This window comes from Sus scrofa, chromosome 3, assembly GCF_054392235.1.
Source record: "Sus scrofa isolate SSC_HxYL_T2T_F1_AM1 chromosome 3, Sscrofa_HxYL_maternal_Yorkshire_Landrace_v2.0, whole genome shotgun sequence".
In the NCBI taxonomy this organism is placed as follows: Eukaryota; Metazoa; Chordata; class Mammalia; order Artiodactyla; family Suidae; genus Sus; species Sus scrofa.
Window position 1 is genome coordinate 84,904,567 of NC_139385.1, and position 248,953 is coordinate 85,153,519.

The 248,953-nt window shown below is 42.0% G+C and overlaps 1 protein-coding gene and 1 pseudogene across 26 annotated transcripts; one reads left to right on the top strand and one right to left on the bottom strand.

Annotated features, from left to right (window-relative positions):
- The first annotated feature begins 60,979 nt into the window (after window positions 1-60,979).
- Window positions 60,980-238,563, top strand: AAK1 (AP2 associated kinase 1). 26 transcript variants are annotated; one of them, XM_085019007.1, is made up of 22 exons: window positions 60,980-61,141; window positions 61,445-61,856; window positions 137,911-138,029; window positions 153,638-153,746; window positions 155,228-155,370; window positions 165,883-166,004; window positions 167,258-167,339; window positions 167,846-167,978; window positions 172,349-172,452; window positions 176,115-176,194; window positions 180,493-180,647; window positions 181,668-181,990; window positions 185,324-185,593; window positions 192,991-193,223; window positions 194,460-194,617; window positions 196,671-196,775; window positions 203,034-203,129; window positions 216,450-216,551; window positions 217,604-217,705; window positions 219,082-219,192; window positions 220,773-220,883; window positions 231,384-238,563. In XM_085019007.1, the coding sequence occupies exons 2-22, from the start codon at window positions 61,694-61,696 to the stop codon at window positions 232,514-232,516; spliced, it is 3,954 nt and encodes a 1,317-aa protein (XP_084875133.1). In that variant the 5' UTR covers window positions 60,980-61,141; window positions 61,445-61,693; the 3' UTR covers window positions 232,517-238,563. The 26 variants fall into 26 exon arrangements, with proteins under 26 accessions (XP_084875133.1, XP_084875134.1, XP_005662552.1 ...); XM_085019008.1 differs by having other exon boundaries at window positions 192,994-193,223; XM_005662495.4 differs by lacking the exon at window positions 231,384-238,563 and adding an exon at window positions 221,786-223,493.
- LOC100512528 (cytochrome c oxidase subunit FA4 pseudogene) lies at window positions 121,325-121,628 on the bottom strand (annotated as a pseudogene).
- Window positions 238,564-248,953: the final 10,390 nt, after the last annotated feature.

Here is a 248,953-nt window from a genome sequence, read left to right on the forward strand (position 1 = left end):
CCTTGTGAAACCCTTCTTTGGGGCTCAGATTCCAGAGAGCGATATCCTCTGAGCCCGCCGGCATAATAAACCTGAGTTCTCCAACCCTCGAGTGCTCGCTTGGTTTCTCGCTGGGTAAAAGAGCTGAGACACTGCAGCCACAGAGCTGCTGGAGCTGGTACACTACAGCCACAGGGCTGTCACTAGAGCTGATACACTGCGGCTGCTGCGGGACTGCTGGGCAAATCATATAGTAACAAAATCATATAGTAGTCTTCTGTGTCTGGCTTCTTTTCTTAGTATGTTGCATTTGAGACTTATCTATGTGGTTGCATGTATCAATAACAGATTATTTTCCACTCCTGAGAAATACTGCATTGTATAGATACATCGCAATTGTTTGTTTACCCATTCCACCAGTTGATCATTAGCACTGTTTAGGGCTATTACGAATTAAGTGCTATGACTATTCACATATAGGTCTTTGTGTGGACATGTATTTTCCCTTCTCTTGGGAGTAGAATTTTATTTCATTTCTAGGAAGAAAATTGCTGAGTGGTACGGTAAGTATAATTTAACTTTATAAAACACTGATAAACTGTTTTGCAAAGAGGCTGCATCGTTTTCATTCTCACCAGCAAAATATGACAATTCCAGTTGTCCCTTGTCATTCCCAATGCCTTCCATTGTCAGTTAAGAAAATTTTTATCCATTCAAGTGGATGTGTCGTACTACCTCATTGTCCTTTTAATTTGTGCTTTCCAGATGACTAATATTGTTGAGCAGATTTTCATATGCTTATTTACCTTGCATAGATCTTCTCTGGTAAATTCTCCATATCACTTGCCTGTTTAAAAATTGGATTTTTTGCCTGTCAGAGTGGCTATCATCAAAAAGAACATAAATAACAGATGTTGATGGGGATGCAGAGAAAAGAGAGCCCCACTTGTGGTTGGGAAGGTAAATTAGTGCAGCCACTGGGAAACAGTATGGAGGTTTTTAAAAAAACTAAAACTAGAACTACCACATGACCTAGCAATTTCACTCCTGAGTATACATCAGAAAAAACCACCAAAAATACTAATTCAAAAAGATATATGAACCTCAATGTTCACAGCAGCATTATGTACAATTGCCAAGACATGGAAGCACCCTAAGTCTATCAACAGATGAATGGACAAAAAAGATGTAGGATATATACACAATGGAATACTACTCAGCCATAAAAAAGAATGAAATTTTGCCATTTGCAGCAACATGGGTGGAATTGGAGAAAGACAAATACTGTATGATATCACCTATATGTGGAATAAAAAAAATACAACAAACCAGCAAATACAACAAAAAAGAAGCTTATAGATACAGAGAACAAACTAGTGGTTACCAGTGGGGAGAGAGAAGAGGGAGAAGCAGTATAGGGGTAGGAAATTAATATTAGACATAAAATAAGCTAAAAGGAAATAGAGAATTACCATATTACCTAGCAATCCCACTCCTGGGCATATATCCAGACAAAACTTTCACTGAAAAAGATACACACACCCCTATTTTCATAGAAGCACTATCCACAATAGCCAAGACATGGAAACAATCTAAACGTCCATCGACAGATGAATGGATTAAGAAGATGTGGTATATATACACAATGGAATACTATTCAACCATAAAAAAGAACAAAATAATACCATTTGCAGCAACATGAATGGAACTAGTGATCCTCATACTAAAGTGAAATAAGTCAGAAAGAGAAAGACAAATACCATATGATATCGCTTATATCTGGAACCCAATATATGGCACAAATAAACCTATCTATAGAAAAAAAAAAAACAACTCATGGACATGGAGAACAGACTTGTGGTTGCCAAGGGGGAGGAGGAGGGAGAGGGATGGACTGGGAGTTTGGGGTTAATAGATGCAAACTATTGCATTTGGAGAGGATAAGCAATGAGATCCTGCTGTATAGCACAGGGAACTATATCTAGTCACTTGTGATGGAACATGATGGAGGATAATGTGAGAAAAAGAATGTATACATATATGGACGACTGGGTCACTTTGTTGTACAACAGAAATTGACAGAACATTGTAAATCTACTAAAATAAACATTAAAAAATAAGCTAAAAGGATATATTGTACAATGTGGGAAATATAGCCAATATTTTACAGTAACTATAAATGGAGTATAACATTTACAAAATGTGAGTGACTATATTGAATATCTGTAAATTTTATACTATTGTACATCAGCTACAATTTAACTTAAAAATGGGTTGTTTGCTTCTAAATTAGTGACTTATAAGAGTTCTTTAAATATTCTGGATACAAGTTCTTTATCAGATACACATTTTACCTATGGAAATAATACAAAATATGAAGAGTCATGCATGAGGTTTTCACATCAATAATTGCAATAAAATTGGAAATGAATTATATTCTAATAAAAGGGACACTATTCACTTCTTTATAATTCAAAGGAATATTTTACAGGCGTTCCCACTGTGGCACAATGGGATTAGCAACATCTTGGGAATGCTGGGCCACAGGTTCGATCCCCAGCTAGCACAGTTGGTTAAAGATTGGGCGTTGCCACAGCTATGGCTTAGGTCACAACTGCAGCTCCTATCTGAACCCAGGCCTAGAAACTCTATATGTCACAGGGTGGCCAAAAAAAAAAAAAAAAAAAAAAAAGGAGTACCTTACAGTCATTTAATAATATCAAAAATTTAAAGACGTGGAAACCTGTTTTTTGATATAATTTTAGGCAGAAAATAAAATTATGTATAACATCAGCTATGATCCAATCACTGTGAGAGAATATGAGAAAAAGAATTTATATATGTATATGACAGGGTCACTTTTTTTTTTTTGCTTTTTAGGGCCGCACCTGTGGCACATGGAGGTTCCCAGCCTAGGGGGCAAATTGGAGATGTAGCCACCAGCCTACTGCATGCAGAGCCACAGAAACATGGGACATGGGATCTGAGCCACATCTGCAACCTACACCACAGTTCACGGCAACACCGGCTCCTTAACCCACTGAGCGAGGCCAGGGATTGGAGTGAAACCTCATGGTTCCTAGTTGGATTCGTTTCTGCTGAGCCACAATAGGAACTCCATGACAGGGTCACTTTGATGTACAGCTGAAACTGACAGAATTTTGTAAATCAATTATACTTTTTTTTAGGCACCAGAATCCACATTTATTTAAAATTAGGAAAAAGTAACAAGTTTAAATAAATTGCACTTTATTTAAATTTTTTTTTAGAAATCAGCCATGCATTAAGAAAGCCTAGAAGTATATACCAACATAATAAGGGTGATGATATCTAAGAGGTAAGATTATGGCTTGTATTTAAAAACTTTCTTCTGTTTTGTATCTTTCAAGATCAATGCAGGAAGAAGTATTAGTTAAGAAGAAAAAAAAGAACTAATAAAAAAGTAAATGGTTATCACAGGGGTCAATGTCTCCTTTACAAGCTAACTTAGACTGTGGCATGATTTGTAGTACCCTTGTAATAACCTTTGCAATAACAAAATGAGTTAGTTAATTGTATAACAGACCACCCAAAAGCTTTGAATTATAATTCAGCTCTCCCCTTGAACTTCAGGTAGTTTTTTACTCCTGTTTAAAATGAGACTCAGTACATCTAGTGATTTGTGATGGAACATGATGGAGGATAATGTGAGAAAAAGAATGTGTGTATATATATATGTGTGTGTGTGTGTGTGTCACTTTGTTGCACAGCAGGAACTGACAGCACTATAAATCAACTACAATAGAAAAAACAAAAGTCTTTTTTTTTTTTTTTTTTTTTTTTTTTGCTTTTTAGGGCCACACTCATGGCACATAGAGGTTCCCAGGCTAAGGTTCGAATTGGAGCTATAGCTGTCGGCCTACATCACAGCCACAGCAACTCGGGATCCCAGCCACATCTGTGACCTACACCACAGCTCGCGGCAACGCCAGATTCTTAACCCAAAGAGTGAGGCCAGGGATAGAACCCAAAACCTCATGGTTCCTAGTCTGATTCGTTAACCACTGCGCCACGATGGGAACTCCTGAAAAAATTAAAATCTTAAAAAAATAAAAAAATTAAATGGGACTCAGAACTGTGAAGTACCTAGCAAGGTTGCCATGTAGCTTTCTGGGAAACTGCTTCCCAGGTGTGTACTCTAAAATATGCGAAAGCTCTTGAGCTTATGTTCAATGACTTGGGAAGATAATCTTGAAGAGTCAGGCATGCCTTTAATGTTTAGAAGAGAGAGCCTCTGAGTTTTTGTTGATCCACAGATACAGAAAGCTGGAGGGCAAGCAATGGGGGTAGTTAAGGAGAGAAGCCTTGGGTTGAAGAAAACACTGGAGACAAGAAAAGAAAGACAGGTGGAAAGAAGAAATGAAAGAAAGAATTGAGGACCTAAGCGATGTCTCTGGACTGAGAACTGCCAGACTTTGAATAAGAATCTTGTAACTACATTTTGTACCTGTAAGGTCTTATCCTGTAAATAATTTGTATCCTTTTACTCATTTTCATTTGTAGTTCTAAAGTTATTTCTGTTATCCTCTAAAGACTGAAAAGACAGGACAATCACTACTGGGTTTATTGAGAGGAGGGAACTTAAGGTGCCCCGAAAGGATTATTCTCATAAACGGCAGTTTCTTAAGGCAACATATCTTATGGAGGTCAGTAATTCAGCTCGTGTCAGAGATATTTTTATTTTTTTATTTTTTGTCTTTTTGCCATTTTCTTGGGCCGCTCCTGCGCCACATGGAGGTTCCCAGGCTAGGGGTCGGATCAGAGCTGTAGCCGCCAGCCTACACCAGAGCCACAGCAACTCAGATCCGAGCCGTGTCTGCAAACTATACCACAGCTCACGGCAACGCCGGATCCTTAACCCACTGAGCAAGGCCAGGGCTCGAACCCACAACCTCATGGTTCCTAGTTGGATTTGTTAACCACTGAGCCACGAAGGGAACTACAGTGTCAGAGATATTTTTGAACCCAGTCAGTGACTTTATCTAAGGCAGACACACTATCTAAGTTTGCTGATGAGTAATCCATGAAACTAAGAAATAATATTCAAATGATTACTCGGAAGGTCAAATAGAGCATGTCTTTTTAAAAAAAATTGGCAGCCAACAAAATCTAATCAAGTTTTTTTTTTTTTTTGAAACTTGACACTATGTAAACGCTAAGAGCCTAGAATAACCCACACAATCTTAAAGAAAAACAAAGTGGGAGGACTTTCTCTACTGTATATTTACATGTATTATAAATAATTTTGGCACAAGATAGAATAATGAAAAGTGGGATAGAGTATTAATCCATAAGGAGATCCATGCATATGTATTTTAGCCACATATGAAAAGAGACATGACAAAGCAGTAAAGAAAAGATGACCTTTTCAATAAATGGTGCTGGGAGAATTGAATAATTATGGAGAGAAACTCGACCCCTACCTCACACCATACATAAAAATTCATTCTAGATGTATCATAGGCTTAAATGTAAAAGGTTATATAAAGCTTCTAGAGGAAGAAGAGCTTCATGACTTCAAGGTAAGGAAATATTACTTAATAAGTACTAATCGAAAATAAAAAGATCATTGGCGTACTTTAAATTTAAAATGTCATTACAGGAAAGGAAAGACTTTTAGAGTAGGAAAAAAAGAACCAATCATAAAAAGTCTGATAACTTTGACATTAACATTTTATTTATTTATTTTCTTTTTTGACTGCCCCCATGGCAACACCAGGTCCTTAACCCACTGTGCTGAGCTAGGGATCAAACTGGTGACACCACCTAGATGAGCTGGATCATTAACCCACTGCATCACAGTGGGTTAAGAACGCCTATTTATAAAAAATACAGAATATGGAGAAGATACTTCCAACGCCTATAACCTACAAAAGAGCTCATGTTTGAAATACATAAAGAAATCCTACAAACCAATAAGAAAATGAGAGTCAACTCAAAGGAAAAATGGGCCAAAGATTTGAACAGATACTTCAGGGGTGGGGGGGGGTATCTATTGGATGATAAACATACAAAAAGATACTTAACATCACTAATAATCAAGGAAATGCAAGTAAAAACTATAACCAGACACCATTATATATCCACTAGAATGGCTAAAATTAAAAGATCAACACTACCAAATGTTGGTGAGGATGTGGATAACAGATATTCTTATATGGTGCTGGAGGAGTGCATGTTGGTACAACACTTTGTAAAAATTTTTATAGTATTTAACAAAATTGAAGACACATATAAATTTCTACCCAGCAAGGCCATCTATAAGAATATACCTAACAAAAATATGTGTGATGTTCTTTAAAAGACCTACACAAGTATGTGCCTTTTGTGTTCATAGCAACTCTATTTGTAATTATCTCAAACTGGAAACTCCCTCAAAGCCCCATCAACAGAAGAATGAATAAACAAATATCTATTTGGGGGAATCACTTTTGGGAGGTTCGGTCCCTGGCCCAGGAACGTTCATATGGGCACAGCCAAAAAAAATACTAATCTATTTATAAAAAGATAGAAAGATTCTAAGTAAAATACTAGAAAATGGAAGCTTGCAATTCATTAAAAGGATAATAATCATGACCCAAGATTAAAAGGATATTTCAAACACCAGAATATCAAGAATGCAATTCACTAGAAAAGCAAAACAAAGGAGGATGATGTGAGTGTGCATCAATTTAGTAGATGCTGCAAAAGCATTTACGTGTGGTATATCCACACAATGGGATATTGTTCTGTCATAAAAAAGGAATAGGAAAAAAAAGAAATGATACCTGATGCAACATGGAGGAATCTTGAAAACATTATGCTTAGTGAAAAGTTATACACAAAAGGCCACATACAGGCAGACCTTGGAGATACTGCAGGTTTGGTAGCAGAACACCTAATAAATCGAATCACAGGGATAATTTGGTTTCCCAGTGCATATAAAAATTATGTTTACTGAAGTTCCTGTTGTGGCACAGTGGTTAATGAATCCCACTAGGAACCATGAGGTTACGGGTTTGATCCCTGGCCTTGCTCAGTGGATTAAGGATCCGGCACTGCCGTGAGCTGTGATGTAGGTGGTAGACATGGCTCGGATCCAGTGTTGCTGTGGCTCTGGCATAGGCTGGCAGCTACAACTCTGATTCGACCCCTAGCCTGGGAACCTCCATATGCTGTGGGAGTGAACCAAGAAATGGCAAAAAGACAAAAAAAAAAAATTATGTTTACACTTATTGTAGTCTAATAAATGTGCAATTGTATTATATCTTAAAAAATCAATTGAACATAAAAAAGCATTAATTAGAATGGTGCCAACAGATTAGCTCAGTGGTTGGCAGAGATGTCTGATTTGTAAAAAACACAATGTCTGTGGAGCACAATAAAGTTAAGCACAATAAAATGAGGTATTCCGTTTATATGAAATGTCCGGGATAGGCAGATCCATAGAGACATATTTTTTTTTTTACTAGCTGAAACAAAAACACACCTTAGGAGTTCCTGTTGTGGCTCAGCAGGTTAAGAACCTGACTAGTATCCGTGAGGATGTGGGTTCAGTTCCTGGCCTTGCTGCAAGCTGCTGCGTAGGTTGCAGATGCAGCTTAGATCTGGCACTGCTGTAGCTGTGGCATAGGCTGGCTGGCAGCTGCAGCTTCAATTCAACCCCTAGCCAGGGAACTTCCATATACCACATGTGTGGCCCTAAGAAAGGGGAACAAAAAAAAAGCACATCTCAGTCAAAGGAGACTCATGCCAGAAATGCAAGTATGGTAGTATGGTTCATTATTAACATTTGTATCAATATGTCACTATATTAAATCAAGGAGAAAAATATAATCATGTCAAGAGATACTGAATTGCCATTTAGCAAAATTGATTTCTGATTAAACAAACAAAACAAATCAAAATAAAACCCAGAAAGTCTTTTTTTTTTTTTTTTTTTTTTTCTTTTTAGGGCTGCACTCGTGGCATATGAAAGTTCCCAGGCTAGGGGTTGAATTGGAGCTGTAGCTGCCAGCCTACACTACAGCCTCAGCAAAGCAATATCCAAGGCGAGTCTGTGACCTACACCATAGCTCACAGCAACACCAGATCCTTAATCCACTGAGCAAAGCCAGGGGTCGAACCCAAATTCCCATGGATACTAGTGGGGTTTGTTACCACTGCGCTATGCTGGGAACTCCCAGAAAGACTTACTGTCTTATGAGTAGCTAGATTTTTTGCCATCATAAAGATCCAGCATCATACTTTAATTCCCATTAAAGTAAGGAAGAAAATATTATATCTTAATAATGGTCTGGAAATCCTAATGGGTACAATTAAATAAGAAAAGAATTTAAGTAAGTATGCACATCTTAAGGAAGATATATTATTTGTAACTATATCAAAGAATAACCAGAAATCTGAAAAGTAGAGAGTTGTGGGATATAGCAAAGACTGCTATGATACTTTGTAGCTCTTCTCAGGAGAAGAGTATATTTATTTTCACAGTTTGAGTTGAACCATTTGATTTTCTTTAGAACATTGGGAAATTAGAAAGTTTAAAAAGTGCTTGTGCGTTAGAACTTGCCCTCCCTGACAATTGTAAGGTAACTTGAGACCACTACTCTGTGAACCAAGTCTAGTTACCCTGATGGATGGTGAGATACATGTGGCTAAGTCATCCACGTTACCCCAGCTGACACCAAACAAACTCCCAGACCCATGAGTGAGGCCAACCCCAGATGCCCTAGGCCAGTTGAGGTGCCAACTGACTGCAGAGATAAACTGAAACAACCCAAACCAGAAAAACCACCAGTTGACCTTCAGTGTCTTGAGAAATAACACAAGCTTGTTGTTTTAAGCCACTATGGGTGGGGTCTTCTGTTATGCAGCAAAAGCTAACTTATACAGAAATTATAAGTGAATTTATTAAAATGGTCAGCTACTTTTTTATAATTAATGTACAAAATTAACAAATAGTTAGAAAATACAATGAAAGAAAATATCCCATTTACAACAGCAATACTACCACCAGTTTATCTGAAAATAAACATAACCAGAAATAGGCAGGACCTTATGTAAGGAAAATGTAAAATCTCTGTTAGGGGATATTAATTATTTTTTTTAGAGCTGCACGTGCAGCATATGGAGGTTCTTTGAGAGTGATGAAATTTTTCTAAAATTAGATAGTAGCAATGGTTGCAAAACTGAAAAATACTAAAAACCACTGTATTGTACACCTTAAAAGGGCGAATTTTATGGTATGTGAATTATGTTTCTGTAACACTCCTACTTAAGGAAAAAAGAAGAGGAAAATGGAGAACCCCAGAGGCTGGAGGGTCCAGGGGAAGCTGTGACCCAAGTGGTGAGGTCAGGGACAGTGGGGCTGGGTCTGGAAGGGTGTTCCAGGGGAGTAGATGTTTTATAGGTGGAGAGGGAGCACAGGAGATTACCTCTCTTGGCTCTGATTATTCTGTCATTTTTGCCTCTTCCCAGGATTTAAGAATTCTATAGGCCCTGGACAATTATTTTAAACTTAACAAATGATTTTTTAGTATAAAAAATTAGTAGAAGAAAATATGGGTGAATTCATTTATAATCTTGTAATGAGACATTTCTAAGCATGACACAAAACCCCAGAAGTCAAATGGAGAATAATCGATCCACTTGCATAGAAATCAATGGTTTTTACATTAAAAATATTACATACGAGTGATAATAAATATTATGGTTATGTTTTTTAAAGATTTATCTTTAGAGATACATACTGAAACACATGTGGATGAAATGATATGATGTCTAGGATCTGCTTCAAAATAATTTGGGATGGGGATAAAGTTTGGTAATGAGTATATGGGATACTCTTAGCACCACTTTTTCATATATTTGATTTTTCCATAATAAAAAATTAAACAATAGATGACAAGAAAAAATGTACGTACAAAGTAAAAAGATAAACTGGGAACAAATACTTGCTGCATAAAAATTTTAAAGGTCTAAGTCCTTAATTTATAAGGAGCTCATACAAATCCCTAAGAAAAAGACAACCTAAAAGAAAAAAGTGGGTGAAGATATCAACAGGCGGAACAATAAAAAGGAAACAAAGTAGCCATAAAGCTGTGAAAAAATGATCAGCCTTACTCACACATGCAAGAGAAAGCAATTATGGGATACCATTTCCCACCTGTCAAACTGGTAAACAGGAAGAGGTCTGACAGTTTCAGAATATCTGTCAACATGTTAAAAACACATACAATATGCTATGGAGTATTATTCAGCCTAAAAAAGGAAGGAAGTTCTGACATATGCTACAACGTGGATAAACTCTGAAGATACTACGCAAAGTGAGGTAAGTCAGTCACAAAAAGAAAAATACTGTTTGATTCCACTTATTGGAGGCACCTAGGGTAGTCAAAATCATACAGACAGAAAGCAAACTGGTGGTTGCCAAAGGCTGGGTGAAGGGGGCCCCAGGAAGTTACTGTTTAATGGGTATGGTTTCAGTTTTGTAAGATGGAAGAGTTCTGAAAAAGGATGATGGTGATGGTTCATAGCAATATGAATGTACTTGATACCACTGAGCTGTACACTTAAAAATGGTAAATTCCTTGTTATTTGTATCTTATCACAATAAAAATAATTAGGGAGGAGTTCCCGTCGTGGCACAGTGGTTAACGAATCCGACTGGGAACCATGAGGTTGTGGGTTCGATCCCTGGCCTTGCTCAGTGGGTTGGGGATCTGGCGTTGCCGTGAGCTGTGGTGTGGGTCGCAGATGCAGCTCGGATCCTGCATTGATGTGGCTCTGGCGTAGGCCAGTGGCTACAGCTCTGATTGGACCCCTAGCCTGGGAACCTGCATATGCCACGGGATCAGCCCAAGAAATGGCAAAAAGACAAAAAAAAAACAATAATAATAATAAATAATTAGGGAAAAAATATATACCCCCTTGACCCAGAAATTCCACTTCCAAACATTTACCTTAGGCTTGATGAGCAAAAGTATGCCACATTCATTCCTATTGTGATAGCAAAAATTCAAACAACTTAAATGCCCAACAATAGTAAGTTGGTTAAATACATTATGGTAAAACCAGACAACATACTATTCTGTAGGGATTGTGAAAAGGTGGGTTTGTTACCAAACCAAACCTAGGTCCACTTGCTCTATACACAGCAAAGCCAATCTACTGACACCAGGTTGCAGTGAAGAAAAGTAAAGCATTTACTTCAGGGCACCAAGCAAGAAGAACAGGTAGCTTGTGCTCAGAATAACTGAACTCCCACAAGGCTTCCAAGGAAGGGTTTTTTGCTTTTGCTTTTTTTAAAGAAACAATTTTATTTATTTGTTTTGGCTGTGCCTGCAGCAAGTGGCAGTTCCTGGGACAGGGATCAAACTCACATCACTGCTGTGACTTGGGTCACAGCAACACTGGAAACTTAACCTGCTGTGCCACCAGGGAACTCGTGAGAAGGGTTTTGTTGCTGTTGTTGTTGTTTTCATTTTTTAAACTTTTATTGAGGTATAGTTGATTTACAAGGTTGTGATAATTTCTGTTGTACAACAAAGTGATTCAGTTATACATATACACACATCCATTTTGGGGGAGGGTTTTTTGTTTTTTTGGGGTTTTTTTTTTAGGGCCACACCTGCAGCGTATGGAATTTCCCAGGCTAGGGATTGAATTGGGACTTCAGCCGCTGGCCTACGCCACAGTCACAGCAATTTGGAATCCAAGCCATGTCTGTGACCTATACCACAGCTCACAGCAACACCAGATCCTTAACCCACTGAGCAAGGCCAGGGATTGAACCCTTGTCCTTATGGATTCTAGTCAGATTGTTTCCACTGAGCCAAGATGGGAACTCCAGAAGGGTTTTTAAAGACAGTGTGAGAGAGAGGGTTACAGGGTTGCACGACCAGCTCATGCACAGTTCTCTGATTGGTTGATGGTGAGGTAACAGGGTGACGTTTCAGGAATCTCAATTATCAACCTACTATTTCCAGCTGGTCTGGGGTCTACGTGCTGATGGTCAGCATGCAGTTAACCTCCTCCACCTGGTGGGGGCTTTGGTATTTGCACAACAGCTCAAGGATATGGCTCAGGATTTTATCTATAGCTCCTGAGGGGGAACTAAAGATTCTTGACTTTGTTTTATGGCTAAGCTATTATTATTTTATCTTACTTGACTGTTTCCCTTTGCTTCTGCATTTTCTTACTTCTCTGATTAAATTTGTTCTTTGGAACCAGGGGAAGGCCTAGGAGATTAAAGATTTTCTACAAAAAAGAGGCAAAGGACACAGAGGTCTGTCTTCAGAAAAGTCCTACAGGGCCCTGCCCAGTTTCAGGTTGATCTCTAAGACACATTCTTAATCACAACATTAAACATTGGAGTTCCTGTCGCAGCTCAGCGATTAACAAATCCAACTAGGAACCATGACGTTGCAGGTTTGATCCCTGGCCTTGCTCAGTGGGTTAAGGATCCAGAGTGCCGTGAGCTGTGGTGTAGGTCGCAGACATGGCTTGGATCCCGTGTTGCTGAAGCCAGCAGCTACAGTTCCAATAAGACACCTAGCCTGGGAATCTCCATATGGTGAGGGTGCGGCCCTAAAAATATTTAAAAAACCAAAACAAACAAAAAAACATTAAACATTATTTTTGCCTTTTTACACCTTTCTTCCATTCCTCCCTGTCTTATTCCATTTCCCTAGGCATTCCCTTCCCTGCCTAAACTCAAGGCAGTAGAGTTTCACAGTGTATTGTATGGCTCATTTGTATAACTTTTTTTTTTTTTTTCCTTTTTATGGTTGCAGCTGTGGCATACAAAATTCCCAGGCTAGTGGTCGAATGGGAACTGCAGCTGAGAGCCTACAACACAGTCACCAGATCCAAGCCTCACTGGCAAGCTATCCTGCAGCTTGTGGCAACGCCGGATCCTTAACCCACTCAGCAAGGCCAGGGAGGGATAGAACCCGCATCCTCATGGACAATGTCGGGTTCTTAACCCACAGAGCCACAACAGGAACTCCACTATTTGTATACACTTTTAAAGGCATATTGTTGCCTGGGAGTGTGATATATTTATAATAATTTTTATATAACCATAACATTTTTCAGAGTTATAAGTTATTAAGAGCAGGGAAAGGAGGAGTGATGACGGTAATGAGAGTAAGATTTAATTTTAAACCTTTTTGTCATGTTTGGCCTTTTTCCTCCCATTTGAATGTATTCATTTAACATTTTTCTAAGTTTAAAGGAAACAGAACATTTTGTACTCAAAGGCTGTGAACCTTGGCATATGGTTTAGAAGAGGCCAAATTTCAAAATCATAACATTAAACATTATTTTTGCCTTTTTATACCTTTCTTCCATTCCTCCTTCTCTCCTTCCATTCCCCTAGGCATTCCCTTCCCTGCCTAAATTCAAAACCACTGAGCTCGTGGCTGTTGCACATGGCGTGCGGATGTCTTTGGAAGTGCAGCCTCAAACTTTTCATAGCTCTCCTTGCACAGCACGAACTGCAAGTTTAATAGCTATTTGTCTTGGTGCTCTTGCTTGGAAAGCCTCAAAGCTGTAGTGCTGAATCCTTCATTCATAGAGCCTCAGTCCTGTATTTCTTTTCACTCAGTTTTTAGGGGCGTCACATCCACCCCAAGTGACAAAGCCAAACCTCTCATTATGTGGGGATCCTCTAACTTTACACAGATGGTTTTCCACATCTTTGTCGAGGATCCTTTCACCTCCTTCTCAGGGTGGGCCAAGCAGAGAGAGCCCTGGAGCCCTGAGCCAGGAGGACAAAGTTTAGCCCCAGCTTGGCCACCAACCCTAGACTGAGTGTCCTCATCTATATCATGTAGACGAACTCTAGACGCCCCCCACCCAACCCTGGATCCCTGAGTTCTCACTGCTGTTGCTAGTGTTCTGCAAAGAACATCACACCCTTCTCTTCACTCACAACGTGTATCTTAGTTACACCTCCCCACCCCGAATCTTTCCTTCAGTTCATGAGTTTTTTTTTTTTTTTTTTTTTTTGTAACTGCTGCACCCGAGGTATGTGGAAGTTCCCAGGTTAGGGGTCGCATCGGAGCTACAGCTGTCGGCCACAGCCACAGCAACTTGGGATCCGAGCCATATCTTTGATTTAGACCTACGCCACAGCTTGCCCCAACGCTGGATTCCCTAACCCACTGAGCAATGCCAGAGGTCAAACCCACATCCTCATGGATACCATGTCAGGTTCTTAATCCAATGAGCCACAATGGGAACTCCAATACATGATCTCTTTAGGATATTAGTATATATTCCAGACTCTGCTGTTTAGCTTTTCCTCCTGTTTTTTCTCCTTATCCTCTTATTTCCTTCTGCAGGATGCTGACTGCTTCACTCAATATTTCAAATCATAAAAATCAATCTAGTCTCTGCCTACCTCTTCTTCCGCCTCTTAACTGAAATCACAACTCCAACTGACACACACCCCCCGCCACTACCTCCCCCCCACCCCTCCAGAGAGCATTGGTAGTTTATATCACAGACTTGAGAAGCAAGGATAAAGCTTGATACAGCAGAAAGGATAGGCGTCTTAGAGGAACAAGGACTAGAACTGACTCCTGGCACCCCCTCCCACCCCCGTCTTCTCTTGACCTGCCTGAGTCTCAATTCCTCCATCTGTATTGAGTCAACAGCAGTTTACTCTTGCCCACCCCTCAGCTCCCTGCTCCACCCAGTCAGAGCCTACAACTCAGCATGTCCCAGAATCCACCCTCTCCATTGGCGACCACCTCCCCGTGGCCCCATGCCCTCCAGGAATCCTCTGCTACCATAGCTCCTACTCTCTGTCCTCACGGCTTGCCCCGCTTCAGGCCCGTCCTCCTCAGGGAACCTCAGCTCTCTGTGGAGAAACGGGGCGGGGGGGGGAGGCAGGTGGAAGGAGGCTGCAGAGAAGACAGATGGGTGGAGGGGGGTTGAAGGGCAGTTCTTCAGCTCCCAAACACTCAGTGTGAAGAGACTCTCCATGTAGTCATGCTTCCCTCAAATGGACATTTAGAATTACCTCAGAGGTAGGATGGCTCTTTGGTTGGAGATGAATCTTATGGGGTGAGGTGACTGGTGCTTTCTTTTCCATTGTTTGGGAAACCAATGGCCTCTCGCAAGCAGATACCAGCCCTCCCCGCATGGTTTCTCCTTCACTTGGTTGCTCCCATGTAATCCCCCGGAGAGCATGCGGGTGTTGTTTTATTTCACACTCACCCCTGCGCTATTCTGTGTTGTTTGTTACAAAGCTTCCCACAACTTTGTTTCTCTCCCCCATCTCCAAAAATAGCAAATGACACTGCTGGCCCGGATTTTCCACCTGAGTTTGTTTTTCATTTTGAGTGAACTCAGCACAGGGTGGGTGCTGAGTGCTGCCTCAGCACCAACTAAATACTGGTATTTAACTTCAGGACAAAGCGGGGGGTTATACATCTCTGTTAGGCAGCTGCGAATCTGTCTTTATTCTTGGCATGAGAAGAAAGGAGGTTGTTTGTGTGATGTGAGAACTCTATGTGGGAATAGTGGCTGGATGTGCCTGGATTTCGGCATTAAATACGTTCCTGAAATCTAATGTGTATGTTGACTTATCCTAAAGCAAAGTCAAGCTTACCCAGAATGACTGGTAAACATGAAAACAAGCATCTTAAAAGAAGGAGATCTACCTTTTTTATGACATGTGTAACCTGGTTTCTGCAGGCCTGCCCACCTCGCCCCAAGTCAGGGCATTCAAGTGGGGCTATAGGACCAGTTAAAAACTCTTTGGCAGGCCCAGCTTCATTCATGGGCATGCAACCTACATAGTTGTCCAGGGCTCCACACCACTCAAGAGGGCTCTGTGCTTGTAATGCGTTGCTGAATATGCATCTTTATGTTGAAAGGATCATCCTTACAGTGAAATCCTTAATTTTATTATTATTTTTTTTTTCTTTCTTGGCCACCCTGTGGCATATGCAGTTCCCAGGCCAGGGATCAGGTCCGAGCTACAGCTGCAGCAATGCCAGAGCCTTAACCCTCTGTGCCCGGCCGGGGATTGAGCCTGCGTCCCAGTGCTCCCAAGACGCCACCAATCCCATTGCGCCACAGCAGGAATTCCATGAAATCCTTCATTTTATAACAAAGGGCCTGCATTTTCATTTTGCCCTGGGCCCTGCAAAGTATGTAGTTTATCCTGTTTCCCGGTTCCTGGTCCATCTACTTTTGTTCCCTGTTGCTACAGCCCCTTGTTAAATCCAGTCCCAGCCATATCCAGGAGCCCCCTAGGGCGGGTTTCGCAGATGCTGATGAAACCTTTGTGCCCACTTCACTGCCTTCCTCTCCTGCACCCATAGGCCCTGTGGCCAGGATGTGCTGCAGCCCTCGGGCTGTGTGCCACGTTCTCTGAGGTCCCCAGGGGGCTGCACCGTCCCACAGAAGTGATCTCCACTTTCTCTGTAAATACGTTTTACTTGTCCCAAAGCCCATCTGCTTGTGTTCCAAGTGACTCAATCAGACAGGGGGTGAACATTGCTCAAAGGTCTGCTTATGGCCCCTCTTCCTTCTCTCGACCCCTAGACAGCAGCCTGCTACCTCCCGGGTCTCCCGGCCACGGCCCCTTCTCCAAATCTTCCCTCCTCCCCTTCCAGCAACCTTCTTCCACCTACAGCTTCACCATCCACCCTTAGGCTCCTGTTTACTTTGAAGGTCCTCACTAATATGAATGAGTGCCTTTCAAAGAACCACTGCCTTTACCAACTCACTGTGTGTTTTTCAGAACACCATTTCTGGCATATGTCAATAAATGCGACAAAAAAGCGGGGAGGGGTTCGCCTATCACAGGATCTTGGGAAACACTACATTTCAGAGGCTTTTTGCGGAGATTTAATTAATCACTGTTGAGTCTGTTGAAAGTTTAGGGGAAAAGCTATTTAACTCAGTATTGACCAAATTAAATTGGGCATTCGACACCACAAACACACACAAACAATTAAGTTAGCAGTTAAGTTGCTAGCAGTTCTGCAGAGTCCTACTTGGGTGATGCTCACTTAGAATATAATAAAATTCATTTCTGTAACTGTTTTCTTAGCATAATTTAATCTTTCTTTGAGGACTCATAATGTACTGGTATTTATCTTTTGATCTCCACACGAATGGAAATTAAATACACTCTGCATTACACTTAAAATACGCTAAAGACATTTAGCCATACATGGAATTGGGCACATAGTAGACACTTAGGACATACTTGTTGCACCACTGAATTTAAAGAAACTCTTTGGGACTCTCTCTCTCTCTCTTTTTTTTTTTGGTTGCACCATGGCCTGCAGAAGCTCCCTGGCCAGGGATCAAACCCACACCACTGCAGTGACAATGCTGGATCCTTAAACCACTGAGCCACCAGGGAACTCCCAGGCCTCAGTTTCTTATACTTAAAGGAGATGAGTAGTTGGTCTCTAAGATCCCTTAATAAATATTGAGCATTTTATGCCAGGCACTGAAGTATGGGAAATAAGCTCCTCCTCCAAGAGGATTCAGAGTCCAGTAGAAAACAAACAAGAAACAAATAATGATACTACAACAGGATACTGTTACAAGAGATACAGACTTAGTGCTATGGGAACAGAGAGAGGGAATAACCTGAGTTGTCTCTTTTTTTGTTTGTTTTGCTTGTTTCTTTTCCTTTTATGCTGCACCTGTGGCATATGGAAGTTCCCAGGCTAGTTGGAGCTGCAGCTGCTGGCCTATGCCACAGCCACAGTGATGCCAGATCTGAGCGCCTGTGACCTCTGCAGCAGCTTGTGGCAATGCTGGATCCTTAACCCACTGAGCAAGGCCAGGGACTGAACTTGTATCCTCACAGGCACAATGTCAGGTGCTTAACCATCTGAACTACAAAGGGAACTCCCTGAGTTGCAACCTAAAGAGTGAGCAGGAGTTTGATAGGATGAGAAAATACAGAGAAAAGGACTTCCAAGCCAAGTGTACAGCTTGTATAAATGCTTAGAGGACAGAAGTGCTAAAATTTTCAGAGACATTCTAGGTCTAAATTTCCTGATTTTACAAATTTGTAATAAATTGAATAATGCAAATCATCATGCCCAAGTATATATATGTATACATTTTTGGCTGCACCTGTGGCATACGGAAGTTCCTGGGATTCAGGGATTGAATCTGAGACACAGTTTTGACCTGCACCAGAGCTGATCCTTAACACCAGATCCTTAACCCACTGTGCCACAGCAGGAACACCTCAAATTTATATTTTTAAATTCAAAGTTTGATATGTTAAGTGTCCTTACAGTAGAATATTCTGAGCTTTCCAGAATTCAGGTAATACTTTGAGTTTAAGAAAGATAAATTACTGGAGAGTAACCAATCTCAAATCCCTTCAAAGGCTACATATTCCGGGAAGCCCAGCTACAGTGGCCAAACAGCTCTGGTGCTGCTAGTGCTCCCCATTCTACAGACTTCTATCCTTCCTGTGTGACAATTGGATGGCTCTGGAGGGTCACTCCAGATCCTGACATCCCAAGCTTTTTCAGATTGCGCTCCATTCCTCTTTGGGTTTCAACAGCAGCTTCTAGGGTTTTGTGGCTCATCGTAACAAAATAGCTTGTGTGTGTGTGTGTAAAATTACTGAGGCTTCTCATACTTGGTCTTTGAGCATATAATTTTGAATCCAGTTCCTTTTCCTCTTATGGCTCCAGAGTAAACTCCTATCTTCATCCCATGGTGGATCATCTGTTTTTCAGCTCAAAGACTGTACCAGGAAGACTGATGGTACAAGAGTTAGATAGAGTATTTTTAAAATTTGTACTTATGTTAACCACATAAGAAATAGTAAAAGGAGGAGTTCCTGCTGTGGTCCAGCAGGATTAGCAGTGTCTCTGCAGTGCTGGGACGCAGGTTGGATCCCCGGCCTAGACAGTGGCTTAAGGATCTGATGTTGCTGCAACTGCAGCATTGGTTACAACTACGGCTTGGATCTGATCCCTGGCCTGGGAAATCCATATGTTGTGGAGTGGCCAGAAAGAGAGAAATAGTAAAAGGAATATTAAAATATAAAACACATCATGATAATGCAGTCAGAAAAATCTACTAGAAAAATTGCTGCAGGAGGTCCCATCGTGGCTCAGCGGTTAGCAAACCTGGCTAGCATCCATGAGGACTCAGGTTTAATCTCTGGCCTCACTCAATGGATTAAGGATCCGGCGTTGCCATGAGCTGTGGTATAGGTTGCAGACGCAGCTCAGATCTGGTGTTGTTGTGGCTGTGGTGTAGGCCAGTGGCTTCAGCTCCTATCAGACCCCTAGCCTGGAAACCTCCATATGCCACAGGTGTGGCCTTAAAAAGACGAAAAAGAAAAACTGCTGCCGCACAGCCTCCATCCCCAGCCTTCATATGTTGACTTACCATTACTGTTACTCATTAGTTATTTCAGGTGTTTCTTCCCAATGAGGGCCCAGGATATCTTCTGATTATGAGTTGTTTTGTTTGCTTTATAAATAATACTAAACCAGTATCAACTAAAACATGGCACTTAACAAAACAACCAGCAATGCCCTGATATATGTGTATTTGAAGTCAGGGCTTTATGTTACCCAGAAGAAGTGACACATGAGGTGGGTAAAGCTTTTGCAGGAGTTATTTTTAAATTAATTCCTCAGCATGCCTTGTCACGTGGAAGAAAGGAGTTTTAAGGGGATGGACAAAAGAAAAAAAAAAGAAGGGCTGCTTTAGATGCCTCAAAAAAAGTGTTTGAAAAACATAAGCCATTTATTTGCTCAGGATAGAGGGAGTGCCCCCAGGGATGAGGGTATAGGACCTGGACACACAGAGCAGGGCCAGTAAATTAGGAGTAAGAGAGGAACTGAGGGCGTTTTGAGAGGTACTTAAATTTTATCTCAGTTGATAGTATGTTCACTATGTTCCATCTGCAAAACAGAGTACTACACACCTGTAAAAACCAGTGAGGATGATATGGAGCCATCCTGCAAACACAGGGTTAGTGAAAACAAGGTCAGTAAGAGTGACTATACTATGCTATTGTCTTATCTAAGAAGGGAGATTTTCTTAGATAAAAGATTATTTTTTTATACACAAAAATATTTGCTTTTCTTTTTTAAATGAAAGAATAAACCATGAAACTTTGTTTTTGTTTAAAAAAAAAGACTATCTCTGTTGGGGAAAGGGAATAAAGGGGTGTGGGGAGGGGACTGGAGAGGAAGGCACACTCTGAATATGCCTGGTTTGAGGATTTGACTTTGGAAGCTGGTAAACATTTGACATAATTCCATAATTGTTTTTTTTTTTTTTTTTGGCTGCACCTGTGGCATGTGGACATTCCAGGGCCAGGGAGGGAACCAGAACTGCAGCAGTGACAATGCAACATGGTTATGTTGTAGGCCACAAGGGAAGTCCCATCATTTCATAATTAAAAATATAAACAAAACTGAAAACCAAAATCAAAATGAAGCAAATGAACTAAAATGTAGTTGAAGGAGGTACCCCCACAGAAAGGAACTATTTCCAGTGATTTTAATTTGATTTTCATTATTATAAGGTACCTTAAAAAACAAAAAGAACTACATAATACTCTTAAATGGATTTCAGTAATCATCTTATGGGTCGGTAGTGTTGGAACAGTTATTCTAAGACAGCTGCATGTTTATTGTGTTGATATCTTTTGGGGATTGGGATTTTTCATAAGAGAGAAAGAAAATATAAATGTAATATTGATGAAGTTAAGAAACATCCTGTAGGAGTTCCCGTCGTGGCTTAGTGGTAATGAACCCGACTAGTATCCATGAGGACGCAGGTTCAATCCCTGGCCTCACTCAGTGGGTTAAGAATCCAGTGTTGCGGTGAGCTGTGGTGTAGGTTGCAGACATAGCTCAGATCCCAAGTTGCTGTGGCTCTGGTGTAGGCCAGCAGCTGTGGCTCTGATTTGACCCCTAGCCTGGGAACTTAAATTTGCCACAGGTGCAGCCCTAAAAAGAAAAGAAAAAAGAAACACCTGTAGTCATCATTTGAACACATGATGTATTTTTTCTTAAAGAAGAAGAGTATTTCCTAACTCTTTCTACTGAAATGGCCTAGAAAATATGATAAACCCAGTGGCCTGATGACCCTAGATCCCAAAGTATTGTCTCTGAATCTCATTGACCATTTAAAGAAATCAGGGCTCTTGGAGTAATAGCTGATTCCAGATCTTAGGCCAAGAATTCCTGAGCCGAGACCAGAATATAAGGAATCTTGTTATATTAGATATCAAGAAAATGACTACATCAAGTTAAAAAGACTCAGAAGTCAGCTTGGTAAACTGCCACTGGCCAAATATGGCACAAGAAAATACTAACAATAATAACAACAATGGATTGAAGTGCATAAAAAAAAATCAATGAGTTCATAAAGATACTTAAAATCAAATACCTCACTGGTCAACTCTGGCAGATGCTGAGGAAGCAAGTCATTATTTTGAAAATTAGTGAATGATCAAGCTTACATATCCTGTAAATCTGTGCTTCAGGGTACAAATAATTGATGAGGGGATATTTATTTTTATAGAAGTATTTCAGCTGATAAGTGAAAAAAGAATGATAGAATAGCATTTGCCATTTCTAATGAGTAATGGACGTAGACACTAATCAGTGGCTGCTGAAACAGCAAAAAGAGAGCCAGACACTCTTTGCTTCCTAATGAGAAACATACAAATAGCACCCATGAAGTATTCCTGCTCCAATCAAACATAGATCTGATGACAGGAAACACAGGGGACAGAAGAACATGTTAAACACATCATAATAATATAGTTAGAAAAATCCCGATTGGGAAATTTTACAAGACAGATGACTCAGCACTTTCAGCAAATAAATTGCCATGGGGGGAAATAGCGAAAGGGTAAACATATTGATTAAAAGAAACTTAAGAAACACATCAACCAATTGCAATGTGTAGACCTTAGATTCTTATTTGAGCAAATTCAAATAAAAAATTTATGAGACGATTGGGAGGACTTAAATGGTAACTGGATATTAGACTATATTAAGGAATCAATTTAATCAGTATTGATTTCTTAAGTGTGATGAAGGTATTGTGGGTATATTTTCAAAGGGTCTATATATATTTTTTTGGCAGGGGTGGGGGCTGCGGCACTTGAAAGTTCCTAGACCAGGGACTGAACCCACGCCACAGCAGTGTCTCAAGCCACTACACTGACAATGACAGATCCTTAACCTGCTGTACCACAGGAGAACTCCCAAGCATCCCTGTATTTTATTTTTCTTTTTTTAGGCCTACAGGTGAGGCATGTGGAAGTTCCCAGGCTAGGGGTCGAATTGGAGCTGTAGCTGCTGGCCTATGCCATAGCCACAGTAACACCAGATCCGAGCCACATCTGCAGTCTACACCACAGCTGAAGGCAACACTGGATCCTTAACCTACTGAGTGGGGCCAGGGATTGAACCTGCATCCCCATGGATACCAGTTGGGTTTGTTTCCACTGAGCCACAATGGGAACTCCAAGAGTCCTTATATTTTAGAGATACATCCTAAAGTCTTTATAGATGTAGTGATATGAAGTCATGGTTTGTTTCTCAATAATTCAGGATAGGGTTATTGATGATACAAGATGAGACACAAATTGATAATTGCAAAAACTCAGTGACGTATTCATTATATTAATCTTTCTACTTTTTCTTTTCTTTCTTTTCTTTTCTTTTTTTTTTTTTTTTTTTAGGGCTGCACCTGCAGTATATGAAAGTCCCCAGGCTGGGGGTCGAATCGGAGCTACAGCTGCCGGCCTACACCACAGCCACAGCAATGCCGGGTCTGAGCTGCATCTTCAGTCTACACCACAGCTCATGGCACCACACCACCGGATCATTAAAGCACTGAGCCAGGCCGGGGATCGAACCTGAGTCCTCATGGATCCAAGTCGGGTTTGTTAACTGCTGAGCCATGAAGGGAACTCCCTACTTTTTCATTTTTGAAAGTTTCCTTAATTAAAAAAAATAGGTTTTTTTAACCGCACTTTACTACCCTTCTAATAAGAGCTGGCCTAGAAAGAGCGGTGGATCAAGATTCAGGAAGACAGGGACTTGGGTGAGGCCCTATTACCTCCTCTGAGACTTGAACCATCTCTACATTGTACCTAAATGCTGTTGCAGGATTACTTTCAGCCCATTCCTCTTGTGATAGCTTTGAAAGTTCTTTCTTACCCTGAGCAGAAACCTGTCTCCCTGTACCTTTCTTCCACTTACAGATTGTAGGCCCAGCCCTTCCTCAGGCAATAGTCCCCCAGGTATTTGAAAATAGGCATTTACCTGTCCCTCTGGTCCTAAACCCTTTGAGCTCCAGCCCTAATTCTGTACACAGTTCCACACCCATAGGGCTTTGGTTTCCTGCCACCTTGGCTGCTCGGCTCTGATCTCAGAACAGTTTGACTTGTAAGTCATGTGCTCTGGAATGAAGTGATCCGGGCGTGGTCTGACAATTGCAGAGAACAACAGGGCTATTACCTCCCTTGTTCCAGTTACCACATTTTTTGTTCCTATGGCCTGGAGCCTGGATGCACAAAGTTCCAAGAGCTGAGCATTAAATTTTTAAGAACTGTGTGGGCCAACTGTTAAATGCAGCCATAATTAAAAGCTAAATTATATCAACTTATATATATTATATCAAAAACAAAGGTAAAAAATACTTAAAACATCACTTCCTAATTATTTTACTATATATCTCTATTATCTACTCTCTTAAGGTTATTTACATTAATTGTATTTGTGTGATGGAAATACTGCTATGTGTTGTTGTGCCACTGCAAATCTTTTCCAAATTATGTTTAGTGACATCATGTTGGTAGCTTGAAACTGGCCATGGTGGGAGCATTTACACAATAGAAATTATAAAGTGCTATACATTAAGGGGTTTTTCCTGCAGAGAGCCAATTTTTAAACATTTTACCACTATCCCATTGGATACAGCCTAAAATCTTGAGGGTTTTTGGCAACCACATTACACTTCTGGCTCAAATTGGGCCAAGGTTCTTAGTTTCTGCTAAAGCAAGTATAACCCATTCTTACTGATATAATTAGTTCCTCACACCTCCTATTAATAACTTTCAAATCTCATCCTTTTAGATTCAGCTCACTGATTCTGATTCTGTCATCCAAGTAAGTCTTCATTATATCTCCAACTTCAGGTTACCTATAAATTTAATGAGCACACCTTATGTATTTCTATTCTGAAAGCATTTATGATGGAAAAATGGACACAGCTCTAGGACTCATCATTATATGCTTCCTTATATACTTCCTTACTCATCATTATATACCTCACAGTTTGATATCAATGTGTTAGTCAGCACCTTGTGCATATAATCAACTGGTTACTAATTCATCAAGTATGCCAGAGTCCAGTTCATATTTCCCAATCTTGTCCAAAAGAACACCATGAAAAACCTCATAAATGTCTAACCAATGATGAAATACTCTCTGTACATGGGCATTCTCAGAGCTCTTGGATGAGTGACTCTGTCAAAGAAGAAAAGAGATAAACAGCCTTGACTTGTCCTTAGTGAACTCATTCTGAGTCAATCATTACTTCATCTTGTACCTGAAACTGTTCCTCTAGCAACTCGTTCTGGTGTTTTGCCTGAGATTGAAGTTACAGACAATTGTCTACAATTTTTCTGGCTCTGCCTTCATTCTCTTTCTGAAAATTGGGATATCCCACTGTCTCCCATCTTCTGATATCTCTCCTATTCTCAGTGATGTCCTCCCAAATCACTGACAATTGTTTGGTGAACTTTTGTTGGGGCCCGAAGAGGTTATTTCTTGAAGCTGGGGGTTTGAACTCACTTGGAGCAGCTCTGGATTCTTCCACATTCTATCATCATTTCATCTTGGGTTTCCATCTTCCCTTACCAAGTTTCATTCATTCTCCTATTCCTCTTCACCTTACTCATTCCATGTGGAGAAGAGATGTCCCTACCATGAAAGTCGAAAACAAAAAGAAAATGGCAAAGCTCTGTTTTCTTTAGATCCCCCATTGACAGTGGGCCCAAGCTGTAAATTCTGTCTTTACTACATGTTAATCATCAAGCTTTACTATGACAGCCATAACAGAACCTTGTAGTTTTAGAATAACCTGAGCTTATTGGGAACTTTAACTTTTCTGATACTTACAACTGTGTCCCATGGATATTCCAGCACAGGGTATGGCAATTTGATGGCAGGATAGAGGTCAGAAATTGTGACATCACAGTCTTAGAATTTATAACAAGCCCCCTACCTTTTGGGGTTTTTTTGGGGTTTTTTTGTTTGTTTGTTTTGTCTTGGCCTTGCACACAGCATGTGGAAGTTCTGGGGCCAGGGATTGAACCCACACCACAGCAGTAACCAGAGTCAGAGCAGTGACAACATTAGATCCTTAACCTGCTGTACCACCAGGGAACTCCAATATCATGCTGTACTTTAGGAGATTGGGAGGGAGTTCCCTCTTGGCTCAGTGAGTTAAGGATCCAGTGTTGTCATTGCTATAGCTCTGGTTACTGCTGTGGCGCAGGTTCAGTCCCTGGCCTGGGAACTTCCACATGCCATGGGTGTGGTCCAAAAAAAAAAAAAAAAGCACAGCATGGTATATATTAGTCTTTACACTTTCCATTAATTTGGTCTCGAGAATTTTTCATCCTGAAGTTTTTTGTTTGTTTGTTTTGTTTTGTTTTTGTCTTTTTGGGCCACACTCAAGGCATAGGGAAGTTCCCAGGCTAGGCTTCAAATCAGATCTGCAGTTGCACTGCCAGCCTACCCCACAGCCACAGCGACGCCAGACCCAAGGTGAGTCTGTAGCCTACACCACAGCTCATGGCAATGCGAGATCCTTAACTCACTGAATGAGGCCAGGGATCCAACCCACATCGTCACAGATACTAGTCAGGTTCGTAACTGCTGAACCATAATGGGAACTCCCTTGAAGTTTTTTAAATAAAACATTGTAGATAGTTCTGATATTACAAAATTACAATAAAGGGGAACTGCAAATATGGAAGAACTCAGTATATTAAGATTTTTTTCTTTGATTTTAGTTAGCTGATCTTTAATATAAAAAATACTTCTGCATATTAACAAGACCTCTTCATGATTAACTCTAGTCATGCAGCATTCTTTTTCCTGAACTCTATAAACAGTTCTAAAAAATGTTAACAATGTTTATGGTTTTTTAGCTCAAAGGCCCTGAACTAAGAGATATGAAACCTCGGTTTTCCACTTTGTTTTGCTACTAATCAGCTGTGCAATCTTGAAAAATCCCTTTGCCTCTTTTGGTCACATTTAAATACTGTTGTAAGTCCCTTCCAGATCTAAGAGCCAAGGACAGCAAAATACCCAGCTGTCCTGTCTACAGATTCTTGATTGTCTCCACCCACTCTCTGCAGTTGATGTGAACTGCGAGGATGTGTTTGGAGGGACAGGGAAGAAAGGTGTGCGTTGGCAGTCTTGGTAAGGATTGGAGGAAGATTGTGCACATCATTCCTCTTAGGTTTTTCACAAGAGGTAATTTCAAAACAAAACGAAGTCAAACTATCAAAACAAGATAATGACAAGGGAGAAAGTAAAAGTTTTGGGCCAAGTCCATTTCAATCATTCTTTCCTGTCCCCACAAAGCTATCTGAACTGAGATCTTTTTAGTGGACCTCCATTTCCAGTAAACATCACTCCCTTAGAACAAAAACGGGAAGCTCCCACATGTAGCAGCTGGAAACAGTCCCAGATGCAGGAGGAGGTTTGTATGACATCATCCAGAAAGTTATGCAGTAGGAAGGTCTGCAGATTAGAAGAATAGCTCACCTAAAAGTTTTTTTTTTTCCATGAGGAATTTTTATACAGTATTTAGAAGCCCCAAGTTTCTTGGAAAATATAATTAATGATAAATGTTATGAGTTAATGATATTTAACTCATGTAGAAATGTATACACTTTTCTGGAAATTGCTCAAGTGCTAAGGAAATGTTATTCATGTGTACACTTTTAATTAAAGACTCGTGGCTCAGTGGTTAAAAAACCCGACTAGTATCTGTGAGGACATGGGTTCCATCCCTGGCCTTGCTCAGTGGGTTAAAGATCCAGTGTTGTGGTGAGCTGTGGTGTAGATTGCAGACAAGGCTCAGATCCTACATTGCTGTGGCTCTGGCGTAGGCCAGCGGCTACAATTCCAATTAGACCCCTAGCCTGGGAACTTCCATATGTCGTGAGTGCAGCCCTAAAAAAAAAAAAAATTAAAGAACTAGAAAAAAAAAGCAAATATTATTGTTCCTCTGTGAAAAAAGTTTTGCTTATGCATTAAAAAATAACTAGGTTATTTTAGTAAAAATGATGCATGCTCGTAAAATATGAAAACAAATCGGAAAGTACAAAGAAGATATAAAAATCTGCTGAAGTCTCATGAGCCAGAAATAAACATTGACAGAATTTTGATAAAGTCTCTCCAGACATTTTTCTGTGCATACAAGTGTTTAATGCTACACGAGTGGCATGGTTTTTATTGGTTGCATTGTATTCTTCCTTCCTCCTCAGTAACGTTACTAACATCTTTATGTGTCACCAAATATAAGTATATGGTATGACTTTTAAGGACTCTATAGTTCTTCATTTTATTTTGCTTGTTCCATATCGTTCGTCAATTGCATATGGATGAAAATATAGGTTGTTGAAAAAGAACTTTTTTAAGCTTCAAAAGAACAGTTATGTAAAAAATGTAAAGTTATGTTAAGTAACATATTTGCACAAGAATCTGGTTTGGTTGTTCCTCCTGCAAAAGCTTGAAATACAGTAAATGCAAACAGTGAGTATTGTAGACAGATAAAATGTATCTTATTTATTACTGACACTGATACGGTTAAGTTATTTTACAAAGCAAGACTGAATCACAAAGTAAAACGCAATAGATTTAACAACATAGAAATGTGAAATATTATAAAATTAAAAAATAAGGGACAACTTGTAAAAGAGCTATAGGTAATGTGACAAATGGTTTATATGCTAATATATAAAGGGCTCATATAAGCCAATAAGGATAATAACTCACAATAGAGAAATAGATAACTAATAATTTGTGAGTAATACTTTAAAGTGGCTTAAAAAGGGAGTTCCCGTCATGGCTCAGTGCTTAATGAATCCGACTAGGAACCATGAGGTAGTGGGTTTGATCCCTGGCCTTGCTCAGTGGGTTAGGGTTCTGGCATTGCCGTGAGCTGTGGTGTAGGTTGCAGACGCTGCTTGGATCCCACGTTGCTGTGGCTGTGGCATAGGCCGGCAGCTACAGCTCTAATTAGACCCCTAGCCTGGGAACCTCCATGTGCTGCAGGTTCGGCCCTAGAAAAGACAGGAAAAAAAAAAAAAAAAAAAAAAAAAAAGGCTTAAAAATAAAATATAGCTCCATATCACTAGTAATTTTTTTTTTTTTTTTTTTTGTCTTTTTTGTCTTTTTTGTTGTTGTTGTTGCTATTTCTTGGGCCGCTCCCGCGGCATATGGAGGTTCCCAGGCTAGGGGTTGAATCGGAGCTGTAGCCACTGGCCTATGCCAGAGCCACAGCAACGCGGGATCCGAGCCGCGTCTGCAACCTACACCACAGCTCACGGCAATGCCAGATCGTTAACCCACTGAGCAAGGCCAGGGACCGAACCCGCAACCTCATGGTTCCTAGTCGGATTCGTTAACCACTGCGCCACGACGGGAACTCCCTCACTAGTAATTTAATAAATGAAATTTAAAAAATGAACAACCTTCTTTCACCAATAATATGAAAGATTTTAACTTTGAGTTAATACATGTAAAGTCATTAGTTCAGTATCTGGTAAAAACTAAGAGCATGATGAATATTAGGCCTTATTCTTAGTGGCGATAATTTATTTCTGTTGAAAATGTAAATTCATATTACCTTTTTAAAAATCAGTTCAGCAATATAAATCAAGAATGTTAAAAATATTTATAGTCTTTACCTGGTAATTCTATTCCCAGCACAACTTAAATATTAATTTGAAATGCAGATAAAACCTTTATACACAAAGATCACATTACTGGTAACAAATGATGAAAACAGCCTACATGTCCAATAATGAAAGAATGACTAAGAAAGTTATGATGCAGCCATAAGCCAGAAGACCTTGAAGACATTTAAAATTATATTTATGAAGAATCTTTCATAACTAAGAGTTCCTATCATGGCTCAGAGGTTAACAAACCCCACTAGCATCCAAGAGGACGCAGGTCTGATCCCTGGCCTCACTCAGTGGGTTAAGGATCCAGCATTGCCATGAGTTGTGGTGTAGGTCACAGAGGTGGCTTGGATCCCACGTTGCTGTGGCTGTGGTGTAGGCAGCCGCTAGAGCTCTGATTAGACCCCTAGCCTGGGAACCTCCATATGCCCTGGATGCAGCCCTAAAAAACACAAAAAGGCAAAAAAAAAGAAAAAAAAAAGAATCTTTAATAACTAAAGGTACATGATATAATATTAAGTGAAAAAAAGAGGACACAAAATTTTATGTGTAGTTATTTCAACTATGTGTTTAAGAAAGAGGCTGGAAGAAAATACACCACAATAGTAACAAGTATCTATTAGGGATGGGAATGTGAATGATTTTTAATTTTTATATACTTTTTTATTTTCCAAATTTTCTGCAAAAATCATATATACCTCCATAACCAGAAAAACATTTTTAATAATGAAGCTAATACATATATAATTAATTTTAAAACTATTTCAAACATAACTTTTAAAACATAACATTTAAAAATCCAACCCATGAGAGAATTGAAAATCCTTTTTTTTTTAAATTTGGCCACACCTGCAGCACGCAGCATACAGAAGTTCCCAGGCCGGGAATCAAACCTGAACCGCAGCAGTGACCTGAGCCACAACAGTGACAACACCAGATCCTTAACCCACTATGCCACCAGGGAACTCTGAGAATTGAACTTTTTAATCATTTTTCTCTGTTTAGTTAAAATTGCCTGGGTTTTTACATGCCCCTGTTATCTACTAGGGACAGTGAGGCTTTGCTACAAACTGAATGTTTATGTCCTTCCAAAATTAATATGTTGAAATCCTAACTTCCTATGTGATGGTGTTTGGATGTGAGAAAGAACTTTGCGAGGTGATTAGGTCATGATGGTCCATCCCTCAGAAATGGGATTAGTGCTCTTATCATAGAGACTGTGTACAGCTCTCTACCCACTTCTGCCACGTGAAGATACAAGAAGTCTACGACCAGGAAGAGAGTCCCTGCCTCATTCCCCTGGCACCCTGATCTCTCACTTCCAGCCTCCAGAACTGGGAGAAATAAATGTCTTTTATTTGTAAGCCACCCAGTCTCCGATATTTTGTTATAGCAGGCCGAATGGACGAAGATAGAGTGTGAACAAGTTAACTAACAACCAATTCGGGGTCTCCCATAATTTCAAAGTCTTCTTCATTTCCCATGAATCTACAAACCACATCCGTTAAGTTTAATTTCCTTTTAAGGCAAAATTCCCTTATTCATTTGTTTCTGAATCTGCTATCCTGAGACTCAATGCATTTTAACATAATGTATAACACTGTCATATTTCAAAACAAATTCGAGACAATAAATGTAATTACTTAGTAATTAACTGTTTAGTGTTTTAAAGCATTTTTCATTGTGGTAAAATATACATAACATAAAATATACTATTTTAATAATTTTTAAGTTCAGTGGCATTAAGTACATTCACATTATTATGCAACCATACCCAATATCCATCTCTAGAACTTTTTCATCTGCCCCAACTGAAACTCCCATTAAACAATAACCTCCCAATCCCCTCTACTCCCAGCTCTTGGTAAACATCATTCTACTCTCTCTCTATGATTTGGCTATTATAGGTAACTCAACTTTGTTCAGTTTTAAGTCCTAAATAAATCTCTTCTCTATCTTGGTTGAGAACTCTGCTAATTTGAAAGAGGCAACTTTTAAAAAATCCAAATGTTTTTTAAATGGAGGAGATATTTACATTCAATAAAATGCATATAGGGAGTTCCCTTTGTGGCTCCATTGGTTAAGGACTGGACATAGTGTCCGTGAGGATGCGCTCAAGGGGGAAAAAAGGATACACATACTTAAAAATACACAAAAGTTTTTCTTTAAGTGAGTGTATATGTGATAATGTATTATCAGCATGATTATAAAGTCATGAGATTAGTGTGTCATTTAATTTAATTTAATTTTTTCTTTTAATGACTGCACCTATAGCATATGGAAATTCCCCAGCTAGGGGTCGAATTGGATCTGTAGCTGAGGCCTCTGCCACAGTCATAGCAACACTGGATCCAAGCTGCATCTGTGATCTACATTGCAGCTTGTGGCAATGCCAGATCCTTAACCCACCAAGGGAGGCCAAGGATCGAACCCGCATACTCACAGACACTCTGTTGGGTTCTTAACCCGCTGAGCCACAATGGGAACTCCTAGTGTGCCATTTTATTTGAAGTCACATCATGCCCCTAAACATAGTGGAATACAAATCTATATGCTGTATCTGGTCTTACATTTAGATCTTTAATCCATTTTGAGTTTATGGTAATAGAAAATGTTCTGATTTCATTCTGATTGCATGCAGATGTCCAGTTTTCCTAGCACCACTTATTGAAGAGACTGTCTTTTCTCCATTGTATACTCTTGCCTCCTTTGTCACAGATTAATTGCCCATGGGAACTTGGGTTTATTTCTGGGTTTTCTTTTCTTTTCTTGGTCTTTTTTGTCTTTTTAGGGCTGCACCCACAGCATAGGGAGGTTCCCAGGCCAGGGGTCCAATCAGAGGTGTTGCTGCCGGTCTACATGACAGCCACAGCAATGCCTGACCTGAGCTGTGTCTGCAACCTACACCACAGCTCACGGCAATGCTGGATCCTTAACCCACTGAGCAGGGCCAGGGATCAAACCCAAAACCTCATGGTTCCTAGTTGGATTTGTTTCTGCTGCACCAAGATGGGAACTCCTATTTCGGGGCTTTCTTTTTTTTTTTTTTCGGTCTTTCTGCCTTTCCTAGAGCCACTCCTGCAGCATATGAAGGTTTCCAGGCCAGGGGCCTAATTAGAGCTGTAGACACTGGCCTATACCACAGCCATGGCAACTCAGGATCTGAGCCGTGTCTGCGACCTACATCACAGCTCATGGCAGTGCTGGATCCTTAACCCACTGAACAAGGCCGGGGATCGAACCCACAACCTCACGGTTTCTAGTCGAATTTGTTAACCACTGAGCCACGATGGGAACTCCTGGGCTTTCTATCCTGTTCTCTTGATCTATATTTCTATTTTTGCACCAGTACCATACTGTTTTGATAACTGTAGCTTTGTAGTATAGCCTGAAGTTAGGGAGCCTGATTCCTCCAGCTCCATTGTGCTTCCTCAGAATTGCTTTGGCTATTCAGGGTCTTTTGTGTTTCCAAACAAATTTTAAAATATTTTGTTCTAATTCTGTGAAAAATATCATTGGTAATTTGATAGGCATTAACACTGAATCTGTAGACTGAAATAGACACAGAAATCATTGGGTACACCCATAGAAAGGCTGACCCACAAAATGTCCATTACATGTCTACATATTATGTACATTTTCATTCATTAGCTTGCCCAGGAACAAAAGCAAGTATCAATAGCTTGCTCTTATCAATTCATAATCCTCCATTTCTATCACAGTAGGTTCCCTCTGATTACACTGTAGGATAAATATGGAAAATTCTGAGTGCTCTCCCTCTTCTCTAACTGATTCTCATGCAGGCCTTGGATTGCACACCAGGCTGTACCACCCACAACCAAGCCTCCTTGCTCCTGCCGTCTGTCCAGCTGCAGATTAAAATGAAAGAAAGGAAACTGAGCTGGTGTTTTTGTCAGTTTCTCAGCTCTCTTTCTAAAGAAGAAAGTTTTATATGGGTGGATGGTACAAGAACTTGAAATGTTAAAAAGGCAGAAAAAGACAGCAGAATCCGTTTCTCATTGGCAGAGAGCCCAGATTGTCCTGCTTATCTGAAATTAAACCCAAATCCTAAAAATTCTGAACACCTGCTGTCAGCCTCCTGTAAATGGGCCCGACTTCCCAGAAAATATTAGCTAGAGTGCTGGCAGAGGTAGGGAACAAGACAGGCGCTGGCAAACACCACTTCACCATGTAGCTATTTTCACATCCTACCAGCAGCTCACTGAAATGCCAACAATGGCTCTGATCAGTTCAACAAACACATCTTGGACACCCTTTTTCCAGGCATAGAGTGAGGAACATGGTGGAAAGCCAGCTGGGTGAGTGTGTGAAGGGATCCACTGTCCAGTTCTCTGATCCCAAGCCCTACCAGCTACCCTCAAGAACAACACAGAAGCAAAGAATGTCAAAGGGGGCTACATTCAGTACAGCCTCCTTTTCTCCTAGTGCCTTAGTCTGCAGGGAGGTAGAATCGTAGAGGGATTTTTTTTTTTTTTTTCACTCAGTAGTATGTTTTATATTCAACCATCTTGATCCATGTAACTGGAGTTCATGAATATTCCACAATTTATCTCCAATCTCTAAGCTTCCAATTGCTTTTGTTTGCTATTAAAAACAAGGCTTTAACAGCTCAGATCATTGCGGAGGTGCAGCTTTAATCCCCAGCCTGGCCCGGTGGGTTAAGGATCAGGCATTGCTGAGGCTGTGGCATAGGTCACAGTTGTGACTTGGATTCAATTCCTGGCCCAGGAAATTTCATACACCACGCTATGGCCATTAAAAAACCCAAAAAACAAACAAACAAAAATGCTTTAAGATCATTTTCTACTTGTCTTCGGTACACTTGTGCAAAAGTTTCTCTAGGATGCATACCCATAAGAATTGAATCACTGGTAATTTTTGTGCATCTTTAATAGAAAATATCAAACTGTATAACATACAGTCTTAAAAACAGTGAATGAGAGTCCTAGCTGCTTCATATCTTTATTAATTACTTGGTGGTTTCTGACATTTTATTTTTGTGCCAACGTAATAGCTGTGATAAAATATCTTACTGTGGTTTTGTGTTGCATGTCCTTGATAATGAATGAGGTCAATCATCTTTTTGTGTACTGATGGATAATTCATATTCTTTTGTCCTGTTAAATATCTTGTCATGTATTTGTGCATTTTTCTATTGTGTTGTATTTTTCTGGTTGATTCACAGGAGTTCTTTATGTATTCTGGATCCTAAACTTCTATTACTTCATTTGCAGATATTTTAATTGTGTTTGTAGCTTGTCTTTTTGTTCTCTTTATGGTGTCTTTTTCTGAAAAAAGTCATCAATTTTAATGTAGTCAAATTCATCAATTTTGTTCCCTAAAGGTTTATGTTTTTTGTGTCTCATTTAGGGAGTCCTTCCCTATTCCAAAGTCAGAAAGCTTTTTTTTTTTTCTTTTTTGCCATTTCTTGGGCCGCTCCCACGGCATATGGAGGTTCCCAGGCAAGGGGTCGAATCAGAGCTGTAGCTGCCAGCCTACGCCACAGCCACAGCAACGAGGGATCCGAGCCGCATCTGCGACCTACACCACAGCTCACGGCAACGCTGGATCGGATCGTTAACCCACTGAGCAAGGGCAGGGATCGAACCCACAACCTCATGGTTCCTAGTTGGATTCGTTAACCACTGTGCCATGACGGGAACGCCCAGAAAGCTCTTTTACTCATTTATATATAAATTATACACACACACACACACACACATATATACATATATATATATACACATAATTTTTTTGGCTACGCCTGCAGCTCCTGGAAGTTCCAGGGTCAGGGACTGAATCCACACCAGAGTAGCGACCTAAGCTATAGCAGTGACAACACTGGATCCTTAACTCTATGAGCCACCAGGGAATTCCAAATATTGTAAACATTTGTCCTTCACATGTAAGTCCATTGTGAACTGATTTCTTATGATTGGTGTAAAGGTCCACTTTTTTTTCCCTTATAGATAATCAAATATCCCGGTACAATTGTCTCTCTCCTCACAGATCTGTCAAATATCAAGTTTCCATTTATCTGTTGGTCAGTTTCTGGTTCCTATTCTTCCAATGTCTATTCGTCCATCCCAGTGCCCACAATGCACTGGGTTTCCCTGACTGGTGTCTTAATTACTACAGCTTTATAACTGGGGCAATGATGCTTCAGGGTTACTGTGGTCCAACTGCCATCCATTTTGGCATTTGTCTTAGATCTGCTATTTTTTAAAAAACACATAGTATTAGTGATTGCATTATAATATGCTGGGATGAGTTTGGTAAACCTCTACTTTGCACTTCAGCTTTTACCATCTCTAGTGTGTGCAATTCATCTGCAGCAAAGAGAATTCTCATTGTAACTCGTGGATAAACTGAAATAAAACCAATAATCTGTATCTCTTTTCCCAACCCTTTCCAGAGGCAAGGTAGTTATGGTTTGTCTTTCAAAAACAACATGCTGGGCACTTACTGATAAAATAAGGCAAGGTCAGTGAACTGTTTGTGACTTTGGATGGTAGCAAGAGAAGTGGTAGATGTGGTTGCCCCGATGACTATTTGGCATACCACACAGCAGTGCCAGGTCTGCTAGGCCACCAGTCAGGGAAACCTGGGAAACTCTAGATTAGATAATGAGAACTATATGCAGGAAATAGAGGCCGATTAAAAGGAACAAAATACTGGCATTTTTAGCAACATTGATGGACCTAGAAATGATCATGCTAAGTGAAGTCAGCCATCCAATGAGACACCAACATCAAATGCTTTCACTGACACATGGAATCTGAAAAAAGGACAGAATGAACTTCTTTGCAGAACAGATACTGACTCACAGACTTTGAAAAACTTATGGTTTCCAAAGGAGACAGGTCAGGGGGTGGGGGGATGCGCTGGGGTTGTGGGATGGAAATCCTATAAAATTAGATTGTGATGATCATTGTACAGCTATAAATGTAATAAATTCATTGAGTAATTAAAAAAAAGGAAATAGAGGCTGAAGAGTGCTGCAATAGAGTGTATTGAAAATAGACTGGACACCCTTGTCACAGTAGTTTTGTTATTCATTGCACAGTGATAATTGTCGATTATTTATTTATGCTATTGTTTGGTAACACCTTTGCGAAATAAGACCTTTGACAAAGATGAGTTAAAAGGGGAAGTTCCAGAGTTCCCATCGTGGCTCAGTGGTTAATGAATCTGACTAGGAACCATGAGGTTGCAGGTTTGATCCCTGGCCTCGCTCAGTGGGTTAAGGATTTGGCGTTGCCGTGAGCTGTGGTGTAGGTTGCAGACGTGGCTTGGATCTGGCATCACTGTGGCTCTAGTGTAGGCCGGTGGCTATAGTTCCAATTAAACCCCTAGCCTGAGAACCTCCATATGCCGCGGGTATGGCCCTAGAAAGGACAAAATAAAAGACAAAAAAAAGTGGGGGAGGAGTTCCCAGGTGTTCCCATTGTGGCTCAGTGGTAATGAACCTGACTAGTATCCATGAGGACATGAATTCAATCCCTGGCCTTGCTCAGAGGGTTAAGGATCCAGGGTTACTGGGAGCTGTGGTGCAGGTTGCAGCTCCGATTAGACCCCCAGCCTGGGGGTCTAATGTCATGGGTGCAGCCCTAAAAAAAAAAAAGACAACAAAAAGTGGGGGAGTTCCTACTGTGGTACAGTGGGTTAAGAATCTGACTGCAGTGGCTCTGGTCACTCTGGAGGCATGGATTCCATCCCTGGCAGAGTTTGTAGCTGTGGCTCAGATTCAATTCCTGCCCCCCCCACCACCAAAAAAAAGAAATGAGTTCAAAGGAAGAAAAAAGAAAGCACTTTTTTTTTTTTTTTTTTTTTTTTTTTGGCTGCTACCACGGTATTTGGAAGTTCCCAGGCAAGGGACTGAATCTGAGTAGCAGCTAATGCTGGAACCTCAACCCGTTGTGCCACAGAGGGAACTCTGAAAGTGCATGCTTAATAAAAATTCAATTTTGATTTAAATTGAATATTTATTATTCAATTCAACTCTGAACTTCTCAGGAAAAGGCATGATGAATGTATAACTTCACAAACTGTCAACATTTAGTATTTCATGGGTAATATCACTGACCATGGGCAAACCAGCAGATAGAACTGCTGAAGAAGTATCTCATTCAAAAGATAAAAGTTATGTTTAGTATAAGAAGCCTGTGCCTGAAGACAATAATTTTCCATATGCAGTTGAGTTTTAAATGGCACTCTATGAAAAATGATTTTTCATTGAGACCAAATAAATTTAGGTCTGTTCTAAAATTACTTTTACATTATATATAATTATGATCATACCTAATATGCAGAGAGAGATCAAAATCTGAAAGAATATACATCAGTGATTGTCTCTATAAGTGGGAGTCATTATCATATTTCTTTATGTTCATTTTGCTCATCTATTATGATTTGTTTCTTTCTTTTTTTGGCTACGCTCATGGCATATGGAAGTTCCTGGGCCAGGGATCAAACCCCATCCCAGCCATTGCAGTGACAATGCCAGATCTTTAACTTGCTGTGCCACAAGAGAGCTCCCTGTTTCTTTTTTTATATTGACGTATAGTTGATTTACCATGTTGTGTTAACTTCTGCGGTAGAGCAAAGTGATTCATTTATACATCTATATATTCTTTTTTAAATATTCTTTTCCCTTATAATTTATCTCAGGATATTGAATATAGTTCCCTGTGCTATACAGTAGGAACTTGTTTATCCCTTCCATATTAATGGTCTGCATATACTAACCCCAAATGCCTAGTCTGACCTTCCCCCACCCTCCCCTCCTTTTAGCAACCACAAATCCTCTAAGTCTGTGAGTTTGTTTCTGTTTTGTATAGATTCATTTGTGTCATATTTTAGATTCTATATACAAGTGATAACATATGGTATTTGTCTTTCTCTTTCTGACTTAGGTCCATCCATGTTACTGTAAATAACATTATTTCATTCTTTTTTAAGATTGAATAGTATCCCATTATATACATGTACCACATCTTCATTATCCATGGACATTGAAATTGCTGCCATGTCTTGACTATTCTCAATAGTGCTGCTATGAACACAGAGGTGCATATATCTTCTTAAATTACAGTTTTGTCCAGATATATGCCTAGGAGTGGGATTGCTGTGTCATATGGTAATTCTACTTTTAGTTTTCTGAGAAATCTCCATGCTATTTTCCATAATGGCTGCACCAACTTATATTCCCACCAACTGTGTAGGAAGGTTCCCTTTTCTCCACACCCTCTCCAGCATTTGTTATTGGAGACTTTTTAATGATGGCCATTCTGACTGGTGTGAGGTGGTACGTCATTGTAGTTTTGATTTGCGTTTATCTAATAATTATCAATGCTGGGCATCTTTTCATGTGCCTATTTATCTTCTTTGGAGAAATGTCTACTTAGATCTTCTGCCCGTTTTTCAAATGGGTTCTTTGCTTTGGTTGTTGAGTTGTATGAGCTGTTTGTATATTTTGGAAATTAAGCCCTTGTTAGTTGCATCATTTGCAAATATCTTCTCTCATTCTGTAGGTTGTCTTTTTATTTAATTTATGGTTTCCTTTGCTGTGCAAAAGATTTTAAGTTTGATTAGGTTTGTTTATTTTATTTTTTTATTTCTATTCCCTTGGGAGACAGGCCTGAGAAAACATTGGTATGATTTATGTCAGAGAATGTTTTGCCTATGTTCTCTTCTAGGAGTTTCATGGTGTCATGCCTTATGTTTAAGTCTTTAAGCCATTTTGAGTTTATTTTTGAGCATGGATTGAGGCGATGTGTTTCTCATAATTCTGTAATAACAAATGACAATAGGAAAAATTTTACTTTGAGGGGGGGAAATGACTCCAAATAATTATATGGAATTATTCAACAGATAAAGATAGACTAACAAACACAATTGTGTCTTCTGTCAATGACCTCCATTAAGGACTCCCTATCTCCACACCCTTTGCCATTAACTTTGTAGTCCCCTCGCCCTCTGACTATGGGTTTGACCATATAACTTACCTTGGCCAATGGAATGTTAACAGACAGGAACAAGCAGGGGCTGGAAAAGCACCTGTGCATTTCCACTTGCTCTCTTGTGCCTTTGCAGCTCCACTTTCGGCAAGAGAATTTGTCCCAGCTAGTTCACTGGAGGGATGTAAGAGACATGTGGAGAAAAGCAGAGATCATTCCTAGGTCAGAAAATAGCCAGCCAACCCTCGTCATGTGAGAGCCTAGCTGAGATCAACAGCTGATTATAACAGATGCCTGAGCAAGTCCAATAAGATCAGATAATGTCTCAGCTACCAAAGATTTGTGAATAATAAGTGGGTGGTTTGTTACCAGCATTGTTGTGTCAATAGAGAACTGATGCAAAAACAAAGAATAAACATGCCGCGTTGAGAGAGGAAAAGGAGTATCTTTTGAAGACATCTTCAGTTTTGATATAGTTCAATTACTCTTTTTTTTCCCCCTTTGGTGCTAGCTTCGTTGGCAACTTTGCTTAATTCTCTTTTACTTTTATCAGCTTTTTGCATCCCATTTATTTCTCTGAGTTTAATTTTTTCTTCTGAAATACAACTTTCAGTAACTGTTTTAGAAAAGGTCTAGTATAAATTTTCTTAGATTTTTGTTTTTTATTTTTTGGTCTGAAGCATCCTTCAATTCATGTTTATGCTTGAAGGATGCTTTAGTTGGGCACAGAATTCTAGATTAATTTTTATATTTCCTTTACCATGTTGAAGATATCATTCCATTGTTTTCTGGACAGTATTATTGTTGTGAATAGTCTTCTGTCTAATTGTTTTCTTCTCTGTGGGTAATCTAAATTTCTTCTCTTTGAGTTCTTATATCCTTTTTTATGTCTTTGCTACTAAATGTGGCTTTTTTTCTTTTTTTTAGGGCTGCACCCGCGGCATATGAAGGTTCCCAGGCTAGGGGTCAAATTGGAGCTGCAGCTGCTGGCCTACACCACAGCCACAGCAACGAGGGATCCTAGCCACATCTTCGACCTCCACCACAGCTCATGGCAACACTGGATCCTTAACCCACTGAGCGAGGTCAGAGATCAAACCTGCAACCTCATTGTTCCTAGTCAGATTTGTTAACCACTAAGCCATGATGGGAACTCCCACTCTCTTCTATTATAAGTACATCTCTTTTCTCTATATCTCAATTTCTCATTCATATTTTCTACCTTTTTTTGCTGCCTTCTGGAAAATATCCTCAGATTTAGCTTCTAGTAATTAATTTTTTCTCTTCAATTGTGTCTATTTAACTGTTTGAAATTTCAGTGAGTATGTCTATGATTTCTAAAATTTCTCTTTGGTGATTTCCCACATTCATAAGGTCTTTCTCTTAATCTCAGGGTTTGGATCTCTTCTTTCAGGTCCAATTATTTTAGGCATACTCATTTTATATTCACTTCTAGATTGTCACTCTTATAGTTCAGGATTTTAGGACTCTAATCCTTTTGTGTCTTCTGACTGAGCTCATTTTTGATTTCTTTTTTGTATTTAATGCTCTTTTATTTTAAAACTCTTTTTTTTTCCTGGATTGGTTTTATTCTATGAGAACATTGTGTACCCTTAGGTTAAGGAGTTTCCCTCCAGAATGGTTTTCCATTTGCTCCTGTAAGTGCCTCAGGGTTTTCCACTGGCCCGGGGTCAATATTTATGTTACTTTCTCTTTTGGTTGTTGTTAATTTCTTAATTTAAGGATTCCTGGACTATAGGGGTAGTGTTAAGCCAAAACCAATGTGGGAAGCAGGCCTGGGTTTTCAATGGTCCAATGAAAATATTTTTCCTTACCAGTGTATGGGCAAAGAAATATGTATTTTCTTGTCACCTGCCTGTGCTGGTGAGCAGATTTTTTTCCTACTATCCTTTCACTGAGGGTGCCACCCTTTGTTAGTTCCAGCTTCTCATAGAGATTTCTGTTTCAGCTTCCTGTCTGGAACACGTCCAGAACCACGTCCTTTATTCTTGCATATGCCTTAAAATCAAGTCTCTAATAATGGTAAGTTCCCCCACTCCCCCTGGCAGTTGCAATAGTCACTGGAATCTTTTGCCTCAGATTTCAGCACTGGCTTCAACTTCTGTTACCTGCAGATTTCTCTCTCTTTTTTGCAAGCTCAGCTATAGATTTAAAGATTTTTTTCTTGTATTTTACCCACCATTTCTAAATATTTGTAATGGAAGATGTTCCATTTTCCAGAACCACCACCTATTACTTTTTAACTTTTTGAAAAATGTCCTAGGAGCATAAGTAACCCTGCAGGAAAGGTGGGGACTAGAGGGACTGGGGAAAAATGTGGGATGTTCTATGAATTAGAATCTTCACTGTGTAGTAATTCAGCATTCTTCCAACAGGGGAAGGCATACATTACAAGCCAAGGGGAATGTGGGTATATAATTTTAGGAAAATTAACTCAAGATTTTTTCATTTTCATATGAAATGTGTCCTAAAATTGACCTGCCTGTGGTAAAAGTATATGCTGACTCTCCTTTTCCATCTTCCCTTTCACAACAGTCTTTCTTCCACTTTACAAAAGGAAGGCATACCTGTCACCAATTACTTCACAGTGCAAAACTCTCCAGACAGCCAAACAAGAGGACCAAGCTAAATAATTGGTCTCTCAGAAGCATCTTAATTACTAATCAAGTCACCAAACACATGCCATCAGACTTTGTATATTGCTCTTATTTCTGTCAAAGGTGAAACTACGGTTTGGAAGTGAAGTATTTTGTTCATGTTGGGCTGTATCAGTGTAAGTCTAGGGGAGGAATGACAATTTTTGCTTAATGAATTTGCTTCTTCTATTCCTCAACTAATTGTCAAAGGAGGAACCATTTTTTAGGAGGGGAGTCCCATGAGGGGAGACCAAAGAAAGCACTGATGAAAAATACTGAAGGAGGTCCTACTGCGGCACAATGGGATCTTTATTGCCTTGGGAAAGCTGGAATGCAGGTTTGATCCTGGCCCAGCACTGTGGGTTAAGGATCTGGCATTGCCACAGCCAAGGCATAGTTCTCAGCTGCAGCTCAGATTTGATCCCTGGGCCTTGGAAGTACATATGACTTGGGATGACCAAAAAAAAAAAAAAAAAAAAAATCGAAGTCTATAAGCAGCTTTTTATTTCATTTTTATTTTTAAGTTTTTGTTGTTGTTGTTTTTTAGGGCTGCACCCACAGCATATGGAAATTCCCAGGTTAGGGGTAGAGTCAGAGCTTCAGCCACAGCCACACCACAGGAACAGCAATGACAGATCCGAACTGCGTCTGTGACCAATACCACAGCTCACAGCAACGCCAGATCTTTAACCCACTGAGTGAGGCCAGAGATCAAACCTGTGACCTCATGGTTACTAGTTGGATTCGTTTCTTCTGAGCCATGATGGTAACTAACGTGTAAAAACTTTTTAATATACTTCTCAGAAACTGTGGAAGTGAAGGGCTCCAATGACTGTGTAATAAGTTTCTGCGTGGTAGTTTTCTTTTCTTTTCTTTTTTTGCTTTTGATATAATTTTTAAAGGATCAAGCAAGTTAAAAATTGATATATTATTTATTTATTTATTTATTTATTTATTTAGTCTTTTTTAGGGCCACACCCACAGCATATGGAGGTTCCCAGGCTAAGGGTCTACTCGGAGCTGTGGCTGCCAGCCTGTGCCACAGCCACAGCAACACCAGATCCGAGCCAGGTCTGCAACCTACACCACAGCTCATGGCAACTCCAGATCCTTAACCCACTGAGCGAGGCCAGGGGTCGAACCCAAAACCTCATGGTTCCTAGTCATATTCGTTAACGACTGAGCCATGATGGGAACTCCACTGCATTATCCACTGAGCCATGACAGGAACTCCTGATATATTATTAAAAGAAATTTTTGAGGAGTTCTCCTGTGGCACAGTGGGTTAAGGATCTAGCACTGTCACTCCAGTGGCTTGTGCCAGTGTTGTGTTGTAGGTTCAGTCCCTGACCTGGGAACTTCCACTTGCCCGCAGTCATGGTAAAAAAAAAAAAGTAATTATTTTTTGTCTTTTTAGGGCCATGCCTGTAGCATATGGAAATTCCCATACTAGGGAACTGGAGCTGTAGCTGCCAGCCTATGCTACAGCCACAGGAACATGGGATCTGAGCAGTGTCTGTGACCTACACCACAGCTCATGGCTACGCCAGATCCTTAACCCACTGAGCGAGGCCAGAAATCAAACCTCTGTCCTCAAGGCCAGTATCACATCCTCATGGATACTAGTTGGGTTCGTTACAGCTGAGCCACGACAGGAACTCCAAAAAATGTAATTTTTAAGACTAGATCCCTTTGTTTTTTTCTTTTGTTTCATTTGTTTTGGTTTATACCTCAGGCATGCAAAGAAACAACAGATGTGCTAAAGGGAAAATTCTTCAAGTCCCATCCATGTATGCATTGAGTAAGTTTTCTCAGTGCTTACATCTATAAAAATGAAAAGTAGATAAAGAATTGATGGAATTAATGAACTAAATTTTTAAAAGCCCCATTCATCTTGTAAAGAAATGCATTCCCTGTAAATTGGTGCAGCCACTAAGGGGAACAGTATGGAAGTTCCTTAAAAAAATAAAAAAAATCTAGCAATCTCACTCCTGGGCATATATCCAGAAAGATGAAATCTCTAATTTGATAAGATACATGTACCCCGATGTCCATAGCAGCACTCTTTACAGTAGCCAAGACTTGGAAGCAACCTAAGTGTCTGTTGACATTTGAATGGATAAAGAAGATGTGGTAGATAGATAGACAGATAGGGATATCTATATATAATGGAATATTACTCAAAAAAAAGAATGAAATAATGTCATTTGTAGCAACATGGAATTATCATACTAAGTGAAGTTAAGCAGACAGACATATGACATCACTTCTAGGTGGAATCTAAAAAATGATATATAAATAAGCTTATTTTATCAACTATAATGGAAAAAATGAAAATCTTAAAAAAATAAACAAATAAGCTTATTAACAAATTAGGAACAGACTCAGCGAAAACAATCTTAGGCTGCTAAAGGGGAATGGCAGGGGGAGGGATAAATTAAGAGGGGTAAATTTGGGATTAACAGATACACATGATTACATATAAAACAGATAAACAGGACTTACTGTATAGTAGAGGGAACTATATTCAATATCTTTGTAATAACCTATGATGGAAAAGAATCTGAAAAAGAAAGAATATATATATACATTAATATATATGTAACATATATGTATATATATCTGAATCACTTGGCTATGACTAATACAAGATATTAAATCACTTATACCTCAAAAAATGCATTTCAAATATATTTTTACTTTTCGTCACTTTATCAAAATTTGTGTTATATTTATGTTGTTTCAATCAATTGCATAAAGCTAATAATTATAACCAGAATAAATTTTTCTAATACTTGCAAACTTATACTTACAGGAAGTTAAAAACTAAAAATTAATTTTGTTGTGGAGAAATAAAATGATAAAATCAATGAAAAAAAAATCCAAGCATACAATTATTTTATTTTAGGATAAACTTCTGTGGGAGAATTAAAAATATGTATTCTAGGGGTTCCCATCGTGGTTCAGTGGTTAGTGAGTCCAACTAGGAACCATGAGGTTGAGGGTTCCATCCCTGGCCTTGCTCAGTGGGTTAAGGATCCAGCATTGCCGTGGGCTGTTGTGTAGGTCACAGATGCGGCTTGGATCCCTCATTGCTGTGGCTGTGGTGTAGGCTTGCAGCTACAGCTCCAATTAGACCCCTAGCCTGGGAACCTCCATGTGCCATGGGTGTGGCCCTAGAAATGACACCCCCCCCCCAAAAAAAAAGTATTCTAGAAGAAACAAGAATAGTGTGAAATTCCTAGCTGTTGGAGAAGAATTTAAGTTTTTTGTTTGTTTGTTTTGTCTTTTTGCCTTTTCTAGGGCCGCTCCCGTGGCATATGGAGGTTCCCAGGCTAGGGATCGAATCGCAGCTGTAGCCGCCAGCCTACACCAGAGCCACAGCAACGTGTGATCCGAGCTACGTCTGTGACCACAGCCCACGGCAACGATGGATCCTTAACCCACTGAGCAAGGCCAGGGATCAAACCCACAACCTCATGGTTCCTAGTCGGGTTCGTTAACCACTGCACCATGACGGGAACTCTAGAATTTTAAGTATTTTTAAATGGATGATGGTGATTATTTTTATTCTATCAAATCTGTGGTATTTAGTCTCCATTCCATAGACTGAAGAGAGATGGAACAGTTTTATTTTTAAATAACAGCATTTTTAAGTTATCATAAATTATATCCTTTGCAATTACTTAGACTTATAATGAAAATTTCTATATATCAACTTTAAAACATATGAGGGAATGTGGATTTTTTTTTTTTAATGAACCTAGTGACTATATCAGTGAAAACATTTGAAGACCACTGTAATAATTTGCAGGTAAGGCATGATATTTCACAGGCGCTCTCAGCAGAGGCCCAGCTGAAAGACTGCTAATTTCTACTATGGTTCAATCTCTACCCTCATGTTAAACTAAATCCACCAGCAAAAAATGACTGTTTGGAAAATATTTGCCAAAAGCATTTAAATTCTGACGTTTCTAATGAATTGAGGTCACTGCTGCATTCAGAAATTTATTTAGTAGTCATGACCATAAATCATATTTTATGACTCCTCATTGAAGTAGAGCTGAGTACCAGAACCTGCCCTCAAAACTACCCTCTTGGGGAAAAGAAAGTCACTGGGAAGAAGTGTCAGCTTAGGGTAAGAGGGTAAGACAGAGTTTCCAATCATAAGTCAATTTCTGAGAGTGGTTTGGGAAGTAGTGAGCACAAGTGGTCCAAGTGTAATTGCTGGGCTATCTTGTCACGGGTATGGGGTCTGGGATTTGGGAACTTGGGTATATTACACTTGGGAAAAGAGAGGTTCAGAGGATCATTTGAAAGGTGTCCACAGGGCTCTACCAGTAGTGAAGTCTAAGGATGAAGTGACCATATATTTCAGTTTGCCTGGAGAGTCCAGTTAATGTCTGTTGTCCTGGCGAAATTATTACTAGTCCCCTGTGATATTGCGATTTATAATAAGAAATATATATTTCTTCTTCAGCCCTCTTCTGGCCCAGAACTCCTAAAACCCTTGTAATTTCCTAAGTGATGAGAGTAACAAAAGTTAATGACTTTTGGAAAACACCTATGGATGGAGGCTGGTTGTCAGAGGAACCAACCATGTGATTGAAGGGTTAGAAATTTCAATGGTCCTGCTCCCGTTCCCATCCCACCTTTTAGGAGGGGATTGGGGATGAAGGTTGGAGGTTAAATCATCACCAACGGTCAGTGATTCAGTTAATCATGCCTATGTAATGAAGCCTCCATAAAAACTCAAAACCTTGGGGTTCTGAGTTGGTGAATACACTGCTGTGAGATAATGCTGTGAGAGTGGGTACTCTTTGAGAAGGCATGGATACTCTGAGCACCCTCCCACGTAACTTTGTGCCAAGTATCTCTTCCATATGCTTGTTTCTTAGTTATGTCCTTTTATAATAAACTGGTGAGCTAATAAGTAAAACGTTTCTCTGAGTTACCAGAAGGGTTTTACATTGCCCAAGTACAACCTGAAAGCTAGAGCACAATAGAGCCATATCTTTAAAATTGTGGGGAAAAATATTTCCATTTTAGAATTTCATACTAGCTAAACAATCAAGTGTCAGAGTGGAATAAAAACATGTCAGACATGGTAATTTTCCAAAAGTTTTACCTCTGTGTACTGTTCCAGAGAAAGTACTGGCGGTATGCTCCAATAAAATGAGAGGGTAAACTAGGAACAAGACATGGGATACAGAAAAGAAAGGCTCAGACATAGGAGGAAGGCAAAGGGAATTCCTAAGATGATGATGAAGGGAGGTAACAAAATGTTAATTGCATATTGGGCCCAGAAGGCAACCAGGGCAAATTAAAGTAGGTCAGAAGGCTCTTGGAAAGGAAGATGAAACTGATAGCATACCTAATGTGGATAAACATCTTGACAGCTGGTTAAGAGTTTGGAATTGAATTAGTAAAAAGGAAAAGCTAAGGAAATGAAAAAGAAAATAATTGTTAACTCCAGGAAAACGAAAAGCTTATGTGAGAAAAGAAATAATCATACCACATAGTTAAGCTGTGACTATTGTTTACTAATTAATAATAGTGTAAACACTGTTTATCTAACCAAAATTATGCCATAGTTATATTGGAAGATGGACATGGGAAGGACAAATAAATGTGGTGGATGCTAGAGAAGAAAGAAAGCAAAGTTCTTTCCATACCATAGTGGGAAATCAATAGATTAGAACAAAAAGTAAAAAAATCTAGAAGGAGCAATAAAGATATATTTTTTTTAGATACAAAGAGTTACAGATCAAAATAATTGGCCAAGAGAGGCAAAAATAATTACTTCCTGGAAGTGAGAAATAGGAGGGTAGGGAGTGGGAGACTGCTGTTTTCACCATAAACTAGAGGGAACTTGTTGACTCTTTAAACTATGTGATATATAACTCTGATATAAATGAAAACTTAAACAGAAAATTAAATAACCAAAAATCATATTTTAATATATAATAGAAGAGAACTTCCCTGAGGTAAGGAAATACCTGAATCTGCAGGCAAAATTAAAATTTTACAAATTTTACAGATGAAGAAACTGAGGCACAGGGATGTTTAGTAATTTGCCTAAAGTCACACAGGCTATTTAACTATTGTCTCTGTGCTGTGATCTTGAGCTTGTAACTCTGCTCATCATATTTCCCAGACGTCCTTGCCAACTGGCTCCCTGCTTCTGCTAACAAGCACTGGAATAAAACCACCAAGAAAGAGTAGGAAAGAAGGCTCTTCCTTCCTGTTTCCGAGTCCTGTCTGTGTTCCACCATCACCAGCAGACAGTGCTAGCTCCCAACTTCTCTGGAAACTCCTAGCATGACTCTTGCTTTGCCCCTCAGAGGAATCTTCAGCAGGGGCGGGGCAGGCGACCCTCTCCTCCTCTGAAGTCCAAGCACCAGCTGCACAGAGCTTCCCCTTAAAGGTCTGAGCACCAACCCTACAGGGCCTCTCCTCTGAGCTCCTAGGTCTAGAAACTTGACTTCTACCTTTTGTTCTCACACCCCTAAAGGTGGAAGCTTCTTCCTGCAATTACTAATCGCTGGTGACCTTAGCTTCTTGTTTTTTCCTTTTAGTCTTCCAACACCTGTGTAACCAGTTCCCTGTATTTAATACCTTCTGTTTGAAATACTTAGCGTGGTTCCTGTTTTTCTAATTGGACTTATATAGTTAGTAAATGAAAGGGCTGGAATTCAAATCCAGTAGTTTTGACTCCATAACTTATACTCTTAAACACTATTCATATTACTCTAAATTCTTAAAAACAAAATGAAAATAAGACAAAAAAGTAAACATGACTTTAAATAATCCTTGGACCAAAAAGCAAATAAAAAATGTAAAATGTAGATAGAGTATTTAGATCTTAATTAATGATTAGAGAAAAATTTAAACTTCAGGGACACAGGAAAGCTATATTTATTGATAATGAAGCTCTTAACTTTAAATGGTTTTATTTTGAAAGAAGAAAAAAGCAATCTTTGTCTAAAAATTAGAAACATATAACAAAATAAACTAAGGCAAAACCAAAGGAAAAACAAAATACAAACAAAAGTAGAAAATATGTAAATCTCATACTTATTTTTGCTTATCATTTTTAAAAAATCCTCAGTGCCTGGCAGACCTCAGAAATCCTTGCACCTAATGGAAAAGGCAGATCTTTTTGTTTGTTTGTTTATTTTTTTATTACTCAAATGAATTTATCACATCTGTAGTTGTATAATGATCATAACAATCTGATTTCATAGGATTTCTATCCCACAGTCTAAGCACACCCCCCCAACCCCCAAACTGTCTCCTTCAGAGACCATAAGTTTTTCAATGCCTGTGAGTCAGCATCTGTTCTGCAAAGAAGTACATTCTGTCCTGTTTTCAGATTCCACATGTCAGCAAAAGCATTTGCTGTTGGTGTCTCATTGTATGACTGACTTCACTTAGCATGATAGTTTCTAGGTCCATCCATGTTGCTAAAAATGCTGGTATTTCATTCTTTTTAATGGCTGAGTGATATTCAATTGTGTATATGTACAACATCTTCTTTATCCACTCCTCTGTCGATGGACATTTAGATTGTTTCCATGTCTTGGCTATTGTAAATAGTGCTACAGTGAACATTGGAGTACATGTTTCTTTGTGAGTCGTGGTTTTCTCTGGATAGATGCCCAGGAGTGGGACTGCTAGATCAAATGGTAGTTCTATTTTTAGTTTTCTGAGGAATCTCCATACTGCTTTCCACAGTGGTTGAACCAATTTACAATCCCACCAACAGTGTAATAGGGTTCCTTTTTCTCCACACCCTCTCCAGCACTTATTGTTTGTAGACTTTTGGATGATGGCCATTCTGGCTGGTGTAAGGTGGTACCTCATCGTGGTTTTGATTTGCATTTCTCTAATAATGAGTGATGTTGAACATCTTTTCATGTGTTTCCTGGCCATCTGTATGTCTTCTTTGGAGAACTGTCTGTTTAGATCTTCTGCCCATTTTTTTTTTTTTTTTTTTTTTTTTGTTGTTGTTGTTGCTATTTCTTGGGCCGCTCCTGCGGCATATGGAGGTTCCCAGGCTAGGGGTTGAATCGGAGCTGTAGCCACCGGCCTACGACAGAGCCACAGCAACGCGGCATCCGAACCGCGTCTGCAACCTACACCACAGCTCATGGCAACGCCGGATCGTTAACCCACTGAGCAAGGGCAGGGACCGAACCCTCAACCTCATGGTTCCTAGTCGGATTCGTTAACCACTGCGCCACGATGGGAACTCCCTGCCCATTTTTTGATGGGGTTGTTTGTTTTTTTTTGGTATGGAGCTGCAGAAGGTGTTTATAAATTTTGGAGATGAATCCCTTGTCAGTCGATTCACTTGCAAAGATTTTCTCCCATTCTGTGGGTTGTCTTTTCATGTTGTTTAGTTTCCTTTGCTGTGCAGAAACTTTCAAGTTTGATTAGGTCCCATTTGTTTATTTTTGTTTTTACTGTCATGACTCTAAGAGGTGGCTCTGAGAAGATGTTGCTGTTGTTTATGTCAGAGAGTGTTTGGCCTATGTTTTCCTCTAAGAGTTTTATAGTGTCTGGTTATATATCTAGGTCTTGAATCCATTTGGAGTTTATTTTTGTGTATGGTCTTAGGGAGTGTTCTAATTTCATTCTTTTCCATGTGGCTGTTCAGTTTTCCCAGCACCACTTATTGAACAAGCTGTCCTTTCTCCATTGTATATCCTTGCCTCCTCTGTCATAGATAAGTTGGCTGTAGGTGCGTGGGTTTAATTCTGGGCTGAAAAGGCAGATCTTAACGTGGTATATTCTCTATCAACTAAACTATTCACACACACACACACACACATAGGTAATATACATGCATACTGAAAATGACAGGGAGGCTATCTGTCTAAATGTGTTTACTTATGAGTAGTGAGATCAATTATTTTTATTCCTCTTCCTTCCGATTTTCCGTATTTCCAAATTTTACAAAATGTTATGTATTGGAACTCCCTGGTGGTTCAGTGGGTTAAGGATTCGGTGTTGTCACTGCTGTGGCTTGGGTTACTGCTGTGACATGGGTTGGATCCCTGACCCCAGAATTCTTGTAGTCCACGGGTACGGCCAAAAGAAATGGTTATGTATTATCATAACTAGAAAATGTTTTAAAAATAACCCTTCATCAAAATTTTTTAAAAGTCTAAGATCAAAGTGGGGAAACAGGCTTTCAATTTATGTGACAAAGGGTTTTAATTAATGTCATTAATATATGTAAAAAGCTGCACACCCAATATAAAGCAGTCACTCAGATACTATCATATCACTCTAGTCTAATTAATTATCTGTATAGCATTTATCACTATCCAACATTTTTCTTGACTTATTTGCTTATTTACTGTTTTCCTTACCACGACCCCAATGCAGTTTCTCTTATTAAAGGAGAAACCTTGTTTATCTTGTTTCACATCATATTCCCTATGCCTAGAACAGTGCATAATACATATCCAGAGCTCAGTATATACTGCTTTTCCTTTTTTTTTTCCTTTAGTTTTTTTTTAGGGCCACACCCGTGGCATACGGAAGTTCCTAGGCTAGTGGCATATGGAAGTTCCTAGGCTAGGGGTCTAATCAGAGCTACAGCTGCCGGCTGATGGCAAAGCCACTGAAAAGTGAGATCTGAGCCATGTCTGTGACCTACACCACAGCTCACGGCAATGCTGCATCCCTGACCCACTGAGTGAGCCCAGGGATTGAACCTGCATCCTCACAGATACTAGTCGGGTTTGTTTCTGCTGTGCCACAATGGGGACTCCAGTATATACTGATCAAAAAATATAAGAGCAGTTTCATTTCTTAAAAATGAATGCTCCAACAGAAAAACAGAATAACAATGTGATTGTAAAATAAAGAAATATACCTATCCAAAAAGTTTTAGACTCTAAACTCTATAAAGGAAGGAGTATATCTATTTATCATTATATTTCCAGTTCCTAGCACAGTTTTGGCATGTAATAGGTGCTTAATAAAACAACCAATTAATTTATTCATTAATAAATGAACATAATGTTAAAGAAAAAATTTTCATGACATTTGTCAGAGACAATAAGGAAGATTTTATTTAAGAGGGACTAATGCAATGAGGATTTGGTAGGAAGGGAGAGAGACCAAGCTAAAATCTAAATCCAATCAGGTTAAGTGGAGATTTATAGCCAAGAAGCAAGGAGGGGAACCAGTGGGTGGAAAATTACTAAGAGGAAACATCAAGGCTAGGGGGATTCTTGCTGGTCAGACTCAACAGGATTCTTGGCTCAAGGCAGCACGAGGTGATAAGACATGGAGAGTGGAGGAGAAGGAATTTACTAGATATCCAGAGTGATCTATATCAAGGGTAGAGGAGTTTCACTAAACTGACTCAGCAGAATTCTTGCTAAAACGGGACTGAGTGTGCTAAGGACAAAGCCCAAGATCAAAGTCTAGTCAAAAAAGAGGATTCCGAGGAGCGGACTCAAGCTTGGTAGAGGGGAGACTTTGTCAATGAAAGTCTCTGAAAAAGTGTTCACTAACTTAATGACAATTAAAGCAGTGAAGTAGCACTACCTCTACTTATCAAAATGTAATAGATTTCTCTTTAAACTGTACAAACTCAGTGTTCACAAGGGTATGGAAATACTTAGGATTTAGTGTCTCCTTTTAAGATCAAAAGCTCCTTGGGTTGCAAGGGGTATATTTATTTTGTTCATTGTAATAAACTTTCAAAGGCGTAGCCCATGGTAGGTGCTTAATAAATATTTGCTAACTGAATCACTAAGTGGAGAGCAAAATCGGTATAACTTTTGTAAAGAGTAATTTGGCACTATAGCTGTAAAAAGCACTCATATCTTTTGACCCAGTTATTCCATTTATAAAAACATAGGCTTAGGAGGGAAAAAATCAAAGAAGCACAAATAAGGACATTCATTCTAATCATATATATGTAAGAGTAAATTTTTAGAATAAAACAATAAAATATTCAATAGTAAAGAACTGATTATTAAGCCCAGTAATTAAAAATAAAATTTCTGAAAAATACGTAATGAAATGGAAAACCATTAAATGAAAAAGAATATATAGTGTACCATATATAGTGATCCAATATGGTAAACAGCAAAACAAAACTGTATATATACATATAGGAAAATGCAGAGTTCCTGTCACGGCTCAGTAGTTAATGAATCCGACTAGGAACCATGAGATTGAAGGTTCGATCCCTGGCCTCACTCAATGGGTTAAGGATCCAGTGTTGTTGTGAGCTGTGGTGTAGGTCACAGATACGGCTCGGATCCCTCATTGCTGTGGCTCTGGTGTAGGCTGGTGGTTACAACTCTGATTAGAACCCTAGCCTGGGAAACTCCATATACCACAGGTGCAGCCCTCGAAGACAAAAAACAAACAAACAAACAAACAAACAAAAAAACAGGAAAATGCCAAAAGAAAATTGATCAAAATGTCAATGGCACAAATAAATGGAAAGATATTCCATGCTCATTGATTAGAAGAATTAATGTTGTTAAAATGTCCATACTATCCAAAGCACAGATTCAATGCAATTTCTAAAAAAATTTTGAGGCATATTTCATACACAAAGAACAAAAAAAATCCTAAAATTTATATGGAACCATAAAAGATCCTGCATAGGCAAAGCAATCTTGAGAAAGAAGAAAGCTGGAGGTGTCACAAGCCTTGGTTTCAAACTATATTACAAAGCTATAGTAATTAAAACAGTATGGTATTGGAATAAAAACAGACACATAGATCAATTAAATAGAATAGAGAGCCCAGAAGTAAACCTACGTGTGTATGAAAAAGAGCCAAGACTATACAATGGAGAAGGACAGTCTCTTCAATAAAGAGTGTCGGGAAAATGTCACATGCAAAAGAACCAAGTTGGATCTCCATCTCACCATACAATAACTCAAAATGGATTAAAGATTTAAAAGTAAGACCTGAAACCACAAGACTCCTAGAAGAAAACAAACATGGGTAAGCTATTGGACATAGGTCCTGGAGACGAATTTTTTAATCTAACACCAAAAGCAAAAGCAACAAAAGCAAAAATAAACAAGTGGGACTACATCAAACTAAAAAGCGTCTGCAGGGAAAGGAAACCATCAACAAAATGAAAAGCCAACATACTGAATGGGAAAAAATATTTGCAAATCATGTATTTAATAAGGGGCTAATATCCAAAATATACAAAGAACTCACACAACTCGGGAGTTCCCTTCATGGGTCAGTGATTAACGATCCCAACTAGGATCCATAAGGATATGGATTCTATCCCTGGCCTTGCTCAGTGGGTTATGGATCCTGCATTGCCATGAGCTGTGATATAGTTTGCAGACATGGCCTGGATCCTGAGTTGCTGTGGCTGTGGTGTAAGCCGGCAGCTGTAGCTCCGACTCAACCACTAGCCTGGGAACTTCCATATGTTGCAGGTCCGGCCCTAGGAAAAAAAAAAAAAAAAAAAAAAAAAACCAACAAAAAAACAAAAAATAAAAACTCACAACTCAATAGCAAAAAACAAATAATCTGATTAAAAAATGGGCAGAAGATATGTATAGACATTTTACAAAGAAGACATACATGACATAGGTACATGAAAAGATGCTCTATTTTATTAACCATCAGGGCAATGCAAGTCAAAATGCACAACTATTAAAATCGCTATTATCGGAGTTCTTGTCGTGGCTCAGTGGTAACAAACCTGACTAGTATCATGAAGATGCAGGTTCAATCCCTGGCCTCACTCAGTGGGTTAAGGATCCAGCATTGCTGTGAGCTGTGGTGTAGGTCACAGATGTGGCTCAGACCCCACATGGCTATGGCTGTGGTATAGGCTGGGAGCTGCAGCTCTGATTTGACCCCTAGCTTGGGAACTTCCATATGCTGCGGGTGAGGCCCTAAAAACACCCCCCACCAAAGAAAGGCTATTATCGAAAAGACTAGAAATACCAAGTGTTGGCTACAGTGTGGTGAAGAGGGGTTCCTTGTGCCCTGCTGGTGGGAACGTAAGTTGGTGCAGCCACTATGGACAACAGTATGGAATTTCCTCAAAAGAAATTAAAACCAGAATGATCCAGCAATTCCACTTCCTGGTATTTACCCACAGAAAATGAAAACATTGATTCAACAAGATATGTGCAATTCCATGTTCATTGTTGCATTACTTACAATAGCCAAAGTATGGATGCAAACTTCCTAAGTGTTCACTGATGGATGAATGGATAAAGAAACTGTGGTATATACACAATGGAATATTATTCAGTCATAAAAAGAAGGCACTCTTGACACGTGTGACAACATGCATGGACCTCAAGGGCATCGCGCTAAGTGAAAGGACAGTCAGAGAAGGACAAATCACTGCATGATGTCCCTTATATGTAGAATCTAAAATACATCTACACAGGACTTCCTGTTGTGGCTCAGTGGTTAAAGAACCCAACTAGTATCAATGAGGACGCAGGTTCTATCCCTGGCCTTGCTCAGTGGATTAAGAATCTGGTGTTGTGGTGAGCTGTGGTGTAGGCTGCAGACATGGCTCAGATCCTGCACTGCTGTGGCTCTGGCGTAGGCCAGCAGCTAGCGTTCCAATTCAATCCCTAGCCTGGGAACTTCCATGTACCTCAGATGTGGCCCTAAAAGGACAAAAAATAAAATAAAATAAAGTACATCTACACAGAGATACATACATACATACATATGTATATATCTCATAGATGCAAAAAAAAAAAAACAAAACAGATTGGTGATTTCCAAAGGCTGAGAGTGGGGGTGGGGGGAGAAACAGGTGAACTGTTTTCTTCTTGTTGTTGTTTAAATAAATTGAGTTTTAATAAAAGATGAGGACTGAGAGTTGTCTATTGAACACAGTAATGTGGAAAACTGGTAGAGGTAGCAAGAATAGACAATTGCATTCAAGTGTTTTGCTGGAAAGAGGTGCAGAAAAATGGGGTAATTGCTGGAGGAGGAAAAGAATTCAAGGTAAGTTGATGCTTAACTAATGACACAAAATGAACTGCAGGAGGTGGAAACATGAGAGAACTAGAATGTCTCAACTGCCTTTCATGTTGTCCAAGAGGACTGAATAGCCTGTACACTTTATTAATCCATTGAGATTTGCAGATATCAAACTTGGACTTTCAGGTCTAGAAACACTTGTGATGAAGGAATTCTGCTAAGAAAACATTTCTACGGTTAATAAGACTGTTAGAGTTCAATCTAATTAGGACCCTGATAAGAAGCAGTTATTCAGGTATTTTGATTGGTTTTTCATTAAATTACTAATTTGTTCAAAATATTTATTGAACACACACTATGTACGTGTGAGTCAGTTGCTACAGACAGAAAGATGATTGTGGTATAATCCTAAAGGGATAAACACAGAAACCAATAATGACAGTACAAACTGATATGTGCTATCATGGAGGTTTAGTCGCCCCTTGGTATCCTAGGGGGGACTGGTTCCAAGATCCCCATTCAGATGTCAACATCTGAGGATGCTTGAGTTCCTTATACAAAATGTCGTAGCATTTGCACATAATCTATGCACATCCTCTCATGTATTCTAAATTAGTTATAAAACCTAAAACAATGTAAATGCTATATAAATTGTTGTTGACCAAAGTAAATTTGAGTGCTACTTTTTGAAACCTTTGTAACTTTGTTTTTCAAATGTTTTCCATCCATAATTGGTTTGATCCTTGGATGCGCAGGGACAACTGTACATTCAAAGTGCTGCAGTAATAGTTAATTAGCAGAACATAGCAGAAGGAATAGCTGAAAGATTTATAGGACAACTAAAACGAGAAAGGGGATTTAAATCTACAATAGGGCACTGGACTGGAAAATGCCAAGAAGTCCTTGCAAATTTGACCTGCATGTAAACAGTGAATGCAGGGGAAAAAAGTCAATAACAATTCCCTCTGAATGATTTTTACTCTGAGTTGACTTCTATTCTTCATACTTTCTTCACTGATTATATAATTACTTTTCTAAACAGAAAACCAACCAACCAACAAAGAAAAAACCCCAAGAAATCTTTTTAAAGAAAAGAAATGGCTGTTACTATTTCCTTTCTGCTTATCAGTGGTTCTCAAACTTGGAGCATATCAGAATCACCTGGATGGTTGGTGAAAAGAGACTGCCACCTCTGCCCCTCAATCCTACTCAACAGCTCTAGGTGGGGCCTGATAATCTGCACTCCTAATAAGTTCCATTGGACTCAAGGATGGCAACGAAGAATGGCTATGTGGTGTAGTGAAAATGATTGGGTTTCAAGGTTCGTCGGGTTGTGACTCTGGTTCTGCCTTTTGCAGGTGGCTATTCGTAGCAACAGCCTATATACTTTAACCCCCTATAAAGAAACACTCAGCCTGTTTCTACATTGATAAATTAAAAGTAACACACACTTCATAAGTGTATTGTGAAGGCTGAATGATATTATTATTATTATTTTGTCTTTTTAGGGCTGCATCTGTGGCATATGGAGGTTCCCAGGCTAGGGGTCTAATCTAACCACTCGGGATCTGAGCCACATCTGTGACCTACACTGAAGCTTGCTGCAACACTGGATCCTTAACCCACTGAGTGAGGCCAGGGATTGAACCTGCATCCTCATGGATGCTAGTCGGGTTCGTTAACCACTGAGCCACGATGGAACTCCTGAATGATATTGTTAAACATCCAACAGGATGGGTCTTAGTTAAGGTCCGTAAATAATGTTGGTCCCCCCCATTCCCTTTGATTTCCTCTAAAGATGAACCACACATTGGCCAAAACTGGATTTACTGCGTGACATAGTTTAGCCATATTATAGGTCAAATCATTTCCTCCAAACTTAACAAGCCATGTGCATCCCTCTGGTACTAATGAAATCTTCCTTATTCATTTATAAAATTGGGGATAACAGTATAATAGCATCTACTTTGATGTAATAGATAATAGTATCTATTTGCAGAGGTGCATCCATGAGGATTAAACAAGATAATAATTTTGAGTGCTTAATTCAATAATTGACATATGGAAGATACACAGTAAAATCAGTTTCCTTTCCCTTTAATTGGATATTTCTCTGTAGTATCTCCTAGACCAAGTTCAAAAGCTCACCTGGTCTAGAATAACTTATATCAATTTTTTTCACCCTAGTGAGATTGTTCTCTTCTGTGTCACATTCAGTTTGAAATCAATTATTTGGTTTCTTTAAATGCTGGTAATTACACACTCTATATGAACTACTGTTTTGGATGTTCAAGGAGAGAAGTAGAAGACTGTTTCCTAATTTTAAATTGTTGGTTGAGGTGACAATAAACGTGGAAAGTTGTGTAGGAATGCAAGTCCAGATAGGACAAATTATACGAAAGTGAGTGTGGTAGGAGTTTGGGGATTGCAGTGGTTGATCCGATAACTTGCACTAAGAACTAGAGAATTATTCATAGTTGTAAGAGTGATGTGGTTTTATGTCTTAGAAAGTAGGCCTAGTGATCTAAGTGGTCTAAGGGCACAGCTATGGAGTAGCAGAGGTTTCTACTTATCTCCTGGTCCCATGCTGCTCATAGATGTTTCTTATTTAACCAGTTTATGTTTGTGCTCTTAGGTAGGCAGTTTGGTATAGCTAGCTAAGCACTGGGGACTGAAGCCAAAATATTGGGGTTTGAGTCCTGGCTTTGCCAGTAACAATCTGTATGACTCTGAGCAAGTCACTTATCTCTATGTTTTAGCTGCCCCATCTGTAAAGTAAGAATAATAACAGTACTTAGTTTCACAGCGTTGTTGAAAGATTTCACTAACTTAATTTATGTAAAGCATTAAAAACTGGTTTTATCATTATAACTGCCATTTGTCTCTAAGAGAAAGGAAGGAGCCTAGTCTTCTGTTTTTTCTTTCTTTTTCATCTTTTTTGTTTTTTGGCCTTGCTCGTGGCCTACGGAAATTCCCCCGTCCGGGGGTCAAACCCTCGCCACAGCAGTAACCAGAGCCTCAACAGTGACACTAGATCCTCAACTTACTGAGTGGCCAGGGAAATCCTCTTCTTTTTAAAACATCCTCCCTCAGATTCTGATCAAAGCATCCAGACAGAGACTCAATAAATACCTTAATCCTAAGGGATAAAAACACATTTTTGTATCTCAGAAGTAAGACGTGGAATTTGCATAAGTGTAGCCTAGTCTAGTGTAGGAAAGTCTAGAAAGGTAAAAACTGAGATAGCAACAAATTCTAGGACTCAACAGGGCTTCTTCTTTTAAAAAGTCAGGCAAGGAGTTCCCGTCGTGGCGCAGTGGTTAACGAATCCGACTAGGAACCATGAGGTTGTGGGTTCGGTCCCTGCCCTTGCTCAGTGGGTTAACGATCCAGCGTTGCCGTGACCTGTGGTGTAGGTTGCAGACGCGGCTCGGATGCCCCGTTGCTGTGGCTCTGTCGTAGGCCCGTGGCTACAGCTCCGATTCAACCCCTAGCCTGGGAACCTCCATATGCCGCAGAAGCGGCCCAAGAAATAGCAACAACAACAACAAAAGACAAAAAAAAAAAAAAAAAGTCAGGCAAGATTAACAGATGCAGAGAAAGATGGAGGTCCATGAATGTAATTCCAAATAAGCTCTCCCATCTATTTTAAGATCTATTCCAAACTTCCTTGAAGAAAATCTAGCCTTTTAAGGAAAGTGCAGAGAACATGTCTCCTGTAGTCTTGCTTTGAGGGAATGTTTTAGCAGGTGCTACATTCCACCCTAGAGGTGGCTGCAAGAATCTGTGAACTGAGGTGACAACACAGATTCCCTCCAGAAGAAAAGAAGCTGTCTCTACACAGGAAGTTTAACTACAATGATCTACCTGAGACAAAAAGAAGGAAAAGAAAGAAGAGGAATAAGGAAAAGAGGGAGAGGGAGAAGGAGAACCAGGAAGAGGAGGAAGAAGAGAAAGCAGCAGCATAAACCTCTCACAGCTCAGTTCAATTTTCAGATTAGAGAAAGCAAGAACCATCCTCCCTGCCCCGCCCCGCCCCCACATCTTCTCAAGTGTCTGCAGAAAAAATCTGGAACTAATTTACAAGCCAAGAAGGCTCCCGCAGAATTAGGGCGAGCAGGTGGAAGTGAGAAATAACCCATATTTAGGGATTTGGAAAATCATGGATTTGCGGAGGGGGATGGGCAGGGATTTGACACTACCTTCAGCACCATCCATCAGGAAATCTAGGAATGGAGAAGGGTCCCAAGATGCCTTCCAAATCTTCTGCATTTGGCAGAGGTAAATCACGCTGTCCACCCCCACTCTCAGCAGTTGGACGATATCAGGATAAAATAGGCATCATGGGGGGGATCTTGAAGTGAAAAGAAATAACAGGTCAGCCTAGAGTTCTTGTATGGAAGGGGGTTAGTGAAGGTCAGGCCCACCCACAGCAACAGAAAAGGTGGCAGAATGCAGGGTCACCGTGAGACAAGCCCCAAAGTTTGGGTTCAAACCAAAGGTTTGGGTCTCCTGATACCCTACGATCTGCCCTGCACACGCTCTTTAACTTTCTCAGTTTGAGTCGCGCCTGTAGATTTCCTGAAAAGACAACGTCTTATGAGGACTAGCTCAGCTGAGCTGGTTCTTAGTAACATCTGAAGCTGGAGGAGGAAGGGCTCCAGGCTTATTTATGTTAGGGTTGGCGTTTGGGTGTGGTCTGGTAAAACAAAAACCAAAAAAAAAACCCCAAAATCCAAAAACCAAAAACATCTGCCAGCAAAATTTCCGGGTCACCCTCAGTCTTTCACCTCTGTCTGCCCAGGTGTCGAAGGTACGCCCAGCAGGACCCGCTAGGGGCTGAGCGGTTAAGCTGCGTCCTTCAGGTGTCAGCCGGGATATGCTTGGAAACCACAATCCCCAGAATCCCTTGTGCAGATCAAGCCTCAAATAAGATGGCTCCACAAGAGTGGAACATAGAGAGCAGGCTGGAAACGCTAGTCCCTAGCAGTTTTCTCGCCGGATGTTTAACCGAATCCTCACAAATGCACCACCCCACTAACCACCTTGCGGCGGAGGAGGCCACCGCAGCCGCCTCGCTCGCTCCTCCACGGGTATCTTGGGAGTTGTAGTCCAGCTGCTGGGATGCGCCGAACTACCTTTCCCATGGTGCCTTAAGGGTCGGGCAATATCAACGTTCTTTTCCAAAACTCTCCCCGCATTGAGGTCCCCCCCCCCGCCCCTTTCCCCAGCTCTCTACTCTCCGACGACTCCTTCCCGCTGGTTGTGAGAGAGCGGCTGCAGCTGGAGGCCTTGGCCTCTAGCCGCGCCGTCCCGAGAGGCACTTCCGGCGGCGTTTCACTTCCTGGTTGGATGGATGGAGCCGGGCGGGAGCGCGCACGGGGGAGGGGTGGCGGGTCAGTCTCCGCCGGGCGCTCCGGGGATCAGCTGGCGGGCGGGCGCCGAACGCTGCCCCGGCTCTAGCTGCAGCGCCGCCTCCTCACAGCTTCGCAGGCCGGCCCGGCGGCCGTGACAATGTTGCGGGGCTGGTAGCTGGGCGCCGGCCCGCCGAGCCATCTCAAGTGGGTGCCGCCGGGATGCTCTCTCGCGGGGCGGCGGGAGACCGGGGAGGAGGGGAGGCAGTGTCCAGCTGGGTCGGTGCTGCCGGAGGCGGCCCGAATCCCTCCTTTTTCAGAACCCTGGGCAAGAGGGTCCAGGGTTCTGGGGCTGAGAACCGGTGGGTTTTCAGCCCCAGGGTTTTTCTCCCTTAGAAAATGCATGAAGCGTTTCCCCAGGATGATGGCTTTTGCTCCCCCTAGGACTCAGCGGTTGAATTTTTAAGTGTGTTACTGATTCATCCTCTCTCTCTCCCTCTGTCATCACAGGTTTAAACTTACACGAATCGCTCTGTTGAGGAGGAGGGGACCGCCGCGCGATTGACACGCATATTCCTATAGGCATCCTCCCCCAGCCCCCACCCCCACGGCCGGATTCGGGTGGCTCCTCTCCGAGCTGAAATCCGAGAAGAAATCCTTGGATCTCTTGTTTTCTTAAAAAAAAAAAAAAAAAAAAAAAAATCAAAAAAAAAATCTAGAAACCGTCGGTATTTTGCTTTACTGCTTCCTTTCCGCAAGATGAAGAAGTTTTTCGACTCCAGGCGAGAGCAGGGAGGCTCTGGCCTGGGCTCCGGCTCCAGCGGAGGAGGGGGCAGCACCTCGGGCCTGGGCAGTGGCTACATCGGAAGGGTCTTTGGCATTGGGCGACAGCAGGTTACTGTGGACGAGGTGTTGGCGGAAGGTACGGTGGGACTCTTTCAGTGCGCCGTAAATTAAAATCCTGTGCTGATGCAGCAGGACTCTGGTTTCTAGTTGTTGAATGTATGAACGGCTCTAGACCGGTTGACCCTCCCTCCCTTCCCCCTTTCCTTGCCCTGTGAGTCATTGTCCTTGAGAAATTTAAAACTGAGATTTGAAAGTGACAAGGATTTGTGGGTAGAAGAAGGTTGCCAGAAATTGTTTACCTCGGTGGCCTTATATTTAAAAAAAAAAAAAACCAAAAACATTTTCAAGCCCATTCTTGTCTCCCTCACCGAATTATGAAGATTAGGCAGAAAACGTTTGTGTGAAAGTGTAGAACTTCACATCAAATGTAGGGTTTGGGGCTTGTCATCCTCCTAAAACTTGAAATATTATGTGAGGGCTGAAGGGTGGGGATGGAGGACCTTTAAGGAGAGAGAGGGGTTTTTCCTCCTACCCAACTTTCCCACTCCATGAGCAGGCATTGGAAGGAAGAGAGGATTTTCAGAGAATAGGAATGTGTTTTTCTCAGAGTCACGGCTCTTGGTGGATTTCACTAGGTTTGTTTCCTGACCCAACTGTAATCAGGTCCCCAGGATGCAGTTTAGATAACAGAAATTACATGAAATGAATGTAGTTATTTTGAAATCAGTCCAATAGGCCCCTCTTCCTCCTGTTCTTGGTTTTGGGGTGTGTGTGTTTGCCAAAAGAATGACTTGAGAGTAGCATCTGATTTTTGCTTTTCGTTTATTGGAGAGGAGGTTATTTAGATCTGCTGTGTAAATACCTTACATGTGTGCTCTTCTGTATATCTACAGATACGTATAAATGTATTTTTATCTATAGCCCCCAGGCTTTCTGGAAATCTTTGCATGTCGCTTTTGGTAACCTTAACCTCGACCTTCATAATTATGCCAGACTCATACTTTTCACAGCCCATTGCCTGCCTAGTGTGCTTTTATTTTTAATAAAAGCAGCAATTTCCTTGGCATGAAGCTATTCAAACTAATTGGATTGGGCCAACCTGCTGTAGGTTGTTTTTTATCGGCTGAGAGGGGATGGCTGAAGGGGAGGCCTCTGTCACTGCAATATGGTGGGGGAGCAGTTTAATACTGGGGAAGGAGACTTTTTGCAAGCTGAGGTTGGAGCAAGGGTCCCGACCTGGGTTTGGGAAATGCCTGTCATGGTGAGTGTTGCAGGCAGTGGGTTGGGAGGAGGAAGAAGCTGTGTTTGGCTCTCAGCTTATGTCAGCACAGGATTCAGTTGGGCCCAGTTTTCCAGGATTGGGGGTTGAAGCCGTTGGTTTAAAAACACTGTTTTAAAGAAGATCTGGCAATTGATGTCCTCGTGAAATTGTTGCTCTTTTCCATTCTCACTAGTGCTCTAGCTGGACTTAATCCGGGGCCTGAGTCACTGTCCCTGTGGCCCTTTCTTTGTGGGCTTTGGTGCAGGATGGGAGATGCTCTGTGCCCGATGCCAGATCCGCACCCTTGAGTCTGATCTGTCTCTTCATCCCTGTGCCAAAGCCCTTGACTGCAGTGGGATAGAGAAATGGAGAAGGAGTGTGTGAGAGAGAATTCAGGAGGAATGAGGGGGCGCAGAGCTCTTTCCTTCCCTCTATAGCCTCTGCTGACCTTTTAGCCCAGAAACATTTTGTTCAGCCAGGATATTGTCTCATTAAGGATGGTGTTACCCTAGGCAGTGCCTGTTCTCAGTCTGAGTTGATGGGAAAGAGAAAAGGCAAAATTGGTCTTTGTTATCTAGGCTGCCCTTTTCTTCCCCAGAATTCATCCCTGAGAACTGCACATCATGCCTTGTGATATTTTTGGTGGGACTGAGGACTCGAAGCTCTGCATTTCTTCATTTATTCATTCAACAGTTCTGGAGTGTCTGTCCTCTACCACTGTGCTAGGCTCTAGGGATATGATTTACAACTAGATGCTGCAATTTAGAAACTACTTTGAGAGATAGAAAACAGTCCTTTAAAAGAGAGTGATATGTGCTCGCATGGAGATAAGCTTAGGGTGCAGTGGCCTCCAATTTTAGAGAGCCAAGAATTGATTGCTGCAGAAAGTGACTGACTGAAGGATGAGTAGGAGTTATCCAGGTATGGTGACTGTGGACAGAGACTCAAGAGTAGTAAGAGAAAGTGCGTGTAAAACGGGGTCTGGTAGTATTGTCCTCTTTATGTTTTTTGACTATAACTGAATTTGAATCGGTGATACTAGGAAGTATATAGCTATGTAGAACCCAGTATACAAAGTATTTGTGTAATACCCACCAAGTGCAAAGGTACCACTAGATTCCCAGAAGGATATAGGGAGGTTTGAGGTGTGATGCCTGCTTTCAAGGAGCTCTCAGTGGATCCAGGAAGACAAAGCAAACATTCACACCTGCAGCGGTGTGGGTACCAGTACTGTCCGCCGAATCTGGCAGATCTAGGTTCAAATTCTGGCTCTGTTCTTTAGCAGCTATGAAACCTTGGGTAAGACATTTCAAAGCTCTCTTGAATCTCTCCCTCTGGCAGCAGTTCTCAACGTGTGGAGCCTGGGTCAGGAGCATTAGCATCACTTGGGAGCTTGTAGCATATGCATATTCTCAGGCCTCACCCCATGAACTGTGGGTATGGGGCTTTAGCAAGTTCCTAGAGAGATTCTGCTGCAAGCTAAAGTCTCAGAACCCATTGCTCTATGGAGCGAGTGGTCTTGAAAATTAAATGAGGCAATGAGTGTAAATTATTTAACATTTATCAGATATTCAATAATCGGTAGACATTATTTCCTGGCACTTTGTGTGTGTGTGTAAGTGTAAGGAGGAGTGGGGGGCTGTGTGAAGGCTAGTTTAGTTGTAGCAGTCTGCAACTTTCCTTTCTCCCATTGTGGGGGAACAGAGTCAGGTGTTCTTTGCAGAGGCCTCAGCAACTCCTTAAAGGATCAGCACTTGTTTTGAGTAGCCAGGCTCCTTTCTGGACCCTTTTTTCTTTTTTTCTTTCTTGGCCCTGTCCATGGCATGCCGAAGTTCCCAGGCCAGGGATCCAACCCAGGCCACAGTAGTGGCAACATGCTATAGCAATGACAACGCCGAATCCTTAGGCTAGGCTGCCAAGGATCTCCCTCCTCTTCTCTTTGAGTCCTCAGGTGTTGACCTAGCCACCAGTCCCAGCTACAGTTGTCCAAGGATGATGAGAATGGGGTATTACGTGTCCAGGGCAAGGCCAGGCAGTTCAGGAAGTGGGGGTGTGCTGGGCTTAAACACAGACTCTGTAGCACCTCATTCCACTACCACCCCTTTTTGCTCCAGTGGCTTCGGCCTGTGCTTTATGGTGAGGAATGGCAGGGCCCCCCCGGGGGAGGCATTGGACTGAGACAGGAGAGTGCCTGGGCTGCCATCTCTCCATCAGCAGCACTGGTCCCATTCGCCTAGTTTCACTAACCAGTCCAGTAGGCGTTTGTCTTTTGGGGGGAAGTGAAGTCTCTAAGTCGGGGGTTTGGAGGGGTCTGGCTCTCCCTAGGCTGGTGCAGGGGAGGATATTTTCTGTCTAGCTTCCTCAGCGAAGAGGTCATGAAGAGATGCTAAATCATGTCTGATGTAATGGGCATGGGATGTCAAGGGAAGATTGGATTTAAGCTTCCTGAATGAGCTCAGTGGGAAAAGTGGGGCAATGCTCAAAGAAGGACGGAGAAACTGTGTTTTTATCATACCTCCTTAGCTGTGTGAGGCCTTACATCTAAGCTCCAGACAAGTATTCATTGGATTTCCTGCTGTGGTGCAGTGGTTAAGGATCTGGTGTTCGTTGTCTCTGAGGTGGTGTGGGTTCCATCTCTGGCTCGGTGCAGTGGGTTAAGGAGCCTGCGTTGCTGTAGCTGTGGTGTGAGTTGCAGCTGTGGCTTGGATTCAGTCCCTGGCCTGGAAACTTCATGCGCTGTAGGTATGGCCATAAAAAAGGAAAAAAGTAAATTGATTACCTGCTTTGTCCAAGACAGCATTCCAGAGCTGCATCATTTTTCTGTAAGGTGAACCTGGGACTCTTTCAGTACAGCTTTCTGACCTACACTAAAGGGGTTCAGGTCTAGGGTTAATGAGAACTACCAAGTCTCCATGTCAGTAAACTCTGACAACTTCTACCTGCACTGCAAAGTAGTGAGGCGTAAAAAAAATATGTGTGAAGCTATGTAAACCAAACTAGCGTATGTGTGTACATGTATGTGTGTATGACACATGTATGTATTGGCAGCATCAATATGACGCATGCATGCATTCATTTAGTGAACGTTTGTTGGTGCCTTCTCTTTGGCAGGCACTGTACTAAATTCCAGAGCTACTAGGGTGAGTTGGACTTGGACCCTGCTCTTAAGGAGCTCACAGGCCAAGGAATATCCCTAAGATAAGTGTCCAGCACTTAGCATGGTCTTGGGTGTATAGTAGGTAGTAGAAAGAAGTTATGAGACAATAAAGAGAAAGGACCTGGGGCTGAGGGTTTCCAGGTGACGCACCAATAGAACAGGAATGGAAATTACCGAGCAGATGTTCCAGATGAGGCTTACCCAAGCCTTTCCAGAAAGAATAGCATGTGCAAAGGTGGGGAGGTGGGGAGACAGTGTGATGAGTTCTGGGAATACTGATTAGTCTGGTGTCATCATTTTGGTTAGTACAAGTTTCCCTTCCAGAATCAAGGAGAGAAGGACGCAGCGTGGTAGGAGGAAATTCTTTTACATTTGCTCCCGGGCTGTACTGGCTGCTTGCTTTCTGCTGGCCTTCTGAGTAACCTTGGACTAGCTGTCCAGTATGCACTGCTTCCCTCTGTGCCTCACCCTTTTGCTAACAGTGGGCCAAGGGGGTGGCTGGTGTCTGGGGAAGGAGTAGTGGTCCAAAAGTTTCGAAGAGAGGCAAGAAGCCTGAGCAGAAGCAGGCGGGGGAGCGAGATGACCCCTGTTACAGGAAGGAGTGGACAGGGGAGATAATGGGGGTGTTTGACCAGAGCAGAAGGTGGTTGGAGAGAAAAGAAAAGGAAATAAGGCCACAGAGAGCTCCAGTGCCAGGCAGGGTGGTTGGCTGTAAGCATGTGAGGTCTTCTCTTGACGCAAACACCAGGTTGACCCCTCCCACTTCAGATGTCTTTGCCTGCTGGGAAGTCTGGTTTTTTAGTGGCAACTGCAGATTTTCAGGGGGTGGTTTGTGAATGGTGTCTTCTTCCTGGCTTCGGGCACGATGACAGTTATAGCTTTGCTAAATATAGCCAAATCTCGAATTCAGAAACGATATCCAGAACAAGCCATTGCATGGTCAAAGCCTTGCCTTTGGTCTTTCTAACAAAGTCACGTTCATTTAATGAGACCTCATGAGGAGAGAGGAACAGTTTCACCTGGGTTCTGAGTGGGAGGGTTTGCAGGGTTGAGGGGGGTAATAGCTTAAACTGCATGTAGAATACACAGGAAAAACTCGGTAAAAATAAAGTACATGTGAAAAAATGCTACTGCATCAGGGCAGTCATTTTAATTTGCAGTATTTGAAAGTTGACACTTCAGAACGGGCATTCATCCCACCGTCTACCTTCATCTTGTGCCTTTCCAAGGAGCAATGCTTTCTGAGCCTGCTTGAGAAATAACTGGCATCTGCAAGAGTCAAATAGTGGTAGTCATAGAAAGGGTATTGTCTGTTGAAGTAGCATCTAGCACTTGAAGTAGCAAAGTGTAGCCTGCAGCCTCCTTTTCTGGAGCCATCTTTTGGCCTGGTGGCAGGAGCACTGTGGTGTGGTTGGGAGATCAGGTTTGTCGGTTCCCTCATTGGCATGGTCAGTAACCGCTACTGAGCACTCACTGTGCTGGACCTCGGGCAGTGATTAAATGAGACGTGATTCTGCCGGGAGGAATTGGAAATCATAGAACTTCAAACACATGCGCTAATAGCTCTGAGTGCTGTAATGAGGGATGTACCAGGGCTAGGAGAGCAGGCATGAGGGAGCCATTAATTTTGTGGGGTGAGGCATAGTCAGGAAAAGCTAGAGAAAGGTGATATTTGAAATGTGTCTTTGGGAGTTCCTTCGTGGTGCAGCAGGTTAAGGATCTGGCATTGTCCCTGCTGTGGCTCCAGTCACCATTGTGTGGTTTTGACCCCTGGCTTGAGAACTTGCACGTGCCGTGGATTTGTCACACAAAAAAGGGGGGGGCATGTATCTTTAAAAATAAGAACTTAATATAGATGGACAGAGTTAAGAGACCATTCCAGGCAGAGAGAATAACATGGCCAAAGACACAGAAGCGGGAACATGCACTGCCTGCTGAGAGCTGTATGTTTTGAGATAGCTGTGATCTACAAGGCCAGTAGCTCCCAGCCCCTGTCATGGGGCTTCCACTCTTTCCCCAGGATTCCATCAGGCTTGTCTGAGATGCATGAGCGACATTTGGACTCAATGGGAGCACTGGTGTTGGGCCATATATTAAATATTAGTAAAGATAAAATCTTATTTTTTTTAATGCCTGTCAATAGAAATATTCTCATGATTTCTTTCTAAACCCTGTGAATTGCTCTGGCTACCTCTGTTTGGAGACCCCGGTGCCAAGCAGTGGTTCTCCCCCAGGGCGATTATACCCACATAACATTTAGCATCGTTTTGAGACATTTTTAATTGCCACAGAGAGAGGGGGTAATACTGGCATCTAGTGGGTGTGGACCAGGAATACTGCTAAACATCCTACAGTGCACATGACCCCCTGCCTCCAACAGAATTATCCAGATCAAAATGTCAGCAGTGCCAGGTGGTGCAGCATGATGTGCTGGCCAGCGTGGGGACAGAGAGGAGTCAGCAGTGGCTCAGAAGGCCCTAATTTGCTGTGTGACTTCAGGCAAATCACTTAATTTTTAAATTCATTTTCTCGGAATCAACAAGCCTGCCGTCTTTCTTAACCTATTATGGTTAAAAGTCTTTTTGTCATTTTCTGCATAAAACACTTCCTTCCAGAAATAAACCAGTAAACCAAAGGAGGGAGAATGGCAAATCTTTGGAGGTCCTGGCTCAGGGGAGTTGTAACAGTACTTTCCATTGACCGAATATGAATTAGGAGCTTTAAAAAATTCTCTCCATATTCCCATATCTGAGTAACCCAAAATGTAATGGAAGCATTTTCCAACTTGAATTGCTCAGAGCACGGTTCAGTTGGGAAGTGCTATTAAAGAGTGTTATGGGAGAAGGTGTGGGTAACCCTTTGTACAAGGAAGAATTTTTGGGAAGGAAGAGTCTAGCACTGGCAGCTAAGGGTCTTGAGTTCAAGTTCTCTTACTTCTCCCATTTTCAGTCTGGCTTGGGGGAAGTCATTTAACCACAGTGAGCCACTGTTTCTTTCTTGGTAGTGGATGTCTTTCCTACCTCCATAGGAATGCTGTGATCGCAAAGGGAGAGGCTATGGGTATAATGCAGAGCACATGAGAGACAGTGTGCCCCACTGGCCAGGAGGAGCAAGATCTGCTGCAGCATCTAGCATATCTTTCCCCATCTCTGAGCTGCTCCGGCAAAGAGAAAAGTAATGGAAGCCTTGGCTCTTGCCCTCCCCATTTGACCTGACATGACCAACACACAGGAAATAAGTGCAGCCTGCAAGGCAATAGCTATTGAAATTGCTGGGGTGTGTGGTGTAGTCGCTAAATTCTGGAGGGGTGGGGTGGGGGAGGAGAGATCGAGGACTGAAATGGTTAGGCGAGACTTCTGGCGTGGGATTGTTCTTAACTGGGAGTCTTTTCTCTGGAACCCCTTCTTTGAGGAACCTTGTTTTAGGGAACATAGCTAGTTCAGCACGTTTGCACATGTTATAGTCTTAGTAAAGTTGAAGTAAGCCCACATTTTTAGTCTCTTTTGAGGAACAGAATTGCCTACATAAATAAATCATAAACTGTTTATATTCAAAGCAAGAAAGCTTTCTCATTCTTTGTGATTTTGAGTCACTCAGAAATAATTAATATTAGCACATTAAGGCAACACTGGCTACGACATTTTGTGCCTACTTTCTCCCTCCATTATTAGTCTGTTATCTGTCGTATCATTTAGTCTGTTGTGTATACTTTAAACAAGCTTGGTTCTTCTGTTGAGTTGTGGACAATTGTTAAGAAAGAAGACTCCTTACAAGTGAGTTTTCCATCTTGGCAGAGGGTGAGTTCCCCAAGTCGGAACAAAGCTGAAAGAGTAAAAGTTTGGAGATACATTTGAGATCTGCTGTGAGTGAATCAGCTTGAACTGGCCATTTTTCTCCTTAGGCTCAGAGTTGACCTTGGCAGACAGTGGAAGGCAATGCCAACTGAAGCTTTGTTATTTATGATTTCTGAAGAGCCAAGAGATTATTGGATGAAAGAGTTTATGGCATCCCTATATTATTATAATAGAAGGCCAAGCATAGCATTGATGTTAGATTATCATCTGTAATTACAATGTTCTTAAATAATGATGCCTTTCATCTGGGGCTTGAATCCTGGAGAAAGCAGTATAATGCCATGTAATTTGTTTGGTGCCTGTTTTTAAGGATGCTTACAACTATTGTGCCGGGACCTTTAGAGTGAGAGAGATTATTGTCCCTCTGGTACTGAGCGTGAATTTGAGAACAAAATGGAGACTTGATCGCTCTTTGGGGACAGGAAGAAAGAAGAGGACTCAGACCTCATCAGTTGTGCCCTTCCAGCATTTACAGAGGTGGCGAGGCTCCTGCCACCTCCTCAGCTAGTCATTTTCCCTGGTCAGTGAATTTTATTTGTCTAGCCCTGTTCCTCAGACCTTTGTCCCGCACTATTTTTTAGGAGCCCGGGAGTCTTGGTGGTGGAGGAATGGGTAGTGTCGGAAGAAATAATCCCATCTGGCCTCCCGGCTATGAAAGAATATTGGTTTGGCCAGGAGGTGTAACTCAGTAATGATTGGAAAAATATGGTATTCAGTAGTTTTTCCTTCCTGACTCCTTAGATCAAGGGAAGCACGATGCTGTTCTTGGGAGAAGATTTTTAAGGTTAGCGTCACATGTGGTGGTTTAAAAGCATGGGAATTGGAGGTGGGCAGCCCTTGGCTTGACTCCTGGACCTGTTACTGTGATGCTGGGCATCTTACTAAGATCCCAGATTGTCGTGTATGACATTCAGGTGATACCCTGGGTGGCTGTAAGAATAGATGAAATTATGCAAAGTACTCAACGTAGTGCCTGGTGCGTAGTTAGCAGTCTGTAAATGGTAACTCCTAATATTTAAGTGCGTGAGCTTGTTTTTGCCAGGCAGTGTCTGGTTTGCTGGTGAAACTAGAGTCTTGGAGATAGATGAATAGGTAGATAATATCTGTTGGTAAATAGAGATAGATAGATCTGTATCTGTCAGAGTATCTACAGACCCCAAGATGAATAAGGAGAAGGGAGAGAATCTCAGATAAATATTTGTGTTTTGATTTTTTTTTTCCCCTGCCTGAAAGCCAGCTGTGTGTTGGGAAAATTCCCGCAGCCTGTCAAGTCACTGTTATTAGTGTGATGGGCCTCTCTGCCCTTGTGCTCTAACACAGGCCTCCTGTTTCATTCAGGCCTGTGCCCTCCTCATCGCCCGTGGACCATGGATTTGGCTCTTTCCAGTGCTTTACTGATAGTGTTCCCTGAACCTCCCTTAATCCCACCTGACCTCTGTCCTCCCGAACCTCGGTACTCCCCACAGCTGTCACTGTGGTCCGTCTTCCCTCCTGTCCTCTGGGTGCCTGTCATTCTTGCTGGCTGTGCTGACTGTTTGGGCCGGTTATCTCAGTTTTATTTTGCTGTTTATCAATTTCACTTGTACCTATTTTCTCATGTTAGATAATTAGTTTTTAAGGGGCAAGGGGTAAACCTTCGGTTTATTTTGTATCCAAATCGGGACTCTTAAATTTGAACAATGCAAGGGTGGGTGCTAGAGAATGAATGAATTGGACAAGTAATAGGATAAATCTGTGTGTGCTAATTCAGATTCACTGGGCAAGACTAGAGACCCGACAGATTTGAGATAGACAGACCTCCCTTATCCCTGTGCTAATAATATAATTTGTGTTTGTGATCTTATTACCATGATAAGCATCAAATCTTCTAGGTTTTCAGTAAAGTTGAAAAGTTAACCAAATTCAGAGCAAAGAACACCTTCCAAAAAATCATGTAAATCTCTCTTTATTGATTGAGTTTAATTATGGGTATCTAATACTATCAATTTCAAAAGTAGAGATAAGTATAAGTGTCTTAACTATATAAAGGAACTCTGGAACTGCGAAGGAGAAGATTAGGTCAAGTAGCTAAAACACAGCTATTACTGAAATTTATTATTAAACAAGGCATGCATTCATTTTCTAGCTTGTGTGGTTGTTGACCTGCAGTATATTAGATGGTGACTCTCAACATGTATGTAAGGTAGTGAGTGTGGGGGCAGGGGACAGATAGGAAGGGGACATATAATTTGAAAATGGCCAGGTCCAGCCAGGAAAGGAGGGAAACTCGGTGAGAATGGGGAGTGGTGGTATACCCCCTTAAGAGGCATACTGTAGACTCAACTCAAGGGGTTGAGGTGGGGAGAGGACTTGAGCCTTTTTTTTTGGGATGGGGGGGCCGCAGTATGCAATGGCATGGTGTAGGATCTCAGTTCCCAGACCAGGGATTGAACCTGGACCACAGCCATGAAAGTGCTGAGTCCTATCCATTAGACCACCAGGGAACTCCTGACCTGAGACTTTTATATCTTTCAAAGAGGGTGTGGTTTTGAAAAGGTTCATAAATACAGTACTAGCAGCTCAGATATTGAGTCTAGAGAGGTGGTGTCTAAAATTGATCACTGTATGTAGTTCTTAGAACATAGATTGGCACTCATCTCTCCCCTGTTCTTGCTCCTCTAAGAGAGGAGAGTTGAAAGGACGGATCATCAGAATATCTTGCCTGATGTTTTGCCCTGTGAGCTCCGTGACCTTGTTGAAAGGTCAGCTCTCGGGGGCTCTCTGAACAGTGCTGAGAATTCGCTTGAAAAAAGTTACCTTTAGATAACATAGACTTGCCTAGAAGATGAAGTATTTCTTTCTCTTTTAAAATCACATCATTAGAATATTAATATGTTATATCAGTGGGATAAAATGGGTTGTATTTAAAGTGACTATCAACTCACCCATCAGTTTTGGAATGATTTTAAGGCGATAGGATAGAATAAGGTCCAAGTGTGTATATTCACGTTCTGGCTCTAGGGTTAGCTCATAGAATATGAATGAACAACTGTGTGAGCTCAGGGAAGCAGGCCATTGAGTCTCGTCTTCAATGATCTTGGACACATCATTTCCCTTTTCTGAGCATCTCTTCCTATTTAAATCAGGAGATACTGGACAATCTTAAAGATCTCTTCTAGCTCAGACATGGTTTTTAAAAATTCTGTGGTTTCAGTTGGGATCGTTTGGGAGGGAGGGTGGAGTGGGGTTGATTTAGTAAAAGTGTTAGACCTCTGTGGCAGGGACTAAGACAACATTCCTGAAATGGGTTAACCTTGACCTCTATGTGAGCTGTACTGCCGGGTCATTAATGGAGGTGAGGGATTCCATTCCTTTTCTATTCCCCTTCTTCCGTATCTTTCCCTCACACTAGAAACTTCAGTGTTAGGAGTTAGATGTTGGAGTGAGGGGAAGCTCAGATGACTCTTGGACTTCGGGCTTAAGTGACTAGGTGGGTAATGGTGTCAACGACAAAAAGAGAACCATATGCAAGGGAAAGAAAATGACTTTAGTTTGGGACTTTTTAATATGAAACCCTAAAGAAAATCCAGGTGTGGATATGGTTCAGGACACTGTCAGATAGGACTGGCCTGGATTTAGAAAAAAGTTTGGTGGGAGTTGTCTTATAACCACATGATATTTCATGAAACTGAAGTGGAATGAGAGCTCCCAGGGGACAAGATCGAACAGGAGGGAAGCAGGCTGTGGGTAGATTCCCTAGAGCGCCGCTGTAGGGCAGGCACAGGATGACGGGAGCACACCTAGAGCACAGCCCAGGCTCCTCACTCTGACCTACACACCTACAAGAACTTGGATGGCCTTTCGCCTCGGCCACTGTGCTTTTTAGTTACAACAGTGATTCCAGTTTACTTTTCTGAGCATTTAATGCTGTTTCCTTGTTAGTGTCTTAGATGTGGCTGCTCTCTTTGCTTGGAATGTTTTTCCTGACCTTTCCTTGGCTGACTTCTTGCCATTCAGAGCTCAGTTAAATCTTAGCTCAGAGAGGCTTTCCTTGATCATCCAATATAAGGGACTCATCATGTTTTGCTTTGCCAGGTGGTATGTGTCAGCTGACTTTTCTTGCTTATTGTTTATCTCCTCCCAGTAGAGTCTGACCTCCATGAAAGCAGCGACCTTGACTGACTCATTCATTGCTCTATCCCCAGTGCCCAGTGCCTAGTGCACATGAAAGAGGCAGAAGGAATGACTGAAGATGCGGATGGAGAGTCAGGAGAGTGAGGGCTGAAAATGAATACTAAATAGCTCTGAAAGGAGGGGGGGATACTTCAGCGTGTTAGAAACCAGAAAGGTCATGATGAGGATGGAAGGGTAGTTATTGGGTTTGGAAACATGAGGTCAGTCATGAGCTTTGTTAGAGCATTTTTCTTTTTAGGGCTGCACCTGCGGCATATGGAAGTTCCCAGGCTAGGGGTCAAATTGGAGCTGTAGCTGCTGGCTACAGCCACAGCCAATATGAGTCACATCTGTGACCTACACCACAGCTCATGGTAACAGGAGATCCTTAACCCACTGAGTGAGGCCAGGAATGGAACCCACATCCTCAAGGACACTGTGTTGGGTTCATAGCCCACTGAGCCACAACGGGAACTCCCTTTGTTAGAGCATTTTAATCAGAGCAGTGGAGGGAAGTCCAGGTGACAGTGAAATGAATGAATGGGAAGTGAGGTGAAAGTTGAATCCGGGAGGAATTTATTATTATTTTTAAATGGCGGAAGAGCTTTGAGTACATTAAGCAGAGAGGAAGTGGCCAGAAGAGAGGAGGACTAGTGATGGAATAGGGCTGAGGAGGTGATGGCAGGTCATGGGTGGAATCATGAACTCAGGTGGAGATGACCTTGAACAGGAGAAAGGGCACTTTATTCACTGACGGGGAAGGAAGAAGAGTAAGAATGGATATAGAGGAAAAGAAATTGGTAAGGTTTTGGCAAGTTGAGGGAGTTCTTGCCTCATGGTTTTGGTTTTCTTTTGGATGCTGTGGGGTGGGAGTTGAATTGGGGGGTTAAAGGGAGGAAGGAAGGCTCTGGAGAAGTAGATGGAGAGAGGGAATGACAGAGGATGAGAGGAAGGATGGGTGGTCATACGGAGAGCCCACTCGAGATGATTCATCATAGGAACACATGTTCTTCTGACCGGTGAGGGTTTAATCAGTTTTGAAAAAGGTACTATTTTTGAATAGGACTTTTCTGAAATACGTTATATGTTTCTTGTCTTCTAAGTTATATGCCACAGAGGCAGCATAATAAAGTGGAAAGTCCTCCTGATCTGAATCTGTCTGGCGACCACCTTGCCCTATATCCTGGACCAAAGGCTTCCCAGCTCTGTCCATCATCATGTCTTTGTCTGTAAAATGAGGATGAGATGATAGTGAAGTTTCTTTCCAGCTTTAACATCTTACCATTCTTTTATTTCTTAGATGCATTGTTACTAGAATGTTACTGTTTTTTTATAGATCTGTTAGGGTCTTTGCTTGATACTAGTGAGACAATTTGCTTCTGAATAAAATGGCCCTGGGTTGCTGTGCTTTTTGAATTTCATGTTCTTGCTTTATGGTGTTTTCTGGTTCCTTTCTTCTGAGATTGTCTGCTGTCACCTCTCGTTGCTACCCGTGCGTCTTCCTGAGTTAGTGCCTCTCTAATTTGCTGCTTTTAATCTGCTATGGTCTTGGAAACTAGATGACTACTCTTGTTAGAACCATGTGTAACAATAAAGAGGCTTAGTATTTGAGGGTCTCATCTGTGATCACAGTATGTGAGCTGCTGAGCCTGGGCTTCATGTCTCTTGTTGGTACAGAAAGGAGTTTTTATGTATCGTGTTCTGGAAAGGTTTAGTTCTGAAGAGATAATAAATTACCATTTGATGTTTATTATTAATTAAATGTGTTTAAAACCTTTTGTCTGGGATTCCCCATTGTGGCTTAGAGGTAATGAACCAGACTAGGATCCATAAGGACACGGGTTCAATCCCTGGCCTCGCTCAGTGGGTTAAGGATCTGGTGTTGCCGTGAGCTGTGGTGCAGTTCTCAGATGTGGCTTGGATGTGCCGGTGCCGTTGCTGTGGCTGTGGCGTAGGCCAGCAGCTGTAGCTCTGATTTGACCCCTAACCTGGGAACTTCCATATGCCTCGGGTGCAGCCCTAAAAGTACTAAATAAATAAATAAAAACCCTTTTGTCAGAAAAGTTGAGTGTCAGTGCCGGACTTTAACGCATTTTCGTTTTCCTTTTCACTTACTATCCCTTTTTTCACTGGCTCCTCAGCCCCTTCTCCACACTTTCAATGTGAGGCAGTGTTTTAGGCACCATTGTAATACTGTTTTAGTCATTTGGTTTTGATTTATTTGAAACTGCAGAGACATTTCCAGGCTTGTAATCCGCCATCCCATGCTGTATCTGTTTATCTCCATACAGGCCTTGCTGGAGACTCTCAGATGGTATTTGGGGTTGGGCCTGAAAGACTGGAAACAATGAAATTGATGCTAGTTCCACATATAATCTTCAGGACATATGGAAAAAGGAATCTAGAAGTCTCTAAAATTTTTTTTTTTTTGAAAAAAACTAATCCGTAGTATAGTAGAATAATTAGAAAAAAAAAAAAAAGCCAGACAAAAAGAGAAGATATTACACATAATTCCATGGATTACCGTTGTTAACATGTTAGTGTGTACCTTCCAGACTTGGGCATTTTTTAAGAAGAAGAGTGTGCTTTATTTACATCATCGTCTGTAGTTTGCATTTTCACTTAGCAGTATATCCTATCTTTTTGTGTTAAACGTCTGCATCAGCAGTGTTCATTCCTTGTGTGAATGCTTTGTGTTTATTTTACCAGTCTCCTATTAGACATTTAGGTTATTTATAGCTATTACAAAACAACCGCAAGGAGTATTTTTTTAAAGCCTTTGGGTATTCGTTCTATTACTTCTTAGAATAAATTTCTGAATGTGAAATGGCTAGATCAGAAGATACGCGTATTTTAGCTTTCAATACATATTATAAAAGAGCCTCCAGAAAGATTAAACCAATATATGCTTCTACCAGAAGTGTGTCTTACTATGAAGTCAGACATGTTTTCCTTCTTTTTCTTCCTTCCTCTCTTTGCTCATTTGCTTTCCCTTCCTTCTTCCCTCCCTTTTTCTTTCTTCCTTCCTTCATTTCCTTCTTTCTTCCTTCCTTCCTTTCTTTCTTTTATACTTCTTCTGTGGTGAACTTTTTATGCTTCTTTGCTCATTTCCGCTAGGGCATTCATTTTCCTTAATGATTTATATAAGTTCTTTACATATTGAAGATATTAATCCTCTGTCTATATCTGCATGTATATATATACCCATATATGTGTGTATATATATATATATCATTTTTTCTCTTTTGTCATTTACCTTCAATTAAGGAGTTTTTGCAGATATTTTAAATTTGTGTGCGATCAAATATGTCAATCTCTTCCTTTACGATTTTTTGTATGCAGTTGTGTTAGAAAAGCCTGAGGAGAAAGATAGGTACTAGATCACAGAGACCTTGTGGGTTTGAAGTTTATCTTTGAGCCATAGGGAAGCCATTCAGAATTTTAAGAGGTGATAGCATGATCAGATTTGTAGTATAGTTACATGTGTGGAGGATGACAAATGAGGGAGCTGAGTTTAGAGCATTTAGGAGGCTGTTGCCATGATCCAGGTTAAAGGCAGTGAGGGTCTGGAGTTCTGTTGTGGCTCAGAAGAAATGAATCTGACTAGCATCCATGAGAATGCAGTTTCGATCCCTGACCTCAGTCAAGTGGGTTAGGATCCAGCTGTGAGCTGTGGTATAGGTTGCAGACACGGTTTGGATCTGGCGTGGCTGTGGCATAGGTTGGTGGCTACAGCTCCGATTTGACCTGGGAACTTCCATTCGCCGTGGGTTTGGCCCTAAAAAGATAAAACAAACAAACAAAAGCAGTGAGGGTCTGAATGCCAGAGTGGTGATAGGAACACATAAGAGTACAGAGTACAGACGAATCTTTAGGAGGTCATATCATCAAGACTTGGTGCTTGATTGGATTTAGAGGTTGAAGGAGAGAGATGGAATCAAGAAGGATTCCATGTTTCTAGTTTGAATGCCCAGGTACTGAGTTGGAATTGGCACTAACTGAGCTGTGTTATTCAAGGGGGGGGGGAAGTTTGATGAGGGAAGATAATGAGTTTGATCTGCTCAGTTCGTAGTGTGTTTGGGTTATCTATTGCTGTGTAACAAACTACTCTAATCCAGTGGCTTAAAACAGCAACAGTTTATTATTTCTCATAAGTCTATAGGTTGACTGAGGGCTAAGCTGGACTTCTGCTCATCTCATTTAGGGTCTGTTAAAATTGTCTTTCCTCCCACCATACTGTCAACTACCTGAATTCAGAACATGCTTCTCCCAAAAAACAAAAACAAACAAACAAAAAACAGTGCTAAATATGTATATAGTTCCCTGGTGGCCTAGTGATTAAGGATTTCGCATTGTTACTGCTGTGGCGTGGGTTCCATCCTTGGCCCAGGAATTTCCACATGCCATGGGCACAGCCAAAAAAAAAAAAAAAAACAAAAACCCAATATGGACCAATACATCACATTTCTAACACCATGCCTTATCCTTAGTAGAAATATATATGCCAGAGAAATATAGGAAACCCTATGGATTTATACACAGAGCTTTTGTATTTTTTTATACCCTAGAGGACGACCTGAGAATTGGGTGAAGGGGGTGGCATTAAAATTTTTTATTTATTGATGTTCCCATTGTGGCTTAGCAGGTTAAGAACGTGGTGTAGTCTCCATGAGGATTTAGGTTTGATCCTTAGCCTTGCTCAGTGGGTTAAGGATCTGGAATTGCTAGATTTGAAGATGCGGCTCAGATTCAGTGTTGCTGTGTCTGTGGCATAGGCTGGCAGCTGCAGCTTCTATTCTACCCCTAACCTGGGAACTTCGAAATGCCACAGGTGCGGCCCTAAAAAGAAAAAAAAATGTACTTATTTATTTATAGTAAAGTGGGATAAAGGCTTGGAAACTTAGACAAGTCATTTTTAGGAAAGAGTACCTAGGGAAGATGAGTATTGTGAAATTGATTTGTTCGGAGCTGTCCATGCAGAGACACTTGTGCTCAAGTTTGAAAAGTCAAGAGTAAGAAGAGCAGTGGGCTGAGAATGGAGTTGAGTTTTAGCAGCATTTAAGGGCTAGTTTAGTAGGGAAAGCCCTTAAAGGAAACAGGGGAAGACTCTCCAGAGGTATGAGGAGAATCAGTAGGCTGCAATGTCTCCCACACAGGACACCCTGCAGAGTTAAAAAGTTGGAGTCAAGAGGATCAGATGCCCTGGAGTTGGTCAAGTAGGATAAAGACTGGAAATGGCCCCTGCATTGGACAACCGGATGGCACTGGCCTCTGCGAGAGCAGTTTCAGAAGAGTAGTGATTTGGCGAATGGGAGCACCAAGTCTTGATTGTTTCTTTAAGGAGTATGAATGGGGGGGGGGGGAAAGAAAGAGACTGGTATGGTAGCTCTATCAGGAGATGCTTGTGCATGTTAATAGGCTGCTGGGAAGGCATCAGGAGACAGAGACTGCGATTAAAACAAGAGTGGGGGCAGTTGCCTAATGGAGTGAGGTTCGAGACTGGAGGAGATAGACTCTTCATCTTGTTGAATTGCAACTCCATTCTTTCAGTTACTCAGGCCAAAAGCCTTTCCTCCATGCATGCAGTTGGATCCTTCTTTATTCTTAGGCGGCAAACCATCTTACTTCTCGCCCAGTTTATCAGAAAATCCTGTTTGTACTGCATTCACTATAGAGCCCAAATCCAACAGCTTCTGCTGCTGTCTGTCCAGGCCCAGCTATTGTTGGCCTGGATTATGCTGGCTATTTCTTCACCAGTCTCTCTAGTTCTCCACCCAAGCCTCCTCATCTACTCTCAATGCAGTAGTCAGAGGGATCCTTTAAAATGCAAGTCATTTCCTGTTACTTCCTGAATGGTTCTCTGCTGGGAACCATTCACTGACTCCCTATCTCAATGAAGCTAAACTGCAAACTTGTGTGGGCTTAGAAAGTGCTGTTCTCTGGCCTGCGATTGCTTCTCTTCTGTCCTTACTACTCTCTTCGGTTACTGCACTTTCTCCACACTGGCCTCCCTGAGGTTCCTTAAAGCAGGGGAGGCTCATGCCTCTCCCTTGGGGTTTTTATGCTCTGCCATCTGCCTACAATACTCTTCCTTCAGGTAGCCCCAAAGCTTGCTCTCCCTCGCCTGTTTGGCTTACACGGCACCTTTTCAGAGTCTGTCTCTGACCATTCTATTAAATGTTGCAAGCACTCCCTCCCCCAGCTCTCCCTCTTCCTTCTCCCTGCTTCTGATATGCTCTGTCAATATTTGTTTGTTTATTGTCTTCCTTCTTTAGAATGTAAGCTTCCTGAGCTTGTCTCTTTTGTTCACAGGCCTGGAACTGTGGCTGTCACAGAGTAGGCACTCAGGAAATATTCATTGATTAGGTGGGTAAATAAATGAATGAATGAATGGGATCAAGGCTGATCCTTGGAAAAGAAGGAGACGTTTCACCCTCTGAGATAGGAGGAGGTAAATTAATCAGTGTGGCTAGAGATCAGCTCGGGGGGTGGGGCAGCTGGAGTTGGTATGGGGAGATGGGAATTTGAAGGTGGTCATGGCCTAAGGAGTAAGGAGTCAAGGTTGTCTGCTGGGGATGGTGGTGAGGATGGATGAGGCTGAGGAGATGCCTCAGGGTTTGGGTTAGTCACTGAGAGGAATTGGGGAGGGAGCTATCTATCCAAGGACTCAGGCGGGATGAAGACCATGAATTGACAGTGATGCAGCTTTGCAAGGCCATGTGATTTTTCTTGGTAGAACTCAGTAGCCTGGGGTTAGGAGCAAAATGGGTGGATTTAGCATTGATTCAGGGTTTAGTTGTTTTGGGAGGTCAGGAGTACAGAGGAAGCAAAGGAGTAGTCCAGGTTGTTAACCATGAGGCTAGAGAGGGCAAGAGAAGACCCTTTGAGGAAAGGGTTGATTGGGAAAAATGGAAAAGAGACAGCCTGGAAGATGAATGAGTTTGTATAACAGATCAGCCCAGAGTGAAGGCATGAGAGACTGGAAGTCTTGGAGCATGTGTCAGAAGGTGAACAGTTGACGTTTAAGGTTTGTGTTGACAGAGTCTGGGGTGAGGCCATGTATGTAGGTAGTTGAGAGGACCAAAGGTCACTGTGGGGCAGACATTGGGAGGCTGAAGTATAGGAATAAATCATCCTCGTGGATTTTGAAACCACCCAGGATAAAGGCAGGAGTTATGGTGGAAGGGAAGCCAGGATGCCAGAGGCTTTTCTGAATGTTGGGAAGTGAGTAGGAGGGTGGAGGAGCAAAGGCAAGGTGGGGTGGAAGCCACCCGAGCCAGGTGGCACCTGCTCCAAAGGGCGGAAATCTTTACCTAAGGTGGAAGGAGTTGTAGTCTGGAATCAGTTTAGGTGAATGAGGAAAAATCTGACCTCCTGACTTGAAGTTCTTGAGGTGTAGGAAAATCTGGCATCAGAAGGCTGGTGATGTAAGCAGTGCTGGCTGGCTCACTGGCAGGCCAGCGCAGCAGGGATCCTGTATATTTGGGCAGATTATGGAGCTAAATTGTGATTAGAGTTATTGTTACATTTATATAATTTACAGCATTTATTTGAAAGCTTTATGTTTCCTTTTATTAAAAGGAATAAGTTTTTACTTATATTTTACCTATGTATTTTCATGTTATATGTGATATTTACTTATTACATATATTTAATTCTTCCTTGGGTTTTGGCTTTGAGAAGAAAGACAAGAGACCTCACATGTCACTGTGCAGACATCCTTGGTATGTGGTTTTGAATTTGCCTCTTGCATTTTGTTGCTGGGAGCTTCTGTTCACCTTTAACTTCTAGGCTCTTTGGGTCATCTTGGTTGCCTTGTGGCTTTCTTTGTCACATTGGACTAGTGATTAACTCTTATTTTAAATTGTTATTATTAAAGTATAGTTGATTAAATGTTTCGTCAAGTTCTGTTGTACAACAAAGTGACCCAGTCACACACATTTCCCTGTGCTGTACGGTAGGATCCCATTGCCCATCCAGTCCAGATAGAACAGTGTGCACCTGGGTTGCTGAGTGAGGCAGGACCACTTCCCTGCATTTTTACTCAGTAGCCTTTAGATAAGGGAAAAGGTCTGCCTGTGTCAGCACAGTTGCTCAGTCTGTGAGTTAGAAATGGTATCTGGCATGTTTCCAGTTATTCAAGACCCTAAATAATTCCCTGGGAAGTCTTCATTAAACGCTGCCTTCCACGCCCCTGATACTTCAAACTCCTCGCTTCCCCTGCTGCACAGATATATGGTGCTGTGGGCAGTACCTCTTGACTTTTTTTTTTTTTTTTTTTTTACAACTCGAGCACTTGGTATAGATCTCTTTAGTTTTTGTCCTGTGTGTGTGTATGCATACATAGGGACGTCTCTATCTCTGTCTATCTCTTTGTCTTCTAAGCTGTTCTTCACCTACCTCTGGATTCCTTGAGGGCATAGTTTACACTTATCTTTCTATATGATCTTAATTGGCAGATACTTAGGAAGTATGTAGTGAGTTAATGCATTAAACTTAGAATTCAAACAGCCTAACCCACACATCTTGCAAAGGAGAAAACTATGCCCAGAGAACTAAAGGACCTGTCCAAGGCTACATAGGTTGAGATGGGAATAGAATCCGTTTCCTTCTCAAGGTTTGGGCCTTTCCAAAAGATTAATGTCAAAACAACTGTACCCCCACAGTTAGAGATCATTAACTTTCTTAAAAGGTTAATCATATCTTCTAGGAATAGGGACTTTCATCCTCTCATTTCAACTGTCACCCTGCTCAGGGATGAAATGATGGGTGGAACTTTTGTTGTTCTTCAATTAACTACTTAGATTGAGGAATGAGGGCCTAGGTAGAGCAAGACTCTGTCTTACTTGTGAAACTGGTAGGCTTGCTTTTTCTTTGACCTGTACCTTCAGGACGTCCTTCTGTCTCTTGGGTGCTAATGGAGACATGGAGCCATGCACTGGGGACAGGCGAAGGGTACTGGATAAACTCTGGCCTGTTAGCCAGAAAGCAGCATATCTGTGGCACTTGTGACTGATTTGGGGGAACTGGGATTAGAAGAAAGGACATTATAATCAGGTGCCAGAAGTCCATAGATAGGTCATTTGTGGCTGGTAGGGTTGGCAGAAAACAGTGAGTCACACTGCCAGCTTGACAGGTGATTGAAAAAGAACAAATTCTTAGTAATTGCTGGGAGAGCCCCTTTTCCATTTGGACCAGTGGTTCTTAATTGGGGGCTATTTTGCCCACCGAGGGATGTTTGGCAATGTCTGGAGATATTTTTAGTTGTCACAACTCAGGAGAAAGAGTGTGTGTGTATGTGTATGTGTGTGTGTTAGTGGCATCAATAGGTGTTGGCCAGGTATGCAGCTCCAGCGCACAGGACAGCCCCTCACTTTAAAGAATTAATTACACAGCCTGAAGTCAATAGTGCTCAGGTTGAGAAACCCTGATTTACATCCTGATGATTCTTTAAATCATTAAAATAAGTGTTTTATATGTATCCTTTTTTTTTTTTTTTTTTTTTTTTTGGCGGCGTCTGCAGCATTCAGAAGTTCCTGGGCCAGAGATTGAACCTGAGGCACAGTAGTGGCAATACCAGCTCCTTAACTTGCCAGGCCACCAGGGAACTCCTATATATATTCTTTACTTTGAATTCTAATGGCAGAGTTGGATTCATTTCACCTTTTTCAGTCAGGGTGAAATTCACATAACATAATCATTTAAAATCATAATTAAAATTTTAACTGTATTTAATACAGTCATAATGTTATGCAGCCATCATCACCTCCATTTAGTTCCAAAACATTTTCATCATCCCAAAAGGAAACTTATACCCGTTAAGCAGTTATTCTCATTTGCTCCTTCCCAAGCCCCTGGAACTACCAGGTTACTTTCTATCTCTAAGGATTTGCCTATTCTGGATAGTTCATATAAATGGAATCATATATGATTATCTTTTGTGACTGGTTTCTTTCACTTAACATTTTTGAGGTTCTTTCATGTTGTGGCCTGTATCAGTACTCCATCCACTCCCCCCTTTTATTTGTCTTTTTATGGCCATACCTACAGCATACGGAAATTCCCAGGATAGGGGTCAAATTGGAGCTGTAGCTGCTGGCCACAGCCATAGCAACACAGGATCTGAGACCCCACTACAGCTCATGGCAATGCCAGATCTTTAACCCACTGAGTGAGGCCAGGGATTGAACCTGCATCCTCATGAATGCTAGTCAGGTTCATTAACCACTGAGCCACAATAGGAACTCTACTCCATTACTTTTTATGGCTGAATAATATTCCATTGTATAGATATACCACAGTTTGTTTATCCATTCATCACTGATAGATATTTGGGTTGTTTTCCACCTTTGGCTATTGTGAATAATGCAGCTATGAACATTTGTGTACAAGTTTGGGGTTGAAAAACAAAATTATTTTTCAATTTTTCTTGGGTATATACCCACTTGTGTAATTTCTGGGTTATTTGGTAATTCTGTGTTTAGCTTTTTGAAGAACTGCCAGGCTCTGTTCCACAATGGCTGAACTATTTTTACATTCCCACCAGCAAAGCTGTGATAACTGTCCCTGCCCTGGAGTCCACTGGGAACATCCTATGTTTCAGATTCCTTTAGAAACTCCCCAGGCTGGTTCTTAGAACATCTTCCATTGTGATCTGTCCTTATCTTTTGAACCATATAGATGGGACAATTGTATTTCCTTTCAAGTTGGTTAAAAAGCAAAATCACATACCCAGCTGCCCATCTGTGTCTTCTGTAAGGATCACAGCCCAAGTGAGATGAGGTGGGGCAGGTGGGCGGGGTACCTGGCAGGACTGAACTGCTCTGGCCTGCAGAGTCCCTTTCTCTATGAAGGCCCTTGGCCGTGGGCTAAGCTGAGGTCCATGAAGAGCACAGCACCAATGGACACAAAGTGTCCTTCGTAAACTGTGTAAGTGAAGAGTCTCCAGAAGGAAGATTTTTGAAAGTGCTCATGAAGGAGGAATACAGCAAAGTGGTTTTTCTTTTTTCTTTTTTTTTTTAATCTCCATGGTCGGGGTCATATTATTTTCTTAGGTTTGCTGCGACGAAAGAACATAAACTGGGTAGCTTACAACAACAGTGATTTATCTGCTCACAGTTTTGGAGGCCAGGAGTCAGAAACCAGGGTGTGGACAGGGCCCCTGTCCCTCTAACAGATCCTTCCTTGCCTCTTACAGCCTCGGTGGCTCCCTTGTTTCCTTGGTGGGTGGCTGCAGCACTCCTGTCCGTGCTCCCACCTTTGCATGACTGCCTGCTCTTCTCTTTGCATCTGTCCTGTGAGGGTTTTGGTCTAAGGACACTTGTCACTGGATTCAGGGCCTGCCAGTCTAATGCAGGATGACCTCATTTTGAGATCCTTTCTGCAAAGACCCTTTTTCCAAGTCAGGTCACATTTCCAGGTTTCTGGGGTTAGGACATGGACCACCACTCAGTTCACTACAGGGGTGGAGGAAACAAGGTGCTGGGGTTACAGGAAAACCGTTTTCATCCTGCAGGGAAAGGAGACAAGGTGCTGTGGAGGGAGAGTGGCCTGGCTGAAACCCTTACCCGGGCACCTGTAATATTGGTGTCACCCTCCCTGGAAGCTCTTAGCTTGAAATGCCAGCTCCTCGGGGAGAGGAGGGAGGTGGCCGGACCAGAGATAGCTTACCAGACCTCACCTCGCACCTGTCGAACAAGTCCTCGTGTGACCCCACGTGTGTCTTCTTTCCACTAGCCCTTCCTCTTCCCTCTCTCCTTCCTTCCCAGGTATTCTCTGATTGTTTCCTTTGATTGTTTTCTGTCCCCATCATGGACAGTAAATGAAACAGAAGTATGTACTTTAGTAATCTCAATGTTTATTAAGTAAGTCTTCATTGCTTGTCTTCTGAACTGACTCAGCAGATGCTGGTGCTGGAGGCTGGCAGACCTCTTTCCTTGCTTGGTTCTTGGTCTTTGGTCACATGGTTTTGGGGTGTCATGCTAGGAGCAGTTGGGACTGCACAGAGCCTGTGCCTTCAGACAGTTGCATCTCATTTTCCTTGACAAGAGTACCTGTCAAGCAGGGGACCCTTGGACTTGGGGAGAGGTTAGGACTCCTGTGACCTTGAGTCATCCACGTTCACTGGATTTTCCTACTTTTCTCCTAGAGCTTGAGCCATCATAAATGGTTAAATTACTTTGCTAAAATGCAGATCTCCCCTAAGGATAGTAATGTTACCGAAGGACCAGAAACTTAGTCAGCACTTCTCCAAATAACACTTTAAGATTGACACAAACACTGGCACATCTATAAAGTCGATATCCTAGGTAAGATGGAGGACTCAAAGACTGGAATCTTTGCGGAGCTTGGAGAACAACCTCGAGGTGCTTTTTATAAACCAAGCCACATCTTCCACATTGATATAAATATACTGGCTCTTTGTTTTTCCAAGGAATGGCCTGCCTCTTTGGGCAAAATTGAGACTGACTGGGTAAACAATATACAGCACGTAGTTCAGTCCTAGAAGGGTTGAATGGTGAAGGGAGCAGGGCCATTAAGAGAATAGAAAGGACTTTATCAGTTAAGTATCAAACAAAAATGGTAGTGATTCAAAAATAGAGTTACGGTCCTTTTCTGGTCAGACTTCTGGTAGTCAGCTGTGCCATCCTCATGGTCATCCTCACCAGAATACTAAGAGCTGCCTCTCAGTGCTTGACAGGGACAGTGCTTTATTGGAATCATCTCATTTATCTCAATAGCTCTGTGCAGTCGGTATGTTCTGTTATTATCTCATGTCACCTCAGAGAGAGCAACTGGCCAGAAGCCACAAAATTATCATACAGTGGGTAGAGGGACTGCTGACCCTAAAGCCAAGCCTCCTCTTCCCCCCCCCCCCCCGATTGTGGTAAAAAATACATACTATAAAATTAACCGTTTTACTATTTTTAAGTTTACACACAATGTTGTGGCGTCAGGTACATTCACATTGATACACAATCATTATCACCACTCAGTTCCACAATTTTTTCATTTTCTCCAACTGAAGTCTTATACTCGTTAAATGCTAACTTCCTACTTTCCCTCTGCAGCTCTTGGCAACCACTGTTTATTTTCTGTCGCTATGAATTGGACTACTCCTTTTTGTCCTTTCATGCCGGGCTTACTTCACTTAGCATCATATCTTCAAGGTTCATCCATGTTATAGCAGCTGTCAGAATTTTCTTTTCAAAGCTGAATAATATTTAATTGTATGTGTATATGCCACATTTTGTTTATCCATTAATCTGTTGATGGACACTTGGCTTGCTCCTGCCTTTTGGTTCTTGGGAATAGTAGCCAAAATAATAGCTGCTATGAAGTTGAGTGTACACATCCCTATTTTCCCTTCTTTCAGGTAAATACTAAAAAGTGGGATTGCTGAACCAAATGATAAGTCCGTGTTTATTTGCTTTGTCTTTTTTTTTTTAACTTTTAAAATTGAAATTTAGTTGATTTACGATGTTGTATGTGTTTAATTTTGTGGAAAAAAACCATACTGTTTCCTGTAGCAGCTGCATCATTTTCTGTTCCCATCAGCAGTGCACAAGGGTTCCAGTTTCTCCACATCGTTGCCAATCCTTGTGATTTTCTGTGTGTGTGTGTGTTTTAGAATGGCCAGTGTGTGTGTGTGTGTGTGTGTGTGTGTGTGTTTTAGAATGGCCATTCTACTGAGTGTGAACTGGTATGTCATTGTGGTTTCGATTTGCATTTCCCAAATGACTTGTAATGTTGAGCATCTTTTCATGTGTTTATTAGCCATTTGTATATCTTTTTTGGAGTGATGCCTCTTCAAGTCTTGTGCCTATTTTTAAATAAGGTTGTTTGCTTTTTGTTGTTATTGAACTGTAGGAGTACTTTTTATATTATGGATATTAACATCTTATCAGATACATGATTTGCTAATATTTTCTCCCATTTTCTGTGTTGTGTTTTCATTCTGCTGATAATGTTATTTGATAAAGAAATGCTCTTTGTTTGTTTTCATTTTTGCTGCACCTGTGGCATATGAAAGTTCCTGGGCCAGGGATCAAATCCAAGCTGTATGTGCTACCTCCACCACAGCTGTGGCAACTCTGGATTTTTTTCTTTTTAGGGCCACACCTGTGGCATATGGAATCAGAGGCTAGGGGTCAAAATCAGAGCTGCAGCTGCTGGCCCACGCCACAGCCACAGCAGTGTGGAATCTGAGACACATCTGCGACCTACACCAGAGCTCAAGTAATGCCGGATCCTTAACCCATTGAGCAAGGTCAGGGGTGGAACCCACAACCTCATGGGTACTATTCTGATTGGTTTCCACTAAGCCACAACAGGAATCCCACTCTGGATTCTTAACCCATTGCTCCAGGCCAGGGATTAAACCAGCAATGCCATAAGAGACAAGCCAATCATTAACCCACTGCACCACAGTAGGAACTCCATGGTCTTTAATTTTGATGTAGCCCCATTTGTATATTTTTCCTCTTGTGCTTTTGGTGTCCTATCCAAGAAATCATTGCTAAATCCATTGTCATGAAGCTTTCCCCCTATGATTTCCTGTAAGAGTTTTATAGTTTTAAGTTCTTATGTTTAGATCTTTGTTCTCTTTTGAGTTATTTTTTTATATATGTTGTAAGGTAAAAGTCCTCATTTTCTGGCATGTGGATACCTCATTTTTGGCATGTCCCAACACCATTTGTTGAAAAGACTGTTCTTTCCTCCTCTAGTTGTCTTGACACCCATGTTTAAAAATTAACTGTGTATGTGAGGGTTTTGTTTCTGGGCCCTCTGTTCTATCCATTGGTCTATATGTCTGTCATTATGCCAGTACTACATTGTTTTGATTAACATAGTTTTGTAGTAAGTTTGAAGTCAGAAAGTGTGAGAACTCCAACTTTGTTCATTTTTTTAAAAAAAATTTTATGGCCATGCCCACAGCATATGGAAGTTCCCAGGCCAGGGACTGAATCTGAGCTGCAGCTGAATCTATGAATCTATGTCATAGCTAAGGCAATGTTGGATCCTTTAACCCATTGCACGAGGCCCAGGATCAAACCTGAGCCTCTGCAGCTTCCTGAGCCAATGAAATTGGATTCTTAATCTACTGCACCACACTGGGAACTCCCCAACTTTGTTCTTTTTGAAGATTGTTTTGTCTATTCAGTGTCTCTTAAGCTTTCATGTGAATTTTAGGGTGGATTTTGCTGTGTTATTGGGATTTTGATAGGGATTGCATTAAATCTGTAGATTGCTTTGGATAGTATTGACACATTAGCAATATTCAGTCTTCCATTCCACATACATGGATGTATTTACATTTATTTGCATCTTTTCTAATTTCTTTCAGAATTGTTTTGTACTGTAGTTTTCATTGTACAAGTCTTTCACCCCCTTGGTTTAGTTTATTCCTAAGTATGTTATCCTTTTTGATGCCATCATAAATGGGATTTTTGTTGTGTTTTTTTTGTTTTTGTCTTTGTCCTTTTAGGGCCGCACCCGTGGCATATGGAGGTTCCCAGGCTAGGGGTCTAATCCGAGCTATTGCCGCTGGCCTATGCCACAGCCACAGCAACGCCAATCCAAGCCGAATCTGCAGCCTACACCACAGCTTACGGCAATGCCTGATCGTTAAGCCACTGAGCGAGGCCAGGGATCGAACGCAAACTCATGGTTCCTAGTCGGATTTATTTCTGCTGCACCATGTTGGGAATTCCAGGGATTGTTTTAATATACTCCTTGAATTGTTTTTTTATTAGCATATATAAATGCAACTGATTTTTGTATGTTGATTTTTGTGTCCTGCAACTTTGCTAAATTTTTTGGTTCTGGCAGTGTTTTGGTAAGCCCAAGCTTTAAACTTGCTGTACTTTTTCCTCTATAACATATTTTTAAAATTAATACCTACCTTCTTTTTTTTCTTTTCTTTCTTTTTTTTTTTTTTTTTTTGAGGGGGGTGGGTACAGCATGTGGAAGTTCCCAGGCTAGGGATCAAACCTGGGCCACAGCAGCAACAATGCCAACCCTAACCTGCTGCACCACAAAAGCACTCCCCTTACCTCATTTTTTATCTTTTTAAACTTCTCTGAGTTCTTGAGGATTTTAAGTTTTACTTTAGTAATTTGATTTTCTATAGCCCTCAAGTTAGTATTCCTTTTCTCCATTACTATTTCAGTTGGCATTCAAAATACTAATTTCCATTCAATCTTTCCTCGTTTAGAAATCCCTTTTTAAATAACGTGGGTATCATAGTTACACTGATTCCTTAAATCTCATTCTGAACAGTTTTGCAGCCATCACCATAATCTCATAAGAAGTGAATTCTACAGAGAGAACTGTGAATGTCTAATTTCCTCTGCATCCAAGTGAAGGAACAAGGGGAAATTTTAGGTTGATTGAATTGACATTGGGGCTGCCCTTTGGTGCCACTCCCTCTGCAAGGCCGGGGGCCTGGAGGGATTGGGTGGGATAATGCCTGTCCAAGGCTCTAAGGAAGGGCCTTTGGCGTGGGCCTGGACCTGTGCTATAGCAGTTCTGTGTGTGCTTCCCTCTCCTTCTGGTGTGTTCTGCTGGCCCTACATTTATTGCCAGAATACATTGCTTCTTCAGAGCAAGAATATCCGGCAGAAATTCCTCAAAGTTCTGGGCAGGTGGGATGGCATCCTTCCTGATTTCCAGCTTAGCTGCAGGTTTTTCTCTATTTTTATGTTCCTTTAGTTTATTTTAAAGGAACCTGTGGGCAGGAGACACCCATCCTCCTCCAGATACCATCTTACCCAGATAAGTATAAGATAGACTTTCTCTTAACCAGCTCCACCTGATGAGATTAACAGGCTCCCCATCCCATAAAATACTCAGGCTGAGTGGTTATGGCTCGTCTCTGCTGAACCCAGGCCCTTGATGACTCCAACCATTGGTCTGATTGATTGGGTTGAAGAAAAATAGCTTCTCCTGTATTACTCTTATGATTCAGGGAAAAATCAGTTTTTTAAAAAAGAATTACCTAGCTTAGAAATGGATTGATTTAGGTGTTCCCCTTATGGCTCAGTGGAAACAAATCTGACTAGTATACACAGAGAATGCAGGTTTGATCCCTGGCCTCGCTTAGTGGGTTAAGGATCCGGCGTTGCCATGAGCTGTGGTGTAGGTTGCAAAGGTGGCTTAGATCCCACGTTGCTGTGGCTGTGGTATAGGCCAGTGTCGGCTATAGCTCCTATTCGACCCCTAGCCTGGGAACTTCCATATGCCGCAGGTGTGACCCTGAAAAGACAGAAAGGAAAAAAAAAGAAATGGGTTGATTTAGGAGTTCCTGTTGTGGCTCAGGGGTTTAAGCACCCAACGTAGTGTCCGTGAGGATGAGGCCTTGATCCCTGGCCTATTAGTGGATTAAGGATCCAATGTTATCGTAGCCTGCAGTGTAGGTCGCAGATGCGGCTCAGATCCCAAGTCGCAGGGCTGGCAGCTGCAGCTCTGATTTGACCTTAGCCCAGGAACTTCCATATGCTGCAGGTTCGGCCATTGAAAAAAAAAGAAAAGAAAAGAAATGGGTTGATTTAGTATACGTTTAATGTTGGGGGGGCTTTGATGATCCCTTCCCACCTCTAAATGGCCATATCCAATAGGTTTTTTATCCTAGCTGGCTGTAATTGTTATCTGTATTTGATAAATTATTTTACTCCTGGATGCTATTTTGGGGGCTGTGGGAGTGGGAAAGAATAGCCAAATAACATGGGCAAGCAGCATGGTGGAAAAGGAGAGAGTTAAAGTGTCCACAGTAATCAAGGCAAAGTCCATCTTGTGTCCGTCAAGGCCCTAAAGCATCTGCCCTACCCCCACCCCAACCTCCACCTTTCTGAGCTCACGTCCTAACAGTCACCAGGCTTCTTGCTAGTTTCTGAGTATGTGTGATGTGCTCCCGCCCGCTTTTCCCGCTGCCTGGGACTGTCTTCCTGCAAATAGCCCCATGGCATACTCCCTCACCTCCTTCATGATTTTCCTTTTTTTTTTTTTTTTTCTTTTTTCTCGTTAGGGCTGGATTCTTAACTCAGTGAGGGAGGCCAGGGATCAAACCCACATCCTCCTGGATGCTAGTTGGGTTCTTAACCCCCTGAGCCACAACGGGAACTCCCATAATTTTGTTCAGATGTCACATTTTCAGGGACCATTGATTTTAAAATTGCGGGTCAGGGATTTTTATCAGTTTTGTTCCCTGCTGTGTCTGCATTACCTAGAAGAGCACCTAATATTTAGTAGTCACTCAGCACTTATTGAATGGTCAGTGACTGGTGTCACTCAACAGCATCAGGAGCATGGATGTCTTTGTGTCTTAAAAATGTTTTCAGGTGATGAGCAGATTTTCAGGATTCAGTCTTTCATTCAAGAGGTTTCTGTTATGTGTCTTTAGAAAGCCACACACTGAGATACCATCTCATAAGCCCCTTATGAGCATATTTATTTTTGTATCTCCAGCACTGAGTGTAACTAGTGACAGGTAGCACAAAGGGAGGATTTGTGAAAGGCAGTTGAGCCAGACCACTGGGACTTGTGAAGACAGAAGTGAATAATACATATTTGTGTGTTCAGTTGGATGGTGGTAAAAGGAGATGACATAGGTATATAGCAGTTGTGTGATCTGAGTGCTGTAAGAAAGGGATCACAGAGAAGGGAAAAACCATTTGCTTGGGGATATTAGAGGTGAGGAAGGGCTTTTTGTAAATACAACATTTGAGCTGAGCCTTTGAAGATGGTTTTTCTGAGTGGAAAAACCATGGAGGGAACACATGGTCGTAGGAGCACCATAGGCAGTGATACAAAGGCAGGAAAATGCAGAGCATCTACCTAGATCATCTTCCTAGATCAGTGAGTTGTCTCTTTCTGCTGGAATAGTGAGTTCATGGGGGTGGAGTGAGGAGTTGGCCGGAGCAGTGGATCCAGACCACTTCACAAAGGCCTTGAATGCCGTGCTGAGATCTGTGAATTTTCTTTTATCAGCAGTGGGACACTGTTAAAAGTGTCTGTTAGAGAAATGGAAAGCACATGAGTGGTTGCCAAGAGTTAGGAATGGTAGGTGGTGGGGAAAAGGTAAGGAGGAGAATGAGTTAATTGTAAAGAGGCAGCACAAGGGATCTTCTTGGTGATGGGACAATTCTGCATTTTGATTGTGGTGCTGGTTACATGAACTGATACCTATGATGAGGTTACATAGAACTATACCTGCATAGACATACATCCAAGCGTGTGTAAAATAGGTAAAATCTAAATAAGGTCTGAAGGAGTTCCCGTTGTGGCTCGGCGGGTTACAAACCCGACTAGTATCCATGAGGATGTGGGTTTGATCCCTGGCCTTGCTCAGTGGCTTAAGGATCTGCCATTTCCTTGAGCTGTGGTGTAGGTCGCAGACGAGGCTTGGATCCCGTATTGTTGTGGCTGTGGCTGTGGCTGTGGCTGCACCTCCGATTTTACCCCTAGCCTGTGAACCTTCATATGCAGCAGGTGTGGCCCTAAAAAGCAAAGAAAAAACAAGGGCCAAAGATTGTGCCAATGCCAATTTTCCTGGATTTGGGATTATACTATAGTTATGTAAGGTTTACCAGTGGGGAAAAATTGGATGAAGGGTATTTGGGTCCTCTCTGTACTACTTTTCTAACTTCCTATGAATCTATTATTATTTCAAAATTAAATGTTTTTGGGAAAAAAAGCATAATAGGAATTACCTGGTGGGTCAGTGGGTTAAGGATCTGGTGCTCTCACGCTATGGTTCTGGTTACTGCTGTGGTGCATGTTGGAGTCCTGGCCCAGGAATTTCTGCATGCTGTGGGCATGGCCAGAGAAAAAGCCAAGAAGGAAAACTTGGTGAAGGGGAAGCTGGAGCAGGGAGACTTAAGATTTTCATTTATTTCACAATATTTTATTGTGAAATGCTGTGTACAGAACTATATAAGATGCTTGGAAAGTTATCAAATATGAAGCCAGTCCTTGAGAATTTTGCTTTTGAATGGAGGGGACAGATAATTTTTTTTTTTTTTTTTGGTCTTTTTGCCATTTCTTGGGCCGCTCCCGCAGCATGTGGAGGTTCCCAGGCTAGGGGTCTAATCGGAGCTGTAGCCGCTGGCCTACACCAGAGCCACAGCAATGCGGGATCCGAGCCGCGTCTGCGACCTACACCACAGCTCAGGGCAACGCTGGATCGTTAACCCACTGAGCAAGGGCAGGGATCGAACCCGCAACCTCATGGTTCCTAGTCGGATTTGTTAACCACTGCACCATGACAGGAACTCCCAGATATGTTTTAAATAATGATTGTACTGTGCACAGGTTTTGTACTAGTAAAGATAGGTTCAAAGCATTGTGAGTGCAAGGAAAGGGGAGGACAAGCTGCAGGGGGGTGGTGCCTTATAGTGATGCAGTGACTGAGCTGACTCTGAGGGCAGAGTGGGGTTTGCATTGCTTATACCAGGGTTCTGTAAGAGTCCAGGTGAAGGGGACAGCTGAAGTTAGTGGTAACAGGAATGGAGAGTGTGGAGTGGATTTAAGACGGTTTCAGACTAGTATTGTTTCAAATTGTTGATGTGTTTGGACAACATGTTTAGACAGAGAGGGAAGAGTCTGAGATGACTGAGTTTTGTTTTGTTTTGTTTTTTGGCCACCCTGCAGCATATGGAAGTTCCCAGGCCAGGAACTGAATTCGAGCTGCAGTTGCAACCTACACTGCAGCTGCAGCCACACCAGATCCTTAACCCATGGTGCCACAGCGGGAGCTCATGACTGAGGTTTTAAAACTTGACTGAATGCATGGTGGCTCTGTTAGCCCAAATTTAGAGTCCAGGAGAAAGGTTTGGGCTGTAATTAACTTTAGGTTTAGAGTATCTGAGGAGCTCCCTGTGGGGAGCCTGGGGTGCAGTTGGTGTATGGAGCTGGGGAGAGGCAGAGCTCGGGGGTAGAGAAGTGTTGGAAGGCTGCATCCATACTGGACCACTAGCTCCTTCCTCAGTCATCCATCTTCAGCATGCTTTTTAAGTCCGTGCCTTGGCCGAGAATGTCTCTCTTACTTCCCCATCTAGTGGAATCCCACTTTTGTCAATGTCTACTTCAAAACAGAGATGATGCCTGGGACTTGCTATGTAGTGAATTTTGTCCCTGCTACTGCAGTAAGGCAAAACAATGGAGAAGGGGGTTAGCAACCTGCATTTGGAGGTGGCAAGCCCTGGGGAAGGAGATGGAGAAGAGAGGAACTGAGAAAGTAGTAAGGCCAAAGGAAGTTGGTCACTCAGCCGTAGCAGACCTGACCAGCCAGAATTAGACATAGCAGAAGAAGTAGGCCATGATCTAAATGGTAGAAGTTCATGGCTACAAAAGATCAGCATTCAATTTAAGTCCACCCAGAGCGCTATCTCATAAGTAGTGCTGCCTGACGTTGAGTGGTGCCTTGCCAGACTGATTAATTTTTAATATCTGATTCTCTGGTGAAGTAGCTGGGCACTGAAGTGCATCAAAGGCAGCTTTTGTTTTTATGAAGTCAGTCAAAATAATACTGGAGAGTCGGGTTACTGTAACCTTGAGCTCTGGTTGCTCTGAAGGGGTGACATCAGACTCTTTAATTTCCCTGGTTTCGAAAGGATCTTTACCTCTTGCAGGGCAAGTTCTTTGGAATTGGGAGTGGGTGTGCTTCCTGTTGGATTGGAAAATGCCTTAGTTTCTGGCCACAAGATAGAGAGTAGTATCAGTGACTGGGGCTCAAACTTCACTGATGGCTTCCTTTTCTGTTCATTACTTGAGTGATGTTGTCCTGAAAAGCCATTGCTAACCCCTGAAACACTGGAGAATTTAAATACAAGTATACGCAGAATAATATGCTATCATCTGCTACCAAAGCAGATGATGGTGGTGATGTTGACGAGGATGTTAACCTGGCTTCCTCTATATGAGATCTGCTTAATTCTTTCAATTTCCCTATCTTTACTTTAAAACATTAGGCTTAAATGCTCTCTCTCTCTCTCTTTTTTTTTTTTTTTTCTTTTTCTTTTTTGTCTTTTCGCCTTTTCTAGGGCCGTACCTGCGGCATATGGAGGTTCCCAGGCTAGGGGTCTAATCAGAGCTGTTGCTGCTGGCCTACTCCAGAGCCACAGCAACGCAGGATCCAAGCCGTGTCTGCAACCTACACCACAGCTCACGGCAATGCTGGATCCTTAACCCACTGAGCGAGGCCAGGGATCCAATCCACAACCTCATGGTTCCTAGTCAGATTCGTTAACCACTGAGCCATGACGGGAACTCCTGCTCTCTCTTTTAACATCTTTTTTTTTTTTTTAATCCCCCTATCTTTCTCTGCAGAACCCATTGATAACTGAGGATGGATAGTATCTGAGTGGTGAGGAAAGCTTTATGTGTAGTGAAAACTTCTTTGAAGTGACTCACAGGTAGATTTGCTACCTTCTGGATTGATGGTTACTGGTTAGGCAGAAGAGGGGGAATAGAAAAGGAGCCTGCATTGTGGATCCATTTTAGCAGTGGTGTGCTTTATGAAAGCCCTCAATTCTCACTGGTAGGGGAAGAGCCCTCCTTTTGTTCTTAGAATAGGACTCTGTCTCTCTCTTTTTTTCTCCCTTGCTTGCTGTCTATGTAAAAGATACTTTCACAAACTGGGAGGACTTACTCTACTCTACTCACTTTTGCATTATTTGAAAATTCTCGCAATAAGCATGGTTACTTTTATAATCAGAAAAGTTATAAATATCCCACTGGAAAAATAAGCACTTAAAAATCAGGAAAAGATGTTCAGCAATTGAAAATGTCTCTATTGAATTTATAATTTTTTTTCTTTTTTGACTTCCATAATTGATGAATTTTTAAAATCGATTTTTTTTTTTGTGGTCTTTTTGTCCTTTTAGGGCTGCACCCTAGGCATATGGTGGTTCCCAGGCTAGGGGTCTAATCGGAGCCACTGGTCTACACCAGAGCCACAGCAATGCCAGATCCGAGCCACATCTGCAATCTACATCACAGGTCATGGCAACGCTGGATCCTTAACCCACTGAGCAAGGCCAGGGATTGAACCTCCAACCTCATGGTTCCTAGTCGGATTCGTTTCTGCTGAGCTATGACAGGAACTCCTAAAATCAATTTCTTGATATTCATCCACTCATCCATTCTTACCTTTCTGGACTAATTTGATTTTGCACTGGTCTGTTATTCTTCTACTATACCGCCAGATTCAATTTGATAATATTTTATGGAGTATCTCTCCATATTTATTCATAATTCGACTAATCTGTAGCTTTATGTTTTCCTGTGTTGAATGCCAGAGTTTTGGGATTAGGGCTGTCCTTTCTCATTCCATAAGATCACTTACTCTCATATGTGCTTGCTCTTATAAATATGGAAGCCTTCATATTTTAGGTTTCTTAAAATTTTGATATAATAAATATTGTTTATGGTGAGCTTAGTTTCAGCAAGGCTCAGTGATTAGAATCCAGATTTGCATAGCTCCAAAGTCCGGGCTTATCTTTGCAGCCTGTATCAAAGGAGGAAGGCCAGTCTTAGAACCCCAGGTCTCCATGGTCAGAGGCCTGGTCTTTAACGCATCTTTTTTTTTTTTTTTTTTTAATACTTTATTTATTTATTTATTTATTTATTTATTTATGTCTTCTTAGGGCTGCACCCACAGCATGTGGAGGTTTCCAGGCAAGGGGTTGAATCGGAGCTGTAGCCACCTGCCTACACCAGAGCCATAGCAATGCCAGATCCCAGCCATGTCTGTGACCTATACCACAGCTCATGGCAACGCTGGGTCTTCAACCCACTGAGCGGGCCAGGGATTGAGTCTATGTCCGTATGGATACTAACTCCATCTTTTTAATACTTTTAATTTTGAAATAATTCACAGTTGCAGAAATAGTTCAAAAATAGTACAAAAATCTCTATAAACCCTTTACCCAGATTCACCAAAAGTTAATAACATTTTGTTACATTTGCTTTTCATTGTTTCTGTCTATATACACATATATTTTTTCCTGAACCATTTGACAGTTATAGATATATCCCAGTTCCTCTAAGTACTTCAATGCGTATTTCCTTAAAAAAAAAGCCACCCTAAACCACTGTACAGTTGTCAAAATGAGGGAATTAACTTTGATGTAATACTCTGATGTGTTTATTTCCAGTTTTACCAAGAAAGAAAGGAAGAAAATCCACACAGAATAAAAAGATTTTCATAACTTTCAAAAAAAAAAAAAGTTTTACAGTTGTCCCACCAATATCCTTCATAGCAAAAGGAAAACTTTTTTTCCCTCCATTCCAGGATCTAATCCAGGATCAAACATTGCGTTTTAGTTGTCATGTCTCCTAAATCTCCTTTAATCTGGAACAGCTTCTTAATCTTGCCCTGTCTTTCTATGACCTTGGCGTATTGAAGAGTACGGACTAGTTACGTTTTGTTTTGTTTTGTTTTGGGATTTTTTTTTTTTTTGACTCATCTTGTCTTTTTTTTTTTTTAAATACTTTATTTATTTATTTTTGTCTTTTTAGGGCCGTACCAGTGGCATATGGAGGTTCCCAGGCTAGGGGTTGAATCAGAGCTGTAGCCGCTGGCCTACACCACAGCCACAGCAATACCAGATCCAAGCCGTGTCTGAGACCTACACCACAGCTCACAGCAGACTAGTTCCTTTTTGTAGGATGTCCCTTAATTTAGTGCTTCCGATTTTGCTATGATTAGACGCAGGTCATGTGTTCTGGGCTGGACTACCACAGTGATGTGTCTTTCTCAGTGTATCGTATCCAGAGGCATGTGGCATCTGTTTACCCTGTCACTGGTGATTAATTGCCTGGTTAAATGAGATCTGTCAGGCTTCTCCACTGTAAAGTTATTATTTTTTTACTTTGTAATTAATTAGTACTTTGTGGGAAAATACTTTGAGACTGTACAAATACCCTGTTCCTCATCAAACTTTGACTCACTAACTTTAGCACACATCATATCTTTTGAGACAACAAACAAGGATGCTCAAAGTGAGTACAGATTTTGCTGCCCTTAAAGCTAAAGTGAAGCCAAGAGGAAGTAAGACTGTCTATTCTGCAGATCAGCTACATTTTTTTTTTAAACCATTGCTTATGGTCTTTGAGTTTGTTTTTACGTATGTTAATTTAACTTTAGTCATACTTTTGAGAATAGTGATTGGCTGTAACCTGTAACTTTTGGCTCTTGGTTTAATCACCCAGGGCTCAAATCCATCTAGCCAGTTTAACATGGTCACAGGTGCCCTTTGGGTCTTTGGCCTATGGCTCTGTTTTTCCTTTGACCTCTTATTTTTGCTTCTGACTAAGATGCAGTCAGTCAGAGGCCAGAGTAAACTGGCTCTGTGTTGAATCACTTGTGAACAAGCATTGCTTTTGGCTACCAGGCCTATCTAATCAGACAGCTGTCTCTTGAGCCCCAGTTATGTATCCTATGCTGAGCTAAGTCTGCAGTTGTATGAGTCACAAAAGTCAGTCTTTATGTGTTAGAATCCAGAACTATGCATAATATGTTTAAAATACCAGATGGTATGTAATCAATTGCCAGTTCTTACAGTTAGATGCTGTAGAAGTTAAAGAGAGGAGAAATGAGTGAAGAAAAAAAAATCAAAGAAGACTTCTTGGGGAAAATGAGCCTTGATTGATTGATGGGTAGGAATGTTGTGAGAACAGGTGCACAGGTAAGACTGCAGCCTCTGCACATCCTTTCTAGTAAATGTCTCAATCAGAAGCTAAGAATAGAATAGTGAGGTAGAATGGTGGGACTGCCCTTGGGACGATTTCTAGCAGCAGGAACATTAGATAAGCTATGTGCTAGCTGTCTCTGTGCTAGCCTGCAGGCATTTGAAATAGCCATGTCCATGCCTCTGGTCTCTGGTTATAGTGCCTTCCAGTTTTTTAGTTGAGCTAGAGGTTAGGTGACAAGTTGGAACAAAGAAAGTTGGTGTCTTTGGGTCAATACTGGTAGAGGGTAGCTGCTCTTTCTTCCCCCCTTATTCAACAAGTTAGTTTGCCCTTCTTCTACAGCATGGCTTCTCAGCATTTTTATGTTTCTGACCTCACCAGCATCCTTCTGAGGAAAGCTGGTGACTTCTGTTCCTGAGACATCAGGGAGGTGAGATATGATAAGTGGACATGGTAATCCTGAAAACAGTTCTCTGCCATAGTGTCATGTTGTTAAATACAAAACACTGAATTTTAAATCGGGTATTTTGATATACATTCATTTATAAACACATGAATGAATTCAAGTTTATCTCTACAAGTACCTGACTGTTCCTCAAATGTGGACTTGTCTTGGTTGCCAAGGGATGGTGTGGAGGTCCAGCTCTTACCCCTCAGGAGTTAACATGCAGGTGACAGGATGCTTCTGCTTAACAGCCTTTGGGGGAGCCCCTTGAATGTCCAGGGCCATGTGTCTTTTTTGTGAATGTTAGTTGGCATGTCTGTCATGGTGGAGAGCAGTTGCTTCCCAAGGCATCCCATATGGAGTAAGAAACAGGTAGTTAGTGTTTGTAATGATTTCTCTAGCTAATGATAAAAGGTGGAATTTTATCTAGTATATGATTTGGGAACATCAAGATGTGACTAATAGCTCTTCTTGGAAACTACTATGGCTAATTTACATTAACTGTAACTATTCAGAAACAAAAGAAAAAAAAATCTAAAAAATAGCCCATATTTGAGGACCCACAAAATGTATCTAAGCATATTAACATTTAGCACTCTAGCCTTTTCCTATATGTACGTAGATATATGATATATTGACCTCTATATTATAGAAGAAATATATATGATATATATATGTGCCAAATTTGTGTGTGAGAACATGAAGTCTGCTTTCCCACCCTTTTTTTTTCAATTTAAAAAAATTTTAGTAAAAATATGTAATATAAAATTTACCCTTCTTTGTTTTTAAGTGTACATTTCAGTTGTTTTAACTATAGTCACATCGTGAAGGCTATTTTTTTTTTTTTTTTTTTTTTTTTGATGGCCACACTCACAACCTATGGAAGTTCCTGGTCTAGGGATTGAATTTGAGCTGCAGCTGGGACCTACACCACAGTGGCAGCAGTGCCAGATCCTTTAACCCATGGAACCAGACTGGGGATTGAAACTGCTTTTGCAGCGACTCAGTTCAGATTCTTAATGTAGTCAGATTCTTTACCTGCTGCACCACAGTGGGAATTCCTGAAGGCTACTTTCTAAATTCAACAATTTAGTGTGGATATATTCCCATATGAGTATGATGTTCGCTTTTAAGTGTACATATGTATACCATATTCTAGTTAATCAATTCTCTATTTTTGAATATATAGGTTTCCAATTTTATTAACACGGCATAAAGCATCTTAAAATATATATACCTCCACATTTCATGAGGATAAAGTTCCAGAATTTTTGGATTAATGGATGTGTACTTTCTTCTTTTTTTGTTTTCTTTTCAATACTTTATTTATTTATTTTTGTCTTTTTAGGGCCCTGCAACAAACAGAGGTTCTCAGGCTAGGGGTCGAATCAGAGCTGCAGTTGCCGGCCTACACCACAGCCACAGCAACGTCAGATCTGAGCCACGTCTTTGACTACACCACAGCTCAAGGCAACTCTGGATCCTTAACCCACTGAGTGAGGCCAGGGATCAAACCTGCATTCTCTTGGATACTAGTCAGATTTGTTTCCACTGAGCCATAACGGGAACTCCTGGGATGTGTACTTTCTAAAGGCTTCTGATGTATATGGTCAAGTTGCACTTCTGTGACCATATTTAAATGCTCTTTTCACTGTATTCCAGCCAATAGTTGATGTTATAATTCTTTTAAACCAACATTTATGTAATTCAGTCTTTAACGGAAAAAAAAAATGTAAACAGAGCAGTGAAAACTAAAGTCGGTGAGAAAAAAATGCATTTTAGGGAATGAGATGCATGTGATTATGGTTTATAGACTAGCAAACTATCAACTCTTTACAAGCAGAGTTTCACACATTTAACTGTTCAGCACACAAGCACCTAACTGTTCATGGAGTATAACAAAATCTAAGCTGGTCCTCATAATTTGAGGAAGAGATGTTAAATCAGTCTGATTCTCATAACCCAAATAAATGGGTGAATCTCAGGTTAGGACTGCACTGATTTTTGTGTAACTTGTTTGTGGTAAAACTTTTTTAGGTCATTTTTAACTTTTTTGGGGGGGGTTTCACCTGCAGCATGCAGAAGTTCCAAGACTAGGAATTGAACCTTTGCCACAGCAGTGGCAACACCAGATCCCTAACTTCTAGGCCACCAGGGAACTCGAAGAATTTCAAATTTTAATGAAGAGAATCTATAAAAGTTTTGCTTACTCCTTTTATACTATATTTGTAGAAAGCCTTCCCTATCTTTGTTCACTTTTAATAGTTTTATGGTTTTAGCTTTTACATTTAAATCAGAAATTGCAAACATTTTAGTCTATAGGCTGCATTCCACCTGCCAGAAGTTTTGTTTGTTTGTTTGTTTTTTCCCAGTATGGTGTTTTTAAAAGTTGAAATTTAAATGCCTTTTAGGAAGGGCATGTATCCTCTAATTTGTCTCACTCCTCACAACTCCCGTTGCCTCATGCCTCCCAAATTTAGATTTGAACATGAACTTTACCTACACGATCCTTATGAGCATTCGAGTTTGTGATCCCTAATTAGCCTACAATTCATTTTGGTATTTGGATGATGGAGGGAATTGAATTTTTCTCCCCAAATAAATGGTTAGCAGTACAGCTTTTTATTCAATAATTCTAGTACAGGCATACCTTGGAGATATTGCAGGTTCAGTTCCAGACCACCACAGTAAAAAAAATATTGCAGTAAAGTGAGCACATGAATTTTTGTTTTCCAGTGCATATGAAAGTTATAAAAGTTATGTTTACACTGTGGTCTGAGTGTGTGATAGCATTATGTCTTTAAAAAATGGACATGCCTTAATTAGACAATATTTTATTGCCAAAAAAATGCTAAACATCATCTGAGCCTTCATTGAGTTATAGTAGTAACATCAAAGATCACTGATTACGGATCACCATAACAAATCATGAAAAACTGAGGTATTGCGAGAATTATCAAAATGTGACTTAGACACATGAAGTGAGCAAATGCTGTTGGAAAATGGTACCCATGGATTTGCTTGATGCAGGGTTGCCACAAAACCTTCGTTTTTAAAAAAAATGCAATATTTATGAAGCACGATAAAGCGAAGTACACACAAATATATTGAATTTTTATGTGTTCTTTAGGTCTTCAGATTTTTCTCTTCTTATAGCAAAAACATTTTGTAATTTTTATATCCAAATTATATGTTTTAAAAGTTTGATGTCTAGGACAATCTTCTCCATCATCCCCTCAAACCACTCCCACCTTGATTGTTCCAGTATTCCAGTGCATCATTTTTTCCCTGGATAAAATTGGAATAATTTCATTCAAAACCAAAAGCTACCCATTAAAAGTTCAGTGGTATGTAATGTTTTCATTTTCATTCAGTTCAAAATACTCTCTAATTTCCTCTTTGATTTTGCATCTGACCTATGGGTTATTTAGAAGTATTTCATTTAGTTTCCAAATATCTGCAGATTTCCCCTGAGATCTTTCTGTTATTGATTTCTAATTTAGTTCCATTTAAGATTATTATAGGCAGAGAACATATTTTGATGTAAATGCTTTTAAGTTTATTAAGAATTGTTTTATGACTTAGATATGGCTTATCTTGGTCTTCTGTGGGCACTTGAAAAGAATGTATTCTGCAGTTGTTAAGTGGAGTATTCTATAAATGTCAGTTAGGTCAAGTTGGTTGGTAGTGTTCAAGTCTTCTGTGTCCTTATTGATTTTCTGCTTACTTGTTCTATCAATTATTGAAAGAGGGGTATTGCAGTCTTCAACAGCTGTTATGGGTTTGTCCATTTCTCCTTGCAGCTTTATCAGTTTTTGCTTCATGTATTTCAAAGCTCTGTTATTAGATATGTAAACATTTAAAAGTATTATGCCTTTTTGATGCATTGACCACTTTGTGATTATGAAATGACCTTGTAACAGTCTTTGCTCTGAAATCTACTTTAATAGAGTCATCTTGACGTTCTTTTGATTAGTGTTAGCATGATACATCTTTTTTTCTGTCTTTTTACTTTAACCTGTATGTATCTTTACATTTAAAGAGGCTCTCTTGGAGTTCTTGTCGTGGCTCAGTGGTTAACGAATCTGACTAGGAACCATGCGGTCGCGGGTTTGATCCCTGGCCTTGCTCAGTGGGTTAAGGATCTGGTGTTGCCGTGAGCTGTGGTGTAGGTCCAAGACGTGGCTCAGATCTGGCATGGTTGTGGCTGTGGTGTAGGCTGGCAGCTGTAGCTCCGATTCGACCCCTAGCCTGGGAACCTCTATATGCCGCAGGAGCGGCCCTAGAAAAGGCAACAAGACAAAAATAAGAATAAAAAAATAAAGAGGCTCTCTTATAGGCAACATACAGTTGGCTCTTTATTTTTTCATCCAGTCTGACAAAAATGTAAATGAATGTTTAGTACGTACTCTAATTTTCTTTTTTCTTTTTCCTCTTCTCTGGTCACTGTTAACACAACATTATGTTTTTGAGATTCTTTCATGTTGGTTGTGTCAGTATGAAGGTAGTGCAGATCTTATTTCTGGGTAGTATTCCATTGTATAGACACATTCCACAATTTGTTTATCCATTCATCTTCTGAAGGACGGTTGAATTTTTCTGGGTATAACTGTTAACATCCTTGTTAAAGTCTGTGTATGCATATTTTGTTTGCTTCCCTAGGAGTGGAATTGCTGGTTCGTATGGTAAGTGTATGTTTCACTTTGGAAAAAGTTTCTTATAAATTTATTGTACAGTTTTATATTCCTGCCAGCAATGTAAGAAAGTTTTTGTTGCTCTGCATTCTTGTCAAGCTCTTAGATTGTCAGCCTTTTAATTTTGCAAAGCTGTAGATTTTTGTGTGTTGATTTTATAACTAGCTTGCTCACTGAGTTATTATTTTTAAGCTAATTATCTTGAGTTTTCCAAGAAGACAATTACCTCATATATAAGTAATGAAAATTCAGTCTGCTTTGTCTTCTGGCTGAACTTCATTGACTTAAACTTTTAAATAGATTTAATACATTTGAAAAAGCATTTCATCAAAATAGTTAAAATCAAAATAGTTAAAACCTTTGAAAGAGTCAACTGAAAAACCCTAGACAACTTATTCTTAGTGAGGTAGTATGAATGAGCTTTTACTGAGTTTTTGCTTAAGTATCTATATGCTCATTATTAATCGAATAGTATTAAAATTTATTAATGTTTTTCATTGTAAACCATTTACAATTTTTTCATACACCGCACTTTATGAAAACAGTGTTCTAACTCCTGAGAGAATAATGCATAGGCTATTCATGATTAAACACAAACTTTTGAAGGATATACAAATTCTGTCAGGTCTGTCTCCATGACAGGTTCAGAAGTGCATATAATTCTGTGTGTGTGTGTGTGTGTGTGTGTGTGTTTGCCATTTCTTGGGCCGCTCCCGCAGCATATGGAGGTTCCCAGGCTAGGGGTCTTTTCGGAGCTGTAGCTGCCAGCCTGTGCCAGAGCCACAGCAATGTGGGATCCGAGCCGTGTCTGCCACCTACACCACAGCCCACAGCAACGCTGGATCCTTAACCCACTGAGCAAGGGCAGGGACCGAACCTGCAACCTCATGGTTCCTAGTCGGATTCGTTAACCACTGCGCCATGACGGGAACTCCCTGCATATAATTCTTAAAAACCCTTTAATACACCCATTTATGTTACACATTGTAGAAATTCTATGATGGATTTTCTAAAAGGTGTATGTATGTTCAGTTTTTATTAAATAGATGCCACCTGCTTGTCACAGTCATTGTCAGCATGTATGAGTTAGCAGGTATGGCTTTATGTGATCCTGGGGGTATGTGCCTGGGGGTATGTACCTGCTCTCCCTTGAGCAGAGCTTTTCAAGCTCGACACTATTGACATTTAGGGCTTGTTGTGAGGGTGCTGTCTTGTGTGTTGTAGGATGTCAGTGGTATTCTGGCCTGAACCCAGTTGATGGCAGTAGGCATCAAGTTGTGACAACCAAAAATGTCTCCACATCTCTCCAAATGTCCCGTCTGGGGGGCAACATCCCCCTCTCTTAAGAAGCAGTGGTGTAACAGATCTGGAAGTGGGTTTAGGTGCTGCCAGTAGCAAACAGAAGCAGGACACAAGATCAGTTCATTGGTGGAGTACCATGGTGGACTGCTGTTATTTGAGAATGGTATCCTGGTCTAGAGATTGGAGAAACTGGGATTTTGGAGAAATGGTGCTTTTTGTGTCTGTGGGTTCCAGCAGTCACTTGGTTCTTCTGCCTCACTTCCTCATCTTCTCTTGTTGACCCCTCTGTAGAATAGGAGAATCAGGAGCAGGTAATTGGGAATTATTAATAAAACATTAAGAAAATTGTCAGCAGATCCCTTGATGACATCTTGCCCCAACTTTGCTGTTTAAGCTCCATTAGACTGTCTGTGGTTCATGTGGTTTGAAATATTGATCTGACTCTAACACTCTTGGTTCTGGAAAAAGTGTGATTTATAAGAGACTTCCTTATTAAACATGGTCTTAGTTGTCCTGTCCCAATTGACTGTGAGTTATAGGAATGATACTTCTGTACCTTAGTGACACATGACAAAATCTCTACATGGGATCACATTGATGTCTGGATGATCAGTAGATCTTACTACTTTTGATTGATTTCCAATTCTTTCATGCTCTAATTGAGCCAGGTAGTAGAGGGTGCTGAATTGGACTTCATTTTTTGCTTTGCTGCCGTGACCTTTTGGATTAAATTCTTTACCCAGTTTATGCTTTAAATCTACCTATTTCTCAGAGTCACTGAGAGTAATAAAATTACAGTGATACTAATAATGTTAATGTCTTAACTATAAATATTCCAACTACAGTTTAAGTAAATGCTCTGCAAAACCTGGACCTGCAAAATGGATTTGCCTTTCCAAATGTTACCAGTCTTTCAGAATCCATCCAAAGTTCCATTTGTCCCAAAAACTTTTCCTACCAATTTCAGATGACATTTATTTTTCCATAGACTTGCTTTTTTTTTTTTTTTTTCATTATTTCCTGCATTATCTTTCCAAAAAATTCTAAGTGTTTTGTTTTGGGGGAGGTAGGAGTAGGGATTGGAAGGGACATCACATTTTTATATTATGTTAAATCTCTTTATGATCTCATTTGATCTTCCCACTGACTTTAAGACTTAAGATAGATATAATTATTCCCATTTTACAATTGTGAAAATGTAGCTTTACAAAAGTTGGAACTTTTCCAGTGTCATCCAGTTGATGGGTGGTTAAGCAAAGGATAGGGGCTGTTAGGTATTGGGATTTCTAAATAGAGAAATGATGCAAACCTGAGAACTGTTTTTGATTTGCCATTATATTTGCAATGTGGGAATCTTAGCCTCACCAGTCGAAGTACTGAGACATCTAAGCCTGCTATATTAAGTAGGCTGTGTCCAAGGTTAGTGAGGATGGCTTATGCTGAATCACTCCTGCCCTGGCTCTGTCCTCCAGGAAGGACAGGCACTGCGGAGTAGCAACCTGGGGATGGGTATACCAATTCTGAGCATATAACACTTTCTCTGTACAGCCTTCTTGGGATGTGTGGTCTTTCCTGTTCTAAGGCTTTAATGTCCTCTGCTTTAATCCTTAGCATATCTGCTGCTGCTGATAGAGCTTTGTGATAATACCATCTAAAACTGGGTGCTTGAGAGAAAGGCTCCCGTGTGCACTGAAGGGACCAGGATGTTTGTACTTCTTGTCCAGCACGGAAACTGCAGAGGATGACTCTGCTGCGGGTGTAAGAGGATGGAGCCATGGTTTTAGCTCAGCTCCAAGAAGGGAGAATGCGGCTCCTAGCTCGTCTGCACGTCTGACCTTCGTTGTTGGTTGTCCCAGGCCCTGAGCAGAGCCGTAGAGGGGGTTTTGCCTTATTTCCCTGGCCTGGCAGAGCTAGCTTCTGTAGGTTATTTGATCAGAACCATTTGGAGCATGTTTTCTCTTAATTATGTTGCTTGGCTTTCTTCTGTGGGGTCAAATGAAAGCTGACTTGGAACAGACCAGGGGCTGCTAACTTCTTGTGCCTGAACCACTCGTCCAGGTGCTCTGTTTTCTGTACCTGAGCAGCTGAGGCAGGTCATGCCTAGGGATCACTCTCTGCTTCAAAGGACGCTCATCTCAGCTTCTCAGACCCAAACTCCTTCTTTTAGTTGGAGTGTTACATCTATTCTTTTCGTGTCCCCTAGATCTCTTTTTTCTGCTGATCTTTCTAAGTCTTGACTTAGTACCTCACTGCTTGACCACTAGCCAGTTTCACAGTCCAATCATTGCATTCTCCACCCTGTCAAGTGTACAGTCTGCTGTTTGTCTGGGCTCCATTTGCTTGATTTCCTGACTCCGATGCCTCTCTTCCTAGTGTTGACTTGTTGACTGGTCTAAGGACTGTTCAAGTCCTGTCCAATCTAACACCCCTGTGCTCCCCCACCACCTTCTCCATCTCTGAGCAACATTTCTTAGTGAAAATGTTGGTTTCTTATCTGTACCCTGACCCTTAAACCCAGATGACACTAGTGATAGCTTTGTGATGAAGCTACAAAAAACCTTATGCGTATGTTCATGTGTACTTTGCGAGCATATTGTTTATATGTCTTTTAAGACTCATTCCACCCTTTCTACAAAATGTCTAAGAAACAGTGAACATGCTCTTGAAAATCAGGGGCTGCCTTTTTGGTAGTGGTTCTTTCATTTATTCTGTTGGAGGATCTAGATCGAGCTCTTCATAAAATACTCTCCCACATAGTATACTAGGATAATCCTAACAGGAGTAAACCTTGATCCACAGATCAGATGTGCCCTTTGTTTAAAAAAAAAAAATGTGGAACTCAATAAAACCAGCCTATTTAATGGAAAGTTCATAAAAACCTACATGGTAAAAAAGTACATAACCATGGCAGCAAGTATGAAATAAACAGCAGAACTGAGGTATCACAAAATTACAGGGAGGGTTTCTTATATACTTGGCTGCCACAGGCCCCTAGGACTGACTAGGTCTCACTTTGACCATCCAGAGGGTGGGATTTCTGAATACTTGCGTCATTTGAAGCCATCTTGCTGACAACAAACCTTTATAATATACAGAGAGTCCTCAGTTAAGAAGAGGGTGGATTTAGTCTCCTTTCAATAAAAAGGATGGAGAAGCTGATGCTCATAACAGATACTGAAAACGATGCAAATTTTGTCCCAGCAAAAGGTCCTACAGCCAGAGTTTTTGCTGGGGGCTGCAGGTGGTGTAAGACACCCATGGATGGACCTTAGTTGCGAAGCGGAGGAGGGGGCGTTTGTTGACTCTGTAGTTAGACATGTGGCCAGACGCTTTAGGAGGCTCTCTCATGTAAGCTTCATGACACTTCCATGGTGGAGATGATGGTTCCTCGTTTTATAAATGAGCTGAGGTCACGTGACAGCAGAATGTTTACACTGGGCTTTGAACCCAGATTTGACCCCAGTCTTGCTCCTTAGAATGAGGCAGGCTCACTTTGAAAAATGGAAGCTGCTGATTTTGGCAGAAAAGCAGGAGATGTGGAAGGACTTGGGCTCAGTTTCCCTGTGTCATAAAGATGGCTACATTTGAAAGCATGGTGTATTACCTCTCACCACCAGCTGTCAGCCTGTGGAGGGTTTTTTAACAACAGCAAACAGATCTACCATCCCGAGGATCCTGAATCTCAGTGGGTTACAGATGCGGGCCTGGGTCTTCCAGGATGATTGTGATGTGCTGTCAGAATTGAGAAACTGGCTGTGTAGAGAACAATGGGACAGATGTGAGCCCTTTAGTGGCCCTGGAGATAATATTCCCGACCCCCTTTTAAGAGGAAATGGAGGCCCAGCGAGCTCAAAAGCCAGATGTTCCTTCATTCAGTCCAGCACTTACCCTGCTTTGACCATTTGTTTTTCTAGGCGATTCAGAAAAAGCAAAGAAAAACTGCTTTCCCTGCCTTTGAAGACTTTTTAGCTAAAGGCTGTCTAGTTGGTTAATGCAAAGCCACTATTGGAACCCAGGTTTGCCGACTTCATTGGTGTTACAAAGCCTTTTGAGTATCATTGTTGCTAGGCCCTCATTCAGATCCTCCAAGCTGTGTAAATGGTTCCTGGTAGCACTGCAGCAAGTGGCTTCCACAGCCCCCAGGTTCCCGGTTCCAGAAGTCTTCTACCTGCCTTTCTGCCTCATTACCATCTTGCCTTAGGTTTGCAGGCCCACAGCTTTTCCGTCAACTGCTTTGTTCTCCGTCCATTTTTAAGCATCTCACCTGGAAAAGGCCCGAAAAGCTGCAGAAGGATTATTTTAGAAACGCAGTGCGTGAACAAAACCTGCCCTTCTGGTAGGCACCCTGATCTCTTCGCTGTGCTTCCAAATTAGTTCACAGTCCTCTGCTTCATCCTGCCATGTTTTTGGGGCTGCATATTTTTCAGAGTTTTTGCCCAGACCCCTTGGGGTAATGAGGGCAGCAGAGGGCGGGGAGCATGTCCCTGTAGTCACCGAGGGCGATGGGGTGGGGGCGGGGGTGGGGAGGGCCATGTGTGTGCCCAGCGCTGTTCTAGGTCCTTCTTCAAATAGTTTTTTCTTTAATGCTTCTTAATAGCCTTAGGGGAGAAAGCTTCCAAGTCTGCAAAATATGAATAATAACTGAGGCTTACAGAAGTTAAGTAATTTTCTTGAGATTACATGAACAAGTAAGTTTCGTTGCTAGAAGCCCAGTCGTAGAACCTTCTGACCTAAAGATCATGTTCTTTTCCTTGTACCACATACCACATGGTATGTAAAGCTTTTGATCTAGTCCAGACCCACTTTTTGACTAAGTGACTCTTAAATTTGAGTTTTGATCTCATTAGGTTTTAGAAGTCAAAGCCTTTTTTAAAAAAAATTTTTTTAGGGCCACACCCATGGCATATGGAGGTTCCCAGGCTAGGGGTCTAATTGGAGCTGTAGTCACTGGCCGATGCCACAGCCACAGCAGTGTGGGATCTGAACCATGTCTGTGACCTACAGCACAGCTCACAGCAACACCGGATCCTTAACCCACTGAGCAAGGCCAGGGATTGAACCTGTGTCCTCATGGATGCTAGTCAGATTCGTTTCCACTGAGCCACAATAGGAACTCCCTAAAATTTTATTATTATGGTTGATTTACAGTGTTCTGTCAATTTCTGCTATACAGCAAAGTGACCCAGTCATACATACATACACACTCTGATGGCTTTGACTCAATCATCCAGGAGAGATATAGGACTTAGGACATGAGAGAGAGAGAGAGAGAGAGAGAGAGAGAGTCTTAGATGTCATGGTCTGAGGTTTGTGGTGAAGGTAGGTGCTGAGTCCCTAGGCCAGCCCACTCACACTAGGGGCCAACAGAGCCACTGTCCCAGGCCAGTGTCAGAACTTGGAAAACTCAGGATGATCAAAGCATAGATGCTAAGCTGAGGTCCTTGGGGAACCAGAGGTGGAAGCTAGATGGACCTCCAGCTCAGACGTCTCTCTCATTGTACATCATGTCAATTGGAGACCACTAATCTCTCCTTTGAATAGAATAGCCTTTTAAATCTTAATGGATAGCTTGAATTTTTGCCTTTTTGGCCATGCATGTGGCATTGAGAAGTTCCCTGGTCAGGGATCAAACCTGTGCTGCAAAAGAGAACTCTGAGTCAAAAGAGAACTCTGATAGCTTGAAATTTTATGTGCTTTTTTTTTTGGTTAATACCTATCTGGGCCACAGTTTTTCAACCTACCAAATGATAATTCAGGTTTATTGTAATGAGGAAATGAGAACATATATGTGAATGAATTTTGTAAACTGTAGACTCTCCATACAAATATGAGGTATGAGACCCCGATTTCCCCCTAAACTAACAGATTGGTAAGAATGGCAGTTTTGCTGTTGGATGAAAAGAGCAGTGATTTTGGGGATGTGGATGACTCCAGGAGAAGCAAAACCAGAGTGGGAAGCTGCATTGGGAATGGGGTGGAAGGTTTTAGATCCCTCAGGAGTGGAGACGATGTAAATGAGATCTCTGTGCACCAGGAGGTGGAGGTCAAAGGAGATGCAGGACTAGACCTGATTTGTTGCTGCCTTGGGATCTTCTTCCTGAGAGTAGCAGCTGCCTGCGTGCATGTGGACACCACCTTGTGCGATCTTTAGCTCAGTGACGAGTTGAGAGCTTGACACGACACTTAAAGGTGATGGAATATCCTTTAGAAATTGAGGTGCATGATGTAACATTTATATGTGAGTCCGGGGGTTGGCATGAGCCTACATGGCAGGTTGGGAAACCAAGGCACCAAGAGGGAAGCTTGCTTGTACAGGTCTGGTAAAGCCACCTCTTCCTTCTCCCATTCTCTTCTTTCCAAACATGGTATTACAATTAAAGTAACCATAATGTGAAGTTCATCAATGTAGGGTCTCCGAGTGAAACGTGGAAAAGCTGGTTAGAGAAGAGGTATTATGTAATGACCTAATTATGAGGCCTGCCATCTGCTTAGGAGTCACGCCTGCGTAGTTAGGATTCCCTGATTGTGTCTTTCAGGGAGGATGTTAGATTGTTAAGAGAGAGAGTGTGTGTGTGTGTGTGTGTACGCGTAGTAGGTAAATGACGTTAGCAGCAGTACTACCTTTCTTGAAGGAGGTCACGGGGGCGGGGGGCGGGGGAGGTGAAGCAGCTTTTGTGGGCCCCTAAGCAGATGTTACTCCTTAGCATAGAGAGCAGTGGTAGAAGGTTAATTAATCCATAGAGGAGACTCCATGTATTAGGGGAGGGGCGGTCAGGTGAAGGTGGCTGTCGGAACATGGCCAGAAACCCACATCTACCTGGAGAAACAACTGAGACCTTTTTTTCCATTCAGGACAAAGAGTGAAAAATCCACTTTGTTTTTTCAGTGGGGAGTTTGTACTATGGATGAAAACATTAAATCCAGGAACTATGAAAAAAGTCGATGGAGAATTGAAATTTACGCCACTCTGCTTTGGGACCTGAAAAGTTGCCTCTGAAGGGGCTCAGGCTGGGACTCAGATGAAAAAAATCAGGTGGATGTCAGGAAAGTGGCAGGCAAGGGGCATGTGTCTTTGCACCTGCTCTGGGCTTGTGCTGGGCTGGAGTCTTCAGACAGTGAGCAGGAGGCTGTGACCCAGGCTCACACACTGTGCACTAAATGCACAAGGAGTGACTTTCAAGGAAAATATCTAACTTTCTAAACACTCTTTAGGGAGAGTCTCCTTGCCTTCGGGCTTTGAAAATGTGCCTGTTATCAAGAAAATGAGCGAGTGATGGGAGTGGACATCCCAGAGGAAATAGTGTTTTGCCAGTTCTTACTCCTGCTCCCACCTATCAGAGAGCTTCTTTTATTTCCTTCTGCTGCCCATCCCTGCCCTCCACTCTGAAGGCAGTGTTGTCTTTTAAAGAACTGATCATTCAGTCACTTCCCTCATAGAATTTAGGACGTTGTTTGGTATGTTTCATGTCCCTAAAGAATCACCAAAATATGGCAGACGCCCAGCTCTGAAGGACAGAGGATTTTCTGATCCTTTAACCCAGTGCCACACTCATTTTATAGGTAAGGAAATGGAGGCCCAGAGAAGTGTAGCAACTTGCCCAAGGTCATAGCTTGTCATTTGTGGAACTTGGACCAGACTAGGTCTCCTGACTTCTGGCTCATTGTTCTTTCTGTTGCTCCTTGGTGTCTCTCACGTGGAGATTTATTTGAAATGTTGTTGGGAGTTCAGAGGGAGGGGCAGTGACACATGAGGATGTGGGTGTGTAACTGCACAGCCCATGGACAGAACGCTTTTAAATGTTATGTGGTGCTCTCACTGTGTCCTAGCTTCAGCAGAGTCCTCAGAGCAGCAAGGAAGCCTGTTTGTTTGTTTGTTTGTTTGTTTTATGGCCATACCCACAGCATATGGATTCCTGGGCCACGGATTGAATCTGAGCTGCAGCTTCAGCAACCCCAGATCCTTTTAACCCACTGTGCTGGGCCAGGGTTGGAACCCTGAGAAACAACTGAGACCTTTTTTTCCATTCAGGACAAAGAGTGAAAAATCCACTTTGTTTTTTCAGTGGGGAGTTTGTACTATGGATGAAAACATTAAATCCAGGAACTATGAAAAAAGTCGATGGAGAATTGAAATGTACGCCACTCTGCTTTGGGACCTGAAGAGTTGCCTCTGCAGTAACTCAAGCCACTGCAGTCAGATTCTTAACCCACTACACCACAGTGGGAACTCCAAGGAAGTATTTTAAGGTGATGGACATCAGCATTCTCTTTCTGTGAGCTCGTGAAGACTTGAACAGAAAATTTTGTTTCCATGCTGAGCCTGCCTCTTCTCTTCCCTTTGACCAACACTTCTTGTTGAACCCTGTTTCTGAAACAACCTTGGGATAGACTTTGTCTTTTTCCCTGACTTTCCTAGCATTCACACTTGAGATTGAGCCAGCATCTGGCTAAGAGATTTCCTTGTAGGATCTTGAGTAACCATTTAAAATTTGGATTAGGAGTTCCCGTCATGGCTCAGTGGTTACCGGATCCGACTAGGAACCATGAGGTTGCGGGTTCAATCCCTGGCCTCTCTCAGTGGGTTGAGGATCTGTCATTGCCATGAGCTGTGGTATGGGTCGCAGATGTGGCTCAGATCCCACGTTGCTGTGGCTCTGGTGTAGGCCGGCAGCAACAGCTCTGATTAGACCCCTAGCCTGGGAACCTCCATATGTTGTGGGTGTGGCCCTAGAAAAGACACACAAAAAATTGGATTATAGTGTATTTTGTTGTCCCCAGTGGCAGATCTTTTTGAAAGAATAGGAGTTTGCAAAGTCATTAGCTTCTTTCCAGCATGGTCAAACTTCCTGACCACCTCGCTTATCCCTCAACCACTGGTAGGGTTCATCTAATTTAGTCATACATGCAGGTTATCATATAAAGAGATACTCTGACTCTATCCTAAGTGTTCTCAGTATACTGCCCATTTTTATTTTTTACTTCAAAAAGATTTAATTTAAAAAGCCCCTGATCCTGGGACAGTGGTTCTCCAAACTGGCAGAGGATGTCTGTTGCCTGGGAGGCTAAAAAAAGTAAAAAACCTCAAAACCCGGGACCCCACCCAGGCCTTCTGAATCAGACTCTTTATCAGCATTTAGCTATTTGCCAAGTACTTTATCAGTGATGTAATATGTACTTGGTATATTGGATACTTAATAAGTGGCTTGTGAATTTATCCAGAGCCTGTCAAGAGGACAAAAGGTTTTGGTTTTTTTAGAACACTTAGTGCGCTATATACTCAGTGCAGCATTGTAAAGTGAATCTATTTTTTTTTTTTTTGGCAGTAATAGAAGAATGAATACTAGAGTCCTTCTCTAGATATGTTTAGAAATGGCCCGTTTGAAAATGGACTGGCTCACCTGCAGAGTGCCGAATGAAATCTACTGAATTGCAGAGAAAATTTTAATTTAGGGCTTTAACAAAGGAAGTAATTTCAAAATGTATATTTACGGTAACTGGGTTGAAAGTTGACGTGAATAAACCACTTTTGTGAGTTAAAAATAGTTTTTTTTAAATTAATTTGTTTTGAAATTTAATATCTTTTAAGAACTTGTCCTCAGGCAAATGGTGACCATCATCCTGCATGTAGGCTGAACATAGAAATAAGATATACTCTGCCTGAAAGCCGTTGTGTGTTAATACTCAGTGTCTTCACAGAGTTCGTCTAGTTCAGTCTTCCAGTTTTACAGATGGGGAGGCTGAGACCCAGTGAGGAGAAGTGAGTTGCTCCAGATGTGTTGATCGAGACTTTCTATAGGCACATAATACTTAAACTAGCTGAAATGCAGAAGGGAAAATGTACGAAAGACAAGGTGGCGGGTCTCCCATGGAACCTGGGAGCAGAAGTGCTGCTGAGGCTGGGAAGGGTCTGAGATGAGAAACACGAAGGCTCTGGTGGTGGTGGTGGTGGTGGTGGTGGTGGTGGTGGTGGTGGTGGCAGCTGGGTTGGGGGGGGTCTCTGTCTGTCCCCATCTCTGCTTTTTTTCTGCTCCTGCTTTGGTCTTCTCTTTCTGCAGATAGACTTCTCTCTTCATTCATCCATGTGGCTCAATATAGCTACTCTCCAGCTCCCACTTTCATTCGTTACTGTCTAAGTTGCCAGCAAAGACTTACACCAAATTCCACTTTTCTGAGGGAGAGAATCTGAGATGTCCTGACCGGTCCCCTCAACTCTGGCAAGGATGAGGTGGGGCAAGGGGACCATCCAGAGGGAGGTGCATCACTAAGTTGGGCAGCTGCCCCGAAAGCTTTCTTGTCTGAGAGTGCACTAAGAAAGGGATGTATTCCAGGAGGGAGATGAGGAGGATTTGAGATAAGGCAATGGCTGTGAGTGCAGGAAGACGTAAGCAGGTTTGAGGGAGATGGGGACACATCACTGAGCTCTGGCAATTGGTTGGATATCAGGCAGGGGAAATTGTTGAAGATCGGCAATGGTGGTCACATTCATGGGGGAAAGGAGGCTTGTGAGGGGTCTGGCGAGGCCCTACGGGGATTGATTACAGTTTAAACATGTGGAGTTTGGCGCGCCTGTGAAAATTACAAGTGGAAATGTCTAGCAGGTTAATTGAGAAAGTCAAATATATGGGTCTGCACCCCTGGGAAGTGTTGTCAATATTATGAAGGTAATTAAAGGATGATGAAATGCTTACTGGGTGAACTTGCTTAGGGAACCTGGAGAGTGAACAGAGATAACTCAGGACTAAGCCCTGAAGAAGCAGTAGCATTGAAGGAGCAGGAAGAGGATGAGGAGCTTGAAAGGCGATCACGACGTGGACAGAGAGTAGAAGAGCTGAGCTTATAGTGTCCTTTTCTTCGGAAGCCCAAAGGGAAAGGTCTTGGTTCAAGAGTGTCACCAGTGGAAAGTGCTGCCTGGCTGTCCTGCGAGATAACATCTGAAGAGTAGTGTCCTGGACTGAGCCGCAGAGCAGGCCTTGGAGAGGGCAGAAACCAGATGCAAGAGGTTTCTGGATGACTGGGAGGTAGAATGTGGAGGGAGGGAAGAATGTAATAAGTAAAAAGGTCTGGTCGTGAAGGAGAGGAAAGGGGGAGTAGCTAGTTGGATCAAGAAAAGAATGAAGAGATGTTTTTCCTCTTTTTTCTTTCTAAGATCAGAGAGACTTAAAGCATATTTTTTAAAAATTTTTTAGTTTTCTTTCTTAGGGCCGCATCTGTGGCATATGGAAGTATGCAAGCTGGGGGCTGAATCAGAGCTGCCTACACCACAGCCACAGCCATGTCAGATACAAGCCGAGACTGCGACCTACACCACAGCTCACAGCAACACCAGATCCTTAAACCACTGAGCAAGGCCAGGGATCGAACCTTCACCCTCATGGATACTATCGGATTTATTACTGCTGTGCCACAACAGGAACTCCTAGAAGTGTATTTGGTTACTGGAAGGAGAGAGGCAGAGAGAAGCAGTTGAAAATACAAGAGAGGAGGGATAATTTCTGGAATGAAGTCTTTAAAGGGGGCATGATAGGCCCCAGAGATAGGAAGAGGGATGGAGGCAAGGATGGGGCTGATAGGGAACTTAGAAGAGAGAGGGGGGCGGACGTTGACCAACACTGGGTGCATTTAGGATTTTTCAGGACTTGGGGACTGTGGGAAGGCTGGGCTGTTTGGAGGGAGGAGTTGAGGGCCTTTCAGGGATGAGATTTTCTTTTTTTTTTTTTTTTTTTTTTTTTTTTTTTTTTTTTTTTGTCTTTTTTGTCTTTTTTGCCATTTCTAGGGCTGCTCCCGAGGCATATGGAGGTTCCCAAGCTAGGGTTCGAATCAGAGCTGTGGCCACCAGCCTATGCCAGAGCCACAGCAACATGGGATCCAAGCCGTGTCTGTGACCTACACCACAGCTCATGGCAACGCCAGATCCTTAACCCACTGAGCAAGGCCAGGGATCGAACCCTCAACCTCATGGTTCCTAGTCGGATTCATTAACCACTGAGCCATGATGGGAACTCCAGGGATGATATTTTCTTAAACCATCCTTTTGTCCCTGAGAATAATTTAGAAACAGAAGTGGGTAGGTGTGCTGTGTAGCTCCCTGGGCTTTGGCGGTGGAGGGGGGAGGTTGTTACACCCGGGAACAGGATCTCAGTACATTTGAACTCTTGTCTGAGCTAGGTTGTCGATGTGCTTCGTATTGGACTCTCGGGTTTCCTTGGGGTAGAATCACTAATTGCCATGAAGCAGGCTCCGACGAGCTGGCATCTCTTAAGATTCAGTATTTAGAGAAAAGCCTGAAGTCACCTTTCTGTTCAAAATTTCACTGAAAACAGTCCCCACACCTCCTTCACTTACTCTTACTAACATAAGATGTGTTGGGATGTGTGCATAGTCTGATTTTGACTAACGCTAACCTTTTTTTAGTTCATCTAAAACCCTTGTCTTGCCGGAGTTCATTACTGCTTGAAAACCAAGAGGAAAGGCTCCACATTCCCTTTTACAGCCCAGGGAGTAGGAGGTGGTGAGGTGCATTCCCCTGCCTCCTCCCCCACACAGGCCTTCTCCTCCCGCTGAGACCACATGTCCCCAAGCCTGAAGTTCCCCAGGGTGCACGTGACAGTGAAGGTGAAAGGGACAACCAAGGATGGTGGAAAGAATTTGAGCTTAAGAATACTAGCCCCTCCGTCCCCACTGCCCCCTGCCCCCGACCTAAAGGGCGAGCCCCCGGAAATGTGCTGCTGCTGGGTCTGGGTCCCTTCCAGCTCCTGCGGAGACAGATGTGGGGATAAGGGGCGGTCTCTTGGCAGCATCTGGCCTCCTTTCTGCTGCACTACAGACCGTACCCTGCCTCCTGCTAGTAGGGTGATGGCAAAGGGCAGGAGAATAGGGTTTAGGACCAGCAAGGAGGGCATGTAACTCAAGCCGTGTCGCTGAAATCCCTCCCACAGTCTGTTCTTGCAGGCAGGTCTGGGAAATGATCTCCTCCGCTTTGCTGGGGGCTGGAAGGTGTGCTGAAAACTGATGCCCCAATAGTTACTTGGCTTGCTCCCATGTTGTCACTCAGCTCTTCCTATCCTGGGGTGTGGGGGGTTACCTGGGAGGGAGCCCAGGAGGAAGAGTGTTAGGGCACCATTCCTGCCTCGTGGTAGGGAGTGTGTTTTACAGAGTAGCCTGTTTCCTCAGGACAGCACCGCACAGCAGCCCACTCTTCAATGCCTGGTTTCCCGGGCTTGGCAATAAAGAGTTCAGTGAACTCTTGGCTTTGCTCTGTCTCACTTTTCTTATTGGTAAAATGGGTCTTGAGTCTCTGAATGGATGGGTGATGGGTAATTTGATGAGAAAACCAGAGCAGAATGTGCTGGAGGGGCCTTTAGAGGCAGGCCGTATAAGTGGACTTTAGGAAATCAGTCTGCTAGGCACAGATCCCAGGGCGTTGGGTACATGCCAGGTTATTGGGGTTCTGTTGCTTACAAACCTGTGGTTCCCCATCAGACACACGGGTATAATAATACTTGCCTCACAGGATTGTCATGAGGATGCAGTTAGAGGATGCATGTGAAAATGCTTGGCGCAGAGCTGAATCTCGATAGTGCTATTTTTGGACACGTCCTAAACAGACGTGCTGGAAGATGTGAAGGTTTGATGAGAATAGGCCATGTGGCCCTAATGCAGTGGAGCGTTATATTGTGTTTATGTTTCTTTCTTTTTTTTCTGATTATATTAGCATTGACAACAGAGCAATTTTTCAGCCTGCTGTCCAGGGTGGCTATGCTTCTGTGATCATTGACTTGAGCTCTTGAGCTCAGAGGCCATAGTTTTCTAGGCGTATATGCCTTTGTCTGTCACCAAATGGACTCAGGCCTTGGTAACACTTCTCATTAGCATGGTTAATTGAGCCGATTGTTATAATTCACTGGCATTCACTTGCTTTTTGAATGTTTATGTGTGTTTCATGTGTTTTTACCACCATGAAACTCAAGCATAATTATTAATGTATAAATATTTAGAAATAGTGTTCCATTAAGGACTGATACTCCTTTTATGGTTGGTGGGCATCAGTCAGTATATATCACATTTTTTGGAAGTTTTTATTTTTTTATTTATTTTTTTACTGAGTGAATTTTATTACATTTATAGTTGTACAAAGTCACTGAAGAAAGAGGTCGGGCTAGAGTCGTGGTCTGGGGAAACCTGGGAGAGTACGTGGAGCTTTCTAGACCAGCTTCCTCCCTTGCAAGGCCAGCATCTTCTTCTTCTTTCTCCTTCTTCATGCCGCCTTGAGACCACATAGGCACTGTCCACCTCACTGCCCTGACTGTGATGGAGGGTCTGAAAAATTTCCCAAGAAGTTAGCCAGTCAGGGTTTCAGTAAGCAAGAAACAAATTAATGCCCTCCCCCAATCCACAATAAGCAAAATATCATAATTTTCAATAAAAACAAGATCAGTAATTGTACTGTACCCAGTCATATTGGAGCCTGAGGCAGAATAGAAAATAAATACTGATCTCTCTTGATTTAAATTTGGGAGTTCTCTTGTGGTACAGCAGGTTAAGGATCCTGCATTGACACTGCAGTGGCTTGGGTCACTGCCTTGGCCAGAGTTCAATCCCTGGCCTGGGAACTTCCTTGGGTGCGGCCAAGATAAATGAATTTGTTCCTTATAGATTTTTGGGGGACATTAATTTTCACTGAAAAGTACATTAAAGTATTATTTGATTGCTGAGTGTTGGGGTACTCCCATAAATTTTGTGTTCCAGGCAAGTGCCTCACTCCTCTCACCCCAGTCCCAGCCCTGGTTTCACACCAGAGGCAGAGGAAATTTTCTCTGCATGGAATTTTGTGCATTGGTTGGTCTTGCTGTGTTCCTTCCCAGTCATTTGTTTGTTTGTTTTCAAGTTTTAGGTTATTTATTAGTCAGCATAAGCCCCAACACAATACAGCATGATTTTGTGCATTTACAGGGGAAATATTTCCTGATTAAGTGAAATATTAGTGTGTGGATGGCTTTTGGAAGACCTTCATTCTAAGCAGCTTTATAGTGAAACGTTTCATTTAGAAGTCTGGACCTTCTTTCTTCAGTTTGCTGTAATCTACATTCACTGCAAAGAACTTGTATTGTGATCATTGGGACCCAATTTATTCCAGGGCTCTGGGTTATTCTTCCTTTCCCAGCTGACATCTGGATTGAACATTGCCAGGCACATGACATACCATGTTGCTCCAGTACTTCCCGCACCAGTAGATACAGAGACAGGGGGCAAGCTAGGAGGCTTCTTGGCCTGACTGATGATCTGGCAGAACATGGTAGTGACAGAGGCCTTGAGCCTAGATGGAAAAGAAGATTAACCTGCAAAGCCTGGGACTAAGCAGCGTCTGTGCAGATCAGGAGCAGACATCCCCCCAGTCATTTTTTGAAGACACCCTCTTAATAAGCCTCCCATGGTTTGGAGGACAGGTCTTTCTTTTTCTTTTTCTTTTTTTTTTTTTGGCCTCTTCTGTGGCATCTGGAAGTACCCAGGCCAGGGACTGAACCCAAGCTATAGCAGTGACAGTGCTGGATTCTTAACCCACTGAGTCCCCAGGGAACTCCCAGACAGGTTTTTCTTTAAAAATAAACAATAGGTTTTTGGGTTTTTTTTTTTTTAATAATTTAAGAAGGATAATATATGGCCATTCTAGAAAATTTGAAAACAGAAGGATAAGGAAGAAAATAATCATCTATGATCCCATCATCCACAGGTAACTCAGTCTTAGAAAATTTCTTGCCTGTTTCAGTCATAGCAATGCATTGTATTTTCTTCTAGTCTTTTCTCAGCATATCTGCATTTATATGTAGTTGTGTTCTTAATAAACACAGAGCTTTGTACCTTATTCTTTTTTTTTTTTTTTTTTTGGTCTTTTTAGGGCCACACGCATGGCATATGGAAGTTCCCAGGCTAGGGGTCGAATCAGAGCTACAGCTGCTGACCTACACAACAGCCACAGCAACGCCAGATCCAAGCCACGTCTGTGACCTACACCATAGCTCACAGCAACGCCAGATCCTTAACCCACTGAGCGAGGCCAGGGATCGAACCCACAACCTCATGGTTCTTAGTTGGATTCGTTTCCGCTGTGCCATGACAGAAACTCCAGTATCCAGCACTGTTCCTTCAGGTCAGCTGGGATCCTCTGTTCTTTGCATCTCCTCTCTTTCTTGTAGGGCATAAGCCTCTGGAACCCTGTGACATCTTGGTTTCTCCTGGTGCCTGTCCTGGCTCCCGGGTGAGTGAGCACTTTCCTAATTAAGCTTCAGATACTTATTCTCTAGGCCTCTGGCTGCTCTGCACTGACCTTGTAGCCTCTTTCTTCAACCCATTGTTGAGACTCGTGAGACTAGTTGTTAGAAGACACACCTTTCCCCCCACCCATATTTCTCTGTTCTGTTTTGGCTGGTGCTCATTATCAATTTCATTCATGAGCTTAAACTCGTTTGGTATCTAGGCAGTAAATGCTTGGTCTCTGCTTCAGTGAAGCATGGTTTCTTTATGTGTGTTTGGCGCCCGAGTCAAGGCTGATCTCAGCAGTGCCTGAGGGAGCTTGAGAGCTGGCCAGCCCTGGAGCTTTACTGCATCCTTGTAGTGCCCACTGAGAGCCAGAAACTGACTCCACAGTTCTGTTTCTCTTCCTGTTTCCCAGCTCCCACTTCCTTTGGAGTCATTTCCCGAGTTTCTGTTTCCCCCTTGAAGAATGTCCTGAGCTCTCACATCTTGCGTGGAACAGAAAGGAAGGACAGTGTGGTGCCTGAGCAAACCTCTCTACTGTACAGAGGGTCGGGGCTTAGCAGGAGGCATGCACCTCAGTGCACAATTTAAGAGCGCACCCCAAAACTCAGTATCAACATAAATAATATTTTTATGTAATATTTAAAAAAATAAAAAAGAATGCAAGAAACTGTAAAGAAAAAACTATCAGAATTTAAAATAAAGACAGTGTCAGATTAACCATGCTGTGCCCAGCCATACTGCAACCTGAGTCAAAGGGAAGAAATCATTCATACTGACTTTGTCTTTTTGTACCTGTAGTAGGTGCCTAACTCTGCTTACCCTAGTCTCACCCATGGTTTTACATTAAAGACGGAGGAAGTTTTCCCCAAGTGGAATTCTGCACATTTCATTGCATTGTTCGATGCTGGTGTGCTCCAGCATCGAACAATGCTGGAGCACACCAGCATTAGAAACTTACCTTCAGGACAGACCTCCCCAGATTGGTCCATGGCTGAGCTCTTTTTTCACTCAGTAGGAAAGTCTTCCCATCTAAGGACTAAATCCTCTTCTTTATGATTGCTTTCTGATGGTTCCAGGTAAAAACCGTCTTCTCGATATCTCCAAATAATGAGTGCTTTGAATGTTGGGAATTCTTGTCTCCCCAACTCCTCTAGCCCCAGTCTGTGAGCCCAACAAATTTTACAGCAGAGACCACATACCTCCGTTCAAGAGCCCTGTGACTGTCCTTTCCCAAATACATTTTCACCACGTTCTTCCTTAGATCTTTGTGTATTAATGTAGGTTCTGTTTTAATGTAATCTAGGGTTTTTTTTGTCTCTTTAGGGCCACACCTGTGGCATATGGATGTTCCCAGGCTGGGGGTTGAATTGGAGCTACAGCTGCTAGCCTACGCCACAGCCATAGCAACTCGGGATCCAGGCCACATCTGTGACCTACACCACAGCTTGTGGTAACGCTGATCCTTAACCCACTGAGCGAGGCCAGGGATCAAACCCACATCATCTTGGATACTAGTCTGGTTCATTACTGCTGAGCCATGGTGGGAACTCCTGAATCTAGTTTTTAACTTAAAAATGCTCACTCTTCAAGTGCATTTTTTTTTTTTTTTCTTTTTCGGCCACCCCCACGGCATATGGAAGTTCCCAAGCTAGGGACTGAATCTGAGCCATAACTGAGACCTTTGCCACAGCTGCAGCAATGCTAGATCTGAACCCATTGTGCCAGGCTGGGGATTGAACCCAATCCACCACAGAGATGCCAGATCTGTGACTCGCTGCACCACAGTGGAAACTCAAAGTGCAATTTTTAATATACCTTTTTAACACTCTGTTCTGGATGCTTTCTGTTAAAGGAGCTTATATAGTTAAACTTATTAAAATTTAGAATCAGAGCTCTCTATGTTATAAAGATACTGGTGCAAGGTATCTTAGGGTTGTCAGATGCAAGAAACAGGAATTTAGTTCAAAGTAGTTTGAGTCAAGAGGAACGGATTGAATAAATATAGAGGAAAACCTTCCAGAATCCAATGGCAGGAAGTGAAGCTGGATTTTGTGAGTACTGGAAAGTTACCGGGTGTCTCTCTCCCCTTGAAGCTTCATCGTCTCAGATTACAGCTTCTTACGAGTTTCTGCTCTGATCTCTTGCCTTTTTTTGCAGAACCTTCTTCTCTGCCTATTTGTGAGCGTGTGTGTGACTGTCTGCATGGTTGCAGCACCATCTGATTATGATTCCTAAAGTTGTTGCTCCAATTCTCCAGGGAGAATGTGTGCCAGCTGCCCACTCCTGGTCCAGGTCGGGGTGGCTAGGAGAAGGGGTCGCTTGCTGACAACATATCTAACCATTATTGCAGCATAGAGCGAAGGGGATGGTTAGCTAGACCAGTGTGTTTCCTACAGTGAATAAAATATAAAGTAAAATCTTTGCTGTCTGAGAAAGACTGGTATGCAGACAAGTGGAATATCATTGGGATAAGAAAATAAGGTAGGAATGGGTTATTCTGTTAGGTCAGAGTTCACATAGGAGGCCTCATGTGAGCCACACTTGGACTTATAGCTCCTCGTTTACTAATTAAAGAGAAGACAGGCCTTCCAGGTGAGAAGACAAGCAAAAAGCACCGGGGCATCAGAGGACACTATCCAGGCCCGCCCAGGCCCTCCGTTTGGTGTGGGCTCCAGACTGTGCTGGGCCTTGTGCCACATTAAGGTTGGGATTTTATCTCGTAAGTGGTCAATAGCTAGAGAATTATAAGCAAGGAAGCAACATTCTTGGGTTGCTATTAATTTATGAAATATTTATTAATCATCTGCTATGTACCAAACACTGTGCTAGCCCTGAGGACTCCAAGAGAAATAAGAAACTCTTCTTACCATTTTAATTTCTTTTGGTGACTCATTTTTCAAGTGCCCCAGCTAGAGAACAGTGTAGCATGTTATGGTTTCGTAGTATTCAAAGTTCTCAAACAGGGGTTTAATGATAACATTAAAGTATCATAAAATCTATAGTATACTTTTTATGAAAAAGAAACCTTATAAAGTATCATATACTATATCATAAAGCACTGTAATGTAACAAGTGTTTCTCCCAAGGCGGAAAAGAAGTGGTTCCCTCTTTGCCATGCCTGTCTAGTGGGGAGTGAACATGTCACATTATGATGGGTACAGCAGAGAGTACAGGCCCAGTGGGTGGCAATGTGAAAGCCTGAGGGTGATTATCAGGGAAAGGGAAGGCTTCATAGAGGAGGTGTTGTTCTAATAGTCTTTCATCTAGCAGAGGACTGGGGTCAGGGAGAGAGAATAACATGTATAAAGTTCCTGGGAGTAAAGCAGCCAAAAAGGTTAAAGTTCTGAAAGGTAGGCAGTCTAGGAGAGAGCACAGGAAGATAGAGATGCTTGAGGACAGGGGCATATTCAGAGTATAAAGGTCTAGAACATACGTTGTTGGTGGGAGCATAAAATGATACAACCAGGAGTTCCCATGGTGGCACAGCAGAAACGAATCCGACTAGGAACCATGAGATGGTGGGTTCGACCCCTGGCCTCACTCAGTGGATTAGGGATCCAGTGTTGCCGTGAGCTGTGGTGTAGGTCTCAGACACGGCTTGGATCCTGTGTTGCTATGGCTGTGGCATTGGCCGGCATCTGTAGCTCTGATTTGACCTCTGACCTGGGAACCTCCATATGCTGAGGGTGCGGCCCTAAAAAGCAAAATCAATCAATCAATATGTAAATTAAAAAATTAAAAAAATAAAATGATGCAGCCACTTTGGGAAAAGGTCTGGCAGTTTCTTATAAAGTTAATTATACAGGAGTTCCCTTGTGGCTCAGCAGGTTAAGGATCCAGTGTTGTCACTACAGTGGCTCTGGTTACTGCAGTGACACAGGTTCACTCCCTGGCCTGGGAACTTCTGCATGCCACAGGTACAACCAAAAAAAAAAAAAAAGTTTTAAAGATACAGCTACCTAGTGGCCTCGTACTTATAATACTCTTGGATATTAGGTATTTACCCAACAAAAATAAAAACCTACAACACAGAAGGACTTGTATAAGAATGCATATAGAGCTTTGGTCATAATAGCTTCAAATTTGAATTTCAATGTGTTTGTAAGAGAAAAGAGAAGAAGCAATTCAGCAGTAAAAGTAACAAATCACTGATACACTCAACGATATAAATTATTATGATGAGTAAAATATCCTTACTTTAAAAAGCACATACTATATGATTCCATTTGCATGAAGTTCTAAAGTTGGCAAAACTAGAAATAGATTTTAAAAAATCAAGACAAAGGTTGCCTTTAGCAAGGATATGAGAGTGAGATCATCTAAAAAGGGGCACGAGGGAACTTACTGTGTGTTGGGATGGTTTTGTATCTTGATGGGGGTTTGGGTTGTATGAGTGTATGCATTTATCAAAACTCATCCCATAATTCACTTACACTTTCTACGTTTCACTGTAAGTAGATTTTGTTTCTATTCAGCCCCCTCAAAAGAACCATGAATTCTGAATTCTAGTTAAAGATATGTGTGCTGATTGAGTTCCCATCGTGGCACAGTAGGTTGAGAGCCTGACCGCAATGGCTTTGATCCCCGGCTCGGTGCAACGGGTTCAAGGATCTGTAGACTCTAGCTAGTGAGTATATGTATGTTTGCAATATGATCTTTTCAACTTTGTTATGTGTTTGAAATTTTTTATAATAAAATGCGGGGGATAGCAAGGTTCTGATGTACTGCTGTGTTAAGGAATTTGGTCTTTATTCTGGCTTTGGAGAGCTAATGAATACTTTCAAGAGGAGTTTTTAGATTGGAATTTGAGGAAAGAAAGAGACTCAAAGCATGGAAACCTAGGACTTTATTTTACTTCTTCTGGTAAGGAAAGAAGGGAAGGTGATCAGGGATGGAAGAGAAGGATGGTGGGTTCTGGAGAGGTTTGGAGATAGAATTACAACTTGGTGAAATCAACTTGAGTGATGGCGAGAGTTGGGATTGGGGGGCAGGTGGTGAACTGGTGCACAAGCACTGGGTAAGGGGCCACACCCTAGAGGCTGGTGGGTGCCTGTGCACAGCCAGATGTCCTGAGCCTCAGAGAAAAGGCTTTACTTAGCGTGACATTGAAATGTTCTGTGAGTAACGGTTAGGAGCTAATGAAACATCATCCTGCTTTCCAGGATGAGAGGCTCATTTCCTCTCACAACAAAGAGGGTCAAGGCCGATTAGGGTGACCTGGATAAAGCAGGTATGTGTGGCAAATCAGTTCCAGTGAAATCTAGAGTTGAAAACTTTTCTATCATGTACCTTTGATGTCAGTGCATGTCCCAGGAGAATAGAAGACATAGCTTAACCTGGCTGCTGAGCTCAGATCACCACACTAGGAAATACTCTTTCTGGAACAGGATGCACTTCTGGAACAGAGGTAGTTAACCTGATCTTTACAACAAAAGCACAAAGTGCAGAAAATGAGGTTAGCTTTGAAGCATGAAGTTAAAGTGGAATGCTCTGGAATTAGCAGTTGGAAGCTAAGAGAATGTCAGTCGGACGTTGGCTTTGCTGAAACCCCAGTTCTCCTTTAGAGACTGTAGACCAGTAACACACATCAAGCCTTGGTGGAAATGATTAGAGCCGGAGCTTGGGTGTCTTTGGTGGGGGGCTGAGGCATCTGGGCGCAGCTGCTGCGCCCTCTGGCTGACCCCAGCTGCTCTGTTGGTTTGCACATCACTTACTAGAAGGTTGTTGGCAGCAGTGGCTGGGGCGGGAGGAAGGGGAGTGGTGGGGGCAGTTCATGCCCAAGAGGCTCTCCTTTCCCTCAGGTGAAGGATGAGGCAGCCTTGAGCATGGGGGGTGTTGGATTTCGTTTCCTTCTCAATTGAAGAGGGTTTCCATTTCCAGCTCAAGTGTTCTTTTTAAAAGAAGGGATCACACACAGAACAAGTGCCACTCTGTGAGAGCCAGGGATTTCTGTAAGGCTCTCTGTAAAGATGCACCTTGTGTCTATTGCCCAGGATATTGTCCAGTTGGTTTAATCTCAGGCAACCCTCTATTGTACGGGATTGCTCAGGGTTTTTCTCTGTTGGGTCGGCCCCCTCGTCCCCCAGGGACCGTCTCTTTAAATGTGTCCCTTAAATCTCAGACTAGATTCTCACCTCCTGAAAAGCTGGCACTGTATAGTGTTTTTTGTTGGTTTTGGTTTTTTGTTTGTTTGTTTTTCTTTTATGGTATCCTTAGGGTGCTAGGCAAATCCTTGAGTACTTTTTATATAGTGGGCACTGTGCTGGGTGACAGAGGCCACAGTGAGTCCATCGTTGTCCTTGCCCTTGTGCAGTTTATAGAGTTCAGGGAATGAAGACATTAAACCGGGATTTACCCACCTACGTATTGAATTATACTCCTGTCTGTTTGTTTGGTAGCACCTGCAGCATACAAAAGTGCCCGGGCCAGGGATGAAACCCACACCACAGCAGTGACAATGCCAGATCCTTAACCTGTAGGCCACCAGGGAACTCCCTAATTTTACTCCTGATATGTTCCAAAGAACAAGAGGCAGGCACTGAGTATAACAAGGGATGTGACCTGATCAGAAGAGGGCATGGGGAGCATTCCCTTGTGGTACAACAGGTTAAGGAACCAGCATTGATACTGCAGCAGCTTGGGTTGCTGCTGTGGTTCAGTACCTGGTCCAGGAACTTCCACGTGCCCCACAGGCATGGCCACCCCCCACCCCCAAAAAAGAGGCCCCTGGGGGCCAGGGGAGTCAGAGGAGGTTCATCCAAGGAAATAACATTTAGCCTGAAATTTGAGGGATGATTTGTCAGAGCTGATCAGGACAAGAATGTGTGAATAGGGCAAAGCGAGAGGCATGCACAGGAACCTTTAGGTGGCGTGGAGAGAAAAAGACACCAGGGAGGAAAGAAAGTGATTGTGGCTGGAACAGTGAGCAGTGAGGGAGAATGATACTCAATTTCTGTTTTTATAAGATCACCCTGACTTGTCATAATAGAGATGAGAAAATGGTTCAGGCTGACCTGGGCATGTCAGTGAACAAAGACTATGGCCCTGCTGATGTCTCTATTTCTGCATTTGCTTGACAGCAGACCCCATAGAAGCAGTATAGGCATGGTGGGCCCAGTGGCTCTGCCAAAGCCCTTCTTTCGGTGGGTCTTAGTTGGCTGACAGGCCAGGCCCAGTGTGCTCTGGCTCTACACGCAGTAATTGGTAAACCTCTGGTGTTTGAGCCAAGTTGATGTCTTAAACTCTAACTTTTTGTGCTTTCTCTGGAGATGTTTTCTTTTGGAGCAGGGGGAGACTCTTGCCTAAAGAGACCCCCACCCCCATCTGGGTGTTCTTTCTGCCTGGGGAAGGGACTGCTTTGACATGTTCCCCAGAAGGAGCTGGCACATGGTGATTCTTAATTTGAGGCAAGTAAGGAGAGATTGCTGTTAAAAAACAAACCCCAAGTCCCCATTGAAGTCGGTGTTGACAGATGCTTCCAATTGACCTTTTCTCCTGTAAAATCTTTGCTGTGCTCCTTGCCATCTGCTCTGGAGTTGAGGAAAAAAAATTGTTCTTCTGAAACTTATGCAAAGTTGTCTTGAACGTGAATACATCGTGGATGGGTGTTTGACAGCCTCTTGGCCATCATTCTCCATAGGGGCTCACAGATGCTGCAGACAGAACCCCCGGGTTTTCCCTCCCACGGGGCCATCGAGGAGGCCAGGCTTGGGGCAGGTCCCTCGCCTCTCACCGTGTCTCCTCCCTTCCTCTCCCTGGTAATGGAGCTGTTCCCATAGGGCCTGCTGTGGGGAGGTATGGCAGCATGGGAGTGTGGACAGAGGTCAGGGCCAGGAATTGGTAGGCCCGGGTGCCAGCCCTGGCCCTGCCTCTAGATGGCGGTACTCGAGAGGCCATTTGGGCTTTTCTGTCTGTGCCTCAGTTTCTCTGCAGGTCAAGTAGAGCTTGTCACATGTCTTGCCTGCTTCACAAAGGCTCTTAGAAAGATGGAAGCAGGGCTGTCTCATTCAGTCCTAGCCTGGAAATAGGTTTCCTTAACTTGCACTGGGGTGAAAAGATTTTTTTTTAAGTTTATTCCTGGGATTTAAAAATCAGGAGATTTCACCTAAAAATCTAGCTTCTCTTGGAAATCAAAAAACTTGGCAACTCTTAGCCTACCTTTCCTCCACAGCAGCAATTGGCGGTTGCTGAGGAGTGGGTGTCCCTTGAGTCAGGTTTGCACAGTTTCCCTCCGTCCCCACCCCCTATCCGGCACCACCTGCCACTGTGTGATCCCTCATCATCGATTCCCTCCATATCTTTTGTTACACCTGTATCGTCCCCCTCTGGATGATCTGTCTGGCTCCTGCAGGCATTTGAGTTTAAGCCCTTGATCTCAAGAATATAATTCCAGATTGAGAATTTTATAAGTCAGTTATCCTACAAATGCAAAAGATTTTGGTGGGGAGGAGGTCAGGAGGGAGCACCTGTGCTCATTCTTTGCCTGCCATTTCATCCTCCCCAAAGCTACGAGGTAGATCTTGGCTGCCCTTGGCAGGTGAGAGGGCAGGGCCTTAGGGAGATGGTGTCTTTCCTGAGCTGGGGTTTGAACCTAACCTGTTGGACTCTAAAGAATATTCCATGGTCTCAGTGTCAGGTGGACGTGGTGGCCCTGCCCCCTTCCCCAGAAGCCACCTGGGCACGTTTGGGTCTGTGGTAGCTGTAGGTAAGGGCTATTTGCATGACTTGGCAATACCCTAGTCCTTTTTTCTTTGTTAAATACTTCCACACAGGGCTACAGAATATTCTTTTTTTTTTTTTTCCTTTCTTCTTTAAAGCAGATTCCCTTCTTTTTCCTTAGCATCTTTTTCAGAACTATTATTAAGCAGATAAAAGGAAGCCATGTGCAGAGCCCTAGTCTTAAGCGGAGCTACTTTTTCCTCATGGGAACCACTGAGGCACCTCTTGTACTTCTAGGTGTCTCAGGAACTCATTCATTTCAGTACCTCTAATTTAGTTTTAATTTCTGGATTTGAGGAAGTGGAGACCAAAGAGATCCAGTAACTAGTCCATTGTTGCTGCCCTTTGTTTCACTTCTCCCGGGTAAATTTCGTTTTAACTCGGTTCTCTGTCTGATTCTTTAGTGAAGCTTCTGAAAGCTATTTTTTTACACTCTATCTATTTGTTCATTTAATTTTTACAGCCGTACCTGTGGCATATGGGAGTTCCCAGGCTAGGGGTCAAATCGGAACTGCAGCTGCCGGCCTACTCCATAGCCACAGCAATGCCAGATCCAGGCTGCATCTGAGACCTACACTGCAGCATGTGGCAATACCGAATCCTTAACCCACTGAGCGAGGCCAGGGATCAAACCTGCATCCTCATGGATACTGGTCAGGTTCTTAACCCCTTGAGCCAACAGGAACTCCCATAAAGCTATTTAATTTTATGCTAGTTTTCTCTTCCCCATGTAATTCCAAGAGAATCTGCACCAAGTGAACAAGATTCTTTGAGTTTAACCTGATTTTGAAAGAGAAACCCAGAATTTGTAGGGCAGAGAAGTGGAGGACAGAAGCAGAGTGTGAGTCTGGGTGAAGTTTTCCTTATTGAATTTCCTCTGGCACTGGTTCGTCTTGTCTTTCATCTCAGACAAGTGGAAGCCATTCCTAACGGTGTCCCTGGCACTTATGTTTGGAAATAAAGTTTCCTTTACCTGCAGGAAATAAGCAAGCAGCAGATTTTAGTGCCCAGAGTCCAGGCCGGATTTTTAAATTTCCACCAAAAACCTCTTTGGCAGCAAATCCAGAAACTCTGTCTCAGCACCATGATGGGCTTCTTTGTCTCGTGGCCTAATCACTGTCATTGTCTGCCCAGCTGTTTCCCATATCTGTGCATGCCACCGCTCAGATCATCAGTTTGGGGTTTTTCTTCTCTTCCTGCTCACCTTCCCTCCCCATCTTTCACTGGTGCTTGCTAAGTGGAGTCACTGGTGTCTTGATTGATTCAGAGCAGCCTGCAGAGCCTGGTACCAGCTTGCATGATTCAGTATCTGAGATAAAGCCAGAAGAAATATCACACTTACTTCCAAAAGCCCCACTGCTGATGTTCAGTATCATGGTCAGACTCCTTGAGGAGGTTGTGCTTAAAAGATTTCAGTCAAGATAATGATGTTGATGACTGTGATCTCTTGTTAATGTCAAAGTTGAAAAGATTTTAGAAATTATAAAATCCTTCTCTCTATGTATTGAAAATTCTCACTTGCCTTGTTTCTCCTAGTTCTCCCAGGAGAAAACTGGGCATTTCTGCCATCTTTGCTTGAGAGATAGAAGTCCAGGTTATTGCAGTAATTTCATTGGTGGCTCCATGATCCTTTGCTTTTTATTTCACTTCATTTCCTTTATTTATTGGGTGAAGAAGAAAAAAAAAATAGCTTTATTGCTTTGCCAGGCAAAGGAGGCCACAGCAGGCTAATGCCGTAAAGACTGTGCCCTCCCTTGGGAGAGACTAGGAAGTGATTTTATAGATTGGGAGTAGAAAATAGGGCCACAGATAAGGATCAGGGTAGATGCAAACTTTCTTCTTGCAAGTTGGTGTATGGTGGCCCCAGGACTGGTTCTGGTGGTCCTCCTCTCTGGTTCTCATTTGTTGGAGGGGTTTGTTCTTTAAGAAATGTCACTGTCATGGTCTGTACATGTGGGTCGGAAAGAAGAATTTTCCAGCATGGCGAGTTGAAGAGAAAGAAGAGTTTACTGAAATGAGAGATGCTGCAAAGCACAGGGGGACGACTTCCTGACAATCAGGGAAAGCTGACTGATGCTTTGCTTTTTAAAACGTTTTACCAGGAAAGTGGTGGGAAGTCAGTAATCCTAAGAGTTTATAAACGAGGGATCTATTGGGAAATGCAAATTAAAACCACAGTTAAATATCACTACGCACTCACCAGAGGGGCTAAAATAAAAACAGTGCAGTATCAAGTGTTGATGCAAAACATCCATATTCACCTGGCACCAATTACCTGCAGTTGTTTAGTAGCTGTGTCTTTACGTGGCCCATGTGCTTTGGTTTGTGACAGTCTCCACCGTGCTCTGTAGCCTTTCCTATTCTCTGTCGTAACATTAAGAGGAGAATTAACTCATTTCTGAGGGCTCAGTGTAAGACGTGAAGAGGGAAACCAAACAGACAAGATCTCTAAAACTCAGAGTGAGTGGTAAACACCCAACTACCTCATCAAAAATTAGAGAGAAAAAGTTAGACCAAGAATACTGTGTGTTCTACGGAAAGTGGGAGAAAGCATGTTTCTTTGTGGAAGTAAAAAATATTCCAGCATATTTAATAGGTAAAAGTGTGTCTATTTCAAAATTATCCCGTCTCTTTAACTTACTTCACATAATGGATCAGATCTGTTTCCCCTTTATGATTCAATAAATTAATGGATTTTCCCAAGAACTGGATTCCAGTAAAATTATGAAAATTATCTTAATGTTTCAAAAAATGCTAGTAGGCAGAGCAATTGGCACAGGCTCCAGTGGGCAGACTGGCACAGACTCTGCTGAATGTGAGCTTTTCTTACCTCTGTCTGAACTATACCCAGCTTTAGGTTTTTCTGCTTAGTCAAGATCAAGGGATGCAGCTCAGTCTAAAAGCAGCATCTCTGTTAAGGTCTTATAGCTGCCTGCTGCTATAATCCCTATACCCTGTTTAGCTGTGGCTGGGAATCTTATTACCCTGATCTGTGTGGTGGATGTGGACCTAGGGTGGAGGTGTCTCGAGCAGTGCTGTCTCCTCTCTATCTTAAACCTGAACTCTATTTGGTCACCTACACAGTGATTGTGGCTAACGTCTTTCAACTGACAAATCCTTATCAGGGCTTCCATTTTGATCTTCGATGACCAGGAAGCCCTGATTTAAACACTTCTCACTTGCAGATATGCCCTTTTACGGGCATAGATGCCTAATAATGTGGTTCTCTGTGAGGCATAGTGGTTCATTGCTTTGCTTTAGATTTATGTTGGTCATAGGCATTGAGAATCTGGCCTGGCTCTTCTCAACCTGTTGTGCCTGACTGGATGTGGCAGGCCTCTGACCTGTTTCTCCAGGCTGGTCCGGAAGGGTCCTCTTGCTACCTGGCTGCTCCATCTGGTGGCAGTTACCTCGAATTGCTGCATCACCAACCTGCTTCTGGAAGGATTGCCTTGCCTTTCAGTGGTACCACACATGAAAGAACCATAGGAAATAGTCATTCCCAACTCTTATTCTGGAGCACTGTCAGAAGTCTCCGTATTATCTAGTGAATATTGCATAGCTTTCTCTAAGATAAGTGAAGTGGAAAGAACATTTTTTTTTTTTCTTTTTGCCTTTTCTAGGGCCGTTTCCCACGGCATATGGAGGTTCCCAGGCTAGGGGTCTAATTGGAGCTGTAGCCGCTGGCCTACGCCACAGCCACACCAACTTGGGATCTGAGCCGAGTCTGCGACCTACACCACAGCTTACGGCAACGCCGAATCCTCAACCCACTGAGTGAGGCCAGGGATCAAACCCGCAACCTCATGGTTCCTAGTCAGATTCGTTAACCACTGCACCACAACAGGAACTCCAAAAGAACATTTTTTAGATAATCAGGCAGTGACACTGGTCCAGGTTCTACCCATAACTAGCCATAGGATCCTAAGCTTCACTTGGTTCCTCCCCCCATAAAGCAAAATGCTTTGACTTACTGCTCTCTTCCAGCATTACTGGTGCAGTCTGTATTTCTGTGATTTTTTTTTTTTGAAAAAATTCAGAATATTTATAAAATGAACACCCACTTGTATTGTTCACAAAACAATTATGACTATACAAAGAAGTTTTATAATTTATACTATCATTTTCCTTAATTTTTTTTTTTTTTTTTTTTTTTTTTTTTTTTGCTTTTTAGGGCTGCATCCACAGCCTATGGAAGTTCCCAGGCTAGGGGTCCAATCAGAGCTTCATCTGCCGGCCTGTGCCACAGCCACGCCTGATCCAAAACACATTTGCGACCTACACCACAGCTCATGGCACTGCCGGATCCTTAACCCACTGATCGAGGCCAGGGATCAAACCCACATCCTCACAGATATTAGTTGGGTTCATTACCCACTGAGCCACAATGGGAATTCCCTCATTTTCCTTACTTCTAATTGTTTATAAGACACGCAATTTTAATAGCTTTGGGAGTGGGGGAAAAAGGCATATACTATTGCATTAATGTATATATTTATTACAAGGAAATTCTGATGTTCTAAAATTTAAAATGAAAAAATTATGCATTGTGGAATTGAGGAGCTTTTTTTTACATGGTTGATTAGACCTCTACTTGTCAATACATGCTAGGGTTTTTAAATTTTTGTGTAGTAAATACTCAAAAATTGTTGAATTAGTTGACAACTGAGCAGTGTGAATGGACTTTAAAGTATTATAAGAAACATGGAAAATATTATTGAGCTACAAAGATTAGAGAGATGACAGCTGAATTTAAAGATTGTATGGTAAACTCTAGTGTTTATTGAATGGAATACTAAATACAATGACAGAAAGTATACAAACATGCAGTGTCTGGTAAATCAACAAAATGCACGTTTGGAACATTTGAGCCCATTAAAAGCTTTTTTTTTCTTTTTTGGTCTTTTTGCTATTTCTTGGGCCACTCCCGCGGTATATGGAGGTTCCCAGGCTAGGGGTCTAATTGGAGCTGTAGCCACCGGCCTACGCCAGAGCCACAGCAACGTGGGATCCGAGCCGCGTCTGCAACCCACACCACAGCCCACGGCAACGCCGGATGGTTAACCCACTGAGCAAGGGCAGGAACCGAACCCGAAACCTCATGGTTCCTAGTCGGATTCGTTAACCACTGCGCCACGATGGGAACTCCTGAGCCCATTAAAAGCTTTTAACACGGAATTACATGTGTATTTTTTGAAAACATGTGACAGTACTTTATGATTGAAGCTCTCTTTGATTGCGTGGAACAGAATCCTGTTCAACTTGATTTGAAAAAGAACAATTATTATAAAGATACAACAGGAAATACCATGAACATCAGCAGAGCGCTACTGGGTCTCAGAGGATTTAGAGTGAGATGGTTGGGACCTAAGTCTTATATCTTAGGCCTGAGGTCTCTATAATTGCTGCTAATTGCCCTGTATCAATTTTGCATGTGGCTCCAAGCCCCAGTACTGTACCATGACCTCAGCTTTCAAGTTCCCATCCTGATGACTTCTCTCTGTGTTCAGCTCCATGCAATTAGTCATCACTTTCGTGCAAGAATAGCCTAGCAATTTTTGCTACCCAGGGTCAGTGCGCAAGATAGTTCAAGCTAAATTATGCAGGTGTATGAGCACACAGATGGACTAAGTGTCTGATAGAAGTGCTGCTTATCCCAAAGCCTTCAACTTTGATCACTTTGCCACACCTTATCTACCTAAATGTCTCTTAAAAATGGCGTGGAACCCCTCAGTGTTTGGGGAGTGAGGTCAAGATGAGAAGTTCTAAGAATTTGTGGAACACTAAGGTGTTAAACTCAGAACACTGAAGAATTTCTGTTAGAGTTATAGTAACTTATTTTAATGAATTACAAACAGTCTTTTAGGAAAAGCTCAGTGCAGACATTAAAAAGTCTGCCTAATCCCGGCCTTTCTTGCCTGGTAGGGCTGTCAGAGCTCTGGCTGTGGGAGGGCAGGGGGAAACTTCCAAGTCTGCTGTTGACTGGAGCTGGGAGATGGGTAAGGAGGGATGAGAAGAAAGGAGGAGAAGGAGATTCTGGAAATTAATCACCAACAATTCTTAGAGCAATTATTGAGATAATTTCCAGGCTTCTCTGTTTCAATGTTGGAATTAATGGTTTTTTTTTTTTTTAAGTCCTTGATTGAATCTAACCTCTTTGCACCTCTGTTTTCTTCAGCTAGTAATTGTTGTCTTAAAGGGAAAAATATCACCCAGCCTCATAGGATTGTGGCATAAATGAAACAAGACCTCAGAGTGCCTAAGAGAGCAATTGGAATGTAGTTGGTTCTTTTTCCTTTCATTCGTTCATCTCTTTACCTTAGTTTCTCTGGAAGATCATTACTACTCTTCTTCTTCTTCTTCTTTTTAAGATATGTTTTCAGGAATAGTTTCTTTGACTCTTGCTATCCAGTGACAAAAGTGATGCTTCTGAATCCCTAGAATCTTAAGAATGCTTTCTATGCCAGGCCAGCCCTAGGCCTAGCTAACGATGGCATCAGTACCATTAACAGTGATAACAAGCAGCCTGCAGCCACCATGGTCACTTGACTGACTTTTTAACCACAGCTTAAAAGAGCTTGTATGTGTGTTTCTCTCACAGGTGGATTTGCTATCGTGTTTCTGGTGAGGACAAGCAATGGAATGAAATGTGCCTTGAAACGCATGTTTGTCAACAATGAGCATGATCTCCAGGTGTGCAAGAGAGAAATCCAGATAATGGTAAGGCTGCCCCTCAGACTTGGGACTCCTTGTTTAAAATGGGAGAGGGATGGAGCCCTCTCATAAGAAAGCTGATGAGGGAGTTCCCATTGTGGCAAGGCAGAAACAAATCCATTGCGGATGATGCAAGTTTGATCCCTGGCCTTGCTCAGTGGGTTAAGGATGCGGCGTTGCCCTGAGCTGTGGCATAGGGCGCAGATGCAGCACAGATCCCAAATTGCTGTGGCTGTGGTGTAGGCTGGCAGCTGTAGCTCTGATTTGACCCCTAGCCTGGGAACTTCCATATACCTTGGGTACAGCCCTAAAAAGCCAAAAAAAAAAGAAGAAGAAGAAGAAAGCCTATAGGGGGTTTGTTCCCACCCCTGAGATGGCAGAGAGGCCTCTGTACAAGGTGAGAAATGAATAGCCATGGATGTAGGACATTGCTCCTCATGGGGTGTGGGCTGTTCCTTCTGCCTTGATCACTCACAGCTGGAGGGTTGAGGCGATAGGAGCATACAGAGAGAATTGACCAATTTTTAGGTCAGATAAATAGTCTGGGGCATTGGGAAAAGTTTACTTAGCAACTTGATTCTCCGAATTATCTGTGGAGATTCTAGCTTTCCAATGAACTGCCTCTTTTAGTCTTACCATGTATGAGTTATCAGTCCTAGCTTTCAACCCTCTTAAGCCCCAGCACTCTGGGAATATACCCTTCCGTTCCTTTGTGTTTGGTGCATGTAGTTCACCTGGAATGCTTTGTTTTACTTTCTCTCTTTCTCTCCTTCTTTGCCTAGAAAGCTCTTACACATACTTTGTTACACCATTGATAAAAAGCCAAGAGCAAGCAAAAATGATCCATGGTCATAGAGATCAAAGTAATTATCTGGGTGTGGGAAACTGACTAGAAAGGGGCATGTGGGAACTTTCTGGGCCATGGAAATGTTGTATATCTTGTTTTGGGTAGTGGTTATACCCAATTGTTAAAACTCAGTTGGACACCTTAAGATCTGTGCAAATTTATTGTTCATTAATTATACCTCACATCTTAAAAACTTAGTTTTCAAGATTTAAATCAGTATCATGTTTGGAGAAAGTCCCTATCTGTTAGGTATATGATGAAGTATTTATGGATGAAATAATACAAGGTCTTGAAATTCATAGAGTGAATTTAGAAGAGAAATGAGGTTGGCGATGAGTTGATTATGATGGAAGCAGGGTGATGGGTATGTGGGAGTTTGTTAGAGTTATGTCTTTCACTTCCGTTTGACATTGTCCATAAAGTCTTATATGCCTTTGTGTTTCCACTTTACTTTTGTTTATGCCAATTGTATTGTTTATCTTGATGTTTTATAATTCTGCCTTCAAAAAGTAATCTTGTTATTTTATAAGTACTTCTGTCTTCAGAAAGTAAGGTATTTAAAATCAGAAATTTGGAATTCCCATTATGGCCATGGCGCAGCGGAAATGAATCCAACTAGGAACCATGAGGTTTTGGTCCGATCTCTGGCCTTGCTCAGTAGGTTAAGGATCCAGCATGGCTGTGATGTAGCTGTGTGTAGGTTGAAGCCGCACCTCAGATCCTGTGTTGCTGTGGCTGTGGTGTAGGCCAGCAGCTGTAGCTCTGATTCGACCCCTAGCCTGAGAACCTTCATATGCCACAGGTGCAGTGCTAAAAAGCCAAAAAAATAAAATAAATAAATAAATAAATAAAAAATAATCCAGTACACTGCTGGATAGAGAGTGAGTACTTAAATTTTGGATGAAATGCATATATGAATAAGGGTCGGGGCAGATGATAAATATGTTTCCCTAGAGGTGATGATTCCTTGGTGTCCTACATTTTAATGCTCTTATTAAGAGCAGAAAGAGGTCCAGAAATGAAAATGAAATGAAAAGAAAGAGGTCCAGTGAGAGTGGCATTATAGGCTTTGCTCCACAGGCTTTGCTTGCCCTTGTGGAGTTGCCCTTTCAGCAGCTATTTAGAATTACAAGTTGTACCAGCTACTGAAACAACTCAGGGTTTCAGAGAACCAGGTGCTAGAAAGTTGAAACTACTTGGGAAGGAACTTGGTAGACGTAAGTGTTGCTGTCATTACTGCAAAACCGACACAATCTCCCCAAGGGTTATTCATGCACAGCCGGGGCCACGTGGATCTGTCCGCCAGGCACCAGGTTCCTCCCACTCCCCCCACCACTCGGCTCCACACAGCCCGGCTCTCTCTACTTCCCTTCCCCCACACAGTGTTTTTGGGGTGCTTATTCCTCCTCCCACCTTGCCCCTTCTTTGCCTTGGCTCTCACATTCCCTTTGTTCTCTGCTTTTGCTATTTCCTCTGTCCAGAATGCCCTTCTCATTCATTTTCTTGCGTTAGGAGAATAATCCCACTCTAACTTTCTCCCACTCGTTCAGAAACGTGTTTGAGGGCTTACTCAGTGCTGGGCAGGTGTTGGAGTAAAGGGACCTTAGGAGCTCACAAATTAATGGACCTGATTAAGAAGTAAATTGTATCATTCAAGTTCTGTCTGAGCCATCACTTTGCTGGGAGAGTTTTGTTGTGTATTTTAGTTTGTATTTTTTCAGAACTTAAATACTCAAATAGTTGAACTAAGCGTATTACAAAAAACATCAAGCAGTTCCCTGAGGGGTCCTCCTATGCTGTTTCAAGGTCCCAGGGGCCACCACTTTTAGTTGATTCACTTGAAGTAGTTCGAAATAGCAGGCTGATATTGCTAATTGTTTTTTTTTTTCCTCTATTTTAGGCATTGCATATTGTGGAAATTTATTTTTTGCTATTTTAGGGCCACACTTGTGGCAGATGGAGGTTCCCAGTCTAGGGGTCGAGTCAAAGCTACAGCTGCCAGCCTACACCACAGCAACGACAGATCTGAGCTGCTTCTGCAACCTACATCACAGCTTACGGCAACGCTGGATTCTTAACCCACTGAACGAGGCCAGGGATCAAACCCGAAACCTCATGAGTCCTAGTCAGGTTTGTTAGCTGCTTAGCCACAAAGGGAGCTCCAAGAAAACATCATTCTTGCTATACTCCTAGGTGGACTATCATTACCATTCCCTTCTTATATAATTCTTTCTTCACTAGAATCAATGTCTTTTTTGTTTGTTTTTTAGGTTTTTTTGCTTTTTAGGGCGGCACCCATGGCATATGGAAGTTCCAAGGCTAGGGGTTGAATTGGAGCTACAGCTGCTGGCCTACACCACAGCTACAGCAACGCCAGATCCTTTAACCCACTGATTGAGGCCAGGGATCTAACCCTCATCCTCGTGGATACTGGTTGGATTCATTTCTACTGCACCACAACGGGAACACCTAGGTTTTTTTCAATCTTAGTTTTCTGTGTACTTTTTGTCAGTTTAATCTCAAACACTCCCCAAGTTGTTTAAATCATTTAAAAAATACTCTTAAAAACAATTAGTACTCTCTCTGTTTTACCTTCTTGAAGAAATCTCTCCCTGTCTTCAGACTTGATAGAATCTGGGTTGGTTGCTCTTATACCTAATTTACTATCTTATCTTGGGAATTTTCTAGCCATTCTCTTTGCTTCTCTTTTATGTTTGATTTCTTGACTCCTCTTTTCACTCTATTATATCGTCTCAGTAGGGCTTATCCTCCAGGACTCTCCTGATGCATGGTAGGTAATTTTTTTTTTTTTTTTTTTTTTTTTTTTGTCTTTTGAGGGTCGCACCCAGGGCATATGGAGATTTCCAGGCTAGGGTTTAATTGGAGCTGCAGCCTCCAGCCTACGCCACAGCCACAGCAACGCCAGATGTGAGCCGCATCTGCGTGTGACCTACATCACAGCTCATGGTTACACCGAATGTTTAACCCACTGAGCTAGGCCAGGGATCAAACCCTCAACCTCATGAATACCAGTCAGATTTGTTTCCACTGAGCCACAACAGGAACTCCCTGTCCTCATTTTATATTCACACATGTGATAACTTGCATGTAAAGTGTTGGATTGGAAATCATTTCATTGAAATACTTGAAAACATTGCTCTAATGTATTTAGCTTTCATTGTTGTGCTTTGGGAAGCTTGAAGTCATTCTAATACCTGCTCCTTTGACGTTAATATAACTCTTTTTTTTTTCTCCCCAGAAATTTATAAATTTTTCTTTTTTTTTTTTTTTTTGCAGTGTCCTGAAATTTGTTAATGATACACCTTGGCATGTGCTTTTATTATTTATTATGTTAGATGTTTGCTGGTTCCATTTAATCTAGAAACACATATCCTTGTGTGTGTGTGTGTGTGTGTGTGTGTGTGTGTGTGTGTGTGTGTGTGGTTTTAGTTTGTTTCATTTGATGATTTCCTTTTCTGTCTTCCTCTGTCTGAAATTGCTGTATCAGTATTTGGTTGTTCCGATTTTCTAATTTTTTGTTTTCTTCCTTTTATTTTTAGTTTCTTAGTCTTTTCCCTCTATATTCCAACAGATTTTCTCAGCTTTATATTCAACCATCCTGTTGAATTTTTTATTTCATTTTATTTTTGTCTTTTTGCCATTTCTTGGGCCACTGCCACAGCATATGGAGATTCCCAGGCTAGGGGTCGAATTGGAGCTGTAGTGGCCGGCCTATGCCACAACCACAGCAATGCCAGATCTGAGCCGCCTCTGGGACCTACACCACAGCTCATGGCAACACCAAATCCTTAACCCACTGAGCAAGGCCAGGGATCTAACCTGCAACCTCATGGTTCCTAGTTGGATTGGTTAACCACTGAGCCACAATGGGAACTCCCTGTTGAATTTTTTTGTATATAATAAGCTTTTTTAATTCCTAAGACCTTCTTGGTTTGTTTTGGTTTGTTTTGAATTTTGATAAAGTCCGGTTTACCAGTTTTTCCTTTTGTGGATTGTAGTTTTGGTGTCATTTCTAAGACCTCTTTGCCTAGCTCTCAATTCTGAAAGTTTTCTCCTATTTTTTTTCTGTATGTTTTATATTTTGCATTTAATTCTATGATCCATTTCGAATTAACTTTATCTAGTGTGAGGCATGTTGAAGTTCATTTTGTTGCTTCTGAATGTACTTTTGTTAAAAAGCTGTCATTCCTCCATTGAATATTTTTATCAAAAATCAACTGGGCATAATTGTGAGGGTTCACTTCCAGACCTTTCTCTGTTCTCCATTCTCTTCCTTTAACCTATGTGTCTGTCCCTCTGCCAACACCACACAGCCTTGATCACTGTAGCTGGAAATCAGACTGATTCCCCCTACTTCTTTTTTTCCCAAAATTGGTTTTAACTATTATAGTTCTTTTGTCTTTTCATATAAATATTAGAATAATCTTATCTATATCTGTAGAATGTCTTGCTAGAATTTTGGTAGGAGTTTCTTTAAAGTTGTATATCAGTTTGAGGAGAAGAGACATCTTTTTTGTGTTTAGTCTTCTAATGAATGAACATGGCATCTCCGTTTATTTATACCTCTTTGATTTCTTTCATCAGCATTTTGTTGTTTTCAACATATGGGCCTTGTATATGTTCTTAGATTTATACCTAAGTTTTTGGTTTTGTTTTGAGTGTTTATAAGTGGTATTGGATGATTAATTTTGATGTCCAGGAGTTCCTGTTGCGGTGAAGTGGAAACAAATCTGACTAGTATCCATGAGGACACAGGTTTGACCCTTGGCCTTGCTCAGAGATCCAGCGTGGCCATGAGCTGTGGTGTGGGTCGCAGATGCAGCTCATATTCTGCATTGCTATGGCTGTGGTATAGGCCGGCAGCTGTAGCACTGATTCGACTTCTAGCCTAGAAACTTCCATATGCCCCAGGTGTGGCCCTAAAAAGCAAAAAATAAATAAATAAATAAATAAATTTTTTGATGTCCATATTTTTATTGCAAGGATATAGAAAATCAATTGGTCTTTCTGTGTTGATTTTGTATCCTTTAACCTTGCTGAACCTTTGTACTAGTTCTGGAATTTTTTTCTAAATTCCTGAGTATTTTCTGCAAGTAGAGGTATTTTATTGTTTCCTTTCTGATGTGTTTCCCTTTTTTTTCCTTTTCTAACCTTATTGTACTACTCTCTCATTTATTTATTTAATCATTTATTTATATCAGAATAGACTTTAGCACATTTATTTTATTATTTTTTTCTTTCAGTCTATTTGCTGTCTTTGGTTCAGATTGGGTTATTCTGTTGTTTTAGCTCTCAGTTCACTGATTCCCTCCTCTGTCCCTTTTCATTCTGCTGATGAGCCCAAACATTGTGCTTTTTGCTTTGGTTATTGTATTTTTCAGTTCTAAAATTTCCATTTGGTTCTTCTTTAGATTTTTCTGGGTTTTTGATGACACTTCCTGTTTCTTTGCTGAGGCTATCTGCTCATTTAAGGATTTCTGTAATTGCTGACTTAAGCATTTTTGTCATGTCTGCTATAAAATCATAGCTGGGTAATTCTATCATCTCTATCATCTTTATATTGGCATCTGTTGTCTTCTTTTGTCCATATAGTTTGAGATCTTCCTAGTTCTTGGTATGACAAACGATTATTGACATTTTCATCTTGTGTTATGAGATTCTGGATCTGTTTTAACTAGTTTCTGCTCTGGCCAGGGATTAATGGGGTCTGGGTTGTGCCTTCTTGGTAGTACTGAGATGAGGATAGAAGTTCAGGGTTCCTGTGGGGCCTCTGTTTTCACCCCAGAGAATGTTTCTCATTACTACTAGATTGGGGTGAAAGTTCCAGTTCCCATTAGGCTTCCCCTGATCCTTACTTGGCTGGAAGGTAGGAGTGCCTTGTTACTGCCCTCCTATGGCTGTGACTGACCCTGTGGTGGTGGGTGTTGGCCTTATTACCACTTGGTGACTGTGAAAGTCTTGACTCTCCTTTTGGCCTCTCACAGCATCTAGTGGGAAGAAGGAAGACTACCTCCTTATTACCCACACCTGCAGAGACAAAAGGCCTGACTCCCAACTCAGCCCTCTCCAACACTGATTTGTTGCAGACTCACGAGGATGGAAGTCCAGGCTCTCCACGTGGCCTTTGCTGGCATGGCTGTAGCAGGGCTGCAGCTTTTTTTCAGTGGTTTTTGGCTGGAGTAGAGCAGTAAGCCTCTATGAGTTTCTCTCTTACTAGGTTATCCCTTTTCCGGGTCTGGCTGGGGAGAGCCGGCTTTCACTGGGCTTTTTTTGTCTGCGTCCATTGGAGTTTTCAGTTTGCTGACTTCTTCAGTTTTTAGTCTGGAAAATATGTTAGGCAAAAAGAAAACCCAGGCAACTCACCACCATGTTGTTCCTTGGGTCCCAAAGTTCCTAATCAGTCTGCTTTCTTTTATTCACATTTCAGACTCTTGTTCTTATGTTTGTTTTATGTATAATGTACAAAGTATTTAGCAGGAAGAATAGGGGAAATACATCTACTCCACCTCACTAAAAGCAGAAGTCTTCTGTTTATGCTTTTTAGGAAACAAACACTTTACATCATTTAGTAAGGCTTAAGAAGGAAGCAGAGATAAACGCATGTATTCAACGTAATATTTTAAACAGTTTGTTGCTATTTTTAATCAAAAGTCCTATGTGATGTTTTTAACCCCCACTTGACTCAGACTTTGGTCAGATAGAGGCCAAAACCCAAGCCCTACCTCTCTGAGTTTGTGAGAGTGTAATATATATATTACATATTATTGATTGTTGTAATATATATATTACATATTGTTGTATATATTACATATTGTTTGAATTTGCCTGAAGAAACCCTGGAAAGATGAGAGAGAAAGAGGGAAGGAAGAAGGGAAGAAGGGAGAGAAGGAATGAGAACTGGAGTTGAAAATACTTGTCTACTATGTTTTGCTTTTTGAGTGTTAATATGTTACTTACTTTTTAAAATTCAATTTTAAGCTGTTTTCTTGCTTAGATGAGTAAGCAGGGATCCATAGAGCCTTCAGATTGAGCAGGAACAAGCAGGTCCTGTCAACGTTATGTCCTCCTTTGGGAAGGTTTCCAACTAGAGAGCTCAGGGCAGCACCGTAGATCCAAGTGTCTGTGGACTGCGTCTTTGGGTGAGGGCACCAGAGGTCTGTGAGCAGGATGGGAAATCCAGGCTGGATGTTCGGTGTCATTGCTGCTATATATAATGGCTTCTGATCCATGATTTGCTGTTAATTTTTAGAGAACTTTCTAAGACTAAAAGCACTGCAGCCTGCCGTTAACTGTGTTCTTTTACATTTGGCAAATGATTTGGTTAAAGGGGTAGAAGACACATTTATCAATTATGTGCCTCAGATAAAGTTGGAACAACTGCACAAGGTGATAGAGTCAGGATCCCAAATGATTCTTACAGATTGGAGCAATGGACTGATTCTAATGAGATGAAATAGCAAGTTAAGGTCATGTACTTGGATTTTTATTTTATTGTAATCAACTTTACGAGCACAGTTCTGGGAAGGTAGAGATTAAAAGCAGCAGGAATAGAACAAGACTCAAGTATTTTAGTGGCCAGTTAACTTGATATGAATGTATAGTATGAGGTGGCAGCCAAAAGAAAAAAGAGTGTAATTTTTTAGCTACATTAGTAAAATTAGTAGAAAGGGATGGTGCTGGTCTACTCTGCATGTGTCAGACCAGGCCTGGGGTATTTCATTCATTTCCTGGGCCCATTCTTATAAAAAGGAGTTAGACAAAGCAAAGCATTTAAATGTGGGAGTAGCCAAAATGTAGGTGTGACTAAACACCAAGTCAAAGAATGTGGGTATGTTTAACCTAGAGAAGAAAAAACTTAGCATCTAAACAGCAATATTTCAGTTGTTTGAAAAGTGAAAAAATAGACTAGTCTTATTCTTTTTTTCTGAAGAAGACAATCTAGCATCAGAAGGTGGAAGCTTTTAGCTGGATGTAGGGAAGAGCAACAATGAAGGCTGTCTGTAGATGAGCCGAAGACCCAACGAAATGACAGTAATCTGAGAAAACTTCCTGTCAAAAGGCAATAGCAGGGGAGTTCCTGCTGTGATGCAATGGGATCAGCAGTGTCTTGGGAGCACTGGGATGCAGGTTCAATCCCTGGCCCTGCACAGTGGGTTAAGGATCCCGAGTTGCCACAGCTTCAGCTTAGGTTGAAACTCTGGCTTGTATCCGGTTCCTAGCTGGGGAACTCCACATGCCACAGCCAAAAGAGAGGAAAGAGAAAAAAAAAAAAAAAAAAGTCAGTAGCAGGAATTCACACATGGGCTGCCTGGATACTCTAGATCAGTGCTACTCTAAGGATCTTGTTTTCTTTTTCCCTCTGGTATGCTTGTTTATTTTATTTTTTCCCCAGCTTGTCATACTACTTTTCTTTGTAAATTGAGATAAAATTCATCCTTTTAAATATAAGTATGATTTAAATATAATTCAGTGATTTTTACTTTACAAGGTCATTTACCATATCACCATTTGTCAAATTCCAGAATATTATTTTCATTACCCCAAAAGGAAACTCCACACCCACTAGCAATCACTCCACATTCCTCCTTGCCCCAGTCCCTAGCAACCATTAGTCTACTTTCTAATGCCCATTCTCGACATTTCTTATAAATGAGCTCACACAATGTGACGTCTTTTGTCTGACATCTTTCACTTAGCGTGTTTTCAAGGTTTATCTGTGTTGCAGCAGGTATCTCTACTTTATTCCTTTTTGTGGCTATATAATATTCCATCGTATGGGTATACCATATTTTGTTTACCTGATGGACATTTGAGTTTTTTTTCACTCTTTGGCTATTATGAATAATGCTGTTAAGGACATCTGTGTACAAATTTTTGTGAAGGTAATGTTTCATTTCTCTTGGGAATATACTTAGGAGTGAAATTACTAGGTAAGGGGGTAACTCTGCTTTTTGAGAAAATGCCGAACCATTTTCCATAGGAACAATGTATGAGGTTCTAATCTCCATTTTCTAACTGACATTTTTATTGTTTCTGTGTTGTTATAGCTATTCTAGTGGTTATAAAGTGATGATTTCATTATAGTTTTGATTTGCATTTTCTTTCTTTCTTTCTTTCTTTCTTTCTTTCTTTTTTTTTTTTTTTTTGTCTTTTTGGGCCACACCCATGGCATATGGAGGTTCCCAGGCTACGGGTCCAATTGGAACTGCAGCTGCTGGGCTACTCCAGAGCCAAAGCAACTCGGGATCTGGGCCAAGTCTGAAACCTACACCACAGCTCACAGCAATTCCGGATTCTTAACCCACTGAGTGAGGCCAGGGATCAAACCCGCATCCTCATGGATGCTAGTAGGGTTCGCTAACTGCTGAGCCACGACGGGAACTCCTGATTTACATTTTCTTAGTGATTAATGGTGTTGAGCTTCTTTCCATGTGCTTATCATATGCTCTTCTGATCTTTGACAATTTTTACACTGGGTTTTCTTTTTATTGTTGAGTTTAAAGAGTTCTTTAAATAGTTTGGATATTAGAATCTTTTCAAATGTATGATTTGAAAATATTTTTTCCATCCTTTGCATTATCTTTTGACTTTCTTATAGTGTCCTTTGAAACACTTTTAATTTTGATGAAGTGAAGTTTATCTGTTTTTTTCTTTGATTACTTGTGCATTAGATGTCATATCTAAGAACCATTGCCTAATCCAACATAATGACAATTTGCACATGTTTTCTTTGAGGAGTTTTTAGATTTGTGGTCCATTTTTGAGTTAATTTTTGTATGTGGTATGAGGTAGGGATCCACCTTCATTCTCTTACATATAGATATCCAGTTGTCCCATCACCATTTTTTGAAAAGACTGTTCTCTTCCTCATTGAATTGTCTTGGCACCCTTGTCAAAAGTCAATTGGCTGCAAATACAAACGCATAGGTACTATACTAAAGATCTTGTGCCAGGATATAAATCAATGAACTGCTTCCCTCATAGCTAAAGACTCACTAAGAAAAGAAAAACATCATCTCAGTGACCTGGTTGATTTATGTCCTGGAGCAAGCTCCCTCATCTCCGTTAGGACTGGTAACCATTTCTACCCAGAAAATGTTTGTGGACCACATTTTGAGCACTGCTTTTGATCTTTGGTGCTTTAAGTGCCACTGACCAGGAGCATCCCAAGAGCTACTAGTTGGAATCTGTTTTTAAACAGACTTCCCAGGTGATTCACATTCTCTTTTTTTTTTTTTTTTTTTTTTTTTGTCTTTTTTTGCTATTTCTTGGGCCGCTCCCACGGCATATGGAGGTTCCCAGGCTAGGGGTCCAATCGGAGCTGTAGCCACCAGCCTACACCAGAGCCACAGCAACGCAAGATCCGAGCCGCGTCTGCAACCTACACCACAGCTCACGGCAATGCCGGATCGTTAACCCACTGAGCAAGGGCAGGGATCGAACCTGCAACCTCATGGTTCCTAGTCGGATTCGTTAACCACTGCGCCACAACGGGAACTCCTGATTCACATTCTTATTAAAGTTTGACCGGCACTGCTCTAGAATCAGACTAAATGGCTTTAAAGATTTATTCAGTAAGTACAGGATTAATTAATAAGACTTGGGAGAGGGAGAGTAAATGTGAGTGTAGGCAGGCTTATATCTGGTTTTGACTAAAGAGCAGAAACCCCCCCGGGGCCCCAGAACCTTGGCCTTTGGTAGAACTCCTGGGCCAGTCCAGATCTCAAAGTGTTTCTTTTCACTGCTGCACTGGACTTGATAGTTTTTCTTGGCTTGTGAATTATAAAGAGTCATAGAGTTATATATAACTTTATAATACAGTTATATAGTTCTAAATATATATGTGTGTATAAATATATATGTAAATTTAAATATAGTTATAAAGTTATAAAGGAAATTTAGAGTTATAGAGTAAAAGAGATGGGGGAAGAAGACTTTTACAAAGCACCTTTGGGGGAGAAAGAAACTAATTTTAGACCTTAGAACTGCTTTCCTTCATCCTTAAGTTAATAAGAAGCCAACCTTTGGTTCAAAGTGTCTTTGGAACCATGGTGTGACTCTAGAAGTTGGCAGCAGTAGTGCTGACTCACAAAATCAGAAACCCTCTGACAGGGTCTTGCACATGCAAGCACTGTCAGAGTCAGAAATTTGCAGGAATTTGTCCTACTGACATTGCCCATAAGGGGGGCCTGAGCAAATGATACACAGGGAAATTTGTTACATATCATACTCATTTTACTTTTATTTTGAAGTGAATGACCCATTACATTGTTGCTATGCTGTTTAGAAGGCCATTTTCTTTGTTTTCTTGAACACAAAGGTAAAGGTTTTTATAGATGTACTTAGGAATTGAGTCCTCTGTTTTCCTGCTGCAGGAATTTTGAAGCTTGGCTAGAATACTGTTCTGCCCCGTGAGCACCATTATTTAGGACTGTGGATAAACTTGAAATGTGTGATAATCTGTAGGATCTGCGTAGAAGACCTCATTTCCAAATGGCAGCTTTTGCAGGTGTTTGTGAAAAAGGTTTTCATCACTTCAAGCATTTGTGTGAAAGTTAAAAAGCTAACTTTAAATACCTATTCATTAAAGCAGGTTTCTAATAATATGTTTAACAGCATTGTTTAATGTTAATTTAAAAATAAATTTTAGGAGTTCCCTCTGTGGCTGTGGCTCAGGTCACTGCCGAGGTGGGGGTTTGATCCCCAGCCTGGTGCAGTGGATTAAAGGATCTGGTGTTGTTGCAGCTGTTGCATAGGTCACAGCTGCGGCTCAGATTCAGTCCCTGGCCCAGGAACTTCCATGTGCTGCGGGTGCAACTGTAAAGGGTTTTTGGTTTTGTTTTAAGTTTAAAATGACAATACAGTCTCTTTAGACTTACCTGTGATTTAATGTAGTATAAACTGATCTGATCTATCTCTAGTTTAATTGAACATTCTCCACTCCCCTGAACATCAGATTTTGGCATATACTCACCATGTAGACTTCTGTCTCACTATTCCAAATAATAGTTGTAGCCAGGTTCATCAAAGCATCTTCCTGACATCCTGCCTTTTCCTGAGTAGGCAGGTATTAACAGAGGTGCCTCCCATATGGGCAGACCTCTCCATCCATGCTGTTCTGTAAGCCTGGGGCTGGTCTTTTAACTAAAGCCAGGAAAAGCTCAGACATCCTCTGGTCTGTTGAGGCTGAGAAGTGCTGCCAGTATGTGAGTCAACCTCAACTTGCAGAAAGATCTGCTCTTGACCTTTTCTGCATTTCACAGCCATTCAAACAGATCTTGTCTATCAGTTATAAACTGGTGACATTTTACTCTAAAATCTGAAATGTTGCTGCATCATCAAGTTGTTAGAAGTAAAATGCCATCACCTCCCTCCAAAGAGGCGGTCTTTTCTGATTGGATGTATTTCAGGGTCTCTGCAGAGAATTTGGGCCTGGACTGATCAGCAAACATCTTGGCAAACTGTTCAGGATGCCATCTGAAATGTTAATTGTCCAGTTTGGGTCCTCTAGTAGCTCTTGCCCTCCTCTTGGCTCTGTCAGATGCTTCTTATTTATCATCTGGATTCTTGCTTTTCTTTTGGCCCTGCCTGTGGCATGCAGAAGTTCCCTGGCCAGGGATTGAACCCACACCACGGCAGTGACAATGCTGGATCCGTATCCTCCTGAGCCACCAGGGAACTCCTCCATCCAGATTATTAATTATTCCTCTCAGGGTGAGGCAGACTCAGAACAAAACTGCCTGTTTAAACAGTTAAATGTAGAAACATTTGTCTTTCTTTCCTCTTTGTGGCCATTGGGAGGGTGTGATCCTCTGCTCCCTTTTGGTTTCAAAAAACTTCTCTCCAGTTCTTCCTACTTCTAGGACTGTGAAAAAGAAAACAAGTTCTAGAAGAGTTGATAACAAAACTGAAAAGCAGAGAGAGGGATAGTCCTCTAAAACACGAGCCCAGAAATCAGTTTCTGTTTAAAGAAACTTGAACTCTAGAGGCTGCTTTTCTGGCTCATCATCTCCCTTGTCCGTTATCCAAAGCAGTTGCTCTAAGCCTTTCATTTCCCTCATCAAGCTTCTTTCTCATCCCCTATCGCTTTGAAGATCTTGCTGTCTATCAAAAACAGAATAGATCTGAACTCCCTCAAATTCTCTTTTCCCCCCAGCCTTAAACCAATATGCACATCCATGCTTATCTCCTTCCTGCTTGCCAGAAAGAAATCTCTTTCAAAGCCCTGTCCCTCTAACAGTGTTCTTAATCCCTACCCTTTCAACCAGCAGGACTTTGTTCCATCAATTATTCTCATCCTCTCTTGTATCTTAAAGTTTTTTCCTCCTGGCTCCTCCCACTCTCCTATGCTCAGTCCTCTCCCATCCTAAAATTCTTTCCCTCATGGCTGCTCCTGTCTTAAGCACAAAATGTGCTGAGTCATCCGTAGCCACTGACTTTCTGTACTCAACTCCCATTCTTTACAAGTCCAGTTCCATTCTTATCTGATTTTATTCCTTCCTTGAAACTGTTCTTTCATAGATCTCCAGCACAAGTGGTAACATTTCTACCTCTGTCTACCTTTCTTAGGCAGCCGTTTCTCTTAATCCTTCACTCGGAGAAAAGTTCTAATGAATTTTAACTTTGATGCTCAGGGTTCAGATGTGGTGGTTAATACTGTGAGACTTCCTCTTGTTTGGGCATATAATTTCAGATTAAAAGAGACTTTATCACTTTGAATAGCTGAATGCCCAGTTAGTATGATTGGTGGTGACTGTTCTCATGGTTCGAATTGCCAGATTCTTCTGGTGACTCTTAAGGAACCACATATTTCCCACCTCTTCACTCCCATTCTTTATTAAAGAAAAGTCAAACAATTTATTAAAACTAGTTAAAAAATAAAATCTTACTTTGTGGGTAAATCCTTTTACCCAGCTCGTTCCATTTTTGTTCACTAACGACCTTGGATTTTGAACATTCTCACTACAAAGATTTACCTCCATGGATGTTGAAATAATCATACCAGGGATGAGGCAACTTCCAGTGTCTAAATGGATCCTGACACATAGGAGGTGCTCGGTATGTATCTGTTGAAAAATTAATCCCACAAGCAGCCCTGAGATATGCAGTTCCACCCAGAGAGCTGGAAACATGACCCATCTTCTATCCCTGTTGGTTGCCTTGAAAGGCTTAATTGTGAGCAAAATGCTTTGGTCTGGATGCCATGGTTAGTCCCTTCACAACTTTATAAAGCTGTTATTCTCTTCATATATTTCCGAAAGGGAGAAAGACAGTATGAAGAGTTTAAAAGTCAAGTTGAACTCACTTGTGATCCTACAAACAGGAAAAAGTATCAGTTGCACTTTCTGAATTAAAAATTTTTTAATATTAAATCTAAAATTTAATAGAATTTAAAAGAGTTTGTAGTGGCTCTCTCCTCTGAGCCCCTCTGCAGTGTTTCTGGAGATAAGAGTCTTTGCTTCTGGTGTCGTGAGCAAATGGCCCTCCTGTGTGCATTTGGTTCTGGAACTGAGTTTCAGGAACTGTTACGGTTTGGTAAGGTTGTAGAATTGCTATTGAAGACCTGGCCGAGAACCTCAGAGACCAGTGGAAACCTGCCCTTGATTCTGCTCCTTGGTCTTACCTCTCATCACTGTTAGTGTTGTCTTTGTGTATTTAAGCTGTCTGTGCTAATGGAAAAGCTAGGCTCATTCTGTCTCTCTTGGTGTCTGTAACTGAGAATTTATTCCTCACCTTTTCTTCACAGAGGGACCTGTCTGGGCACAAGAACATCGTGGGTTACATTGATTCCAGTATCAACAACGTGAGTAGCGGTGACGTGTGGGAAGTGCTCATTCTGATGGACTTCTGCAGGGGTAAGTATCTGAGCCGTACCTGAAGCTCTCACTTCTCTAGCACTTTGATTGTGAAGAGCGTGGGGTCATTTCAGTTAATGCGAACTGTACCCTAATGTATGTTATTCTGGTTTTAAAGGTTGAAAAATGAAGAGACTAAAAGATACCGAGCCCTCTGTCCCTTCTTATTCCTATAATGGCAGGATCAGAGGCACAAACAATTCAAAATGGTGGATAATACAAAACTATTTTTGTTGGGTTGAGGAAGGTTGCTGCTTGTATATGAATGAGAATGCGGGAGAATGAGAATGAATGGGTTCTTTGTGACGCTTTCAAACAAATGATGCAGGCGCATAATAAAGACCCAACTCCAGATGGACTAAAGAAACAATTCAGCTTCTCTCACTCACGTGTTGTCTTCTCCACCCACACCACCGTCCTTGTGTTAGGGGGTAAAAGAAGCCTTTTCCTCTAATGGAAATAACCCTCTTCTCCTTGCTCAAGAGCCATAGCTGCCAGCATGGCTATGTTCACATGATGCTCTTAACAGTAGAGTCATGCAGCTGAAAGCTTGGAGTTTCCAGCAATATTTATCTTGGGAAATCCAGGCTGTAGCACGAGTTTATTCAGAGTTGGACTGCATTTCGTACAGCTTGAAATTCACACACTGTTTGGAGGTTTGGCTCTTTTGGCCTTAGCAGCTGCCACTAACATGCTTGGGTCACTGTTTCACTGTTTGGTGCCCGGCTTTGTAATCACCCTTAGTTCCACTTGCCTTTAGAGTAAATAAATTTTCCATAAATTAAATATGTTGTTAATCCTAAAAATACGACGTTAACCAATCATTTCAGCCTTAACAGCTGAAACCTGGTTTTGTAAAATACTGCCGCAGTTGAACTTGAACATTTGTCTCCTCCCGCTCATTCCCTTTCAGACAGTAAAATGTTTAGCGGTGCGGCCATAGGCGCATCCAGGGATCTATCTGGATGAGTTTCTCAACTCGGTCATCAGTCTTTCAGTCCTGGAGATTAAGTCTTGGTGTAACATTTCTGCAGATCAGGCAGCAAGTACTAAAAGCCAGAGAGACCAAGCTGTTCCTAAGATGCAGGCTGTAAAACTGTCTTCCTCCTCTTCCTGGGGTCTGTTGTGCAATCTGATTCTTAGCAAAAGATACGGCAGCTTGAACCCGTGGCCTTGGCTGATGCACAACAGGGACATTACAATCAGGCAGCTAGAGCAGGACGATATTGTCAGTTCTTCCGTTAATCTTGAAGACAGAATGAGGGCAGCCCACATCTGGGCTGCTTTATAAAATGAAGAAACTGTTTTGATGCAGTAGAAAACAAATCCCAGGCTGGGAATCACCATACCAGGTTTTAGTCCTGGCTCAGCCGGTGATCAGCCAAGTCCAGGCTGCTCCTTTGTGGATGGCTGTTCATCCTCGAGGATGAGTGACAGGGCTGTTTGTTTATGACTTTTCTTTTGCTCTGCACCACTCTTAGGAGGCCAGGTGGTCAACCTAATGAACCAGCGCCTGCAAACAGGTTTTACAGAGAGTGAAGTGCTCCAGATATTTTGTGACACCTGTGAAGCTGTTGCCCGCCTGCATCAGTGCAAAACTCCGATTATCCACCGCGATCTGAAGGTAACAGATCACAACTCCTCATTAAGTGTGTTCTTACAGAGTAGCTTCATCTGCCCCGGGAACAGACTGGGTGTTTTGGGGATGTGAGAGAAGTTTAAGGCATGGGACCAAATTCTAAGCTTTCATTCTGCTTGGGGAGAGAAAGTACAGAGGGAAAAAGAAAGCCCATTACAAGACAGGTATTAATTTTATTACAGTAGCCTTTAGAAATTCTTCATAATCATCGAATCCCTGAACATGTTGGTTTTGTTTTTCCTGATAAGCTCCCACATTCACTTTTCCAGGGTCAGGAGAAGGAATATGCTAATTTAAATCTGTCTATAAACAGTGATGCTTGGTCTTTCAGGTCCAATTCATATTTTGTAAAATCTATTAATTGGTGATTTAAAAAATTTGCCTTCCTAATTACCATCCCCTTGCACCGGGCCTTTCATACCATAGTCGCTTGACAATGTTTGTGGAATGGAATTGGCACCTGGTTAGAACTCACTAGCATCCACAGAATACCAGCTGTACCACGTACCCTACTAGATACTTTTTGTGTCCTGTACTCAGGGGCAGAGAGGTTACGTGACCTGACTAAGGTCATAGAACGAAGAAGGAGCAGAACCAGAATTGGAATCTAGCTCTTCTGATTCTAAATCATGGTTTCTTTTTGTTATACCTGCGTTTCGAGAAACATGCTTCATGGGTAATAATTTGCATCGGTGTCTCCTAGTGTGCTTGTTAAATATAGGCTACTGGGTTCCACACGGAATCTTTGGGACCGTAATTTTTGTGATGGTGTCAGGGAAGGCCAGGAATTTTTTTCTTAGGCACCCTAAGTGGTTTTTGTATATTCTAAAGTTTGAGAATCACAGCAACATGCTAACATTTCTGTTTTGAGAATGTTTTTTAGTTGTGTGTGGTTTTTTTTTTCTAATTAAGGCATAATTCATATACCTAAAATTCATTATTTTAAAATATACAATTCAAGAAGGTCCTGTTGCAGCCCAGCAGGTTAAGAGCCTGACATAGTGTCCATGAGGATACGGGTTCAGTCCCTGGCCTTGCTCAGTGAGTTAAGGATCTGGTGTTGCTGCAAGCTGCCGCATAGGTCACAGATGTGTCTTGGATTCGGCCCCTAGCCTGGGAACTTCCATATGCCGCAGGTGTGGCCATAAAAAGATAAATAAATAAGTAAATAAATAAATGTAAACAAATACATAAATAAGAGAAATGTATAATTCAGTGGGTTTTAATATACTCACGGGGTTGTGCAACCATCACCATTCTCTAATTCTAGAACATTTCATCATCTCCAGAACCCTGTACTCATTAGGAGTCACTGCTCATTCTCCCCGTGCCCCAGCCCCTGGCAACCACTACCTACTTTCTGTTGCTTACTCTGGACATTTCGTATAAATGGGCTCATATCTTATGTGACTCCTTCCACAAGTGTCGTGTTTTCAAGATTCATTTTGCTGTAGTGTGTATCAGTACTTCATTCCTTCTGATGATCATATTCCATTGTTTGACTATATCACGTTTTGTTTATCTATTTATCAGTTTGGGGACTTTTGAGTTGTCTCCTTTGGCTATTATGAATAAGGCTACCGTGAACATTCATGTACTATTTTGACACGGGCCTATGTTTTCAGTTTTCTTGGGTACACACCTAGGAGTGGAATTGCTGGGTCTATGGTGATTCTTAACTTTTTGACAAACGGCCAAACTGTTTTCCAAAGTGACTGCTTTATTTTACTTCCCACCTGCAACATGCGAGAGTTTCCATTTCTTTATGCTAACACTTCTAAAGGGCTTTTCGGGCAGAGAGCAGGGCCCGAGGAGTGGAAACAAGAACGCATTTAAAAATGAGGAGGTAGATGAGGGCTTGTAGCCGGCCAGTTGCTGACCAGGCAGAGGGACCTCAGGCCACTGCTCTGAGAACGTAATGACGCTTTATTATTATTATTATTATTAAAATGTAGTTGATTTACACTGTTAGTTTCAGGCGGTGACAATTCATTTTTAGATATTTTAAAGATGAGTGAAATTCTTGGGCCTATTAACATGTATTTCAAAATAGGCAATGGTACCAATATTTTAGAACCTGAACTTTCTCCTTGCCACCTGCCTTGGAGAAGAGTTTGTGAGGGGCAAAGAAATAGGGGAGAATTGGAGTTCCAACTGTGGTGCAGTGAGTTAAGGATCTGACCTTATCTCTGTACCAGCATCAGTTTGATCCCCAGCCTGGAGCATTGGTTAAGGATCCGGCATTGCCACAGCTGTAGCATACATAAGTCACAGCTGTGGTTTGTATTCAGCTTCCCTATGCTCTAGGTGTGGCCAAAAAAGAAAGAAAGAGGGGAGAAGTATGGGCTGGGCAGTACCTGCATTGCTTCTGTGACCCTTCTGAGCTCAGGCCTTTCTGGAGCCCCAGTTTTCCCCCAGGTCACATGGCATTGGATTTCATCTTGGAACTCTGATTCTATAGCAGAGTAACTTGTGCCGACTGAACTGTAAGCTCCGTGAGAGATGAGCATGCTGCATCCTTCCTATTCCTGGATGCAAAGGGCACCTTTCAGTCCCTGTCTTGTTCTCCTTCCTGCAGCCTTTGCCTCCTTAGTCTCCTCCTGTGACCTCCATGCAGCGTGTTCTCCTGGCTCCTCCTTAGGCTCCTTGGTTGTTCCTCTCATCCCTTAGCCTCAGAGCCTCAGCTTCCTCGTCTGGGCAGTGGAGACAGCCATGCCAGCCTTGTTAGGAATGGGGCGAGGCTCATCCGTGTGCAAGCATGCCCTTGGCCGCAGTCAGTCCTGAGTGGGCACACAGGGAGGTGAGGGCAATGAAGAGGCTGCCATGGAGCATCCTTTTAAAGAGTGCTACTTGGGAGTTCCCGTCATGGCTCAGCGGTTAACAAACCCGACTAGCATCCATGAGGATGTGGGTTCGATCCCTGGCCTTGCTCAGTGGGTTAAGGATCTGGCATTGCCATGAGCTGTGGTGTAGGTCGAAGATGTGGCTCAGATCCTGCGTTGCTGTGGCTGTGGTGTAGGCTGGAAGCTACAGCTCTGATTCGACCCCTAACCTGGGAACCTCCACATGCCACGGGAGCGGCCCTAAAAGACAAAAAGACCAAAAAAAAAAAAAAAAAAAGAGTTCCACTCTTATGTTCTCAAACAAAATCTTCGTTTATTGTAACTTTTAAACATTTGTTGGATTAAATGAGGCCTAAATGATAATCATTTTCATACCGTAAATAGTACCTGTCCAGTTAACATCTTCCCAGTACATTAGTGCCTTGTGGTGCTCACAGAGCTGCTGTGAGGTGGCGGCGAAGTATCACACGTGATGGGAACTTGAGGCATGCAGCTCGGTGGACACGGTGTTGCCTGGGGACACGGAGTAGGTTGGTGGCTGCACTCCAGCAGCTGGAGTGCAGTTTCTTCCCTCACTGCTCTCAACAGCCTGTGAAATGTCTCAGCAGAAGAGCTCGGAGCCATCTGGAATCTGAGGGTGAGGCCTGGGCACCATCTTTCCCAGTCTGCCCTCAGCCCCTGCCCCTTGCCCCTGTTACCCCGGTCTGGGAACTCAGTTATTGTGTCCAGCCAGTACTGAAGAGCATTGGCTCTGCTGCTGGATTACCAGTGTGGTTCAGGAGACTTTGTTTCCCTTTCTTCTCCACCTTAGAAATAGAGAACCTAAATAGGGGTCCCTACGAGGAGGCCTTAGTTGCAATTGTTCTAGAGGCCTATTGCTGTTTTTTTGTTTGTTTGTTTTTAGGGCCGCATGTGCAGCATATGGAATTTCCCAGGCTAGGGGTCAAATTGGAGCTCTTACTGCCAGCCACAGCCACACAGGATCTGAGCCACGTCTGCAACCTACACCACAGCTCACGGCAACACCGGAACCTTAACCTAACTGAGCGAGGCGGGGATCGAACCCGCATCCTTGTGGTTACTAGTCAGGTTCGTTACTGATGAGCCAAATGGGAACTCTTTCTGGTTGTATTGATGAAGCTTTCCCAAACTCCCCAAGTCTTACACTCAGTGCCATCTGGGTGCTTTTGTTAGCATGTTAGTTTTTGTTGATTTCTACTACTGGGTGCTCGGTGGGCAGTCCCATCTGCTGGCTGTACTGCCAGCTTCCTAGTCCGGAGCGAAAAGCCCCCCCGTACCTCCTGTTTGCCCTGGCTGTCGTTACCTCACAGGGCCTCAGCCACCCCGAGCTCTGTGTCACTGCTAGAACCAGCCACTCTAGTCCTGGCAGTAGCCAGACCCAAGAGTTCTTTATTCTCCTCTCGGCCAGAGAAAGTGCTCGTGGCTGGTCTCAGTTGCCTCTCTGTGAGTGGGGTTTCCACTTGGTGAGGAGGCCACAGTGGGACGCAGGAAGGAGCCCAGGCCAGGCCAGCTGTGGACTCCTTGTTGAGCCTGTGCCGCCCCACCCCCACCCCTGCCGTGTGGGGGTCTGCTTGTTCCCATGAGAAACTGAGACAGGCCCTTTCTGCCCTGCCTACTCTGTGTGTGTGGTCTGTCTTTCAAATTCCAGAGAGGAAATAAGCTGAAAGCAGTCCCTGACCTTAAGCAGCTTATGTTCTAAAAATAACCATGACAGAAGTTCTGGTCTTTATTAAAAGTCCCTCCTCAGAGTTCCCTGGTGGCCCAGCAGTCGAGGATCTATTATTGTCACTGCCGTGACTCGGGTCACTGCCATGCTGTGGGTTCAATCCCTAGCCCAGGAATTTTCACTTGCCATGGGCACAGCCATAAAATAAAAAAGTCTCTCCTCAAATATATTGCCATTTTCATTATTTCCCCCACTTTTATTGTCATCCCTCTGAGGAGTGACGGGGGGGTTGTCATTGCACATCTCCTTTTACTCAGGAAACCTCTGCCCAGAAGGGCTGTGACCTGCACAGTGAATTCAGTGATCAAAGCAGATTAAAGGCCAAAGTTTTTTACACTCATTTTGGTTTTTGTTGGTTTGGTATTGCTGCATTTTGCCATGCCGTTTGTCCAGGCACTTCAGAAAGGGGGGAAGGATTAAGACATTCAAGTCCTGAATGTCTCCTCTTTTGTCAGAAAAGAGATTTCGATCTCATGAAGTAGAGTAAGAGGGAGATTCTTGTCCTGTTTTTGGAATCACAGGTTTGAAAACCTGCATTCATCCAATCCTCCACAGTGTTCAGTGGTACTAAACTCTGTGGCTGAAATGCCTGCATGACATATCTATTTGGAATAATGTCAAGATGAAGAGGTCGGGAGGAGGTGATTTTCCAGACCTTTTAGCTAAGCTGGAAGCCAAGTTTGGGAGTGACAACTTTAATAACCTCTTAAGCTGAGAGGTTGGGAAATAAGGTCAGCAGCGTAAAACTCTCAATGAGCCGAAAGACTGCATGTTGTAAGCAGCTGTGACGTGCTAGGCTGACTAAATGACTTGGCTGAAAACACAGTCACTGTGCAGATTCTCTGAAGCTTTCGCAAGATGGTGTATGAATAGCCAGTTGGTTCTCTACCTCCCTAAGCTCTTGGCCCTGGTCATCTCTTACCTGAATGATGATACCCACCCTCATTATATCTTTCTCACATTCTCCCTCCTCTGTCACTGTGCCGACCTTCCTAAAAAGCCTCTTGTCATCTGCTCTTCACTGTTAAAAATGCCGAGTGGCTCCCTTGTGGCCTCCCTCAGTCTTCGCTCCTTCTGCTCCTCTGGTCTTCACTCCCCTGCACCCTTCTCTTTCTCCAGTCTGAGCTGTCTGTGTTCCTTAACTGTGTAATGCTTGTCAGTGCAGCAGATGAGGGTGTAGTCCCAGCCGTGTGGCAGCCTGAGCCCGAATCCTGCCCTAGCAGCCCTGTGACCTCAGGCATGAGAGGTAACTGGACTCTGTTCTCTCAGGTGTTAAGTAAGGACAGTGAGGCTTTATAAGAATTTCCTGGAGTTCCTGCTGTGGCACAGTGGGTTTAGAATCCGGTGTTGTCCCTGTGGCAGTGTGGGTTCTATCCCTGGTCCAGCACAGTAGGTTAAGGATCGGATGTTGCCGCAGCTGTGGCATGGGTTGCAGCTGTGGCTCAGATTCTCTCCCTGGCCCAGGAACTTCCACATGCCACAAGTGCAGCTCTTTCATGAAATATTTCAGAATTTCATGAAATACTGCAGATAAAAGTGTGTGTGGAGCAGTGTTGGACACATACTAAGTTCTACTAGATGTTGATACCATTGTTAGGATCACTCCTGCCCCTCTGCCTTCCTGTTATTAGTTCACTTACCTAAGTCCTGCACTTCAAGTTCCAGCATTACCTCATAGCCTCATTCATAAAGGTGCTAGCCCATAATATGTCTGATCAGTGGCACCAGTGCCCAAGACAGTGCTATCCCAGCCACAAAGGCCTGTCTCTGTGCCTCAGACACCTCACACATGCTCCCATCTCCAGGCCTTGGTACAGGTTGATCTCTGCTAGGAATGCTCCTTCCCCATTGGGTCCATGACTGCTCCCTTCTTTCCTTTCTTTCAGCAACCTTCCCTGAGTGTGATGCTTACAGTAGCATCCTTCTTCACCTTATGTATATTTAACTTGTTGTTTGTGTGGGGGTGTGTGTGTGTGTGTTTGTATGTGTGTTTCTCTTTTTGGCCACACCCATGACATGTGGAAATTCCCAGGCCAGGGATCAAACCCATGTAACAGCAGTAACCAGAGCCACAGCCGTGACAACACCATATCCTTAACCCACTGAGCCACCAAGGAATGCCTGCTATTTTTTTTTCATAACGTTTTTCACAATTATATCTTTTTTTTTTTTTTTTTTGTCATCAGATGGACTCTAAGCACTAGAGATGATGAGCTTTGATTCATTCACAGTCTTATTCACAGAACCTAGAAACGTATTTGGCAGGTAATAGGAAGTAGTGGGAGCTACAGTGTAGTTCTTTAATAAATGAATGGTAACAACATCTGCTTTACATTTGTATTGGGAGATTTACAGTGTGCTTTCATGTACGTTCTCTTCCTTGTTTCCTAACAGCGATAGCAATATTAACAGCTTTGCTTTACAGATAAGAAGCCCAGAGAGGTTTGAAGATGTGTCTAAGGCCGAACACCTCATATAGTCCCTTAAGTCTTGTAAACCCCAGGTCCAATGTGGTTGCCACACATCATGCTCTGTATTAAGTGTTTTGTTCACGATGGTGGTGGCGAGGATGGAGGTCTTCACAGGTGTTACCTGTCATGGGGACACACTGAGAGGCTCGGAACATGCAGCTGCTGCCACACTGGCTGTTGCCTTCCTAATCTCAACTGATCCTCCTGCCAGACTTGCCCGGTAGCCAGAGCAGGGATTATTGTTCTTATCTGCATTGATAGTTGCTTGATATTGCACAAGCTTTTCCTACATTGATATCTCTGGCTCTTTTATCTGCTTTTGTACACACCCTTAATTTTTAACTGGTTTTCCTATAAATGTAGTTATCTTTGTGGGAGGGGGGAGGCAAGCCAGGGGCTGGGTTGGGTATAGTATAATTCCCAAGTACTGTCAGTCAGGAACTAACCAGAAATGCAAACCTAGTTTTTAGGGTGGGGAAAAAAACAAGAACAAATACAGCCCAGTGGGCATCATCTTTAGTCTGTCCATTGCTGTTTAGTTCTCCTCCCTTCCTCAACAGGGGTTTTGCTGCCTAGAACTACCTTGTTTGTGTTTTGATATGAATGAGCTTTTCAGTTTTCTAGATTGTGCATTCTAGCATTAGATGTATTGAATCTAAATTGGGAAGGGACTGCACACATACAACAGGAGAAGCATGTTTTCACATGAGCCCTGTGGGATGCGTGAGGTCAGCAAGGAAGATTGTTGCTGAAAGATGCTGAGTAAGGGATTTAGTAGTCCCTGGTCTGTGTAAAATACTGGACTGGGTATTGTGGGGACACAGGGGCATGATATGATTGTAGACCAGAAGCTGGTGAACCTCTCTGCAGTGGGCCAGAGAGTAAATATTTCAGGTTTTTCGGCTATAGTCTCCGTCTAAACTGTTCACATCTACTGTTGGAGCTCAAAACCCGCCATAGTCTAAAGGATAAATAACCAATGCGCATGGCTTGGTTTGGCCAAGAGGTCTCACTTTGCCAACCCCTCCTAACAATGGTAAGCTCTGTAGATTTTTGTGGGGCAGCCATGGAAAGTTTTGAGGAGTTATGACTTGAGCAGGACCTTGAAGAATGACTAGGATTTGACTAATAGAGAATGAGCCATTGAATAAAACGACAAACTAGTCAATGTGAGAAATGCTTAGGAGACATTGAGCAAATCAGCTTGACTAGAATTAGACACCGTGTTCCTCATGGACTAGGTTTCAGTAATAGGGACATTTCTGAACATCAGGAAGTAAGGTAGCCCTGTCCTTAAGCTTGGGTCCAGAACACCGGGTGAGCGTAGTCATCATCCTTATCAGGGTGCCAGCACAGATGCGGGACCTTGAGTAGCTGCTCTGCTTCTAACCTGCTTCCTGTCCTGGCAGAAAGGCAATTGCCTGTCCTTCTCTGAAGTTGTGTTGCCTGGGTTCATTTCTTGTGTAATCACTGTGAGCCTCACTTTCTCTGTCTGTATAACGGGGATATTATTATATTGTTGTTATGAGGATTGAATGAGATAATCCATGGGAAGTGCTAAGACAGTAGTATTGGTAATTTTAAAAGCTCAGTGAATGGTAACTGCTTTTTTTGTAACCTCTAAATGCATCGGAAATATGAGTATGGTCTTGTTAGAATTATTTTAGATTCCTGAAGTGCGTATGTGTTTAGGTTAGTTTGACTGTTTCACTTTGGGTAAACAGAGTAAACTGATGAGCTTTATAAAAAGCTATAGATGGTGGAAATATTTGCCTGATTCAGCCTTGTCTTTGGGGAACAAGTCTCTGCTAAGAATTCTTAATCACAAGAGCACATCCATGAAAGTTGATGGTCATAGCTTATACTGCCTGTGTGACTAAGAAGCTCAAGGTCAAAATTGTAAATTAAAATGATTGTAGGTTATTAGTGCCCCTGGTTCATAAGCGGGAAGAACAGTAGACTTTAAACTCAGGCCCCCAAGACTTCCCACAGATGAATTCCAAGGAACATGAATGAACAGCAATGACAAAACCCCTCGCAACAATACCATGAGTGAGACTCAGTAGGAATAAGAAACAGCGAACTATAGAATTTGTTTGCAACAAACACTCTAGGTGTCGGATTTAGCAGATGCAGACTATAAAATAAACATTTTTATAATATATAATATAATTTTAAAAGAATTGAAAAACAGTGTAGAAACTAGAGATATCTAATTGAAAGATTTTTTTTTTTTTTTAAACAAGTAGTAGTAGGAGGGGCCTGGTTATTTGGTGACTCCTATCTTGTTTCTAAGTCACTCTCTCTTCCTCTCTCTCTCACACACACACGCATTTGTTTTTTAGTGTATTCCATTCAACCAACATTTTCTGTACCGAGCACTATGTTAGGCGTTGGAAAAGACTGCAAATACTTGTGCTTGAACTTGAGGAGGTGATAGTCTACTCTTTGTTTTTGTCTTTGGAAGACAAAAGACAATGGAGACTACAGATTTATTGACCTAACAAGATTTTTTTGGCTGCCATTTTACTGCCCACGCACAGCCAGGTCTGTCCTCCAGCATGCAAGTCAGCTCAAGTCACCTCTAGCAAAAACTAGGACATCTTGCATTACATTAGTGCCCACTGTATTGGAGTTGTTATATCTTTGGCAGAGTCCTTTGTTACCAAGGATTTCTCTTGATTTTGGTCTTCAGAAGCTCCCTTCTACCCAGAGCTCCAAACTCACGGCCCAAAGAATTCATCTGTAAAAATACAAGGACAATACTTTAACAGGAGAACTGGCATTTGCCCACAGGCCTTTAATCACTAAAATATGCAATATTTGTTAATTCAGAAAATCCTAACCTATTGTAGTAAAGAAAGTGATATATGTGCTAATAAGGCCCAAATGAAATCGTTGACACCAGGGGGTGGGAGTAGGGTGGGGTGAGGAGAGACAAGCTTCTGAAGGAATGTAGGGAATGATGGCTTTTGTCTGAATGGGGCCCTGAGAAGGGCTTCAAAGAAGAGGTGGCAGATGAACTAGAGTTTGAAAGATGAATGGGACTGAGTTGGGTAAGGAGCTGGTGATCATTGGGAGCATTTCAGACTGAAAGAAGGGCAGGAGAACAGATGTAGAGGCTTAAAAGTACAAGGACTATTTCTATAGAGGTGGAAAATATGGCTAGAAATCTAGAAGAATGGGACTTCTGCTTCCCCATGGTGGAATGTCCTCTCTTTTGCCTCCTCTACTCTCATTTTACACTGTAGCTGTGCATCTCTTTTTGCTCCCCTTGGAATGAACCCTCTTGAGACACTTGGAGGAGAAAAATGTTCCTGTGCACATTAATGAGATGATCAGAAATAAAATATTTTATTTATGTGTATGCAAACCAAATTTTCAAACATATTACTAAATGATATCTTGGAATGGGTGGTTGGGCAATGTTTTTCAGGTTGAAAATATTCTGTTGCATGACCGAGGCCACTACGTCCTGTGTGACTTTGGAAGTGCTACCAACAAATTCCAGAATCCCCAAACTGAAGGAGTCAATGCAGTAGAAGATGAGATTAAGAAGTAAGCCTTTTCTCCTTTCTTGGAGTTTTGTCCGTGATCAGATCAGCACTTTTACTTTGAGTTTACCACTGGGAAGATCAGGCTGGGAAGACAAGGGTGCTAGTTGAGTTGCCCCTCCTCTCAGAGCATTATTATATGGGCAGTTGGGTTGCTGGATTTTAACTGGAGGATGAGAGGAGGGTTCACAGTCATTGATCTGTGGAGTGAAATGAGGGAATGTTAGAGCACTTTATCAGTGGTCCCATGGTCATTGTACGTAAGTCTTTTGATTTACATCACATAGCCCTTAAGAAGGCGGACACGCCATGGAAGTCCTGGGCTGCTTTTAAATGGGATCACACAGCTGTGGCATTTCCAGTCAGTTAGTTGTGCTTTTTACTGAGCCCTAAATTGCCATTTATTTCCCCCTGCTCATAAGGAGCTCACCTGCAATCTAGTGGAATTAATGGTGAGTAGGGCTGTTAAAGTCTCTGCAGATGATGAATCACTGACTTCCGTGAGGAAAAAGCTTCTTTAGATTTGTGACTCCAGTAAGAACCCGACCCTTTTTCCCTTGTTGTCCAGAGTGTTGGATTTTTCACAGGCAACAGCACTCAGTATTTTTACTGCTAATAAATCAGCAGTCTAGAGTGCACATACATCCTGATCCTGTCTTTCCTGCATCACCCCTGGCAATCCAGCCTGGGGCAGGAAGACTCAAGCAGCACAAATCACAGGTTTGGTACCACCAAGACTCACTTTGAAGATGAGCTTATGCTTCTCTCTTCTCAAGTCAGAGATAAGAGGAAAACTTGCTTCAACCCTATTCGGGCAACAAAGATCCATCTACCTCCAGGCCTGGCCAAGGCCCACTTTCTCTTCTCCAGAGTGTCCCAGCCCGTCTTAAATCTGTGTCAAGCCCTGCCTAAGGGGATTAGTATTTTTTTAAAAAATTCAACCAAGGATAGTATCATATAACAAGAATTTATAGGAGAAGATTTTGATATTTGAGGACCCAAGAAAGGTTGCTGCTAGAGTTTATTTAATGCCCTCGTGTCTGCATCCCCACCTGGGACTGCAGCTGGGGGGCTTCGGGTGCGTGCCAAGGACAGCTCTTCATTTTGTCTGTGCTAATACCCCATACTGTCTTCTCCAGAGTGCTCCCAGGGAACTAGACTCTACTAATATACATATTTTTGAAAGTCATTCTGCTACCCCTGGTATTTAATGATAGCATTGGCATATTTAACATAAAATGAATCTCTTGATTGTAGATACACAACGCTGTCCTATCGAGCACCAGAAATGGTCAACCTGTACAGTGGCAAAATCATCACTACGAAGGCAGACATTTGGGTAGGTGTCAACTAACCTATCCGCATCTCAGAGGTCAGCAGTCTTGGCCTTAAACCCCCACGTTTCCTCCAGACAGTGCCCGAGCAAGAGCAGCCACCGTAGTGTACCATTGCCTACTTATCCCTCGGAGTTACTCTTGACTCAGGCGATCAGCCACTGCTTCTGGAAGCGTGTCAAAGAAAAGTACTTTAGAGCTCCGTGAGAGTTGTTTAGGTGACCTGCCCATGATCTAGGTGGTTTTCACATGTGTGGCTGGTTCTGAAAAGCCAAACCAGCTGGAATACTTGTTCTTTATTGGAGCACAATTTAGTATTGATGGTAGCACTTAGCAGATAAATAGTGATAGTGGCTTCTAAATTCGAGTTTCTACTAGGTTAATAGTACCTGCTGTTTAGATCTGCTAGGAAATATGGATGGTACCAGTATTTCTCAGTAAACCCATTTGCAGTGATGGTAAATAAACCACTTGTAGCAGTCTGCTTTTTTTTTTATTATTATTTTTTCAGGCTCTTGGATGTTTGTTGTATAAGTTATGCTACTTCACTTTGCCATTTGGGGAGAGTCAAGTGGCAATTTGTGACGGAAACTTCACAATTCCTGACAACTCTCGGTATTCCCAAGACATGCACTGCCTAATTAGTAAGTATTTCCAGTTTCTGGTTTCACATCTTTATTTCTAATCTCTAGAAATGGATTGGAGGATAAAGAGATTAGATCCCAGGAGTCATGGGTTGGATGCGAAAATAAAGAAATCAGTTGGTAAACAGTTGGTCACTCAGAGCTCAGATAACAGTGTCTCCTTAGAGTGGTGAGTCTTTTTGCCAGAAATCTAAGCTTGGTTTCACACCTGGGCCAGCTGCTGGAGCAGAAAAGCTAACTGTGCTTTGAGCTTTACAGTACTGCTCTGTTCTTGCAGTCTTTCTGAAAGCTCTGGTGCCAAAGGGTGTCCAGCTGACTCATAGCGAGTGATACAAAATTCATCTTTGCAAAACTGGAAGCAACTCAAATTAAAATGATTGCAGTGCGTTGGCTGAAGTGAATACATAATTAAGACCGAATAGCTGTGAAACTAGGTTTTTCCTCTCGTTTAGGTTAATCACTGGATTTTGATAAGAAGCATTGAAACCAGTGCTGTATTTAAAACGTTTAAGATTCCCCACTCTTTTGTATCATCATAGTAAGCATATGTACTCATGTTCATTAGCCAGGTGGTAGAATAAGAAATCTTTGCTCCAGCCCCTGTACTGGAATGCCCAAGAAACAGAGATGTTTTATTATCTTTTTACTTTGTCAAGACATTTAGTTTCTACATCTTAACAATTATGGATTATAAATCCTGAGCAATGGACTTTGAGTCCTAAGGTGGGGATGCACTAGAGAAAACAGAAGCAGCAAAATGTGGGGCAGAGCATCTGACATTTGTTGAAGACCTACTTGTATGTCATTCCACTCTTAAAACCCTATATAGTAAATATAATTATCCCCATTATACACATAAGAAAATGGAAGCTAAGAAAGTATAGATGCCTTACCCAAGTTAACATAGTTGTAGCTTTTAAGTGACCACCCATTCCACGATGCCGGTTTTATCAGTCAGTCAACCTCTTCCATTTATTAATGCAAAAGTGGGGCAGTGTTTAAAGGATGGAGTATGGTATTTAATGGTTGTTGGATTGTTTTCAGAGGTGAAGTATTATGTCTGTGTTAGAACTGCAGCTATGTAAGTGAGATTGGATGGAAGTATGGGAAAATGGCCAAATTTGATGCTGGAATGGTAGGAATTTTGTTTAAACCCCCCCCCCAAAAAAAAACCCCAAAAAACTTTTTTTTTTTTTACTTTTGTACAGCAAATTCATATTAGGAAAAACAGCTTTTTTTTTGGGGGGGGTGTCTTTCATTTTTTTAAGGGCCGCACCCACAGTGTATGGAGGTTCCCAGGCGGGGGAAGCTGAATTGGAGATGTAGCCGCTGGCCTACACCACAGCCATAGCAATGCCAGATCCTGGCCAGGTATGTGACCTACACCACAGCTCACAGCAACGCTGGATCCTCAACCCACTGAGCGAGGCCAGGAATCAAACCTGCATCCTCATGGATGCTACTCAGATTCATTTCCACTGAGCCATGACAGGAAACTCCAGGAAAAACATCTTTTTATTCTTTTTTTTAAATTTAACAATTTTTATTTTTTTCCATTATGACTTGTTACATACACATATACATTCTCACATCGTCATGCTCCATCATGAGTGACTAGATATAGTTCCCATTGCTCTACAGCAGGGTCTCATTGCTTAGCCATTCCAAAGGCAATAGTTTGCATCTATTAACCCCAAATTCCCAGTCCATCCCCCCCTCCTTGGCAACCACAAATCTGTTCTCCATGTCCATGATTTTCTTTTCTGTGGAAAGGTTCATTTGTGCCGTATATTAGATTCCAGATATAAGTGATATCATATGGTATTCGTCTTTCTCTTTCTCACTTACTTCACTTAGTATGAGAGTCTCTAGTTCCATCCATGTTGCTGCAAATAGCATTATTTTTTATGGCTGAGTAGTATTCTATTGTGTATACATACTATATTTTCTTAATCCATTCGTCTGTTGATGGACATTTAGGTTGTTTCCAAATCTTGGCTATTGTGAATAGTGCTACAATGAACATAGGGGCATATATGTCTTTTTCAAGGAAGGTTTTGTCCAGGTATGTAGCCCAAGAGTGGGATTGCTGGGTCATGTGGTAGTTCTGTATATAGTTTTCTAAAGTACCTCCATTCAGTTTTCCATAGTGGTTGTACCAATTTACATTCCCACCGACAGTGCAGGAGAGTTCCCTTTTCTCCACACCCTTTCCAGCATTTGTTATTTGGGGACTTATTAATGATGGCCATTCTGACTGGTGTGAGGTGGTACCTCATAATAATTTTGATTTGCATTTCTCTAATAATCAGTGATGTTGAGTATTTTTTTCATGTGCTTGATGGCCATCTGTACATCTTCCTTGGAAAAATGTCTGTTCAGGTCTTTTGCCCATTTTTCCATTGGGTTGTTGGCTTTTTTGCTGTTGAGTTGTATAAGTTGTTTGTATATTTTAGAAATTAAGCCCTTGTCAGTTGCATCATTTGAAACTCTTTTCTCCCATTCTGTAAGTTGTCTTTTTGGTTTTTTTATGGTTTCGTTTGCTGTGTAAAAGCTTGTCAGTTTGATTAGGTCCCATTGGTTTATGTTTGCTTTTATTTCTGATGCTTTGGGAGAGTGACCTGAGAAAACATTTGTAAGGTTGATGTCAGAGAATGTTTTACCTATGTTCTCTTCTAAGAGTTTGATGGTGTCTTGTTTTACATTTAAGTCTTTAAGCCATTTTGAGTTTATTTTCATGCATGGTGTGAGGGTGTGTTCCAGTTTCATTGATTTACATGTGACTGGCCAGTTTTCCCAGCACCACTTGCTGAAAAGATTATCTTTTCCCCATTTTATATTCTTGCCTCCTTTGTCGAAGGTTATTTGACCATAGGCATCTAGGTTCCTCTTTTTAAATTTATTTTTATTTTTATTTTTTGGCTGCACTCATGGCATGCAGAAGTTCCCAGGCCAGAGATCAAACCCGTGCCACAGCAGCAACCCAAACCATATCTTTTTTTTCATTTAAACAGCTCTTTATGAATGTTTATAACATGACATCTTTCCTAAACACTGATCTGTTTCACTTTACAAACTATTGGAAGAGTCCACTGTCACCATAACTCACAGTTTTAAATGATGTCACCATTCGAGCCTGGATGAATGAAACTTAAGATTTTCTTTGGATCTGACTAGCAAAACAGAAAAGAGTCAGTCATTTGCTAAGCAGCATTAATACTTTCTTTGACATTTCTCCTATTTTCAGTATATTCTCTCTGTTCTCATCACTGTTACTGAGGTATCTACTGACCCTATCAGCTCATGCCTGTACTGGTGGATTGGCCACCAGCTTCTCCCCTCCCTCAGTCTGTCCATCACACCCTCACCATAGGATTAATCTTATAAAATGCCACCTTATCATGTCCCTATTCAGTAAACTTCAAGGTTTGCCAATGGTCCCATATGTTCTGTGTTCCATCCCCACACTCTTTCCTTTATTCTCTGACAAGGAAACACCTCTACCCCCATCCTTCTAGCTCCTCTGTTTCCTTGCAACTAAGCGTTCTCATGTCTTTCTCCAAGTCCATCTTTGCTCAGACTCTTTTATAACCTGGAATGTCTTTTTCTCTGCTTTCCCCTGACTAAATTCTTTCCTGCCTTCAAGGATCAGCTCGGCTCCTGCCTCTTCTGCAAAGGCCTTCACAAGGCTGCAGCCTCATTGGTCTTTTCTCAACTTAGTGTCCAAACCATTCATTTGATTACCTACGAGATAAATGGCCTTGCATTATTGTTTGCGTATATTTGTGTGTGTGCTTGTGTGTTTTCTCAAAGATTTTTTTTCCCCCCTGAGGATTTTTCCAGCTTCAGAAAGGGCAGAAGCTTGAAGGATCTGGAAATAGAACATGTGATCTATAGATCACAGTAAAAGTAGATGTATATTTATTATCTTTTCTTTTAGATTGGAAACCAGCTAATATCTCCAACAAGAGAATAATAAATACATGAAATTTGAGTTGTTGTAATTATCAAGAGTTGTTGTCTAGCAGCTAGTATGAAAGGAGGCCAGAACTTCCCAGGTACCAGAATATGAATGTGGTAACTTTGACATTGAGAGCTTTGAGTCCCTGCTGTGTGGGGCACAGAACATGAACTTAAGTATGTTTGTTATACTTCAAAACTTTGTTATTTTCTTGCAGATAGATAAAATTTTAGGAAAGTTAGAGCTTCCCTTTCTGAGAGGGGATGGAAAGGGCGAATTGCAAACTGTCTGACTTTTATGAGAAATAAAAATTTTGAAACAACAGAGGTAATAGAGAAACTATGCTTCTTAACTAATGTAATAACTCCTTGGGTGTTGTTAAATACGTGTTCGCCTGTGTTTGTCTTAGGGTATATGTTGGAACCAGACCCTGACAAAAGGCCAGATATTTACCAGGTCTCCTTCTTCTCATTTAAACTACTCAAGAAAGAATGCCCAGTTCCAAATGTACAGGTATGTGAAAGATGCTTTTTAGGGGAAATAAATATTATCAAATTGTCATTCAGCATTCCTAGGGTATTAATTAGCTCTTTAAATGAATATAGGCGTCCCTTGCTTTCTCTTGTAGGGGGCATTCAAGCAAAGCTAACTATGAATTAGTCGCTATAAAGGAAATCCAATTTTCCCAAAGAATTTTTATTATTATTATTATTATTATTTTGTCTTTTTAGGGCTGTACCTGCAGCATATAGAAGTTCCCAGGCTAGGGGTTGAATCTGAGCTGCAGCTTCCAGCCTACACCACAGCCACAGCAACGTGGCATCCAAGCCACATCTGCAAACCTACACCACAGCTCATGGCAATGTCAGATCCTTAACCCACTGAGTGAGGCCAGGGATTGAACCCACATCCTCGTGGATACTAGTAGGGTTCATTACTGCTGAGCTATGATGGGAACTTCTTTCCCATGAAATTTAATTATAAAACCAAGGCAAAGGTTTGTAGTCTAGTGGTTAGGATTCAGTGCTATTACTGCTGTGGCCTGGATTGAATCCCTGGTCTGGGAAGTGAGATCCCACGTCAAGCTGTTACACGCTGCAGCCAAAACAAAAACAAAACAAAACAAAAACCATCAAGGCAGTTACACTTAAACGAACAAACTCTGTAAGGATTGAGTTGAACACCTTGGGTAAAGATTGACCAACCTGTTGTCTTATCAACTGTCATAGATCCCTGAGAGCCACATATCTGTTGCGCTTTTCTGGAGGAGGCTGGGCTGGCTGCTTTCCTAAGGCGAGACCCCGCCCTTGTTGCTCTGCCTGTTGGAACATAAGCCCCTTGTCCCTTTTCTCCATTGTTGCGGCAGAGCTTTCTTTTCTTTTCTTTTTTTTTTTTTTTTTGAAAAATGAGTTATTAATCTTTATTCCAATGTCTGTCCACAACAATATAAGGTAGTTCCTATCTGAATTCTCTCAGTACAATATCATTGAAAAGGTCGAAGTATTTTTTCCTCTGCTTTCTCTGCCAACAGAGACATTTCTTTACTAGGCTCAGAAATTACACTGTTTGACCAAGGGGTTGGTTTCCTTTCTCCCAGCTCTCAGCAAGGAGTTCAGACCTGTTGCTTGTCAGGTTCAAGAAGGACAGTGGTCCCTTCCTGCCTCTGGCCAGTGCCCAGGGGCTGTGCTGACCTGGGAAAAACAAGGCAGTTAAGATGCTGAGGGTTAAAAGGCCCACCACATGTGGACTGATTGAAGGAGAAGCTACAATGGCTGAGGCTGCACTCATGCAGGCTAATGCTCATATCCAAATATTTGAAGGGTCATAGTATAGAAGAGCAAGAGTAATTATTTATTGCTCCACCAGAGCTTTCTTGATTTTGCTTCTTTTGTTGGCCAGTCTGTAAGCCACACTCCTTTTCTTCCACCCTCCCTGCACAATCAGCCATGGCAATGTTTTCTCCATGCAGTAATCTTACACTCTATGCACAGTCCTGAGAGTACAGTGCTTGCAAATGCCCTTTTTTTTTTTTTTTTTTTTTACAGTCTTAGCATATTTTTCATGTCATAGTGTGATTCAACTTTCTTGAGCATTTTACTAATGAATATTGTAATAAATAAATTTTAATCCGAAATTGTCTTGCTAGTTTCTCTAGTAATGGATTTCTGATGTTACTCTTGGGGCTGGAGGGTGCTGATAAATAACACTTTTCTTTCACTCCCATATTTGAAATCGGTTGTGGACACTGTTCTGATGGAGCTCAGCATATTGACTTTATTACTTCAAGGTTGAGTCAGAGACGGTAGCTTGACCAGTCAGACTCCCTAACATTAGATCCACATGCCTGAGTAGTGAATGCCTGGTTCCTGAGACACAGGCTCTTCTGGAGCAGAGGGAGGGTGAGGGCAGGCCAGATGAGCTCACTTTTCTCTCCCAGTCTTTATTAGTCAAGCAAGTTACCCCTTTCCCTTGGGAGGAGCGTGTTGGAGGGTGGAAGAGAAGCCAAGAGACATTTTTAGCAGAAATTCCCTCCACTTGAGGATGTGAAGGAAATAGAGGTGCCTCCTAAAAGCCACTTTCATATTAGTATTCCATAATTCAGGTTTCCCAGATTAATATGGGGGATAGGAGTTCTCACTGTGGTGCAACATGTTAAAAATCTGGCGTTGCCACAGCTGTGGCAGAGGTTTCAGCTTCAGCTCTGATTCGATCCCTGGCCTGGGTACCCCCACATGCCACAGGTGAGGCCAATAAATAAATAAATGTAAGACGGGAGATATTGTACAGTAACCTAAGAGAACATGCTTTATTTTGCTAGCCCACTTTCCCATTCATAAGGTTAAATAACATGAAATAGAATTGGAAGCATTCAGGTTGGTAACTTGTTTTTAAAAAGTGCTCTTCACAAGTCTCAAGCCATTTGGCACTTGCTCAGTAGTGATAAGCTGTTGCCTTGTGGTTAGTGCTCCCTCAAGAGGCGCTGATAGATGGATGGTGCAGAATTCAGGCCCTAGGTGCTCTGCCTGGCTTGTGGATTGAGTGATGCCTCTCATGCCGGGAAGAGGGGCAGGTTCAGCCATCAAATACATGGTGGCTGCAGTGTCCCAGCCTCCTTGCTGGAAGTGAGTTACACAAAAGTCAGCTCCAACCTCTCTAAGCTCCAGCAGAAAAATAAATAGTGATATAGTTTGTAGACCTCTTTGCGTGCCTTTCATAACCTCTCTTCTAATCTGTGCTCTGGGAAGAGGAACATACTGAGTTTAAGCCCCAGTGCCCTTGCATGGCATAGAAGAGTGAGAATGACAGGGAGGGAGTGTGCTGCACTCAGGCTGCTCTGTCCCCTCCTTGGATCCTTTGCCTCCTGGACTGGGGCTGAGTCTAGTGGGATAGACTTTAGATAACTTCCTTCCCTTCTCAGACCAGAGATCAGGGTCTGGAAGCCACTCTAAAAGACCCTAATGTGTATTTTCATTGGCCCAGTCATGCTGATTCTTCTTCTTCTTCTTCTTCTTTTTTTTTTTTTTTTTTTTTTGTCTTTTTGTCTTTTTGTCTTTTCTAGGGCCACACCCTTGGCATATGGAGGTTCCCAGGCTAGCGGTCGAATCGGAGCTGTAGCTGCTGGCCTACACCACAGCCACAGCAACGAGGGATCCAAGCCGCGTCTGCAACCTACACCACAGCTCACGGCAACACCAGATCCTTAACCCACTGAGCAAGGCCAGGAATCGAACCTGCAGCCTCATGGTTCCTAGTCGGATCCGGTAACCACTGAGCTACGACGGGAACTTCCATGCTGATTATTCTTTTACGAAGAAATCTGTGGGGGTCACTTTGGGAGGTGGGCTAAATGGGCAAAGGGAATCAAAAGTTACAAATAAACAAGTCACGCAGTAGAATATACAGCACAGCAACTATGCTTAATAATACTGCATTGCATAGGTGAAGGTTGCTAAGAGAGTGGAACTTAAAAGTCCTCATCACAAGAAAAAAATTCTGTAACTACATATGGTGATAGCTGTGAACTAGACTGATTGTGGTGATCATTTTGCAATATGTACAAGTATTGAATCAATTACATGGTACACCTGAACCTAATAATGTATGTTAGTTATATCTCAGTTTTTTAAAAAAAGAAATCTGTGATGTTCTTTTAAAATTTTCTTTCAATTCTGTAGAACTCTCCCATTCCTGCAAAGCTTCCTGAACCAGTGAAAGCCAGCGAGGCAGCTGCAAAAAAGACCCAGCCAAAGGCCAGGTAAGAAATACAGGGGAGGAGGGTGCCTTGTGTTTCTTCATTCTTCCACTGCACAGTTAGATGCACTGTGCATGACGCAACGTGTAAGATGGCCAGAGGCTGCCCGGTCCCGGAAAGGGAGCTCTGTCTCCCCGAGGCAGAAATTGTTCTCTGGGAGTACAAGTTGGAATATCATGAAATACAGTGATCTACACCTGAAAGAGAATCCGAGTTCCTCAGCTACTTCCTTTGCTTGGGAATAGGTGCAAGGACATTCAGAGATGTGGTGACAGCTGGCCTTAAATGTTGCTAGCACAAGAGTGTGCACTAACATGTGTCCTGGCCTTTCTGTAGCCCACTTCACCACCCTGATCTCCATACCCCTGTCCTTCTTACCTTCTGTGGTTCCAGCCATGTTAGGAAAGTACAGTTCAAAGCATTGAGTCCATGACCAGCAAAAGAGCCTGTGGATCTTATAATCACGTTCTTTTTTTTTTTTTTTTTTTTTTTGCTTTTTAGGCCTGTACCTGCAGTATATGGAAGTTCCCAGGCTAGGGGTCATTCTGAGCCATGCCTGCGACCTCCACCACAGCTCACGGCAATGCTGGATCCTTAACCCACAGAGCAAAGCCAAGGATTAAATCTGCAACCTCATGGTTACTAGTTGGATTCATTTCTGCTGCATGGCAACGGGAACTCCATGCTAATCACATTCTGTGTAATAGGTTCTTCCCAGAAGCAGACCAAGAGAAAAGTCAGGAAACTAGGAATTTTTTTCTTTTTCTTTTTCTTTTTTTTTTTTTTTTTTTTTTGGTCTTTTCTAGGGCCACACCAGCAGCATATGGAGGTTCCCAGGCTAGGGATGGAATCGGAGCTATAGCTGCTGGCCTACACCACAGCCACAGCAACGCCAGATCCTTAACCCACTGAGTGAGGTCAGGGATCCAACCTGCAACCTCATGGTTCCTAGTCGGATTCATTAACCACTGTGCCATGACAGGAACTCCCAGGAAACTAGGATTTTACTGGGGAAATGCCCCCATGAGAGAAGATAAGGAAGGAGCCCAGGAAGCTGAGAGATCCATCTGGAAGTGAGGAAGTCTGATCCAGAGACAGGGATCAGGTTAGCTCAAAGTGACCACACAATGTCAGGAAGGTGCATCACAGATGTCGGGGAGTCCTGCCTTTCAGGAACGAGCCTGCCTTAATATCCTTGTGGCTGGGGCATTAAGGCTGAGAGCAGCCTCTAGGAAGTGTGCCCTTTGGGCAAACATGGCAGTGGATTTCAGGAGCACAATAGCTGGGGCACTTGGTCTTTTATGCCCTTGTGGTCGGAGGTTTGTGAGGCACATCCTCTTGGCTGCCATGCCTTCCAGATGGCAAATTCTAAGAATATTCCAGGAGAAGTCTGTACCCCACTTTTCTTTCCACTCCCATGGCAAGGAAACCTTAGTACAAACTCTGTCAACAAAGCATCCTAGATGGAAATATGTGGATTTTAAAACTTCTATGTTTTAAAAATGTTTTTAATTTAAAAAATTCTTGAATATTTATAGAATAACTATTATGTGTATAGGGCTATTTGAGATATGGCTCTAAAGTAATGCAACTTTGATTTTTTAACAGACTAAGCAAACTACATCCATGATGTTACTTTACAGTCTATTTATTTCTCAATACATCTGCCATGCTCACTTCTGGGAATTGCTTTGGGGGCCGTCTGAATTAGCTTAGTCTTCTTGGGCTTAGGGCCATTCTGTACTAGGCCCAGACATGGTATGTACAGAGGTTAAGCAAAGATCTATTCCAGAAATCACATACATTTATAAAAATTATAATTCCTCCTGATGCTTGAGTGGTACTCTGTTTTGTAAAATCTAGAAAATAATATTTCCATCATAAGACAGATGTGAACATCGGGCACACTCGTGACTGTGAAACTTTTATAAATTTTCTGGTGCCCAAACTATTAGTTTCTATGGATCTCAATATACAGACCTTCCAGCCACGAGGTTTGGGTCTAGGTTGTCCTACATATAATTTGCAGCGATTTCATTTGCATTATCATATTTGCTCGCCAGTCCTGAGAGGTGGGTTTTTCTTTCCATGTATGTTTTTAAAGTAGCCACTATTCATTGGGGCATCACATATACCACATACCATACTGAGTACTTTACATGAATAAGATTACTTTTTTCCCCCCTTAAAACAATTCTATGAGGTTGTGGTTGTTCTCACTTTTCATGACCACACTCAGAATTGTAAGTCACTCACTGCCCTAGGGAGTTAGTCAGTCTGTGGTTAGTAAAGAATCAGAACTCCAGCATCCTCACTCTTTCTGCTCTGCACGAGGTGAAGTGATTTGCCCAAGATCACACAGCAAGACAGCTTAGAGCCAGAGCTCCTGGATCTGTATGTTCTTGCAACGTTTTTTTTTTTTTTTTTTTTGCCATTTCTTGGGCAGCTCCCGCAGCATATGGAGATTCCCAGGCTAGGGGTCTAATTGGAGCTGTAGCTGCCAGCCTACGCCAGAGCCACAGCAACGCAGGATCCAAGCTGTGTCTGCAACCTACCCCACAGCTCACGGCAATGCTGGATTGTTAATCCACTGAGCAAGGGCAGGGATCGAACCCGCAACCTCATGGTTTCTAGTCGGATTCGTTAACCACTGCGCCGCGATGGGAACTTCATGTTCTTGCAACATATTAAGGTCCATACAAACATTTTGACCACTCCTCAGTTTATAAAAGTTTTGCAGTCATTGATACATTTGATGTTCACATTTGCCTCGTAATATAGGAATTATTGTCTCCATTTTACACGTAAGGGACCCAAGGGTAAAAGAAGTTCAGTGACATGCCTGTTATCATGGTGAGTGGGGAGCTAGCGTTCAGATACAGTTTTCTTTGACTCTATCCCATTGTTTCTAAAAACATTACCCTTAGGAGACCAGTGTGCCAGTGCTTGGCATTTGGTTTTCTACAGAAGTCTGCTTACCTCCCTCACCCTTGGCTTGATCTTTCTTATCCATTTCTGCTCTTTCCCATCCTCTGTCCTGTTTTCCTGCCCTCCTGCCTTGCCCAGGTCACAGCTCCCCACATGTGATCGCTTTTCTATTATGGTTCCCCACCCAGCACGAGAGCAGGATGCCAGTGAAAGCCTCGGGGTCCAGGATGGCCATTCCTTGGAGGCCCGTCTTGAGGAAGGACATGGGGCCAGCTGCTTTGCTTCCTATTTTCCATTTTATTGAGGCCATGCCAAGCATATTTTGGAAATATTCATGAAGATTGTTTATTTTGGCCTTCACCTCAGCTATTACTCCCTAAAGTGTATTTCCAAAGGACAACAACTCTGATCTGAGTTAGGTGGTAGCCAGCTGCCGGCACTGCTCTAAGGCAAGGAGAGTTACCGCCAGAGCTGTTGCACCATCACAAGGAGCACAAGACCACACCCTGTTTTCATTTCGTGTGATTAGATTTCATGTGAGTTCTAGAAAGTACAAATGACAGTGGCTTATATAAGATAGATTTTTTTTTTTCCTCCAAGTAAACCAAATCTGGAGGCAAGTAGTCCAGGGCTGGTATGGAGTCTATTCCACAGAGTCCTCAGGTACCCAGGCTTGTTGAAGCCCATACATCTACCATCCCTGTGATTGTGGCCGTGCCCTCAGAGATTGGTAAGGCAGCATCCCTGTTCTAAGCAGCAGGTCAAAAAATAGAGAGAGACAGAGGGCACGCACAGAGTTTCTTAAGGTTTCCGGAAGCTGCCACATAACAATCTGTTGATACCCTTTGTAGGCCAGAACGTAGAACGTAGAACTTATTTACCCTCCTTTTTATTATTTTTATTATTATTTTTTTTGTCTTTTTGCCTTTTCTAGGGCTGCTCCCACGGCATATGGAGGTTCCCAGGCTAGGGGTCAAATTGGAGCTGTAGCCACTGGCCTATGTCAGAGCCACAGCAAGGTGGGATCCGAGCCGTGTCTGCAACCTACACCACAGCTCATGGCAATGCCAGATCCTTAACCCACTGAACAAGGCCAGGGACCAAACCCGCAACCTCATGGTTCCTAGTCGGATTCATTAACCACTGAGCCACGAAGGGAACTCCTTTACCCACCTTTTTAATAACATCTGGTAACATGTAACATCCTGTGGAACACCCTATCCGAAATACCGATTAAGCGGATCTGGAAGGTTTGGATGCACGTGGAAGTGAACGCTTATTCCGTCTCTCCATCTATACTCCATCTCCCCCTTCTTCATTTTCTCACACTCTTAACAGGAATCTTTTTTTTTTTTTTCCTTTTCTTTTTCTAGACTGACAGATCCCATTCCCACCACAGAGACTTCAATTGCACCCCGCCAGAGGCCTAAAGCTGGGCAAACTCAGCCCAACCCAGGAATTCTTCCCATCCAGCCAGCCCTGACCCCTCGAAAGAGGGCCATGGTTCAACCCCCACCTCAGGTCGCAGGTCAGTAACTAGATTGATACAGCTCTTTGTTAGCCTGGGCAATAGAAGTCTTGGGGAGACTTGTTTTTTCCTGGAAATGAAATCTAGAATAATGGTTTTCCTTGAGGAACAAGAGGTGAGCTGCCATTGAAATGGTATGGTAAGTAGCTGGTAAAAGGGAAGCCCTCATTGACCTCTGCGGTGCATCTCTGAGGCCAGTGAAGCCTGCTGTCTCTGTTTCTTCTAGTCTTTGCTGTGGTCTCATAGCTTTCATTCATCCCATACCTACCTCTTTATTTTGTATTTTTTCTCCCCCGTACCTCCACCACCACACCATGCAGAACTTCTGGGGACAGGGATCAAATCTGCACCATAGCAGTAACCAGAGCCACAGCAGTGACAATGCCGTGTCCTTAACCTGCTGAGCCACCAACCTTCATATACTTTTTTGCATTAAAAAAATATTTTTTAACACAGAGGAATTATTTCCTTAATACTATGTGTCTTAAAGTGCCTGTCACCTTGCCATGTTTTGGTGTTCTGTTTCTAATGAGTCGACTGAGTTTCCTTCCTAAAGAGGGTTGATACAAATGATCAAGTCACTGAATACAGCTGTCACTCCCCCTCCCAGCTGCTTTTGGCAAATTTGGTGGCCATTTACTTACAAGGCATCCCTACTGCAGTTGTGTAACATACATGTAAACATCAAAGAGTGCTTTTGTCCTGCAGCATGCCAAGAGTGCGAAGATTGTCTTTAGATACAGTAGTGTCAAAGGCCAGTTGAATATATAGCTTTTCTGGGTACTGACTAAATGGGATGGTGAATAAGGGAGGACTTTCTGAAGGAGTCAAGTATATTGAACACTGTCATTGAACCATGTTTTGAAAAACACGAAGCACATGGTTTGGCAAGAAGAAGGAAGAGCCTTCCGAGTGCAAGGACAGTATGGAGCATGATTAGCTGTCCACTTACTATCGTCTCTTTCTTGTTTTCATTCAGAAGAGTTTTGAGCCCTTATATGGAATTTATTCTCCTTGTAGGATCCAGCAATCAGCCTGGCCTTTTAGCCAGCGTTCCTCAACCAAAAACCCAGGCTCCCCCCAGCCAACCCCTACCGCAATCTCAGGCCAAGCAGCCCCAGGCTCCACCCGCCCCACAGCAGCCACCTTCTGCTCCAGCCCAGGGTCTGCCTGCGCAGGCCCAGGCCACACCCCAGCACCAGCAGCAGCTCTTCCTCAAGCAGCAGCCGCAGCCTCCCCAGCCGCAGCCACAGGCGCAGGCACCACCAGCTGCACAGCAGCCTTCAGGCACATTCTATCAGCAGCAGCAGCAGCAGCAACAGCAGCAGGCTCAGGCTCAGCAGGTAAGGTGGTGAATCTGACCCTTGCTTTGCATCTGTGTCAGTCATCCCTGTGAAAATGTCCACTTGCTACACACGTGTCCTCCTTGGGAAGACTGAGAGTTAGGTGATTGAGGTGGGCCTTGCTTATTTCTGGAATTTTTCATTTAATATTTTCACGCTGCTATTGACCACGGGTAACTAAAATCGTACAAAGTGATGGAGTTCCCGGGGTCATGTAGTGGAAATGAATCCAACTAGCATCAATGAGGATGCGGGTTCAGTCCCTGCCTTTGCTTCATGGGTCTGGGATCCAGCATTGCCATGAGCTGTGGTGTAGGTCACAGACACAGTTCGGATCTGGCATTGCTGTGGCTGTGGTGTAGGCCTCAGCTGTAGCTCTGATTCGACCCTAGCATGGGAACTTCCATATGCCCTGGGTGCAGCCCTAAAAAAGAAGCAAAAAAAAATTTTTTTTAATTAATAAAATCGTAGAATGTGAAACTGCAGATAATGGGGGGACTATGGTAAAGTCTGGTTGTCCTTTCTTTTATTAATATTAAGATCAGTCAGTGGGTTTGGTGTTGTTTGTCTGATCCAGTCATTTAATATTCTTCTTCAACTTGTTTCCTAAGCCCATTAATTCATTGGGGGTGGCAAAGCAGTGATACTCTAGCATTCCCTCTTCATTTAGGGGCTGGAATTTTTCTATAAAAAACTTTTTCATCAAGTATATGATTACCCTGAGATACTGTTTGTACAGAAAAGGCAGCAAAACACATGAGCCGTTCCTTGTGTTTACCAGTTTTCAGAATAATGTGTTTGTTCCTAGTATCATCCAAAAGGTGAACAATGAATGTTTTGTTTTGTTCATAGTATCATTATAAAAGCATGCATCTTAATATATTTGATATGTTTCCATACATTGCTGTTAAAAATTTTGTTCCAATTATACCAATTTTGGCCAGTGAAAATCTCTTCGGATTGGCTCCTGGGTCCTTGGCTGTGACTTCAGTCGCCTTTAATGTTTGCTTGCTCTTTGGTATAACAAGCTGTTCCAGGCTCATTCTCCCCTTGACTTGGATTCAGCCATTTGTCTAAGGAGCTGTTCCCCTTTCATAGAAATGGTATGTAGAGACCACAGTCCTGGTGCCAGGGATACATACTCATTTGCTAATGAGTTAGTTACTAGTTTTAGGCCTTTTCAGTGAACAATTAGGACATATATTTTTTGTATTCATAGAATATATGCCATGAGTACACATTTATACTTCTAAAGCAGATTTGTCATTACAGGATTTTTGTTTAACTTCTTGGATTTTATATTTGTATTTTTCTCATCTAGAAATCTTGATTCCTAACATTAACATAAATTTCATAATTGATTTATAGTTTCAAGATAACAATATGATTACTGAAAATGGTTTCTTTGCCTTTTTTTTTTTTTTTTCTGTCTTTTGTATTTAGGGCCACACCCATGGCATATGTAGGTTCCCAGGCTAGGGGTTGAATCCGAGCTGTAGCCACCAGCTTAAGCCACAGCCATACCAGCACCAGATCTGAGCTGCATCTGTGCTCTTAAACCAGAGCTCATGGCGACGTTGGATCCTTACTTAACCCACTGAGCGAGGGTAGGGATCAAACCCATATCCTCATAGAAACAATGTTGGGTTCTTAACCCACTGAGCCACAACAAGAACTCCTGCTTTTGCTTTTTAGTTGTTTTTTAAATTTTGGTTTAATTTTGTGTGTGTGTGCAAGTATTACACAATTACATAGTTTTATAATATATTTTATTTTATTTTATTTGTCTTTTTAGGCCCACATCTGCAGCATATGGAAGTTTCCAGACTAGGGTTTGAATCAGAGCTGTAGCTGCCAGCCTACACCATAGCCACAGCAATGTAGGATCTGAGCTGCATCTCCAGCCTACACCACAGCTTGCGGCAACACTGGATCCTTAACCCACTGAGCAAAGGCCAGGGATTGAACCCACATCCTCATGGATACTAGTTGGGTTTATTACCACTGAGCCATGACAGGAATTCCCCTACATAGTTTTAAAGTTAAATCTCTAAAATTCTATCCCTTCTATCCCATGTGTAAAGGAAGCCCTTGTCCGTATTTACAACTTGAGAGTGTTCCTTTTTAAGGATATGTAGCATATTTTATCCTTTGTTGATAGACATTTGGTTGTTTGTAGGATTTTGCTGTTGTAAATAGTTATTTACTGACATCTGCTTTTTTTTTTTTTTTTTTTTTGGTAATCCTTTAACTTTTCCCCTATAGGCAAACAGTATCTTCTCAGTTAACTTTATGACTAATAATATTTGGGATTTCAAAGACAACAAGATCTTGCCTTTTGTTCCTCTGCAGGCCCTTGTTTGACCTCTGCTTGTGTGCTTCACACTTAGTCCTTAGCAGTAGGGAGGAGAGTAGGAAGTTTACAAAAGAATATAACGTGAAACATGTTACCGGAGTTCCCGTCGTGGCGCAGTGGTTGGCAAATCCGACTAGGAACCATGAGGTTGCGGGTTCGGTCCCTGCCCTTGCTCAGTGGGTTAACGATCCGGCGTTGCCATGAGCTGTGGTGTAGGTTGCAGACGCGGCTCGGATCCCGCGTTGCTGTGGCTCTGGCGTAGGCCGGTGGCTTCAGCTCCGATTCGACCCCTAGCCTAGGAACCTCCATATGCCGCGGGAGCAGCCCAAGAAATAGCTAAAAAAAAAAAAAAAAAAAAAAGACCGAAACATGTTACCAATATGAGATAAAAGGTTATTAATTGGTAAAGTGGTAAAGGATACTGAGTATTTTAAATGTTTAAAGACGAGAGTTTAATGAAGAGAGCTCTTGGGAAATAATTTTCAGAAAGGCTTGAGAGGACTTCATAGCCAGGTTAACATTTAGGTTATTCTTTTCAGTGTCATCATTGCTTCTTCCTGTTCATGTAGGGAAGAATTTTAATCCTGGCCATTTCCACATCCCTTTATAAAAGGGATAACCTCTGTGATGGGGGGATCATTTATTAGCCTCTCTTACGCTCCATCATGTGGACTCACAAGATGTGCAATCAGATGGATGCCCCCAGGCCGGGCACAGAAACCCCTTGGAAGCCCGTCTACAGGGCAAGAGGAGGCCAGTGCAGTGGATGGAGCCTGGCTGTGTAAGGTGTTGCTGTATTTATCGTAATGCCCTGAGGTTCCTGAGTTTTCTGGCCAAGCTCAGAGACTTCTAACTGCTCTTGCCTTTGGCTTTAGCATTGGTCTTAGTTGTTACTGAGACATTCACCCCTTGTGGAATATGGTTCTGAGACAGGCTTTTATTCACCCCCACATTTCTTGCCACTCTCTCCTGCTCAGTTTCAGGCTGTACACCCAGCAGCCCAACAGCCAGCAATCGCTCAATTCCCTGCGGTATCCCAAGGAAGCTCTCAACAGCAGCTGATACAGAACTTCTACCAGCAGCAGCAGCAGCAGCAGCAGCAGCAGCAGCTGGCTACAACCCTGCATCAACAACAGCTGCTGACTCAGCAGGCTGCCTTGCAGCAGAAGACCACGGTGGCAGCCATACAGCCACCCCAGGCACAGCCGGCCACAGCCTCCCAGCCACCCCCTGCCCAAGAGCCAGCGGTGAGAATCAGCAGAAGGGGAATACGCAGTGAGGGCTCAGGAAAGGCCGGGGAAGAGGCGGTAGCAGCTGGTGTGGGAAGCTGCTTCCCTATCCTTGTGTGAAAATATTTGATCTTTTCTTGGTACCTCTGTGAAAAGGATGAGGTATTTTATTAAAGGCTAAGGTTTTAGAGAAAAGATTCTAGGTTGCTGATGGACAAATGAACTCATTAAAAAAAAAAAAAAGAAATAGACTCCAGACATAGAAAACAAACGTATGGTTACCAAAGGGAAGGCGGGTGGTGGGTTGAATCAGGAGTGTGGGACTAGCAGAAGATGACCTTTCTTATGTCTCAGTCTCATAACAGGCTGGCAGAAAGAGCTGCTCGGTGTCTCTGGCAATACCACTGTTGAACAGTCAAGGCCTGGGTGGGGTTAGAGCCAATCCCTTTCCATTCTGCAGAGGGCGTTTTGACCACTGTGGCCTCTCCAGTCTTGGGAGGTTCACGTAGGCCCCCCACCTTTACCCTGAGTGCTGACGGTGTTATATTCATTCTTTTTCTTGGATGATATTACTGGCCACCTCATTTGGATCTGTGATGCAGCACCCTTCAGGGGTCTGCTTGCTGTGGCCTGATTCCCCTCTGGGCCCCAGAGCATCTGACTGTTGTTTAAGGCATCCTGTCAGTTGAGAAATTGGGTGTGTTCTCTTCTAGTTATTGGCTGAGTATAGAGTCAGAACCTCTACAGCCTTTTCTGATTGACCTCTACAATTACATCTTCAGTGCATGGTGTTTTGGCCTTTAATGAATGCCCTTAATTCTGTACTCACAGAGTGATAGTGAGAGAAAATTTCATGGTGATAAAAAAAGGCATCTTACAGACCCAGCTGGTAGAGTATCACAGCTACTTCCCTTTCCAGGGAAATCCGACTACTAGACGAACAAAGGAGAAATAAGAAACCATCTTTCTGAGGGTTGATTTCTAATAGAATTTTGTCACCCATCTTAAAGCAGAAAACCTACATCCCTTCAAAAGAAAGCAGTGCCGTAAATAGATTGTCTTCTTCAAGTCTTCAGCTGAGTTATGTGTTTGGTGTCTTTACACCTTCGTTTCTGAAACAGCTCAGTCGTTCTGCAGGCGTGTGGTAGACAGCTACTCTGTATTTTTAACAAATGATGACATTCCTCTTGTTAATGGAAAAAGAGTTTTTAAAAATTATTGTATCATGCAGCCAGTTGGGATTTTAATTTTTGCATCCAGTCCTCATTTAATGGAATTGGAAACTGAGGTCCAGGCTAGAAAGGGATTACCCAAGACACAAAGACGGATAGCAGCAGAGCTGGGGCAAGAATCGAAGAATCCTGATCTGTGCTCAAGGATGATAACCAGTGCTTGTCCAGGGTGATGATATGATGCCACTGATTTTACAGTTCTTATGGGGCCCCTCCTCTGTTGTCCCTCTGGACAGAAGTATCCACTTTCTTGGGAATGAGGTGTGAATCTTCTCCATGTGCCTTGAATGAAAAAATACTTTGAGCACTTGGTTCGCAGGTAGTTAGTTGAGGGTACGGAGAGAGGACAAGAGTAGAACGTTCTTCAGCCAGGAGCCAGAGACCTTCCCAGCTTTGACCCTTGCCTTGATCCAATGACCCTTTGTAGTACTTACCCAGAGAAGCAAGTAAGTGAATTTGAAGTATACCTTGCAGCCACCTCACAGCGGTTCTCTGCAGAGGGCTGTGGCTGTATCCCACAAATGTTTATTGTATCCTTAATAATGGCCCAAAGCATGGAAGCAACCTGATGTTACTTGTTCCAACAACCCAATTGTATAGCCGTTAAAAATCAGGGCTGTAAAGTCTGTACAACAGTATGGAAAAGTTCATGAGATAATGTTAAAGGAGTTGTGAAATTATGGGAAGAGTATGTCCTTGAAATAGACTTAATATAAGATCCAAAAAGATAAGAACAGTTGTTTATTAGAGTAGCAGAATGGAAGTCCGGTGGTTTTTCTTCCCTTGTCTATATTCTTACATTTATTTATTTACTTATTTTATTTTATTTTAGCATAGCACCTGCATATTCTTACATTTATTTGTTTGTTTGTTTGTTTAGGGCCACACCAGCAGCATATAAAAGTTCCCAGGCTAGGGGTCGAATCGGAGCTACAGCTGCCAGCCTACACCAGAGCCACAGCATCGTGGGATCCGAGCCGCGTCTGCAACCTATACCACAGCTCACAGCAATGCCGGATCCTTAACCCACTGAGCAAGACCAGGGATTGAACCCACATCCGCATGGATACTAGTCAGGTTCATAACCCACTAAGCCACATAGTGAACTCCATATTCTTAATTTCTTGATGCCATTATATTCTTTTTATATATTTATATTCCTTTTATAATTATATATTTTGTTTTTTAAAAAGTATTTAGGAAGATAGACACCTGAATCTCCTTTGCTTCTTCTCCCCCGGTGGTCTGTTTCTCCCTCTTCCATCTTCTGAAGCCCATTTTGGATGAGGGAACATCATGGTGCCAAGAGTCCTGTTCATGGACTACCCTCAATTGACCCCATGACCTTGGGCAAGGAGTTAGCCTCAGGGGCCCTTTGTCTTGTCTCCTCTAAAAAGAGGGAGTTGGAGTCCATGGTCACCAAGGCCCTTTGACTCTCCATTCTGAGATTCTGGTTGGAAATAAAACTGCTTGGCAGGGCTGTTGTGGGGAGTGGCTGAGTGGGTGGCAGCCGGTTTGAATTGGTAGTTGTGATAGAATAAGGTGACCTCAGGACAGAAGCATCTGTTCTTCAGAGTGCTGCATACAGAGAAGAGGCATGAGGAAGGGAAAGTGTTCTTCAGGTACACTCAAAATAAAGGGACACAACAGTTAAGTACCCTTTGCAGAGTAATGAATGTCTTAAACTCCAAGAAATAAGCAAATCTAGTTCTGTCCTTAAAGCCCCTCCTGGCCCCATGGGTACTGGCTTTAGGTTGACTCTTGCAGGTGCTGTCCTGGACCCCTGAGGAAGTTGTGGAGCTGGAGCTCTGGTCTTCTTCCCAGAGCCCTCCGTGTCTCCCTCAGAGATAAAGTTACCTGCTTTATGCTCTGACCTTAATTTGATCTGTATTAGAATCTTATGTTGTTACTGCTTCAGTAAAATTCAAGTCTGAGTCAATATAAGGATGGAAACTCCCAGCCTGTCAGCATCCTGACTCAAGTAGCTGGACATTCTGATTTCCTGAATCTCTCCCAGGGCCTACCTTTGAAGACACAGAATGTGGGAACTGAACTGCAGCATAGAGGGGCAAGGAAGGGATAGTTCAGTACCCAAGGCATTCAATATTCAAACACCCTTTGTCTCTGGATTGACAGTTCATTAAGAAAAGGGGGAGGGGACTGGAGCTCAACTTCTGTCCTAAAAACAACAAAATTTACAACTAAAGGCTGAGAAATCTCCATCTAAATGGACCAGAAACCTTAAAAAAGATACCCTACTCCAGAAGAAAAATAGGAGACCACATCAAGAGGTAGGAGAGGTGATTTCATGATATAAACAACCCCATACCTCCAGGGTGGGAAGCTCCACAGACTGAAAACTAACTGGTTCACAGAGACTCACCTACAGGAGTGAGAGTTCTGAGCCCCACATCAAACCCTCACGTGCAGGGACCTGGCACTGGGAGAAAGAGCTCCTGGAGCATCTGGCATTGAAGGCCAGTGGGGCTTGTGCGCAGGAGCTCCACGGGACTGGGGGAAACAGAGACCCCATTCTTAAAAGGTGCGCACGGACTTTCACGTGCACTGGGTCCCAGGGCAGAGTGAGGTCTCCATAGGAATCTGGGTCAAACCTGACTGCAGTTCTTGGAGGACATCCTGGGAAAACAGGGGAATGTGGCTTGTTATGAGGGAAGGACATTGGAGGCAAAGCTCTCAGGAATATTCAGCAGCTGCCTTTCTCTGGAGGGGGCCATTTTGGGAAAATCTGGCCCCACCCATCAGTCAGTGCTGAGAAGCCCCAGGGCAAACAACAATCCAGGTGGGATCACAGCCCTGCCCCTCAGTAAACAGGCTACCTAAAGACCCCTCAGGCACACAGCTGCCTCTAACCCCATCCAGAGACTAAGCCCCACCCACCAGAGGGATTAGAATCAGCTCCACCTACCAGTGGGCAGGCATCAGTCCCTCCCATCAGGAAGCCAACAGCAAGCCCCCATAGTGACTTCAGCCACAAGGGGGATAGGCACCAGAAGTAAGAGAGGCTACAACTCTATTATCTGTAAAAAGGTCACCACACCAAAAATGTATAAAAATGAAAAGACAGAGAACTATAACTCAGATGAGGGAGAAAGGAAAAACCCCAGAAAATAAGCTAAGTGATGAGGAGATTCTCAGCCTCCAGGAAAAAGACTGGATTGTTGATGCTGAAGATGATGCAAGACATTGGAAATAAACTGGAGGCAAAGATGGATAACTTACAGGAAACACTGAGCAAAGGGATATAAGATATAAAACTTAAACAAGAAGAGATGCAAAATACAATAACTGAAATAAAAAAATCACTAGAAGCAGCTAACAGCAGAATACAGGAGGCAGAAGAACAAATAAGCGAGGTGGAGGACAGATTAGTGGAAATTATGGATGCAGAACAGAAAAGAGAAAAAAGATTGAAAACAAGTGAAGAGAGTCTCAGAGAACTCTGGGACAACGTTAAACACACCAACATCCGTATTATAGGGTGCCAGAAGGAGAAGAGAGAGAGAAAGGGACAGAGAAAATATTCCAAGAGATAATAGCCAAAAACTTCCCTCACATGGGAAAGGATCCACTCACTCAAATACAGGAAGTGCAACGAGTACCATGTAAAATAAACCCAAGGAGGAATACACCGAGACACATATTAATCAAACTGACCAAAATTAAAGACAAAGAGAAAATCTTGAAAGCAGCTAGGGAAAAGAAACAAGTAACATACAAGGGAACCCCAATAAGGTTATCGGCAGATTTTTCAGCAGAAACTCTGCAGGCCAGAAGGGAGTGGCATGATATACTTAATGTGATGAAAGGAAAAAACCTCCAACCAAGATTAATCTACCCAGCAAGGCTCTCATTCAGATTTGAAGGAGAAATCGAAACCTTCACAGATAAGCAAAAGCTAAGAGAATTCAGCAACACTAAACCAGCATTACGACAAATACTAAACGAACTTCTCTAGGCAGAAAAGAAAAGACAGCAACAGGAAACAAAAATTCCGCAAATGACAAGGCCCACCAGTAAAGGTATATATACAGTAAAGATAGGAAATCATCCATGCACAGTTATACCACCAAAATCAGAAATCCTGAGAAGAGGTGGGTACAAATGCAGAATACTGGAGATGAACTTGCAATTAAGAGAACAACTTAAAGCAATCTCATATACATATAGATGCGTATATCAAAACTTTGGAATAACTACAAACCAAAAATCTACAGTTGATACACAAACAAGGAATCTCTGGAGAAGAAATATATCTCATAGTAAATAAGTGCATAATCCACCATGAAGGAGGTCATTTGACATCATTCTTGGAATGCTGAAGTCTTCTTAGAACTGATTCTGATTTCCTCTCCATCAAAGAATTTATGATAATTATAATTAAATAATGCAACTGTACAATTAAATAATACAGTTCTACAACTGTATTATTAATAACCATTTCTCTCCATGGTACAATGTAAGGTTTTAATGTCTTGTTTATCATATATCACCTAGAATGGTGTAATGCCTATATTGAAGAATCAATAAGATGTAACAAATTGTGAGGACATATTTATATAGTTACACTGTTTTTTAACCAATTTATGCATTTTATATTTTACTTATCTTCAGAGGGTATATTATTTTTGTTATTCTTACCAGCTAAGTTATTCTTTTTATTATGCTATGTAAAATATTTAATGGTATATAAGGCTTCCTTCTTTATAAATTTTAGTTGCATAATATACACAATTTTAATATAATGCTAATTTTTAAAGAAAAATTGAAATGTAATAGATAATACTAAATAGTAAAGATGAAAGCCATACAAAATGGGATAAAGTATAGCATAAATTTCCTATTTGTCTCAGCATATTTTCCATTCTACTTCTCCAGAGGGAGTCAATCTGTTTCTTAAGATCCATGATATAATAATCTGTGTGAATATAATTGTGTTTAAATATATGTATTTTGTTCTGTAAAAAAATAAATAAAAATAAAATTTCAAAAAAAAGAAAAAAGAAAAGAAAAGGGGGAGTTCCTGTTTTGGCTCGGCAGAACCGAATCTGACTAGCATCCGTGAGGACACGGGTTCCATCCCTGGCCTCACTCAGTGGGTTAAGGATCTGGCATTGCCGTCAGCTGCGGTATAGGTCGCAGACCCGGCTCGGATTTGGTGTTGCTGTGGCTGTGGCGCAGGCTGGCAGCTATAGCTCTGACTGGACCCCTAGCCTGGGAACCTCCATATGCTGTGGTTGGGGCCCTAAAAAGACAAAAAGAAAAGGGTTAGGTGGCCTTCGTAATATTATTTTTTTCTTGCTATAGCACTTTGTAGATCATGACTTATGCTTAAAAACTCACCATGTGGCCACGAGGATTTTCCATCCAGTTTGTTTTTCTGTGGTGACCATGTGTCCTGCCTTCTGGAAAAGGCCTGCATCTCAAGAGTTCTTATGTTATTAGATCCAAGACTTTTATTTTTCTTCCTTTCTTATTGTACTCTCTACCTGGTCCTTTGGTGCCATTTCCAAAATGAAGTTTGCAACAGGTTAATCCACCTGCTCCAAAGCTGTACATTTCCTTAGGGGTGCCACAGAAATAGAATCTTGTAATACCCATCCTATCAATGAAATAGTGTTAACAAAATCCAAAAAGTACTGCCATTTATTAATCTTAGAGAAATACTGTCTCACTTTTTTCTAACTAGTAGTCTGAGCTCTGTCAGAAAGTAGGGGATCTCTTAGCAGAAATCATTCAGCTCAGCTGTATTTTAGCTAGAGATGTGCCTTCATTTGCTTGTGACTGTGGTAGAAGAATGCCTACCATTCTGAATGAGTTCCTAAAGCAGCAGATGATCCTTTTAGGATACTTTCTAAATCTTTAGAGCTAGAAATAACTTCTGCAGTCTTTGGTCTGGGTTGAGTTGCCTATGGTTACCCTATGTATTATTGCTGATAAAGATTGAAATTTATCTATAAGCACCAGGTAAATAACCATGCTGGTATCAGTCTCCAGGTTGCAGCTCAGATTGTCAAAGTCTAGGTTTTTTTTTTTTTCTTTCTAGGGGTTATTGATAAACTGAGCCAAGTGAATCATATGTGGCATTTTTCGTTATGCTTATCTGCTTATTGTTTTTCCTCTCACCCTCCCCCTTTTTTGGAACACTTTCATCTCTCTTCCTAGCAGATTCAGGCCCCGGTAAGACAACAGCCAAAGGTTCAGACAACGCCACCTCCTGCCATCCAGGGGCAGAAACTCGGATCTCTCACTCCTCCATCCTCGCCCAAGGCCCAGCGTGCTGGGCACAGGCGGATTCTCAGTGACGTGACCCACAGTGCGGTCTTCGGGGTCCCTGCCAGCAAATCAACCCAGCTGCTCCAGGCAGCTGCAGCTGAGGCCAGTCTCAATAAGTCCAAGTATGTACTGATTTTGTGGACAAGGGCTGCCGTGGGCCATTGCCATGTGGGTTTTGCATATATATGTAGACATGTATGTAATAGCGTGTGTCTGTGTTTAATAAGAAACCGAGTTTTCCTATAGTGCATAGATCTGACTGATCTTAAGAAATAATTTCCTACCTGCCTCACTCTTTGCATTCTCTCATCCAGCCCATAACCTACAGAGTGCCTTCTAAATTCTTGATGTGACCAAATCTCTCCATGCTGAAAGCCTTTCATTGGCTTCCCATTGCCTATAGAATAATATCTGAATTCACCCGTTAACAGACTAAGGCCTGATGTGTCACATTCGTGGAACTGCCTCTCTTTTCCTTGTCCACCTAGGAATTCCTTCTTTCTTCATCAGCATCCATGTCAGAGGTTAATTTTTTCTTTGACCCTTCCTCTGGTATCATACACAATTTTATCTGAACCCTTTTTTGAGCATGTATCACACCGTATTATCATTAGTTATTTGTAGGTGTCGCTGGCCTAGCCTGCGGGCTCTTCCAAAACAAGCACTGAGGCCTGATCAGCCTTTGGAAATCCAGTGACAGGCTCCATGCCTGAGATAAAGTAGATGGTAATGAGTGTTGGTTGAGTAAATGCAGTTTCAGACTCTGTTTCCTAAAACCATATACTGAAGTTAAAAATCTTTTAAGTCATTGGCTCAATGCAAAGGGCATCAAGAGAGACTTGAGAAAAAAATTAGGTCGTGATACCTAGGGGCACATGATAGTGGTAACTGTCTTTATTTCTCTTGAACTGTGATGGTATCCACTGATGGTGGTCCTTAATTTTGTGCATGCTGGACCCTGACAGATGTGAGCCAGTGGGAATAGGCCTCAGCCCCAGCCCCTCTAGGGCCCGTTGTTGCGAATGTTACAGCCGTCACTACAGGATGCATGTGCCCAGGAGCAGGTTGCTTTGGGATCCTGAACTGAAAAAAACTGATGAGACCAAAAATCTGAGCAAAAGATGAAAGAAGTAGTGGGAAATAGCAAATCATGAAAAAAGGGAGGCATTTGTTTCACACACTGGAAAGGGTGTCTGTGGAAACTTTTCCACTGCCATGGAAAGCCCTTTGAGAAAAGTACTGAGGAAAATAATGTTTTGGTTCAGAAAATAACTTGATCTTGAAACACAGAGAAAATAGGTTGACCCTTTTCAACCTTTATATGTCTTTTTATTTCGTGGGGGTGGGAACCTACCTAGGTCTGCAACCACCACTCCTTCAGGCTCCCCTCGGGCCTCCCAGCAAAACGTTTATAATCCTTCAGAAGGTTCTACGTGGAACCCCTTTGACGACGACAATTTCTCCAAACTCACAGCTGAAGAACTGCTAAACAAGGACTTTGCCAAGCTGGGGGAAGGTGAGCAACTGGTATCTTTTTGGGATTATTGACCCTTAATACTAGAGGGATACCCATGTAAAGGTAAAGGCTCGGGTCTTTCTTTTCTTTCAGAGACTCGGTTTTGAAGTATGTGCACAAGTCAGTGTGTATTTTTCCTAGAGCACCAGAGTCTTTCCATCCTCGGGAAACCCTGGTCTAAGGGGCAGCAAGGAGAGTGGGAAACCTTAGGGAAGACTTGGTTGCCTAGAGGATGACAGTGTCAAGCACCTTCAGGAATCGGGGGGGTACCTTGTCCTGGGTGGGTTTGTTATCCCAGCAAGTCATAACTGCTTACCCATGAGAGTGCACCCGCGTGTTGACACTGAGTCTTTGTGATCAGAATTCTCTGGTACTACTGGCTGACCATAAATAGAAGGTACCATTTCTGCCCCCCAAACCCACAGTCTGATTTGGAAGGCAGGATACGCTTTCCCGGGCACACACCCTAGGAAAATTCTTCGGTATGACACAGCTCAGAATATGGTAGGAGTTCCCGTCATGGCAGTGGTTAACGAATCTGACTAGGAACCAGGAGGTTGCAGGTTCGATCCCTGGCCTTGCTCAGTGGGTTAAGGATCCGGCGTTGCCGTGAGCTGTGGTGTAGGTTGCAGATGCGGCTTGGCTCCCTTGCTGTGGCCCTGGTGTAGGCCGGCGGCTACAGCTCCGATTAGACCCCTAGCCTGGCAACCTCCATAGGCCGAAGGAGCGGCTCTAGAAATGGCAAAAAGACAAAAAGAAAAAAAAAAAAGAATATGTTACAGTTTTGGTATAGACCAAAGCACAGGGTAAAGGAACATTCAGAACAGAGTGACTGATAGGAACTTTGACCAAACGTTTAGCTTTATTATTTTATAGATGTCTTTTAAAAATCCACATACTTTCTTGCCTTTTTTTTTTTTTTAATCTTCATTGGGCATGGGTTTTAACTTTCTTTGACATCCCTTTCACTTTGTTATGTGTACCAGTTACTGTTCTAGACTATAAACAGAAATACCTTCATGGACCATTGAAAATTAGTACTTTGCACTCAATTAAGTGATGCCCAAGTTTTTCAATTCTTATGCCTTTTTTTTTTTTTTTTTTTTTTTTTGGTCTTTTGTCGTTGTTGTTGTTGCTATTTCTTGGGCCACTCCCGCGGCATATGGAGGTTCCCAGGCTAGGGGTTGAATCGGAGCTGTAGCCACCGGCCTACGCCAGAGCCACAGCAACGCAGGATCCAAGCCGTGTCTGCAACCTACACCACAGCTCACGGCAACGCCGGATCCTTAACCCACTGAGCAAGGGCAGGGACCGAACCCGCAACCTCATGGTTCCCAGTCGGATTCGTTAACCACTGCGCCACGACGGGAACTCCCCTTATGCCTATTTTTAATGATTTCCTGTCTCTCTTCTTGTTCTTGGTTTTTACATTAAGCCATTATCACTGTGCCCATCCCTTATAGCATCTCACCACTGCCATCTCTCTTCTCGTTTGCTCTCTTAACTGCATGGACGACAGATCCTCAAACTCATTAGAATTCTGTAGAGATAAAGTGAAGGCTGGAGGCATTCTGCTCTGAATAACATGCTTGAACTCTAGGGCTTTAGACTTCCTTTCTTTCCTCAGCTGTTTCTCAGTTACTGCAGTGATTAGACAAGGACCTTTGACTAGCCAAGGTGTTGCCACAAAGCATAAAAGGAGTCAAGCCTAGGCATTCCCGTTGTGGCTCATTGATAACCCCACTAGTATCCATAAGGATGTGGGTTCAATTCCTGGCCTCGCTCAGTGAGTTAAGGACCCGGCGTTGCCAAGAGCCGTGGTATAGGTCGCAAACGCAGCTAAGATCTGGCATGGCAGTGGCCAGTGGCTACAGCTCCAATTCAACCCCTAGCCTGGGAACTTCCATGTGGCAAAGGTGCAGCCCTAAAAAGACAAAAACGAAAAAAAAGGGGTCACACCTAGATGTCAGTTTGGAGGAGCCCTTCACCTCCAGCATGTGTGTGTATCTTGGGATTCTGCTGGAATGCACTGAGTCGTGTTTTGTTCCTCCAGGCAAACATCCTGAGAAGCTTGGTGGCTCAGCCGAGAGTTTGATTCCAGGCTTTCAACCAACCCAGGGTGATGCTTTTGCTGCTTCCTCATTTGCTGCTGGAACTGGTTAGTATGACTAACACCTGAAACACAAGACTTACTCTTGTCACCCTCACACTGGTGTCCAGTCCACAGATAACCCTAGCATGCAAGAGCTTCAGAGCCTAGTGGTAATATATTTTCCTGTATTCAGAAGATTTTCTATAAAAAGGAATAAAAAACAAGATCTAGAATCACTTTGAATTAGAATAGCAAGATGATCTGGCAGTAATACACAGGATTTCTTCTCTCAAGTCCACAAACATGTTTTTAAGCAAATATTTCCAAATTTCAGGAATATCACTCTCTTGTAGTTGCTTAAGTTCTTTGGAATAACTTGCAGAATTCCAAGAATTAGATGTGGCTCTGTGTTTGAGACTCTACTATACTGTGTTTTGGGGCATGTGAGTGTTTGGGTGTGTGTGCTTATGGGGAGAGGGAGACCATAAAAAAAAAATCCTAGAAGTAATCATAAAAACCAAATTTCCCTTTTATTAATAAATAGTGTACTTACTTAGTAATGTAAAGAAAAGCATAGAGAAGAAAGTTAAAACCTCTTGATCTTACCCCTGAGAAATTAGCACCATGATACCATTTTGGTGTTTGTTAATGGCATTTAACCTTTTTAGGGTCACAGATATCTTTGTGAATCTAAGGAAAGTTACAAATCTTCTCCTTTACAAAAATACATGTGACCACAATTTTGTACACAATTTTAAGCCTCACTGTATGACTCTAATCTGCATCTTTATAGTCATATTTTAAAGCTTAATTTTTTTACTCACAAAATTTGGCATGTTTCCTCCCACGTCACTAAAGAAGCTCCTCAAATATAACTTTTAAAATATCTACATTAAATTCCTCTATATGGAGATAGCCTAATGTATTTAACCAAGTGCTTCTTTTTTTTTTTAAGAGATATTAAATGCTTTTATTTTCCATATTAAAAATCAGTATTTTTAATATTAAAACCACTAATTTTAACAAAAGGTCAAAAAAACCCAGGGTACCAAGTGCTTCTTTTTTAGACATTTATTTGAAGTCAGTGTTTTACTGTTATAAATTCCTCAGCAATGAATGTGAGGTTTTGAGTATGTTTTCTGTGGATATATAGAATTTGATAACCTTCCAAATTGATCTTTTTAATTATATTGATTAATTTCCTGCTTTCTTTAGGTATGTGAGTAGTTTTTCTAACCTCATACATTTATTTCTGATAAGAATTTTAGCTATTATTCCATAATATTTGATATGTAATGATGTTTTATTCTTGCTGTTTTCTAAATGTTTTTAAATTTTAGTTTTGATTTCTTTACCCAAGAGTTACTTACGATATATTTTAATTTCATTGTGGTAATATGGCCTGTGTGGTTTTTACTTTGGGGTATTATGGAGGAGCTTTCTGTTGCCCAGTTTGTTATTCATTTTGCAGACATTCTATGAAAATTAATAGTTTTCCATTGTCACTAAATATTAATCCACAACACAATTTTTTTTTTTTTTTTTTTTTTTTTGCTTTTTAGGGCCACACCTGAGGCATGTGGAAGTTCCCAGGCTAGCGGTCGAATCAGAGCTACAGCCGCCGGCCTGCACCACAGCCACAGCAATGTGAGATCCGAGCCATATCTGCGACCTACGCCACAGCTCACAGCAGCACTGGATCCTTAACCCTCTGAGTGAGGCCAGGGATTGAACCCGCAACCTCATGGTTCCCAGTCGGATTTGTTTCCAATGCACCACAACAAGAACTCCTCATTTACAATTTATTTAAGATAACTTCTATGAGATTATTTGCTAAATCTAAAGATAATGTATATTTAAGGTTTTTGGTGCATATTTCCTAATTGCCCTCTAAGAATGCTATACAAATTTTATTTCGATAAGCAGTGAATGAGAAAAAAAAATCCAACTTATTTGGAGTTCCCTGGTGGCCTAGTGGTTAAGGATTTGGTGTTGTCACTGCTGTGACTCAAGTTCTATCGCTGGTCCAGGAGTTTCTGCAAGCTGCTGGCATGGGGGGAAAAAAAAAAAAAAGAAACAAAAGACAGTGAATGAGAGTAATTTTCCCTCAATTCCCCATCCAGACCAGCTCAGAGGCTATAGGCAGAGGACATTATTTACTGACCGTTTTTATTTCTTTTGGGATTTGTATTGTTCATATCCATTTTTTTAAACATTCTGTGTTTGTTTTGTTCTTATAATACGTAAGAGCTCTTGAAGTTTCGTATATTGTAAACATTTTCCGCAGTTTGTCACTTGTCCTACACAAATATTATCTCTTCTGACCCTCTCAACAATGCTCCGAGATTGCCACGTCATCCTCACATAACATCAGTTATGCTTGAGATGACTGAGCACAGACAAATCTCTTTCCCAGGATTACATAGCTAGTAAGCGGCAGAGCTGGGACACCAACTGTCTGGCTCTAGAACTTCCTCTCTCAGGTTTGTACCTCATAATAAGGCACATTAAAAAACAAAAAGCTATGGCATAGGCAGGGAACTTCCATGTGCCGCACGTGTGGCCCTAAAAAGAAGAAGAAGAAGAAAAGGCTAATTTAGTATTATTTTCCTAGAAAATCATCTGTGGTTTTAAAATGTTTTAAATAATATAGAAGGATACATTTAACTCTTTTGTAGTATTTTCTTTGCATACATCAATTTAATTGTATGTATTTTTGTGTTTCTCTTGGGAACTCTGGCTAGGGATTTGCTGCTTTATTATCTTTCAAAGACAGCTTTACAAACTCTCCTATGCTTCTATCTTCTAATTCTCTAACTTTTGCCTTTTTAAAAAATTACAGTTCCCTGGTTTTCTTAGGTTCATTATATCAAGAACACATGGTAAAAAATTTAATTCTTTAAAAAAAATAATGAAAGTATTTAAGAGTTTTTCTCTCAATATGACAGAGATTTTCAACCAGCATGAGAGTGGTGAGGAAAGCTAATTATAATCTCCAGATAATCCACTATTCTCTTTTCTCCTCGCAACTGCCTGCCCTACCGCAACCTTTGAGGATTGCACTGTCATTGAGAGTGCTTTCTAATAGCGTGTTTCCCTTTAAGAAAAAAACAAATTTTAACCATACTCCATAAGTCTTCATGTGATGTTCTTTTTATTAATATGTTAGAGTAGGCATTGGAGTTATTTGGAAGGAGTGCTTTTTAATATTAAATAGTTAAAAAGCTTTTGTTATTTTTCATTTTTAGCTTTGTTGCCTGGACTATATAATTTTAAAATTTGTTGATAGTTTGATCTGACTCCAGGTGCTTAAAGTTTGATATGCCACATAGTTGACTAAATACACCAATTGTATAAAGCATTGGTCATTGTCCTTGAGATAAAACATCGCAATGATGACCAGTTATGGTGCTGGGTAGGATATAGTTTCCCTGGAAAGGAGGTCATGCAACAAGCACTAGAAAGGTCTTCTTTGCTGCTGAATCCCAGCAAAGCCAAGCACTGTACACTGTCCCAACAAATGTGTACGGTGCTTGGCTCAGTATACATTTGTTGAATGAATGAAAGGAGTTGCTTTTTGCTGAAGAATAGGATCTTGGATTCACCAAGGTTAATGACAAAGGTCCCTAATCATTTTCTATCCCCTTCCAGTTTTAGTGTCTAATTCTTACTTATCACACATCTTCTGTTTTGTTATTTGTCTGTGTGAAGTATTTTTTTACAGAGCTGGGTTGGTTTGGGGGTATTTTTTTGGGGGGAGGGGGTTGCTTTTGTTTTTGCCTCTTCCCTTCATGCTTACTTTGAAGGCTATAAATAGCAGTGTTTTTTAAAGACCTTAAAGGTCCAACCATTTACAAACACATATTTGAGTAAAGTTATGATGGTAACAGTGAACATATGTTGAGTACATGCTACACACTAAGCCCAGAGGGTCAGTGCTTTTATATACTTTTTCTCCAGGTGTCCCTCACAACAGCCCATGAGAGGCTAAGGGACCTGCCCAAGGTCATAGCTGGAGAAGGACAGAATAGAGACTGTACCTGGGCAGCCCAGCCCAGAAGCTGTGGTCGTAAACACATCTCAGAAACCTTTTAAATCAGTGAAACCAAGCTAAACGTTATAAGACATCTTCCTATTTTCCTCATTTTATCCAGCATTTTTCTGTGAACATTTGGTATTTTCCTTTCATTTGTATTTGTGGTGTGAATGAGGAACAGATCTCATTCTTTACAAATGAATGAAAATTATATCTAGATCCCAGAAATTAGTGTGTCCCCATTTGTACAAAGTTCAGGGTAGCACACTCTGTCCATACATTGGAGGGGGAATAGGCAGATGATTATAACTTGGCATTGTGCTTCTTTATTTAAAATGTTTCTGTTGATAAATTACACACATTCATTTATGGAAATTTGGAAAAATGATTAAAACGCCAAAGAAACGAGATTAAAAAAACTCAGGACCCCGCTCCAAGAGGAAAGCATTGCTAACACTTTACAATATTTATGTCCATAATTTTTTTCTGCATACATATTTTTTTCAGAAATGAATTATGCTATATATTCAGTTTCATAATTTGTTCTTTTTCTTTTAAAATATTCTGCTGTGTCTCATTTTAAAATATTTCAGAGACTTAAGAGCACTGATTTTACCCTTCTCTTTTTCCATCTACCTTTAAAAAAAACTGAATTAAAAGCCCATTTTAATTTCAAAATGACAAAATTATGGAGCAAGGAGTGGGTGTAACTTTGAAGGAGTACAGCAAGGGAGGTCTTTTGTTGGGTGGAATAGTTTTGGATCAACGTTGTGGTGGTTAGGCTAATTTATATGTAGGATCAAATTGCAAAGACATGTACACACGCACACGCACACACACACGCACACACACCAATGAGTATGTGTGAAAGCTGGTGAAAACTGAATAGAGGTTAGTTACCAGAATTGCACCACTCTCAGTGGTATCATACTGCAGTTGAATAGGAACTCACCGTTGGGGGAATTTGGTTGAAGGGTCCACAGGGCTCTGTATACTCTAACTTCTGTGATTCTATAATTATTTGAAGACAAAAAGTTCTTTAAAAATCCACTTTATAAAAGCCTAAATTGAATGTTAATTCAGGAACAACTTAAATAGTAAAATGCAAGGTCAAGAGTGGTTGGAGTTCCTACTGGGGTGCAGAGTCTGATCTGTGGGTTAAGAGTCTGAGCTGGGCTCACATTCGGTCCCTGGCCCAGGAACTTCCATATGCTGCCAGTGCAGGCGTAAAAAGAAAAAACAGGAGTTCCCGTCGTGGCGCAGTGGTTAACAAATCCGACTAGGAACCATGAGGTTGCGGGTTTGGTCCCTGCCCTTGCTCAGTGGGTTAACGATCCGGCGTTGCCCGTGAGCTGTGGTGTAGGTTGCAGACGCGGCTCGGATCCCGCGTTGCTGTGGCTCTGGCGTAGGCCGGTGGCTACAGCTCCAATTCGACCCCTAGCCTGGGAACCTCCATATGCCGCGGGAGCGGCCCAAGAAATAGCAACAACAACAACAACAACAAAAAAAGACAAAAGACCAAAAAAAAAAAAAAAAAAAGAAAAAACAATGACAGAATAGGCACCAGGAGACTTGGGGTCTGCTCGTGGACCTCTGCTAGTCTCTTAATGCCTGGGCTTCATTTTCTTTTCTGGAAAATAAGGAAGTGGGACTAGAAAATCCTGAGATCCCTTCAAGCTTTGATATTCCATAAGTGCATAGATTTCTGCAAATCTGTAAGTTTGCCAAAAATGGCATGAATGCCAATGGTATGTTAGATGTAGTCCGGAGATTAGGGCTTGTCTAACCTTACAGTAGGCAAGAAATCTCTTTCTGTCTCTTTCTGTCTGCTTACCAGTGCATTAGACATTTGGTGATAGAATAGGACTCAGTTTCTAAAGGACCTCAATAGGGTATTGGGTACATAGCAAGTACTTACACTCATATTCTAGATTACAAAGTAGACAGGGTTTGTTTACGTATCAAAATGTGTGATATGGAGAGTAATCGCTATAGGAATTCTGAAAGAGATCACTATAGACTGCAGTATTGAAGGAAGAAGTCAAATTTTAGATGTACGCCTGCGTTATTTTAACATTAATTGCATCTTAGAGTGTGTTGCAGGGACCAGATCGTACATCTCATACACACTTTAATCCAGTCACCCCTCTTTATTCTGCCTCTAAGTTTAGACTTACTCTATAATTTGAGTTGGATTAATAGATGGTAAATACCTCCAGATTTACTTGATGTTTTCTGCTTTTCTCTTTTCTCTCTTTGACCCTTCCTTCCCCTCCAACCGACTCCAGCTGAAAAAAGGAAGGGTGGGCAGGCTGTGGATTCTAGCCTTCCTCTTCTAAGTGTATCTGATCCTTTCATTCCTCTTCAAGTACCTGATGCACCAGGTAGGTGAATAAAACTGATCCTAAGTTAAGTTACATCCCAGGGTCTCTTGAGAGCTCTGTTTTAAACACTCCGTGAATAGGATCTGAATTCCAAGGCCTAATAATAGGTGCTGTTGTATATTTTTATTGTGTCTCAAGAAGAGGGGCAAAATTCTCTAGGAAAGCTAGTCCTTATTAGCAAAGATAATAAATTCAGCTCAATTATACCTGATTGTATTCCACATCACATCAGTGTTAAGTTTCATATCCTAAACTGCATAAATGGAAATGCGAAGGGCCTATATATTGCAAGGAACATCAGCCCAATATGATTATAACAATGGTGGTGGGGAGTTCCCAGCGTGGCTCAGTGGAAATGAATCTGACTAGCATTCATGAGGACGCAGGTTCGATCCCTGGCCTCGCTCGGTGGGTTAAGGATCCGGCATTGCCGTGAGCTGTGGTGGAGGTCACAGACATGGCTTGGATCTCATGTTGCTGTAGCTGTGGTGTACACTGGCAGCTGCAGCTCCAGTTCCACCCCTAGCCTGGGAATCTCTATATGCTGTGGGCTGGCCCTAAAAAGACAACAACCAAACAAAACCAATGTGGGAAGAACCTATAAGCATATGATAGAAGGAACAAAATGCTAATAATATTATACAGTGATTGGATTATGAGTGACTTCTTGTTCCTGTTGTGCTATAATGTGCTTTTATTTTTACAAGATAAAATCCATAATAAAAGTTGATAGACAATGCGAATCAGGAGACCTAACGTCCACTGTCTGGGTGCAAGTCTCCATCACTGAAGTAAGTTAGGGCCATGTGAGTTCTCATCTTCCCAAAGGTCTGCCATGTACTGATTTTTAAGTAAGCAGCCAAAAAAAAAAAAAAAAAAAAAAAAAAAAGTAAGAAATGGTTAGTGTAGTCTGGTGGAAACTGTAATTAGATGCTTTCCATTTGGGGTGCATGAATGCCAAAGATTTCTCTTGGCGCTCCCCTCCCATCATTTTGGGGGAAGGAAAGCATAATGTAAGGAAAAGAAACCAAGCTGCCCTTTCTCTCCTTTATCAGTGTCTTTGAAAAAGCAAATAGATCCAGTTCCTTAGAAGCAGCTGGCAGTCATGTTTCTTCTAATAGTTTTTCCTTTTTTCCCATTCTTCCTCCTGCTGATTTCTTAGTCGTAAACTGAAAGAATCTGCTTAGTTTTTCTTCTCTCCCAGGATGTCAAAAGGATTTATTTGATTGACCCCCTCAAGATCAGAAGCGATTGTGATGTTCACATCCTCAGTGTACTCAGACAGGCGGCAGCTAGGTTCCCAAGACAGTTGTTATTACTTTAGGTAGTTTGTTGACCCTTTTGAGGAGGAGGCAAAAAGTTCCCTTGATCAGGTAGTATTGTGCAACTTTGTAGCTTGTCAGACCTGCAGGTAGATCAGAAATACCTAAAATCACTAAGGCTGATTCAGTACAGGTAGTTAAAGGAGAGGAAAGATTTCAAACAGAGGTCTTTTCCCTCTTGCATCCTTCAGGTGTGCCTGGCAAGTGCCAGGACAGGCCAGTTTTAAGCAGAAGGCTCGCTAGGAAGGATGGGCTACCAACTCGAGCTGGGCCCCCTGGCCTCTTTGCCCTCCCTTTTGTAGAATCAGACAAGGACAAGGGATTATTGAGGCATTCTCCTTTTGTCACCCCATAGGGTTCTTGCCTTGCTCTTCCCCCGTAGCCTGTGGGCTGTCGAAGCTGGAAGGTTGGCCTCTTCATACAAGCCAGAGGATGAAAGCGTAAATCAGACTGCCTTTGCACTCCACTGAATTCTCAAATCACTGAGCACAAAATCCAGGCTTCTTAACATTCCTACAAGGCCCTGACTAACCTGGTCCTTGGCTACCCCTCTAACCTCATAGCCATCTTCCCTTCAGTCTTTCCTCCTATAGGGTAAGCTTCTTCCCACCTCAGGGCCTTTGCACTTTCAGGTACTCGGCCTGGAAAGCTTTTCGGTCCTGTCATTTGACATCGAGGTCGCAGCTTGATGACATCTTCTCAGAGAGGCCCGATGAGGTCCCATGGGCACTCTCCCTCACGCCCCTTGGCTTTTGTCTTCATGGCACTCACTGTGACCTTGTCTGTTCTTACTTGTTCACTGCCTCTCCCCAGCACAATGCTAGTGTCCTGAGGGAGGGACCTTTTCGGTCTTATTTACCAGTGTACTGCCAGTGCTGAGAACACTGCGGGGCATAGCCGGCCTTCAATGAGTATTTACAGATTAGATGAATAAATAAAGCCTAAGGCTGGAATACTTTTGCCGGCCCCATTACCCTCCATTTCTGTCCCCAAACGCCAGCTCCGTAGCTTTCCATCTGTGCCTCTACCAACCCCCAGCCAGGCCTCCTCCCTGCTCTTTAACAGGGTATAAACAAAGGCACAGCCCACAGTGTCAGGAGGCTGCCAAAGCCTGGGATGAAAGTAGTAGCTAGCTCAGTGGCAGATCCTTCAGCTCCATCCTTTCATGATTTTCTCCAGAATTGAGGCCAAGTATGGCATGTTGCCACTGTGTCTGATTATTTTTGTTTTAATGCCCAACCTATAGCACATTCAGTTACATAGCTCCTTTATCCCTATATCTTTCCTTAGCATCTGGAAATGCCTGAGTGAGGAGAGGGCTGAGAGTACCAAGTGTCTCTGGTGCCCTTGGCAGACTGTCACCTGCTCTCCAAAGGAAGCAGTGTGTCACTCTCTCCTCCCATGGTGGATACCAGTTAGGTATGCCAATTGGCTGGTTTTGCATCCACACTTCCCTCCCACACTCAGCCTTCCCGATGGTAAGAATCAGGGAACCTTAGTCTCCTGACAACTCTGCCTCTTAGGACTTAATTTTTTTTTTTTTTTTGCCACAGCATGCAGCAGCTTCATGTGGGATCTCAGTTCCCAGACCAGGGATTGAACCCAGGCCACAGTGGTGAAAGTGCCGAGTTCTAGCCACCGGCCCTCCAGAGAATTCTCTAGGACTTAACATTTTATTTTATGCCTTTTAAGTATTTTCGTATGTAATTTCCTTTGATCCCACCAATAATGCTAACCGGTGGGTATGTGGAGTGATCTCTCTTTTCATGAGCGAGGAAGTGAGGCCTCGGTGCTCCCATGGTGGTGCTCCTCCCTCCTCATGCTCACAGCCCCAAGCAGCAAGTCGTCGTTTGGGGCAGATCCCGGATCAATAAAGCCTATGACTAGAGAGCTAAATTTAAGGTTTAGGGGAATACAAGAATGGATTTGAACTTGTAAGACCTTGGTTCTAGCCACTTAGCAGAAAGGTGATTTTGGTCAAGATACTTAATCACTGTGTCCTTCTCCTCCTCAGAATTGGCGATAGTAGAACCTACCTTATAGAGTGGCTTTTGCGGCTTAGGTGAAATCACATATTTGACATTGCTTCGTGACCTTAAATTAATATAAGATAGGGGAGTTCCCGTGGTGGCGCAGTGGTTAACGAATCCGACTGGGAACCATGAGGTTGCGGGTTCGGTCCCTGCCCTTGCTCAGTGGGTTAACGATCCAGCGTTGCCGTGAGCTGTGGTGTAGGTTGCAGACGCGGCTCGGATCCCACGTTGCTGTGGCTCTGGTGTAGGCCAGTGGCTACAGCTCCGATTCGACCCCTAGCCTGGGAACCTCCATATGCCGCGGGAGCGGCCCAAGAAATAGCAAAAAAAAAAAAAAGACAAAAAAAAAAAAAAAATATAAGATAGGAAGTGCTGTAACAGCTTTACTTCCAGGCCCTTACTCCCAGTGGGGCAGTCCTAGTTATCAAAAAATCTTTAGCAATGATTATTTTTCTCTTACAGAAATTAAATTTGCACTTATAACCTATGACCTTTGCACAATTGTGAACCATTAAAGTATATTTCTTTTATATTAGTGATTGTTAAACTATGAGTGAAGGGGCACTGGGTAATTGGATTTGTTTTTCTTTTCTTCTTTTTTTTTTTAATCTTATTAGGGCCGCACTCATGGCACATGAAGGTTCCCAGGCTAGGGGTTGAATCTGAGCTGTAGCCGCTGGCCTACGCCACAGCCACAGCAACGCAGGATCCAAGCCAAGTCTGTGACCTACACCACAGCTCATGGCAACGCCGGATCCTTAACCCACTGAGCGAGGCCAGGAATCAACCTCTGTCCTCATGGATACTAGTCAGATTGGTGTCCATTGAGGCACCATGGGAACTCGCTGTTTTTCCTTTCTTTTCTTCTCTTTGTTTTTTAAGGAGCATTTTTGTTTTCCAGACTCGTAAAACAAATTTTCTTAGAAAAATCTGGCATTAAAAAAAAAAATTACAGCCTGATCATTGGTTTGAGTGCTCACAGAGCTGCCACATGAAACTAGCTCCAGGGGCACAGAGTATTTCCCTGATGCGTCTATGCTGTGTATTCATTTATTTTGCCTTTTATTTACATTAGGGAACAGATAAGCTATAGGTGGTACCAGAGTTTTAAAATACGGTAGAGAAGATTGAAAAATTTCCTCTGAAAATTGGTGGCAAGATTTAATCATTTTTGAAAATGATTAAATAGTAAAGTATACATAACACAGAATTTATCATTTTAAAATGGACAATTCACTGGCATTAGGTCCATTCATATTGGTTACAACCATCATCCCCATCCATCCACAGAACCTTTTTTCATCTTGCAAAACTGAAACTCTTTACCTATTAAACAATAACTCTCCATTCCTCCCTCCCCCCCCAGCCCCATGGCAACCACCATTCACCTTTCTGTCTCTGTGAATTTGAGTCCTCTTACCTCATATAAGTTGTCTTTTTGTGACTGGCTCATTTCACTGAACATAATGTCTTCATGATTGATTCATGTAGTAGCATATGTCAGAATTTCCTTTCTTTTTTAGGCCAAATAGTATTCTATTGTATGTATATTCCACACTTTGTTTATCCATCCATTTGTCGTTTGACACATGGGTTGCTTCTATCTTTTGGCTATTGTGAATAATTCTTCTATGAACATGAGTGTACAAATATGTCTACAAGACTCAAGACTCTTTGGGGTATATACCCAGAAATAGAATTACTGAGTCCTATGGTAACTCTATTTTTAATTTTTTGAGGAACTGCTGTACTATTTTCCACAATGACTACACCTTCTTGCATTCCCTCCAGCATTGCTCAAGAGTTTGAGGGAAAGATTTTTATAGCAACCCCTTATACCGACCTTTCAACATCAGTGTTCCACAAGACTAAGCAAGAATGTATTAGTTGCCCCATAAGTGCCACTTCCTAGAATTAGCAGTTTTTTTTAAAGAAGCGCTTCTTGGTTTATGGCACTCTGTCTTCTCTTGACAAGTGGGCAGGAGAAGCCGTATTTTCTTAGTGGCTTGTTGTCAAGATAGGCATTCCTCTCAGAGCTGTTTGCTTGGCATCTTCCTTACTTCTACCTGCTGTCTTGTCAAAAAGTCCAAGGTTGATCAGAGTATGTGTCTTTACTCTGGAACGTTTACCCTCCCACAGATTCGGGTCTCTAAAGTGGACTTGGAATGGGTCATGGTGGTGGACTTCTGCTTCCAACTTGCACATGTCACAGATGGTTGAGTATCTGGTTTCTCAGTGAGAGGAGCTATTTAGGGTGACTAAGTTTTAAAAACAGCATCTCCTGTTACAAGACTTCAGGGCTTACACCCCCAAGTCAGACAAGATGTAAATTTCCAAAGCCACACTGCTATAGCAGCCAAATCATCTTTTTGGATGTGGCTTGCATCTGGCTCTTCCACGCTTGTTAGTTCACTCTGCTATCTCCTCATGGTCATATTCTTAATTAGGGCTGGAATGGGCCTGGAGCAGGGCCGCAGACGTCTTAGCCTCTATCCATAGATATCTCCTCACTTGTGATGTATAAAAGAGAGAAAGCTCACAACTTGCAGTATATCCCAGCTCATGCCCAGAAGTGGTTCTGATTAGCTAACCTTAGACTGGTTTATGAAGATTTATTGCCTTCTTCATGTTTTCAGTAACCATGTCCTGAGAGAGAGGCATATGAATCTGAATTGGATTCATTCCTACCTCAACTCCAGCAGCTGCCTCCTGCTCTCTTCCCCTCTGACTTCAGTTTAATAGGAGAGGGGAGGTGCTCAGAAGACCCTTTCCCTCACTTTCCCCCTCCTTTTCAAATTATTAACAGTCCTCTCCTTTAAAATTACTCCTCGTTTCCACTGTCCAGGCTCACGAATTCTGCATCCATTTTCCTTCAGGGGTCCACCTTCTCAGTCTTTTTTTTTTTTTTTTTTTTAATGGCCTCACCAGTGGCATAATGAAGTTCCCAGGCCAGGGATTAAATCCAAGCTGCAGCTGTGGCAATGCCAGATCCTTAAATCCACTGCGTGGTGTGGGGGGTGAAACCCATACCTCTGCAGCAACCCAAGCCACTGCAGTCAGGTTCTTAACATACTGTGCCACAGGGGGAACTCCTTCTTAGTCTTTTAACCATGATTTCAGCACTTTTCCAAACTCTTAACCTGACCCACTTTTATTTGGGAAACCTAGACACTTGAGAAAGACCTGATTTTAGTGCTAGAAATGTGATACGGAAATACCACCCACAGAAATATATGCGCAGACAACTCATAAAAGACAAAATAGGAATTAGCCACTAAATAATTTTTTGAAAGTTTACCCATCAAGATGAACCCAAGAAGTATCAGTTAGGAAGCAAGGAGGTAGTGCAACTTCTGCTGTCAGATTGGTAAAGGGGAAAAACACCACCACCTCAGCCTTGGTGAAAGTGTCAAAAAATGGACACACTCAGATCCTGCTGGTGGGAATAACAGGTAGTGCAGCTTTCAGGGAGGATAATGTGGCCTTTTAAGATTTTACTTCTTGGGAGTTCCCATTGTGGTTCAGTGGAAACTAATCTAACTAGCAGGTTCAATCCGGTGTTGCCATGAGCTCTGGTGTAGGTCACAGACGTGGATCGGATCCTGAGTTGCTGTGGCTGTGGCGTAGGCCGGCGGCTGCAGCTCCGATTCGACCCCTAGCCTGGAACCTTCATATGCTGTGGGTGTGGCCCTGAAAAAACAAACAAACAAAAAAGATTTTACTTCTTGATTTAGCAATTCTAAGTTATTCTAAGAAAACATGAATATGCTTAAATAATTTTTGAATGATCAGAGTTTATAGGAAAAGCCTGGAAGAGTTTTCATTAAAAATTCAGTAGTGGATATCTATCATTACAAGTGAAATCATGGGTAGTTTTACTTTTCCCCTTTATCTTCTCTGTATTTTCCCAAACTATACAATAAACATGCATTGTTTTCATAATAAGGTAAAAGACAATTGAAGTTCGTTCTTTTTGCAAATGAGGAGCGAGCTCAGCTGTTCCCCCATCTCCTCACCCTGTTTTTCTGGCTGTGCATGTCTGTGCAGAGTCAGCACATTGAACAGCACGTTGAGTCAGCTCTCTGCATTTCCTGAAACCTGCCACCTTGGGGCCACTCATTTTAGCTGCTGTCCATGTCACCGAAGAGCCCTCCAAGTGTCCCTTCCCTGCCTTTATTACCACTTCAGAGCTCCAGTGATTTCTTAGGCAGTCCATCTTCTAAGCAACTAGTTTCTCCTTCCTGTTTTCGCCTTCTTGTTGTGTGATTGAACTTTTAGAAGTGGATAAGATCTTGGAGCTCCTGTCATGGCTCAGTGGTTAACGAATCCGACTAGGAACCATGAGGTTGCGGGTTCTATCCCTGGCCTTGCTCAGTGAGTTAAGGATCCAGCATTGCCATGAGCTGTGGTGTAGGTTGCAGACGAGGCTCAGATCCCATGTTGCTGTGGCTGTGGTGTAGGCCGGTGGCTACAGCTCTGATTCGACCCCTAGCCTGGGAACCACCATATGCCACGGGAGTGGCCCAAGAAATGGCAAAAAGACAAAAAATAAAAATAAAACATAAAAAATAGAAGTGGATAAGATCTTTAAGATTATCTTCATTCTATCAGTAAGGAAACTTACGTCCAGAGAGAGACAGTGACTTGCCCAGAGTGCCACACAAACTTAATAGAGAACCCAGATCCCCTGGTTCTCAGTACCTTTTCTTCCTCTCTCCTAGACCAAGCTGCCTGCTGCAGCTCACTTCACTTTATTCAAGGAATTCTGTTTATTCTCTTCTCATACTCAGGCATTTGAGTAATATCTAGAACTTCACCTGTTTTCACTATTGTAATCTCATATATCTGTGGCATGGTGACCTCCTCATCTAGTTTTCTTACTTAAAAGAGATGTTAATCCTCTTTTATGTACTAAGCACTTCAGTTTATACCTGTGCGCATGTGTGTGTGCACACGACACACAAATTCTGATAAATACGCCCATTTAATCCTAACCACCCTTTAAAGTAGTTCTTAGCTCTATTGACAGGTTAAAAAACTGGCACTTAGGAAAAAGTTGGGCAACTAACTTAAATTCAAGCTCTTGGACTCTTTAGTGTTGCTTATTTACTTCGGGGGATTTTGCAGACCCCAGCTGAAAATGTACAACATCACAATAAAAGATCAAATAAATGAATAATGCCCTCCCCAAATCCAAGAATCTTCTCCCTTCTCCCCCCAACACATTTAGGATCTGAAGCCATTCTAAAAATATCAGAGTCAGCCTAGGAACTGATACAAAACTGGGCCATGTTCTTCTATCCAGAATCATCCGCTGCTTTTCACATATTCTGGAATATGGTGTGGTCAGGGACTTGTGATTCTAACACAAAGGAGTTGGAAAATTCTTGTAAAATGTTTCTTAGGGTGATTAAATTATAGCAAAGTCCTGTTTGTGAATTATTTTTGGGTTTCACTGACCTGTCACTTTATATAATTGAGAAGTAGCGTCTGAGTCTTTACATTTCAGGTATGAACTGTCCCAGAAGATGGGGGGGCGAGGAGGGGGTTGCATCCAGAGAAGCCATTTCCCATGATTCAAGTAGAAATTTTAAAAGTCTTCGTTTGTTAGATAGCAACAAGTCATCATATGCCAGTGTAGATGGAGCTTGATCAAGGTTTTAGATCATAAAGAACACTTCTGGTGCAGTTTCCTAAATTCCCCCACCCTCTCTTCTGCTCTTTCCCGCCCTGCATCATGATACATGGCCTCAGAGTGTTTTTATAAAAGATGTGAGAGAGGAGACGTTCCCGACATGGCCCAAAGGAAACGAATCTGACTAGGAACCATGAGGTTGCAGGTTCAATCCCTGGCCTTGCTCAGTGGGTTAAGGATCTGGCGTTGCCGTGAGCTGTGGGGTAGGCTGCAGACACAGCTCGGATCCTTTGTTGCTGTGGCCGTGGTGTAGGCATGGCAGCTGTAGCTCCAATTAGACCTGTAGCCTGGGAACCTCCATATGCCATGGGTGTGGCCCTAAAAAGACAAAAAAAAAAGATGTAAGAGAAGAGCGAGATTTCATAAAATGAAGGCTCTCGAGGCCAGACCTTTATGCACCTATGAGTCCTCTGGGCTGTGATTTATAGATTGTCAGCCTCCTGTAGCCTTTCTTTTATCTTCCAAATACAATCGGTTCTCAAATTCTTTTTTTTTTTTTTTTTTTTTTGTCTTTTTGCCATTTCTTGGGCTGCTCCCATGGCATATGGAGGTTCTCAGGCTAGGGGTTGAATCAGAGCTGTAGCCGCCTGCCTGTGCCACAGCCACAGCGACACGGGATCCGAGCCACATCTGCGACCTACACCACAGCTCACGGCAGCACCGATCCTTAACCCACTGAGCAAGGCCAGGGTCTGAACTCACAACCTCATGGTTCCTAGTCGGATTCGTTAACCACTGCGCCACGACGGGAACTCCCGGTTCTCAAATTCTTATTTCCAGTGACCAAAAATGACCAATAAGAGCTTTAAATTTATCTTCTAAGAGTCTGTACACTTTAAAGCAATCAAAGCCTTAGTTAAACCACAAGAATGACTCTCTAGAACATAGACAATCTAGGTCCTAGTCCTGGCTAGCTCTGAGGCTTACTTGCTCTAAGAGCTTAGCCAGGTAGCCTCACTATTCTGGAGCTGTTTCTTCCTCTGTAAGTGAGAAGGCTAATTGGACAAGATCTGAAGTTCCTTCCAGCATTAACATGTCTTTTATAACTTGACCATCATGCACGGAACCCTGTCTGTGCAAAATCCCTTCTTCCTCTGGTTATGGAGCTAGGCAGACCCTGTAGGCAACATGTGAAGGGAACTTTGAAGTCAAGTCAAGGCTCTACTCTGTCCCATCTTTGACTTTGGGCAAGTCACATACTCTCATGGTCTCTGGTGTCCATTCTCCTCAACTGTATCAGTAGTGTTTGACATTGAACTTTACAAATGCAAATGACCCCCATTGTTAGAATAACCCCTGGGGTTGACACTGAGTAAAGGAGAGCCTTTTCTGGCTGCAGGAGCACTGGGGGTAAAAGAGGCCACAGGAGCACGCTGTCTACCTTACTCAGGCTGTGGCCCTGGCCTTTCCCTCCTACTTTTCTGCCTGGTATGACTCTGATCCTTCCCCCAGTTCCAATATTTGAATACCCTAAGCAGCAGCACCCGTACAGATTATCTACATGAACAGCCTGTTACTTTGAGGTTTGGTCAGAAAAGTAGTCTCCCTAGGTTTGGCAGTTTACCCTGTCCCCAACCCATTCCATCTCACCGTGCAACACGCACACATGCACACACATACTTTTTACCCTCTCGTGCTTTTGGCTAATGGCTAATAAAAGAATTAAATTCTTGTTGAAGGACCTGGTTTTTGCGGTTTATTCCGCTGTTGTCTCCACCTCCCCAGTGAAGCCAAAAGGCAGAGATATGACAGAGGAGTGGGATCTGAGTCCTGGGACACAGAAATTAAGATGATACCTTTCCTGCCGTCAGGGCTGCAAGATAAATGAAAACAGAAAGTTCCTGATGTGGCAGGGAGGGTGAGGAAAGGCTTAGAGGTGATGCTCCAGTGACTGCTATAAAAAGATTGGGAGGAGGTGTCTCCATTTTGCAGAAGTTTAAGGACTGCCCCAAGGTCTCAGCCGGTCACTGGAGAGGCCAAAGCAAACTGCTGTATGAAAGCTGAGTAATCTGGGCTCTTTCCTTTTCATCCAGTGGGTCACAAGTTTGCAAAAATCTAAGTGCTACAAGTGAAAGCAGCAAATAATTGCTTTTTTTTTTTTTTTTTTTTTTAACCGAAAGCAGCTTTCCAAGGGGAATAAAACAAAAGCTAGTGTTCAGAATAATGAAAAACTAGACTTTTGGGGAAAACCATCTTACTTTTGCCAGTATGCTGAAAATTGCCAAAGATATTTTAAACGTCTTTTCCTACAATGTCATATACAGTTCAAGATTAATACTCATGATACTACACTTCCCTTCTTGGTTAGAACCCTGAGGTTTTTCCCTGCTGCTGAGAGGCTGCTTTTTTCCCTTCCTTTCTTCATTGTAAATGAGAAATGTAGCATTGTGTTATTTAATTCAAAGATACCTGCATGCTATGCATTCAAAGATGGTAAATCAGTTTCACATCTAAAAATATCTTTCTCTGCAGTGTGTTAATCGTACCAAAGCAAACTATCTTGCCAAGACACTAGAATCCATTGTTTTGTTTCATCTGCGTAGTTATAGATCACCTAAATTACAGATCGCCTCAAGTGTGGTTTCTGTCCCTCAATGACTGTCGGTTTTGGTTTTTGCTTATCTTGATTTGATAGCCTGAAAGAATACAGATTCATTGAAATATTGTATACACATCCTTGAACTTTAAGTCACTTCTCTTTCTCAAACATTTTGATTTTAGTTTTTTCTTAGTGGCAATTTATTTCTATGATAGAAAAAGCATTAGTGGGAGTTCGAGTCATGGCTCAGCGGTTAACAAACCTGACTAGTATCTGTGAGGATGCGGGTTCAGTTCCTGGCCTTGCTCAGTCAGTTAAGGATCCAGCGTTGCCATGACCAATGGTGAGGTCAGAGACCCGCCTCAGATCCCCTGTTACTGTGGCTGTGGCATAGGCCGGCAGCTACAGCTCCAATTCGACCTGTAGTCTGGAAACTTCCATATGCTGCAGGTGCAGCCCTAAAAAGAAAAAAGAAAAGAAAAAGTATTGGTGACACGCCTTTAACTAGGCATGTTATGGAATTTTGGTGGCCTCAGTCTCTTAGTAAGTAAAAGGAAGTATGAGCTGTTAATTCCCTCTTTCTGTATGAGTCTATGATTCATTGTTTTGTGTCTCGTTAATGCTCTATTTTTAATAAGTTCAAGGTAGAGAGTTGTCGATGGATCAGGCTAAAGAAATTGTTTGGGAAGGAACCTTGATGTGCACATGTTACACACATTTAAGTTATCAGGTGTGACAAATCCGGTGGCTTCCAATGTCCTATTGTTTCTTAGCCAAAAGACAGCAAAAGTAATCCATCTGCAGGCTTAAGTGAATTTTGTGAGATTTGACAGTGTAATAATAAGAACACAAGTAGTGTCACAAGCTCTCCATTGGCAGACAGCAGACGACTATTGACGTTAACTTAGGTATGGTTTCATTGCTTCTCTGGGTTAAGTTATAAACTATTTTTCAGTGCAAGTCAAAAACAGAGAGAGTCAAAACCGAGCCCAGGAAGAGATATGAGTACACAAAGACTTAGAGGCGCATGTGTATGGCAGCTTCATTTTTAATAGCTAAAAGCTGGAAACAACCAATTGTCTGTCTGCTGATGAATGAATCAACAAAATATAGTGCTCTCATACAGTGGAATACTACTCAGCAATAAAACAAACTGCCAATATATGCCACCATATGGAGGGCTCTCGAAAGCATTATGCTAAATGAAGGTCATCACAAAAGACTACATGCTCTGTAGGAGATGGTGGGAAAGGCAAAGCTATGGTAAGGACAGAAAACAGAGGCGTCATCTCCATGAGTCATTGCCATGGTCCGGGGGTGAGAGGAAGATGTTTGCTGGAGAGGAGGTCAAAGCTCCTCTCTGGGCTGATGGAAATGTTCTACCTCATTATTTCAGTGGTGGTTCTGTGTACATTCAGAATTCATCAAGGGTACACTTAAAATTGGTGACTTTTACTCGGTATAAATGACACTTCAAATTTTAAAATAAACTTAGGGCAGCATCTTGAATGCCTTAGCAAGTGACCACATCATTTGGGGAAATCATCCTTTTTAAACTTGGTACTTTGAAAGCCCGTTTGCTGTAAGATACTCGCAATATTTGGTTTTGATGATGAATCTGTATAAAATTTTGACCCCTAAAATGCATTTGCATAGAAAATGGCAAATGATCAGCTTACTTTAATATCTCATTGCATTTTTACTCTCTCTTTACCTCCCTGCCCAACCTAGAAAAACTAATTGAAGGACTCAAATCTCCTGACACTTCTCTTCTGCTCCCTGACCTCTTGCCTATGACAGACCCTTTTGGTAGCACTTCTGACGCTGTAATTGGTAAAGTCATCATCTGTTGTTTCTTGAGTCATGCATGCTATGTGTGTCTGTTTCAAGAACGGCAACTAACTGGTTAACAGATCCCCACTGAATGGCCCTAGTGAGGAGTGGAAACGCAGAAATGGCTTGAAGCCTTCTTGTGTTGGAAAGATGCTTTTTGCTAACCCAGAAACCAGGATTGTTGAATCTCCCTGTTATCACACCAAACGAAGCATCTTCTCTGCCTTCCAGCAGCACAATGCTGTTATTTATGCCTTTCTTGAAATAGTGCGATTTCTAGTGACTTTCTTTTGATTGAGGAGAAATGTGGAAAAATTCACATTTGGTTACAAAGGCTTCATGAAAAAAAGTTGATTTCAAGCTGGACTTCACTTTTAGCAGATTCTTCTTTAGAAGGCCTGTGAATCTGCCAAGTGTCAGTAGCTGAGAAAGCATCTGCCTGTGGTAAAGCCGCACGAGTCGAATCTAGGGCAGGGGCTTGATCTGCTTGCTTTTACACTTTCTTGTGATCCACTGCCAAGACACACAAGACCTATAAAATTTCTGGGGCCCCTGTACCACCAGAAGGTCCTAAAGCTCAGAAATGCCCATGGCCCTACAGAGAGATGGGGCTCCAGCTCCGGGGGGCAGGGGGAAATGTCACACCGTAAAGAATACCTGAAGCTATATCCTGGCATGGCAAGGCATAGAGTGGGCTTGCCCTCAGGTTTATTCCTTAAGAAAAGCAAAATTACCAGAGGATATTAAGATGCCTTTCAGCCTGTGTTTTCTGACATGTAAGAGGTCTGCTTGGGTGGCACGCATTCTGCAGTGATCTGTAAAAACTGAGACTCACCGAGATTGATAAGCTAGCCACAGTGGTTAACGTTGCATGTGCGTGCTCAGCCACTGAAGCCCAGACACTCAAAGCAAAGCAGCAGAAAGAAAACAACTTACTGTGCTTTCCATCTGGCCTGAGACACGTAGAAAGCCCTCACAGAATTGCCCAAAGAACCTTCTGATTCCCTTTTCCTTACCTTCTCGTCTCCTTTCTTAATGCTCTGTCACAAAAGAAAAAGCTGATGTCGCTGTTGAGAGTCTCATACCAGGACTGGAGCCCCCGGTGCCCCAGCGCCTCCCATCTCAGACGGAATCCGTGGCCTCCAACCGCACAGGTCAGTCAGGCGTCTCTGCAGCTGCAGGGACTGGTCAGTGTGAAGAGCCCTCAGAGTCGGGCTTTCCACCTGAGACAGCTGGGTCCTGGGCTTATTTCACGGCCTGGTTGCTTCCTCCTGGAACGGAGGCTTGGGGTTATTACACCCCAGCTTCTAGATACTGAGCCATGTTTGCTCAATAAAGGGCCGTGTTCTTTATAGAGTGATCCCTGGGCTTTCTTTGGTTACAGTCTTTCTTTATTGAAGATTTTTTTCCCCTACTGGTGGCAGGTTCCCTCTGCCTCCTTAATTAAAGAACCCTGCTGAGCTGTAAGGATGCTCTTGACTCCTCCAGGGTACTGAGCAGTCTTTCAGATCCAACAATGTCAGTGATATCCGTGGAGGCTCACTATATGTGTGTTGGCATTCTATTCTCAGCACAGAGCTTTAATCACATCTAAGTGACTGGCTATTAAATTGTAGGTAAAGTTGAAATCTTTCCTGGATCCATCATTGTTTTTACCCCAGTTTCAAAGTTCACTCTTGTTGAAACTCCTTAACTACACATCCTTAATATAGATTTGATACCCTTCATTTTACTGAGTCCATAATTACCTTGATAAAAGTGCCCACTTTGCTAATTTGGAACAGAAACAAATGTTTAGGAAATAGGAGAATAAACTCATCTAAGTTAAAAAAAAAATTAGCACAGAAGACAGTATGTTTCTTTTTCCTTGTGTTTATTTGGCTATTTTCTCCTAGAAACTTTCCCAGAAAACAATCCATATATTAAAATACTTGAACTCTGAGTTTTGCCTACTTTCTGTTCCTTAACAAAAAGCAAAATCATGGTTCAAAGGAGCAAATCAAATTTAAAGAACACTAGTGAGAGACAAGATCATCCTATTTTGAATGGAGACCTGACAAGAGTACTGTTTAATAATGCCATATTCTGCTAGTAAGCCAGGGACAACCCTTTCTCATCAGCTTGGATACCTCATCCTATAGCACCTTTTTAAATTAGTGTTTAGTTTAAGTAAAACTCTTTAGTTGCAAAGGCATTTTCCCCAAATGGCATTTGCTAAGAACGGAGTTACCAAAATGTCATTGATACCCAAATGGTTTACCTGCTTAACCAGCAAACTCCAAAAAACAAAACAAAACAAAACAAACCTTCCATATTTATGTATTTCTGTTAAGAGGAGTCTAGAAATACATGTCTCTATAGATGAAATCCAGAGTGCCTCACGTATTTCTTTTGGTTTTCTTTCTCCCACCTTGGCTTGTGTGTATGTTGTAAATACAGTAACTTAAAGGCTAAGACCTAATCTCATGGTGTTGTTGTGTGTGCCATTTAATGCCATCAATGACCTGGGATGCTGTTAATCTGGACTCAGATTCTCTCACCGGGGAAGATGCCCTGATTGATTGCTCTCTGCTTTCTAACCCTACTACTGACCTTCTGGAAGAATTTGCCCCCATAGCGATCTCTGCTCCGGCCCATAAAGGTAAACGCTTTCCTCTTCTCAGGCCCACATGTATCCTTAGAGAAGAACTGAGCAACTCCTGAGAATTGTGTAACCACTTCCTTAAGTAGAAAACGAGCTTGTGTCCTAAGCCCCTGTGTTATAATCCCTTTCAATAAGAATATTTAGTAAGGCTGGGACAACAGATTGTGAAGGTATTACTTTCTGATTGAAATGCAGATATTCCATGCTTTCTGTTAAGGAGAGCAGTCAGCTTTTGCAGTCAGCTCAGAGAGATGGTTGAACAGTCAACTGTCCACTAACTGACCATAACTAGGTACTTGTTGGCCTTGGAGCTTAAAACTGTTTCATTAAATTGGACTGAAGGTCTTTTGATAGTGATCATTACAATAAAGAAAAAGATATCATTCCTCAAAAGTCACTCCTCAAAGATTGAACTTATAAAAGTTTTGATTTTTAGTTACCATTTGAATAATGATTACTTACTCATTAATTACTTATAATGGTATTTCTTTTTCTTATCTGCTATTTTCATGTCTTAGTCTTGGGTTAATACTGGTTTGAAATTCTGGGCAGAGGGAGTTTGAATTGAGTCCTATTCAGTGAGCAGTGTGTGAGAGTGATAGACACTATGTCTGGTTTACCGTATATAGGCATTTGCTAAATTATTTCTGAGCTCAGACAGTGAAAATAGTTTTCTGGAAGGAGCAAATACATATAAAAAGAATAGCTTTAAGTCCTTGCTGAAGAAAATTTAGAAGGGAAGCTTCCCCAAGGCGACTAAAAATTAATTAGCCTTTGGTTTGCAATGGTAGTGGCAGATTTTTTGTTTTTACCCTTGACAGCATTAAAATGGCTATGTTTTTTAGAGCATGTAGAGAGAGTTTACCTAGGTAGCCAATTATGGCTGGCAGGCATGTGTCAGCAGCAATGTATAATTACAGAGAAGCATCACTTGCAGAATAGGTGCTCAACTAGCGCTTGCTTGTGGGATAACCTTGATTAGAATGGAAGAGAATTTTTACCAAACTTCTGCTTAAAATCTCAGAGCATATGATCTTGTGCCCCAACATTCCTGAGGTGTCAGAGTTTGAAAGTCTTTTTTTTTCCAATCACTGGGCAGTGAGTTCTTTCAGAAGTATTTGTTTGCCTGGTATATATGTATAGTGATTACTTCTTAAAGCGCAACTGATTATCTCCCCACTGCTCCTGTTTGAGTTTTTCTCCATGTTGTTAGTCCAGCCTCTGTTTGCTCAATAAAGAAGATAAATGACTAAATCCCATGCTTTTGTGAGTTACCAACATTAAAGTGATACCTCACAACTAGATTTAATGGCCTTATAATAGTAGGGAGAATTCTTTGTATACCCTTTCTGCCCTCTCATTTATGAAAATCTTAACATGGCCAGCTCCAAAGCATTTTCTGTTTCCCCAAGTTTTCTGGCTTTACTCCTTTTATTTCAACTCAGGAGAATAAGCATTTTCACCTTTAAAAACAACAGTGACTGTACAGTTGGGAACTTTGTAACTCTTATGTATTCTCTCATTTGCTAACCTCTACCTCCGTTGTTTCTGCTTGTGTACTTGCATTGTGTATTAAGCTGCAGAAGATAGTAATCTCATCTCAGGTTTTGATGTCCCTGAGGGCTCGGACAAGGTGGCAGAAGATGAGTTTGACCCTATTCCTGTATTGATAACCAAAAACCCACAAGGTAAGAAAGAGAAGATGGGGAAAAGCAAAGAGCTTGACATCAGCTCTCTTCAAAATAGTACTGTACCTAATCAGCAAGGGGGAAAAAGGAAATTGGAGTGATGACAGTCATTGCGGACTGGACCAGTTTAGATAAATGGAGATACAGATAAAGGTAGTGATACAGGTATCTTAAAGCATGAGCAGGGTGTTTATTTAGAGAGAAGAAAAGTATTTAATAGTTTGATTAAAAGCTGGTTTTTACAAAGTATCAAGCTAAAAATAAAATGATCTTCAGTCAATGGAAACCTGAAGATATATAACCAAAAAAAAAATTTTTTTTAAAAAGCTGAACATTTTTTATCATGATTAGAACAGTCTGTAATAAATATTCTTTCCAAAGAGATTAACAGTGGTGCTTTGATATCATTTGCATCTTTTAGACATTTATGGAGCATCCTTTTTCCTCTTTGATGGATTAAAATCATTTGAACATGCCATAAGACACTAAATTGCTGTAGGACTATCTGTATACTTTTAAAGCATGTCTTTACTGCAGTAGTCTTAAGAACTAATTCTTCCCCAAAGCAAAAATGACTGATTTTTACTTTACTGGGGAGATACGTTGATGTTATCAGGAAGTTAATGCACAGCCAGCAGTTCTCAGGTAAAATAGATACTCATTTGGAAATAGCGTCTTCTCTGCAAGGTCTCCTGCCTAAAGTATGGTGTGTGCACACTGCCTGAACTTTTGCTGGGAGGTCGTGGACAGCTAATTTACATGTTTAAAAATTAACATGTAAGAGATTGCAAAATGTAAATTGTTACTTCTCTAGGCTTTGTTTTTTTCTCCTTTGCTTGTTCTGCACATCTAAACCTTAACCCTCTGTGTTTTGTACTGAATTCCTATCTCTCCACTTCCAGGTGGGCACTCTAGAAACAGCAGTGGGAGCTCTGAGTCCAGTCTTCCCAACCTAGCCAGGTCTTTACTGCTGGTGGATCAGCTCATAGACCTGTAGCCGTGACCCAGTAGCAGATGCAGTTCTGTAACCTTCATACCGTAATATACATTTTCATTACGGAGTTATAAGAAAATGATTTTTTTAAAAAATCTGCAAATAAGGGGCCCTCTAGCCCTAATCTCCTCCCCCTTGCCTTCTCCCGTAGAAATGATAAGGAAAGAAAATCACTTCGGCCCTCCAGATATTCCTTGGCCAGTTCCTCCCTGTTAGTTTGCTGTGTTTTCTCATTACCCTTCTTCAATAGCATTATCTTAAATCAAACGCTAGATGCCATGAGCTTCACCTCCGCTGGAATCGACTCCACCAAAAGCTTAACTGTAACAGAAACTAGTGAATTGACACCTTTGTCTCATTCTTGCTAGGAATGGCCTCCCAAATCAATGCTCCAACCCCTGTCTCCTTTGGCCAGATGCTGATGAATGTGTTTCTCTGTTTTTGTTTTTTATCCTGCTGCATTATCATGAGGACATGGCTTCTTCGGTTGATCTTAACTCTAGGCAAAACCTGGAGATGGGTGTATGGTTTAAGAGAGGGTGAAACTGACTGATGGGATATGTTTGAAAAGAGAAATTGAGCCCAGCTCTAGCCAACCAACTTTGACCTTGTCTGATCATAGACTTAGCCAAGGGATTTTACACCCCATGCAACCTGCCCAGCATTCGTCCAGCATTCTGGCTTCCATTGAATCGTGATTTCTCAATCTGGAGACGTGACTGCAAGTACCTGAGATCCTTGGATAAAATGTGTACATTATGTAAAGCCCAAGTATTGCCATTCCTTTTCATGTTAACTGTCCCAACCCGGGATCTCAGAATTAGACCAAAACAAGACAATGGTGGTAATATGATACCTTTTATTAGAAGACTTTTCACTGGGGGGCGGGGAGGGGGGGTGGATGGGGGAGGGGAAGGAATTGTAGCAGAAACAGATGTATTTTTCTTGTGATTTTTATTTTGAATCAAATATTGTAAATTGTGTATAAATGAAGATGCTGAATAGTTCTGTTTCCACATGGCGTATCGAGTCCGATATCAGGTGTCTGTACAGGGTTTTGATCTCTTTCCCTTGTATAACTAACTACTACACAGCAATCTTACAGTGTAACATATGGAATCATTTTGAGTAGACTTGTGCGTTGCTCTGAGCTTTCAGCAGGTCCTCTGTCTTTGTAGAATAAGCATGTTGTTTATTTTCCAATAATCAGAAATAAGTATGCTGACGAGCTAGGCAAAATTTGACTCTGGCTACTTACCTTTCTTTCTCTCTGATGTTTGAATTGAAGGATGCAGCCAATGAAATATGTTCAGTTGGTTTTCCTTGGCTTCCTAGATGAACAAAACAAAACAAAGCATAGTTTCTCACTAACCTTAGAATATTGTTCATAAAATTAATAAAGGCCCCTGCACTGACATGACGACATGCCTCATGGTCACCCTCTGTATATGTCCTTACTCACCGAAGTATATTTTTTTTCCTTATATGCAAAGCAGTTTTATAAAAATCATCCTTTTGAAAAGGGATGGGCACAGAGCACCCCATTCGGTTTTCTTCCGTGGTCACAAGGGAAACACTTAGTTGATCGGATCTGTACCAATAAAATTCCAAGTCCATTTGCTTGTTTCCCTATCTAGAATTCTTATTTCTTCTTCCAAACATTTGCACTTTAAGGTGGGGGGGAGAGCTAAACAGCCACAACAGCCTGCAAAAAAAAAACACTGTACTTCGGAGGTCAAGCTCTGACCCCAGCCGTGAGAGAGCAGCCTTTGAAAGGTATCAGAAGAAAAATCTGAACCTTTCAGTCTTCCTTCTGACTTTAAGTACTTCCATGCCAGCCAAAACTAGATGTGCTAAGGAAAAGCCTCCCTTAGGATAATGGATCATTTCCAAAATTGAGGAAGGCACAACCTTCAGGCTGAGGATGCCAAAAAGATATCCTTGAAGAGCTCTCCGCTACTGGATAGCAGTGAAAGTGGGACTTGGTTTGCCCCTTTATGGACAGGAGTATCACTGAAGATCAAAATCGTATTCTTTTCCCCAGACAGAGAAAGAGTATATAAACTAATGGAGATGTTTATTTTTAAGTAAGAGTAATGTGTTATGCCTGTGTTTTCCAGTTTGATTTTTTTCATACGTGTATGTTAGAAATATAATGAAATATCTAGTTTCTCAATTGAATAGAAACCATGAAGAGTACAGTTTAGAAATTAGTGTCTCTAAATTGTTCCTTTCATGTGTTACCTGTAATCCCATTGAGATATATGATCTAGTCATCTGGCTCAATAAAGTTAACTGGAGAATGTTAATGAAAATGAACAGACTAGAAACCAGAGAGACTGGGTGGAGGAGGCCTGAGGAAGATGATGACATGAAATTATCTTGAGTTTCTTCTTGAGGAGTAGAGCTTCCAAGGAGAGAAACTCTTTTTCTGTTAAGGAATTCATGTGAGTGCTTGGCAAACAGGGCCTCCCTCAGTTTGTAGCATCATCCCGGATCTGAACAGCTTTATTTGAGGTGGGTGCAGTGTGCCGATAATTGACAGACCTTTGAATCTATAGACTGAGCTGCAAGTGGGACCTTCAGGGTCATTCTAGTCCATCCACTTCATTTCCTAGATGTGAGACCTGAAGCTGGTAGTGGAGAAGAGGGCTGGGCAGGACAGGCCACCTGGGAGCTCATCCTGACCTTGACTCATGGGCGGCCAAGTGGCCTTCAGCGAGGGCTTCACTTCTGAGAGCTACTGTCTCTTGGTTACGGTGATGTATTTGGACCTAGATGGTTTTTAAAACTATACAATTCCAGGGTTCTGAGCATACATTATTATTCTTTGGGGGGACTATGAAGGATTTGTATAATCTTGATGTTCTTCAGTTATCTTCTGCAGCTCTTAATTGTAGCAGTACTTACACTGTAGAGAATTACACTGGGCTTTCGCTAACCTGGGTTGCTCTGTCTTGGTTATCTGAATAGACACGTAAGTCATCACAGAGTTTCAGACATAGGTTTTCTTTGTTGTACTATTACACACGCGTATCTACCTATTCCAGCAAAACAGTATCAGAAGATTTTAATTCTCTTAAACTGTAAAATCAATGATCTGCCATATAAAAAATCAACAAATACTCTAAGCATATGTTTCTGATTTGCTTTTATTTTTTTGCTTTTTAGGACCACACCCATGGCATATGGAGCTTCCCAGGCTAGGGGTCTAATTGGAGCTACAGCTGCGGGCCACAGCCACAACCATAGCCACAGCCACAGCAATGCCAGATCCGAGCCGCGTCTTTGACCTACACCACTGCTCACAGCAATGCCGGATCCTTAACCCAGGGATCGAATCCACGACCTCATGGTTCCTAGTCGGATTCATTTCCACTGAGCCACGACAGGAACTCCCCTGATTTGCTTTTATTCTGACTCTGTGAACTTAGTAACTATAGCAGAAAACATCACAAATTGGGTTGTTTTTTTTTTTTTTCTCTTTCCAGCATTCAAATAACTAGATCACCAAATTCAAGTCCCAGTGTTTTTAAAAACACAAGCCTCAGAGGAGATAAGATTTAAATGGACACTTCTAAATATGATTATAATGAATGATTTCTTTAGCAGACATATTAGAATTTTGACATCTAATTGAATGTTGTTTCTTTCAAGGGCATCTGGTTTTACTTGGGAAACTAATACTTAACTCCTCTCCTTAGAAATACTATCATAGAAGGTAATGTAACTGAAGAAAATCAGTTGTGTTATTATCTAATGAATATCGCTTTCAGTATCTGAAAGTATGCTCTTTTTCTTGGTCTTTTTCTCCCACTCTTGATTCTGAGTAACATTTGGATATTTCCCAAAATCAAAATCATTCCCCTAAGCCGAAGAGTGGTTACTTTTGAAGATCATAAGAAGAAGAATCCACTGAAAATTCCCATAGAGGACCTTATAATGGACATGTGACAACAGTCAGTCTTCATGTCCTTAATATTCTGAATGAGGGAACTTGTGTGATTTTGCCTGTCTTTAGTATGGTTTAGAACATTGAAATACACGAGTTTGCAAATACCTCTGAAAGAGGTTGTCCCTTTGTTCAATGCAATGGATGTTGGACTTGCCTCTTCCTGAATTACAGTTATAGAATTTGGATTGCCAATCATTAGAGGGGAACAGACCCAGGGAAAGAATCTGTTTTTCTCAAGACGAAATATTAGTCTTGTTTCTAATCCTTTTGTTCCTGCTCTCCTGACAGATAAGTGGTTCAAACCAATACAGTCTCTCCCCCTCCCCCAGGTCAGGAACAGTCCTGGCTCAGCCCTGAGGTGTGGAGGCGTATGAGTTCAGTGGAGCAGATGCACGCTCCAGATACCTTGGGCCAAAATAAAGTCTCCCGTGCTGATGTATGTCTACAGTTCCAGGAGGCTTTAACTTTCCCTGTCCGTAAGATTCAGGATTCTGTAGCCATGAACTTAGAGTTTGGGGGTAAAAATGACAGGATTGCCCCAAGTACTGAATTAATTAAGCAAATTCGATGCTGCCAGGCAGAACAGAGAAACTATTAGATGGATATTTAAAATGCTATCTTTACTGACACACTCCAGATATTACAAAGCTATCTTTTATTCCTCTCAAGAGGCTGTAATTTTACCAACACCAAGTTAGCCTCTTCCTTTTCCCCACTTTTAAATTAAGTGTCTGAAGTTGGATGTGCTTGGGTTTCCTGAGGCAGAATGAATCCCAGATGGCTTCCATTTCAAATCATCGGTAACAAGATACTGTTTTGTTTCCCCTGGGTTTCCTTTCACTGTGATGGCGGTGTGGGGGGGGGGGGGGGGCATTCTTTGGATAATGCTGACCTATGCAGAATTACCAAATGGTGGTCGTTGCTAGAAAGGAAGATATTTTCTTGGTTCCCACTGTGATGTAGTGTCCTCGGTGTACTCTCTCTCCCTGTGAGTATTCCCCCCACCCCCTTGCACACCCCCTCGTCCCACAGACCTCTGTCCTGTCCTCCCCGGGAAGACAAAGCAAACAGAGGTACATGAAGCTCTCTTATACAGCAAAGGTGTGAAATTTGAACATTGCTACACAACTATTATATAAAAAACAAGTCTGTAAACAGACTTCTTATGTAAACATACAGGAAAATAAAGACTTTTATCTGTTCAAATGGGAGCATGATGTTCAGAGCTGTAAATAACTTAATACAATAGCTGCTCTCTTCCTCATCGGAAAACCCACTTTTGCAAAAAAAAAAAAAAAAAAAGATTTAAACACATTGTTGAATGCCAGTAAGTGCCTGTGCACTAGGAAAGTGCAGACACGTACGAGAGATGAGCCTAGGTCATTTTTATAAGTCAAGGCTACCCTGGCTTCACCCTGTAGTCAGAATAAAATCCCTGTGAGCCTGTATTTGATATGACCAGACATGGAGCTGTACATAGGAACACAGATTTGCAGCCTCCCTTCTCTCATTTAATCTTTAATATGCCCAGGCCAGTTTAATGAAACATTTTCTGTTGACAGCAGCAGTTTTATGCCCAGGGAGAAATTCTCTCATTTAATTGCTCCATTGGCTTGAAAGGCACAGCATGGCTAGCCAGCACTGGCTCCCATCAAGTCCCTTATTCCCCAGTCGTGGGCTTTAATGCAACTCCGTAACATATGGTAGGACCAAATGCTTAATTTTATTATCTTACAAAAGGTCATGGAAATTATTTGTTTGCTGTACGTCTGCTGATTCCCCGATTTGGCTCTGAAAGTGTAGATTTCATTCGGTGCTGCATTTCTGAAGTTCTTGTGAAGGGATATTCTGCTTTCTCTTTGCTAATAACTAACTATGTGGGAAGGTTTCCCAGTACTCTGAGTCTTCAGTTTGGGGCAAGAATTATGTCTTTGATATTTCCTATAACTGTTGTTTCTCTTTATAGTATGGGAGAAAGGAAAATCCCGGCCACACATGATATATTGCACGCAGGAATATCCAGCCTGAAACTTAAGCCTTCAGATTTTGACTGTTTAGGAAGCAGTCTGGATGGCCCTCAGTGTCCATCAGATAAAATGTCCCGGGTAAACCTGCTCTAAATCATTCAGCACTTGGAGTTGCTTTGGAAATTAATAGGGGTTTGGTCAGGATAATTGCCAAATTATCAGATACTTTTGGGGAGGCCTTTCCTTATCTCTGAAGCATATATGCTCCTACTGAAATTGACATAATTGGGAGCCTCAAGATAGATGAAAATGGAGTCATCCCAGTGGAAATGTCGAAAAGTGTTCTCAACCTTAACCTGGCATACAGTACTACATCAGAGCAAGCAGAAAAAGTCTGTTTTGACCTCTTGCTTGATTTAATGTGCTAAAGTAAACAAAAAAAGGGATATGTCTTGCCTCAAGGAAACTAGAACCAAATTTCCTACCTTAAGCTTCATGATAAGGAAGACCCTTCCCTTATGCTTGGTGAGAGAGACCCTGGCCCTGTGAGGCCAGGTCCTGGGTTTAAGCTCAGCCCCCCCCCATCACCCCCACCCCCCACGAACAACTGGCTAGCGTTACTGAGTCCTGTGGTCACAGAGCCTCTGCCGTGCGTGCCATTGGTTTCCAAAGGAATCGGGCCAAGGCACTGAGGTTAAATTAGTGTAAATCTTTCCTTGCTAATAGGCAGACTGCTTCAAACATATTTTTCTGGCGGTACAAGGCTGTCTTCACAAACAAGGCCCGTTCACCCTGAAAACACATGCTCTTCCTCCCCACAAGAACACACACTCAGGGTCCCAAAAAAAAACCTCTAACTGCCAACACGATGCAGTGTCTGTCTTGTGTTTACAGTTATTTAGAACCTCTCCTCTCTTGACTGCTTTGTTTCTTGTGCTGCCACCACCAAAATCCCCTGAGTGGGTGTGGATGCCTGCGCTCCCCGTGCCCACCTCTGGGAGACTCGCAAAGGGTGCTTGCTCTCAGCCTTGGTCACACGGCACCTCCTCAAAAAAGAACGGAAAGCTTAAGAGACTTGGCCGTCTCAGGGGAATCCTTTAAATATACTTTCTCCATCCTATAGCGCAGCTTCATGCTGAGATACGAAGTAGGTCTGGCCTTGTTTTGAAGGACTCAGAGACACATTCTCCCTTCAGCTTGATGTTACCATATTTTTGTGACTGTGTTTATAATTTTTTTTTAAGGCTGCTGGAATCTTAGGTTTGATTTTCCTGTCATTCACCATGAAGGTCATAGAATATGCTGAGTTGGCAGATTTACAGTTGTCTTGACCAAGACCTCGTTTTTTAACAGAAGTCATGCAGATAGGTTAGGAATGCCCTTCCAATCCGCCCCAGCTCTGGACATGGGCATCCCTACTGGGTGCTTTACACTCTCAAAATGTGACCTGACCCTGCAGGCCACCAAGGCACCTTTGTTCTATAGGTAGCTGCTCTCAGGAGGTCTGTGCCCACAATGTGATTTGACTGAATTCTTTTTAAATTACCCCCCAAATATTAGCTCCAGTCAGACCAGCGCTCATTTTCATTATTGGTCCCTAGGGCGCCAGAGTTGGACATTGGCTTGACTAAATTTACCAGTTTTTTTCCTAAGAGATATTTGACTCTCCCACAGAACTACATCAACTTTCAGGATAATTCTGGAGGATGAGAAGTGTGTGCCTTCGTTTGGGGAGCCGAAAACTTTGTCCAACTGATTCTAGGTTAGGAAGTGATTTGGGGCCTTTGGGGGGCCTTTGGTACCACCTGGCTCAGCAAGTCTTATTTTGGAACGTTTCTTTGCCCCCTTTCCTTTGAATTTCTTCCCAGACATCACCATCGGGGAATTGCTGCGACAGATCTAATATTGTACTTGCCTGAGAGATTAGGATTACGTCTTTCCATGTATATCGCAGGGGAGAAGGTGTGCATTTGTTTCCTGTCCCCGGACTAACACTTTCCTGTCACCATGTAGGTGCATATATGAAAGATAATTCAAGGAAACATCCTCCTCAAATACTATTCAGAAAGCCATTTGACATAGAACAGAATCGAACTGAAAAGACTCTAATTTGGAATTCACCGAATACATTCAAAGTTTTAGAAAGAGAAATAAAAATGAGGGGAAAACCCACCTTTTTTTGTGTTTCTGAAAACAATAGTTAAGGTCAGAACTGTTTTAAAACAAAAAGCACTGCTAAAATACAGGATTCAGAGAAACATAGTATTTTTGTACAGTATCTTCCAAAATGTTCAGATCTCTCTCTACACCTCTTTACAATGTAATGTCTCTAAGTAACTGGTTTCCCAATAAATTGATTTTGATGCCGCTTCTGCTGTGTTCTGTGTGCTCAATTCAAGCAGAAATTTAGCAGGGGAAAATCATTAGCAGAAGTTTCTACTAGCTAATGGTTTGCTTAGAAGGGGAGAGGGTGACATGGGGAGGGGATGATTGAATTACCTCTGTACAGAGGTTGTAAGTCATCTATAGAATCCAAGTCATTGTGCCTATCATTTTTCACCCTGGTGGGTTGGGAAACTCATGGTGAAATGATACCTCTGCCCCCAACCACCCTTTTCTCTGGATTCTTCTTGCTTAGTTACATATGCCTTTTTCCTGCCCTCTTGCTAACATGTGCTCAATGACATACTTCTAACCTGCTAATATTTCTTGGAAGGTAAGCTCTCTTGCATTCTGATAATTGTCTATTTGATTTTAAAAGCCAGAGCACCCTGAGGCACCTCTACCTAGGTAGAAATAGATTAGTATATTTGAGTTTGCAAATGCTCCTGGGCATTTCCCTCCTGCTTAAAGCACTTTATGATGGATTCATTTAAGCAGAGGGGATCTTTGCTAACTTAGAAGACTGAAAACAAAAATTCCAGCTGAAGGTGACTTATTTAATATGATTTTGATTACGTCTCCTCCCATAGAAGGAGCCTTCAGTCTTCATATCCGGGGCACTTTTGTGCTCTTGGAGTAGCGCTTGTGCTGTAAATCATCAAGTAATTTTGCATTTCTCAAGCAGCCACGTTCTGCTGCTTTGGTGGGGAGGGGTTGGGGGCAAGGTTCTGTCCTCAGTTAACAGGCAAGTGTGGAGCAGATGACCACGTGTCAGATCTGAGTTGACTTTGTCCCCAGACAGTATTCGCACCTAATCCAGAACTGTCATGGTATATGGGGAGACGAGTGACTGGGTTTATTTTCACTCCAGACTGAGCCAGCACCAGGTAGAGCAGGTGTCAGTGCCTGGCCCCGTGCGTAGGAGCCTTGTGTAGTTGCGCTGAGTGTCTGCGTGCCTAACATCTTCATCTCCTTTCCCGCACATCGTGCCTTTCGTGTTCCCAGATGTGAGACAGTGGTTGGTTGTTGTCCAGTTTGTGTTTAGTCTCCTTGCCTGACTTCTTTTTTTCTGTTTTTCCTTTTCCATTTTCTACATCTATTATTTGGTCCCACAATGTTTCTGCCGCGGGGTCGACCCTTCAGTGTTCCAAGAGAGAGTTGAACAGACCTGTGCGCTAATTCTGCCTTTTGTGCTTTTCCAGGTCTCCAGAGAGAGCCCAATCCCTGTCCTGTAATAACCATAGAGCACTTTAAAGAAACAGCCGGGGTTAAAGGCCTTCCCCTGTATCCAGACCCCTCCAGAGGACCTGGCCCAAAAACTCAGAACAGTTTAGAATCTGACTACCTGGCCCGAGATGGCCCTTCAAGCAACAGCTCATTCCACAGCAGCGAAGAGGAAGGGACTGACCTCGAGGGGGACATGCTGGACTGCAGTGGGTCTCGACCTCTCCTCATGGAGTCCGAAGAGGAGGATGAGAGCTGCAAGCCTCTGCAGGGGAAGCTGGGAGGGGCCGTTCCCTTCGCTCAGCCAGAGGGGTCTACCGAGCCAGCCAAGGCAGCGCAAGGTGGAAGGAAGAACCAGTTCCGCGCCCTCACGCAGCCCACCGCCGATGGGCTGGGTGAGCCGGATGTCTTCGCCACTGCCCCCTTCAGGAGCTCAAGGGTTCCCACCGATGACACGGACATTTTCGCCAAAGCCCCATTTGTCTCCAAGGGCAGCGTGGCCCTTTCCCAACCCGAGGAGGCGGACGTATTCTTGAGAGCTCCTTTTACCAAGAAGAAGAGCCTGGAGGAGTTAGCGGGGGCCCAGATAGCCACCTCCCAGGAGTCGCCTGCCCAGGCCGGTCTCCTCGGTCCGACCGATGACGTCCCCCTGCTCCCGGGCCTCGATCGAGCCGTGTATCCCTCTGTCCGAGCTCAGTATTCCGTGGCTGGTTTTGCCCAGCAGTCTAACCTCCCCTCCCATTCTGTCCAAGCAGCAGACCGTCTCGACAGCATCTCTCCCAGGGGCCCCGCCCTGGAATCTGGGGCCCATCCTAATGACAGAAACAAAGGGCCTCAGCCCCAGAAAGAAGTTGTCTCAGGCCCCGTGGCTGGCAAACCATTCCGCCCCCAGTCTTTATCCAAATATTCCCGTCACTATAGCCCAGAAGATGAGCCAACCCCAGAAGCCCAGCCCATCGCTGCCTACAAAATTGTTTCGCAAACCAATAAGCAGTCGATAGCTGGCTCTGTTTCCATCACATCCCTTTCCTCCAGGACTACGGAGCTGCCAGCTGCTGATCCTTTTGCTTTAGCACCCTTCCCTTCGAAATCAGGCAAGCAGAAACCTTAGGAGCCATACCTGAGCCTTGGGCCTCTGTCCTATCCCACTCTCAGTACCCACCACATGGCACCCAGCTGAGCCTTCTTAAGAAGAACTATGTCAGTTACTATCTCTCAGTTCCAGGAATCAGAGCAGAACTTGTCAGTGAACAAACTGAGTTGAGGTGATACTTAGTTGAAACTCCTTTGAAGTTATGCTCATTTCCTTCATTTATGTTGATTTCTGGACTTTCAGGCATTGCCATGCCCACCTCCACCACCAACTCTGCTTTGTGTTGTTTGCCCAGAAACTTTAAATCTAGAACTACTTCCCACTAAATCCAGAAATAACTTCCCAAAGGGGCCACATTACTGCTTTTTTTTTTTTTTTTTCCCTTGGAGTTCCTGTTCGGAGTCCTGTCCATTGAGGAATCAAGATGTGTCCCTCTAGGACTTGATTTTTACTCTTGAAAAGGGTATCTTTCAGGAAAGAAATAGAAGACAAAAATGCTGCACATCAGAAGGAAGTGCAATCCTGCAGATACGAATCATTCCTGTAAAACCAGCAGCTTTAGAAGGATTCTCTGGATCTGATTCTGGGTTTGTGCAAGCAGGCCAGCCCTCATGCCTGAGCGTGGGTGTGTAACGGTGTCAGGTCCTTGCCTGTATAGAAGTGCAAACAAATGGGATATCTGTGCTTGTGCCTTCCCCACATGCAGGCTTTTTAAATTCGTGTAAGGGCACAGGTGTGTGTGTGCATGCTTGTGTGCACAGGAAGCATTCTTCCTGTAGGTCAGCCTTGTCCCACCTTGCGTTCCTCCACAATCACTTATTTGCTGGCACTGGTCTCCTGACCTAACTGGCTTCAACTCTGTGTTGCTTTAGTTCTTTCCTCGTGGCAGAATTGAACTCATTGGGATGTATAGGAAAATCCTGCTGGGCATGAAGTTTCTGAGTAGATTCCGACCCCCCCCCCCCGAATTTGCTGTTTGCTGTCAACAAATTCCATTTACATGGTCTTGCAAGATTAATTCTCCTTATATGGTTCTCCCCCAGAACAGTAGAAAAGAGCATCTGGTCACTGTTCCAGCCACGGGGTTTGTGGTCAAAGTTAATTTTTAAAAGTACTTTAAAGGAGTTCCCTTGTGGCGTAGTGGGTTAAGGATCCAATGTTGTCACTGCAGTGGCTTGGGTCACTGCTGTGGCGTAGATTCGATCCCTGGCCCAGGAGTTTTCGCGTGCCAGAGGCACGGCCAAAAAAAGAAAAAGAAAGAAAGCACTTAGCTGTAGGTCTGAGCACTCCATGCTGTCATTAGGAAATTAATTCACCATGAGACTAGGCTACAAACTAGGTTTGTGTTTGTTTTTCCACATCCCTGCCATCTTTGTCTTCTGCCTCTTAAGAAAATAGAAACCTGAGACATGTAAATTAAGTTTGGGAGGATGGAAAAAAGCTGAATCAGCTAACCGTGAAAACCTTTGGACTCTCTTTCCCTTTTGATGTTGAAATAGGACAGAGAGGTGGCTAACTTGTGTTTTTGAAACGTCTCCTATTTCTGCAAAGATCTGCCTCATCCTTGGCTGTTTCCGTACCCTTTATTATTAGTGCCTTAAAATGAAACTTAGGTCTCAGTGGGAGGATTTCTGCTAAAGAAGTTCAATTTAACATTTCCACTCGAAAGCTTCCTGTGACTTGTAGTAAATGTTAGTGATTTCTCCATTAGCTGGAGAAGTTGAGAGGGTGGCTTACCAAATCAGATTAATGATTTAAGAATTATTGGAAGTTCTTCCAAGAATCAAGCCTGAATGCCTGACTCAATTGCAGTTGAAGTTGATGTTCAGGGATCTTGGCAGCAAAATATGAACAGATACTTTTTTAAGAATTTTTCTGGTTTGGTCTCCACCTATTTCAGCTGTCCAGGTTAAAAGATAAACTTAAATCATAGGCATGGGGCAGGGCTCCTAGCATTGGTTTTCCAACTGAGTTTTCAGCTGTGCCAATCCTTCCTTTTAGCGGTTGCTAAATGTTCATTCCAAGAGTTGGCTTTTCTCCCAGTGATCATTTCTGAATTTTCTGTGTTACAGTGGGTGCAGAATCATCTTTCCAGTCACATGGTTTTGGCTAACGCATATGGAATTTTATGCCCCAAACTCTTCCCTTCGCCATTATCAATTCAAGCTTTCATGTGCAGGAGTGAAAAGGATGGGAGTATTCAGGGAGAAATCTCACCCCAGGTTAGAGACTCTTAAAATAGAAGGTCACTTGAGTTCATTCTTCTAAATATGCAGGGTTACCTTTATAACAGCCTGGCAAAAGATTTCCTTTGGTTATTTGATCAACCCTTCCTGATTATTTTAGTTCTTAAGGTAAAAATCAATAAAATTGTGATGATTTTATCGCATAATTGAGTCATTTGTCAAGCTGAACTTCTAACCCTTTTTATTGTCACTTGGAGACCTGTGGTGGGTGGTGACTCTACATACCTTTTTTGAATAGGAGATGAATATAAACACATGCAAATTTTGTGTTATTCCTGAGTCATGCATGGAAGTATTTTGACTATTGCATCACATTAATAGCTGATAGTGAATTCTGCACCGATCTTCTTTGGCTCATTTAGGGTCAGTGGATCATTTAAACATACAATGTTCTTGCCAGAGGCCATCCTGAATCTGGAAATCTGGTAACTTTAGTTTTAAAGGAATTGAGTGCTCAGGTGCTTTGAATTAGTAGCAAATGCATGTTCCCAGCAACTACTGCAGCAGGTTAACATCAAGGAGAAAAAGAAAACATATAGTCAACAATGCTGCACTACTTGTTTTCGTTTGTTTTGTGTGTTACTTGCTTTATACATAAGATACAAAATGCAGTAACCTGTGACCTTTCATTTCAGTGGAGTGCAGTGGGCCAGACTATATTTATACATAAAGCACTGACCTGCAGCACACACTGATGAACTCTTAAAGAATCTACATTAACCTACTCACAGGCACTATTGTGTTAATGAGGTTCTCTTTTGTGTGGTGCAAATATGTAGCCTCTCTGTTTCTTGGGCTCACATAGAGATAGCCCTTTAGCTCCAAATCCTTGTTAGATTGGAAAACAGAATGAACAAAACTGGATGCTAAAGCCGATGCTAAGCAGGACCCAAGGACTAGGTCACAAACTCCATTTCCTTTTGGGCCCACTCATCCTTGAGTTGAGGTTTCAAGTGTGTGAACTGCTGTGACTGTATTCACACGCTCATGTTAGATTGGAGTTGAACCTGGCAACCAACACTTATTTCTGAACTTTGAAGAAAAATACCAGTATCTTACTGACCCATTATATTTAGTAAGTTTTAGAATACATGTACATCAATGTTTTCAACTATTTGGTAGCTATTTCACTGGTTCAAAAGGGAAAAGTAGCGGATGTCAGTTTTCTTGAAAATAGGTGTAATCACCAGAGTGACCTAAGAATAGAAATTCAATCATGCTGTTTTTGGTTCCCTAACAAAAAGTCATCGAAACATAGGTATAGGAGCCCCAGGTGGTGCAGCAGGTTAAGGATCCGGTATTGTCACTGCTGTGGCATGGATTCGATCGCTGGCCCTGGAACTTTGTATGCTAAAGGCGACACCAAAAACAAAACAAAAAAACAAATGTAAGTTATATAATATGCGTGCATTATAGCAAATAGGAAATTTTATGATAGGAAACCAGAGAAGGGTGAGATCCAACTCACTCTCTAGCAGGAACGATACTACTTAGATTGGAGTTCCTGGGGTTCCTTTAATAAAGAAAGATGTTATTCTCTGCTGTGTCTTTGGAATTGAAATTGGAGAACACAGGCCAGTCAACTCGGGAATGGCTGCTGGTCATACGTATGCAGTTTTATATGAGAAATTTGGAACCCAGATTATTCTGATGAAAGGTACATAGGAGAGCCACTGAAAGACCACGGCTTCTAAGGAGGTAGGAGCACCATGTAAATGCCCACAGCCACCCCCCAAGTTCTAATCCTGCCTTCTGGAGTAAACACGAAGACTTTAAATGGAATCATGCAATGTAAATTCTGTTTTTTCCAGTGACTTTGTCAGCTGCTACTTGTTTGTTTGCTTGTTTGTGTGTTTTAACCACCAGAACACTTGCAAACTTGTGACGTTCACTTAAGGAAGGAATTCGAAATGCTTGAAAATAAAAAGTAGTATCTGGTTGGGAACAGTGTGTGTGTGTTTTGCTGCAAGATAAATTTGTGAGATTGCTGAAAACTAGCTGCTCACTTTGACGTGGGCATCTACGCTGGCAATGGCTTGATTCTCAGGATGCCACCATTTCTCTGTGACTTCCTGGTCCTCCCAGCCACGTTTTGCTCCTTGACCTTTATGAGGAATCAGGCCTCCCATGTGTGAGGCCCAAGATCCCATCGTTTAAAAACCACCAGGCACAGGTCCTTCCTGCCTTTTCTCTACCCCTGCAGGTCTTCCTGGCTCACCTTCCTTGGTCTTTTTCCTGTTCCTGCTTCATTTCCTCACTGGACATTCTCCTTGTATGACCACACCAGTAAAGGGGTAATGAGAGGTATGATTGAATGACCATGTTCATTTTTATTTGCCTCCTTTGTGACTGTAAACAGTTTCCTCCTAAATTTCAGCCTGGCCTGTGATAATCTCACCACACTGGAATAATTGCAAATAAGAATAAAATGGGTCACTTCCCTATTTCATCTAGAAGGAAAGATGAAGGAAGATTGGCAGAAGCCCAGCCTGACTCTGTGGAGACACAACCCAAAAGCCTTATGCACTCCACCTTGATCCAACAGGCCTGGAGTACCCTAGAATACAGGCGCAAGTGTGTGTGTGTGTGTGTGTGTGTGTGTGTGTGTGTGAGAGAGAGAGAGAGAGAGAAAGGACTCTAGAATAGCTTGTAAAAGTGACTAAATGTTAACCAGCACACTCGTGGCTTAGTCCAGTACTCCCATAACTGGTAATTCCATAAGGCATTTAGTCTGAGCTACTTCTTAGCAATTTCAATATGTGACACAGTGTTTGTGTTTAGAGCAACAATGTGCTTGAAATTAAGTCAATGTTACTGACATTGCATTGTCATAGAACCATAAAACCATTGTCATAGAAATATATATATATATATTAGAGGATAATAATATATACTCTAATATATATGTTCTCTACTCTGATTCCTTTTGTAAGGAATTGCAAAAAATGGTTTTTACCAATGTCAGTTCAAGAGACTTTGGGAGTGAGAGAAGACAAGTTCGCCTTTCTACTCTGAAACAGCAAGTCAGTTGTATTCTCTGAGTCTACCAAAGTCTCCAATTAAAGAGTGTGAGCGGAGTGTGTGTGTGTGTGTGTGTGTGTGTGTGTGTGTATCCTCATGCTTTCTGCCGTGGTATTAAAGACCTAATGAAGGCAGCCAAAGAATACCAAGTGGTGACAGTAGGTATTTGGAATGAGTAACTTCGGTTCTGTTTGCCTACAACTGAGTTAAAATTGGAGTGGTTCTAGATTGAAGGTGAGAAAAAGCAGTCATTGCCTTAGACTCATTTCCATAGTAAGCATGCTCTTCTCATCCACAAGGATGAAACTCATGTAGGGTTTGACCTGAACTCTTGGCTCAAGTGTGGTATTGGGAGGGCAGTAGTGACCAGAACACTACAGGGCTTGCATGATATTACTTTGAAAGAGGGAACATGCAGCGTCATTTGTTAGGGGATAGAAAAGGAATAAAAGCCAAGGACCACGCTCTCTCCCTGAAGAAGAGGTGAACTCCCTCTACTGCTATATTTTGAGTTCACAGAATGAGGAGGTTGACCCAGCTGTAAGGGGTATTGAGGTCCTCAGACCTCAGAAAACAATATGTGCATGTAACCTCAAAGGCTGTGAACATGAGAAAGGGAAAAAGACATTTCCAGAGTCAATCTTAATGGTTTTTGCAATACCTCTTATTTGCAGATTATTGAATTTATGTTATTGCACCCTTCGTGTGATCTCTCTTATGTATCTGATAGTTTTTATGAATAATTTTTGAGTTGTAAACTCCTGTACACTTTATTAAAATGGACATAATTAAAATAAATGACATTTCTTTGTATTATTTCTTGTCAGATCTTCCTAGGATTGAAGGCCTCCTTAAGCACCTTTCACTTAGTACCAAGCCTAGTTCTACCTTTTTTTTTTGGCTTTTTAAGTCCTCACCCTTGGCATATGGAGGTTCCCAGGTTAGGGGTCGAATTGGAGCTATAACCCCGGCCCACACCACAGCTACAGCAACGCCAGATCCGAGCCATGTCTGCGACGTACACCACAGCTCATGGCAACACCAGATCCTTAGCCCACTCAGCAAGGCCAAGGGATCAAACCTGCGTCCTCATGGATACTAGTCGGATTTGTTTCCGCTGAGTCACGACGGGAACACCATAGTTTTACATTTTTAAGTTTCAAAGAACAACTTTTGGTTGGTTGGTTGGTTTCCAATACTGGCATTGCAATTTCCTAAGACCTACTTTACTTTCTAGGTGTTTGTGGAGGCATAAATGGAATAATACAAATAACTGAGCCATAAGGATTGAGCTGGGAAAACCACAGAACTCCCTGCTATGCAAACTTTACTATAAATTTCTAAAATATGTTATCAGAATGTGACCTGCATCAATATAGTCTTAAAAAAAAAAAAAAAAAAAAAAAAAAAAAAAAAAAAAAAAACTGAAGAGACACCATAAGAAACTATAGGGAGAAGTTTTAGGTGGAAGTGGATTTTACCTAAGAATTTGAAAATCCATACTATGGAGAAAATCTGCCTGCCTGTTTTCTTTCTGAATCTGAGAAAATTCCAGAGTCATATTTGGGCTTTAATAAGCTTGACAACCATGATTCAGGGAGAATTGGTAGTGGACAAAGTTTACAGTATGACATTAAAAGGAGATCCAGGCATACAAAGGGTTCTGGTATAATATGCATGAGTAAAATCAAAGTTGCCTAGCAGTTCCCATTATGGCTCAGCGGAAACGAATCTGACTAGCATCTGTGGGGACGCAGGTTCAGTCCCTGGCCTTGCTCAGCGGGTTAAGGATCCAGCATTACTGTGATCTGTGATGTAGGTCCCAGATGGGGCTTAGATCTGGCATTGCTGTGGCTGTGGTATAGGCCGGCAGCTAAAGCTCCAATTTGACCCCTAGCCTGGGAACCTCCATATACCACAGGTCCGACCCTAAGAAAAGACAAAAGTTGCCTGCTTTTCCTGAAGATTTATTTAAAATCTGATTCCTTTATCTTTAAATGTATGCCCTCCCTAGTTCTACAATGTGAAGTTCTTGGGTTTTTTCCATTTCAAATTCCCATTAGCTAAAAGTACAGTCTTCCTCATCTGTGACTTAGACTGCTCTGGAGGGAGCCCTTTCAGATGTGTCATGCCCACCGAGGTGCAGGAGTCAGAGCTTTGTGCAGAGGAGGCCAGAGCTTACCTGTGGTGACTTACCCCTGCCTTCACTCGAGGGAGAGCCAGAGTTAGAAGCTCCAGCTCCCACAGGGTGGTCTCTGTTGGCATTTACCCTTCCATGACTCACTTTTTGCCAGCTCTGAAATAGGTTGGTAAGAGACTAGCCAGCAAGGAGGTGCCCTTATACTGCCCCCTAGTTGAGAACAAAGTGGGGGGAATTAGAGTGAGACCCAAGAAAAAGCCATGAACGGATGGTTTAGACCTGTTTGTCTCGGTTTGAAGACAGAGATTCTCCTTAGGTCATGCCTTTTTCCTTGAGTTTATCTTTCATTGTATTGAAGTAATACGATCTATGGGTTTAAGTTAGCATGTCAGCTTACATGGAAGGAGACCAAGTAATTCTTCAACCTACTTTGATGTCAGCTTAGCCCAGAGGCCCAAAAGGAGTCCAGATGTTCCCTCCAGAAGGCAACCCGGTTTTCTAGTGCTGAGGCTTGGGGACAAATGCTGTCACAACACGTGGAATTCCCAAAGTCGGATATTATGAAATTAGTGTTCTATCACATCTCCATGCCTCATCTTATTTTTTGTTTTTGTTTTTTGGTTTTTTGGTCTTTTGTCTTTTTAGGGCTGTACCTGCGGCACATGGACGTTCCCAGGCTAGGGGTCCAATCGGAACTATAGCTGCCGGCCTACACCAGGGACATAGCAACTCCAGATTCGTGCCTCGTCTGCGACCTACACCGCAGCCCACGACAACACTGGATCCTTAACCCACTGAGCGAGGCCAGGGATCGAAACTGCAACCTCAAGTTTCCTAGTTGGATTCGTTTCTACTGCGCCATGATGGGAACTCCTCGTCTTGTTTTTGAGCAGGAACTTTTGACCCCAAGACATACTTTATTTTTCACTCTTTAGAGAAATCTTAGGGGAATGCATCACGATTTTCTAATAGAGTAACCGAAAATTAAATATAAACTCAGCCTTTATTCAGTTTCTGATGACTATTGCTGTTGGAAATATTCAGCTCAACTAAAATTCAAAACAAGTAAAATTGCCCATCAAAAACTGGTGCAAGATGAAAGAGGAGTTCCCATTGTGGCTCAGTGGGTTAAGAACCTGACGTAGTGTCCATGAAGATGCACGTTTGATCCCTGCATAAGTTAAGTATCCAGCATTGCTACAAGCTGTGGCATAGATCATAGATGTGGCTCAGATCTGGTGTTGCAGTGGCTGGGGTGTAGGCCTGCAGCTGCAGCTCTGATTCAGCCCTTAGCCTGGGAACTTCCATATGCCACAAGTGTGGCTATAAAAAGAAGAAAAAAAAAAAAGATTGATGAAAGAATGAAATCTTGACAATTTAACCCCAGTTTTTGATTTATGAAATTTGAATTTAGTTAGGTATAGTGGCCATGAGAGGACTTAGTAGCAGAAACCATTGGTAAAATTTGGAATGAACCAAAAATTGACTGATAAATTTCCATTGTAAAAGATATATAGAAAAGACTGTATTCCAGTGAATTTAAGTACAATAAAATGGAAATACATTGCATAGGAAATTGGTCCAAGAATTAAATTGACTTAATGGAGTTGCTTAATAGAATTTCTTGATGAAAATTTGTCAGTATTAGCCCCGTTTAAATAGCTGCATTCAAAAACATTGGGTGAGGGAGTTCCTGTGGTGGTGCAGTGGGTTAAGGATCCAACTGCAGTGGCTCTGGTCACTGCAGAGGCACAGGTTCAATCTCTGGCATGGGACTTCCATGTGCCACCGGTGCAGCCAAAGAAACAATTTTTTTTTTTTTTTGCAATTCCCATTGTGACTCAGGAGAAATGAACCTGACTAGTATCCATGAGGACACAGGTTCAATTCCTGGCCTTGCTCAGTGGGTTAAGGATCTGGCGTTGCCATGAGCTATGATGTAGGTCACAGAAGTGGCTCGGATCTGGCATTGCTGTGGTTGTGGGGTAGGCCAGTGGCTACAGCTCCAATTTGACCCCTGACCTGGGAACCCCCATATGCCAAGGGTGCGGCCCTAAAAAAAAAAAAAAGACACAAGAAAAAAATTTTTTTTTTGTAAAACCACCCTGGTGGTTCAAAATGTCCTGGGCCTGCACATGTGCTATCAAAGTGAAGTCATCCAATGAAGAACAGACTTGTGTTTGCCAAGGAGCGGAGAGGTAAAGAGTGGGATGGACTGGGAGTTTGGGGTTCATAGATGCAAACTATTATAATTACAATGGATAAGCAGTGTGGTCATCCTGTATAGCATAGGCAACTATATCCAATCTTTTGGGATAGACCATGATGGAAAATCATATATTAAAAAAAGAATGTAGGTGTAGGTATGACTGAATCACTTTGCTGTACAGCAGAAATTGGCACAACACTGTAAATCCACTAAAATTAAAAAAAAAAAAAGTGGGAGTTCCCTTCATGGCTCAGCAGTTAACAAACCCAACTAGGATCCATGAGGACACAGGTTCGATCCCTGGTCTCCCTCAGTGGGTTAAGGATCTAGCCTTGCCGTGAGCTGTGCTGTAGGTGGAAGACCAAGCTTGTATCCTGCATTGCTGTGGTATAAGCTGGTGGCTGTAGCTCCGATTCGACCCCTAGCCTGGGAACTTTCATATGCTGTGGGTATGGCCCTAAAAAAAAAAAAAGTGAGGTTGTCCAGATGACCATTAGCTAAATGGATCAGGAGAGAAGTCTTGACTTCTGGCAAAGGGAAATTCTCAATGAGTGGTATTCCAATGCCTAGATGTAGGTGAGTTCAATCAAGGAGAATGTAGAGTGAGGAGAAAGCACTTATCCTTTGGGAATATCAACATTTAAAGCGTAGGTGGGAAAAAAAAGCCATGAAATAAACTAAACCACAAATATGGATAGAAAAACAGAAGGTGACACCAAAACGAAGGGAGGAAAAAATTTCAAAAATAAGCCATGGTCAATAGTGTTAAATGCCACAGAGAGATCAAGAGACAAAAATGCTTGTTTGATTTGTTGGTTATTGATGATCTCAGCAAGAGCAGTTCCAGTAAAGTGGTGGGGAATGATTGCAGTGGGCTAAGAAATAAGCAGGATGTAGAAAAACGAAAGATAATATTTTAAAGAAGAGGGAGTTCATTTTATATAAGGACCTTGAATAATCCACAACATAAGAACATGGTACATCTCCACTGATTCCCCCTGCAACACATACCTGGTCCCCAAGGCTTTTTTTTTTTTTTTTTCATTATAATGACTATTTTTCTTAAAAGATTTATCTTCCTTGGGAGTTCCCGTCGTGGCTCAGTGGTTAACAAATCCGACTGGGAACCATGAGGTTGTGGGTTTGATCCCTGGCCTTGCTCAGTGGCTTAAGGATCCGGCATTGCCAGGAGCTGTGATGTGGGTTGCAGATGCAGCTCGGATCCCGAGTTGCTGTGGCTGAGGTGTAGGCCGATTAGACCCCTAGCCTAGGAACCTCCAAATGCCGTGGGAGTGGCTCTAGAAAGGGCAAAAAGACAAAAAAAAAAAAAAAAAAAGATTTATCTTCCTTAAATTAACTGCCATATCTTATTATATCTAACTTGCATTTCAATGTCATTGATTTGGATTTTTTTTTCCTCCAGTTCTCATAATAGTAACATCACTGAACAAATGTTTAGATGACATTTTTAGGCTAGAAAAAGAGAGGAGTTCCTGCTGTGGCTCAGTGGTAATGAACCTGACTAGTATCCATGAGGACATGGGTTCAATCCTTGGCCTTGCTCAGTGGGTTGAGAATCCGGTTTGCCATTAACTGTGGTGTAGGTCACAGACTCAGCTTGGATCTGGCATTGCTGTGGCTGTGGTGTAAGCAGGCAGCTACAGCTACCATTCAACCCCTAGCCTGGGAACTTCATATACCGTGGGTATGGGCCTAAAAAGATTTTTTTAAAAAAAAGAAGAAAAGGAGAATTATACCATAATAACAGTAAATTAAAAAACAAACAAACAAACAAACAGCAAGTCACCGAGGTAGGCTAAGTAATGCCTTCCTATTCCTCCCAAATGTCCTTGTTCTAATCCCCAGAACTAGTGAATGACATTACCTTATACAGCAAAAGGGATACAGCACATGTGATCAAGTTAAAAGTCTTAAAATGGGGAGGTTATCCTGGATTATCCAGGTGGGCCCAGCACAAACAGAGTGTAATTTCAGAAAGACATAGCAGTTAGAGAAGAAGGTGATGTGATGACAGCAATAAAGATTGGAGCGATACTTTGAAAATGGAAGAAGCCAAAGAATACAGGTAGCCTCTAGCTGATTAAAAAGACAAGGAGACAGATTCTCCCCTCAAAGCTTCTAAAAGGAGCCAGCCCTGCTGACAATTTGACATTAGCCCAATGAAAATGATTTTAAACATCTGACTTCCCAGACTCTACGAGAAGTTTCCTGTTTTAAGCCACCAACGTCTGTGATCATTTGTTACAGTAGAAATAGAAAACTACCCTAGTCACTAAGCCAGTGCAGTGACAACACCAGATCCTTAAGCTGCTGTGCCACAGAGAACTCCCTGACAATTTTTAATATTTGCATTTATTCCGTATTTTGCACACGAGTTGAGACTTCATTAGTCTTTTATGTAGCACTTTCAAATTTGTATAAAATATGACCATGCTTAGAGCTTCAACGGAAATGAACAGAAAGCTAGGGAGCTTGCCAGTGGGGAATATGGATAAAGAAGAATTAATGAGGGAAACACTTGAATATGTCTGTATGCCAGCAGCTAAGAAGAAACAATCTGTAGAGAGGGAATAGATGAAGATGAAGGAGTAACAAAATGAAAAGTAAATGAAGGAGCTCCTGTTGTGGCATGGCAGAAACCAATCTGACTAGGAACCATGAAGTTGCAGGTTCGATCCCTGGCCTTGCTCAGTGGGTTAAAGATCCTGTGTTGCCGTGAGCTGTAGTGCAGGTCTCAGACGCAGCTCAGATGATGTTGCTGTGGCTGTGGTATAGGGTCGCAGCTGTTGCTCCAACTCGACTCCTAGCCTGGGAACATCCATACGCCATAGGTGCAGCCCTGAAGAAAAAAAAAAAAAAAAGCAAAGTAAATGGACAGCAAGCAAGCACACCCAGCACCCAGATCTTGGTTTCTTAACACAATTCTCTAATAAAAGGAACTGGGGCTCCATGGACAATGGCTGATTCTGGGGCTGGGTGGAAAATATACAAGATATATAAGAACCAGGAGCATTGGTAATGTCAGAAAAGTAAAGGTGTCTAAAAAAAGTCACTGGGACACAGACCCAACCTGAATGAACTTCCAACGGTCAAAGCTGAAACAACATAAGCAATGAAATAACATAATAATAGATTATGACAAAGTTTAAAGTAAATATCCATGACCCCAGGCTGACATAAAAAAAAATGACTAAATAAATGAAGAAAATGCTTATCTCACACAGAAGAATTTCAGTGAATTTATTTAGATTCCCCCATACCTCCAAAGCAGATCTTAATCCACAAACTTTGAGTATGGGTTGTGTTTTCAAAGAGGAGTATGTGGGAGTCCCCTTCTGGCACAGCAGGTTAAGGATCTGGCATTGTCACTGCTGCAGCTTGGGTTGCTGCTGTGGTATATATTCAATCCCTGGCCCAGGAATTCCGCATGCTGCATGCATGGTCAAAAAAAGGGAAAAATAATATGAACTCTTGATATGATGTGACGAGGACACTTCACCTTTATGGTCTTCTTCCCTCAGACCTATAACCAAGAGAATAATGCTGACCTCTGGAGTTTGGCTAATGTTTCCTTAGCTGTGTCAAATACACAATGGTAATATAAGATGCTATCAAAAGGGGAAACTGGGTAAGGGACATGCAGAAACCATCTGTACTATTTTTGCAAATTTATGTGAATAGAATATATCTTAGAACATAAAGTTTACTTAAAAAATAATAAATTGGGGGAGTTCCCATCGTGACTCGGTGGTTAATGAATCTGACTAGGAACCATGAGGTTTCGGGTTTGATCCCTGGCCTCGCTCAGTGGGTTAAGGATCCGGCGTTGCCGTGAGCTGTGGTGTAGGTCACAGATGTGGCTCGGATCCCGCGTTGCTGTGGCTCTGGCGTAGGCTGGTGGCTACATCTCCAATTAGACTCCTAGCCTGGGAACCTCCATATGCCGTGGGTGTGGCCCTAGAAAAAAGCAAAAAAGACAAAAATAAATAAATAAATAAAAATAATAAATCGGGCAAAGTCCCTAAGAACTGGGAAGGGGAGTAAAGAGGCAGATGGATCCAGATGAAGGTACTGGCCTCTTCTTCTATGCAAGGAAGGAGTTAAGATAAATGCAGTGCTGGGGAGAACTTCTTTCTATCCTCTTAGGTTCTGTTGGGGGCTGGCAAATTAAACTGACAAATGAAAGATTAGCAAGAGAAAAGAGATTTTTATTCACATACTTACATGGGAGTTCACAGAAAAATATAACTCAAGGAGGTGGTTAAGTAGTTCTTGTTGTGGCTCAGCAGTAATGAACCTGACTGGTATCCATGAGGACTCAGGTTAGATCCCTGGCCTCGCTCAGTGTGTTAAGGATCTGGCGTTGCTGTGGCTGTGGTGTAGGCCAGCATCTGTAGCTCCCATGCAACCCCTAGCCTGGGAACCTCCATATGCCGCAGGTGTGGCCATAAAAGAAAAAAAAAAAGAGGAGATGGTTAGATTTGGGGGTTTATATACCATCTTAGTAAGGTGTTGTTGCAAATAATCAATAAACAATCTATAATAAGAATAGAAAAGGGTTTTATTCAGGCCTAACTGAGGACTATAGCCAGAAAAACAGCCTCTCAGTAGCTCTCAGAAGACTGCTCTGCAGAAGTGTAGGAAGAGACAGTATACATGTAATTTTGGGGGGCCAGGAAATACATTAGTCAAGTACACATCTTGATAAAGATTACTGCTAATAAAAAATAACTAATAGCTCAAGTTAATGATTTTAGTAACTTTCTATATGTGGGAAAATGCAAGAATCCGGGGTCACTGCAATCTTCCTGAGGTAAGCATCTTAACTTATCTAGGTGCCAATTTATTCAAAACACAGAATGCCTTTTTTTTTTTTTTTTTTTTTTTAATGGCTGCACCGGTGGCATATGGAGGTTCCCAGGCTAGGGGCTGAACCAGAGCTACAGCTGCCAGCCTACACCACAGGAGCAGCAACACGGGATCCGAGCTGCGTCTGTGACCTACACCGCGGCTCACAGCAATGCTGGATCCTTAACCCACTGAGCAAGGCCAGGGATCGAACCTGTGTCCTCATGGATACTGGTCGGGTTTGTTAACCCCTGAGCCATGAAGGGAACTCCCAGATGCCTTTTGTTTTGTTGCTGTCATTTTTTTCCCCCTGAATTCCCCTCAGGATCCCCACCGTGAGCCAGAGCAGGGGATTGTGACTGATCCCTTCATATAACTGGATGGTGGGCAACAACCTGTTAATGTGTAAAGGAGATGTACAAGGCATGGTTGACAGCTGATAAGACAGATTGTTTCAGCATAAAGTTCAAGGCAAATCATGTATAAACCAGAATAACCCTACACCTCAGGATGTGAAAATTTCTTCCAACAACGGGAAGAGGAAGCGGAAGAAGAGAAGGGCGCCTATGGGAAAACAAATGACTTTAGGAAAAGATAAATGAGTTCTCAGGAGAATAGAGATATGATGTCTGCATAAGTGGTTTTTTTATCCTTGAGTTAATCTTTCCTGGTTGCTGGACTCCTAGGGAGAGGATTTATAACAGGTGAATTCTTTTAGGAGCCTCTACTTTTAAGTAGATAAGGGGAGTTCAAAACACATCTCCTGAAGTGGTATATTCTGGATGGCTTCAGCAAAAAGTGTTTAGAAAGGGCAGGGCTCTGACAGTTTAGAAAGTCAAACGCCACCACTGCTACCATCAAAAGGCTTCTATCTTTTTCTCTATGAAGTAAAATCTGCTAAGAATGAGGGGGCATGTGTATGTTTGGAGTAGGTAATAAAGGGAAGGTTTAAAATATATGCAACCAGTATTTTGAATATAATGAGTTCAGTAAGATACAATCAGAAATTAGCTTTTTTTTTTTTCGGTCTTTTTAGGACGGCACCCGCAGCACATGGAGGTTCCCAGGCTAGGGAATGAATGGGAGCTACAGTTGCCACCCTACACCACAGTCACAGCAACTTGGGATCTGAGCTGCATCTACAACCAACACCTCAGCTCACGGCAACGCTGGATCCTTAACCCACTGAGTGGGGCTAGGGATCAAACTCTCATCCTCATGGGTACTAGTTGGGTTCATTACCTCTGAGTCACAATGGGAAAGCCAGAAAAGGACTTTTTAAATATATATATATATATATATATATACATATATTCTATTTATTTATTTTTATTTTTGGCTTTGCACACAGCATACAGAAGTTCCTGGGCCAGAGATCCAACCCAAGCCACAGCCATGACAACACCGGATTCTTAGCCTGCTGAGCTATCAGAGAACTCCAGGAAAGGGCTTAAATGTCACCTGTTTGCTCTCCCTGCCTTACTCCTTGGTAAAATTTCCATTGTTTCTGGTCATTTTTGACTTTTTTTTTTTTTGCAGCCTCAAGCAGCATCTTGATATGGGAATCTCAGTTCCTAGACCAGGCAATGAACCTGAGCCTCAACTGTGAAAGCTCAGAATCCTAACCACTAGACCATGAGGGAACTTCCTGGTCACTTAACAGCGTTAAAAACTATTTTACTTTCTATCTTACTCTCAGGTATTTAAAAAAATATGGCCCAAGTCTTTAAAACTTCCATCTTGTACCTGCCTTCAAACTTTGCTTTTTTCCCTTGGTTAGGCATGGAGACCAGCCTCCTCTTTTTACACCTGCCTCCTGTAGGTCGGGGCAGGAGGAAGGAGCTTGGGATCACGGAGCAGTGGTCCCTTTCCTTGGCTGGGGTTGCCTGTGGCTTTCTGCACTGTTCCCTGAAGGGGGAACAACTTATGCAAAAGGCCCTTAGGTGGGAAATGATGTGGCATATTTAAGA

Bases quoted from the DNA above. Each gene is read 5' to 3' on its own strand.
- AAK1 (XM_085019007.1), top strand. From the start codon at position 61,694: ATGAAGAAGTTTTTCGACTCCAGGCGAGAGCAGGGAGGCTCTGGCCTG. The intron at 61,857-137,910 runs GTACGGTGGGAC...TTTCTCTCACAG, and splicing joins GGACGAGGTGTTGGCGGAAG to GTGGATTTGCTATCGTGTTT. The intron at 220,884-231,383 runs GTAAGAAAGAGA...GTGCTTTTCCAG, and splicing joins GATAACCAAAAACCCACAAG to GTCTCCAGAGAGAGCCCAAT.